The 288,358-nt window shown below is 39.2% G+C and overlaps 5 protein-coding genes across 6 annotated transcripts; 3 read left to right on the top strand and 2 right to left on the bottom strand.

Annotated features, from left to right (window-relative positions):
• Positions 1-114,337: 114,337 nt before the first annotated feature.
• Positions 114,338-218,829, bottom strand: CDC73 (cell division cycle 73; the record flags this gene model as incomplete). Its single annotated transcript, XM_084266309.1, has 18 exons — positions 114,338-114,596; positions 115,799-115,940; positions 119,248-119,348; positions 121,081-121,242; positions 128,306-128,393; positions 128,763-128,798; positions 131,754-131,811; positions 183,250-183,314; positions 192,756-192,834; positions 194,113-194,211; positions 206,154-206,370; positions 209,138-209,226; positions 210,973-211,025; positions 211,113-211,175; positions 212,721-212,790; positions 213,724-213,829; positions 214,847-214,922; positions 218,604-218,829. 18 exons carry the CDS (start codon positions 218,827-218,829, stop codon positions 114,560-114,562), a joined length of 1,767 nt encoding a protein of 588 aa, XP_084122435.1. The 3' UTR covers positions 114,338-114,559.
• B3GALT2 (beta-1,3-galactosyltransferase 2) lies at positions 158,266-159,534 on the top strand (the record flags this gene model as incomplete). Its single annotated transcript, XM_084266216.1, has 1 exon — positions 158,266-159,534. One exon carries the CDS (start codon positions 158,266-158,268, stop codon positions 159,532-159,534), a length of 1,269 nt encoding a protein of 422 aa, XP_084122342.1.
• Positions 218,830-220,116: 1,287 nt separating the features above from the next.
• Positions 220,117-224,078, top strand: GLRX2 (glutaredoxin 2; the record flags this gene model as incomplete). Its single annotated transcript, XM_084266308.1, has 4 exons — positions 220,117-220,436; positions 221,370-221,439; positions 222,911-223,087; positions 223,597-224,078. 4 exons carry the CDS (start codon positions 220,117-220,119, stop codon positions 223,714-223,716), a joined length of 687 nt encoding a protein of 228 aa, XP_084122434.1. The 3' UTR covers positions 223,717-224,078.
• A 7,116-nt stretch (positions 224,079-231,194) lies between these two features.
• Positions 231,195-240,126, bottom strand: RO60 (Ro60, Y RNA binding protein; the record flags this gene model as incomplete). The annotated part of the gene is made up of 8 exons (XM_084266007.1): positions 231,195-231,347; positions 232,587-232,733; positions 235,614-235,727; positions 236,439-236,555; positions 236,881-237,018; positions 238,426-238,572; positions 238,818-239,038; positions 239,547-240,126. 8 exons carry the CDS (start codon positions 240,124-240,126, stop codon positions 231,195-231,197), a joined length of 1,617 nt encoding a protein of 538 aa, XP_084122133.1.
• Positions 240,127-245,263: 5,137 nt separating this feature from the next.
• On the top strand, positions 245,264-264,237 carry UCHL5 (ubiquitin C-terminal hydrolase L5). 2 transcript variants are annotated; one of them, XM_084266239.1, is made up of 11 exons: positions 245,264-245,414; positions 246,817-246,880; positions 248,779-248,884; positions 256,385-256,510; positions 256,598-256,659; positions 256,740-256,870; positions 258,264-258,327; positions 259,368-259,470; positions 259,893-260,006; positions 261,682-261,780; positions 263,650-264,237. In XM_084266239.1, exons 1-11 carry the CDS (start codon positions 245,333-245,335, stop codon positions 263,692-263,694), a joined length of 996 nt encoding a protein of 331 aa, XP_084122365.1. In that variant the 5' UTR covers positions 245,264-245,332; the 3' UTR covers positions 263,695-264,237. The 2 variants fall into 2 exon arrangements, with proteins under 2 accessions (XP_084122365.1, XP_084122366.1); XM_084266240.1 differs by lacking the exons at positions 245,264-245,414; positions 246,817-246,880 and adding an exon at positions 252,690-252,773 and having other exon boundaries at positions 248,861-248,884.
• The last annotated feature ends 24,121 nt before the right edge of the window (positions 264,238-288,358 follow it).

The raw sequence follows: 288,358 nt of genomic DNA, 5'->3' as shown, positions 1-288,358 counted from the left end.
TACAAAAACACTCCTAAGTATTAGAAACTATATAATCCATCCAACCAGCCAGGGCGCATAATCACCTGAGAATACATAAGGAGTGTATTTACCACACCTGTTTGTGTCAATTTATGTTTTCTTTAACCATGCACAATCGCATACAGAGAAACTATAACAATCCACAACACCTGATTTCAAAATGTACACTCACAATGACCATTTCCTCACTCTTGCTCAGGCTCATCTCCCTAGACTCAGAACCTAAGAAGCACTCCCAAGTGCATCCAGGTAATCATTCCGATGTGAATCTATACTGAATCTGCAGGCTTCCAAGTGCAAAACAGTCCTATCCTACATGAAAATATATAAAAACAGTGTGTCAATTCATCATATTTAATCAGGGCAAGTGTTTAAAGGAAATTATATAATCAATATTCGTGGTGCACATTGTTGGTTCTGTAGTCAATGAAGAAGGATGTAGGAAGCTGAAAAATCTGCCCCCTGCTGTCCTTCCTGTAAAAGTCCATGATTTCAGAAAATACAAGCCCTTCTCTGCTTGACCATAACTCTGAGTGTCTCAGGTTATATTTTTAGGATCAGGTTTGCCAGCTGTATTGCTGCTGAAAGGAGTTCTTATGTTAAACTTAACTAATGGAAATGAGAAGATAGAAGAGCTGTTTATGGTTGTATTTTGTTGCCAAAGCCTTGAAAGGCATCTGTTGCTATATGGAAAAAAAAGTATATTTGTCCAAATTAGCCTATATTGGTTTTTTTAAATCCTCAATAACACATACTAAATGCACTGATATTTTCTTGGCTTTCACCTTGACTTCAGCTGTCAGAGTCCTTTTAAGGGCAGCAACTCTAAATTAATCTTATTGTAATTTAACTATTGTCAATGTGCATTTAAAAGAAAACAAAATGTAGTGATAAGTACTAAAGAAATGTTCTAAGTTTCACTGAAGTTGATAGAAAAACTTCCACTGGGCTAAAATGAAAGCAGAGTGGATGATGAGATCCCAGGGGGCTGGAGATTAGAAACATATTTTGCTGTAAACAGTTCTCATTTTTAAAATGCTCTAAGCTGTCTTTAATGGGATTTATCTCTATCGAGTTCTGTAATTTCATGTGTTCCACAACTGCAGCGCTTTTACAGGTAAATGTGGATCTGAAATAATTCATTCATTTAACTATGCAGTCCATTACTGCCTTTTGATGTTTCCAGTAACTGGTACAGCCACACTGTTCCTGAGTGCTGGGGCAGGTGATGGGGTAGGTGTAAACATTTGAAAGACACAAGACATGAGTGCATTGCTTCTAACAGAGACATAATCAGCAGGGGCAATAAAATGCCAGTTTTCATTAGGAGTTTGAAAGCCAAATAGAAGCCTGCTGAGGCAAGCTGTATATTTCTACCACTCACACTGCAGCACAGCACTTGTGCGTGGTGAGAGGTGACTGGGGAGGATTAGCATGACCTTTTCGTAATGAACAGGACTATAAGCTTTTAGGGACCGGGTGGTAAACATAGCAAAGAGCTGGAAAAGGACAGAAATCACATCACTTCTAGTAAAGCTTGTTTTGTTTGGCTTTGATTTTTAAATCTGTAAGGTATTTTCCTATCAATGATGTTTGATATCAATCGTGTGTCCCAAAGGTGGGGGACAAATTTGTCACGTGACCTCATTCAAATTGTTTGGACTGAGCTTGTCTCATTTTTAGCTCCTAAAAAAGTGAAAGCACAAAAATCAATGCACATGGGCAACCCAGCGTTTGAAAATACAGTAGAAACTTACACCATTGGATATGGTATCTGAGAGAAAGTTTTAGTGCTCCAGATACCTAAAGATCTAGGGAACTTGAACACTTTCTTCTGTGTTCTCTGTAAGACTTTCATGCTTTCATGCTTACTCCTCCTCTTTTCTCAGCATAGTATCTGAGCCATTGCACTGGAGCCCGTATCAAATAGAAATCTTTTCTGCTTCCAAGGGAAATTGGTTTCAGGGGTATTTAATAACAATATCCTCCATGAATCCAATTTTGTGCAGTCTTCCTTCTTCCTGAGCCAAAACTGAATTTATGTTCCCTATCTCTATACTCCATATGTAACCCAGACTCTGAGGACACCCAAGGGAAGTATTTGCACTTTCTCAGAATTGCACTGTTTGGGAGGAGAAGGCCAGTATTGGCAAAGTTACTGCAGAATGTTGCTGGAAAATTTTCTGGTGAAGAGACTCTTTATTGCAGCATCTTTCAACAAAGTAGCAGTTCATGACTAACTACAGGAACAGTTTGAAGAGGTGCTTCACTTTGACTTAATCATTCCATCTTTTATGTATTTTGTATCGCAAAAGGTAGTGTGACAAGCAGTTTCATGAGCACTGGAACTAACAGGCAAAGATTTCTCAGAGCATTTGTGCTTCATGGGAGAGTATTACTAGGGAAAGCATCATAAAGAAATCTCTTTTTGACTAACATGAAACAAAAAATAATAGATTATACTGGAATCTGTTTCTTAAAGAAAATATTGGAAAATTAATACAGGGAATAAAATTAAAATTATAACAAAAGTGTTTCCAGTTATGCTGCAACAGTAGAGTCAATGAAGTCAAAATTAAATGTCTTCTTTTAAAAGGAAGAAGGTCCTTGACAGGCTCGAGAGGTGAGCCTGTGTGAACCTCATGAACTTCAGCAAGGCCCAGTGCAATGTTCTGCATGCGGGTCAGAACAATCCCAAGCACAAATACAGGCTGGATTAAAATGGATTGAGAGCATCCCTGAAGTGAAGGGTTTAGGGGTGTGGGTGGATGAGAAGCTCAACATGACTTGGCAATCACTTGGCAATGAAATGGCATCCCAGAAAGCCAGACTATATCCTGGGCTGCATTAAAAGAATTATGGAGGGTGGGGTGAAGAATGTGATTCTGCTCCTCTACTCTGATCTCATGAGACCCACCTGCAGCACTGCATCCAGCTCTGGGGTCCCCAATATAACAGGAACGTGGAGCTACTGGAGCGAGTCCGTAGCAGGCCACAAAGATGGTCAGAAAGCCAGAGCACATCTCTCCTATGAATACAGACTGAGAGAGTTGGGCTTATTCAGCCTGGACAAGGCTCTGGGGACACCTCATTACAGCCTGCTGGTACCTAAAGGGCTGCAGGAAAACTGGAGAGAGCCTGGTTACAAGGACATGGAGTGACAGGACAAGGGGTAATGGCCTTAAGATGAAGAAAGGGAGGTTGAGTTTTGGTATGAGGAAGAAATTCTTCCCTGTGAGGATGGTGAGGCCCTGGGACAGGGTTACCAGAGAAGCTGTGGCTGCCTCTGGATCCCTGGCAGTGTTCAAAGGTCAGGATGGATGGGGCTTTGGGCAACCTGGGCTAGTGGAGGGTGTCCCTGCCCTGAAGGGGGTTGGAACCAGATGATCTGTGAGGTCACTTCCAACCTAGGCCATTCTGTGATTCTATGGAAAAAAAAAATCCAATATTTACTTTTAAATTTGCTTTCAAATAAATGCAGATTTTTAACTGCAATTTGTAATTTACCTTGAGAGAAAAAATCCAAATTTAGGGCAGGGAGACTATTTGGTATCTCAGTATTATTTCTATGGGATCTAACTACTGAACCTGATTATGCATTTTGCTTATTCCATCATTTCATGGCTTAACCATGTTGAGAATACAAATTCTAAACCAAAATTTGTATCTTAAAGAACGATTCCATCTGCATTTCTCCTCCAGCAGTATCCCTCTATAATTTATGGAATAAGAAAAATATTTAGATAGCAAAATAAATAACAAAACTAAACACATGCTTGCTTTTCTAAAGAACTTAGACTAATTGATAGATAAATGACTGTATGTCCACAAATGGGAAGAAAGCAGAGGATGAGAGAACTATTTATCCAAACTTTGGACAACAAAGAACAACAGAATTCAAATTCAGATTTTTAATTTGTCATCTCTTACTTTAGCTACTAAACTAGAGAATCACTGGGGAAGAGGTCATGGTCATGTACATTTCCTTTACCATCTTTGGAAATGGTGTCATATTTCTGCATCAGTAGTGTCCAAGTAAGAATTCATTTCAATTTAAATTCATGCTTTTCATTCAAATACAAAGAATCCCCACAGAATAAGCAGTCAGCAGGTACCACTTGTTTCTATAAAAGGAGCAGCCATTAAGCCATTTTTATCCCAAAAGGATGGTGCTATTACACTATTACAGTGATTTTGTTATACTGCATTAGAGAGGGATGTCAAGCCAGTGCTACTGAAGAACTGCAGAGGACCCTGGGCAGTAAGCTGTTTAGACAAAGTCACAGACAAAATTCAATGCAGGTGAGAGTGACGCATCCAAGAGAAAAAAGCATCCCAACATTACTACACAATGATGGTCTTTCAACTGCCAGTCACATAGGAATGAGATTTTATAATAAATATCTGTGTGAAAACATCAGCTCGGTGCTCTGTAGTGGTTAGAAAGCAAACTTAGTGTTAGAAATGATTGAGAAGTAATAAGGGCTAGAACAGACAATGTTATTATGCCACTGCATAGACCTGAGTTCGCTTCCCCTCAAGAAGCATCCTATGGAGATGGAGAAGTTACTGGGAAAGGCGACAGCAATGATCAAATGTATGCAACAGCTTTTGTAAAGGGAGCAAATGAGCAGATTAGTATTTTTCTGTTTGAAAAAGAGACAACTGAAGGCTGAATAGAGAGAGGTCTATAATATTGTGAGTGGAGAGCAGACAGTGAATAGAGATTGATTGTTCACTGCTTCTTCCAATACAAAGGGGGAAGGGAGTGAGACAGGGGAAGAAATCAAATAAAATTGCAGGGCTAGGATCAGAGCAAACTTCCTTGTTCAGTGTAGGCTGGTGAGATATTTCTTCATATAACATGTATTTAAGTTATGCAGCAGTTAAGCTATGAATTACTTTCCAAAGAATTCAACAGATGCTAAAAGATTACATATGTTGAAACAAACACTGGACAAAATCACTAAAGAAATTCCATTAGTTCCATTACAAACAAATTTCTCTGCTTCAGGACATGTCTGACTCAGAAAGCCCTCAAGGCTAGAACAATGTTCAGAGGACACTCCGCTCTCTATATGTTTGCCCAAGGCCCTAGTCTACCCTGTGCTCCTGCACAGGTTGATTGCCATTGCACCCCCAGGATGCTGGACTAGACTATCTTGATCTGCCCCGTCCTTGCTTCTAGATAGAAATTCTGCCAAGAGCTGCAGGCATTACTCAGCTAGAGGCTGTCTAGTTCTTTTTTCTCCCACTTCAGATTTCTGACCACTGTCTCTATTTTAAAAATAAATTAGATGACAAAGTATTATCAGCCTTCTCTATCATTGTTTAGGTATATGTGAGGGAGAAAGAAAGAAAAAGAGGGGGATGAAGTGCTGGTGCTTTCATTAGAATAAAAAGGTCTGTGATCTCCCTTTGCCAGGAAAAACTGCGAATCGGATCATCAGCTAACTAAATTGGAATAGTCCTAATGCAATCAATGGAACTGCACTCTTTAGGCTTGCAGAGGATTTCATTTGAGTTCTTTAAGCTTCAGAATAGCTCTTAGATTCTCCAAAGGATGTTGCTGACACATGGGACACTGCAAAATTTTCCAGCTGGTTTTACTTTTCCCTGTAAGTCAGATCTCTAGATCCATCTCCACTTTTGCCCATTAATTCTGCTCTAAACTGACCTTGTTTGTCCCTTGACCCTGTTTTGTCACAGTTCATAGTAATACTTTTACTTGTGCAGGTCCACCTGTCTAAGAATCTCTGCCTTCTTTCTTACTCCAGTCCTAGGTACTATGAAAATATTCACTGAATTTTCATGTGCTCCACAGTACGCCAAGTTACTTCATGGAGACTCCATGAAATCCTCTTCTGGCTACAGTATCAAATACACATAGCTTCTATGAAATTGGTTTTGTGCTTCAACATGTGAACATCAATCCCTACAAACAGGATTTTAATTAAAATTCTAGCTCAAGGAGAAGAAAAAAGCCCAAGGTGTTGTAAGTGTTGGTGCTGTACTGAAGAAGTCCTGACAAACACTAACAAGTGAACATCGCATGAACAGCTTTGCAAGCAAGGAGTTCACAAGGCAGCAGAGCAGTCCGCAGACTCTGGCAGTTTACATCTTAAGCTCTCTTGAACTTGCAATTTTCTTTATGTAAATCAATGTGTTTTCTACATCTATTTACCACATTTTATATGGGGGGAGGGGTGGCAATAGGAAAGTTTGGTTGATTTGAGATATTTCCTCTGAATCTTTCCTAAAGTACCAAATACGACTATAGGAAGCCTAGGGTTTTTCACCTGTTGCATTAAATTTTGTAAGGTGAGTAAAGCAGTAAACCAAATTACTGAAAACCCCCTTTAATGATTCTTGTTCTAATTGCACCTTTCATAAGCACAGTCAGAACTTTTAAGAACTTGCTTTAATCTAGGCATGTATAACCTGTGGCTAAATTTGTATTTGACTTACAGTCCTAATGGGATTAACAAATTTCAAGTCCAACTGATGTTTACATCTTCAATGGATGTTTACATCTTTTAGATAAGAAGCAGGATTAACAGTTCTAATAGGCAACAACTGTGCAACATGGCTAGAGAGGAGTGAGGAACTGGGAGTGTGGGAGACACAGAGGTGGGACAGCAAACTGCAGGGGATGTGTGTACAGCTGAAGGAAAAGCAGTGCTGGGGTAAGAGAGCTCTGCGGTACAGGGACTGTTCCTAGGCCAGTTGCCTTGCTGTCTTTGCACAAGGTCCTGCAGTGCATCATCAAGCCAGGGCCCAAGACCTCCTCCTTCCCATGGGAAAATTTAGTAATTCACTGCCTTGTGAATTCATTCAAAAAAGGGCAACCCCTGTAACATGCCTAAACTATATACCACAGGGAAGCATAAACAGACCCAGGAGGACGGCAACCAAAGTAGTTCAGATAACAGAAATAGTGTGACTGCTTCAGCAGCGAGAAATGCAGGAGCTAATTAACCCTGTTGCTTCCCGGTAGGATAAATTAGCCTTTTCAGAGCTCCTGCAGCTAGACTGCACCTCATACCAGGACAGCTAGTCTATGTGAAGCCTGGTTCATGGGTCCAAGCAAGGGTAGGCCCTGTAATGGAGTCATTCACAGCTCCTCTGAAACACTGAGAGACTCGTTTCTTGCAAATACAAAGTCTATTTTAAAAGCATTGAAACAGGTACAGTTTATTATTCTTCCGAGTGCTCATCAGCCCACCTCAACACAGTGCTGAAGCATCCCATTCTGCTGATAGTCTCTGCCCACTGGGGGGCTGGATGAAGCAGCCTACCTAATCCTTGTTATTTTAGAAGATCCACATTTTCTTTCCTATGTTTTTTGCTGTTTCTCCCTTTTCTTTTAAGTTCTATAACTACGTTTTATGAGCCAACTTTCATTCAAAATGCACACTACACCACACTGGATGTGTTGCATGGGCACCAGAGTCAGCTGTTTGTTAAATTTCCAGGTATCTTTCAGGCATGTGACATCCTGGACAAACAGGTAAATTCCCTTCTTCCAAAATGGCTGTTTGTAAAACATGAGCCTGTTCACAGAAATTCAATCGTATGGTACCCAGTATCTGACCATCTGACATTATTATCCTTTTCATACTTACTGGGAACACTTCCATTAGCAAAAATAACATTGGTCTCAAAGAAAATAGAATGAGCCAGATTGTTACTAGCTGGTAATAAAGAGCAATAAACCAGTGAAGAAAATCAAGCTGTTCTCATTGACAGCAGCTTACCATCTAGCCCTTGCATTTCAGAATCATTCTAAAGAATATTAAAAGTGCAAATATAAACTTAGACATCTTTCTTTTGCTGCCTGTCATTATGACCATTCTCAACATCACATTATAGAATACTTTGGGCTTAGCACATTGTAAAACGACTTCTACATATTGCCAGCTATGTGGCAGCTGAGGTAATATCCATGTAGCTGTGCTAATGACCTCTTCTGTGTTTACCATATGTTATCATTCCCCCTGAAATTAAGTAACTATTTTACAAGACTTTCTGCAAATTGATGGTCTTCAGCAGCTACTAAATGAAATGTGTGCTCGAAACAAGTGATGGTGGAATTTAAATTTACATCTCAGAAGTATTTGCTGATTTTTGTAATAGCTTAAAAAGGAATAATGGCAGAACCCAGTTACTGGTAAAACAACCATGTAGTTGCAATAGGATTTTCTTTACCTTTCACTATGTTATTCTAGTTTTATAGAGGAAAACAATTATACACAGTTTTTCCAGTGCTAATCTGGCAGACTTGATTCTGCACCAGGTCTCCCTGAGGAAGGAGGGGATGGAACAGCAAGAAAGCCTCCCAGAGATTACCCCTCTTGGTCTATACAGCAAATTCAGCTCAAGGAAGGTATTGGGACTATAGTAGATCCTGGGTGAGGCATCAGTCCTGTACCAGAATTGAATTACAAGATAAAATGGGATTTATATTTTTTAGTCAACTAATGAAAATACTTGAGGCCAGGCAATATTTTAAAGCCAGTTTTACCAGGAGTAAGAAGCTTCAAACTATTCACTCAAACACTCCATGCCCCAGAGATTTGACTCACACCTGCTTTGTTTCATGTAAGTTGTCAAGAAGAAAGGGAAAAATAAATAAAATAATATACTTCAGAGTTTAACCCCTGGGTCAGATTATAGAAGAAAAGGAGAAAAAAAAATCTACTTCAACAGGTTTAAGCAGTACAATAAATCTGTTTTGACAGATATTTGACAGCCATGTTTTTACTGACCTCTTTCTGGTTGAGGAGATGGGAAGGAAAGCAGTGCTTATTGAAGGTCATTTTGGAACAAATAAGCAATATAAACAATCAGAAATTTGATATGATTTTGTTGCACCAGCTAAGGGCCTGTCTGTGTGAGCTTAATAGGATATGAATTGAGCTTACTGTATTTACCTTGCAAGTCCGGCAGCCTACTCACCTATATTTACTACAAATGAAGACACTTTAATATATATATAATATCTTAAAGAAAGTCTTTCTCTACTGAAGAATATGAATATTAAAATACTCCTGGAAATATAGTGCCTGGAAGGAGTTCCATGACGCCTTTTCTATGTCAGGCAATTACCAACAGGAATAAATTTTACGACTAAGTAATTCTAATTGAGTATGACTCATGAACATTTCAACAAGGTAGAAACAAACATGGGTGGCATTCAGAGCAGACACTGCTCCTGTGAAGTTCTACATCTCTCTGAGCTAACATAAATAGAATCTCCTTGTCAGGACTGTTAGTTCATGTCAATTGAAGATCATGGAGCCGTGACAATTTACATCAGCTGATATAAATCCAGATCCTGATCCAGATCCTTAACAGTTTATTGTTATTTTAGTTTTTGCCAGCAGCATAACTTTAGGTAGAAAAAAAGTGGCTACTGAATCAGAAATATTAAATCATGACAGGGGAGAGAAAATTTGAAAGCCATGGGAAATTCCTTCTTTTAGTCCTTAGGTAGCTCTACAGTACTAGTGTCAGTTATAAGGATGGATTAAATAACCAGGAAGAAATGTTGGTTTTTAAAATTACCTGTATTTTTAGATTCAGGGAGAACATAAGGGAAGAAGACAAGAATAACCCTTCTGGACCAAAACAATTAACATCAAACACCATCTCCCACACCATCTCCTTACTATTTTTTTTTAAATGCATAGAAAATAAATTTTGAAAATGGGAGAAGCATATTTGGTACATCAGTACTCTCCAACTTCCAACAATTTTCAACTCAAGAACCGCCCGTTTCGACTATTGTAGAAGAGCTAGGCTGCCCAGCAATCCTGCAAACTACCATTTTCCCATTGTATCCATAATAAGAAGAAAAGACAGTAAATATTTGAGGAGTCTATAGCCATCCAAGCCTTAGAGAACAATACAGATTTAATTTAAAAAGAAAAAAAAAAAAAGGAATCCTAGCATCACTGGAACACTGGCTTTATCTCTGTAAGCACAGGAAGTAAGAAAAACTTCTCTAAGATACTATATACAAAATGACAATAAACTTGTACTAGAGTCCAAGTAAATCAGATGCCTAGATCATGCCAGATTTCATAGAAATTGAGGATACTTACCTCTTCTGAGTCTTTTTAAATGGTATTTCAGACACATCTGATATTTCTTCAGGATAGGAATATAGACATCAGACTCTGCTGCAGATTCCTGAATTATTTTGCAGGTGTAATGAAAGTTTTTGCAAACATGTCAAATGGTCAGCGGACATGGAGAAGTGGACAAACTGTTTTTCTTAGTAGCATTCCTTTCTACATTGGTTTGGACCTCATTAGTGGGACAGTGTAGGTAAGTTTCCACTACAGTGACTATTCTAGAATTTTTTAGCAAAAATCCAGTTCATGATGTTATCAACCTAGCACAGAACATATGCATTTTTGTCTTCCTTAACAAATAACTTTTAGGTTCCCAGGAGACCACAGAACCTACAGCACCAAACCCACAGCAATCCAGTGGGAACTATTCTTTCAAGGTAAAATTCTTTTCAAAGTATTGTTCTTTAACTATGATGTAAACTAAGGCTATTTTTAGCCTGATAACTGTAGATGAAAATCCCTCTGAAGTCTAGGTGGACTTTTTCTAGACTACGACCTTATCTCTCAAGGAATACTTTGTTAATCATTATTCAAAAAAGGCACAAATATATATGTATAATAAGAGTTAGTTTTATCTCCTAACTCAATATGAACTAACATTAGCATTTCTTTTCATCTTAACACTGCTCCTCTTAGATTTAGATCTGAAATTCCTTTAAAGTCTAACACTGTGTAGTAAGGAAAAGTGAAGAGAGGTTTAAGAGTGGCCAAATATACTGTGTTTTGTATTGCCTGTTTGGAGGACCAAAAAGAATTACATAGAGTGAGAAAGTTGATACCTAAAACAACTTCAACCTTGGGTAAACCTAAAGAAATTCTTATTTGAAAATTTCTGTATTCTGAATTATTTTGTCAGTATCACAATGACATGTAGCAAACCAATCAGCCATTTAACAGAGGTAGTTCATGATTTTCCAACATTATGTTTTCAAACTTACTACATACATTTCTTCAGAGACTCATTAGAGGCTCTGTGATGGATACAATTTCATTTTGCTATACTCCAAAGGCTGAAACTTCAGTACAATTCCCCCATATGCCATGTTTCAAAGAAAGATGGAACACCTCAGGGGTCTGTTGTGTGTCAGACTACAGTTTATTATATAGTTGTAGCTTGTTGACTTTTTGTCATCATATGCAGTACTTAATTTTAAGCTTGCACACTTCATTATAAATAGCTTACTGTAACCTTGATAACTCCATTCACTTTCTGTTGATGGCTTTATAGCAGCTTATAGCATAACTAACACCAGTGTATGATAAATATTTTATAAAGGCATCTATTGTCACCTATTTATCATTCATAACGTAGCGCAAATGCACCATTAAATATGTATTAACGTTTTACAGATGTTGTGCTACTAACATATATTTATGTACATTTTTAATCCTTTGTAAGCTATACAACATTGTACCAGTATAAAAAATGTGTATATTCATAAAGTTGGTGTGTGTTCAAATGATTGCATCACAAAGCCATTAGGCATTTGAAACTCCCATGCATACCACATTTGGTTGACAACTAAGTCACTGCATAAGGGAATGGTAAATTTATACAATGAACCTTACTGAAAAGAATGACTATATTTTATAATATTCCAGCTAATATGCTCTGTGGGGGATCTGGCAGACTGTGAAACTACAGTAAGCCCGTGAGAAAGAATACCTAAATCAAATGATCAGCTGTGTATAACTTTCACTCTTCTTTTCTTGTGTTAAAGAAACTTTTTGTAAGGTTTGGCTTAGTTCAGCTTCAAAACTTTGTTTTAAATCAATCACACCACTAAATTTGGAATGCCCATAACCAGGCTAAAAAAGCAATTGCTGAAAGTTCTACAGAAATTGGGGAAAAAAGAGCAGACAGCATAGAAAGATTCAATATTATTAAGGGTAAAAGAGAGTGAAAAGCACATGTATAGAAAAAGTGGAGAAAGTGACAATACTGAAGTATATTTTTACTATATGACCTTACCTTTTTCGTACAAATAATGAGATAATTTTCACATATGATATATGCAATTAGGACAAAGACATGAAAAAGGTAATCCTTCAGAAGATTTTTGTCAAAAACTTTTGACAACTATTCACCTCTCCACTCAAAAAGTCATGAGATCTAAAGTTGTATGAATAATTGATGCTTCAGTTCAGAGTTCTTACTTTCTCTATTTTTCTTGTCCAATGAATAATTCATTATTTTTGCCATGTGGAACACTTTAAATAGGAAAGATTAAGAGAAAGCCATCTTCAAATACTCCATATCACTTGAATTGGAAAAGCAATATACCTAAATTCCTGTCCCTCCTCTGAATGTGGCAGACAGCAGAGTTGAATCCATATATCTCTGATGCTGAGAAGGTGTGTGATGAGAAGGAACACCAGTACCTCTACTGTAGAGTTCTAGGAATTGTACCTAAGCCTCTTGGACAACCAGCTCTCAGAAAAAAATCAAAACATTTCATTTTGATTAATGCTGTTTTCATGTTTCCTAGATGTATTACTTTCCTTTGCCCAAATGGGTTCCTTGAAGATGGGTCAAGATGGCAAACTGTTTGTACTGCACTGAAACTCGTTTCTTTGATGAATAAATGATTCCCAGGAAGATTTTTGCCAGCTCCAATGTGATCATATATTCATTATGAACTAGTCTATAGATGCTGTAATCTTTAACAGTACGTCATCTAGTAGTGATTTTACGTACATGTTAGTATATCACGTCTTCTAATATTTCTTATGAGACACTAGCATATATTTGTCAGGATGACTAAATGTTCCAGTCCTTAGATTTCCAGTGTTCATTATTATTTGAAATCTTAATAAATCCATAAGATGAATTAATTTCTAGGGCATTCAGAAAGATAAAACAGAAGATATTACATCTTGGATTAGATACTATATTGCCTGAATCCTCCTCCATACCTTAAAAAATATCATTTGTTTTAATTCTGGGTTTTAATTCATATTTTATCGCAGTTTAAAAAGACTTACATGGATCTTCCATGCCTCAGACCTCTATCACCTTTATCTATCCTCCTTTTGATAGTAAACTGAGATTTCCAGAGAACTGGAAATGGAGGCACTCAGCGTAACTCGTAATTATTCTCTATGTGCTCTCTTTATACGAGTGAAACAGTTTGAACAGGAAGAATTAGAAATATCCATCCCAGAATACTTAGAGGCCACAGTCTGTACATTATTTTTAATGAGCAAGTAACAGTAGCTTCAAATGACTATGTTTAATGCTGGTTTAAAATACCCATTGTATTCATTAGCTGATAGGTGGCCAACCTGATTTCTATAAAATTGTCAGCACAGTCTTACTTCCTAGTGACAGATAGCATCCTTACTGCTTTAAGCTTTTCGTTCCAGTCATACTGAAGTTTAAGTTCTGACTAGGTTGTCAGAATACAACAGCTCCTAGTGGCTTTTTATTACTACTTTAAACCTCCCTCAGTCTTATCTAAATGTGTAACAAGGGAATTTTTCTTCATTATTTCTTTTCCCCCTTCTTTTTTGATATTAACTATATGGCAAAGATTTTTGAATCTTCACACTTCTTCTAGTAAATGCATAAGTAAAATGTTACATCTAATAGAGCAAATTTATAACTTAGCTCAAAGTGTCACAGTCCACAGCGAGCACTCAAACAGTAATGTCAGGTGGCATGATATATCCTGAGAAAGATCAGGAGCAGAAGTTGAGGAAGGAAGGCCAATGGGCTCTATAACACCACACTTCACTGCTCAAACATCCAAAATAATGTACATTACAGTTTAATTAGCTCATCCATTTAATGTGTGCCTTAAATTATTCACCTAAGGCAAGTCATTGCAACAGCTCTGCTCATGTCTGCCTCTGAGATATCACTGCAATACTGCTGGTTTTTTCAAGCTTGTAATTAATATTCATCTCCTGAATAGCTCTTTATGAAGATTCCCAGCAGACAATCTGAACAAGGGACTCCCTCTGAGCTTTCAAGTACAATTTTATTGTGAAAAGTTTACACGCTTGGTTCATACTGTGAAACTCATAGGAGGAAAAACGAGCAGGAAAAGATACAACTTTCTAAAAGTCTTTTGCTTGTTAATTTGGTAAAACTCTTAATAAAAAAAGGTTTCATTAACTGGATTAATGTTCATCTGATTGACTATGTGAAATATGAAACTGATAATGCCCTTTAAATCTACGCTTTTCATGAAGTGAGCCTCTTTCATCCTCCTTTACAGCAGATTCCTGCTAAACCTGAGAACTCAGTAGCTTGAAAGAATGGAGAACAGATGAAGAAAACAAAAAGTATTATTTTTCTTCTCTTTCCTCTCCCTTCCTTGACAGAACTCACAGAATAGGAAAGAAAATTTAATTTTCTGTCCCTCCTTCCATAACCTTAGACCATGCTGTACCATTATGGCATGTGCAGCTATGTTTCCATTAACAGAAAACACTTCCAAGACATGAAAAACTTGAGCTACATTTATTTTAGGGTATCTGTAAGCTCTAAACTACTCTAAGCATGTTATGTGAGCATGTTATTGAAGTGTTTCAAATTCTATAATACATTTATTTTCTTAGCACCCTGTGTTTTAGGGTTACTATTTTCTTCCTTTTACACAGAGGAACTGTTGCAAATTGAAGTTCATGCAGCATAAGGGAATCTGGGGCAGAACAGATTTCTGTTCTCAAATCTGCTTTAGAATGTTATCACAGACACCAGTTAGAGCAGACAGTAACTAGCAACCATTTATCACCAAGTTTTTATTATAAAATCATAGCTTCAGGCTTCTAACTTCATTATGTAGTTTACGTATTACTGACTGTTATTATCTAACACTTATTAAACACATCTTCCAAACAGAACACCTGACAACCCATTAAAATCCCACAAATTTTATTCTCCCTATGCCCCCAGGAGAAAATGGATAATATAACAAATGCTACTCTTTAAAAAACAAAATAAAACAAACCACTATTGACCTATCAGAGGCTACAAATGGTTCAGCAGAGAAGGACACATCCTTTGTTTTAAAACAGACCTAGCGGTGACAAGTGTGAATCCAAAATACATCTAAGTGCAAACTTCAGCAGAATAGGAGTGTTTTCCATACGTCATTAATTTTCCCTCAAGGTATTACTCGAGTATCTGAGCCCTCTCCTTTCTGTAAAGGATCTCTTCAGAAACCTATCTATGAGTCTGTTGATCCCACCAGTCAATCTAGGAGTCTTGTTTGAGGAAATCACACCAAGGTATTGACTGTTGTGCTATCCACTCCCTAAAACAATGTCCATCTTCTCATACATAATACCTAGTATGACCCTCTTTACCCCCTCTACATGCTGCCCTTGCAGATGGGGCTTTTTTCATCTTACTGCAAGACAAATTTATGGTAAGAGTGATGAATGTGACTAGTTTCAGGGAGCCGCTATGTCAGATTGTATATCCTCACATTCTCCACATTCATTTATAAAGGACTAAGAACCTGTTACTATAGTAACTGCAGTTTTACATGCCCTGACTGTTCTGTCTTTAAAAGCTTTGCCACAATACTGCTGCAAGATTTTTTTCCTCTTTCTTTAATGTTCTAAATCATGAGTTCCTCACCAAGCAGTCACATACAAACATTTTCAGACATTTCTCTCCTAAAAAGCCATACTCTCTAATTCTGTCTCTCCCGAAAGTTCCAAAACAGTAGGGGAGTGTTTTGTATCAGTGATTTTAAATTAAAATTGTGTTAGGTCTAAGCTTTATAAAAGTAATGTGAAAAACTTGCTACCACAACTTTAAATTTTAATCTATAAAGCACCAAATTATAATTTTAACACAGCACAACTGATATCTTTCTTACATTTTATATACCACCATAAGAAAGCATTAAAAAATAAGATCCAAATCCGTAAGAACCCTAAGCTAGAATAAAAGTACACACATGTCTAGAGATAAGAATATCCATAAATCTTGCAGAGTACTAGGAAGAAACTTCTTTTATTAGTAACTTTTTGAAGTCTAAAATGGGTGCCACTTCAATTCCCACTTCAATGACCTTTTCTGATGTTTAACATTTTTAATATTGTTAACCTTGTTATGTTTAAATATACATGTGCTGTAATATAGGTAAGTAGCAGGACTCTGCTGTGTGGCAGGAGCTCACCAGTCATCAACATCAGACTCACAAGGTATGAGAACAAACTTGCCTGGGAGTTCTCCAGGAATCCACTGACTTCCTGATCCCACTAGATAGTATTAATACTACTGTGTCATGGCCCTACCTTTGTCTTTGATGCTGCTGCTCAATGACTTCTTGTGTGGCATGTGATGTTAATAAAAATAAAGAAAGTCTGTCTTTAGACAGCTTGTATTTGCACATGACTAAACAGAGATGGTGCTTCACAAATGCAGAGATAAAACTACTAAAAATCAAAAGAACCACCTCAGAAAAGTACCCCAGGTTCTCAGTAATTTGATTTTCATCTTCTTGTTCTTCCTCAACAGTTTCTTTCCCCACTCATCTGTCATTTGGTTTACTGACTAGGCAATCTGTATATCTGACAGTGGATAAACATTTACTGTTTTTATTGCCTTTCCCATCAGCTGCTAGATTCTCTATGCTGATAAGACCACCTTGCCATTTAATTTATCAGCACCCCAGAGAAACTGTGCAATAGCACAGTGTCTCATCGTTTGAACATGGAAACTCAGGAGCATGGCAACCTATAATGTAAAATGAGCCCCTCATTTCCATATCTCATTTCTGATTTGTAAGATACAATTTAGCATGACTGGAAAAGTCCTGATGTTAAAGGAAGAGCTGCTGAGGAAAGAGTTTTTTCCTATTATCAACTGCTGTACACAAATTCCTTTGATTAATGCCTGTTCTCAGGTGCTTGTATCTGATGTGTAAATACAGTCCTGATTTCATTCCTGGATGCTCTGCTCCCAGCTGCAGGGCATGCATCTACCTCTATATCTGCTGAGGTTGCTTTAAAGAAATCCTCATTTCTCACATATCTCAGATTGTGCTACTTGCTAAAGTACGCATTAATTTAGTGCCCACTTCACACCATGCTGTTACCAGGGGGTTGTCTTTTTGCCTGGAACATAGAGCTGCATGCCTGGAATGGCTCCTCAGACATCCACAAGCAATTCATTTATAGATTCTGCTTTCTGTCTGGAAGGTGCAAGTTGAACATATCTTCCACTGATGTGTGATTTTCCTCTCATCACAATGCAGAGTCCCCAAAAAACACAGCATGGGCAGTTAGATTTACTCAGCAGAGGTTTACTAAAGATGCATACCATTAACTTTGGGTGAAGCTGCACAGCCACCATACCCTCAGAAAGGCTCCACTTGTCCCATTCCGAAGAGCATGGCCAGGCACAACTGCCTTCAGCACAGCAGCATGCAGTATCTCTCAGAGCTTCACTTGAAAAATGGTGATTTTCTATCAGTGCTGCTCCTAGGCTGCCTCCTAAGGCATTGCTCTACTACCAGGTAAAAACTCTGTGAGTTGGAAATATTTTGTGACTGATTTCCTGACAAGGGGGAGTGAAGGGGCAGGCACCAATCTTTGACGACCAGTGATAGGACTTCAAGCCTGAAGCTGTAACAGTGGAGGTTTAGCCTGGATATTAGGAAGTGGCTCTTTACTGAGAGGGTGGTCGGGCACTGGAACAGGCTCCCCTGGGAAATGGTCACAGCAGCCAGCTCGACTGAGTTTAAGAAACATCTTGATGATGCACTCAGTCCCATGCTCTGACTTTCTGGCCCTGTGTGGAGCCAGGAGTTGGGCTCGATGGTCCTTCAGAGTCCCTTCCAACTCAGCAGATTCAGTGATTTTATAACTTGCATATCATTTCTTCACTCCTTTAGTGTTGGTCCTTGGGTCTGTATCTTTGGTTACTATCTCCAGGGTTTCAATTGTGCATGTAGATTCCATAAGTATGTCTGACCTTCTTTCATTACTGTAGTTCATAATAATTGCTATTTTTCAGGCTCTTGGCATATACCTGAAGTCTCTCTAAAAGTGTCAAATAAAGGTTACCTGTTCAATATTCCAGAAGCTGTTCCTATCACCATGAACTAACCACTGACCAACTGTGCTATCTTTTTGATACTACTAAGTGCTTTTGGATCAGATCTGACTTGTGTGCTGCCTGAAATTTCTTTTCCTACCACAAAGCAATTGATCCAGTTCACAGATGTTACAGAAGGTAAAATGAGCCCATTTATTTCCAGAAATATTCTGTCTTAGTACATAGGTTAACCATGCTGAGGGAGCTGGGGCTTTTTAGTCTTAAGAAAAGGAGGCTGAGAGAAGACCTTCTTGCTCTCTACAACTATCTGCACGGAGGGTGTAGAGAGGTGGGGGTTGGTCTCTTCTCTCAGGTAACAAGGGATAGAACAAGAGGAAATGCTTTCAAATTGCGCCAGGGGAGATTAGGTTAGATAGGTTGGATATCAGGAGGAACTTCTTTACTGAAAGGGTTATCAAGCACTGGAACAGGCTGCCCGTGGAAGTGGTAGGGTCACCATCCCTGGAGGTATTAAAAGGCATGTAGGTGTTGTGCTTGGGGACATGGTCTAAAGATGGACTAGGAAGGGTTAGGCTGTGGTTGGACTTGATAATCTTAAAGGTCTCTTCCAAACTAAGTGATTCTACCATTCTGTGGATTTTTAGGATTCTTTAGGACCTATGTCTCATGGTATTATGACCTATAAAAATCCATCTCCTTTCAATATATCCTTACACCTTGTGAAAACTTTAGGAAAGGCCAATAGGGATTCCGCTTCTTCCCTCTTGCTGAGATTATTCTGTAGTCATAGTGTGGCCAAGTGCATTGTTTTGGACTATCCTATGCACAGAAATGGTTGACTCTTGTGTCTATGTCAACTACTGTAAATTCTCGATGCAAATGCCTTGGGGTTTTTTGAGTCTGTCTCTCCTCAGTTTCACAAAACAAACTGATTTGCTCTCAAACAGATCTAGGCCAGATGGCACTTTTTGCAAACACAGGGTCTAATTTTGAAGTTATACTTTAAAGCTTAACAGATGCTATGGCTGATGGGAGTTTTGCTAGCTTGCTTGCACTGCTTAGCAATGACAGTGGATAAATGCACAATAGCCCATAAATTCTATTCAAGGCATCATCATTGCTGTGGCAACTTTTCTTGGCTGGAGGGCTGTAAATTCTTATTTCTGAGCCAGCGTTCACTGTCTCCCAGTCAGGCAGCGTAGCCACCTCCAAATGTGCCCTCAGGCTATCTGTGGGAGAGAGAGCCATTTTGTGTTTCTGGTTTGTCAGAGAAATTTCTGGGGACACAGGAGAAAGAAATGTGAGTACATTAAAACCCTGGTACTGTCCCAAGTTTTTTGCCTAATAATTTAAATAAATGAAAGTTGTGAATAAAAATGTAAGCACTCCTGATGGCTGAAACTCTCTCTGTTTGCCATACAAGTTGTAAGGGATAGTGCACTCCAATTCTATGAATGCAACACCTTTACTTTTTCACAATATTTTGTATAGCACTAACACAGGAGAGTTACTTAGAGGTTAGGGGGAACACTTCAGTATTATATTTTCTCATGGTCTTAATTATTTCAAACGGAAAAGACGCCTTTGGTCCAAAAAATAAGATTATATCCAAAATTAAAGATGATGGCAAGTAGAGATATTAGCAGCAGCACAATTAGCCCAACAGACAGTCTGCAGTTACTGTACTTCTGTGCAGAATAGAGTAGCACATGGTGCACATAATTTCCAGATATCATAAACCTCACTTGAAGCTCATATACCAGTGTTTACTGCAAAAAGACCTTCGTAAAGTTGTAAGTGAAGAAAGACTTTTCTTTCACCGTATTTAGAAACATGAGCATGAAACTTGAGTGAAGGAGTCAAGGTGAGTCATAAACACCTCCTTCCCTTTCCCCTGTTTCCCCAGAAAAATCTCAAATGTTGGAGCTCATTTTAGGAATAAAATTCTCTATTTTTCTTCTCATAATCCTTCCCACATGTCACTTAAGTGCAGTTGAGTGCCCATCATCTTGGCAACCACAAAATCACAGACTGGTTTGAGTTGGAAGGGACCTTACAGATCATCCAGTCCCACCTCCCTACCATGGGCAGGGACACCATCCACTAAACCAGGTTGTCCAAAGCCCCATCCAACCTGGCCTTGAACACTGCCAGGGATCCAGGGGCATCATAGAATGCCACCAAATTTGCCAGGCATGATTTACCCTTAGTGAAGCCATGTTGAGTGTGACCAAACACCTCCTTATTTTCCATGTTAGCAGAGTTTCCAGGAGGACCTCCTCCATGGTTTTTCCAGGCACAGAGGTGACCTTGATTGGCTCCCCAGGTCTTCCTTTTTTCCCTTTATAAACATGGGGGTTATGTTTCCCCTTTTACAGTTAGTGGGAACTTCACTGGACTTCAATGACTTCTCAGATACAATTTTATTTCAATGTAGGACAAAACTAACCAACTTTGTTTGAATTAATGATTATGTCTAAGATCCTTTTCATCCACATTTCTGCTCAGTGTCCAATTAACTAGAGATGAGAAAACCAAAAAAGATAAAAGAAGCTGCAGCAGTAATTTTTTGAAATTAATCCAGACTAAATATCTTAAGAAGGTTAAAAAAATAGCTCCTTTTTTTTTTTAATATCCATGCTCTACTTCTACTTTTTCTTTTCAGAGATTATTTGCAAAAGATGATTCTTTTAGCAGTAATCACAGAAATCTGGTATGGGTAATGGCATATGTATGAGTTGCATTTGAATGGTGGTTTAGACCTGTATGTAATTCATCTGTACAAACACATTTTAAACTTTTCAAGATTTACCTAATCAGTGCATGTTTCTGACTGTCTGTAGAATTAGACTACTGTGTCTGCAGCATTAGACCACCTTTTCCTATAACAGTTCCGGGTTTGCAGTATACAGATTCTAGAACTCACAATGTAATTTTCACATCAGTTTGTCTGCTTCGTAGACTGTTCTTAAAATACTTCATAAAAGGGCAGAAAGATCACTCTCCAATGCACAGATTTTTTTTGTATCCACTTTAATCATTCTTTGAAAGCGTCTGAGACTTGCTCTTGAATCTAGCTAAATGGAAAACCTCCACTTCAACAGCTCATTTAGAGAGATGAAATTCTGCCTACTACATGATTGAACACATTCCTGATCAAAAAGTAGCAATCACTGAATACATCAATGAACAATGACATTGGGGAGGGCATTGTTCTTCCTTCTGTCCAATAGACCATGGCAAAACACCTCTTTCATATCAGAGACTGCTACTGAATGAGTCAGCATTAGAGAAGCATCTGGTCTTGTGCTTTTTTTTCTTACTTTTTAAAAATGATGGAAAAAACCAAACTTGAGCAATATTCTGCCTGAGAAATACTGAATTAATTTAATATCCCATTTCATCTTACATGGTGCTAATGTTCTTTAAATGTTGGGATTCAACATCCTGTAGCCATATCATTAGGCCTCTCTTCAAGTGTGCACATCAGGGGAGTTAGACATGACATCTTAAATATTTTTACCAGGGAGAGGGCTACTCTCACATATATTTAGACTTACAGAATGGATAAATAACTTTGGGTAGAGCATTTAAAGGCATTCTTAGGACTGTTCTCTACTAAAAGGTGCAATAGTCCCATGTTTCAGGTAATTGAGGATGAAGGGGAATTAGACAGAAGTAACACATGTGATATGTCCTAGGGAGCTGCTTTGGCAGGGGGGTTGGACTCGTTGATCTCTCGAGGTCCCTCCCAACCCCTACAATTCTATGATTCTATGATTCTATGATTGTTAACTTGATATGGTCCTAGTTTGAGATATGGCAACTGCCAAGATGGTCAAGAGCTAGAATATGGGACACAGGATGAAATGTTAAGAGAACTGGGTTTGTTCAGTCTTATAGAAAAAGAGGGGACACTATAGCTCTCTACCTGATGGCAGGGCACAGAAAAGCCAGAGCCAGACTCTTCTCAGATGTACACAGAGATATTTCCTATAGCCAAAAGACAAGAGAAAACAAACACAGGTTGGTACCCATGGGAATATGCATGAGGTACCTTCCTAGGTGGTGATTCCGTGTCTGGCTTTCAAATTTACTACATTTCATTCAAATGTGATGTCCCTTCAGTTTTACCATTGAGCGCTGTTCACGTCAAAAATAAATCCTGATGCTATTAGTGCTACACACAGAGATGAACTGATAAAAAAAGAATGAATACCTTGCATCTGTTAGCTCTGGATCTGTCACATTTCAGCTAATTGACAGGAACTGCATCTTGCTGTGGAGTCTTGCATGGGTGTGGGGACATGTTTGAAATTATAAACTCATCTGCCTAGCTCTATCCAGTAGCTTTCTGCTTTAGTATTTCCCACTATGTAGGAGGCTGGAATAATGTCTCTTCCATTTCTCAAATAGCATTCCCTGACACTAAGGGATCCTTAACAGAGTTACACCACTGTGTGTCCTGAAATTCTAGACAGAAAAGACAATAAACCTTAAATAAAACTTATCCTGAGTACTTAATCTTTCTGTAACCACAAGTTGGCATCTCAAAGACACCAGGAAACATGATGTATTATATTACAGTGTTAACAGCTCATATTTAGCTTTGACACAAACCATAATGAAAAGGTTAAATCTGACTACTGAAATTTACTATTTTTATTGTCATTTTCCAGTCTGCTAAATTGGAATTGGAGGCAGTTTAGCTCCAATGCAATAATATCAACTTATGAAAAACATTTTTAAAATGTTTTCACTTTTTCTCCTGCAGCATACTTTTCTTGGCTGAATAACTTGCTACACATGAATTATGCAGCTCTCATTGGCATACGGAAGGAAGCAATAGCTACCAAAGGATTTAATACTTCTGGTGCTATGGGTAAAGTACAATTTTAAGGTTTTTCCTCTTTCTTAAAGAGCAGAAGAAAATGAAAAAGGAAGAGAAAAAAATGCCTATCATCTCAGTTTAAAGCATGATCAATTTCCTTAGATATGGTTTAAAAAGCCCAGAACTTAAAAAACCCTAAAAGCACAACCCACAAAAACTTCCTTTCTTCCAAGTAGCAGAGGGGAAGTAAAACAAATAATAATGAAAAGATAAGGGGAAAAAAAAATAAAGCAGATCAGAAATGAAAGTTGCATGAAAAAAATGCTTTGCAGCAGATTCCAGACCACATCTTTACCTATATAAATTATTGCCACTGTAGTGAAGTCAATGGAATGACTCCAACTGACTGTAACAAAGGATCCAACTCTCTTTTCACTAGATTCTTTCCCCTCAGCTCAACTTAGGTCAACGATTCAACAAGTGACATGGTCTACAGAAATCTTAGCTATACCAAAAAGTTAGGGTGTGACCCACTAGTGAATTAGCTTGTGTTTATTGCTTTCCCTGACATAACATTTTTAAGAATGAATTTGAGAGTTACTTTTAATGAAAACGTTAACTGACTTACTAATTTAATATACACACTGCTGATGCAGATTTCCCAGGTTGTACATGACATCTATTAAATATATATGCGTAGATATTACCTCTGCGTTTTCTTAAGAGACGATGTAATTGGTCAAGTGGGAATATACTTAGTTATTTTCATGGCTTTTCTGGACATCTTAATCCTCATAGGTATAAATTAGAGTGGCAGATATACTGGAGGTTTTCCAAGTTTGTCTTCTAAATTATGAGCTGCTCAGCAAAAGATATGCTGCTGACTGCTTTTGCACAGAATATGTATGGAAGGAAAGACACAAAAAGAAGAGAAGCTTGAAATCAAGCATATGTGAGTCCAACCTCCCTGCTACTGTCCTCTCTCGCACTCACACACACATTTATACACATTACGGTCTCAATTTTAGTGACTTTATCTCATTTTACTGTCCACTAAACAAACCTCTAAAAATTACCTGAGATGCACAGTGAAAACAACTTGGCACACCACCCTTCCTCTGCTGCTTCTCCTCAGTCCTCCTTTTCCCACCTTCACATCTCCTTGTGAAGGCTTCCTATTTCTCATGGGCAGAGTTATATATAAGGATGCAATGCTGACCTGGAAAGTATGTGTGCAAGACTGAATAGTTTTCAAGAAAGCTGTCAGACTGAACTTTTTTGTCTAGCTGAATCGTATGCTCAGGTTCCATACCTCAACATGGAATTAAGAAACATAAAATTATTAATCTCTAAATATATATAGTTTCAAAGTTCCCCACTATTAAACTATTGCAACAACACAGCACTATAGCTGTGGGGATTCACTGCCTATATTTCACTGAGGTATTTCAACAGTTTCTTTCACTCCACTGGCCCTACTTTTATCACTAACTGCTCGCTAGTGTGAACAAAAGATTCACAACTGAGTCATTAACACTTCAGGCATCCCATGCAGCTTTTCCTAAGCAACAGCATGAAACCTCACTCAAATACAGAGTGATTTACTACGCTAGCAAAGGAGTAATTTCCTTTACACCTAAGAAAGATGCAAACCCAACACACTATCACCGAAATGAAACTTCCTTTAATTCTAGTTAATTTTCTTCCCTTCACCAACAGGTTTCCTGCTGTGAGAATTAAGATGATTCAGTGTAAAAGGGATGTAAATAATCACGGATCGCTACTTGAAACTTTGGTATGAGAAAAGGAGAGACAGAAAAAGGTAAAAAAACAAACCACATTTGTTCTGTTTTCAGCTGAGCTAGAGTTCCATTTCTTCCTGTGTTTGGGATTTAGGATGAGAGCAGTGCAGATAACACACTGATGTTTGTACTTGCTGTCAAGCACTCGAGGACTTTCTAACTTCTCATACTGTCCTGACAACCAGAAGGTGGAGGATGCCAAAGAAGGAGGGGACACGGCCAGAGCAGCTGACCCTAACTGGCCAAAAGGATATTCCATACTATATTCCATCATGCTCCATATATGACTGAGGGAGTTAGCTGGGAGGCAGACAGCTCAAGAGCTAGCTGAGCATCAAGTCCAGGCAGTGAGGAATTGTGCTATGCATCACTTGTTTTGTATATTCTTTTATCATTAAAATTATCATCTTCTTTTTCTGTCCTATTAAAGTGTCTTTATCTCAACCCGTGAGAGAATTTTTCTTTTCAATTCTCTGCCCCACCACATCTTTGGGGGGAGGCAGGGGAGAGGGCATGGGGAGTGAGTGAATGGCTGTGTAGACTTGACTTGGAGAAGGACTGCTCTAAGTGAAGGCTCTTTCTCCACTGAGCTTTCAAATTTCATGTTAAATCCATAAATGCAACATCAAATTTAAAGGGAGAAAAGAGGCTTGGAGAAAACAAAAGAGCAGATACACTGGGTAATGCCTCCATGACTATCTCATAGTCTGTTTGTGAAAATGGAAACCTCAAGCTGCAATAATGAATGCCCAAAGTAGAAAAGAACCACTGTTTTTTAAAGCTCTGAGTTGATGGGTTAAGCTGTACCCTGACTCACACACTTATTTATATGCTATTTAAATGTGTGTCCAGTAATTTTGCCTCGTGCAGTGTTATTGTTGCTTGCATTTGAGGCAATCAATCAAAAATACAATAAAATATTTGATGAAAGGGCAAGAAATAACCTTTCTTGACAACATCTTGGTCATATATGATTTGTTTCCTGAAATTGAAGTCCTAAGTGGCAATTCTGTTCTTGACCTTGTATTTATCCCAGGTCGTATGTCTGTTGTTGCAATGAGCTGCCTTGCTGTTTCTTATATTCTCTGGCATGTCATTATCTTTTTCTGGATTTTCTCTGCCCTCAGTTCATGCTGCAGTAGTTGTCATTCCCTTAAATCAGACTTCAGATGTCAGTTCCCAGCGAGTTTGCAACTTAGGAAAATGTATTCAAACTTAACAACTTCCTGCCAATAAATAGGAACGGAAATGGAGGGATTTTGAAAAGCAAAAGGGGGATTTCTTCTGGAAACACACAGAATAGACAGGTCAGCTGAAAATACCACAGAAAAGATTTTCACATATTTTGTACCTGAAAAGGGCTCTAATGAAAGTGTTCAAGAAAAATAAGCTTATGCTGGGCTAATGATACGGTATGAAGTCTTACATGGCTCATTTCTTGAATGACAGTGAAATGCAACTTTGCTACATAGATCCAGTTTTTGCACAGGGCACCGGAGGGCAGAAAGGTAGGACTCAGAAATAATTATAAGGCAATCAGTTTACAATTCTTTAGTCAGGTACAGAAAATTTAGAATTTTAACATTAGTCACTTACGTATGCTTGTGCCCAAACTGATTACAAAACTTGGACAAAGGTGTAGGATGGAAAATAACATTTTTTAAAGAATACCAAACAGAAATACCACTACTCAGATACAGCTGCAAAACATATCCCTGTGATGAACAGCAAGTACAGAGATGGGCTGTTTTAGTGCAAAAGAGCATCTTTATGTTATTATGTACCAACATTATGACAAAATTTAAAGATGATCATAAGTTAATGTGGCCATGCAAAGAGGTAGATCAGCATTAAGTAAACAAACGCACACCCTTCCACTCTCCCATTCACTCTACTTGAGCTTTAGGTTCAACTGCAATACAAGGTCTGAACACGTACTATTTCTGTACAGGAAAAAGATAAAGAAAGGACAGAATGTGAGCAAATGCTTGTGTCTGCCTTCCAGACATGCTAGCCAGTGGTAATGAGAAAATGTAGGATATTATTTGATTTTTGGAGAGCAGCATGACAACCTCTCCTTAGGAGCTGAAGTGGAATGCAGTTGCCACTCCTCTCCTAGACTGTCTCTTTACTTGTGCGTGACTCAGGCAGGAGAATACTTAGCTTACAAGTACCTGGACAAACACATAGTTCTTCCTTAGCAACAGAAGGAGGACATGATAAAGAGCTTTAAAAATGCCAGCACACCTCGCCAATCACACAGATGGGAAATTGCTGATAAAACAATTGGCAAAATATCTTTTTTATGGTTGCAACTGGCTTTAACTGTCAGTTTTTAAAACTGAAATTTAAGGAAGAGCTGCTTGGAAAAGCTGAACTGTAGAATTCAGTAGAAACCACAAAGCCAAAGAGAAGCCTACTCAGTATTCATCTATGTGCCTAAGTTTCAACATCTCATATTCAGAAAAAACTGCCAAATACATTGAGGGAATATTGGCATTGAAACCATTTGAAATATTGTATTTGTTTTTCTTTATGTCCATTCTTAAAATTACAGAAAAGCTTTTCCAATACACACAATCCATGCTCCATACAGCTACTGTGTACTCACAAAGCAGTATGAACACTGTTGGTGTTAAGTCTGGGTTAAGGTCCCAAGTATTAAACACACAATGGAAAGCCATAACAGCACTTTCATGTAGAGCAATTGAGGCATGTTTGTGTATTGAAATCTTGATCTCCTATTCGATTCTACACTCTGTTTCATAAAACTAAATTAGAGTACAGATGAAGTACAGAAGAACATTATTTTGCACAGGCATGTTCTGCCCAAAGGCCTCTGCACTACACATAAGCAATATTCAGATTTGCAGGTGAAATTCAAGTTTGCAGCAACCAGAGTCAAATTAAGACTAAAGTCAGGCTAGTTTCCTTTTATAAAAACATCTCATTATTTGTCCCAACATTTCTAATGTTCAAGTAAGTATCACAGATGTAATAAGTGTGCTTTATTAGTTAGGTTTGATTGCTAAAGAAACTTGCACAATTGAGGAAAAAAAAATCTTAACAATAAAGATTTGTGAGTTATATGCTAAACATGTAACTACATTCCCTCTGGGCCATAGTCCTTACCAAATAAAGCACATGTAATTGCCTATGGGGTCAAAAAACTGCTGGCGTAACAGCTGCACATGTTGCTACCATAACTGGAGCTGATCCCTAGGAAGATGCAGAGATAAAATTTACTGCCTATGGCCAACAGACACTGCATGCTATTAATTGCAGGAAGAATTCACTTACTAGATATTTGTTTATGTTTAATTGGTGTACGTACATGTTTTAATTAATTTGGTGTTAGAGAAACTTAGAACATTCATTTGCAAAAGGCAAATTCTGCAAAGGCCTCAAAAGCAGATCTACTTTTTAATCATATGTGCTAGAAATTTTTTTCTGGTCAAAAATAGCTAAAGTTTAATTAATTTATACCATCAGGACAAGTGGAGCACAGTTGCTGATTTTGCAGCTCCTGCATCTAACCCAATTTTGAAGAAATATCTAAAGCAGGGATTTCACCTGAATTACTGAGAGCAATTTGGCTTACTCACTGCTAAAATGTTACCATTACAGCTGGACTAGGTTGCTGGGTTTCTTTTTATATAGAAGCTTTTGAAATCATCATCTTAAATAGAGATTATAATGTCTCCAACTGTGATAATTTAATGGTAAATTTAATCCTAAATATGTAGAGCAATGCAGTTCTATAGAAAAAATAATCCTTAGAGACTTACCTCAGGTGTGTCTCTTAAAATATTATTATTTATCATGTTAAAATTGATAGAAAGTTAATCTAAATGGACACAGAGATAAACAAATAAAGTCATAAATGCATGCCTGTATCTATTCACTGCCTCAAACACATAGACATATGTTTTGATGAATGTAAATAGATTTGTGTATTGAACAGAGGTGTTTTTTACCATGGTATATATTTCAGGTTCTGTCTATTTTACATGCTGTTATTTTATATGCTGTTCCTATTGTTCTAAGAAAACCATTCTGAATACAAATAAAGATAAAAACAGGCAACATCATTAGCCATCTGACCCATGAAATTGTAATAAGCATTAGTCTCATTAGCTAAATGAGTAAAATTTTTATTAATTTTGCATCCATTTTTGTGAACTGATTTCTTGCTCGAGAAAACAAGCACACAAGCACGGGAGTAAGATGTAAAATACCAATATGTATTTCTTCATCATGTACTCCTAGGAGCCAATCATCAGCTACTATTCTACAGAAAACAGTCTTGTTACCAGAATTAATTTACAGCTGATAATCTTTAGAGAATATTTATGTGCTAGTTGTATTTCTGATAATAAAGCCTCTTCTATTTTAATGGCTTACTAAAGCAGTGAAGTACACTAAAATAAGCACCATCAGAGCAATATATTGCAAAGTTCAACCCTTTCTCTAATATAGTCTTCGTTCCTCTGTGAGAATAGGAATCTCTTCACACTCCAAGAGACCATATTGTATTTAAAACATGTTTTAATGGCTAAGTGTGCTCTAGTATTTATCTAAAAAATAAATTAATCATGTCTATATTGGATACACAAAATGACATTTGACAACAAAACAGGAAAGAAGAACCATGAAAGCAAATAAAGAAGAAAAATAATGGATACCTATTTCAGGAAGAAGTGCCAAATACTAACCCTCCAAAGGTATTAATTACAATCCCAGAGGCAAGGCACATACTTACTCAGCAGAAAGACGCACACTGAAGTAAGAGCAGCTATGGATCTCCTGATCAAGATTATGTGAAGAAAAAGGCTCTAGATGCAGTGAATCTATCTGAGAAGTAATAGGGACTGTGTCCAGGAAAAGTTTTGTGGAATCAGGAGAAAGCTGAAAGTATTGGGGTAGGAGTGGAAGAGCTTCCCACACATATATTTAGTACTACTAACTTTGAGAACATAAAAATCCTAAAACTGTACAGACTATAAAATATGAAGATATATGTTGAGTTCTTTTTATTTACCTTTCTTGCCAGGGAGTTATTTTAGGTAGTACAAGCACAGGAGTTCTCACGTCAGTGTAGATTGAGCTGTAGATAATCCAGCTGTACGTTTCTTTAGAACATGCTGCATTCAAATCCCACAGCAACAAATGCTTCTGAAAAACAGAACATTTTTGCCTGAAAATTCCATACATTGCATTTCTTCCTCAGAAAAATGCGTCATCATCATAACATTTTTTAAGAGTTTAAGTTTAAAACAAATACAAAATTCAAAATGCCAAAATTTCAATTCTTAAAAACCTAGTCAGTCCCAAAACTATGTATGCACTACTAGCATTAGAGATATATACTACATAGCATGGCTTTCCAAAAAAGCAAACAGTGCCATGAAAACTACATCACGCATTCCCCAAATAATTCGGTAAGTTACTCGATGAAAGGTATAGAGTAGTTTATAATGATATACAGTAGAGCAAACCTAAATAAATCAAAATATGTGTCAAATAATCTCCCTTAAAAGAAATCATTCAGATTGATTGTTCATGAGCACAGACAGAAAACTAAGGGATTATAAACAAAGAGAGAATGATAAATGACAGAGTATCAGTATTTAGGTACCCAAACATTATTGGGCTGGTTTTATTGCTGGGCTTCATTCACCTCCTTTAGTCAAGATAGAAAGTTGGATGAATTTTTTTTTATATGAAGGAGCCAGTTTTTGTGTTCTGCCTACCTGGAGAGCCCTGAAACACATAGCATAACAAACAGCAACTGTACGAAACGCCTGAAGAAATCAGAGGTATTTGTGAATAGAGTTAAAAAACAAAAGGTAGTTTTTCTACAATAATATAATCTTTTTAGGAGATCAGAAGATGTAAACAGAACCCATTGCGATGTTACCACAGGTTTTCCTCAGTGGATCTGTAGAGTGGAGAAGTGGCAAGTGAGAAGATGTAAGCAATAGATGCTTCACATAGACAATTTGAGTGCTTGAAACTTTGGAGACTATAAAAACTGTTTCACAGGGTACTAGAGAGTAATGCTGTTATTTAGACTGTCTTCAAACCATTGTGTGTCCTCAGACATTTATTTACACTGTGGCTCCATTTCACTATGGGAAAATTGAAAGAAATACAATGTTTCTAAATGAATGAGTATCCAGGACTAACTGTCTCTAGCTGGGAGTGGGTAATATGAATAAGAGAACCCTCAGCAGTGCATTTTAATTAGGGGTGCTTGGGTAAGCATAATTCAGATAAAATGAAACAGTTAGGGCCACTAAAATGAAACTTGAAAAGTGCTTTACCTAAATTCATGTTCATTGTTGGCAAGCTGGGAAAGAAGCGTTAATCATACAGCAAGTACCTTGCTTAGCTACAAGCTACACTAAGAGAAATACATGGACCTGTGGAACAGGTGATGCATTTTGATCTGGGGACAAACTCTGCTAAGTACCAATGAGATTTTCTTCATACAGGGGAGCTCCCCCTCCCAACAGTGTGGGAAAACCTCAAGGCTGTCATGGAAGGATGTATATCCAAGAGTGTGACAGCCTATTCTGCCTTCATACTGGTTTATCTGTACAGGGCAGTCTGACAGGAGCTCCAGATTGATTAGGAAGGACTAAAGGCTGAGATAAATCTGTCAATTAGGTGCGGCTAAAGGTTGAGCTAAATCTCTCAAACGCAATTCCCCATAGTCTTATGGTGGGTTGGACTTGAAAGTGAAAAGCAAACGTTAACACTACAACATAAGACTTATTTGTAAGAAGTGCAGTAATACCTGCAGTAATGTAGTCCAGAATGTTATTTATAATGAAAAGGCCAATTACATATTTTCTGAGAGCTAACTGGAAATATACAACTTGGAATTTTTCCAGTATCATAATTTTTAAAATTTCAGTGACACCATCACTATTTTGCCAGCATGAACGTGGCCTATATTTGCCCAGGCATCTGCTTGCAATGTGGAGACACTTCATTTTTAGGATCTTGGTAACAGTAAGGCACTAGGATCTTCACCAGTAACATTAACTTCAGTATACCAGTACTTTATGCCAACACAACATGTAATTCTCTATGTTATCATGGTGTGTAATAACAAAGCTTTTTAGAAATAATTTATGTGAGGGCTTTTTTTTTAATGAGCTGATTTCTTTGTTTCCATCCATATTTTTCAAATATTAATGGATTCAGTACCAAAATGTCGCATTTTAATGGTGAAGTCAAACACCATAGACAATTTTTGTTGTATTTTAGATAAATCTCTTCATTCCAATTTGCAATTAAGAAAGTGAACAGCAGTTTAGAAATGCAAAGTAAACATCATGATAGTTCATAGACCATGGGATACAAACAGAATTAATTATATTTTCCACTGAAACGAATGAAGCGCTGTTGAACTGTTCTTTTTCTTAAAAACTTCAGTTTTTAAAATGCATCAGAAATATCTTTTTCCCCAGTCCCTGCAATGTTGCATTAAACATCTTGAAATAAAAGCAACTTTTTAAAAGACACCATTTTGCCTCAGCTGAGTATAATCAGTAAAATGCAAATTGATGTGTAAAAATTGCCTACAGTGCTTCATGTAAATTAAAATTATCCCTATAAATTCAATGTTCAAATTATCTGACAACTGCCGTTGTATTAATTTTGCTGCTGAATACATTAAACTACTGCAAAAGCATTTTCTCATTCACATCACAATTACTTTAGATGCTGGTCAGGAAGACCTACTAAATACACCAATAATCATTTAATATTTAAAGCCTGTTTAAAAGTAGGAGATTCATCTAAAGTGAATGACCTTCCTACTGTTAGTATTTCTCCCACAAATTAAAAAAAAAAAACAACCTTAATGACAAACCCTTCTGTAAAGTGAACAAGTTGTGTATCTTTCCTAGAAAACAGTCACAGCAGCCAAAAGAACTCTTTGCTGTTCCTTGCAGGAGAGCAAGAATATTTCCAAACTGCAGGTAAGGGCAGCCTCCCAAACAACACCCCTACACTCATGTGTATTAAAACAAGTAGGCGCTCAAGGCCTAGTTGGGGCTGCTGCACATCGCAGAGAAGGACAGTAGCAGAATTAAAATTCAAGACCCTCCACTCCTATACCCTTGCACGGGCTTCAAGACTAACAATTTTTTCAAGATAGTTTCAAGGAGGCTTGTAAATGAAATTAAAATCACTTGACCTTTTTTCCCTGCTTTTACTCTGAAACTTTGAAGAGCGGAGCAGGCCCAGGCCCAGAGTCAGGTTCAGCCATGTCCCAGCCATGGCCACGTAAGTCCACAGTGACAAGGCAAGAGCTGAAGAGGTGCCTAGTGGAGGAAGATGTACTCTCACCAAGCAAAGGGCCCATCTTATTGCTACATGAAAACCCATCTTCTGTCCTGGCTGTTAAATTAGGCTTAATGTCAGGTTTCTACCAAATATAGCATGCTCTCAGACACTCAGATAAAAGCTGGAGGCAAGATACATTCTCTTTCATTTTCCTTTAGCCACGGGGCATTTGAGAAAGAACTGTCAATAGAAACATGTTAACTTTTCACCAAAACTGTGTAAATAAAACATTTCAGTCAATTATATTGAAAAAAAATCCACTAGATTATTTAATGTAAATTTAATTTTCCTAGTTTTCCTTATTTTAATTTCTTGCTGATTTTCTTGAAACATCAGTACAAAATATTTTCTGAAGATTTTTCACTAGAAAAGGTTCACATACATATCAAAGATCTTCATTACTTTGAAATTTTCAACCTTTAGACTGGATTAGGCTTTATTTAAACCATCTCTTGAACTGCCTTCCCTACTTCTTTTCACATCATACCTACTTTTCTCACATGCAAATAGGGTTAGAGACAGAGAAAGGCAGAAACACCTTTGCAACTAGGATTACATACAATGTTGAACAATTTCACAGAAACATTGTTTGCCAGTTTCATTTATTATGTTCAACAAATACCAAATTGCAAATGATTTTTAATGTTTAATCTGTCAGCGTAACTTTAGGGTACAGTTCAAGCATTCCTTGTAGTGATTTCTCCAAACATTAACACCTTCCCTTGCACCTCTATTTCCAGCTAAGTAAGAGACAAAGCAGTTGCTGGAGGTATTTCACATGTATAGTCTTGCATTTCCTTCACAGCCTGGCTGAGAAAGTCTTGTATTTAATTAAAGAATTCATCCAGCTTACAAAAGATTTTCACACAAATTCTTTAGTCTTGACTGATTTCAGAAGTTTTAATGAAGCTGCAGAAAATTACAAAGTCAAGTCACATACCTAATTCCCTACATTTTCCACCTTATTTCATTTTCATACCACAACTTGTTTACAACAAGACAATCCTGTTTAAAGGGGGAAAACATATTTCTACAGTCACTGTAGGAAGTCAGTGATAAGCAGAAGAAACGGCATTAAATTCTCCTTTTCCCCGGTTATATCATTGAATATCTCCAAAGTACTTACCTTTCCAAACCCCAGGTCCTTTCCTTTGGACTTTTGTAAATGTTTATAGGGAGATTTGATTACTTTTGCCTCTACTCTCTTACCAATCTCTTTTGACAGCTGAGTTCTTAAATGCCAGGGGAAACAAAAAAAAAAACTTTTTCTGTCCTTCCACCAGCAAATAACTTTCTTCCCTTGTTATCTCAAAGTAACCAACTTAAAGGTATATTTGTTGTAACTTCCAGTATTGACTTTCTCCCCCCTCACCAAATAATTTTCAAAAGTGGTAAGTAGGAAGGAAAATCTGTTTCTGAATTGCTGAGAGAGCAAAGTAACTTTGTCATTCAATCTTGTTCCCGTAAATCTTGGCAGATCAGTTCTCAGTCTTTTAACTACTGCTAAGGTTATTTAAGCCTCTGTAGCTTTCATCTGTAAACTTCAAAATTCCCACGGACCAAGGTCTCTGCTGACATGATTCCCTTGACTTCTCTGGATTCAGCTTACCAGCAAATTTGCCCTCTCTATCTTTCTGTACATTACTGAAATTATTTTAAAAGTCTAGACTATATGGATAAACATGCCAGCATTTCGTAACTGGCCATAACCTTGAGAAACATGATATTATCTAATAAAAGAGTCTACACCTGAAAAAAGAGAAGCAACTGCAGCCTGGTGAAAGTTGGTGGTGCCAAGTATTCAGAGGTTAATGGTTAAAGATTTTTTTCTTACTTGGAAATATCAGAGAGAAAGTTGGAACAAATGTTTAGTTATTTTCTGTTTACCACCTTTAAGCAAGTAGGAATGTCTTTAATTTCAATTGTATATCTGAATTTTCTTCAAAAACAGTGTGACACTTCTTTGTCTTGCTTTAAAAAGTTCTTCAGCCTAATTTAACAATGCAAGTGAAACAAAACAACCAATTAGCTAGTCAGTAGTAAATAAAAGCAGGCTTTCTGAAAACAGTGAAGTGATATCAATTACGTAACACTACCAACTAGCCTTCACTTTTTTTGTTTTAAACTTGAGGTTTTTAGGAAATTCTATGATGCTGCTGGAAAATAAATTCATAAATATTTAATTTTCCCTTCTTTGACACAAGGCTTCCATTCCAACTGTGAAAATTGGAAAATTATAATATACCTTCTCGGCTTTTGTTTGGTTTTTTCAGTCAAAAAAGCACACAAGCCATATTTATCTTCTAAATGTCAAGGTAGTATTTAAATGTGTTGTAATATATACTTAATTTTTTAAGATGGAATGAATTGGTAATTATCTTTCCTAATGAAATGTGCTGTAATTTCAGTTAGATTTTAAATGGGGCATGACATACTTAAAAGGACCATTGCATAAATGCCTATTAGTTGCAGTTTAATGAGTTAATGCCCAACTCATATTTTTTCTGTCTCTTCCTACATGATTCTTACAAACTTATTCAGTACAAAGGAGCAACTTCTTCAAATTCAGAGGGCCACCGTTAAATGAAATTGCTGAGCTTTGTAAACAATGGTGCAGTCCTTGCTAACCCCTGCCGGTAACTGAAGAGCAAACAAGAAGAATTAGAACACCAAAGTGGCAAAATCACATGAAACTTACCAGTTGCTACCCAAAAATAGTTACATTGCTCTCACGGTCTTCATTGCAAATAACTCTCACCCAATCTTTCCAGGGACCCTAAGTCACTAACATATCATAGATTTGCCGTTGTGAGTGAACAGGATGGATCCTGTTCTGCTTCTTCTCTTACCCTTTCCACTGGAGAGGCCAGTAATGGCTTGCCTCTTCTAGTGGCAGAGAAAGAGGTCTGCATCTCTCTTAATTCCAGTGTGCTTTGGTTTACACGATTTGCAAAGCATGATGTCTCACTGAAGAAAATGAGAATTTGAATACACGTCTGAAGTACTTTGCTAAGTAGAATAGGACATCAGTATCTGCTGTTTACTTGCACTATGCCTATAGTTTTACATCTCTAAGGCATCCACTACACAATGTATCTTCACAAAGACCAAGTCCCAGTTTTCATCCCTATGAATTGCAACCATGTCTTATCTCACGCAGACTCCACAGGAGGAATCTCACCCTTGTTCATGCATGTAGACTTAGCACTGAACTTGCAGTTGTCTCCAATAAAACAATTACCTGCTGGCTGAGAGAGAGCTGCTAAGAAGTGCGAGCTAAAGCGGATCCCTAGTGTGGATAATGCATTTCCATTATAGCAATGTATCTCAGACATAATAAACATTCTTTCTAAATTTCTAATTTATTGCTGTTATTATTTTTTATTCTTCATTGAATTTTAAAACTGTAACAAAAGGAAATTGAGAAGTTCATGACAGCAAAATCAAGCCTTAAGTGTATTCATCACACAAACAACTTTATCCCTTGGTATTTTATGCTCCAATTCAAACAACACATCTGTTCATAATTGCATGCATGACTCGGTAAGCTTACTACAGGCTATAAGTTTATGTCTATGAGTCCTGGAAATATTGTAGAAAGACAAGGATAAAGCATTTGAAAAGGGAAGACCTTTTAAACAGTATATGTAAAATATCATTTCAGACTTTAAAATATATATCAACATGGGGTTTTTTCTGATTCAGAGCCTAGGTGTTTCTGTACCTGTCTGGTTGTATTGATGGTCTATCACATAATTACTTTAGAGAAAATAATTTTTTTTTTAAAGCTTGGAATTTCCATCTCCAATTAATTAGTACTTAGATAATCACTATAGATTAAAATATAAGAAATATTTTTTTATTCCATACTACTGAAATATTGATGAATGTATAGGTCTTCTATCAGTGGTCTATAAAATCATTCTTCCCATAAAACTATATAATCTTCCCAACATTCAGTGGCATCAATATGCGAATGGCAGCTGTCTTACCTTGTACGTTTCCAGAAAAGATTGAGTAGAACAGAATAAAACCGTTGGAAAGTAGCATGTATTCTGAGCAGCATGAATAACCTGAAGAAAGATTGAGATGGAAATTCTCTCCAGGCAATTGAGCTTGAAAACTGTGCCTATCACTAGAAAGGAAAAATACCAGTGACTTTCAGCAAGGGTTCTGCCTTGACCCAAAGACTCAATACAGTGAAGTCTCATTGCATTTATCATTCTCTTATTTATTGCAAATCTACTAAGTCTGTGTTAATGCATAAGGAGGAATTTACAGAGATCACACAATCTTAAAAATTATGTCTTTAAATGAAACACAAGTACTTGGCATTAGGGCAGTGCTGCTAATTAAGGTAGCATTGAGCATGCTTACTAGTGTTTCACATACAAAGAAAGCTATACTGTAAAAAACAAGGCGTGAAATGTTTTTCACTTTTATAAATGCCTTGGAGTGTATATTCTTCCACATTATACCTCTAATACCTCTTCCATCACAAAGACCTTTCTGGCTGAACTTGCTCCCCATGATATGGCACAATATAAAGTTATTTGAGCAGAATGAAGAATGGAACCTTCTGCTCTGTATGTTGCTTTCCAGGCATTTACAGGAGTGTTTAGATTGAGATCCTTTCTCCTTATGCAACTCTCATGCGCACAGCTTCACTTACTGCAATGACATTCTTGTGTGTAATAGACTGTGAAGAACCAAAAACCTGTATCCATTACCATTTCCTGATGACAATTCCAGATCTAATCAATTTAAATTTGACATCACAATGAACCTGCGGGTATCCAAACACCCTTTTCCAATTTTACAGGACCAATTGGATTTGCTGAACCAACTAGAGATACCTGCTACCATGTAGCATTAAACTGACTTACACTACGTATCCACATGAAGTAACAAGAGCTTCCAACACTCCAGGGAGCAGAACTATTTCCCTGTTTACTTTTGCTAGTAGGTAGATGGGAAATCAAACTCATTGAAAAAGGTCCTGCTAAATGGAAATTTTTTGGGGAAAAAAGAGTGCTTTTAGAACTAAATTTCCAGAGCATGTGTTAATGAGTAAGAATAAAGAAGTTTGTAAAAGGATTTTTCATGGAAAACACTGTTTTCTGAACATCTCTGTCAGACCCTATAGGGCAGCTCAAGGTATAAGTCTCATTCTCCAAGAGGAATGAGAACAGCATTACTCTATGCCTTATTCTGTTTCCATTCCGTTCTGAACAGAATCACAGAAAATGAAAGCTAAAAATTAACTTAAGGATCCTACAGAGATTTTTTTAAAAGGAAGATAAGTTTAAAAGTGAAAAATCTGCAGAAAACTGGAGAAGTTTAGCAGCCTAATAAAATACTGAAATTTTATGTCCTTGAAAATGCTTTTGTAATGAGATAGATAGCTTTCCATTCAAATAGCAGTATCTGCCCCTTCATTCAGCTTTGTCAAGGATCTTTTTATTCCCAAACATTGCGCCAATCAATACTTGCTCAATAATATACATGATTACTCTAGTATGTACAACAGTGCTTTCTGCCTTTTAATGTAGTAGAGAGCAAATATAAGGAAAGACATGTTAACCTCTTTTGGACACTATTCCATGGAGAGTTCTGTTAACAGTTTTGAGATATTTCATACATTTTCATTTATAAAGCTCAAATAAAGTTCAAAAGTGCAAATTTCGCTTTTCCAATACTTTAAAATATCAGAGGTATTCACTGAATTGCTGAACATATCAAGGAGTTATTAATAAATTACCAAAAAAATTGCCTCTTCGCAACTTATTTATCTATAGAAATCATTGCTTTTAAACAGATAAAAGTCATTTCAGAATTAAATGAGAATAATTTTCACAGCTAATAATAATACTTCTCAGGAGTTCAACTACCTGATTCTATAACTTGAAGATCCCAGAACTCTTCATAAAAACCACCCTTGGCTTTATAACACTTTGAGATCAGTCATGGTAGTCCTTTTAAAGCAAAATAGTTAAACATTTGCATTTACATTCACTTGATCCAATTTGGATCCACTACCTTAATTTCACTAACTGCAAGCAGGAGCACAGGAAAGCTAAACAGTGTTTATAAAGCCCATCTGTGACAGAGAAAGAAGCAGAAGTCAAGATGTCTAATTCCAGGACTCCTTCTGGAAGTCCTTCACTTACAGTTTTTAAAATAAAATTATTTAAGCTTTTTCCTCTTCTTTGGCACCTTATGTGTTTCTTTACACAGGTACAGAGCCTATGAAAGAATGCAATACAACATATTCCAAATGGTTTATCTAAAATGAGTGCTAAATCAATGCTGAAGTTGTCATTTCATCTTGTACACCTTCAGACTAAAGGTTTAGGCTGCAATAATGTCTCTAAGATGCCTGGAAATACAAATGGATACTATCTAGAAGTCAATGAAGCTGCTGAACTGAAAGGGCAACCTTCAAGATTGGATCAATGTATCATGCAGTGTTATAAACATGATTGCTGTTGCCTTTCTGTCTGAGATAGGTTTGTATTAATCAAAAACAGGAAAACAAACAAGCAAGTATTTAGTAGCACAGAATCTTTCTGAGGGAAAAAAATCAATCCACTTTTGTTTAAACACCTCTTTTTAAGCAGCAGTAATAGAAGTGGAGACCATGCTTATAGAACGTGATCAATTCTACCCACACTCCCACAAATGTTTCAAAGGGCTTAACTGTCTTTTAAGAAATTAGTATTATGGAAATCCAAAGAGGGAGAGGCTGAGTTATGAAAATAAAGCAGTGTTTGGAGAATGCATTCTGTTCTTTATGTTAACATTTTACATCTCTAGGGTGTTGTGCATCCTAGGCCACATACCATGAAACTAAATTAATACCTGTCAGAGTCAATGAGACCATTTCTTCCAACATCGATGAACTTTGGTTTAGGCTACGTTTTCAGTGCAGGAAGTGACAATGGATAAAAATACAAGGGAGACTATTCAGACATGTAGTGTCTAGTCCCACTTTCATCAGTACTCTACTGTATGGCCTTAGGCAACTCCTACCCTCATTATGCTTTAGTTTCCCCAACAAGTAAACATTTCCTGGACTGAGGAATGCGAGGCACAACAAAGCCACAAATAAGCGTAGAAGCTCATGTCATAGTTTCCCTTTGAACTGGGTTGTTGCAGAAAACACTACCATATATAGTGATCAAAATATGAGCATCTCAAATTTTCAATGCTGAATAAGAACCAGCTTGCAAATAAAATTCTTTTTAAGCATCTCCTACAGGTATAGTCAAGTTGTGAGATTGTTCAGTCTAACTTCCACTCCAATACATCTCTGTCAGACCTTCAAAATATATTTGATTCTCATCCATGCCCTAAATAATCCACAAAACCACCCTCATGATACTGGTAACATTGTTAATTAAACACTACTTTCTAACAGAATGAAATACAACTTAACCAGTAGTTAAAGATGCAACTAATGAAGCAGAACTCTTCATGACAGTATTAAACTGCTGTCCTCAAAGCTATATACATATGTAAGCTTTCATCTTCAGCTTTCATCTTGTTACATAGGATGTGATCAATTAAGAAAGCAAGGTTTTACACATTCACATTTTAGGGGTGTTCTTAGTAAACCTCAAACAAAAAGCCTGTTTTCAGAATTTTATATACTGTGAAAAATACCCAACCTTTGCTGGTGGATGTAGCCAAATCTATCTTATGCAAGGAATCTGTAATAAAGACACAATAAAAAAATCACCTGTGCAAATATTACTGTCACAAACTGGGTAGACAGTTGTGCAAACACGTAATTTACATCACTTTAGTTAGGCAAAAATGGTCCTCAAGTATTTGGAGATCATGAAAATTAAAGGTAAATGACTGATAAAAAAATCAACACCCAAACCTACACATTAGTTTGCTGACTGACAAGCAACATAGTTTCTTGACCTTCTGCTTCTTAAGGTCTTGACTGTTTGAGGAAAAAAAGACAGTCCTTTGTTAAAGTGACTGTTGCTTTTCTCAACATCTTGATACTTGGATCATTTTCAGTAGGCATACTGCAGATAAGATGAAGGCTGATGATTCTTAGTTTGTGCTGAAATTGCCTGATACAAGATACAAAATTTGAGCACAGCCTTTGAATTTAAAAATATTTCCAATGACACCACAGAGAAAGGGGCAATTTAATAAGAATGCATGCTTATAATACTGGCTTTAAAATAATATACATTTCAGAAACATTTTACTAAACCCAGCAAACTTTATTCTTGCAGGAAATTGTGTTTTATATCTGGAAGCCATTAGCTGCATACCAGTCTTTAAGACATGGGAAAATTTGATGCCCACACATCCTGTTCTAAATATAGTAACTGTGACCCAAGTGAGACCAACTATTTTCCAGCTACAAGAAATACATTGCTAAACCTTTGTAAAGATAGCCATATTCTGCTTCCCATAATATTTCCCATAACTTCAACATAATCCTGTTAGATAGGCATAACTGAGAGCGGAATTTTAACCATTAGTTTAACCAATTTAGTTAGATTTACCATAGGTAACAAACTCTCTCCCTCTCATTGCTAGACCCCACACCAAATAAGATTGCCTGCTCTGGAGACCAAGTGCTAATCACGTTGAGACTGTAAGTAATCTCACTTTTGGTGACTGACATTTCCCTTCATATATGTTTATACTTGCACAGGAATATTTCAAAGCACTACTGAAGCACATGATGTATTTTACTCATTCTCCTCTCCAGTGACAATTTACTGTCCATAATTAATGGGTGAAGCCCATTTTACTATCTTTAGCTCTTTGTAAAAATCTGACAAAGGCTGATAATCACATGTATTTGTTTTTGTATGAGCCCTCCAGCATCCCTTTTCCCTTATGGTTTGCTTTTTGTTCCTGTAGTACAGTGTGTTAAAGATTCGCTGGACCACAGGCGGCCTCGAAGAGACACAGACCTTTATTCAGATGTGCAACGTAGGAAAAAGACTCCTAGGGAAGAATTAAAGAAGTCCCAATTTTCATAGGTGATGGACAATGGTCATCCCAGCCAGAGCCAGCTGAAGTATGTATACACTAAAGAACCATGCAAACACCTCCTGCTTCCTGCTGTTGCTCCCTCCCATTCTCATCATCTTTGCGAGGCACAGAAATGCAAAAAGATTTAGTCGATGACCAGAGTGGAAGTTGAAATGTCTGCATTGACATGTGCAAATGGACAACTTTTAAATTGTGATTGATCTCTCCTGTATGTCTATGTGCTCTCACAGGACCAGCACTAATGCACTGTTAGCAAATGATCCATCATCTGACTTGAAGCTCACCAAGAAACTGGATTCAGGAGCGCATCCTGACTCCGTATATTTTTCTATGCAAATGTAACAAAACTGTTCAGGACTCAAACATTGTGGGTGGCTAATTTCCTTAAGCTGTTTGGCACATTATTAACTTCAGTTTTAATTTTTGTTCCAAGCTCATTTTCTGACACTTTTCCTTAACTAGTCTTTAAAAATTGAAAGAACTCTCAATCTTTAGGACAGGGTCTGCTTGCATCCACAAAATTAATCAATGAGAACTTTTTATCATTATAATTCCACTATGGATAACAACTAAAACCTTTGTGAATGACATTAGCTGGAAATAGTGGGAAGGTTTGAAACAAAATAGCCTGAGCTCTGTAAGAGCTCTCCTCTACAGCTCTTTTTCACAGATGTACATAGGTAGCACTATTCACAGGCTTTGGCACTGAGCTGAGTGTATAGACACACACACACCCCAGATGCTATAAAAAGTTTACTGTCAAAGCAATAATTCACAAACAACACTAAGATCTATACTAAAGATGTACAGATATATAATTGTCAATACCAAAAAAACAACCAAACAAAAAACCTCACAACCATCCAGTTAATCAATGACAGGCATCAGCTTTGTCACTTCAAGTGTCAATTAAATCAAAAATATCTGTTAGCACTGAAAAAACATCTTCTGCTGCATATTTAACGTGATCAGATTTAAGTGCGCAGATACATACTGAGCAAGGCAGCTACAGAACACAAGATCTAAACCTAGGGGTCATATCTTGACAGAAAGAGCTGAATAACCCCAAAAGCTTTAGCTTTGCTTGCGCTAAAAGGAACCTGATCTCAGACCAGTTCTTGGGGTTAGGACACACAGTCCTTCTCCAGAAGCTTTTGGAGTTATTCAGCAGATTTGGTTTGGAAGAACATCTTTTCTGGCTTTTTAATCTCTCACTGTATACAGAAGCCCGATTACACAGCCCTTTGTGAGCAAGCCTCTTTTACTACAGGAAAAGCTTTGTTGCTGCTGCCAATTTACTCATACCTTACCTACCCACTCAGTACAGCACAAGATGGCAGCTTCAAGCAAGCAGATCTTTCTCCTTTTCTGTCACCAAGAGAAAGCTGAACCTCTCCTGCAGAAATGTACTGGCCTACAGCACTGCTCTGAGGCATCTGAGCAAATCATTTCAGCCAGAGAAACAAAGCTCTTAAACATCTCGACAAACAACATTTCACAGAGAGAGGAAACTGGCTGAGAACAACAATGTGAGCGTTTGAGATAGTGCCAGCTTATGCAGCAGAGAAAAGACGACAAAAATTCATCCAACTACCCTAGGAAAAGATGTGAGAATAAAGGATAGAGTGCAGGAAATGTGCCCTAAATGGGATGAAACTGAGAGGTTTAATTTGGGTGTGAGAAAGACACATGGTATAGTGGTTGGTTTTTCACACTAATGTTAAGAGCACGTGAAACAAAGCAAACTGAGGCAGGAGGGTTTTACTCAGAACACTACTTACTGTACTAGTGTTACATAGAATCCGACAACTAGCTTTGCATTAATATTTCATTCTGAGTATTATTCCTAAATAAAAGTGTTGGTCTCTTCAAGGCTCTGTTCATAGATGCTCTTTATTTTCAGCCTTCTTTTGTGCATATGTTTTCTGTTGAGCAATTCGATCCACATGCAAATCCTCATTTTTTTTTATATGGTTCTAGCATCAGATATACTATTTTAAAATGAATCCTTAAAAGGCAACAGCAGTGATAAGAATACGTCTGCTAATTTTGCACAGCCAATACCACAGGCAAAAAAATGTGCTCAGACAGCAGACTAAAGCACCTACTCTGTTTTCATTGTCTCATAATATATTCCTTCCACGCAGAAAGCAGCTCAGAAATTCTTCTTGATTCTGATCTGACATTTGAATCATATGTTTTTGTGCTAATTAAATCTGCCTTTGTGTAGTATTACACTTGCATTGATATCATCGTGTGTCAGATCTCACTCTGATTACATGGATGAACAGTTGTCGCCTCCTTTCATCCAGGTCATAGATTTATTCCTTCCAGGCAGTGGTAGCCAGGTAGTTATGTTTGAGAAGCTCTGTTTCAAGACTTTTGCTGTTTAGAAAAAGATATATTTCTTTCAATAGAGTAAAACCCACTCTTAACAGCACAGAGTCATTCATGTCTGTCTCAGTACCTCCCTCCCTCTCTCGCTTCCGAGTTTCTACCTACTGGGGTTTACAGATCCAAAACAGAAATATTGCTAAATCAAATGGAACTAATGAACATTTCTGCTATGCTAAAAAACTTATTTACTATACAAAGAGGAAATGCAATGTATGTTGCTTGTAGAAAAGCTGACCTACAGAAATGTAAGTTGTGCACAGTGTTCCTAGCAAATGTTCTTTGTTCTCTGGATGATTTTTTTTTATTGCACGAATAAATATTTCTCTGCCTTTCATTATGAGGCAGGTGTAACTTCAGTAAAATATGTGAAGCAATGTCTTTTTATCATTAGTAGAAACAAATAATAAGACTAGAAAAAAATATTTAAGTTCATATTGTCTCCCTTTCCTTCAAGTTTATTTCTTCTTCCTGGATGTAACACAGAGCATGGAGGACACCAGAAGCATTATGGAGAAAGTTGCAAGACTTTCTTACATCTCCCCAGCCCTGTCTCTATATAATCACCTGTATAACCATTCAGAGAGAAGAAAATGTATTGTCTAAAAGGTAGAAAGGACAAACATAACAAAACAAAGTAGAAGTTGAAGTTCTAATATTCCCAAGGACATCCACACCTACTGCTCTTTGACAAAAATTTAAATGGACACAGATATCAAAACTAAACGGATTGAAAATAAAAAAGATGCTATATGTGCACAGCCAATGTTAAAGCAAAGGAGTAGAGAGAAAAACTTGACTGCAATCTCAGTCTGTGCCAAGCAAAATTATTATTAATTATAAACTATGTCTCATGACATCCCTAACCAACATAGCCTTGTTGGAACAAATCTGTATCTGACATGAATTTCTAAGGTGAACAGAAGCACTTTGGGCCATATGTATCTTCTTCCCTTCCTTTAACAAAATACCCCAAACTCACCCTAGGTAATATCTTATTCAGTGCATAAAATTACCATCTCAAATGGCACTGCTTCACACTACATGAGACATACTAACAAGGTAGGAATATTCACACAAAAGCCCTTAGAACTCACAGGAGAGATTTCCAGCTGATGTGATATGTCACAGCTCCACTGCCTTCAAATAGAGCTGTGGCACTGTATGCTGGCTGAGGATGTGGCCTGCAAGCCTTTACCTATCCAGCAGGCTAACTTATCATTCAGACAAAGCATTAATGTCATCCGTTAGGTTGGCTCTGAAGAGTATATGGAAATTTCATCCTGCAAGCCAGCGGGAAATACATGTTTTTACAAGCATGAATTCATAGCAGAACTGCTGAAGTGAAGCACTGAGTTCAGAACAGATCCCTCCATCAGAAATGATACCGCTTGAACATGCCGCATAACCAGTTCCTCCACGACTCAGAAGAGGGACAGACCAAAGAGGCAAGAAATAGTGAGAGAAATACTTGGGGGGAAAAAAAGAGCATTCTCAGAGAGACCTTTTTTCTCCAGAAGTATCAGACACAGAAAGGAAAATGGATTAACTGTCAAAACTGAACTGTAAACATAAAAGAGTAAGAGATACAGCCCTATGGAAAGGTAAGATGTTAGGAAAGTAAGTGCTGGAACTACTTAAACAGCACTTCTAAATCAGAGTGGTAAAAAAAATCATAATCAAAGATAAACTCTGTCTAAAATTGTTCTTAATAGAGCCTGAAATTATCTAAGACCTATTTCAAGCAAAGATTCCTGGAAGAAAAAAAAATAATCAATTTCCTTAGTATATTTTATGCACTTTGTGGTACAATTCCTTAGCTTTTCTCCATGTGTCATCAGTTTGGCACCAGTCCCATGAAACTTAAGTTATTTAGCTAAAAGGAGGCTAAGACATGATGAAGTCTACAAATGTATCAAGGTGTAGGTACCTTTAGAGAGGCTGTATGATAGCTAAGAGGCAATGCTGGGCCAAGAAAAAATGACTGCACATTGGCTTAGAATCAGAATAAGAGATGGGTTTTCAACCATGAGAAACATTCTGGAACTGTCTTCCATTGGCAGTATCAAAAGGAAAACCTCCCCTGCTTTTAAGATGGGATTAGATTTGTTGTGCCCTGGAATGAAAGGGAAGGATCTTTAAATTACATGTCTGCACAAACCACACACCTGTGTCAATTCTCTTTCCTAAATGAAACAAAATATGCAGCCCGTGATGGCTGGGCATTGAGACTGCCCAGAGCTTGTAGCTGTAGTTTCAAGAGCTGATGTTATCTGAAAGCAAAAAATCCCATCAGAATTCTTCTAAACCCTTCCATAGTTTATGTAGAGGAGCTGGAAATAATGTCAGAGTTCCCAGGATTTTCAGACTTCCAGCATTTCTGCATGATGAGGCTGCACAAAATGCACCCTCAAATATCTGGTCCGTGTGACTCAAACTGTAGAGCTGCTTAAGTATGGCAGCTCCAGGAAACCTTGCAGCATACCGGGTAATTTTGTTAGAAAGTAGACTGGTTTTCAATAGGTGCTTGTCTGGCAAATACATTTCTGTTGGGACTATAGAAACTAGACAAGATGTTCCAATCTCAGCTATTTAGCATTTTTTGAAGAAGCACTACTTATTCTTGAATTCTTTGCTATCTGTAGCTTATTCAAATGAACGGTACATTTCTTTAAGAATATTTGGAAATTCCAAAGTAAATAAAAAATACTAAGCACAGAAAGACTGGAAGATTACATACAGGTGTCTGACTAATACACATAGGCTCATCTCTAACACCACTGATGCTTCACCCACATTTTCTGCAATCATAGAATCCCTGGTTAGACATTAGTCCCCTTGTAACTTACAGGTTTACATAGCAGTCTGCACTCTTAAGCATAACTATAACTAATTAAGATACTTGAGTGATTTGAATTTAATGTGGAATTTGGTACTTCTCTGTAAGTATATCTATTTTTTCTTGACAATAAATTATTCAAATATTTAGAATTGATAAATTCAGAATAATGTATATCTCCATAATTGCAAGTAAATTGCTTACAAATACAATTACTACTTCAATTAAAGAATAGGAATTGGCCTAGTAAAAGATTTATGAATGTTAATCTTTAACTTTCTCTGATGAGTTTGGTCCAAAACTATTGTAATTTGCTTTTATCTTCAACCATCAGTTTCTTTTTATCAGTGAGCAGTATAACATGCCTCTAATGTCATATGGCAAAATCAAAAACTTCTGCAAAGACACAGGGATTTAAATCATCTCCAGCATCTTACTACAGTTTAAGGCCCAAATTCTGCGTGAATGATAAAGGGAATTCTCCAGGTGATTTGGGACAGGACATCAGAGAAGATACTCATAACCTCACTTCTGGAATTAAAATCTTATGGCAAACGTGTGCTCACAGAGACAGTTCTGGCACCTGGTCTGTTCAAGACCAAATAGTTCTTTCTAACAGTGTTAGCTTCTGACTTTCAGTCATCTGGTTTTAACTGATGTTGCTTAAATCTGTACAGATCAGTATTTTCTGGAAGATATTACCACATACTTTATCTCAATCTTGTGTGTAATGGAATACATGATAATTTATTAATATGCAATTCAATGCTTAACTTAATTATGTACATAATTAATTACTAAGGTAGCATAGTTTCTTCATTTTCTTAATTAATTTTATTTCCTAAATTAACTAACTTCATTCAAGTAAAGCTGGACATAAATAAAGCATATTTGACTTAGATTTTTCCGTAGGAGCTGTCTTCACTTCTGTTTTTACAAATGACAGAGAAGAATAACTGAATCAAGTTAGGCACATCTCTGGCATAAATCTTTCTAAGGCTTAAGCTGGTGTGCAAATTAGCTACCTGTTTGAAGCTCCAGGAGAGAACGACCACAAAATAAGAGACACAGGAGGGTGTAAGGAGTCACAAAGAAAACCCAGAATGTGATGGAGATGCTGGGGAAGCCTGCTGCCTGCTGCTTAGGACTCTGCTTAGTGAAGTGCCACTTGACTAGCAACAAGTGTGTATTGGGATGCATTCCAGGAAAAAGCAGCACACTAACTTGTCCTGGGCCCATGAAAGAATCTCTCCAAGCAAGCATCCACACCTGTAAGCCTGAGCTTCAACATGTACCAAAGTTTGCCTCCAGACAATCACAGGAGCAGAAAAATCATCAAGGAAAAGGTATACAAGGCAGAACATCACAACCAAAATCTAAAAGAAAATGCCAGAAAGGGATAAAAGAACTCTGAGCAAAACATCCACAAGTCAGTGGTTATAGCACACAGAAAATTGGCAGCCTTGGTAGTTGGAGTCCTCCACAGCCTAATTTGCCCGCAGTCTCCATATTTTCTCCACCAGATACCTTTAAAATAATTAACTAAAACTGAAATTTGCCCTGGGAGAACATTCAATGTTCAACTTCTACAGCAGGGGCCTTTCCACAATCACACTTCTGAGATTTTAATTGTTACAGATCAGTAACATCAACCTTAAGTAGTTTTATTCACCACAAAGAAACAGGATAAAGACAATGGGAAGAAATAGCATTTGTGTTACAAACTGTGAAGTTCTCTGCAAACATTTAACCTTAAGGAAGAGCAAAACATTTCGATTTGGGCTTTTAATTTTTCCTTTTCTCCCAATTGAAAACAGTCAAAGAATCGCCTTTATCTGAAATGTGTTAGCAATACTTGTCAATAGCAATTCTGAACACATTGCTTCCTAATATTTTTACCATGTAGACTACTACTGATGAATTTCAATTCCAGTCAGACAGCTCAGCCTGCAAGAAGATACAGCTGCGTTCATTAAGCTCTACAGAAAGTCACCCATTAGGTAAACAACCACCACCTTGGCCACAATTTTTAAGGGGGGTCAGGATTACCATTTACAAGGTAAAGGTGCTGGGCAGAATGGGAGCCAAACTGTTGATTTGACTGCTTTTTCAGCCCAAATGATTAATGTCATCCCTTTTTTTCTCACAGAAGACATTCACTCTTTTTCAATGCTTAGTGCTCAGCTCTCAGGAAACCACATGATCTTTTGGCATTCTATACTGTACTTATTCTATCCACCTCAGAAATAAGTTCAGTATTTTCATTCAAGGTGTTTTAAAAGCGGTGCCTAGACAAATCATGGTATTTCTTGTGCCTGCATGTCAAACAATGAAGGTACATGAACAGTGAAATTCATCCTGGTCTTAAGAGATATTTATTGCAGTGCTACGAGGTTGACTCCTCATTATAAAGTAGGAGACCATTTGCAAGCACGCTTTGGGTCCAGAACAAGGCTTGCATTTGAAGTCACAGCACATTTTGTTGGTATTTTCATCTGAGAATGCCTTAAACTTTATATACAAACTTAAACATATGCCAAAAAGAACATATCACATACATTTCACTCCTACGGTATTTTAGTTTTGGAGATTTGTCAAATATTAATCACCCCCTTATTTTCCCCCCTCTGATTTTTTAGGCAAAGCAAAAGAATAAACAAATGACATATGAATACAAATGTATAGACTTCTTCCCAATCCAAAGCAAGAATGGGAGACTGAAGGGGTCATAAATAACTTTACCTGTTCCATATTCCATGAAGTTAAATCTGAGTAGCTCAGAATGAGCTGGCTGCAGCTGCCTCTTATGAAACTGCAATATATTTGGTAATTTAGGTCAAAATATCTTCAGGCACAGATTAAATCCAAACACAGGAACATATATCATTTAAGTTTGTCTTTAATCTTTCATATTGCTTCCACGCTTCCATATTATTGCAGTGAATGAATTTGGAGCCTGTCTGTATAATACCTGTGAAAGACCTTGAGAAAGCCACAATAATAGGAAATTTTATGCCTCAATATTAACTATAAATCAGTGCACAGAAGAGAGAGAAATTTTCCAGTGTTAGAAGTGGGTACAAAAGCATGACTTAAGCAGGAACCAAATGAAGAGGATGAAAGTTATAATAGTGCTCCATAATCAACACAGCTGTTCAATAATTTGATTTTCATTATAATGATGCTATTTAGATATGCCTTGCATGTTGAAGATTGAGCATAGTACAAGATTATTGATTAGTTATAAACCATTTGTGTTTTATGTTTATTTTATCTGACAATAATTATAATACATTTACACTAATTAATTCATCATCTTTTATTACTGGAACAGAAAGGTAGCTAGCACAAGACAGAAAAGGCACTGAGAAGAAAAGTAGGGGACCTTGTAAACCAATAACATTATTTGCAATATACTACTACAATGGTACTCTTTGCTGGTTTTAATTTTATAACATAAATAGGGGCAAATTATTTTCTACCTAAAATTTGCCAGAAACTACAAGTAAATTCCTCTCTAAAGCATGCTGAAGTAAAATTCAGCAAAAGTGATGATGAGATGGAAATTAATCTATCATTCAGTCTTAATGTTTGTGGGGTTTTTTAACAGAGGCCTGAAATTATTGATCATTTTGGAATGTATTTTAAGAATCGTGCTGGAGATTGCCTGGCTTTGGGAGTAGGAATCTTACACAACACATCTCCCATGACAGTGTATTGAAATCTTTATAAAATTAAGCTAGACAACGTTTTGTGAACTGAAGTCTGTTCCCTATATAGAAACAAGAAAGTTTGCATTTTTACTGATGGATGGCTTCATCAGCTAGTGATGTACCGTGAAGTATTGATATAAAAACACTGTGCAACACTGCATGGTGCAGACAGCCCCCAAGCCAGAACCAAATGAGATAGACGCTAGAGACACAGAAACACATCAGCACGGCATTGCTACAAAGCCTTATCAAGAGATGCCATGCACTAAATGGCCATTCTAATACGGTTCTATTTGCAAAATCTGAGCTTGTAACTAAGTGACACTGCTATAGTGTGTAAAAGTACAAACTGGCCCATAGCTACACTGAAGATACACAACACTCCATCGTACCTTGTGAATGTAGCTGAAAGGGAACAAATAAGGCATGGACAAAAAAAATAATTGAAAGTACAAGGAAGTTTACCTCTCTGAATACACATGTAATAGGATGGAAAGACATATGCAAAAACCAGCTTGCTCTTCCAGAGGTCCAGATGCCAATTCCTTAGGAGACATCCATAGATGCCAGTGAAATTAAACACTGCTCTCTCTGTTGAACTCTGCGTGGTTGTAGACAAGCCAAGGCAGGCAATGACCTGGAAGCTTATGAGCTGTGTCATGACGGAGGCATGGTAAGTGTGATAAACAGCATGGAGGCTGCAACCCAGAGCTCCTGCATGGGACCTGAATGGAGATGTGGCTAGCAGAACCACGTACTTGTTGTTGCCATGCATATTTAATCTACATCTTGCTCCTCTGATAGGGTTGGGATTATTTTCAAAATGTGCAAGACTACGTACACTGTACAGGTCAGTTCCTGTACGTTACATTCCTGCTGCTGGCTGCTGGCTGAAACAAGCTCCAAAATTATTTTTATTTTGCCAAAAATACCCTTTGTATATTTTATTAATAAATATAATGCCTTTTGAGAGACTATGGTAAATTGCACCTATCTCGAGATGAGGGAGAGATCCATGCTTTACTGAAGTGAGGGAAAGGCAATTTCAGACCCCTGAGCCTCGTGGCCTATGGGTGATCAGTAAGAACTGGTGGTGGTGAGAAAAAGTGGGCAAATAAGGTTCACTATCAAACCCACATGGTCCTAGCAAATAATTTCAACTTTATTCTCGGCACATCTGCCAGGCAGCTTGTGCTGTGCTTCAGCATAGGAAAGCAAACAAATGACAGGAATTTTGTATAAAACCTTAACACTCCAGGAACAGCAAGCAATTCTTTTCATGCTTAAATTTGATCTTTAGGGAGCAATAGGATAAACTCTCACAGAACAGCCTGATAACAACAAACAGAGCCCTTGAATAAATGCAATTTTGAAGATAAGACTCACAGAAAAGTAGGAAATCATACAGCAAAATGCTACTGTATAAATATCAAAACACTTGATATATTCTCAGAGCAATATGCATCACAAAAATTTGAACTTTTGTTTTGGTTTTTGGCAGCTTCAACTGATTTAAACATGTTCCAAATATTGTTTTAAGTCCCAGAGTTTGGTTAAAAAAAATTGTATTTAGGATAGTCAAAGGTGTACTTATGGCACCTCATCTTTTTTGCAGCTGATGATATACTAGTATTTTCTTAAGCACACACAAACAAGGCAGTGATGAATAGATTGCTTAGGTAAAACAAGAACTGAGGGCTGAAACAAATGATTAAGTCACAAGTTGTGAATGATGCTGTACACCTTTTACATACATTCACCCCATTTCTGCCATTTTTCTCCCTGACAAATTATTCCTGACAAAAAGCTCCATCTAATACCTGACACCCATTCACATTACGCTGATTTCTCATTCTCCTCCCAGGCAAGCTCCCTCTTCTCTTTCAATGATTCCCACCCTCTAAACATTCTTCCTACTTCCAGCTCCCCAACCAGTGATTCCTCCTGCACATATGCTGACATTCCTGGTTTATATCTAGGCAGCAGGACACCAATCACCTCTTGTGAAACAGACGCAGGAGCTGTCCTACACAAATTTCCCAGCTAAGCAGGATACTAAGCACAGGAAGCATCACACGCCGTTTATACAGGGTGATTTAGGAGTTCACTGGTATCAAAGACAGTAGGTAGCTTATCACCTGGACCTGATTTGGCACAGTCTTTATCTTCATGTGAAGTACAAGGTTTAGATAATGTATTAATGGCCCTGTAACAGAGAAGTCCCAGACTGGAAGAGAGCTTCTTCCTTTACAATCGGAAGCTCTAGTTTCGGGGAAGGGGTCGGGAATAAAAAAGTCCTATTCATTTTTGAATTCTGCTTAATGTATGGAAGAAGAAAGTTGCTGTTGTTTCCAGTGAGTGTTTATTTTCAATAGTACAAAAGGAGAATACAGCTACAATTCATTCTTTCCTTCATTCATTGTTGATTTTACACTGGAAACTCCCGTAGTGAGTGATGTTTCTCATGTTGCTAAAAGAGGTACCCTGAGGTTCTAATTCCTAAGCTCCTTGTCTAAGTATGTAGATTTTATTCTTGTTGATGTCTATGTCCTGTGGAACAGACTTGATTCACACCATGGTAAGAACATAAACAAAACATGTAAGGCAGAATAACTGTGTTATCATCATAACATTTCCTGTATTTGCAAATACTCTTAGTTTTGAAGCCAGGCTAGATACTTGGTATAATATTAAATACTTTCTTATAATGTATGTTTGTGCCAGAAAATACTAACACAACTCAGCAAATGTCTGAAAAAAAGGTTTTGCAAATTCTTCAGGATTTTCAGCAGTCCCCTTGGAGCTGATATTTTCTGCCTATCTTTTCACCATGCTAGAAAGAGCCAGCAGGTCACATCCCCTGCTACAACCAATACAATCACCCCTCTGTAGAGGGTTAATGACAATCAAAACACATTTTAGCATGACTGATAAATGCATTCATCCTCCATGTGATTATAATCAGGAAGTTGATTATCAATAGCAGAAAGACCACTGGAAAAGGCTTACCTGATATTAGCTGAGCAAAGTTAAAATACTGACAGCTATTATTATTTTTCATCAGACACCCTGACAGTGGCTGGAATTTAATTAGATTTAAAGGCAGTGCTTTTTTGCTTCAAAAACCTGCTCACATGAAGTTGAACCATGTTGTGCTACATACATGTGTAAATATGCACTACAAAAGTACCGGTGTACAACATGACAACGCAGCACGGTAACGGGACCTGCATCATACGGCTGCGTTCGTTTTTACATCTGAACACAGATGTAGAAGAGAGATTGATTTATGCATTATCACACCAGAAGTTTCTGGCAGTCCTTCCCTAAAAGGGGAGCTGTAATAATCTGCCATTTCAGACACAGCTGAAAGCTGGCATGCATCATCCTCTACATTAACTCTTAGTGCTGTCCTGCCCTGTAAAAAAACAAACTGGGCTCGGCTGCCCGGAGTGGCTGAATTACATCTCCTGTTGACCCTGCAGCAACCTTGTTTTCTCGGGTTAGATTCCCTGACACGGCAGTTTCCTGAAATTGCTGGATACACAAAATTCATTAGTGAAATTTTAAAAACTGGTGATTTGTTTGCTTTATTGTTTACTTAGGGAAAATCAAATGGAAAGCTGTTGACACATTGTAAATTGGGTCACAATTTCTAAGCCATTACTAAATAATCAATAATAGTTAATGACTTGTTTGATGGTTAAATGTCAAGAGGAAAAGGCCAATGAGTTTAATGCTGTAACAGATTGGTGTGTTAGCAAATATTTTTGCTGTTGAAAACTGTAATTACCAAGGAAACTAAACAATAACCTGCTTTTGAAAGACAAATACCATGTCTGACCTATCTGAGGTAGGATGAGAGCGAGGGAATATGTCCAGTCTTACAAATGAAATAAAAATAAATGTCATACAATGCAGGTAAATTTTGCAGCTCTGCAGTAGAGTGTTTCTCTTTATACCTACCAAATAAATGGAAAGCATGGTTACCCCAGCTTTTGTGAAAAAATAAAACAAAAAACCCAACAAGAAAAAAATCCCTCAAAGCAACTTTTCTTCTTCCATCTATTGTTCGATAATATACCGTATGTCACTGGTTTTAAATTGTGCTACTAACCTCTTCTGTGGAAAATTGTCCAGTAAAGTTTCAGTAACAAGGAACCTGCATTAGAAGTATGAAGATACATTTAAGAATGCCAGAACCCTACGAATCCTGGACTTTACCACTATCTTTTGTGTGTCTCCAGACCAAACACAATATGTGCATATTAATGTGCACTGCGAAGATAACTAAGGCACTCTTAGCTTAAGGGTGGTCCTTCTGCAATGTGTGAAGAGCAGCTAAATCAGTAACTGAAACCAAGTGGAAACACATCTTAGAGAAACAAATTAACAGATCATACAAAGTATTGACAATGATTTATCAGACCTATTTAGGTTTCTGAGTCAGGGAGTGAATCTGGTTCCAACCTCTTTTCACATACACAACTGATGGGAAATATGATAAAGCAGCACACATGGCATAAGGGTGAAGCCAGCTTGAGCACTGCCTTTCAACTGCTTTCCTCACAACAGCCAACTTCTTTTGTTCCCCATTTCCCCCAGGTAACTACATGCAGGATTCTTTATGTGTGTACCCTTAGAACTGAAGCAGTTCAATAGGATATGGGGAAAATGATGTCTTCAACACCTCCTCACTCAGGGTCATCCAGTAATTACTTTCCCAGGGGGTTAAAAGCCAAAGTGCTTTAGAGCAAACTAGTCAACCCCCTTGTCCGGAGACACAGGGAATTGCTGTCCAGCAACAACCCAATCTGCCCTCTTGCCTTCAATAAGGTGAGTATAGATTTATTTTAATGCAACTGCAACCAGTCAGGCCCTCAGGTCCATTAGCGATTAAGAAACAATCACGCAGTGTGCACCCAGCATAAAATTCTTTAAAAAGAGGGAATGAGAACATTGGTATTTTACTACAGTTGCAAAGTCAAACCTACTATAAATACTTCTGTCAAATAAATTGTTATTGGAAAAATACTATATTCAAAGAGGAATTGAATACCAGCTATCCTGCTTGTAAGCCTGAATTTTTAAAATGCAATTTCATGAAACCTCAAAACATTTTATGAAGTGAGGCTTTATGGAACTCAATTTGACTTATACCTGACTTTGATCAGTCAGCATACTTACAGTGATTGCCTCCATTGTCATGTTACCTTCCCATCTGGCAGTCTTCTGGACTAAATGTAGTCTAAAACATCCAATCTCCAAATCTAGCTTGCTGTTACAGAATTCAGTAGAACATTCCTGTTTAATTGCACATGAATTTCATCATTCTACACTCCATGAGGGTTTATGAAATAATCACTTCTCTTTTCCTGGCCTCAGGACAGAAAAAAAGACAACCCACAAAGTTGGCAAATTCCATTTGCCACATGCAAAGAATATTCTAACAAATGCAAGGTCTCAGGTTTGCAGTAACTGCAGTAACGGTTGCAGTATCTGGCTTCATAGAGAAAAATTAATTACTTGCGGCTTTGCAACTGCCCTTTCCAGTCTAGTTCTGTGGTGAAGGGTCCACAGACATATTGTGGAGGAAAATATAGCTACACACTAAGGTGAGTTTGTATTGTATGTAATGAACAAGGAACGCTAGAACATCAGTTTACTTAGTTAAAATTACCAGAAGTTGCTCTCCAACTTTCTAACTGCAGGAAAATGTGCTGGAAAATATTAAAGAAACGTCCAGTTTAGCATACTCTGGGGATTAGAAGCAGGATGGTTCAGCTTCCTTTAAAACATCTGGTTTCAGCCTTTTCAAATATACAGTTCAAAAAAAGAATTTCTTAGTCTAATAAATTGGTTCTTTTGTTCTTTGACAAGGTGGTTTTATGAAAATACAAATGGTATTGTAATATCACCAGATCACATATTTAGACTTAAAGGTTTAAAGAATTTGCCTTACTTAGACATAAATAAAAAGTGAGTCTTAAATATTTCTATTATGGCAGGATGAAAGGAGCTTGTTATCTTTTTAGAAAAGTATTATTTCAAGAACAATTAAGTATTGCTTTAAGTAAAGGTTTAACCAACCTGAAGTTAAAACCAAACTTTTTAATACTTCTTTTCTACGATCTAGTAGGTTTCATTCTGAGATTTAGCTAGTCATTTAAGATTAATGGATAAAAGCTTGCTTTACCCAACCTTTATTAACTGAAACCCACTCTTAATTCACATAATACATTACATTCTATGTGAAAGTGCAGTTATTGACTGTGCCATTGCCAGTTTATTATCCTTTTAAAAGTTAATGCTGTAATTGTTCCTGGGCCATTTTTTTTTTTTAAACTAACACAGGTCAATGCTGTAATTAACTGTGTGCAATTCAAAGAAGCCCAAGCGAATTCTGAGAGCTCTGTGATTATGCTCTGCATATGTTTGTCAACAAACTGGAGTTGGAAGCATGGAGTTAAGTAATCTGGTATATCTGGAAATAAAAACATTTATATCTGATAAGATCGTAAAGAAAAAGGATGGATTTTACTCACAGGTAGCTTGTAGGTAAGGTAAAATCAAAAGTATATACAGCATACCTTGAGGGTAAAACTATTTTGAAGGTGCCACTACAGAATAAAGGAAAATTTTAAAAAATTAATAAAACTCCATATTATCAATAGTCTCCAGCTGCCTTTGCATGGCTTCATATGGAACCAATACTTTCAGAAATGACACTAGAGGATGAAATGTTCTCTTTCTGCCTGGCAGAAGCAGAATCTCACCCACCTTGTCAGAATAGAAAAAAGGCAAGATTACTCCCAAGAACGGTTGAGAAAGGATGGTGTTCATGTGCCGGTCTTTACATTGATATGTCACTTAGCAGTCTCATCTTGGTTGCAAGACTACTCAAATAGTGGAACAAATTTCCAGCAAAAATTTATCTAGTCAGATATAACACACAAATACCTCACGAAAAGTATCACCAGCAAGGACTTTGCCAATTATTCAAGCAAATGTGTAATGTGTTCAGCCTAACTTCTGGTTACACAAGAAGGTTGTAATACTAAAATTGTCTAAAGAAGGAAAAAAAGCTTTGCAAATGTAACTGAAGTTTGTTTGCTACTAGAAAACCATAAAGACAGGCAGACAAAGGTTTTTTCCGGCAAAAATTCCGCTGCAGTCAGTTGTCCTTAGCAGTTCAGATAGCCAACATGTCTTTCAAGCATCTAGGAAGGAGACTATTTTCTATCAGCTACAATTTAGATAATTTCCACAATCTCATTTCATGATGGTATTTAAGCCAATGGGATTACTGAAATGAATAAATACTCGACAGTCTGAATAAGGTACCCAGAATCTGGACTAAATTTATAACAGGCTCACCAAAAAAAAAAAGTTACCTTCAAAATACACAACTTTGTGATGTCTATTTTTGCCTTTACTGAAATATTTTCGAAGTATACACTTCTGGAAGTGTTTTCACAACAACACAGGGTTTCCTTGTCTGTCTTTACCTCTCTAGGGCCAGGCAAGATTTTGCCAGGGGTATAGAGAAGCTATGTGAGAATGCATTAAGGTCTCATACAATTCTAAAACAATAGTACAGCTCTCTATTCCACCACTCTGGCACCAAGAATCACATTAATTTTAACATCACTGACAATGGTTAAGTCTCTATTGCAAGAAGAACTGTTTAAATAACACTGCAGAAGAGAGACTTTCATTCAGAATCTTTCATCAACTCTACTTATAGAGAGGGGTTGGCACCAATGAATTAAATGACTACGTACAGAGTGGTAATAAGTGCAAGTGCAGCATAACGTACCAGCACACTGCAGGACATCCCTGTGACTTTGTCCTTGAGTTGTAAGAGCGTATTCCTGAGTGGATTTCTTCTTGGAGACACTGACAAGGAGGTCAACCAAGCCCGCTTACTGTTCTAAAGCATGTCCTTACAAATACACTTACACTGGCAGGTTCAGCCCCGCTGAATCCCACACTTGAATCAAATTAAATCGTTTCCAACATAAGAAGCAGCCATTATCAGGAGTGTGTCTGCTTTCTGCTCAGTCTAGCCCCACATTACAGCAGACAGGCATTCAGTGAGTGCTTAATCAAGGAGTGCTTATTACACTGCAGGTTTGTGCTGTTTCCAGGGAAAATATAAAAATAGAAACATACTCTAGCTGTCAGTCAAGACAATTATTTTAATGCTGCCAGTCTTAGTTCAAAAAAGTTAGAAGTACTGAGTTTAAATATGTACACTGTGCATATCCACTATGCTTCTGTAGTTTATTAGCCTTTTTGCATTACACCAAGTTCAGTCTAACCTTCTATATTCTGCAACTTAGGTATATATTTCATTGTCATACACCTACATTGTCTTCAGTTCATGTAACACTTGACCCTACTGATTAGATCTGCTAAGAGAGAAACATTGGGGTAGTTTGCTTGTTTTTTCTTTTTTTCTAAGCATTGCTTTACAGTAGGGGAAGTCATAGTTGGAACATTATTTGTCTTAAATAGGAGCATTTTGTCTTTGGAGGAAGGAGACACAAGATTTGTCACTAGAATTAACAAGCACGAGGCAAAAGATTGATCTGAGGAAAAAAATTGGAGAAACTTTGGCATAGACAGCTGGGACATGATAGGAGACGAGCTGATTGATGTGAATTAGCTTGCTCCTTTTTTTTCCTGCTTCCACCATAAAAAGGATCAAGAAAAGAGTCATGACTGAGCCATAACTTGTTCTATGGTTTGCACCTGGGTAGCTGTAATTATCTGCTGTCACACCTTCTCACCAGGCAGACTGCAAGACTGCAGATTAAGCCCCAGGGTGAGATGATCTGCACTTCAGTGGATACAGAGTCACTGTACCTGAATATTTCATATGGCCAGCGGTGTGGAAGAACAACCACCAAATCACAGAAGTTTGAAAAGCAAAGAAAAAAATTCCATTTTTTTACATAATTAGGCAGGGGGAGAGTCTACACTATATGCTTGACACTAAATGGCGTTTACCATATGCCAAAATTAATCTCCAAGGACAACATGGATGGTCAGCTATTTTCAAATGAAGTAAATTTTAATAGAGGAATTAATTTAATAGAAGAAGTTTTGATGACTGTGAAAATTGTTTCCAGGATTCAGAATTGAAGGTTTGGTCAAATAAGGAGAAAAACTAAACTGAAAACAGAAAGATCAGTTTAACAGATGTAGAATGCCTAGTGCCCTCCTTAACCTCAGGACCTGAGCTCCAGTTTCTTATAGGAGAAAAGTGAAGCTGACTAGAGAGAGAAATCCTCTGTGGCACAATGTTCAGCCAGGTATGAAATAGTTTTGGCAGGATCAATCCTACGCACCTCACAGGATGAGTAGCATCCTGGTACCAAGCATTCCCATCTCAGACAGAGGATTTATGGAAAACTTGGAACAGAGCCAGGTTCACCCACATACAGATAAGGAAAGGTTTTTAGATCTCAGAAATGTTCACGTAACTGGAAAATATTCAGGTCTATCCCTATTAAGAAACATTCTTTATTTTACCACAACTGCTTATATAAATCAAATGCAAAACAAATCCAGTTTTAATACAGGTAAGAACTGTAGTTGGGGCCTAAAACCTGACTTACAGGTCTTTTTATATTGTATTAAAATATTTTAATCTAAAATACTGACTAATGGTCAATCAAATATTCTGATTTAAAAAAAAAACAACTTGAATTGATCAAAACTAGCCTAAGTTGTAAAATATTCTAAGAGAAGGTGAAGTTAAAGTGGAATGAAGAAAAAAGCATAGTGTAATTCGCATCAGGTAAATCACTGAAGACACTGTAGTGGAAACATCCATATATTCATCATGTAGCAGCGCCAAAGTATTGTAGGAGCACTGTAATAAACATTTCTTTGAATACTTCATTTGGTTATTTTATCTGAGTCTCACTACATCAAACGCAAATGGGAAAATGTCCTAATAAAGGACAATCAAGAGAAGCCCCAATGCCAGCTGACATGAAGAGGGTGCAAACTTCAGGTTCATTTCAGACAGCTGAGAAGAAATAACAGAGGGATACAACATCTTAATATTTATCCAGGCTCACAAATCCATATACTTTTATTCAAATCCCCAAGTGCTGAATACATAAATAACATAAATAATAGATTGAAATGATTCATTGTTCTACTGAAAAGAACAATCGTCTTTCATTCAGAATTTCACCTCTTAGTGAAAAATAAAGTACTATTGAGCCTTTTGGCCTGTGCATCCTTGCAAGAGCCAAAGCTATGAACTTCATAAAACCCACACTGTTTTTAAAATGAGATATGCTGCTGTACGAAAAACTGAGATTAGAGGCAAGTCCTGAAATAAATATTCATCCTTCTTCACCAGCTAAAGTGTATTTGGGTACAGATTAAAACAATGTGCAGTTCTGCACAAATTAGATGTTCACAAGTTACTTTCACTTCTGTTTTTGGAAAACCTGTTCCTCTGGACTTTGCATGTAGAGACATCACTACATCTCCATAGTCTCATATCCACTAATTTCTTAGCAAATGTTCAGTATGTCCAGGTAGGCACTGAATACTCAATTGTCAGTTTACTATATTCCAGCCAACTGACTAAAGTTAAGGATCAAACACAATAAAAGAATCAAAGTTTCTTCAGCACCAGAATTTCTTATTCCTGATTTCCCACGGTTCTCCTCTTTGCAGATTTCCCTACTATCTAACTCCATGCTTCAGCTCTTGCTTCTTCCTGAGAAAACCAGGGTAAACTCCTAAGCTCACTGATTATAGATAGACAGATCTGCAAAGGACCTCAAGATCATCTGGTGAGATGTGCAACTGGTACACATCTCACTTTTGAACATAAGAGCCATAGAGTTTTCCCTGGAGCTTGCACCAAAGGAAATTTTCCAGAGACAGAATCTCCATCTAAAGCACAACCATTTTACTTTAGATATCATACTGTAATCCTTCCTTCAGAGAAAAGGTTTACATTCTATTCCAGTCCTCTACTTTCTCTCAGCATTCGTGTGGAGTGCCCCCACCATGACTGTAGACATACAGCTTGGAAGAAAATGAGTAAAGCTTGTGTGAAGCCAAGGCCTTAAGGAGCTAAGAAGGAAATAGGAATAAATGAAAAAGGAAGAAAAGAAAAAAACCCAAACAAAACCTCAATATCAAGGGGTCTGAACCAGAATAACTCCAAAATATGCAAAGGAAAGAAACAATTTGCCCTCTCCTTTAGGAAGGATTTCTTTCCCATGTTCTTATTTCTAAATGATAGTAATTCCAGGTCTGTATTTAAAAGCCAATTACTCCGTAGAAGATAGAATGATTCTTTTTCCTTCAAATAGTAAACTAATGCTTAATTGGACACCCAAAAAGCTTTTTTGTTTTCCTTTTCATTAAAAAACAGTTGTGTTTACCAGAAACCTTAAAACAAAGCATGTCTAGCAGAGTACTAGGATCAATATATTTCTTAAACATTGTTTTCTCATAAAAGCATTTCCATTTGCTCTTCTTTCTTCTCAGTACAGATAAGCTGCTTCTAAACCATAGCAACTGAATTAGGATTTACACATTCCACTCTATAATTTTAACTATCCAGGCTTGACTCCTTGCTGCTCAGAGTCAACATACACTAAATAGGTTTGGTTATTTTATTTTTTTTTAAATAAAGTATACAGGATAATTGCAAGAGTTTTCACAAGGTATTTCTTTTCTTTATTGAAACTGTAAGCAGGGTAAATAGTCCTGTACTTTCCAATGCTAGGATTTCAATCCATTTCCAGTTAACCACTTCAAGAAGAATATACTCTAAAGACTTCTGACTAGTCTAGAAATGTATCACTGTTACATTAAATCCATCAGTGTGTCCATCACAATGGTTCAATAACTAAGCCACTAGCTGAGGAATTTGATTCTAGGCCAAGCCAGCTTTTAGATAAAAGTAATGCAAAATTTCTTACTGTTATGGTTGTGGGAGGAAAACCTGAATCTGCAGCTCAGATGACAACCCAATATAAAAGCAGATTAAAGGATAATAGTTTGCGTTCCTTTTATTTCATGATGCTTGAGTGCTTGGGTTGGCCACGATGCACCCAGGAGGTTGAAGGTTCAAGAATGATGAAAGATCAATGTTAAAATAACAGATGGTAGATTTAAAATACATCTGGATCAACAAGATAAAATTCATTGGTAAGGACAAACGTGCAAAATAGTAAAGATAGAAAAAAAGGTCCAAAAACATAAAAGGCCATTTTAGACTGTAAAGGTAGAGCACAGAATAAGGACCATTGAAGTACTGGTTTTCTTCACATTTTTCTAGTGTGAATGAATGAACTTAATTATATTCTGTGTATCTCATTAGTGCAAAGAATTTGGCAAATCAGAGAACAGTGACTTTTATAGATACGCTTAATTACAAATGATAATTAAAAGAAGCAACAAGCACATACGTATGGCATGGCAACATACTTATGAGGAGAAAGGGGATGTGAGAGGGGAAGAACATTGTTTACATACTTTTAAAGCACCAGGACCACTACTTTGGAGTTATAAAGAACAAAGGAGGGTACAGTAGAGAGGGATAACTTGAAACACATTTGAACAGGAATTTTCTTTGGCTTTTGAAAAGTTTCCCAATCCACTTGATTGATCTCTTTTAATCAAAAATACTTTGGATAAATACTATGATAACATGCATTGCTAACCAACCTATGCTAGCAGGAGTGATTGTACAGGACTTATTTCATCTTTAACTCCTATTAGTACTGGAACTCTTGTTGGGTAGAAGTCACCTGAAAAGAGTAGTAGTGAATAAACCCACACATATGATTAGGACAGTAGCAACAGAACCATATGCACACTATGTAGTAGAAGAAAGGAAAAGCAATCACCCTACATATGACAGGAATGTGTATTGTGAGAAAGAGATGACCTATTCCAAACAAATTCCACAAAATGAAAAATGGTCCTAAAGAAGCAAAGAGGATATTCCAGCTTCTGTTCAGTCCATACCAAAGGAGACTTTCTATTGTAATTTCAAATTTCAGATGTTTTTCCTCTTATGAGTAAGAATAGCCACAATTAGGTATGTTATATCAAAATACTACAGGGATATTAATGATCAGTTCATTAAAAAAACAAACAAACAAAACCAAACAAAACCAAAAACAACCCCAACCAAACAAAGCAAGCCTCTGTTAATATCAGGGAAGCCACTATAATCCATACCTACTGAGAATCACCATCCAGGTTGGGGGGTTTTTTTGATTGTTCTGTTTTTCAGTGTTTATTTTGTTCAGGTTCTTTTACTTTTTTCTTACTGTGAGGTTAATTCTGTCATATTTTCTAGGGAAGAAGGAAAAATTATAGACTCTGGAAAAAACCCACCTTAGTAACACTGCAAGTGAGCTAATTAGTGGACATACTTTATTTCAGAATAAATCTGCCAGCAATATTAGTTTATAACACAAACATACTTCAAGCAGGCATAAGAGTTAGAAGTAAGCAGCTATGAAAATAGCTACCTCTCTCATCTCTAAAGAATCACTCAAGTTCAAAAGATGCTAACATTTTTACTTTTAATTAGTTGCCATTTTGATGTCAGCTTCTAGACAGCATGAAAGAGAACAGAGCATTGATGGGTGGATATGACAAAATCCAAGACATCACCTTTCCTTCCAGATTTCCTAATCATCTTTGTTACTTTCAAAACAGTGGGTGAGATTCAAGAAAGTTACAAGCTCAAAAAATCCCCAGCCTCCCTCAGTACAAGACATTTTTCCCCTTTACAGCTGCAGTGAGGTTGTTCACTAAATAGCGATTCAGGCTCTAGGGAATAAGCACCACACAAAGCTTCACTTGGAAAGGAACACAAACTCCCTAAGGTATGCCCCGTAGGCTCAGAAAAGAAACACAAGACTGTAAGCTGCCAGTGTTAATATTTGAGATTCTGTTGGTTTTTTCCCAGGAAATGAGGTAAGTCAAGGAGAAATAACATCTGTCTGAGGCAAGAACACACACACATTTAAGTCCTTTTTGACGGTGGAGAATGAAAGAAAGGGGTTCTTTCCTTTTGACTTATTTAAGTTCTCCATGGGTTTGTATACTGTTTGAGCTTTTAAAAGAGAGACTGAGAAAAATAGGAATCAATAGTGTCAGCTAAAGGTGACAAACAGAGCACATGGTGGCTACTGGAGGGACACGCTGTGAAGACAGTGGCTGGGCAGTGATCAATTGCATTTGGAGATGAAGACAGACAGAGGGAACAAAAGGAGGAATCGATCCAGTCTACTACATCTGCAGATATTGGCACCTCGAGCAGGTAGCATGTGACAGACAAGGGGTTATTCTGTCAATAATTCATACTGCTTCACTGCATAACTTTTAGTAAGAGTCTGGCTTGAAAGCAACAGTATTGACATATGTTGTATGGTAGAGTTTTACTAAAACCTGGCATCTCCAGTCAAGAGCAATTCAAAGCACACTACACAACAACCAGTCACCTTAGTCCTTTCTGCCAACTGAGTTTTAGGCCAAACTAAAAAGGTATTTGAAATACCGGTTTTGCCAGAAAAAAAAAATAACAGAGAAACACTTCTAAAACTAGACAGAATGGGGAAAAAAACAACAATCCTTCATTTTAAAATAGATCATTCAATCCAGCTCTGCACCATTGAAAATGCTGTCCTTGTATTTGGGCAGCATGTCTGATGCGATATACTAATGAATTCAGCCCGATGTGATACACTAATGAATTCAGATGATTATAAAGGCCTGGAATCCGAGTGGGAAGAATGATCTAAGACATCTGAAAGCAGACACTGCAATTGTGAGATGCTTCCTGGGCCAAGGGAAAAGAAGGATGCTATTCACAGCCTCGATTGTACGCAGCAGCTAAGAAAAACATCCTGTATTACTGAAATGTCACTAGTGGGCTGGCACTTCAAAGCAAGCAGGGCTCAGCCCAATCCAATTTTCCCAAACCCTAGACATTCAACTATACCGACTGTAAAAGTAAATATGAAAAATGGAATTTTAATTCTTATCCTCAGAAGAACACAGGAATAAGTCACCCCTCAGAAAGTCTCCCACAGCTGAGTAATCAGCCTCACAAGAAAAAGTTGATTTTATTTGTAAAGAGGCAACTCAGTTAATTCTTTTAATAAAAGCTTTGTTGTACTTACTCGAGCTCCCGGACTTATTTACTAAGTTCCGTAGAGGCATTCTCAGGAGAAAGAGACTGGTCTCTCACGCAAAATGATATCACAATTGTCAATTAATATACAATGACTATTTAAATTTTTCTAACATTTAATTGGCAATTTATTTATTATGATAGTCAGTGTTATGCAAGGTCAAGCCTTTGATTAATTGCATCTTCACTGCTAGCAATGGAGAAAGAAATGGTAGTGGCTATTATATAAGAAAATCCACATAGGTAACTGCAGTGCCTCTAATGAATTCTAGAAAAAGCAAAAGTCTTATTTACCAAAACTCGGGCACTTATTAAATCACTCACAGAGGTTCAAAATTATCCTCCCACGCAAATACTCACATGTCTGAAGACAACAGGTTGGTTCACGGAAGTCCAACACATTTTAGCCCTGGTGACATCCGTTCCTGACTGAATTTTACATAATGTCAGTCATGTCTGCAAGAAGCTGTCATTGCAGTGTGAATTGTCTTTCAAACCATGTGACTGTTTTCTTCCTCGCTGCTGACAATCTGGCAAATTTTGTGACCCTCCACTGAGAACATTACATGAGGTGCATCTAAATTTGGCTTCTCTAAGAAACAATTGAAAACTGTTGTGTAGAAGAGTTTCTAAATCATCTATCCACTGCTACTGCTGCTGCTTCTCCTTCCTTTTTTATTCCAAGACTGAAACTGATGCATGGTTATTAATTGAGGACATGGTTATTAATTTAGAACATGCTTTGGTTCCCTGCATTTGCTTAGTCCATATTACACAGTTTCTCCCAGATGAGCATGCTGTACGCAAGTCATTAATTTGGTAGAGAAAAGTTCATACGGGTCCCTCTTATTATAAAACAGGCCACTTGGCTGCTCCAGTGGTCTCTAGAAATCATTCACAGAGGAAGCAGCAATGATTCAGCATTCAGCAGAGCCTTAAATGTTTCAGAAATCTGTTTTCCAGAGCAATTGCTGGTACCCTGACAGCTATACTTAGGCTTTATACAATGCCTACAGATAAGTACATTTCCAACCTCATTACAGTGCTATCAACAGAAGCCAAGCATTTAAAATGTTTTATGCATTGGCTGAACCATATTTTAGTTTAGAAAGAGCAGGTAGGATTTGTTTCATCACAAATAAGCTAGACATTAAAATAAACAAATCAACAACACTATTCTACGCTGTAAAATCAAAGCAAATATCGATTGCTACGTTCCACTGCTGCATACCAATAATTAGTGAAATGAATGTAAACAGCTTGATTTTCTCACTTTCATTTTTAGTGATTATCCACCATTTCATTAGTTCCAAATGTAAAAAACTTGTTTAAACCATGATGCCTGTCAGAACAAGAGATAGTAATGACAAGACCTTGCCCTTAGATGAGCACAGCAGGTTTTCAGCTCCTCAAAAATAAAGGCAGCTGGAATAAACTCTACTTGTGCTTGTTCAAGCAGCATGGTACATAAATCTTAAAACGTTCCATGTCATAGTCAATCTGTAATGAATCATACCTGCTTCATCAAGCTTCAGATGCACAGTTACTCGGATAATTTTTGGGTGTTCATCTGCAGTTTTCCTAGGGCTAACATAATTTGCTAATTATTTCCCTTCTCCAAATCAGACCCATCTAAATCATCACATTCTTACAATTCAGAAATTGAGAGTCTTGTCCAAAATAACCGGTTAGGTTTTTTAAAAAAGGCGGGGGGTGGGGTGGAGAAACAATCAGCAGTGAGTTATTTCACAGAATAAAAATAAGCAGGAACTCTGAGACTGAAAGTCCATATAGGCACCAAACTGCATAAATTTCTAATGTGCTCATAAATGAAGACTAGGTACTTATTAATCCTTATCAGCTGTAGTATTGTCTCCACAAATACATTTCCTCATGCTTTTTTTTTTTTTTAAGACCTTCATTTTGCAGATAATTTTTTTAAATCTCTCTTGTAAATATCTTCTCTGAACAGAATAAAGTTGTTGCTAAAGTAACTCAGTGTCTGTGTGTGCAAAAATGGAAAAAACATGGGCAGGGATCTTAGAAGTTTAAATAATTACCCCTAACATTAAAATTAGCCTGTCATGGACAAAATTAAATTGTTTAAAACACATTTTTGCAAGTTGCACTCTGATAAGGGAGACAGGCTTTTAAAGGACAGAATTTGTTCTAATGATCCACCTGAAAAGTATTTTTAATTCAAAATTAGAACTTTTATAGAGAAGTAATGGAGTATTTCTTTTTGATAAGCCACTTCACAGAACAGGGATCAGAATGCAAATTACAGTTATTTGCTCTAAGTGGTTTTCCATTAGAATGGCATTAATATGAAACATTTTCTTTTTCCATTTCATCAAGACATTTCACAGTATTTCTGCTACCTTTAAGACATGGTGTATTAATTTAACAAAATTATATATAATCTTGCGTGTATTATGTATGCTTCATTTACTTCTTGCAATGTTCATTATCTTATTTTTCATGTTTGAACCTGTCAATTGATAACATAGCTATGTCTCCTTTCAGAAGATCAGGTTTCAGATCAGAGAAGCAAAGTCTAATTACAATAGTAATTTCTGAAAAATGGAGGGGTTTGTTAAATAAAGGGATGACACAAGCCCTTGTGTTTAATAGTCCAAAATCTTTTAGGTAGAAGCTTTTTTCTTCTCCCTTCTTTTTTGTTGTTTCATCAGTAACACAAGTAACTGATAAATGTTTCAGGTTTTTTTACTCTAGTGCAAATGAAGGTACTGGCACAGAGGTGCTGTGGTATGAATAATCTGTAGCACCAAAAACACAGGAAAAAATTATTGAACTTGTGTAAGAAAAAAATGACAAAAACTTGTTCCAAAAGACTCATCACACATACCAAAGCTGAGCACACATACCGGTTGTAGGCAGTGGGACTCCACCAAAGGTGGTCCAAAGGGCACATATGATCATCAGGGCAAATACTGCATTACCCTTTCTTAATGCCTGAAAATTGCCATTTTACCAGCTTTCAGGTCAGGTGCAGCACCTGTGAAAATGACTTCATTCCCCATCCCACAGAGCATATTCTTTCTTGCTTCTTACTTGAGCAACAATTTCTATGGTTGTGCAATGAAAATAGATATGTAATAGATCTGGGATAACCTTTTTCTCTGGCTTGTTTTCTATTGACCCCAAATCTTTCCCATATCTGTTTTCAAATACAGCTGCACAAACAATTGTACTAGCACAGCTCAGAAGGTCGAAACACACATGCAGATATAAATTCTGCTTACGCTGACCCTCCTGTGGAAAGATATGCTCATTAAATGACACAACACACATTAGGGACCCCTTTATAGACTCGTTATTCCAGGCCACTAGAGAGGTCGTTGGGTAACCTGTGTCAGAGAAGTTTTGAGCCTCACTTTCTTCACACCAGGGCATCAAGAAAACATAACGTGTTTTCCTTACTCTAACAGTTTCCAAGGATGTGAAGCATCAGCAACCTGTAACAAAGAAACCCTCAAGAAACAAACAAAAATAAACCAAACACCCTCCAAGACCCACTTCATGCCACCACAAAGGTTATACAAGGCTTTTGTCTTCCACAATCAGTACACACATGGCTTACTATGCAGGCACAAAAAGCCAGGCGAAAGCCAGAAACAGAAAACACAGAAAAATATCATTGGTTTTGTTATTCATAAAAATAGAAAAAAAGGGGGAATCTTTTTGTCCTTCCTCACCCTGTCACATGCAATGACTACCACAGTACCATGCACTGGTCTGCACTTGTAAACACAGCACTTAACACTTCTAGAATAAATTAGTAAAAAGAACCTCTTCATTTTGTTATAATTTTTATTCCCTTGTCTCAACCTTCTGACTTCATAGAGAAGGCTAAAAACAGCCTGGTGGAAATTTCCAGCACAATGGCTGTGAATCACTGTCCTGGATGTCTATTATAACACTCAGTGAAATCTACAAATAAAGATTTTATAATACAGAACTCTGAAAAATAACACAACACTGGAAAAGAAGAGATATCCAATGACATATCTCTGGTAATTACCTGCCAGAAAAAGTTGTGACAACTATCAGTGAATGTAAAGAAAAAGCAGCAATAGCAAGTTTTCCACTGGAAGAGGTGGACAAGCAATAGCACCCTAGTATGGAGATAATGTCAAATGTAAGAGACTAGTTAAAAACTTGTGTTCTCCATCAAAAATGCAGAAAAATGAAGGTGGCAAGTGAAATGAAGGAAAAGCAGGGAAAAAATATTTGAGATGCCAAGCAAAGAGAATGTTATTAATAATTAAAGTGAAAATCTACATTAGCAGTCACTAAGGACAAATAACTACTGGTTTATTAGTTTAATTACCTGACCCAAAGGCAGCCACAATCAAAAAAAAATATCATTATATGTACTAACATCAGGTTTCAAGGGGATTAGCTCTTTCATAACCTGCATTAACTAGTTTACAACAGCCATAATGTGCTTTTAAGTATGTTGGTTCTGTGGCTGCTGAGAAATTGGTCTCTCCATCAGTTGACTATTGATTTCCTATCAATCCAAACACTATACTGTTTCACCATTTCTCTTACATGTTTTCTTTTATGTTTTAAGATAACCTCACACATACAGTATGCAAAAATATTTTGGGGTTTTTTTTGTTGGCTTTTTGGGTTGGTTTTGTGAGGGGTTTGTTTGTTTTGGGTTTGTTTGGGGGGTTTTTTTGTCAAACATAATGTTTCCATTTAGGCAGTAAGTAGCCCAAACCATTCAGTCCTTGTTACAACAAGTGACCTGGAGCCAAATCTTCCAACTGCTTTATGATTCTCAGGTCACTCATAGCACGTGACCTGCACATGAAAACATCACCAAATAAAAACGTGGAACAGCACAAAGTAAAAGAATCCTGCCTGAGACTGCAAGTTCTCATCTGACACACTTTAGATCACTTGTCACAAAAAAAACTTCTGTATCTGCATTCTTTTCAGATAGAGAAGTTGTCAGAGTAGAATGTGGCTTCTAATATTAAACCAACAGCAAATTAGTAAAATACAACCTTTGCAGTATCTAATTCACCTCAGATAGTGGAGCAGCAATCAGTACAAATCCCTGTGGGTGAGGATGAGTGAAAAAGCCCATCCTTCCACAATGAAGAGTTAGATTTGATCTCACTCAGGAACCAGTGCTGTCAGCTGGCCTCAGCATATCATCCAGGCTTAAATGTCTTGATAGACTGTCTACAGAATTTAGCTGGGGGTATTATTCATTCACACTGTCACCATGTAAATAGGTAGACTTTGAAAAAGTCTCTACCAGATGCAGTTAAGACTCAGGAGACTCATTATTTCAACATCTTATTCCTCCTCAAATAAGTTAAAGCCCTCTGTTCTAGTCCTTCAGCGGTGTGGTTCTGCTTGTGTGGCCACCCTACCAAACCTCCCCTGTGACAGCATTGACAAAGGTGATCTAAATGAAAGGAAAAATGCTGTTTCTTATGCTACATTTCAGAAAAATGGGAAAAAGCAACGTCAGTCAGCTCTCTCATGTAAACAAGTGCCATTCTAGGTGTTACCGTCAATAAATCTCAAACTGTTTTCGAACAAAGAAGGCAAAAGTGCAGATGCAAAAACATCATCCAGAAAGGAGATTTTGAAAAGCAGAAAGATGACAGAAAAAACACACAGTTTTGCATTAAGACAGAAAAACGTGAAACTTCCGACAGGTACAGAGCTGCAGATTTTGAGAGGAGGAATAAGAGAAATTGATGCCATTTTATGTATCAGCATTTCAGAGAGATTCAGAACTTATGTATAATGCCAAACTCATCCAATGAGCTCAGAAAGTGGTATTTTCCTGCACTACACCTGCCACCATCACTAGGATGATTAAGGAATACATCTGAAATACACAGACGTGTTTCTTTTATTGGAACAGAACTGAGATCATCAGACATTATAAACAAAGTCTATTAATATGGTTCCCTTATATGTCTGGTTAATGTCATAACCAAAATCTTTTAGTGTTAGACAAGCTCTCTAGACAAAAAAAAACGTTTATTTATATAATATAGGGCCATGCTAATAGGAGACACTGCACAAAAGAGCAGGTCATCAGATTTTCTTACAATAGCTCACTTCTAATCCAAAGATTTGCTGCTGGCAACTGGGAAATACACCTTCTCAATCCTCCCAGGGCTGAATTGCCTCCTTTTCCTTTCCAACATCTCTGGTACTTGCCTGGCTTCTCAGTGAACCCATTCAGCCATTTTTTTTTTTTAATGCCTTTTTTATTCTAGTTTAGGAAGACTAACAGGCTCTCAAAGGATTCAGAAAAGCATCAATGCTCACACAACAGATTAAATACACAGAAACAGGACAGAATAGAAGTCCAGCCCTATCCTCAGTCATGAACTACCAGCCATCTCTTGAAACTTCACCTTAACTATACTGCCCTGAGGAAAATGCAGAGTGCAGAGATTCAGACTGAAGCCCCTGTTCTGAATCAGACCCAGGATCTATACCCTAGGAAGCATTTTTCTCTACTACAGATCCCTTCTGCAGTGAGTTACTCTGCCTTTGCGTTATCATTCCGATCTTTTAAACATTATATATATTGGAAAAGTCACAGTCAATTGTCTATGGGATTTTTATTTTATATTGTAATTTATGTGGAACACATGACAGCAATTAGTTGGAAAACATGTAGTTGTGCAGTACAACTGAAATAGTATTTCTATAGAAAGACATTAAATTTGACGTTACTGTTAAAGACTGAAGTCCTACTAGCACCCAGGAATTGCTCTTTACAGGGAGGGTGAATGGCTGATTACACAGGGTGGAATTTCACCATCTTCTAAAGAAACTTCTTTACTTGAAATTTATTCAGTAAGATTTTTCTCTTTAAACACTCCAAGATTTTCCTCCCAGATTTAGTTTCAAAATTCTCATTCTCTCCCATACAGTATTTGGATCCATGACAATAAAACCCACATTTTAATCCAATATTTCTTTGCTTCTGTGACAAGCTTTCCACCAGAAAACAGGCTTAGTAAGTTGTCTGAACCATATGATATTCATCCAAGACATCTAAAGAAACTCAAGGATGTAACGTTTGAACACTTGACAGTAACATTTTCATTAAGACTGCCTACAAGTCACAGCAGTGTAATGCCAAATTTTGAGAAGAATCTTAGACTGGCAGAGAATGGATCAGCCAGAAAGACTGGCAGCCTTACTAGGAAAAGGGGTAGGATATAAAGTAGATAATATTTTGCCTAAGGATATATGGGCAAAGGTGATAACACTGAAAGGACCAAGTTATTTGCAAACCCTTGTCTCATAAATACCTTGGAGTTACTTGAATGACGGTATTGGTATAAATGACAGACCAAGAGGATACAGTCAGCCTGGATTTCTGAAAGACTTTGAAAGAAAATAACATTTATTCTTAGGAAAACTGATTTTTTCAATAATTCAGGAAAGGCAGCCACCCTTTTTTCCTGAAGAATGCTTATTATTTAGAACTCACACCACAAGAGCGCTACTTCCCATGAAACATACTGATATAAATTAGTAGACACTACAAATACCATTCATACTAATTGCTGAGAAGCACAAGTCCCCAGTTTAAAAGAAATGTTTCAAGGATTAAAGGAAATCTTGCCTAAGGAATTGCTGCTACAAATGCATTGCATTTTAATTTTCTTCTGAGCACAGTCTTGCATTTCAGGTTGGGTATCAACAGTCTCCATATAACACCAGTGTTTATTCAGTTGCCAAAATACGAGCTTCCTTACAGTGAGGAGCTATTAATTTCATCACCTGCCTCATCTCACTGTAAGCACTTTAAGCTACAATTATTTGTATAGATTGTGAAAATTAAGACCTCTTGGGAGTTTGAGACATCTTATTAAAAGAGCTATACAAACCTTAGAGAGATCAGGATTCATGTTAATTATAATGAAAGACGTGTGCATGTGTACAAGCAGAAGTAACCTGTAATTCATTTGTAAAGTGCAAATTAGCATCTCAAAGCAGAATAGATTTTTTTTTAAATTTAGCATCATTACAACTTTATTTTTCATCTTATTTTCATCCTGTAATTCTTCCAGCTGAAAGCTCTTTAATAGAAATTCACCTAGAATTATACATTAATATCAATAAAATTCTATGTAATGTGCAATGGCATGTTATAAACACATAGGGGAATACAAACACCTTGTGGGGATAAAAAAATCACATTTGGGGTTATTTTTTTGTGAAAAATGTTTGATACACGTTCTTTTTGAAAAAGAAGGTCTTTCTAAACAGTCATTTAGTTTAGCAAGAATTTTTCTCCCCAGATTCAGCTCATTTGGATCCTTTTCGAAGTGATCAGCAAACTTGTGAGGGAATAGAACTGACTACACAGGGAAGAGTGTCATCTCTGCCAAGCTTGGTTGTGTTTTTTCTTTTCTTTTTCCTTTCAGTTGTCACAGAAATAGATTTTATATAAATTACTAACATAACAGTACTGATAATTTTGAAAAGGTTATATGGAAATTGTACTAACATCAAAAGTCACATTTGGCAAACTTTGTGACAGCTTTTGCTATGTTGTTGGCTGATTCAAATTTCCTTGCAGAATACCAATCATATTCCTACATTTGTAGAATAAAACATGAATAAAATATGAAAGTTTGACATTAATAAATATTAATTTACAAGTCTTTCTTGAGTTCTATTCCATCTCTGGCAAGTTCTAAGTAAAATGTTAGTAGGCTTACTTCACAATGCTCCATTGACCTCTAATGATCATGACAAAATTTGCCTTTCATAATGTTCTTCCATGAGCAGTCCATAACACTTTTATGTTGAATAAGGTTATGTTTAGCATGTGAACCCCTTTTGTGATAGCTAAATGTAATTTTTATATAAATGAACTTGGTAGGGAAAAAATCCATAAAAGATACAAGTAGGGCTTGATAATACAATTTTAAAATTACAACTGTAAATTCAGATGGTGATAATTAAATTATTCCAATACAACTTCAATATATTTTAATATTAAAACTAAGTGTGAACAAATCATGATAATGAGAAGCTTTCCTATTTTAAATGGTGATTATATTCTGAAAACTAATAGGCTGAAAATTATTCATCACTTAATAGAAATGCAAAAAGTATATGAACAGTAAGAATCAATCACAATGGACAAAAACTTATGTATGAAAAGATTGAATTTTGCCAGAATGTCTGTCAAGGTGCTAAAAATACAAAGAAACTTAGGAAAAGAGAGTAATCATTTTGCTGTATCTAGTGATTCCGAAAATAGATCAAGGCATCTGTACACATTCCTTTCACCATTATTGTTTCCATGCAATAACCAGACAGGATGTTGGTAAAGAAAACTCTCAGGCTATAGAAAGGGAACCTCATGGAATTACTCAGTCTACTAATATTTTCTAAATATGACCATGTTGAAGGAAACATAAGCATCATTCACTTTAAATTAAAAAAAATAGCTTTAAATAAATCAGGCTTTATCATAGCATTTGATGCCATTAAAAATGCAACAATTTTACACTTCTAAATTATTCCTTTTGGTATTTGTATTCCCAAACAAATTAGAGAATTTTCAGGTTTTGTTGTCAATTAGACAATTAAGTACTTTTAGAATGCTGCAGTATTGCATTACATGTACATTTCATTTTTTTCTGAAACTATTCTAGAAACAGAGAGAATCTTGGGCTGTACTTAATTTTGTCACTCAGCCCCATAAACCAGGATCTCAGCCCGGTGCTAGGAATCTCAAGGGACCTGCTATGAGCACTCCTGAAGCAGAAACATTGAGCAACCTGGTTCAAAATGACACAAGGTAGCAGATCTACCCTTCTAATTTGTACTGAAACGAAAGAAGTTACAGTGGGGGTGGGGTGTGTGTGATTTGGAAGAGTCTACTAATCGTGTGAAGAAGAAGAGATAAATAACTAATAAATTATATTTTAAATTACTTGTGCTGTTATGTACCTTGTAAAGTAACAAGTAGAATACCAGTTTAGCTAGATATGGTTCAAGGCCACAAATACCCAAACTGGGGGACTGGCAATTAAGTGGGGTAAATCATCATCTTGTCACAGTTTCTGCTGAGCAGTAATTGTAGTGAATCAAGTCCGCTAGGGCATCTTTTTAGGTTACCAACATACATTCCATATGATTTTGGACTTCTACAAATCATGGTGAAGTTTGATTGTCAAAGAAAAAAGGGGATGCTGATACAATGAAAACCTGAACTTTACTAGTTCAAAACAGAAATTAAGATGTAAGTGAAAGAAAATATTTTTGTAAAAAGACAAATGTAGAAGTGAAGCACTAGATCAGCGTGACCCAATACAGAAATCTGTTCCTAATGCAATATTTCATAAGAACAAAGACAGCTCTGGAAAAAGATTAACCTTAGAAATTAATTTCACTATAATAAGCTAGCATTGGCTAGAGGCTAGGTTTTTTCTAAGCTTTGCATGAAGGTCAATCTCAGGCTGACAAATTAAACCCCAGGTAGCATAATAAAATTTCAAGATACCGGTCTTAAGAGGTCAGCTAGGGATAACATTAGTATGCTAACAAAATACAGTTTACAATAAGAAGGGAACAAAGATATCAAGATGTCAGAAAAGGATATTTAAGATTGTTAACTCTCTTTTTGACGAGAAACAGACATTTCCACTGGAAAGTAAATAAATATTCATGAAAGGGTTTGAGCCATGAGATGAGTTTCTCTGATTATGACAAATTTCCCATCCACATTATGATGAGGCTGTCATCCTGAATATGAGAAGGGAGGGGAAGAAATATGGATGGAGGTTTACTATCTCTCCAAGACAAGAGAATATTCATAGGACCTTTTCGCACCTCTTTGTGTTTCTAAAGCAGCAGTAACTCACTTTCTGCTTGGTTGTCAATAATAAAAAAGAAGCCTCTGCCTTTCCTTCTCTATCAAAAAACTTGTCTTAAAAAGGGACAAAGAACATTTGTATTCATGTTATGTACCCCTAGAAGGAATGAAGTTGTTGAATTACATAGACCCAGGAGATTTATAAAATTAACAAAATGTTTTTATTTTCTTTTGCTCCAATATTTAAAAAATTTAAATACTTGTAGTTTCCGAAAGAAATTCCAATAGCGACATCCAAACTCAATTTTTTTTCACAGTTCACATTTCCTCACAGGGGAAAGCAGGACAGGACATGGGGGTTAGAATAATTTTAGTAGCCATTGCCTTTGTTATCCTGTCACTAAACTCTAAAATTAATCCGCATTTCTGTGTCACAAAAGCTGCAAAAAGCAATAGCCAGTGGAGTGGCCAGGGAAGACTGTGCCACATTGTTATTGAAATCATTCAAGTTTGAAGGCATCCATAAGGATCTTTGAGTCCGACTCCCTGGCTCCTTGCAGAGCTAAAAAAAAATCTAAACCATACGATTTAGAGCATCCTTCAGACATTCCTTGAACTCTGAGAGGCTTCATGTCATGACTACTTCCCTGGAAGTCATCATTACTAGTGAGACAGAAGTTTTTTTGCATTCATGTTTGGGTACAGCAGAGCCTACCCTCCAGGTAGCACATACAGTAAGCCCAGGAGTATCAACATTTAACAGCAGAATTAATACCTGACAAAGACAAAACTAATTATTCTAGTCACTGTATAGGACTTCTTTCATGATTCTTTCCATGTTATGGGCACAAAATCTTCCCGACCACTGCAACTACAAATCAAGTGAAACTTGCAGCAGTTGCTTTGTAAAGCAACTGCTCACATGCAGTTTGCAACCAAGCTTAGGCACAGAGTAAAAATTATCAGGAAGGCAAGCTATGAGTGAAGAGAAAGTTCCATTTCACCTCTTTTGCTGAAGTTTCTACACAGAATGTGTTACACCTCTTACAACATCCTGATATATATTTGTCTTATTTACTTGCCATTCAGACATGCCATCAATTGGAAATACATTTAATAACACACACAAATATCTGTGCTTTGCTCCTATACTTCACGACACTTGAATAGTGAAGCGAACTCCAAATTTATCTTTCAGACACTGAAAGCTCAGAAGTTCCTGAAGGAAAAAGAAAATCTTTTTTCTTCAAATCACTCAGCTTATATAGAAAATTACTTTATCCTAAAATTTCCAGCTTCTCTTACAACTGTTTGTGTCAATTCATATCTTATTGAATGAGGTTACGCAGTAAAACCAATGTAACACAGCATGAATCATCACAAAACATACCAGTCAGAAAGCCATGCAAGAAACAGTCACTGTCATGGATAATAAACATATACAAATGTAATATGTTACAGTGCTCACAGCGATGCAGCCAGCGGCTAGATGATACAAAGCATTTCAGCAAAGTACCACCTTCATCATTTCCTTTCTGACAAGTTTCACTGATCATTTCATAATGAAAGTCGTTTTACTTCAACATCCAGTAACTTCTGATGACTTGAAGCCCATACAATATTTTCTAACTCTTCGAGTCAGTAATATTCCTAGATCTAGGCACAGCAAAGTAAATTCAGCCACATCCTACTTCAGCACTATGCATACATCCACTAACACTTGCCTTGGCTGGTCTCAGGCTGATTTACACTGCAGGATGTTACTCTAATCAGACTGTTGGGAAGTCTTTAATGAGTCACCTGTGCAAAAGATTGCATCACTACCTGAGATGTTTTACAAGACCCGATTGCAATGTCTGCAAAGGCCCTTCTTAAGTGAGCTAAGATGCTCTGTAATGGAACTCCCCAAAAACTAAAACAGGATAGTGTGGAGGGCAGACTAACCGAAATGCTTCTACCAAACAAGTATTGACCATGAGCCAGGTTCATACACCCATTTGTTCCTTCAGTTTGTTTCTCATGCAGGAAAGCCTCTCTCATCTATCTTAAAAACAGGAAAATATAACCCCTGAAAAGCAACCCACACAAGCAAAACCAGAAGTAGTTCTTTTAGGGCAGTCCTGAAATGTGAAATCTCACTGTGTAGACCTGTAAAGACTAAAACCCTTAGACAATCAGTTGTAAAGGTAACACCAACAGGAGTCAGCCACCTCTGTGCCTTTTAAAAATGCTAGCCTGTAACAAGACAGTCTTGCAAAATACAGCATCTACAAAGAAGCTACAGTTCAGCCGAGTAAACCAAGGCAGCAGCAGCAGTCTTCAGTAGCAAGTAACAATCTGTTTTAATGGACCATAAAGCAATCTTAAATGAAAGAGCAGTTTAACATTTTTTTTTGCGAAGCCTTATGACAATGACAATATTTACAGCCCACACACAGCAACACAGATGGGCAGAAATTAATCTGCCAAGATAACTTTCCCCAAACTTGTAGTGGACCTGCCTAAATGAAGGTTTTATTACGATAGCATTAATATTGCTATTCAGAAATACAGGGTTAAACAGTGGCACAGCAGCAAAGACGTAGGTAAAATTACCTATTCAATGTAAAGAAGCAGATCACTCACTTTTTTACACAACTACAAAACCTATACACCTCTGCATGTTATTTTTAAGCATCTAGCTACTTTTTTCACTGAAGCAATGGACATATAAACTATATAAAAATTTTGTCTTGAATAGAAGAGTCTATATGCTACAAATACCATTGAGTTTACCGATACTGCAGTGGATTCTGTATTAACTTCCCCAATAGGATGAAGGCAAATCGGTATATTTTTTGCTGTTTTATAACAAACAGGTTTTATGCTTCAAAGGTCAGTTATTTCCAGCAACTAAAATTAATTCTGAAATATAGCTGTTTCCCTCCACACTGACAGATTTACTTTTGGCATGCTATATCATACATTTCAAATTTTCAGAAGTACCATTTCTTTCTGCCATTTTATTCCTGTTACACGACAGACTCAATCTTACATCTCTGTACGATCCTGTTTACAAAAAAGGTTATCCTAGCAAATTCCACTTAAAGTCTAAGATTAAAAAAGCTTGATGGAAGCCATTTATATGGGCTGTGTAAGAACAGTTTCCTGTTTACAAATATTATATTGCCCTTTCTTAACTTCCTCTAAAACTGTCCAGCAATCTGTTTTATAAACTCTTCCTCAAATGCAGCTATACATTAAAATGCAAGGCAAAGTCCATACCACATGGACTTCATTGAAGGAAAAAAAATAATCTGTGATTACCAGAGACAAATTTTTCAGCTCTATGGGTTTTTTTTCCTGGGGAAAAACCAAAATGCAACAAAATCTTTATAGCCTATCTGAAAGTATGCAGTAATTAATTTTTTCTCAGCATAGTAATGTTCTTCATGGATGCTGTTATTGTTATGGTGATTGTCATAAGACTGCTTTTTTTGGAAAATGAAGGCAGAATGATTAGAAGCTTCAGAGAAAAATTTCTCTATCATGGTCAGAGATAGCAAGTGAAATAGAGGATTAAGTAGAGAGTGCTGTTGTAGCCCAGAGATTTTCTACATTCCCTTTCCCTCCTCCTTTCTTCCTGAATCTAATTCAGATTTTTGATTTACACTTGGTACTGCATGTTTATATTAAGATAAGAAGTGGTTTCTTTTATCATCTTAAACATCTGAAAGACTACTCCTCCACATATCTAGTTTAAAAACAAAACAAAAAAAACCAAAATAAAACAAATGTGGAAAAAAGATCTTTCAGATTTTTCTGATTATATAATGCTACTAACAACATTCATTCTCTCTCGCATTCTAGTACAAAGAAGTGAGATCCCTATGGACAAACAAACATCAAATGGTAATGTGTTATGTTGATCATGTTTAAAATATTACTTGCCTTAGGCTCTGTCAGCAAAATTGGCCTTTCTCAATGATTTCCTGTCTTCTGAAGCTGTAAGGGTTTACACGCGGTTTCATTAGAGGATGCCAGAGTCTTCTTTACCCTTAGAGATTCTTACCCTAGAATGCCTGGGCAGAGATTCTGCACAAACACAAAGGTCCTTCAGGATGAATTCAGGTGAGACTGGGTTTATACCGGCAAACAAGAATCTTTAGTTTTTCTCATACCTTCTTTAAGTTAATAGGTATTTAGTCCAGAAGAGGAGCACAGAGATGCTCTGAGGGCTGGAGCACCTTTACTATGAAGACAGACTGCGAGAGTTGGTCTTATCTCCAGGGAGACCTTCTTGCAGCCTTCTGGTACCTAACAAGGCCTACAAAAAAGCTGGCAAAGAACTGTTTGCAAGGGCATGGACAAGGCGTAATGGCTTTAACTGAAGGAGGGGAGATTGAGATTAGGTATGAGGAAGAAATTCTTCCTTCTGAGGATGGTGAGGCCCTGGCACAGGTTGCCCAGAGAAGCTGTGGCTGCCCCTGGATCCCTGGCAGTGTTTAAGGCCAGGTTGGATGGGGCTTTGGGCAACCTGGGCTAGTGGAGGGTGTCCCTGCCTTTGGAACTAGATCATATTTAAGGTCCCTTCCAACCCAAAGCATTCTATGATTCTACAATCCTACAAAAATAAACAAATAGAACACTGCCACAAATGACCAGACAGGCTTGTGACACTCTGAGTCCGTATACATACAAAAAAGTACTCCTAGAAAAGGTGCCTGGTAACCTTGAGTGCACACACCCCACCCCCCCCAAAAAAGCAGTTACAAACTGAAATCATTACCCATAAGACACACATATGGCATAGAAAACCAAGTATAAATATATTTCTTAGTATAAATAGCTGATGAGAAAGTTTTCATCAATTCTAAAATTTCACTGACCTATGTTCCCCCTTATATATTTAAAATCCGTTTTTAGAGCTCTAGCCTGATTTCAGGCAGTCCTGCATGCCATGCTATCACCTAGAACATGAAGTATTACAGATTTCAGCAGTAGATTCTATACCACTCATGTACTTCCATAATTCAAGACAGTAAAGCATTAAGCCCCTAATTTTCATGATACTCAGACAGTAATAGCCGAAGCAACCCAAAACCATAAGAAAATAAGTTTGCAGACATGAAACCAGAACAATGCAAGAAGCACATTCACAAATGCTTGTGGCAAGCCAAGAACAGTGGGAATAGGGGTTAGCTTCTAGCTCCTGCAAAAAGCACAGTGTCTGAACACCCTTGAAGAGATGACTAAAAACCACATGGCTAAAGGTTCAGCTATGTGGTCAGATCCACTAAATTGCCCTTTTGTCTGTTTTTAAATGAAAACATTTTTTCAAACAAAGGACTGAGGCGGGTTTGGAGAGGTTATTTCTTCAAAACATGAAGAAAAAATAATTCAACAACTAAGTCCTTAAATTAGGATTCAGAAAGACCTTGATTTCAAGTACTGCACCGTCTCAAGTTCCCAACATGATCTTGGGCATTCAGCTCCTAAGGGCACATATAAAGTGAGTGTTGTATCACTTCTCTGCCTCACCGTCAGAGCAGAATATTTGAAGAGCCTTACCAAGGCTTGGGACCCTGACAGTGACCACAGCAGAAGGAGATGCTAAAGGAACATGTGTCACCGCTGTATTTTGCCAGTTTTCATCAGTCTGCTATATCAATCTATTTCAACTTCCTTAGATGTTTTATGGTGAGAAATAATAAATAATTGCTCTCGATTCACTCTCTCCAGGCAGCTCATAATATTGCCCCCCAAGCTAGAAATTCTGTAAATATTTTCTCTCTTCCAGTGAAGAAGCTATTCCACTCTTTCCACCGCTTTCTTGTCCTTCTGCCTACACTTTGCGGTTCTCTACTACATCTTGTCAATATTGTCAATGTTTTGAGCTGGTGGATCAAGCAGACTTTCACAGATTTATACCATAACATGATAGCAATTTTCTGTTCTCTTCTCCATTACTTCCAAATCATTTCTAACATGGTATTCACCTTGTTGACTACTAGCAAAATACTCAAGTGACATGAGATTTTTGTTTTAAATACTTCCCCTGCTGACAGAATGCATTACTATCCTGAAGATCCCAATATATTGATAAACCTGAACAATCTCATTGAAAAATGAAACATTTGTCTCTGTAAATTAGTCAAATATCCTCAGAATAGTCAGTATTGTAAGTCAGAAATTAAGTTAGCAATGTGAAGTGAAACTGGTTTGAGAGTCAGCAGACTCAACAATGCCAAGTGCCAGTTCAGGGCAGGAAATTAAAAACACTGCAGTCAGTTGAAACAGAGAAAGGGGCATTGACAAATTAAATGGCCCCATAACTGATTTCTCCAAGGCCTGTCTGGTACTGACTGATTTCATCTAGTAAAAGCCTTATAATTTAAAAAGATAAAGGAAATGGCATATTTGCAAATATTTTTGTCATCAGAGAGGTGTTATGATTCCAATTTTGTTTTTATGGACCCAAAAAGAAAACCATTGTCTAACTGATACCATTTTATCACACCCTGGACTTTTCTGATTATATACTTTTCATGCCTGATAGACCTGCCATTTCTGAGATTTGAAGATATCACAACCTAATGCAAGAAGGCAAGAGGTAACTTTGGCATTATCACCAAATTTTGCATAACTCCAGGTATTCATACCGTGCAATTAAGGCCGGTGAATGCAGTGATACTGCCGAAAGTATTACTAACAATACATAAAATTTAGGACAAACACTCAAGAATTTTTACTCTTCAGTTTATCCTTGATTAAAAACAAGAGACAATGAAAGCACCTCTACTCATTCAGAAAGCATTCCCCAGAAGACAGAGTAGACAGCATATTCCAGCATAAAGGAACACATTCTGACCTACTCCTCCTTCCAGCACCATGTGCACACAACTGTCATGAGGAATGAGGACTAGCTAATGCCTTGAACTTCACCTGCAAAATCAGTAAGAAACTGGCACAATTCCTGGAAATACAGGACTAAGTGCTATTTTCTGGAGAGAACACACTAAGCAGACAGCTGCTTCAGTCTGCAATCACTGCAATTTCTAAATGGCTATCTGGTGTAACCCACTGACAGCGTACGCAGTAATCGACTCTGGAGGAGACAAAGGGGAAGGTCTAACCCACAGGCAGCTGACATCCTGCTAGAGACACTCGTCTGCAGCACCTCACAGAGCTTGCCAGAGAGCAAATCCAACCCTTACATTTCTACTTTTACTTGGAAGGGTTTTCCCTCGGGATTACCTACGAATGAAAATTAATGGCTGGAATATATACATATGTATGGCATTACTTTCCAGCTTAGGGGGAAAAAAATCTTAATGCCTTATGCTGAATAACACTTTTCTGTACAGGGATGTAGGATTATTGTTCTCTTAAAAGGCTGGAAGAAGATGCTAAATTATGACACTGATATAAAACCTCTGATTTTTTTTTTCTTACAGGAAAATTAACTGCTTAAGTCGCAAAACTACTGACCATTACAATGAAGATGTGAAAGATGAGAGGTCCTTAAATGAAAAGTCAAATGGCAGCTGTCAAGGAAAGACTGCACAAATAAAGCAAGAACGCATGCAGAAGATGTAGATGCTGCTGAGTTCATACATAGCTCATCACTTGGGGCTCATCTGCTGGGTTATTTTCCTTACAATACCCCACCCTTCTTTCCATGACTCCACATACAAAACTGCAGCAGTGAGATCTCTGACAAGGCATCAGCTAATATTTAGAATTAAATATCCAAACATGACCAGTTGCCAAATACTCTGCTAGTAACTCCAGTGTGTACTGGTTAGGGCTACAAAGCACTTCTGGAATCAGAAATCGTAAGCAATTAGTCTGAAGTCTGCATGGCAAACATGCCATGAATAATGTTTCAAATTGATGCCAGACTCCAGCCCTAGAAATAGTTTAGCAGCATCAATCCAACATACTACCTAAACTGAAAATACTTGGCTCCCAGTGGATCAAAAGCTCCTATTTTTATCCAACTGCATGCAGCAGTAGTCTCCACACTGCAACGCTCGTCTGAACTAAACCAAAGGCTCAAAAATGCGAGGGAGTAGCTTGAATATATTAAGATCATACACTGACTATAACCAGTGGGATACTCAGCCAAGACTATCCGCTAAAAGACTCTCCTTATAACAAGAGAAGATAACAACAGTATAAGAATGCACCCAGCAGTCCAGATTTTACTACTAGGGACATGATTACTGGAAAATACCTCTGTGTAACTGGTGAACACGAATGGTGATGAATACTTGAAACTCCTGCAATACCTTAAATGTCTGTATGTGGTTATACATTCAACTTACACATCAGTTCTTCTGATACTTTTTTTAGTCTTCAGTTTAGTCAGAGATAACACATTTTTAGAAGAAAATTAGAATGAAAATTTAAAATATGAACATAGTTTTATTATCAAAATAGTATCTATAAAAAATATTTGTTGCTCAGAATGATTTACTTCTTGAAATTTAGCTACCTTTCAGCCATTCCATCCTGAGCTTTTTCCCTCAGATGATGACAGAGGAAAACACACACATCACTTATAAGTTATTAAAACTCAGATAATTAACCAAGCTACATAGATGTATTGGAATTTTGCCATCTTGCATTAACGCAGAAATATGGCACCCAGATGAAAGGTAGAATGATGCCCTCATGCACTTGGTATTATCATTTCCCTCTAACATGAGGATTAACTTGCTATAGGACAGAAATGCTGAAAACAAGAGGGTACATCCATGTAGAAGTGTGTTTCATTTCCATGTTCAGATGAATTCTGAAAAAAGGCAACTACAGCAGCCCTTGGAGCAGTCCCTCTTTCAAAAACAGTAAATATGGTGTAAGATTTTTGTGCCACTCACCAATCATATGCAGACATGAGGAGACAGTCTCAAACAAATATTAGAACTTCATTTGAATTTGAAATATGTAACTGTACAATGTTTTTAAGTATTGGGGTGCCACAGTTTTTTCTGTGGCAAGAAAAGCAACTTAGACTCACCGAGCTATGGTTTTGAACTGTAATTTCCAAATATCAAGTATAATATCAGTTCTAAAACTTAATTTAGTACTCATAAAAGATCTTATTTTTTAAGTCACAAGAACACAGGTGCATTTAAAAGCTACAATCAACTGTGCGATGCTGAGGCTTTAAAAATCATATTTCACTAGAATTATTATTCACATTGTATTGATTTTGTTTTAACTGAAGGGCATTTCTCTGTTGTCTACGTTTGCTCTGGCACATTTAAAAGACCTGATCATCCATTTCTTGGAATCAAATTGAGACAGAATGTTATGAAAGATCAATTTCCATTGCAAGGTACCATTGTCATATTGCTTCCTTCTCTACAGCTATGGTACTTTTGAAATAATTTTTTTTAAAAACCAGCAAGTGTTAGTGCCTGTGCCAAAGGCAGCAGAACCCCAATGAGGCCGAGGACAGGCTTGCAGCTGGAGTGAGAGGGTTAGAGAGGCCAGTTCAAAATTGTGTCTAAATACAGAAAAATGTCATTGTTACATACTTGGTTTTGGGGTGTTTTAAACGTTCAGAATTGAAAGCAAATCTTTCTAAATAGCAATAATTTAATTAGATTTTAGAGCACTGAGTTATCAGTTTCCCCTTAAGTCATATGGCAACCAGCCACTGCACATCACAGAGGCACAATTTTTGCAGTCATGAACACTTCATTTATGTCATAAAAATAATTCTAATTGAATCAAGTTTTGAACTTTACGTTTCAGTATTGCAATAAGAGTGAACCGCAGGAAGCTCTGTCTTTAGAAGTTAAAGCAAAGTACTTACTCAGAAGGAAAAAAAGCTATACAAGAGTTCATTAATATAAAAAAATCTCAGAGACTGAACTCAACCCATTACCAAGGAGATCCTAACCCCTCGTCTGACTCTGAGTTCCCTTATACTTCTTAATTCACTCATCTGAAAAACTTTTGATATACATCAATGACCAAGCACAATCAGAACTAGTCCATTTGTTGACACTCTAATAAATTAATAGTTGATCTAATTAAGCATTTGCCAAAATAGCTAGCTGCTACAGTGTTATTATTTGGATACTAACATTTCATTCTATCCAGGCAGTTAATTTCTATGACACTTGTATGTGTGGAGTTGCCAGTTTGGCATGCTGGCTTCATTAACTCATCTGCCTACCTGCCATCAAATTCTGTTGGGGTGGGGTAAGTCCTATGCCTTGACGTTGGTTTACTCCTATTTAGTTCTGTTGCATGGCCTGAAATTTTCAAAAGCCAAACTAGAAGTGAGGAAAGATGAGGGTTCAGAATAAGTTCTTGTGGACTCGAGTGTCATCTGATAACCTTTTCAGCTGGGTAAGCAGAGCTGGAACATCATCAGCCAATACAGATAGCACCGGATCCCATTCAATTACAATGCAGATGTTCAAAACTCTTATTCCCATTTTCCTTTCTGGAACAGGCAAAGTGTCATCTGGAGGTTTACAACTGAGACTGAGTTGGGTTTTGCACTAATGCTTTTGTCTTCTTTTTTTTAGTGTAAAAATTTCACTGGTCTTCCATTCTCAAGGAGAAAGAAACAATTAACTTGTAAAATAATTAATGGATTTATTTTTAAACTACCAGAAGTGACTCAAACTCACTACCTTTTTTCAAGTCTCAATATTAGAATAAAGTATTTTCCAGGAAAACCCAGCCTTTGTCTTCTCCAAAGACAGCTTGACTTCACTCTTACGCTTGGTGAGGAAGGTAAACCCAATATATAACTGAAATTAATGTCACACAAGCTGTCTTAGAAACAGTAATAAATCAAACCCTCTCATTATTAAATTGTGAGTTTGGAGAAAAATAAAATTGCCTGGGTGTCATAATAATGACTACTTTAGTGAGTTTGTGTTTAATTTCTAGATGTATTTACCTTCAGCTTTTCTGAACCTACTACTTTTTGTGGACAGTTGCAAGAGACTTGTGGTATATACTATTTGTAACTTTACTCTTATGAAACAAACTATATTAAAGCATAGCAAAAAATACCTGTAATCAGGAAGGAGATAATTATAGACATTAAAAAAACCTCTTAAAACACCTTTTCTGATCAGTGTAAGGACCTCCTTTACTGAAAGCCTACATATCTGATAGTCTGAAGATGACTTTGGAAAGGTTTCTCCAAGATACATGAAAACACTAACTCAATTGAAATACGTCAAATGCAGTTTCATTTCTTAACTTAAGAGTGAATAAAAAAAGAATAGAAAACTTTTGTTAACTGTTACGCTTTTACACATTTAAGGAGAAGGTTTTTAGGCTTCTTTAATCTAGGAGATACTACTCAGCAACACTGCAATAATCACCATGTTCAAATCACAATAGCCAATAGCAAAATTCAAGGTAAGAAATTCACACTTTCTTTAACCCTGAGAAGAAAACAACTGCTCTAATACCCCACCAAGGCACCTACTGGCTTCTCCATTATTCTGACTTAAGTCAGGTTTGGGGTTTTTTTCCTGAAAAATACTTTCCAGTTTATCCACCAGTCCAGCTGAAGTGAAAGTCTATAGCTTATATTGTCTTGTGGATAACAATGACAGTCTTTATATGTTTTTAACACGATAAACAAAGCATCCTATTGTTACTAAGGGTAATAATTGGGTCAAAATTCAAAGACACAGAGGACAATGTCCTACTTCTCAACTATGCTGCAGCTACACTAATACTTATTAAGATAGAACGACTTGACAGAAAATGCTCTGCTGATAGGTTTTGGAATGGTTTGATATCAACATTTTACGTGTACAAATCAATGAGAAAAAATACAGGTGCACGGATAATCAGGATTTTTTCTGCATAGCTGATGCTTAAAGCATAAGAGGCAGTAAGACTGAAGTGCAGATCTCTATTCAATTCTGATTTTAAATCATACTTTTTAAGTTATTCAAAGCATGTTGTGATCCCGACATGTTTGAGAATACTTAGAAACACAGATGAGAATTGGAACTGACAAACCATGCAAAGAATCTAAGTGGACTGTCATTTTTATTTACAGTGTCAAAAAGGACCTCTTCTTATGTTCCTGACATCATGATTAAGAAGACTGCATATCACCACATCTTTTGCACATTTTACAACTTACATTGTATCATAAAATGAGCTAAAGTTCTTGTTCCATACATTTTATGGTGGATGAAGATATCCTAATAGAGGTAATAAGCCACTCCAAGAGAACTACTAGTAACAGAAATTAAAGATATACCATCAAATATTGCTACTCCTGACTTATAGAAATACATTACAAGAGTAGTGAACTACTACAAAAAATTAGTGCACACCCAAGCAGATATAAAGGTAATAATGACTTTATGGATCATAGTCACCCAATAGCCCAAATAAAATCAGCAAGCATTATCATTCTTTCCCATCATCAAGTTCACAAACAAAAGTGTTTAGCAAGTAACGCATCCAAGTGTTTTGCTTTAGTTCTTAAAATAAGTCTTTGTCAAATTCAAGAAGAGATCATATATCTGTTAAATCCCCTACTCTAAAAGAAGCCTAAGATATTCTTTCATTCCTCCCAGTAGGATAGTGGGCACTTTTAGCAAGTCCCCAGTTATTCATGTGATTTGGGTAGCAAGATCATCTAACATCTTCAGGTGACCGAAACGAAATGAGAGGAAACACAATGAATGCAATAATCTTGAATCTGTGGTTTAGCATGTTTTGTGTATTTTGATCTTCAGACCTTGCACGTACACTTTGAACCAGGCTTCAGATGTTCATAAAGAAAAATGGTTGGAAGAAGATCGGAAACGCACAGAAGATGAATGGAGATTTTTGACATTTTAGGGCACATGGAATTACGAGATAAAGATATTTGGCAGTGCCAAGCTCCCACTGCTCCAATTCACCTGCCTTTATATATCCTGTTTCTCCTCTTCTTGCCTGACATCATCTCACAAATTCCTGCATTCTTGCAGCCCTGGGTTTCTCTTTGACCTCTTCAGACTTGTGCTTTCTGCCTACACCATACTCACCATAACACACCTACCTGCCTCCCCAGCTCGCTTCTGGTAACCACGAATTCTTTCACATGCTCCAATCACCTCCAGCACACCCAGATGTTGCTGTCAGAACATATCTAAGGTTAGCGCAGACTCATGCCTCTGCCACACTGTCTGTCGAGAGAAGAGGTCCTGAGGCAATCTGGCTCTAACAGGAGCTCTTTCAAGCCCCTTCTGACTTAGTGGTACCGACAGTGATAGGGAGGAACAAGTCGGTCTGTGGCTGCCTGCCCTGAGGAGCTGAAGCTAGTCCTCACACCTGTGCACCCAGCTGCAGGAATTTAAGTTCCTGGAGGGGAGGGATGGAGCTGTTTCTGTAACATGCCATGGCGATTGCTACTGATGTAATGCAGCACACCGTCCAAGGAGACAGGAAATTTACTTTGGGATGGTTATTCACATCTAATCCTACTCTCTCTCTACAAGTTACATTTTCCCTGCTGTGAAGGTGAATCTGGAGGGCCTGGGGATGTTAAGGATGTCCCCTCCCTGGCTCAGGGGCTCCTCCCACCCCAGTCAGATGTGGCTGATGCAGTTGCTATTTGTGTGTCTGGCCAGTGGCAGGACTGAACAGGTACTTCACAGACACACACAGGTTTGGTGGCATGCCCACATACACGCACAGAAGAGAGGATAATCATACAGAAAACAGTTCAAGAACAGAGCTGATTAAGAGACAGGGTAGCCTGTGGTGACAACATGCACTGCTCAGCCAGGCAAGAGTAGGGACCAGCAGCCTGCTTGCCCTTAACAAGCCCTTTTTCACACACAACATTCTTATCCCATTCATCCTGATCTGTCTTTATCTCTCCTCAGACGAAGAAGCCATTCCTATATGCTTTCCCTCATTGGTCCCAGTTTTGCTACATGCTCCCCACATTTGGTGTTTCTGATCCTATTATCTAGGTTGTGTAAGCTTCCTACCATATACTGACAGAATTACTTAAGTTCGGTTGGTATTTCAAGATTTCACTCCCCCAAAGGTCCCAATACTGCCCTCCAATTATCTGTGAAGTTCACAGTCTCACCTAACTCCCCATTAATCACCTGTGAAATCGAGCTAAGCTCACAGCACTGTCTGTACCCAAAGTTGGTATTTCTGATCCCATTATGGAGGTCATCTAAATCTTAGATAGCATTACTGCTGTGGGAACCGAGGTACTGTTGGCTTTGCAAGATTCCCCTTCCCATAAGATCCCCCCTGCAATTGTCTGTGATGTTTGTATATTTTTAGTGTAATTCCCCCTTAGCTACCTGTGAAATCTCAGCATTCCCCACTCTAGAACACCTTCCCTTCAGTCATTTCTGCTGTCACCTCTTCTCACACTTCTCCTTACCTTCGGTTTTCCCTTCCTGTAAACCTGCCTATCCTTTCAATTGCTTTGCTTATCCCAGTTATCATCCCTCTGATCTCTCTCTCCATCCCTGAAGATACTCAGGGAAAAAACTAGATGATTCATGAAATATAAGGAGGTTTTTACTTTCCCGTGGATAGGGATGGAGTTATCAGAATTTTTACATATAAATTATCCTCCAAAAGATAAAGAAGTCTTTTAATTCATATTGTTGGTGTGTGTTGTTCCCCCCCCCCGCCCCACTTCAAGTCCAAGAAAAACAGCATCTTAATATAGTCTCCCTCCCTTTTCCTCTCTCAGATTTTTGCCTCTTAACAGGAAGTCATCTGTAAGAACTCTCTCCAGCAGATGTCAGCTCCTACTTCTTGTAATGAGAATTTTGCAATGAAAACAAGTAGAGAAAAGGGGATGATGAAGCAGGGTTCTTCAGCATCAGGAAGATGAAAAGTTTCCCTTCCCATTTACTGGTGGTGTAACAGCTGAGCTCCCATTAGTTTAACTCATGCACTTGGGATTCATTCTTTTGCCACCATTAATCACTTTATCTCTCACTGAAAAGGCAGAAAGGCATGCAGACTTCTGCTTTTTGAGATCGTGGCAATATAACCCTGATGGAATAAATTACACAGGGTAGAGGGGAAAAAAAGAATGTTTTTTTTTATCAAAATTGTTAATGTTGATATAAATAACTATACTATGATGTTTTAGGATATTTGCATGCAGCTAATGCAGTTGTACAGGGTTGAGCCAATTCCAAGAGGAGTTGTCAAATTAAAACCCTGTTGCTTATATCACCTATTGCTCTAATCTCCTCAAATCACACACAAGTTCAGTCAAGTCCTGTTCCTCTGCTTTCCAATTTCCTGCAAGACAAAACCACAACTGTAATCCACTTACACTGCAGAAACACCTGCCAAAGAGAAAGATTCATTAGCAATTGCTCCTATGGTACACAGAGATATACACAGAGCTCTAGCAGGGGCACTGAAATTTAGCCTTAAAAAGTGAGCATTTTTCTAAGTGTCCTTCAGCACTCTCTGTGCTTGACCTTGTTCTGAGCAGAAAGCATCGCTGTCTCCTCTCTTTCAAATGGTATGCTGTGGTCTAATGGTGTCTCAAATCAGGAAGGGATCACCCTGGTCACCAATCATTCCTGCCATGCCACATAGTAAGTATCTAAATAAATAAGGGCCACGCAGCAAACTCCTTCAACTTCTTTGCAAGAGAAACAGCTTTGTAAATAGATAAACAATAACTCAACGCCAAAAGAAAAGGTAGAGATTGAATCACTGGAGCAAGGAAGCAACTTTGAATTCCTAAAGAGGGAACTGGGGAAAATAGGCACATAAATCACACCTTATTATCATTGTTATGTTTAAGTTAATAGGAATTGAAGAAGGTTCTATGTTGTAGGCTAATACTTTGCAGAGAAATGTAACTTTGACAGCATTCAATTTTGGGCATGTTAAGACCCCTAAAAGCTGCTTTTTAAAGGTTACAGGCTGTCTGACTTCTGATAATCAGTGGTCCTATATTCAAGTTAAGCACCTAAAAATCACTTTTTCGGAATCACAGCATTCATTATTAAGACACAGAATATTAGTTATTAGTTCAATATGTCCATTCAAATTTTAAAGAATATTCATTTATTCAAATTATTTCTTCAAGGTCAAAACTACACTTAAACAGTTCACATTTACATATATTCTTAAGCAATTGCTCTCTAATTAAAATGTAGCCATAAAACTAACATTTAAGGACCAGAGTGAGGACTTGCTACTGTAAACACTGTAAAAAGCTTCCTATGTTACAGCAAATAGCACACAGCCTGAACAGACAAAACAGATAAGGTGTGGAGAAAGGGAATATAAACACAAAGCAGAATGATCAAGGATTTATCTTATTTCTTTGGAGAAAGAATAGGTTTGTAAGCTAAGGATAATCTAAACAGAGAGAAGTGAAGAAAAAGAGGACACTGATACTGAAGGCAATGAGAAAGAAAGAAAGAAGGGCAAAACTGATATGAAAAGTAATCACTGACTGAGAAAGTGAGAGAAAAGGAAAGGGCTGAATAATGTGCTCAATCATCACAGAACAAAAAACCATCCAGATAGAGCCTAGGGAAAATATCCAAAGTCCAAAGAATCCTGCCCTGTCTGCTTCCACATAATCCAATCCACTCACTTGAGGCAAGAATATACATAAATGAGCAATTCTTTAATCTCACAGTGAACACTTCTACCTGATCTGAAAGGTGTCTGATTTTTCAAGGCAATATTTAGCAGGGTAGACTCCAAAAACTAAGTTTATCTCAGCTCCACTCCTCCATACTGCTCAAATCAACCCTTAGTTTTACAGTGGTCTCCAACTTTAATATTCTTTCAATATCTTAAAAGCCAGCTCGTTAACATGGTATTTCTTTGAAGAAGAAAAAATGCATAAATTTGTTTACTGTTGTGTAAAGAATGCCCAGGTCAAATTTTAAAATTATTTATTTTAAAAGTCACCTCAATATTGACTTTTCTTTTCCTCTTCAAACTTCCCTACTGCTACCAATTTGTCACAATTTTTTGTATGCTGGCTAACCAGTTTTCATTGGTCTGCTCATCCACATTACTACTGAATTTACTATATATATGCTGTTTTACATGTGCTGAATAATTTTTGCTATTACCCCTAAAGCTGGTTTTGCACAGCTCCCTAGGCTGCGTTCCTTTGTTAATCAGTTGGCCATGGGCTATTCGGTTTCCAGCCATGAGGCCTCTGGTATCATCATGTTCCTGTACTTTCAAGGCTTGTGCCCATGCCTTCTGGTTGAGGGCCATAATAGCAAGTGTAGAGTCTTGCACCTGGGAAGGAATAACCACCTGAATCAGTACAGGCTGGGGCATGACATGTAGGAGAGCAGCTCTGCAGAGAAGACCTGGGGGTCCTGGTAGATGACAGGTTGGCCATGAGCCAGCAGTGTGCACTGGTGACCGAGAGCCAATGGGATCCTGGGGAGCATCAAAAGGAGCGTGGCCAGCAGGTCAAAAGAGGTGATCCTCCCCCTCTACTCTGCCCTGGTCAGGCTCCACCTGGAGTATTGTGTCCAGTTCTGGGCTTCCTGGTACAAAAAGGACAGGGATCTCCTTGAGAGAGTCTAGAGAAGAGCTATGAAGATGATTAAGGGCTTGGAGCATCTCCCCTATGAGGAAAGGCTGAGTGAGCTGGGACTGTTCAGCCTGGAGAAAAGAAGACGAAGGGGGGACCTAATTAATGTTTATAAATATCTTAAGCATGGGATGCAGGGGGAATTAGCCAGCCCCTTTTCAGTGGTCTGTGGAGACAAGACAAGGGGCAATGGCTGCAAGTTGGAGCATAGGAAGTTCTGCACCAACATGCGGAAGAACTTTTACCCAGTGAGGGTGACAGAGCCCTGGGACAGGCTGCCCAGGGAGGTGGTGGAGTTTCTCCTCTGGAGAGATTCCAGACCCATCTGGACGCCTCCCTGTGCCATATGAGCTGGGGAGCTGCTTTGGCAGGGGGGTTGGACCCGATGAGCTCTCAAGGTCCCTTCCAACCCCTGTGATTCTATGATTCTGTGATAAGCAGCTCACTCTCCACAGAATAACTAGCTGTAATTCCTTTGCACAAGTTTAAAGATATTCATAATGTTAAGTGTTATGCCACACAACTGTACAAAGGTAAGACGAGGTCCATAATAGTCCCTGGTCAGTAGATAATAACCTAGCAACAATTAGATTGTTGTTGTTACAGCTAAATGACCTGAAAACAAATCTCCAAGCTGGCCAAGAAAAGTCCACCCTGTTAGTTTAACACAACACTGTGACTAGCTGTAAGCAACAGCAACTCCACACTTACTGCACTATACCATAAATCATACAAACACATTCACCACTGTAAAAAGATTTACACAGCTCTGCTTTCCTAGGTGGCTGTGCAGAACTACAAGACGACACTGGTACATGATACAGGTTCTGTCAATCACAGCAGAACTTTGCTGTGTTCAATAAACCTGCTATCTACAATTTCCTATTTTTTCACACTTTAAAATTAGGAGTTTAGGTAAGACTTCTGCTGTTATTTCTGCTCCACACACCCAGCCTACTCTAAAGAACACCTGTGTATCTCATTTGGTTGCCTCTTTTTTTCCCATTAATATCCACTGCTCCTTTCTTATAAATGAATGATGATACAATTACATTTCCAGATTCACAGAATTGTAGGGGTCAGAAGGGAACCCCTGGCCAGAGCAGGTTCCCTAGGACAGGCCACACAAGGGGGCGGCCAGACAGGTCTTGAATATCTCCAGAGGAGGAGACTCCACAACCCCTCTGGAGATACCCAGATATGTAATATCTGAAGCAATCTCTCATCATTCAAGGACAAAAATGTTTTACACATTCACAAACTGAAGATGAAACTCCAACTCTACAATTGATGTACAAATCCTGAGTAAATGTGTAAATTTTGAAGCATATGCTCTTTAAGCAATCAAGATGTTTGTCACCTCCAAATAGTTCAAATAGGATTTCTACCAACAAAGAATAAGATTATTTGAAAACTGGAACTTGGTAGGCTTATTTTGATTTTTCTCTTTATGTAGTCTGGTAGCCTGTAAATTATGCTTAGGTCATATTTGCAAAACCATCTTCACAGTTAAAATGGTTACTAATATTCATGAATGTGCTCTGGGAATTTAGGAGCTACTAAAATACAGAGACACCCACATAAAAATCATTAGGACTCACTTTTTAGGAACAAGCCTGTAGCATGATGAACAGGCATGGGACAAAACTAGGCAGGGATCCCACGTATTTGTTTTTCTCAGGGACTCAGGCTGCAACTCTGACCACTGAGTAGCATATGTCATGCCACTGCATTCCCTGCTGAAATCCCTTTGAAGATTTTAAGTTTCTCATGCTCCTTCCAGTGTCTTTAAAGCAGCTTTGTCATTTCCAATGTTTTAACTCATAGATTTCTCTGCATTCTTTAATAGAGCAGTAAAAACATTGTAGTTCTTTCTGTAAAAAATGTTATGGGAAATATTTTATAGTGTTTCCTGTCTGAAAAAATACTTCTGGGAAAACTTCTGTAGTGGCTTTCTAGGTCTTGGAGTGAAGAGTCTGTTTGGCAAGTTCATAAGAAATACCATGTGACTCGTTTCCATTATCACAATTAGGAAGCTGAGCTGAAGTTTATGCTTTGGGATCTGATAAAGAGCAATTTTGTTTTGAGAGATGAAGGTACAGATAGAAATCATGAGGTTCGTTTTGTGGTTTTATCAGTTGGTGTGGGAATACCAGGCCTTAACCAACGGCACAAGTTGAAGATGGGAAGAAGGGGTGAGAACTAAGGAAAAATAAAAGCTGTGCCTTTTTTTTTTTTTCCCTACACCACATTTCTTTCAACTTCCAGGTCTTCTATCTAAGCCTCCAAAATACTAATTTCTCAGTGTTACCCAAATTCCCTGCCTGATTTCTGTTGTAAGTTCAGGCACCACCAAATTATTCCAAGGGAATGTTAAAATTTCAGGAATGTGGTGTTTTACAAGAGAAGGGCATCCTTTCCAAACACTGTGAGCCCTTTAAATATCAATACCAGCGCTGGCTCCAGATACCATTTCAGATTAACATTTCAGTCAACACTTCTGAATTTTGTTATATTAATTCATTTTCCTGCTATTCCCATGGCTTCAAGGATTTCAACCTAAGAATTAATTTCTGCTTATATTGAAAAGTGCTTCAGAATTCCATTTTAAAACCTCAAAGGAGAAGGCAAATAAAGAAACTTCTCTGCTAAGCTTACTGCTTTTTTTAAACCTTGTGGGTTGTTGGTTTTAGTCCTTAGTGCTGGAAAACGGAGATGCCAACTCAGTAGAAGGTCCAGCAGAAGAGAGCCTGGCATATACACTGTAGCAGCAAAGGTTTTGTACCCAAACCCTACAAATAAATAGAAAAATCTCTCCAACTTCAGTAAGCTTTGTGCCTTTGCCTGATTTTATTAAGATGACAGTTTTACCTTTTTTCCTCTTAGGTTTTTTTAAGTACTGTTTCTTTCTTTAGGTTTCCTTAGGGTTTAGAGAACATTTGTCTGTTCACTCTTGTCTGAATACTGGGGGTTTTATTATGCCTTAAAGGAGTTTAAATAAAGCTATTAAAAAAACATGTATTTTTCTTTTCCTAAATCTCAAGGTGAAATTTATTTTCAAACTATGTATGTCGTTCCTTTCTTCTATTGTTTGCATATGCTAATTTCTCTGCAGATCAAAAGTTTGACACATTTTAGTGCTTCAAGTTCATAAATATAAGACAAAAATTTATATGTGACTGAAAAGTGGTGTGCTCAGGTTTTACACCATAAGAAATGGGTACAGCAAAAGCCACAGTTCAAATAGATGTGGCAAGAGGGAAGTAAAGGAAAGGCAAAATTTTGGCTTAGCATTGCTGAATAGAAAATAAATAACCTTCTTCCCCACTACACCACCCCCTGCCCGGCCCAGCCCCCAGAGACCACCTGAGAACTTCAGCTTATGAAAATAAACCACTCTCACCACTTGCCCCTGTTCTGAAACCGTCATGCTTCTTTGACAAGAAAGAATTGCCTAACTTGCACAGAAATTAGTGGTGCTTCTGGTGTAACGAAGAACACTGCATGTTGCTGAATATAAAGTGACCTCAGTTTATAAAGACAAAGCAATGAAACTCATCCACCTTTGCCTGACAGGGCTGTTTAGAACCCTGCAACCCTTAATGATGCCATCGGAACCTGCCCTGCCTGCACAGTCTGCAAAGCCAGGCTGAGGAGAGAGATAAATGTGGACAGTGCTGAACCCTATGCTCTCTTTCCTGACTTTTGCCAGTTACGGCTGTGTCCCTCTCTGCAAAGAGCTTAAGAGCATGCTGCCTAAACAGAGGATGGATTGGATTTTTCAGATCTTAATTTCAGTTTAGATGTGGATCAGTAGAATGTGCTAGACCTGGCTCTGTCCCATCACTGCATTGCATCAGACCCCCCCTTTTTGGGCAGACAGTACTCAACCCTATCTGTTGGGTTGTGACAATCCCTATGACACTGGCAACCTAGCCTGCACATTTGTACTGCTTTTTCATGAGGCTGTTTCTGAACACCTCACATCTGCAAACCAACATACACAAAACGTCTCCTGTCCATTTTCAGAAACACCAAGCTATGATCTGTTTAGTCCTAATGAATACATTATATGAAGTTAATGAGTTTGTGTTATTACAGATCTTTAAATTTTAACAATTATCTCAGATTAGTCAACAAGTATGAGAAGTGGCACTGCTTATACTAAACTACTGATAATGACCAAGTTCCAAGACCCTCGTGAAATGATTTCAGTATTTTCCTCTGTTCTCCCTTTCTCCTCCCCCAATTTCCTCCTCTGTCCCTTTCATAAATTCCCGATGTTTTGCTTGTGCTCTATCATTTTACACCAAAAATTAAATGCCTTTACAGGCCACCTGTTAGGAACACTCCTACATACTTTTTCAGACATCGAAAAACATAGGTACAAGAACTACTCCAACAGTGACTTTTTTATTTGCCATCGTACCTATGTGATGTAGAAACTAATGAGTTCAAAAATTGTTCTAATTCTTTTGGGAGTGCAAGGAGAAATAACCAAATCAAACATGCCTTCTAAAACTATTCATACTTTTCTCCTAAACAGAGTTTTTCTATAATCCTGCCTGTGAGCTGAATGTTTCAGAAGCCAACGAGCATCTCAACACGAATTCTTTCATGTAAAAGACTAGGTATTAATGCAAAGCACACAGTGTCTACACTGAGGAAAACTGGTTGGATGAAGGTGAAGACTCAATGTTTAAAGGCTGTTGAGGCTAGAAATGAAGGAAAATATCCTTACAGTACAGAAATAGCTCAGTACAGAAACAGTAAATATAGAAGACCTGCTGGGTATTGGCAAATTCTGCAAAGTCTTCTGAAGCTGAGGTGTAACTGGACACAGACTGGGGTTTTGTGTTTTGATCATGGGTTTCTGGTGGGGTTTTTTTGTTTGTTTTGTTTTGTTGGTGTTTTTTAATGTACTCAGACTGCAGGGAAAGCAAAGCTTTGTCAGCTTTTAATTCCACAGAGGAATAAACGCCAAACAGCCATCATTTAAATAGGTGTTTTTTCTGCGGTCTATGCCCCTCACCTGAGAATACAGTGCCAGAGGAAAAGCAGCACAGTCCTGCCCTGACAGCCCTAGGAATCAGGTGACTGAAGTTATCCCAAACAGGGGAGACCCTGTAAGATACAGCCACCCCCCCACTCATTCAATCTGAAATCATTCTGAGATTTCAGTCGAGCTGTTTCCAGCTATCAGGATAGCAAAATATTTATAAAGTTGATTTGGGGCTCTCATGGGAAGATGCCATACAGAGTCTGACACTTCTTGGGAAAACTGAGTCACATCAAATCAATAGTCTCTGGCAGAAATTACATTTAAAACATATGTTGCTCCCATAAAGCACTGGTTTTATTTTAGGAAGACATGAATCTGAAGCAGTCCTCGTTGCATAAAGAGCTACCAATATTGCCATATGCATATGCAAAAGATTTGGTCCTGAAAGCTGTCTTTTACTTCTGAAGGAAAAACTGCTTTCGGTCTCCTAAATGAAGTACAATAGCACCAACTGCTGCTATCTCAACCGGTGACTGCTAGATCCTATTACTATAAAAGCATGAACTACTTTCCAGCACAAAAGCTCTTTTACCTCATGAATCAGCTGCAACCCATCTCTGGCCTTTGCTGCCAGTCAAGCTCTTTCATCTCTATTCAGATGCAAACCTCCCTGATCTGTGTAATAAGATAGGAGAAGGGAGACCCAGCTAGAAAACATCTTCCTGGTTACAAAACAACAAAAACATCTCCCCCAGAAAAGTCAGCAAGTATCTTATTCTTGCAATTAGATGTCATTAAAGAACCCTTGTCATTCTTGAGCTTTGAAATGGCCTTTCCAGATGTTGCGTATCACTGTCACTTATTTCTATATGTCTGCCTTGCCTCCTTTGACTTGCTCAGCGATCATGAGGTGCACTGAATAACCAGGAGCAGGCTTCAGGGTCTAACAAAAGAAGAACTGTTGGAGCTGAGAGCTTTTAGCAGCTGCATTTATCAAATGTTTTGAAGAATTTGACTTGCACTCCTTTTCAAGGTCTCTATTCTAACAGACTATTTGGGAAAGGACATTTTTAGAGAGGAGAAAACCAACATTGCACTCTTCTGTTCTATTCTTATTCATAAAAATCTTTCCACACATGATGCTAATGCACGAAATACAGCACATCCTGTGGGCATGTCCTTTAATTTGGAGGTAATAAACCCAAGCAATTACAAGGTAAAATATACACCTGTAAAGAACACCGATGCTCATAATTAATGGCTAATAATACTCAACATCAGCAAGAGGTTAAATGTTATTAATAATTTCTGGCTGCCTCTGAAGTATAGCGTGCACCAGGACCATATCACTTTACAAAGTCTTCACTATGGTCAGAGATAATTGCCAGTTTTCTAAGTATGATTATGTCCTCTAATCTGTGCTACAATTTGATTATTACAGCATGGCTGTTTATCTGCAGTATAACAACTACAGAATTGCAGAACACTAAAGCTTTCTTGCCTGCTGCTTTTCAATGATCAGAAATATGTAACAAAATAATCTGCAGAGTTCAGAGAGGAAATTATTACATATTATACACAAAGACATCAGACTTAATGCAAATATATTGATGACATCTATAAACACTATTTGGAAAGACAGCACACCTGCTTTTCACCTTTACGTTGCTTTTCACTTTTACTTTAGGATCTAAGCAGATCACATGAAGGTACCAGCTCTGTTCAGAATCAAGCCACTCCTTCACTGACAGTGGGCCCTGCAAACCCAGAGGATGGCCCTGTCACTGCAGTGGGTACAGACCTGATGCCGCCTTCCCATGCAGGAATTCACTTCTTGGTTTTGGATCCACTGCATCTCCCTGTAAAGCGAGCAGATTGTCTTAAACGAGCGAACTCTGGAAGGGGTTCAACATCTTTCAGGGGCAAGACATTTTCAGCAATTGTTATTTTTAACATGTATGAACCTGTTCTACTGAATTTCCTCCCAGTATTGTCCAAATAAAAATGTCTGATTATGTAAATGTTTCATATGTTCTGCTTTTACTTTATTCAAGCTACTTGGATAGCAAATGACATTCCTGTGACAGTTACAGCAGATTGTTTTTTCTGGTACAGCAAAGCAACTGTCTCCAAATTTTTTCCTTCACAGTAAAGCAAAGCACTCTCAAAATGACTTAATTTTAAGACTAGAAGAGACTAATGAAGATCACCCAGCTTCCTACAGAACAAGTCCAATTTTTATCCCCTAATTCCTACATCCAACTCATGATTCCATCTGCATCTTGAATTTCAGTCTCTAATAAGCAACCACATAGGCTTTTCCTTCTGACTTTGAGTAATATTTTACATATCTATTTGTACTACACAGCATTGCAAACAAAAATCCTCCACCCTCATATTTATCAGACCAGACATGTTGGTGTATTTCATACAAACAAGACTGGAAGGACTGCTCTATCAGGCACTGAATCAGTCCTCGGTGCCTCAACAACAGCAGAAAGTCTGATGAAAGTCTTGAGTTTATCCTGAAAAATTCCATTTCCACTAAGGATGCAAATGAATTTCTTGAGTATTCAGGAAAAGCAGAGAAACATCAAAATACAAAACCAGTCATATTTTATACACAGATTTTTCATCAGAAGGGATTACATCTCCCTGTTACCTTGTTAGAAATGATAGCTATAGGGAAAGGGCAATAGCAAGGTAAACAAGTAAGCTACTATTGGTTAAAATGAAGGCCTAACAAATATAATCATGTTGAGTTCCTTCATAAGACAGCCTTTGAACCTTTCACTTAAGTTTCTCAGGAACAATGAAATAATCATGTGAAGTTGGTAGGCCGATAGGTAAAGCAACTGTATTATATTTCACTTGGCATGCAAGGGACAAATTTGAGATCTCTAGAATTAGGTAATCCAAAATATTTGGTACTCAGTTCCAGTAATGAGAAAACCTGAAAACCTGGTCGACTTGGTGAGGTAACTGCACCTCAAAGACCTTTTCATCCTTAGAGAAAAGTGCCTTTATTGATGAGGATCAGTAACACTGAGGAAAAGATTGATTCTGTGAGAGGAATCCCAGTGAGACCACAGCAGTGAAGCTTCAAGACCTCTGTGAGATTTGGGAGCAGAAAATAAAGACCTCTGTTCACAGATGCATTGAACTACCTGGGTATTTTGCCCTGTGTATCACCTTGACCAAAGCCACCTTCTGCCTTGCACCAGTTGATATCTTCAGTCGAAGAGGGAGAAGGCACATACCCTGAATTGAAGTACAAAGATACAGGCAGAAACTACTGACTACCAGGATTCAGATTATATAAAAAAAACGCCAAACAATAAAAGACAACCAACCAAGTGGTTACCCTGTTACCCTGTCAAAGGGAAGTCTCTGAGAATAACCTGAAAAAAACTGTCCTCAGGATAGTACAATCTTGTACTCACAAAGAAAAGCATAGGACGACTCAAGTCACCAGTGGTTTGAGGATCAAGGAGGCAAACTGATAGATTGATCTGCTTCTTGTGCAAGTGTTCAGCTACCTTCTGAGAGGGGGAAAACTTTCAGGCCAATTTGTTTGGATTTCTCAGAATCACAGAATGACAGAATCATAGGGGTTGGAAGGGACCTCAAGAGATCATCGGGTCCAACCCCCAAAGACTGAAAACCCCCAAAGACTGAAATGCCCTGCACACTGTTGATCACTAATGTGGTTTCTCTGAATACACTTCCCATCCCAGGAGAGATGCATCCACAGAAACAGATTTGGATAAGGAATAAAAAGATGCCAGCTCTGGATGTGTCCCACCACTGTAATAAGAAGCACCTCACACTATGAGTAGCTCATAAGAAACTAGGCACTACAGACAGACCATTATTTCAATGACTATTGAAGCTCTATAGTAACATGTCAAGGCTTTCAACTGTTTGGAAGGTAGGAGGACTTTGCAAAGCTGGGGAGCAGTGCAACACACCCAAAAAACTAAGAGTCTGAAATGGGGGCGAAAAGGTACCGGGGAGCATTTGAAACCAAGGATTTCAGAGGGCCTGCTGCTTCTCTGCCACCCCTTCTCAGTCAAATCAGCCAGGCAGCTACAGAAACAGGATCACCCCACTCCCACCACAGTAAGCTGTTATAGCAGCCAGGAGCTTGTGGCAGCCTGGCCCCCTCACCAGCACATTCAATATCATAATGAGCACCCAGGTTCACAACACGAGTATACAAAGTTTTCCACACTTTACCAGGTCTCTACAGTTTGCATGTCTATTTTTAAGCCAAAAGAGTTATTTCAGATTGAGTTGATATATACAGATTGAGGTGGGAAGGTAATGGAAGACAAAAATCTTTTACCTTCGGTTTCATTTAACTGTTCACCTTTCCAATCTTTCTTATCACCTCAGTTCTCTGGTCTCAACCCTGATTCACAACTAGTTTCATCCTCCCACCCTGTGCCCTTTTTTTCCACTTTATTATTCATTAACAAGCATTCAGCATTAATCTGGACTTCAGGTTAAAAAGTGGAATTTCTGTGTCCAAACCACTTATTGGTCATGCGGAAAGAGTTGTTTTCCCCATGAATATAAATACATTAAGGTTTGTGAAGGACACTTGCATCTCCCACAACTACTGCCAACAGCATACCAATTTGCAGTAATACCTGGTTCAGTTCTAGTTTATGTGGGAAATGATCATTTTAGTATATTAGCAAGTTGCTTACGAAGTTTCTCAATGTAAGAGTTATGAAAATGAGTTATATTTATATTGGAAATCACCTATCTAAACCATCTTTGCAACTCTGAAAATACATTCAATTTCTATAAAAAGCTTGTTAAAAATGGGGATTTGTGGAATGGTTTTGATTTCCACGTGTCAACACTGTTTTGAGGGAATGTTTACAGAACTGTTAATTTAGGCCAGACTAAACCCACTGTGATTATTCTTCAAAATGTTTGGATATCAATTAAAAAAACCTGTGTTTGTCTTGATAATGGAGGGAAAAAGCATAGCAACCACTTGAAGGCACCAATGTGTTTTTCCACTAAAAAAAATACAAGCCTGCACCAACGATAGTAAAAGTGCATTACAAAGTATAATTTTCTCAATCTGGACATGAAAAAAATATGAAGCAACTCTTCTAAGTGCTTTCCTGCTTAAGCCAAGATAGGTGTGAATTAAGCAACACTACTAATTGGCAGGGAAAACAATCAGCAAAGGAGCTTGATTGTTAATATTTACATAGGAAAATCATCCCGGCCATTATTAGATTACTCAGAACAACATTTAAATAACACCATCTTCTGCGGTTGCTAAGCTGCCTGATTAACCCGAGGAGGCAACAGAAACAGGCGAGCAGGCCCCAACTTACTGCCTTCCTCTGTGTCCCAGCAGCTCCTGCCCCCCTGCCCAGTATGGCACTTATATGGCAGCAAGAGAGAAGGGAAATTAACTCTGTTTTTATTGAACCTGTTGGGGGGTTGCAGCGTCCACGGCCTGTGAGGGGGAACGAGTGGTGGCTGGGCTGCAGCTCCTTGGCAGGGGTCCTGAGGCGGGAAGGGACAGGGTGTCCTGAGGCAGGAAGGGACGGGGTTTCCTGAGGCAGGAAACAGGGGCAGCAGTGCAGTGCCAACCCCGACATGAGGCAGCCGCTCTGCTGCTGTCAGCATGAGGGAATCCGTCTGGCTCCAGCTTAGCGGTTATCGCTCATTTCCCCTGGAAACCAGGAAGTCTGTGTCATGGAAGCCCTGAACTCAAAGGAACACCAGTGTGGGACTGACCAGAGGCACATCTGTTTAAAGACAGGTTTATGATTAACTGGGTTCTAACACCAAACAAGATGCTGCACATCTCTACCAGACACGAGAACGATCAGTGGCCTTGAAACACCATGAGATAATAAGGAGACTATTCAGGCTTTGAGGGCTCCTGGAGAAGTCTCTGTTTGGAGATCCAACCTCCTGTTAAAAGCAGAGACATCAACTATGTTATCTGAGTCCAATGAAGCAAGTCTTGAGTACTTCCAGTGAGAAATTTCCACCACTTTGTGGGCAACCAATTCCTGTACTGAATTGCTCTAATGAATTTTTTCTTTTCTTTTGTCCAGCTTCCCCTGAAAGAGCTTGTGCCTGTTGCTCCTTGTCCTGTCACCATTCGTCCTTGTAAAGCAAGGACTGCTGCCATTTCTACAGCTACCTTTCAAGTACTGGAAAAACCAGTGTACCTTCCCTGAGCCTTCAACAAATCACATGAATTTCTCTTCCAGTGATGAAATAAACACCACTGAAGTCAGATGGAGTCTTTAATCCAAAGGAGAAACATAAATGAAAGAAAATCTGACAAGAAATCACAAGTTACATCCTCCTCCTTCAAAAAAACAAAAAAACCCACCCTCCAAACAACTGATGCTAACAAAATACATCTCCAACCCCTAAACTGGTTTACATTGAACCATCTCAAAACAAACTCTATGTAAAACATATATTATATTGAAGTACCCAAAAGGACTAGCTAGCAGGGCTTACATTAACCACAAAGCAAGCCCCACCACTGCAAGATTAAGCTCAAGATGAAAGCTACTAGATGAGTAAAAGTTCTAGGCTGAGATCACAAGCATTTCACTTACCCTACAGGCATAGAAGATCCTACCAGAACAACTGAATTAACGGGAGCAAGAATATTAAGTGTTCAATTACATGGATTTCTTTCATGAAATATATGTCAGTCATTCTTGACTATTTTACACAGAATTTAGAGAGCTTCAAAGGGTGCACCTACATTGGTGCTGCAGTTGGGATGAGGAACATGTTTTCACATAAGACCTGAACATCCTCCACTTAGCTTGCTGGCGCTCTCTGTTGTTGCAAACTATGTAGACTTTTCACATGTAATTTTAAATAAACTTACATTAAAACTGGAAATACTTGATCTAGAATCATTAATTTTCTTTCGTCGCGCTCTTTGACGAGCGTCATAGTTAAAGAGACATCTGTGGAGAATTATAGGAAAATCGCATTAGCTCTGCATGACACAAATAATGATGTTAGGGTTTGCATTTTAGCCTGTAACTTTGGTCAATCAGGTTTTTCTTTCTATTTGAAAGACGTACATATTACTTGAACTGATTAGAGTTAAAAGGGGTGCAGCAGGAAGGTAAAAGTTAATAGCACAGAATTTCTTTGTACAGTGCCCAAGGCATGCCATTTGGAAGCATAGGTCAACAGCAATCATTCATACTCTCCAGCAGACAGCAGGCAGAATTTTTGCCTTCCAGGCAAACGATATGATGTTTGGATTTGCTACCCTCACAGGAAGGCAAAGTAGTTATCAAACACTGGTGTCACTGGGTAAAAGGAGTGAATTTTGAGAAAATTTGAAGATTCAGTTATCCATCTCAAAATTAATACTTTGCAATATCATTTATATCAATCATGTTGCAGCATTGCTGATGCAAAATGAACCTGGTCTGATGCACACAGCTGTTCTCTCAGACACAGGTAAGAACTTAACAGCTTTTTCCTAACTTTAATATACTTAATAAATTTTTTTACATTGCGATCAGTCTCCAGTAGTAGGAAAGCTGCTGTCTTTAGCAGTTATTAGATACATACTCAGCTAATGTAAAAGCTATGTCAGTTTACCTCATGACCTAAATTAGGGTTTTGCAGGGTCAGCTAGCTTACCCAAGGAGAAAGATGCCATAGTTAGCTGAGTCAGACAACTACTTCATTAAGATTGTTTCAGTTGTACATTCTAATCAAGGAAACGGCAGGATCAAAACCTTGTGTAATTTTCTAAGATATAAATCTTACCCTCAAAGTCCCCATATAGAATTCCTGACATTTCAGATAATACGAGAAACTATTTATCCCTTCCGCAAACCTCCAGAACCTAGAACTGTAACAAAATACACAAAAAGTTAAGATCAATCACCACTGCCTCTAAGACAGTGTAGAAATATGGCTCCTGTGATGGTCCTGAACCCCCTCACCTTATCATCATTTTATGACACAGCAGAACCCCCGTTTCTCTGCCTTGTTGCTAAAAGCTGCAAGGTTATTGCTGGTTTTTAAGGAGCCTTTTAGTCTGCAGACAATGCCACTACTAAGCGTGGTATGGAACATAAATAGCCACATTAAAGAAAGCCAGACATTTATCTCTATTTCAGATATAAACTGTATCTAATGTTTTTGTACTATTAAAAAGTACTTTGATATGATATGGTCAAAGACTGTTTTACAAGGCTAGTGTCATAGTCCTTTCTAGCTGAAGTATTTTTACAGCAACAAAATGTGAGCAGGTACTGCAATATGGTAGAAAGACTCAGGAGACTGAAAAAGAACTGAAGGTAAATGCTGTGAAAGAACCAATGGACAGGATGTAGAAAAACTTTGCATGGGAATGATGACTTGCTATGCATTTGTATTACTGTGCCCTAAAAACATAACCATTAAGCACTGACCACAATGCAGGTACTTTTTCTAATTTTGCATTGTGCTCCTCTCCCCAGACACACTGCCACCTGCAGTGAACATCATTTCCTGCTGCAGGAGATACTGTGTACTTAAAATGATAAATTAGAACATATTTACACCTGCCCCCTCCCCAATGAGACAGGCAGCCCATATGAAGGCATTAATCCCAGAAACAGCAGTGTAGATCAGGATTCTAGAGTGTAAGGTAAGAAATACATTTCAAAAATGTTACACAATGATGCACAAAGAATTGTCAGGCTAGTGACTGCAAATTTATTGCCATTTTGACTTGCACACCATGAAAGATGAGAATGTTCTGGAGACCTGTGTGACATTTCAGGACCAGCTCCTGTGACGTGGATAAATCCCTGACATAACATGTTTAGCAGATTTTTGACAGATTTTCTTCTGCTCAAGTTCACAAAGGGAATTTCTTGATTTTGGGAGCAGCTACAGAGCACAGCCTTCTTACGTCTGCAACAGTGTAAAAATAAGACTCCCTAGAGGGAAATTATTAAGTGCAGAGTTCTCCTTACCCATAATTTATGTAGCTTAATTACCATATTGATTATTGTCTCCTGTTTTATGTCCAAACGTCAAATGTGTTCTGAAAAGGATTTCAACGTATGGAGAGCGCTGCACTTTAACTTTGATACATCACAAAAATAATGATGTAAAATAAAAATATTACTAGGTAAATCACAAGGGATGTACATTCTCCTCAGTGGAGTAATAACGTGCATGTAACTACCGGCATATAAACAAAGTTAACTAATTTTGTACTTATGAAATGACCCAGATGCTGTGGTATTTGGGCTAAACAAAAGGTTAGATGAACAGACCAGGTACTGACCAAACCAAGAATGAAAATTCATCAAATTTAAGGGAGATTTTATATTTTATATTGAGTTAATGTACAGATCATTCGACTTGATAAAGCTAAAACAAGATTCCTGGGAAGGCATTTTCAGGCATTAATCCACCGAACACAAATTTCTCTTATGCAGATATCACAATGCGTTGTTTGCAGATGCATTTTGGTTTAGTAAATCTCACTTTGGAAGCTTTTCTTGTTTGATTCCTCCCACCCATCTTTAATCCTATTATTCCCTTTTTTGCAACTAGACTAATTCCTTCCATCCTGCATAGAACAGAGGCCCTTTCATACAATTTTTTATTATGGGATACGAAGAGCTCCTCTCTGCAGTGGAACCTGCAAGCCAAGTTTCAGAGAAGATGCAACAAGTGAATTTAAACAAGTAGATGAATGGCTGAAAATACCCACCACACAAAGCAGCTACACATGACATTCCAAAGGGATTAAACTACTGTTCCACTCTAACACCTGTGCTACTCACAGGGCCTTCAGCAGTGAAGATCCTTTCTGCTAAGAATTTGCACACTGACATTCACGTGGACTTGAGCTGATACTAACTAAGCTCTTCACTCTGTAAGAGTGTCAATAATATAGTCCAGATGTTAAATAATAGGTCAAATGGCAAGACATCCAAGAAAATTTAAGATTTATGGAAACAGTGATTAACCACACGTTTATGAAAGTTATACAAGAGTTTAAAAGGCTTAACTTCACGAGAGGTTTGTCTTCTTTCATTCAACAGTGGCTGTGCCCATCAGATTCGTAGATTTCATTTTAACTTGAACCTTCAAAACAGCTGCTGAAATCTGGGCCCACTGACACGGGCTAGAATTTATCATCTACAACCTCATTTAACTTCAAGTAACCACAGCCAAAGATTTACTTCTGATAGTTTCCAGTGATACATGCAGGAGCTTTACGAAGCAAGTAACCCCTTTATCTGAGTTTGAAATAAAACAAGCTAGAGTAAAAAACCATACAGATGCAGGAAGTAAAAACCATAAACCAAGATATTTTTCTTACATATTTTATGTACCACCTCATATGGGTCAGATTTACATGTGAACTAGTCTGCAATAAAGTTTCAAACATTTCAGATTGTTCTTTGCATTTGCATTCTTATTTTTAAAAAGACAACATTTTTGTTTAAAGAAAAATTAACACAGTAAATCAGTCTGGATACACAGCCTGTCACTGTGGACCAATGGATTTTGCTTAATTAAATCCCGTAATTCTCAAAGTTGCCCTCTATGATATCATTACCACTGAGAAGAACGTTCTATAGATATGTCAATGACAGCTGAACAATGGAATCCATGTTAGCCACTGGATCACAGTTCCATTAAGAAACCATCTTTAGCTTTGTCAAGTGCATGCACTACACTGAAACAACTTCATACTTGATGTGTTTCCACCAGAACTGCCTCAGAACCGTCCTACTGCAGTAACAGTCTTGGGGTAAAACCAAACCAACGGAGGTAAACTACAGGATTGCTACTGAAGCATCCAACTGTTCAGAAAAGGAAACCAAAATTGCCATCTCTTTTTAAAAAAATATCCGATAACAAATGAGCAACTGGGAATCTGACATTCAAAGATTCCAGTTTGTGGCACATTTTTCCACAGATAAGCTGAACTGTAACCTACTTGGCCAACAGTTTCTTCAGGCAGCGATTTTAATTTTTCATGAACACATTGCTCTAATAAAGTACTTGGCATTAGTTATGGCTTTTGAATTAAAATGCATTCATGACATTAAACTTTAAAATCACTAAGCCATTAATTTTGACTTTTTTTCCCCCCATACAGCGTTCGCAAGAATTAGCAACTAAGTGCATATTTCACCAGCAAAAGAATGAAAGCTGTACTAATAAAACTTACTTTTGCAGGTCCCTGCAGAGAAAAGAAATATTTTATACTCTGACTGCATATCAAATGAAAGCCAAATCCAAATCTGCTGTTCTGATAAAGGATTAGCTCTCAAATATCAGATAATAGTTCAACTTATGATCAAGGGCAACTTAACACACAATCTGCTATCTACATTTTCTCATGTAAAAAGGTTTACAGCATTGCAGGACAGTTCTAGAACCTGTCTAGCTCAAGCACTGACTTCAGTACCTATTTGTGAAACTGTCTCACTACAAATTTTTCCAGGTAATAGCTAAATAGCTGAGCCTACTCAACTGAGGATGCTGATCTGCAGTTCTTCGGGTATGCAAAATCCCTGTGGTTGCCCTACTTTACCTTACAAAAACTTCCCCCTTTGTCTGCTTTGTTCTGGGTAGCATTCAAAAGACTAAAATAGTATAAATCATAGGTGTTTTAGTTTTTAATATAAAATCATTACTTCAGATATACCTACTGGCCCTTATAACCTTGCTACTAAAGGAAATAATCACCTGCTGACAGCATGGGAGCCCAATAGCAGACTTCAAACCAGTTTTCATCTTGTTTTATCTTGTTTCATCTCCTTCATCTTGTACTTATGAAACAGTGTAGAGTTACGACACTTAAGATGTTTAATAGAAACAGCCAATTTGATAGCTGATTCCCATGCTAGTATCATTCTCCTGTTCAATAAACTACAGTCAGCAGCTGAACCAGCTCAGTTTTAGTTATACATTTCAATTGAGCACAATTTACACACTTTATACACCTCTAAGTATTGCATCAAATTTGCTCAACAATAAGAACGCAGCTCACTAAAACAGATGTCTGATCCTCCAGCTTCCCCAGTTCTTAGTATCGGTTTTCTTTATTACTCTACATTAACTTGTAGATAAATTAAGCATAACATAAGTGTCTAAAATTCCAGCTGTGCTGCAAAACGCTGCTCTAAGGCTACATTTTTAAGTCCAAGTAGTTTCATAATCTATGTGCAGTTATTTATGAAGGCAGCAGGAATGCTATTCCGACAACCTAATTAAACTTCCAATAATGCCAGCAGGAATCTGATTGCAAAATGGCTCATTTTATAAACATCACTACTTTTATGACTGACAAAAATATGCACCATCAGGTGCCAACTCCTTCACAAATACATATTTTACAGCTCCTGTTGTAAATTTCTTGCAAGTACAAAACTAAGACATTAAAGGTCTATGCTCAATCCATGAAAAATGGCACAGTTCATACAAAGATATCGTGGATTTTGCTTTTCTGCCAGGTTGACATCCGTGTAACTTGACTAGTTTCAGAGAAGTTACTCACAATATATACATAAATTTACATGTAAATCATGCCATCTCCTGTACACATTACTGGACCTGGGATTACACATGCACAACCGAAACATGGGACAGAGAAAAGATAATTGGACCATGCCTATTAAAGACCACTATGCAGTCTGTATTCCATCGTGCATGTGAAGCACACTTCAGAATTTGCTTCTTAAGTTTGCTTCCCATTGTAGAAATCTCTTTGAAACCACAAGGCTAGGACACACTCATTAAGTCTGAAAAAAACCCCACATTTCTAATTGGAAACACTTGCTAGTTCTAAAAGCCATACATGATATCCCACTGTTTAAAGAAGTAGCAAACCCTAAACTGAACCATGTCTTGGCAGTAGCGATTGCTGTGCTGATATCCCTTAACCTGTACTATAATTAGGAAAGCTGTAAAACAAAGTAACGAATCTTTTAGCTCACTCATGTATGACATGGGTTCATTTACAATAACCTTCGCTATTAGGGAAAAAAACCCAGTCATTTGGTGCTGACATCTACCCATACAAATAGGAGAACTTGTTCTGTACTGTCCGATCCTCTCAGCCACTTGGCAGAATCCACTCAAAAATCCAGCCTCTACTACTTCTAAGGCAGTTTTTTGCTTGGTGGTTTTGGTTGGGTTTATTAAACGTTTCCATTAAGACCACTTAAAAGCAGTAATCTCAATACAGCACAGGTGGAAACCTATCATTGAAAGTCTCATCTCACAGTCCTCAAGATTAAAACACAGTTTTAAAAACATGCTAAGGAGATGTGCCTTCTGGTTTTATTAGAAATGAAGGTAACATCAAATAAAAAGCAAATCTAAAGAATACGTAGAACATTTTACTTTTGTCAAACCTTAAATGTGCAGTACATTAAAAAACATGGTTGTAATTTCAAGAACAGGAATATAAACATGTATTTTTCTATCCCAGAAAAAAATTCATGTGGGTGTTACAGATTTGACCATTCCCTATATCCACTGGTATGTAATATCAACTTCATGTTACTAAACAGATACAGAGATACCAGAATTTCATACAAATACCAGGGGTCTTCTGGCCCTGGTTATACTGTGGATCAAGCAAATCTGTTCTTTGGTAACTGGAGTAGGCTTATTTTCCATTTCAATGCAGGACTGATGGAAGGCCCCATTAGCCACTCATCTCAGAAAATCGCAACTCCTGTAGACAGTCTGGGCTACCTCTGTCACAAGAAAATAAGTGCAGAGGAGGTATAAATGCAAAGAAGTTCAAGTGATTAATTTCTTGTCGTGGCTGTTGTCAGGGAAAATAAACCAATCCAAACTCCTTCTCTATTCATCGTTTAATCTAGGTAACATTTAGACTCATACGTAAAGGTATTGTGATAGATGGGAATGTACACATGCACACTTTCAGTTTAAATAAAGAGACCTGTGTGGAGAATGGCAACTTAAAGTTAACATGACTTCAATGTATTCCTATAATAAAGTTTAAAGATTTAGTAAACTGGGACATTACAAATCCAAAAAAAAGTGTTTCTGGATTTTTCCTCTTCCCTTTTTCAACAAAGACTGACAGAATATACATATACAGGTTGACATTTTGATTTTACCAAAACAATTTTCACTTTGCTCAGTTTGCAAGTCCTATTGACTAAAAGGTAATATCATTCACAACAAAATATTTTCAGTAAGTGAAACAATAAGCCAAGAAAACCAAAACTAAGCTCAGAAGCTAAGTGGTTTAGAAAGCCTGGTAACATCTATGTGTGCGTTAAGTGTGTCTAATTTTTTTTTTATACATTATATATAGAGACACACACACATATATATACACACACGTGTGCACAGGCGCACACGCACACACACACTTGTATCCTGCAGTGAAGATCGATCTATTTTCTAATAAGGAACAAAACACATTATTTAAAAATGTAGCTAATTTAACAAAACAGAGAAGAAACTGCTGCTATCAAAATATACAATTTGGATTGCAGACTAGAAGGCTAACAACATTAAAAAAATAGTTTTAAGCAAAACCCCTTTGCTTCTGAATAACAACAGGTATCAACCTGCCATAGCATGAAGCATCCAAACAAGATTTTATAAAAAGTTTAAACTGTGACCCTTCTTCATTTGTAAAGTTCTTGACGTATCATATAGTGCGAACTCTGGTCTCCCAATTGGAGCCTCTTTCTTTTCTCCTCAATCCATGCTTCAGGAAATAAATGGCAGCTGAAGGATTCAGAATCTCAAGTGAGATTTGTGCTTTACCATATACCTGAAAAAAATTCAACAGAAGACAATGTTACTAATCTTCTGGCATTTATAGAAGTTTTGCTCAGGAATAGTATGCATGTACTTTGTTTAAAAAAAAAATCCTTAGACAATTAGCAAGTTGCCAAAACAATGCAATGTTTTATATACCATACAGCTCTGTATTAGGCATGGCATTTGTCCCACTAAATGACAGCTATAAGTTTTGCTTTGAAGAAAATTCATATTTTCCAAGGAATCACATGACTTCTAACACTGTAAGAGTGTTAAAGTAACTCTAGTTCAGTCTGGGAATCCAGTTTAGCTGAGACTTTCAAACACGAAGCAATAGAATGTTTGATGCTTGGAATTATTTTGTCAGTTTCCATAGGATTTTTCTTTTTGAAGTTCACTCAATCATTCAAGCAGTCTGCTGTGCAATCAACATGAAAAGATTAAACATTCATGAAATGCATGGGCTTCTCCCTTCCCTCAATATTTCAACTACTTCATGATAAGGAAGTTTCTCCTTTGCAAAATGAAAAAGGTATGGCGATGAGCTTCCCGTTCAGGGAGGGTTCTGAACCACAGGGATGCAGAGTCAGAAGTAACGTTGTTCTTCACAGAGCTGCCAGCACTCCTCCATCCCTCACTTCACAAACAGCTATGTACTTGGAAGGCCCCTATGATAGAGGAGAACTACCAGTCTAAGACTCATCTGCAGTATATTTAACTTCACTTTCTATGGGTGCTGTGGACTCAAGGACATCAGGACAAGATAATGCTTTGCTGTTCTTTATCTTAAGGTGCTTTCTCACCTCTCCTAGACTGTTGTCTAGTGAGGCAGAGAAAGGAGAGGTCGTAAGCTCAGAACTACAGTCCACAGGGCAGGCTGGGGCAACAAGGGAAAACTATACCACCTAGATTTCCTTTCATTCTGCCTAAGGGCGCTAGGAAGTCACAGTACTAATTAATGATTAATAGTAACTACCCTTCCTTTAAGTCCATGCATATAACACTTTGGAGATTGTTGTTTATAGCTTGTAATAAAATATAGTGGCATATATTTAACTGTATCATCAGGGGAACTCTAAACAAGCACTATTTTCAAGCTAAATCATTGTTCAGATGTCTACCTTGTATACGATTCCCTTGTTGCTATAACTTTTCATTCCCACCAAACATCACAACAGCATGAGCATAAAGAATCTTCAACAGGAAACATACCTGTCCAAAGTTTCCCAGAAGCGTAGAAATACTGGCCTGTCCAAGTGTCTTTTGTGGTAGCTTAGTTCTAACACTGTTACATCCCACTTCTGTACGTTGGGATCCAGACGTACTTCGTCATATTTGAGATGAAAAGCTTTAACTACAGGAAACAGGAAAACATTTAGCGTACAAACACGACCACCTTGCAGTGTTTAATCACCAGGCAAAGACAATTCCTACCCTACCTGTTTGTTAGGTTTATTCCAGAATAGAGCCTGAGAATAAAATGAATGAGCCCATCTCTCAAAGAAGTCAACTAGTTAATAAAGGGCACTGACCTAAATATAGTGGCTGGTGTGCACTATAGCTCTCAAGCTATTACAAGTTTAAGTGAAAAGGCAGCCCCTATTTTTAGTTGCATAGATTCCAGAAGAAATTCATTGCCATTTCATGTATATCATCTTTGGGAAACAAAGATGTTCTTTCTGAAAATCAAACTTTAAACTGTCCAAGAATTTAAAAAAAAAAAAAAAAAGAAAAAGAAAAAAAGCAGCATTTCTGAGAGCACTGACAAGGCAGCCTGGCTGCTTCCTGAAAGCTTGTATAGAAGACTGATGGTAGAAAAGCCAGTGTAACACCTGACACTACATGAAGCATTCTGAGAACTTCAGTGACTGCCAATTTCTCCTATCTAGTAATCAATTAAAAATGGTAAAATATTAACCATTATTTTGCTTTTGGGAAGTACTGTGACATGTGAGTTGTGTAAAGCCCCAGCATTAACACAGTATTAAAACCTTCATGCAATTCCTTATTTCTTTGGTTAAACCATAGTTTTGACACAGTCCAGTTGCAAAGTCTTGTGCAACTCCTGTCTGGTAGCAAATTGGACGCATTTTCTATTTTAGATATTATTGGAGAAGGCAAGCAGAAGCTTTTGACCAGGCTTGTGGAAACCAGTTCTTTTTAATGCCAGAAACCAGTTCTTTTTAATGCCATGCCTGTACCTTTTCTGGTACCATGTTCTTAATTTTTAATATCACAAAATCCACCAAGAATTTTAGTCTAATGGCTAAAATAAAATCAAATCACCCCCCTGTTACAGACAGAGGCCAATCTGTAAAATGATAGATGTAGGAGTTTTCTGGAAGATCGGTATCTGAAATGAAACTAAAGACATGATCATCTGGCTTGTACCACTGCCAGAGAAATTTCCCAGCTTTGTCAATGCAGAGGAACACACAGACATTATCTTTGCCATACAATGTTGCATGTTTTAAAATAAGCCCAGGAAAAGCACAGGGAGATACACTGGGGGTGTGCCTTTACAGAAAGCCTAACACCCCACAGAGCCTCTACATTAAGGTTAAAAGATACTGGGAAGACAATTAACCTTTGAATCTGAAACAAAGCAGTATTAAAGCCCACTAGTGTGTTCTATCAGCAAGACCTTGAGAATGGTATTCAAAATTAAATATTTGTTCATTGAAGAGACACCATTTGGAATTTCACCTGAAACACTTACTAATGCAAAAAACCAAGTTTGTTTGCCACATGAATTATTTAATGCTCAAACCACGTGCAACGAAAACCAACGAGAACAATTTTAGAGACTCAACTAACAAAACATTATGAGACACAACAACTGAGCAAATAAAAACAGTTTGACAGGCTCTGGTCCAATATGGGTTTCACTGTGGCTCTTGAAAGAAAGCTACCTGCTTGTTTCCCATAACAATAGTAATAAGCTTTGAGTATTTGTTAATCAGCCCAGACACAGCGACTGACGTGAAGAAAGGCCAACTGCAGAGGAAACAATGAACTGCTGCAGATCCCAGAAACCACGTTTAGTGAAGACAACTGAAGACTATAAATGTGGGCAAACACCTAGCTTCAGGAAAAGGTAAACACAACCAGACTGATGTTGCCTGTGCTCTCTCTCCACTGCTTGAATTTTGAGTAAAGTCATTAGGAAAAGCCCTAGAGACACACTTGTCAGGAAAATATTTGTAAAATCCCCTGCTTTGAAACAACAGAATGCATTTCTAAAAGTAAAAAGGTTCTTTTCAATGTAACTTTTGAGTTAAATAAGAACATAAATCTTTCACTTGAAAAATGGAAGAATTTGTACACCTTCAGACTGAACTTTGCAGGCCATAATTGTGACTTTTTTGGCTTAAAGGTGTTCCTTCAAAACTTCAAAAATGCCATTACATTTCCTATAGCCCCTCTATACATTTGTATATACACGACATTAAAATCAATAGGAAGCTGTATGAAACTACTAGCTAGACTGTAAATATTTAACAGCATTTTCCTTAGTTTTGCTTTTCACCATTTCCAGTTTCTTTTTAACTTCCCTTTGAAGTGTTATTTTCTTCTCTCCTTAGTATTTTTTGTTAAAACTCCCTGCTGCAGTGTATTTTTTTTCACACTTACTTTCAGGCTCATTCACTCTCTCCCTGATCATTCTCAATCTTCCTTAAGCCACACTTTCTGTTCTCTTGTTTGCAGACACATCCTTAGCCTTCTATTCAACTGCCTGCCTTTTTTTACTCCTTACCCAACTGGCATTCTCATTCCGGCCTCTTACTTCACATCCCATGTATGTGCACACATCAAACTTGAACAAACTTGTTTCCTCATCACACTGACTGGAAGATGACAGACTGCACTAAGATTTGGGGTTTTTTTTTTTGCTTTGTTTTGGTGGGTTTTGATGGGGTGGTTTTTCTCTTTCTTTTGTGTGTATGCCCTGGCTTGGTTTATTTTAAGCCTGGAGCTCAGAAACCACTGGACACTATTAAAGGTCTATTTTCTAAGGCAGCTTCACAATGAAATGAGAGATGGGAAGCTGACTTTAGATACCACCACACATCTTATAGTGAGAAGAGTGAGCTGTGGGAGAAAAGTCCAGTGTGTCTCAAAGAATACTGGGCATAACCGTGGTCACTCAAAAAACCTATTCAGATCTGTACAGAGCTAATATCTAGCTCACAACTGAAATACATTTCTATCTTAACTTCCATCTTTTTGTCAGACACCAGCTCATACTTGTGAAGCTTTCTGAGTGAAATACTAACCTTCTGCTCGAAGTAGCAATGAACTCTGAAGACAACCTGTAAATCTGTATCTGGGAAGTGTTACATTTTCTTTTTAATTTTTTAACACAAGCTTTGAAAGTAAATTTATGCTCTGGCTACTTCTAAACCTCTTGTAGAGGTGACAGCTCTCAAGATTTCCATGGGTTTCCACAGATCCAACCAGAAGAACTGCAGAGGGCACATGAATTCCTGCTGTGTGTGTGTGAGGACCTCAGCACCAGTCTTCCCAGCCACCTGAGTCAACCCCCACTTTGGCACTACTCGGCCATACTATGCCATAACATCCCACACCGCCCCCCCCCCCCCCCCCCCCCAAACAGAATAACAAGCCTCAGAACACTTAAACAAGGCAACCCCCCTTACTTTTTGCAAAGATATCGACAGGTGATCCATCAGGCAAGAGCCAAGGCCAGCCTTTGAACTGCCAAGCAGGACCCTGTACAAACACAGCCACCACACGATCCCTACCAACAGAGAAAGAGACATGTTGATGGCCTTGAACATTTAAATTACCTGTTTTCCTACACAGACAATATAGACTCCTTAACATAGTTTCTTATTCTGGTAACAGCAGTACAGCACATTTAACAGTCACATCTCCAGTGCAACTGCTTTTGCTCTGTTAAGTTAAAAAAACCCCACATGATTTTTCTGGACTCTGAGCTCGTTCCCTCTGCAGCTCAGTTTCTCATGTTACATTTATAAGGTGGCAAGCAGTATTTATTCCTGGTTATTATTACTTTGCTTTTAAAAAGTACCCCAACATTTTAGAGATAATTTTATGAGTAACACTGTAAACTGCGTTGTATCAATTTAAAAGCCATTACTCTATGTGCCGTTAACTTCTACCCTAAAAATTCATTAGAAATGACAGCTGCTAAGATTCTGCCTCTAGTTGAGGGCATGTAATTATTACCAGTGGTCTAAGAAAATAGAATTTTAATTAAGATGAAGCTTTTCCATTAACAAAACAACAACAACAAAAAACAACTTTGAGAACATATCCTCCTACTTATGGCCTTTTTCTTGAACAGTTACGTTATCCAACCATGGTTCTTACCGTCACCAACAAACAATTATCTCCCCTTCCCTAATCCAATCCCCAAATTTAATTAATCAGAAAGTCTACCAATCCCCAAAAGGAAAAGAACAATCAAGATGGAGGGTTTTTTTGTTGTTGTTGGTTGGTGTTTTGTGGGGTTTTTTTGTTTGTTTTATTTGCAAGACAGACTAAAGCTTTGCCATTTCAAATGATGTTGCAGGTTCTGAAGTAGCTAACAGAAAAAAAAATTAATCAAAATCATTGGTAACATGTTATTTCTAGATACTAATATCCAATTCTCTCTTGGAGCTAAAGACACCAAACCAAAGCCCATGAGCCCCTCAGGAACCATTTTAGATGGTTCTTCGAGGTTTATTAATTAAAAAATTAAACATTTGAGATTTAGAATTTCAAAACCACAGAGTTCTGATGAATTCAAGTTCCAAAATAAATTGCTCTCTGTGATGAGAACAGGACCCTTCCGAAGTCTCCATTAACATCTACTTGGGAAGTTAAAACCACCAAAAGTGTCATCTGGCATGTCTGAAGTCCTCACACTTGTGAGGAAGTACCACCTTTTTTTTAAAGCCATCTATGATGCCCTTTCCCCAAGAGGGCCTCTCCCTTTGGAAGTTATCCTCATCACTGAGTCCAGTTCAGTGAACCTGATTCACTACTGATACCACAGTTGAGTCTTTACTGTGTTCTCTTTTTTCTTAGACTCTTGAAGTTAGATTATCAGAAGCCTAAGACACCCCACACTCACATATCCCCTTAACACATCTCACACAGAAAGCAGCAAGAAAGGAGGATTTTTCTCTCAGATCATGTTCCAGTGATTTGGACACAATGGTATCACCAGCTGGAAAATGCATCAGAATGTTAATATTCAAATTTCTAGAAGATTCCAGGCAAACCTAATAAAAATAGTTGTGCTGCTCATACTGTTAACAATTTAGATTCCTTAAGAAATTTCTTTTAGTAAGTTCGCATTATCTTCTTTTCACCTGAAAAGACTCCTACACAGTTAACAATCCAATCCTTCCTTTTATCCCTATCTTAACTTCTGATGCAATTCAGTACAATTCCTTGATCCCCTCCAATTTCTGCATTCTCCTGATTAAGAAGTTTTGTAAAGGGTAAATCTGCTTTACCAGTCTTGTGGCATAAGCTTCAGAGGCTGATCTACTACTCGATAAGGTACAGTAACGCTGACTGTAGTTCCCCCAGGCTGCATCTGGTCCTTCCTTCTCTGTATTAGAGTTTCATTTTCTCGTTGACAGCCTTGTTTCTTCTTTTCATCTGATGGAACAAACCTTGGGGAATAAAGAAACATTCAGTGGACAAGAGCAATTTGATTGATGTAATCAGCAGGAAAACTAACAACTTTATCAGAACTTTGCATTATTGGCAGCAGTCACTGAGGCCACCTCACCTTCACTGTGCCAAGCCTCCACCACTACTTGTTCAGAACAGTGAAACATGGAAGAACAATTATTTCTTAAGTCCTTACAATAAAAGCTACTAGAAGGTTGTCTGCCCCTCAAAACTACGGACAGAACTGTTCTTCCACCCCCCTGCGTCTCCTTGCCCACCTTACCCAATACACTGGCAAATGAGATGTCAGATCCCAGCCAGCTAAATGGCTTCCACCTCATTCTTTGAGGGACCAAGGGTAACACAGGGAAGCTTGGGCACTAAAAAAATTGCCTCGTGGAGCCATGAGAATTATGTTGTAGGTTTTGGTCAAAAAAGGTTTTGAGTGTGGTTTTATCTTCTTGAACAATGGTGATTTTGCACTATCAGTGATTCATCTGGTTACTGTGATATATGACACTATGATGCTCAAGATGTGACATACATGCCCCCCCAATGATTTACAGATAGCTTTCAGCTCCCCCGCAACCTGAAGGGGAAAAAAAAGCACTTCCATTTCAAGAGCTTCTTCTTGATGACGATACTACAGTAAGCTGAACAGTTCTCAAATTATGAGACCTGTGCAAGCCTTTTTACAGAAGCATCTCACTGGATTTTGTCAAAAGGAAAAGTAACAAAATCATGCATTTCATAGAACTAAAGCTATATCACAAAGTTCAACTGGCATGATCAGTATCACCTATGAGGCCAGCAAGAGAGCTGAGCTCATCCCACGCTCTCGTCCCATTCCACTGAGAGCCACCCAGCTGCACTGGTAACTCCAGCATATTTCCAAAAATTCCCAGAAAAAGAAACACTATGTTTCACTTAAAACACAGCGCCACTACTCCTGACAACTTCTGCAGTTAAGAACACAGTACACAGTTGGTAAGATTTCTCTTCATTATAGTACAGATGGTGCTTTTGGAATGTTTAGGACATTTTGGGGCAAGATGCTTGCACCATTTCTATTTGATCTCTTCAGCCCATTTCTACAGGAACACTAAAAGCCAATTTCCATGTGCTTAACCAGGCAGACCACACTTCCATATATTGCTGGAAAACCAGAAAAAGGAATGGAAAATGAGGAAAAATTTATTACTGAGTCAACTTGAAAACAGGTTTTGCTAATATATCCAATGAGAAACTGTCATTTTGGGGGAAAAAAAACCCCAAAACATACATTTTAAGGCAGCACGTGGAAACTGTTAATAAACCTTTAAGCAAAGCTATTTATTTTCCCAACACAAGCGAACAGATGAAGCTCCCTTATATGCTTCATGACTTAACAATACTTCAAAAGTCCAAGTACCTGAAGTTTGCCTCTACGTTGCATACATCTGCAGTGGAGAATTTAACACCACCTGCAAATGCCTGTGAATTGTGCATTAGTCAACTACTACTGCAAACACAGAAAAAGCCTTACAGGCGTTAAATGCTAAGGTGAAAATTAATTTATGCTTCTCTGTCTAGTACAAGCAAAACACCACTGTCCTAAGGATAACGCCAGGGTACACTGTGAGAACTATGCTTAGGCCACCTAGAATATTATAAAAAGCTATTAAGACAATCATTTCACCCATAACTGAAGTAAACAGTTAATATTTACATGTATCTTCTCTACTGCACCTGACATGTACAATTGCATGTTACACACAGAAGTCCTCAACACAGTTCTACTTCAGGAAAAGCTGCCAAACCTGCTGTGAGGATTCAGCATTTCTACTCAAGCTGGCCATTAAAACACTCAGAAGTGAGGTGCAACTTTAATCACGAGCATACCACATCACAGGCTTAACTGCCAGGAAACTGCATTTTCTAACGTAAAATGAAGATTTGCTCTCACCCATCAGAACTAAGGAAACTGGGCTGGAAAGATGGAAATAAAGCTTAAAGAGAGATCTACAACAAACCTCCCTGAACACCTTTGACCCCAGCGGGAAGGCCTGTATGAGAAGCCAGGATAAGCTAAAACAGAGGAGAGCCAGAGAGGAATTTTGCTATTCCATGTCCCGGAGCAAACTGCTATAAAATATGTAAATAAAAACAAGCAGCCACACACATACCACAGTGATAATCTTATATTCATTTGAACCGCAGTCTAAAAGGTCACATTTCAATTTAATTTGTAAACACGAGGAAGGAAACCCCTGTTGAATGGAAAGAGGAAAGGCGTCCGCCCTGCCAAATGAGACACCAAGCAGCACTACTGCCACTGTACAGTGTTTCACCGCTGTATCTGAAACCCCTCAAATTTGGCTGCAAGAGGCACTTTCAATTCTGCCTCTGGCTTTAAATGTTTCCATGTTTAGGAATCTGTTTCAACCCTAGTTTTTTTGACAGCTTCTCTCCATTTCTGCTAGAAACTGTTACAGCCATTAAGGCACCATTCCGCTGTGCCTCAGTTATGTATCATGCAGACAACAGCTTCACTTTTATTTACTGTAAAAATCTGAATGGTTTTGAACACTATTCTCCAGGACAGAACAGAAAATACCTTGTTATCTGAAGCAAAAAATATCAGTGAGCAGATTCCTATGGAACAGTAGAGAAGCTGTCAAAGGAAGCACTGAAGGAAACACTTACATGTATGTACACAGAGTACAGGAATAAAAGACAGCTTACAGAAAGGTTATGAAATATACACTTCCATTTCCAGGAACCATCGATTCAGTAAGTATAATAGAAGCCATGTGCTTAAGAATCAATAGAAATTACTGTACCATTATAAATATAATCGTGGCTTACTCCATCACTGCTTGGATACACGAGGCAAGCTGAAGAAATCTGAGTATTAAAAGAAAGCAGCAAAACCCCCATCTTCTCTTGGGAATTATGTGCCACAATACTATAGCTGGTGGCTTAACTACACATTTGTACCTGACACCTTTTTAATCATCCAATACACTAGAAATGTGTCGCGAAACCTGACTGTGCAGGAGCTTAGTTTTTTTATTGCTTCTCCAGATTATTCTCTAGAAAAAAAAAAAGAGAAAAAGCCATATCTACTTCAAATCCATTTTTATGCCCCTACCAGGTAATTAGTAGCACTCAATTATCTCGCTGTTAATTGCCAAAATCATTCTTCACACAAAAACTGGTGCACTCTCTCACTTGACAAAGACAGCGGGTCTCTTTCCTAAGGTAAGAGGGAAGCGATTGAACAAGATCAAATTACAGGAGGTAATTGGTAAAACACTACCCGCTGGACTGCCAGAGCTGCTCATGCCTAGGCTCTAAACCCAGATCAACTGCTAGCATTGACTTTAAAACACTTGCACTGAGGCCGGGTCAGCACTTTCCAGCCCCCACCTCCGGCACACTGAAAAACACGTGAGCAGAGAACAAGGCAACCCAACGTTGGTCAGTAACCAAGGCCATCACAACATACATCTCATTGTGTTTAGAACTGGGGAGTTATTTTTACAAGCCCCTCAGTGCTTTTGTTAGATGGCAGCATCAAAAGCTCTGCACACCTATTTTTGCAAGAGAACAAAGCTTTCTTTTGTCATACGTCATCCCTGAAGCTTTCAGAGAGTTTGCTCGGTATCAAAGCTGGATAAATCTCAGTGAGTTGCCTGGCCACATATGGTGAAACATATTATGAGTAAAAGCATCATCATACTAAAAATACATAATCACCATCTAATCATTTACATCTGCCTGATATAATTCCTGCCTCGCTTTTGTTCCATGTAAAGCACAAGCACTGCCTCTGAAAAGCCTAACTCCGGATACTCTCAAATGCTTAGTCTGAAAAAGCCAGATTTTGCACAACAATTCTGATATCCAGCGTTGCATTCAGATAGAGAATAAGAACGCTGTGTATTAGATTAAATATTTTTAAGAAGCTGAACAATATACCAGACAGTATTGCAAATTCTGATTTTAAAATGAAGTATCTTTTTAGTATTTTAGGAACTCTTTGTTTTTATCTTGCACTTGTCTCCTTTGAAAAATATCTGTTAAAAAAGTTATCGATAATATTTGCATATTATAAAGCACGTGACATGCATATATTACAATTATATATAGAAATACAACCTAAGTTGCAACAAATATAGCCCCCAGACCAGTCAGATGTTTTACAAAAATCTTAAACCAGTAACATGCTTCAGGTTTTTCATCGTATTTTGTTCTACTCATGACAGGAGTAACCTCTATTCACTCTGCTTTCCATATTCTCTACCTCAAAAGAGAGATGATGAATTAAACATGCTAAACCTCATACAAATGTCAGCCAAATTTGGCAATGGAAAAAAATCCACATACTACAGAGCTACAAAACGATTACTAAAAATATTGGTGTAATTCCCAAGTCTATTTCAGTCCTTGACAACCAAAGCCAACACCTAACCACAGCACTGGATGAAGACCGCCCTCTTTATTTTACATCTGCCAATCTAAAATATCTTACAATGGTACTACAATTACTTTTTCTGATATCCAAACTGACAGTGTGTTGCAGCCCAGTTACTTATAGAAAAAAAAATTATAATCCAGCATCTTAAACAAAAACTATGCCAAAAGTCAGGGACATGAAGCTATGACTAAGCTTTGATTTTCAGTGGCTTGATCTCTAACTATAATTTCATCTTTGTTCCTTATTTTAAGAAACATTTACATGGAAGGAATCAGCAAAGCAGGCTTGTTTATGAAACCCAAATACTCATTCTTCATTATCACACGCTTCACAGCTGGGGCTGCCTCATGTAATCAGGCATGGAAGAAAAGTTTGCCTGGCAGACAGCCCGTGTCACACACGTACCACAGCTGCCATACCCAACAATCTTGGGGGCCTCATTCTTCCAGGGCTCTCCCACATCTTTTAGCAGTCACCCCTGCAATGGCTCTTCCTGTTCCTGCTCCAAAATTCCCTTCTCCTTGTGCTGTGTCACTGATGTCTGATGGCTAATACAAGCAGGTTGGTGGCCTCTAGAAATACAAGAAACTCGAATCTACCTTGATCTTCCTCAGAAGGGGTAAAGGAGGGAGGATTGAAAAAGCACAGCCAAATCTATATGGACAGTATTTCCTTATTCCAAAACTCATGGCAATGACACTCATTTTCCAAATCTCAACTCTTCTATCAAATGTAGCTGAAAGTGGGGAATGAGTTAAAGCAAGCAGCGACTTCCATGCAGGAACTGTATAGACCAACTTTCCTTGGAAAACTATCACATGACCTACGTGATCGTATTTTATGATTCTACCTATCAATCCACTCCATAGCAAGGCTAGTTCTCCATTCTGTCTACCTGAACCAAAACAAACCCTGCAGCCATTCCTAAACAATGCACTTCGATGAATCTGAATGCAAAGCAAAGTACAGGCCAGGTGGCACATTTTCTAGAAGACTGCTAGAATGTCATGGCTAAAACGGTATTTTGCTCTTCCAAATTCTGCTATTGCTCTTCTGATTCATTAACATACTTTGCTTCTCCACTTTGCCTTTCACACTTGCTAATATACATCAATGTGCTCCTTTGACCCCTTCAAACTTTGTGGAACTTTTTCCTGGCTCATGTTCTCTGACCATCAGGCTCCTCTTGGGACAGTTCTGGAAAAGTTAACTGCAGGCCTACCCCAGTAGAGCTAAAAGCACAGCAAGCATCTCTGGGCAGACAGACATGGCAATCCAGGTGTTCACTCATTACAGGTATTCCTGTACCAGAAAGCTACAAACCACAGATGAAAAATTCAGGCCCTGTAGCTGTGCAATTTTCTCTTAAACGCAAAGCCCCACGTGGACAAGCAACATCCTCTGTCAACACAATTATACCAGTCCTTTAACTGTTTGCACATTATACTGTAATGCTAAAAGGCAGCCTTCTCTCTGATTAAATATTTCAGAAGAGGCACCACGAGCCCAGTATGCTTGCTGGGTCTTTGATGATACGTGGCAGTGGCCTAGGAATAGAAATAGCTGGAGATCAGAAAGCACCTGTTATCTCACAGCACGGTTTGAGAAAATTCTAGGGCACCTCCAGTGAAAGCTGCCACACTGCAGTAAGGACAGCCTATTTTTGAAGCAAAGCAGCGTACAGTCTCATAAAGGACAAGCCAAGTGCTGAAGGTGGAAGTAAGAAGAGCTCTCCAGTTTTCTGAATATACCATTGGGAACAACCTGTAACAGTGTATTTCTGTGAAAATGACTGCCTGTTTCAGAAAAGTTAACTGGTACCAGCTGATAGGCAACACTGAATTGCATGGTCTGATGGAGAAGCAGAAAGATGTTTTGTTTTTTAAGTTTTTGTTTATTTGTTTCTACTCTAAGAGTGAATTTTACCTTACCACAAAGAAAGTGATCTGCAGCGTTGATTGCATTCAGCCATAATGAATTAAATCTTAGACTCAGATAGATGTGTGATATAATAAACAAAATTTTAACAAGTCATTAATATTTCCCTGAATTAACTTGTATCAACACTTAGCAATGCTTTATTCTTATTTTTGTTGCACGTGAACATTTCTTTGCATACACAACCAGCTGACCTACTCAGCTGATGCAGGCATTTATACAAAACAGGACTCTTCCCCAGTCCCCTTCTGCTTCCTGGTAACTGCAGTCATTTCTCAATATCCTTCCTGAGCTCCATGTGCACATTGTTGTTGCTTGCCACCTCTAAGCTGCCTTCCATTGTAAAGGTCCACTGATGGGTTGCACAGGTGTGCATATATGTTACATAAAAGAAAACCACTACAGACGTGAGAAACAGCACTCAAGATTTTCTTCTTAACCCACACATTTGGCCCACAGGTCACAACTGAAAAAATTCCAAGAATAAGTTTTGGCTTTTTTCTACTATACAAGAGGCATTAATTTCTTTTTCACTCTGGTCTGTAAAGCTAGCTTGTCACAAGACAGTAGATACTGCCTCTTGCTTAATCACTAATTTGGCACTAGCATACCTTTGTATCTGAAGAGAGCTTTTATACAGTACCTTCTAATCAGATACTTACTTCAGATCTTGCAGAAGGTCCTTTGCATTAAGCATCGTTATTAAAGAGGTTGTGGCTGCTGGAATAATGATAATGGGAGTTCGAGATCCTGCAGGGATAATAAAGTTACATTTGACTGTTGGGGCTTTTTTTGGGTGGTTTTAGTAGTTGTTTTGCATTTTTCCCCCACTTTTTTCATTAAAAGAACTATAGATAAAATCAAAACTCTTGCCTAATAGATAAATAAGTAAAAGTATTCAAGGACAACAGCAGTACATTTGTTCTAAACTGAAGGTAACATTCACCAAAAAAGCATCTGTTGCCCTGCATTGGGAGTCTCTAAATACAGGTCCTACCCATATTTAGCCAAACAGAAAGCTGTCAGCATTCCACCACTCATTTAATGTTCTTGACTGTGCTTCCAGCAAAAGGTACTCACACAAAACCAAAGAGGATTGTGTAACTAAAATTGACTCACCTTTTTTCTGGTTTGGAGGAGGTCTTGCTTGAGAAACTGAGAAAAGAGAGAATATGATAGAATGAATAACACAAGAATACAAGTGCTGTAAGGCAACACTTCAACATTTTTAGTTGGAGGTGTGAACAGAGAAGAGTCACACTATAGTCACAGATGCAACACACAAAATCGAAGGGATTGATAATCTGTGTCTCAGTAGTCAGAAGACAAACAGCTTCTGATGGTCTGAAAGAGATGCTAGGACACAAGTAAATCTCCCCTAATTTTGCTGAAATAGTCATCCCTTCCCCTCCTCCTCAAAAGGCCAGGGCACTGTATCACTGTCAAAAATTGCCAGGAATCTTGCAGAAAGATCTTAAGTTCTGCAGCGCTGAACCAACAAGACAGTTTCACAAACAACTAATCCTCACAGATGGTCACCTTCTCATTAGTAGTTACTATTGTACTACTGATATGCTATCTGTAGGATTTAGCTATCCTTAAACACAGATTTCAACTATCAAAATCTGAATTCCAGGCTTACTCAAGTTAATTTTGGATTGCAGTTTGAGTTACAGGAGCTTTCTGTGTGCCAGTAACGATGAAACTTGACAGATATAGTAGCACTCCAGCAAAAAACCCCTCCACAAACCACAAAACACCATCACAACAAAAAAAGCCCAAAACAGAAAATCATCACCAACAAAACCACCCTCAAACCACCAAACAAAACCACACAACAATGGTCAGACAGAAACCAATGAATCCCCTCCCCACTCCTCCAATAAAATGTTTCCCATTTAAAGTCTTCCAAGTTGTGACCTCCTCAACATCGGAGACACTTTAGTCCAAAGCTGGAAAAGCATCTGTCTCTTCACTTTGGTGCTGTTACTGAGTAACCTGGCTTCCAAAAAATAAACATTTTATAGTCCAGTTTTCAGGAGTGCTAGCTTAAGGAAAGAACTGTTGTGCTGGATAATTACCATCACAGGTGTTTATCCTAATTCACAAAATCAGAAAATGGCAAGTAGTAGAAACACTGATGCAGGCTACCTCAAGTCTCAACTGCTACTATGCATGACAAACGCTGTATTAATTGACTTCCAATTTCATAGCACCAACTTGCTCATGTTTATTTATGACCAACTGTTTCAGAACCTGCCTAGAACAGTATAAATATTCACAACACACAGTTGCCATTGTTGACATATTGAGACCATATCCTTAATTATCTTTTCCTGACACTGTCAAATGCACAGATATAATTGGTGACACTATCTTGAACTACATGAACTTTACCTACCCAAAGATTTTTAATTTTTTTTTTTTAAATCCAGGTATTGCCTTAATATAAAAAAAATTGATAGCTGTACCAAGACAGGTTAGTAAAAAAAGTCAGTACTGCAGAGAGGTGCAGGAAAAATATATTTTCTATTAAAAGCACATCTGAGATTTTCACATCAGCACAACTCTTTGCTTAATTCAGCTAGCACTTCCCATGTGCAAAGTGACAGCGTCCCAGAAATTGCACATTTTAAATAATTTCACTACTAAGAACAGAACAACTGAATATTATTGTTCTTTAAATTCCAAGCCCGAATGTACCCTAACACAGGCAGAAATATTTTTGTTGTCTTTAAAGGAAGCAGCATATATGTTCTTCAGACTGTAATTCTTTATTCTCCCTTCAACCTAATCCATACAGGGAAGATAATGGATTAGGCCGCCCTTCAAGAAGGGCAATATCACTATAACCTTATAATGTACAAAAACACACTTCTGCCAGTTAATGCCCATGAAGTCACAGCTAGCAGCAGGGACCTGTGACAATTCAGTCACATTTCTGTTCTTGCCACTTCTACCCTTTTCATACTGCTGTCTGTCAACTCCATTTGCATTATCATGCTTAACAGGGCTAGGGAGATAAGTATGACAGGCAGCATGACCTTTCTAGTACCAAAATAACCAAACAGAAGAATCTGTGCACAACAGTGTTTAGGTATGCTGAGAATATTTATTACCAGCATAGAATTTTAGGAAAGAATCATCTTTACAATATTAAGTCTTAGCATTAATTCCTACTAATAAATCTCAAAGCATTATCACGGCAGGCATTGAAAGCATTTAGTAGTCTCAACAAGAATAGGAAATACTCAGGTAGTACCTCTAGACAAAAGACATTCATGTTAAAAGGTAGGTTTGTTTCCAAACCCCCACATTATCTCCCTTCCAAATACCTTCATAACAACAGCCACCATCATCTTATTCTTAAATGGCACCTTTCATGTGAGACTTTCTTCTACCAAACCAGAAATTCTCGGCGTAGGTAGACTAGGTGCAGATACACACGTAGCTATTTGGAAACACTGGTCCTCTCATATCCTCCATACACCCTCACACTCCTTTAAAAACTCCTTCTAAGGGTTTCTCATTATAACAAAATACATATATCATTCTCTCTGAATCTCAATTTGAGATTCAATCTGACATACAAAATTGACTTGGTAGCTAAGTCTACCAACTGGGAATTAAACAGGCAGTTGAAGATTCTGGCCCCATTACAAATACCTTATGTGCTAACAAGCGTGAAGAAGCAACGCTAACACATTCAGAGAAAGACTTATTTCTGATATATCAATAATAGAAGTAATAATACATCTCTTTCAGATCAGCTTTTCTATTTAGGTTATTCTCCTTGGAGTATGAACCAACTCTTATTATATATTTGAGCTGGCATTTGTGAACTACCAAGCTGACAACCAAGAAGTTTGTCACTTTTTAATTTCACAAGTGCACCCTTTCAATGGGCTAATCGGGCAACACACTGTGATCAGACCCAAGCCCCATGGTACAACATTAACCAAAGAGTTAGGTGTTAGTTCCAACACATATACCATTAAAGTTCACGAGTAAACTATCCCTGCTTCATTCTGCACCTGAAGCCGTAAACAGTGCTTCTCTGCAACTCACACTGAATTGAAAAGCAGCCCAAATGAGCTGAGGGTACCTTACCTGGACGTGGCACAGGCTGTGCTGCTGGAGTCTGTGTTTTCCTAGCAGAGGCACCTTCCTGGTAAAAGAAACACAAGAGGTAACGTTAAGAGCTGGCCTTCTGGTCAAGTACAGGGGATTTTTACGTGAACACAGAGCTACAGAAGGCATAATGAAAATGAGGGCAATACATTTCCATAAAAGATGAGAAAGAAAACAGTGAAGATACTCAATCCTCTTTACAGATTCTGTTTTAGCCTCGGGGAGCAGAGAAAACCTCACAAGTTTACATTTTAGCCATCAAATCCCAATCCAACTTTTTTCCTATATCCAAAGAAACCTGTGCTATTTATAGTATTGGTTATCTATCATCACTTCCACCAAGAGTTAGCAACAGAAATGTGAGCACCTGGGTACAGAAGTTTCAAAACAAGATCTGCATACATGGATGGAGAACTAGGACCAAGAAATTGCAATGCATTCCTGCCTTGAAGAGTTTCAGTGCCCAGAATAGCACTCACATGATAATTAGTTCTGCTCATGCCTTATCCAATTACCTTAATGCAACAAACAAAAGACCTGCACTACTATCTATTCTTGTTAACTCTGCAGAGTCAACACGCCACGTAAGAGCAGTGAGGTCACACACATCTGGTTCCAAAGCAACACTGAACTGCTGCAAGAACAAATCTTCTTCCAAGTCACTTCCGAGAAACCTCACTGAACAAAACATATTACTAATGCTGTAAAAAGACCTGCCACATATTCCAGTCCCTTCAAGGTTGACAAGAAACCTGTTAGCATAAACCCATGAGTTTTACCTGAGGATTGTGTAAAGGCTGTGTGAAGCATATCCTTCACCTGTGAGACTCTCAGAAAGGTCAGAAATCCCACCCTAGGATGAATCCATTTGAAAAGGCCCTGATACAGCATTATCACATTTGTACCTCCACACAAAAATAGGTTCTTCAACTAAAAGTAAAAAAGCTAATGAGCATGGGACTACAGCAAGCAGCCTTGTGTTCCATGATTTAAATAACACTGAAAGAAACGGCTTTTAAGTTCCCACCGTGAAAGTTAAAACTGTTTTTATCTTAAGAACTGTGAAGTGCAAATAGAAGAGAAGGTCACTTCACAAGCCCTTGGAAAACACAAATTTATTCAAAATATCTCTTCCTTGAGCTTTAGCCATAGCCACCCATGATTAGTTACAATAGGCCGGAGCTGACATTTGGTACAGCACGAAGCTTTCGTAACGCCTACAGTCAGCAGCCACCTATTCATCTTCAGGGGAAGGGTTTAACCCCCTATTGCACAGAACAGAGTCCACTCCACTCAACTTCTGCCATACTCTTTTCTGTTTACTAAAAGAGCAACTTTTGTGTTGGGCGCTTGAGCCAGTATCTGTTATTTTAAGTCTTACTTTTTGGCATCTGAGAAGAGGTATTTATGCCAATGTCCTTCCACAGTAAAACAAAGAAAAATGGCACACTCAAAAGGAAGAGCAGCAGGAAAGGCTGACTACCTTTGAGACAAGCCCCACAACTGAGAAACAGCAGCTATTTCAAAAAGCACCACCTTTCTTCTACTCAAGAATTTTGAAATAAAACATTTTGCATCTGTTTCTGTAGAAAAATGCCATTTGCTCTGTGAAAGCACTGTTCCTGTAGCACACTAATTACACACGTTGAAGAAACACCAAGAACTCTCCTATGACACTTCCTTACATTCACAGCACTTGAAACGGAAACAAACCTCATCAAACTAAAGAAATGTCACTTCCTCCAAAGCCAAGTTTCAAGTCTCTGAATCCAATTTATTTTCCTTGGATACTTAATTACTATTGTCTGCAGTACTGCACATCCATTCTTCCTCCTTCCTCTTCAGAACCTGCAACGCAGTTTTTCTGCCTGCAACGTGCCACCAATGTCTCATGCAGAGCACACAGATCCTATGGTAGGGAACCAGGAGATGCCTCAGAGATTCTGGAGTTTTTCCTGGGAATGCTTGGAAAGAATTACAACCAAATTACATCCTGTGCCCGGACTAGTGCTTGTGATTTCTCTCGTCAACACAATTTCCCTAAAGCACCAGAACAGAGGTACAATCGAGCTTAACGAAGTAACTGGCAAATTATCTATTTGGGAGTTTTCCCACATTTTCAACTGTCTATTCTAAAGTGATTAAAGGGAAACCTAGTACAGAAGCCTAAAAGGAAAGGGCAAGGCTCCAGAGAGACTGCAACCGAAACAAACCAAACCCACAAAGTAACAACAAATCACTAAAAAAGAAGTAATATGAAAATATCTGATTAATGGGAGGAAATAGGTTCATTTACATCGGGAGACACAGAAGACAGCTACCGCTTCCACGCCTATGACCTTTCTCCTTGCAAAAACAATGTCTGCAGATCAATAAAGGATGGAGGTCACGCCTTTTAGTTCTGTAAATCACTAAGACATGGTATGTTCATGGATGAATGGCAGCACACAGCCCCTGATATTCCAGCATCTTTGCGCAGGAGCTCAATTGGCACCTTCTGAACCATTCTTTGCAACTCATTTACATCTCTCCTCTCTCTATGATTATCAGTGACCTAATCACCACCTCCTATTACATAAAACCTGCAGACAATGCAGTGAAAGAAGCTCTGATCAATATTTCAATCCCACGTTTCTCAAAGGGTTTATAAGGAGAAAAGCATACTATTAAGATGAAGAAAAACCAGTACAGGGCAGCGATGGTTGACAAGATACACTAAGTGGAGAAGCAAACTGCTTTCAAGTAAGAAGTCATTACCAGGATAATTTTGCTAACATTTCACACTGTCCTGAAGACAAAGGATGCTGCATTTAGGTACAAAATTAATGCTTTTCAAAAGCATTTAGGTAGAGGAATAGAGTTTTTCCTATGACAACACACCAATTTATGCTACAAGGTCTGTTTACAAGGCAAGTATAACCAGAGAGAAGTACATGGAAGGATTTCTCCCAGAGGAAAAGAAAATTAAGTTAACAGAGTGTACTCCACAGTTGGTTCCAGCAGCCACACCAGGTAAGTGCTGCTGGTCATTTATGGCCTGTTAGCGACTCACAGGCAACTTGTCCTTCGCATGCTCTAACTCCTCCGCCAGACAGCAGCTTCTTTCTTGGTGAGAGTACAGTAAGCTATTTCGCATCTTCTAATGTGAAGCTTTTAAGGTAAAATTTACTCTTAAGTAACTAGCACACTGCAAATTCAAATTCCAGTTAAGGGAGCTTTTGTTTGTGCAGCTGTACCCTACGCATCAGAAGCAGCAGAAATCACTGTTTAGTTATTTAAAGAAGATTCATTTCCTCAAAGTTTCCGAACACTTAGCGGTTTTGCTCGAAGATGACATACCTAATTCTTATGCATAAGCTGTTTGAGACTGTTAAGGAGTGTATTATGAATATTCATAAGTGAAACTAATTTAGTAACAAAACCATGTAATTTGAAAAATACAAATATTCTTTAAGACGACCACTTCACACCATATTTTAATCAAAAACACATTGCTTGGTTTAGTTGTGCTAATTTACCATAGAAGGTTATATATTGTTTACTTATGATTTACATTAAACACATGAGTATTTAACCATTCAGAAGCAACAACCTGACACAGAACCAAATCAGGAAGAGAGATACCAGAAGCTTCAAACTTCCCTGGATTTCACTGCATTCTTTGCAGATACACTGCTGGATACACTTGTTTGTGGAATTCATTCCCTTTGAAGAGTAATGCTTCCTATCGTATCAGACATTAACAACATGTCTGCTCACTAACAGGTTTTATTTTAGTACATGGCTTCTGCAATTTAGCATCGTGCTGCCTAAAAATAGTTGGTTCACAAACCACTGCATGAATAGAAAACAAATTAGTACATGAGAAAAGAGAAATCCAGTTTCCCACTTCTAGTCAAACAAGGAAAAACAAACCCACACCCTCAAGGATGACAGACATCTACCATTATTGTACGTCCTGGTGATTAAGCTTTTCACATGTTCTCTTCTTCCCTCATTCTTTAATACAATTTCCATGCTTATCTTAAATTCAGACACTGCCAAGTGCTCTGGTAAGTATTGTGAAAGTATAATAGAAGCTTGAAGTCCATCGCTTAAAGTCCTTGAAGTTTGTACACTTTGTCCCCAGCTTCCTTCACGTGTACGTTCACTTTCCCTTCGCTGCTTCTATGTCACGCAGGCAGCAAGCTGCAATCTATTATCAAGATGCACATTATTTTGGGCAGTTTCTTACGCTTGCCTGTCCTCCATTATATTGTATCCCAACCCATTTTCATGTAAAACGTTCAACAAGTTTTTTAAAATATCTGATATGCCATAGAAAATCCGATTTATTCCATCAACACAGACATCAAAAATTGTCTAACGTAACAAGTAAACTGTTGGTTTGGGGTTGTGGTAGGGGAGTTTGCAGGGGTTTATTGTTTGGTTGGGTTTTTTACAACTTTTAAAACAGGCCTCATTGTTTGTTGACCTTTTTTTTTTTTTAAAAAAAACCCAACCAATACAAATCTGTCATTCTTTGTGTTTATTTGCAACCCCCACCAATTACTAGTGTTTTACTATATTTTAGAAAAAAAGCTGTATTTTAGAACCTAGTACTCTGAAGTCTAAAGGAGCATTCACTCAATTCACACAAGAAGAATCAGAGATTCCCTGTGCACAACTCATGCTAGTTTTAGGAAATGAACCCCCATGTTTTACCCAATAAAACAAGCTATACTGGTAGCATTTTGTCTCAGAGGTTTTACATATACCTCAGTAAGCATATTGAATCACAAAAAAAAAAAAGCTATTAAAACTTTCTTTTTGTGGCTTTAAAAGGTACAAATAACAGAAGGAAAAAACTAGTTCATTGTTGTAGGTTTACTGGTTTCTACGTAGACATCCATATAGCCTGTAATATTTTGACCTTTAAAAAGTGTTAGGAGCAATGGATAGACTTAACAATTTGATGCCATCTTGTGGCTTTTTTCATTTAGAAAATTTAATTTCTATCTTGTTCCTTTGTAACATTTAAATGAGTAAAGAATCTTTACCCGAACGCCTCCGGATTGTTTGGCAGCTTGCAGGCTCCCGCACAGACACAGTACAAGTGAGAGGTAGCAGTCCATTCTGGAACAAGCATTAGCAATGGCTTTCACAGACAAGGTGAAGCTGCTTTCAGCTTCACCACCCGTGACAGAAGACAATTCAACCCAAGTCTGTCTGTTCTGTTCAGAGATGAAGGCAGTAGTACTGCGACACCTGGATCTCAAATGCGAAAGGAAATACACACACGGACGGTAACCTTATAAAGTTATCTTTAGGTACCAACTTCAATTAATCTATGCAATTTAGGGCAAGAGAGACACAAAGAACTCATTAGAACTGCCAACAACTATATTATCATTGCCTCTGTGATTTCAAGTATCTGACAGTTGAAAATTCTTGTCAAGCCAGACTACATAACTATAGGAATAAAAGCTTGTATACATTAACATATGACAAACAGCCAAAAAAGGGGTATGATTTCAAAAACAGTTATCTAACCCCTGGTCCAGATGCCCTACTTTAACCCTGATAAAAGCATCTAACTATTTCACATAAATAGCTTGAATTCTGAAAATGTAGGGCTTCGTTTGAAAAAAAATCAAGCTGGTTTAAGTTTTCAGGGGAGAAAAACAGTCTTCCAAAGTACCAAGCAGAACAATCCGAATTGCTCTACCTCTGCAGTCTTCCTAATAATTATCCTGCCTTCTCTTCATATCAAGAAAACTTTAATAACATTTTAAGTTTGACTAGTGCTTCACACCATTTTATTTACACGTGAAGCTGGTTTGTATAGCTTATTTGCATACTTCTACACACACATATGCAGTCCCCAAAGTCAGGTATTTAATTAATAAATTGCAAGCTTTTAGCTGCTTTTCTAATATTGAACTGTGCTGTAAAATGAAATAGAATTTGGTAACAGAATCTTAACTATTGTGTAAATACTGCTAATATCACAGTCATTTTAACTTCCACTGCTTGCAATATTAATAAAAAGGTCATTTCTTCTGTTTACATTGTTGCAACTTCCTCTTAGTCTAGAAAAGAGAGTGGGAGTTTAAGGAGCATTAATGATATTTTTATAGAATGAATTTTTAAATGGGAAAAAATTACCATTATTTATTAAAGGCTTCTGATACAAACTGCCTCAGGAACACAGCACCATTGCTTCACTATTTTCTACTTCAACCAAAAGCCTGATGGGCCAAGACAAAAGGGCATAGTAAGTTATTTTAAAAATCACATTTGTTTTAAAACACAATACTGCTATACTGAAGATAATGTCTTATCAAACACAGATTAAAGAAAAATGCTAATAGAAGATCACCAATCATCAAAATCAGTTGCAAGAAAGGAAACAATGCCCATCTTCTTACCAAGATCAAGCAAAGTTCATTACAGTTTTCAAAATACTGTTGAAGTTGCTCAAATTCTGAAACACTGACACCGTAAAGCATATTAAGACCAGGATGGATGTTTCTTTCGGTGGCAAGTTAGGCCTGGAGCTCAGTGTCATTGAAAGACATGAAAAATCCTCACTGTGATGTCTTGTTTATTACAACCAGGTTTAAGAAAATTCAGTTTAAACATGAAAAAAGACCAACCCCAGATTGCTTATACATAGGTTAGGCAATGTTCTGGCTCTGCAAAGAGAGTGGTTCTGAGGAACACAAATCACAACGGAATCTAAACGTTTACTGCAGCAACTAGTGATCAGCTCAGGACAAAACCTTACAAGTGCACTAACACAGTCACAACAGTTATTGGGGATGCTTTTAAAAAGAGTAAAAAAAACAGATACTGAAATGCCTTATAACATAGGCATTGCCCCCAAACATAAGCTTTCAAATCACTCCCAGTCTCCAGTGAAACCTGCTAGAGCTCCTCCCTCCTTTATCCTTGCACAAATAAGATCTTCCCCTTCAATTTACATCAGTCACAGAATTTCAAACTGTTGCTATTGAAACAGTAATTCTGAGCTGAATGTTGGTGACAAAGCCAGATTAAACATGTAAGCACTTCCATTTTCCTGGGGATAAGCTTTTTTCATCCTAAAACAACTCTTAATCCTGAGAAACTCCAGAGGTTATGTTTGGTTGGGATTTTTTGAAAAATAAAGTCCTGCCTATAATATACCTATCTTTGTTTATTTAAATAACTCATTCCCTTGAAATGCAAGACAGACAAACATAGGTATCATCACTAAAACATTATTTTTGCTTAGAATTCTTTCCCAGTGGGTTAATTAGCTGAGCTGGCCTCATATATCATACTTGGCAATCAGCAAGGTTTTTGAGACACTGTTTGAGAACAAAAGGATGGTTTCATCTTTGTCAGAAGTCAGGTGCAAAGGTTCGGGCGCTGCTGGGTTTCTGCATATTAAAATGAAGAAATGCCACATTGGTAACAATAGAACTGGAGTTTGTGTAATTGTGGATTTTCCACAATTCGCTAATGATTTAGTCCCCGACTTTCAGCTTCACAAATTCGTGAATCTCACATACCATTGGTAACTGCAAGTGTTAGTCACTCATATGAAGTGGTTTTTTACCAGAAGCATCACAGAATTGGGGGTTCAAACAATTAATTTGCATAAAAGCACTGCTGACATGCAAACTCTAACTAGACTTAGAAAAGCACTGTTATTTTTCTATTCAGATCCTGCTCTGAAAATGGGATTCAAGGGAACAGTCCGATATGTACATTAAAAAAAATGGGAAGACCTAATTCAGACTTGCATTCAGCGAGCAATAAATTTGCCAAGGAAAAGGCTTAAAAGACCTCAAAAAGGCTGCTCTGCAACTTCTGGAAAGGCTTGTGAAGTGCTTTGTGAGAAAGGAATATTTTTAAAAGCTCAGCAGGTGCCTAAATGAGTACAGATGGATCCTTCGCTTCTGTGTGATCCTTTTTCCCCCCAAAAAAAACCCCAAACTGCACCGAGACCCAAGCAATTATTAACTTTACTTGATGCTATTCTACATCTCAATGCAACAGAAACTGATGATGCTCTTTCCAGACTCCCCTTGGTTATACTGAATCCAGTTGCTACAACAGGAGATGCTCTAACAGTGGAATTCTAACACGTAGGAAGCTATTAAAGACCTTAAGCTTTTTTGTGATTGCTTGCTGAACAAATTATCCAGCAGTACTTTTTCCCGGCTGTACTTCATCCTGATGTGATCGTCTCCTTTCTATTCACTGAAAAAACCTTTTTAGTATTATTCTTCTGTACCTTACCAACTATAAGTAAGGCCAGTACTATGGTTATATATATATATATATCTAGATATATATATAATTATCATGGGTGATCATGGGTGGAGAGATGAAAGCAATTTTCCGAGCCATCACCTTGGAAGACTCAAAATATCAGGAGAAAAATCCTGAAACTGAGGAGGAGCCAAGGCACAGAGCTGAACAGTGGAGCAATAAAATCTTAGTTTTGTGCGTTGCCTAGAAAAGTAACTGCTGAGTTCAAAAACAGCACGAGCTTTTTCAGGATCAAAAGCTTCATCTGCAGCTATCATAAAATGTAATAAACAAGGCAAGAGATAGAAGAGGCCTTGAACGATGACAGTGATGATAAGAATACAGCAGGCTGTAACTACTTTGACATGGAAAGGGCTATTTTGAACTGTCACAGTCCACGGAAAAGTCCAGAAAAGTGTTCTAACTGCAGACTGTCTTGGCATTCAAGGCCTTTATGAACAACAGCTAATCTACTATTCAAGTTTATCTATAAAAAAAAGCTGTGGGCTTTTTTAAACCATAAAAGGTGATGATCTCGAGGCCTGCTGTACCTGGAAGAGGCTGCTAGTTACACTGAACGACAGATCAATGCAGTCAATCAAGTAATATTGGTAATGAAACCTATGCTATCTCAAATTTTCTACTTAACTCTTTATATTTCTTTACTTTGTAAGTTGTACGCTCAGTCACCACAAGGGAGTCCTGCTGGACTGCCCACTGCAAGGTTAAGCAATAGTAACTGTGCATAGCAGAAATAAACAAGTACTATGAAAAGGACAAATAAGTGTAGTTATGTGAGTTACTTGTGCCATCTCCAAGCAGAGTAGCAAGCCTCCAGCATTAACATCTATTAAAGCTCTTGTATCAACAAGCTGCCCAATGAGATAGACATATGGATCTGCTCTAAGGTGCTGATGATAAAAATATTGATGAGACAAGAGATATCTGAACAACACCAGACAAACAAGTTCGAACAGAACAGTAATTTCCTGCAAAACTTAGAGTTAAGTTTAGCATGAAAGCCTTATGATTTCTCAACTTGCTGCAGAGATTCACACAGAGTAATTCTCCCAAACTGGGCAGACTGGACATTTTAATCTGCTCACACAATAACTAGAGTACTACCTCTGAACATCTGCACTGCCCCAGATGCGCAAGTTGTCTTTTTAATAGTATTGGAGAATAAAAACTAAACAAGGAAACATTGTATTCACAAAATAACCCCCCAGATTTTATCATGTGACTCTACAGCTCCTACTGCTTTAATTAATTTAAAAAGCAGTCTAAAAGGAAGAAGATCTGTTGTGTACTGTGAAGATGGGAAGTGAAGCAGATCAGGGTGTAAAGAGTCTTGTAGTGGATGGAAGGACAATGGGTGAACAGGCTTGTTCACATGCTTTGGTAACACTATGGCTAAAAGCATCCCCATCAAAATGGCAGCCAAAGGTATCACATCCCCGCCGCAACAATGTGAATTCAGTCCTTTCCACTTCTGTCACACGTCTAACTGAAGCCGCCTGTTCCCAGTCAGTACAGCGAGTTACTACTCGCCTGGATTCTGCTCCCCATCTCCTTTCCTCAAGGTGTGATGACCTAACCCAGTCTCTGTACACAGCTCCATAACCTGTTTGGAGGAGCTGGTCCACGCTCGGTTTTTATCACAAGAAGCTGGGAAACCTGACACACAGCAATCTGCCCCAAACACAAAGTTCTCAATCACCCTGTGGATCAACTTTCCCTTCACTAAAGAGACTAAATCAGAGAGGAACTAACTATTTTGAACAGACCCAGAACACCTGATGTTTCCAATGCACAGGCTTGCTATGCAGCATCATATGAAAAAACACTATTTTGGAAACTATGATGACTGGAGCTGACATCTGATAGCAACGCTTCTTGCTGCCTGGTGATTGCATACACTTGTATCAAACAAAGCAAAACATTTCAGTAAGTTTAACTTCAAAGAAAACACATCTACCACTGGATCAAAATGTTCACACTCCCATTTCAACAAGATGAACTGGTCCTTGGGAAATTTTTCCCACATTTTAACTCAGGGCACAGATTTGGGATTCAAAAGAATATACATACAAATTTCAAGAAGCAAAACCTACAACGTCTATAAGCAGTGTAGTATTAGTCTTCAAATAGTCAACTTTAGGAGCCACAGAGCGTTTAGCTTCCCATGATTTAAATATTTAACACAGTCAAACATCATGTAAAAAGAACCTGCTCATTTGGCTGCTCCCACTACTAGTAAAAATTATTAACATATCCTTCTCTGTGACATTCTGAAGCCCAGGCACTTCCAAAACTTACAATAGCAGCATCCCACTTACTGCAGTCACAGGAGCTCTGACAAACTCTTCCAGACTACCTAGATCTTCTCCTTGGACTGGATTATGTAAACTTTTCACACATCCCATCACAGTTAAACACCCAGAATAAAGGTGGTTTTGGTACCATTATATGCCATTTATGGGCCTGTTTACCAATTCTGTCTCTCTCACCAACGAGATCCACTGCAATACATGCTTTTCTCTACAGAACTCTCATTCCAGATTTGTTTTAATTAAAATAGGACTTTATTTACAATTATGAAGAAGCACTCACGTTAGATCAAACATTTCCCCCTGTGCACTAGCAGGCATGCAGTGAACTTCTGTGGTATTACTGCTGCAACAGTATCAAGAGATTGTACAAACTGCTATTGGCATGTGTAACCTGAATTAACATATCATTCATACCACCCTATGTAGAATGCAAAAGCAGATGATATTGCAAACCTACATCAAAAGCTAACTGTAATGCCAATACATCATCCATTAAGTTAAAACACAGGAAGGATTCTGGCTGTATCACACCAGAGGAATTTTTCCATTTGGCCTTCTGCCTCTACTTTCAACTTCTTTTGGCATTACATGTAAATCCCCTGTGATATCTATCATCAAATTTAAAAGTTAACCATGGCACTGTATTACAATGGCTCCATAATTAAGAATGATTGTAGATAGTTGCTAGGTGGTTGCTAACAAAAGGATCAAAGGGAATTGTTTAAAGGAACACCTGTACATTAACTGTCCTGGAACACCAAGAACATCTAATCAAGCTATCTCCACACGCAGCCCATTTGGCAGTGAAAGCCAAAGTCCAGCTGTCCTTAACTGAACTGCCTCTCTTGTTGTACTAAAAAACACACTTATAGGTCAAGACGACCCTTGCCTGGGTGACGACCCTTCCTCACACAGGCACAGTGATTGAAGGTGATGATACAGCAAATGTTATAATATTAAATTTAAATTACTAGCCAATCACTGTAATCAGGAGCATACTACCTTGTAACATCTGTATATAAAGAGACAGCTTTGGGTGTGCTTGATTCATGGAAATCCACTGAGCACCCAGGCCTGAACAAAAAGCACCCTCCCTCCTGCATGTGGGGGAACTGGCTTCCTGCACACCAGGTAATGGTGCTGCTTTGCAGACAACACCCATTATTCGTCTCTCTTTAGTAGAGAAGATTAAATTAAGCCCTTCTCAAAGCACTAAGACAACAGCAATCAACTTTTACTTTTTCATTTCATACACAATCCATACACTAGATGGACTATCTCCCAGCATCCACCTATGCATTACAAGGCCTGGTTTATAATATGGCTGTGTCTTGAAATGGCTATGGCACCGCTGGATGTTCAGCAGTGCAGAAATCTAGTCCTCCTAACTGGGGGTCAAGTGACAAGGTCTCACTTGAACCGTCTGGGGCCCTTCTGTTCCAAGAAGGCGGCAGGATAAAGGCCATACAAAAACTACAAATTTTAGGATCTTCCCATTAAGCTATTGTCTTTTATACAGGCTTCATCCACCACTGCAGGAAAAATACCCCCTTGACTAAATGAGCAGACTCAGAAGTGTATTTAAAAACAGGTTTTAAAAGGTTTCAAATGGCTGCCTCCCTGTTATCTTTCCCCTACCCCCCACATATGGATACATGAATTCATCTTTAAAAACCTCCCACTGTGAATGAAGCCAGCAGAGATACAGGTGAAGTTCACTGCAGCTATTATTTCTGCTATTCACATGTTAGCAAATACCAGTCACCTAATATCCACCATGCAGATGTCACTGAAGGAAGCCTGCCTTAAGCAGCAACACCTCTTCAGCCCTCACATCTGTCCTGTTACCTCAAATAGTTGTTTCACCTTTATAACATCTACTATCAGTGATAAAAGAGAATATGAAGTTTTAGGCTGTGAAAAACTGAAACTGATTAATTTTTATTTCCCATAGCAATTGGTTATGGTCCCCTCCCTGAAAAACTGAGCACTTAGTGGCTTACTCAATTTTGTTCCCTGACACCAAAGAACAGACAATGTTTTGGGACAAGAGTTAGGCTGCCAATGCCAGGAATGATCTCTATGAGAAAAAACAAAAACTCCCAAGAGTAACAAGATTCCTCTCTCATGACACCCTGGAACTTTCTGTATGTGTTTAGGAGGCTTTGTCCCTCACAAACAGATTCAATTTCACAGACACTCATGCAGTAACTCCCCTGCCTTAATCTGGTCCTGCTCTACTTTCATGAGAAAAACACGCAAACAGCAGCATCCTCCTTGCAGTACATGCAACATAGTGATTTCACACAAAGCTCAACAGGCTGGTTAAGTACAGAAACCTCACACTCTGTCTGCTCCTGTTTATTTAAAGAGACATTTTGAAAATGTAAGAAAACCCAAGTATTCAAAAACTACTGGCAGACTACATATTTCTTCTTCACAGCTTCTACTCTGTCCTACTCCCGGGTAAATGAACATGTGCTTATTTTGAATGAAAAGTTAAACCTCTGGTCTTCTCAAGCAGACATTTTGGTCACTGACTAGTGCCTGTAGTCTGAACATCCGAAGGCACTCCTGAAAGCTGCTCTAAACCCCCACAACTTATTGCCATCAGACCTCAATCAATCGGGATCAGCTCTGCCAAGTAGTGTTTGCCAGCTGAGATGCCAGAGGTGCCGTACGTTTCGTGAGCTCGGGGCAGTTCAGTAGGCACACAGTGAGGTTACTTCCCAGGCCAGCAGCCCTTCACAAACAGCCCTGCTGCCCAGCACGGCGCTGCTATTTATACATCTCACAAGCATCTCATGTATGCCGCCGCATTGTTTCAAGAACAAGCAAGCCATTCTACTCAGAGTCATCAGCGCTTATTAGCTCCAGCCACACGGGACCCCGACCAGCTCCACCAGACCATTCGGAGCAGCTGATGCATCTATTCCCTCATGGTCTGCGTTCCACAGGGCTTACTGCCTTGTGTGCATTATCATGTGAATGCACAGAGCCAATTTTCATCTGGCACCGGTCCCTACCAACCTGCCAGACGTTCAAGAGACCTGATCTAACTTTCCTGCTACACCCGATGTTTCCCCCATCACTGACGTATGCCCTTGCCTGTCCCCTTCCCCTAGCACAACTCAGTAACTGACATTTTATTACATGTAACAAAACCCCCTTTTTGTCGTTAGGTAAGGCCAGCAAAAAAGTACAGATGCTGCTGTGCACCTCCAGAACTGCAAAACTGACCAAAAAACAGGAAAAGGAGAAAGCGGAAGGGGAAGGGAGAAAAGAATTCCGTGGCAAAGAAATCTTCTCCATATGAGGTCACCCAGGTTCTCAAAAAGGGAATTCCCTTTTGTATTGTGTCTGGGTCTCAATGAACTAAGACAGACTTTTAAAAATTCTATTTTATTGCTTTGCTTGCAATAAAGGTAGAAAACAACTTGGGCTTTTTACACTATAATGCTTACTGATATTAATACACTTAAAGGGCTTTTTATATCTGGCAAAATAAATAACCCCAAGGAGACCAGTAAAAGGGAGATCAGGTGTGAGGAGAGGGGAAGAAAAAAGAAAAATTTCAGGGTTGGTCTCCCAAAAGTTTTTCCTTTTCTTTTGCAGTGTAAATCATAACCCTTGCACACAAGTAAATCACAGCCCTGCATTAACCAAAAAATACAGAGAAGCTGTTTGTAGAATTCTGAACGCTTAGTTACTAAGTCCTTGAAAGAAGACTTAAAAGCATCTGCAATATGCAACCCATCATCCAAGGTCATGAGATTTGTGCAGTTTTTAAGAGGATGACAGGGTTTTGTGCGTTTTTAAGAGGTTGGGTTTTGGGTTTTTGAGATGACAGATGCTCCTTATAAATTTACTCTACTCTAGTAAAGCGGATGAGCGATAGAAAGCTTTGCAGATGCTGGTTAAGAGTTACAAGAATATCTTTCTCTGCACAACAGAAATATATAATCTGTAATTTTAGGCAAAATTCTACAAATTCAGCATTACATTAAATATACTCATTTTCTTCTGCAAAGCACATGCCTCCCTAAAGTAAGCATGAACAATTCTTAATATTATGTCTTAAGGTGGACAAGATGCTAGACAGCTGTCCAGTTTCCTCTGTTAAAAGCTGCCGTATTACAGAGCAAAAACAATTACAGTTTGAAATACAGGTAGCAGAAAAGCACAAAAATTCTCTAGGTCTGAACCAATATTGTTTGTCAATTAAGATAATACAAACAAACTAAGAATTTCCTCTAAACCACGCATTTAAGTACTAGAAGTCCTGGTGAGTGACTCTACATTCATAATTGATGTGAAAAAATCCTCAGGCTCACAAAACTCATCTAGAATCTTAAGCAGATTACGGAAGGAATTATCAACGCAGCTATTCAGACAAAAAGCATGATTTCCACAGCATAGTTTCCTTTTCCTAAGAAGTTACAGCAGGGATGCTATCATTTACCTTTAATGTTAATTTTAAAAGTGTAAAGCGAAAGCCTGCAGGACAAACTAGCAACTAGGACTGTGCAAAGTCATTTTGGATAGTAACTCAATTACTTCATCAGAAGCATATACAAATGACCATGTATTTCCAAAGGATTTTTGCCACAAAACTGAATTAGCTTTGAAGTAATCAGAAATCAGTTCAATGATATTAAGCAGCCAACATGCTAAAACTCAGCACATATTAAAATCGGCTTTTCATTAATATACACAGACTGGAAACGATACCAAGTTGAGGAAATCGTTAGCATGGAACACCCTCAGGACAAAACAGGTATATGGAACTAACCAGCCAAGCTGAAGTAGATCAAGTAGATGGTGTGCAGGGCATTTAGTGTCATTTTAGTTCCCCCAACATGTCACAGAAAGGGTGGCATGGAACTGCTCTTAAAAGGGGACTTTCTATGTAACAGTCCCAAGGTTCTCTCTTGTATGTGAGCAAACACTGCTTAAATTTCTCAGATGGACAGAACCTCTTGGATCACTGCAGGGAGGACTGTTCCATAGACTTTGGGTTTTTCCTAGTTTAAGCATCTGTGCTTGAGGAAAAGCCTTCAGGCTCTGTAGACACTTGCTAAACCTTTGTAATTTCTGCTGTAAACCCTGCATTTCCCACAGAATTAGCAGTAAATGAGGATACCTAGAAGATGAAGCTGTAGGAATTAAGGTACTAAAGCTACTGAGGAAATGTGACAGGGGAGAGAGTCAATAGCCATCTCAGCCCCAAGACCTGTGCAATTCTGACAGCTCTGAAAGTCCAGCTCTTCAATCTTACATTAGTTAAATGTTAACTAAGCATCTGCACTACCAGCTCCTAAACTAGGAAATTCTGAGGCTGATAAAATGGCTCCATAGTCATGTACAAATCAAACACATAGGGGAAAAAAACACAGTGAGCAGATGAACAGTTGGAGCTGCTAATCTCTTAATCAGTCTCTCACAAAAAATACAGAAAATAACATCTGTGTAGCTCATCCAGCAGCCCAAGGAAGACTGCTGGGCAGGAGGTCTGCATCCTGGCAATGAACCCCATGGGCCAAGACACTTCACAGCACTGGGTGAGAAGTGCTGGATACCTCAAGAGCCTGAAGACAGCCCAAGAGAAGATTAAGGTTCTTTCAGTGCTTGATACAGGAAGGAGTCAGGCAGAGAGAAGGGGCCAGCCATTCTTCCCTTCCGAGGTAAGAACTGGTGGCCTACAAACTCACACAGGATGCCATCTTCCTGCTTTAAGAGGTTTGATGTGCAGTATCAGTTCTTCCCCAAAGTCTCATTTTCTGTAAGCACTCAAGTTTTCATTTCAAGTTCTCACCCTGGGGGTGTGAGGGTGGGTATTAGGGTTACCTTGGTCATATACGCAGGCAATCTCATGAAACAGGTCAGAAAGTAAGGGGGGGAAAACAACTCTATTTTCCAGAGCTGTTCTTTAAACTGCCTGTGAACGTGTGGTACTTCTGCTGGTTGGCCTTCTCTCCCCTGCTGTGCTGAATCCAAGCTTCACAAAGTCCCCCCTCTTGTCAGAATGCAAAAGGAACACTCATGGCGGGCAGCAAATATTACTGCTGGTACAGGATTGTCAGTTCATCAGAGACAACCATGCAACCAAAATTACAGCATAAGACAAATGAAATTACCTTGTCTATCCCATGGGAAAAAAAAAAATCTGCAGTTAGCACTTGAGAGCAGCAATAATTGGATGCAAAGCCCGGGGGAAAACGTGAAAAAAAAATCGCAATACAGAAAAGAAAGATGATATGATAAAGCAAGCAAAATACAATTGAGGAAAGAAACATGTCTGGACAGTAGTCAATATGCCAAGTCTACAAAACACACACTAAACCAGAACAGAAATGAAGTAGACAACCTATTTTCTATTTTGCCTATTGAAGTGAATTTTGAGGCGCTTCAAACCTGTGCTTCTTATTGGAGGCTGTGAGAGGAGAACAGACTAGATTCCAGCTGGATACCTAGAAGGCCAGCTTACTTCATACAAAACTACAAGCTTTAGAATTAGGAAACAACCATTTGAAGTATTTCCTAAGGCAGATGGAGTAATGAGCAACCCCCGACTCGAAAAGATTACTTGGTCTTTTCTCTTTCCCAACTTAGCAAAGTTAAGAGTTGTGTTCATATTCCTTAATGATAGAATGATTAGCAACTGCTCATTAGCAAACACAGATAAACAGGTTTCAGAAAAGCTGGAAACCTTTGCTATTTTTCTCACCATTTCAGATTGATCTATGTTGCTGCATTTCTGATTTAAAATTATGACATTCAAAGACTAAGGAAATCTCTAAGTTTGTGGCTCGGGTGTGTGACTAGAATGGAGCGTAAAATTATCCCCATTTCCCAAAAAGTGCAGGATGCATAAGCAGGGTCTCACAGCTAACAGCAACCGTGAAATCCTACTAAGGAAAATAAGGCAGGCAATACTGACACTTGTGGTCACTTCTAGACTGCTGTTTTTTCATTCAGCCACCAACAGGCTTGTGATAGTTAAGAAATGTGTTGGGATCACAATGTAGCCAAGCAAATTACAAGTATTCTACTCTGACATGTTGGAGAAGTACTCTTTTGGAAGCAAGGAGAAGAATGGCCACTAGCCACATACATAGTAACTGTTAAGACACATAACTAAGCACCTAAAGCCATCTGCTAAGGCATTTCCAGAAGGAAAAAGTTTAAAAGCAAAAAATAACCAACATTTTTGCCATTAATCATTGTGAACTGTCACTAGAAAGGTTTTACTTGCATTATAGCTGAAGTAATGCTACATTTTACTATGATAAAATGGAATAAACTTCGCAAAAGTAATCATGGAGCATCCAGAAAGCACGGTCCTTATGGGAACATCCAGCTGACGTGTCAGACATGCTGAACTTCCACTTCCACGGGACACATGGCCACCAGGCAGAGAATTACCAAGGAGTACACACTGGACTATGGCAACCATTCTAAACTGATGTGAGAAATTTCTATTAACGCTGTTAAGACAGAACTTCATTTATTTTATAACCAGACAAGATTCTGTTCATCCCCTCTGAAAATGTGGTGTGGAAAGTTTAAAAAAATTTTTCAAGAGAATATTCCAAACTTACACACCTTTGTTCTGCCTAAGCACATCCTGCAGAGCTCCAAGCTCTCAAGCAGACAGGGTATTCCAAGCAGCATCTTTTCAGACTCCCTGCATCTGCTCCTGGCTTTGCAGAACTCACCCAACAGTCAAACTGTCACTGGCCACAGGAACTCCACACTGTTCCTTGCGCAAACGCTGCCTATCTCAGAGTAACTCCTGCTGATGGACTTACTCTGATGAGAAGAAGAATCTATCTTCTTAATAGATGGCAGCATTTCAGACACTAACATTGCAGCTTCTAATTGAAGATGTAACCATAGTAACTTTACACGCTACTCCCTGGATGAAGAGCAAGCAGTCCACTGACCCTTCATGTTGAGATTTAGCCAAAATAAAGCTCATTCCAACCTCCAGCCAAAGAATATTACTCAAATCTTCAGGTTGTACCTGCAGTACAAAACAAGCTCTGCCTTCCTGAAATACCCAGGAACACTAAGGAGTGTATAAAAGTAGTAAAGGAGAAAGTGCTGTATAAGAAAAGGAATTTTGTCCTGAAATGTTGACACTCTACAGCTACATCAGTCACACCTGGATAAAAACTACTTTTCTGCAAGATGAGCATAGATCTGCTCAACCTTTAACAGCAAAGAGTAAGTGAACCACATAAACCATTCAGTAATATTTATAAATTCACTATTCAGTTTGTTCACATGGCAAGACGACAAATTCCACACATACCAACAGGTAGCAGCTCTGCCTAAACTTCACAAGCTATGCAAAAGTGATGTGGTAATACAATTAAGTTTACTTTAAAACAGACAGATTCTATTTAAAAAAAAAAGTAGCCCTGGAGATTTCGGTACCTTTAATATTTAATAAGCATTTACAGAAAAATAAAAACAGGTCTGCCCAGCAGGTGAACATACTACACAACTCACAAGCCTTCAGAAATACTCTAGTGAACCACTAGTAATAAGTGAAAACATAGATTTAATAAACCTTTCTGATTAGTTTTGGAATTGGGTCCTAAATACAGTGTTATGTGTCTCACCTGAAAATTCAAAAGTCAGCGCCAGATTTACATGGTGGTATTTGAAAAAACATTAATTGTTTCAATGTACATGAACACAGGAAAATTCACTACGTTAATCTCTTACTTTCATTTCCTACTCATAGCCCAGAATGCAGCAAACTGACAATACTCCCAGCCAAACTCTGTCACTTCAGTCCATACATCAACAGATTAAAGTTCTGTGTAGTGTGCAGGGAAAAGACAAGTAAGTTCTGTGTGTTTAAGTGGAAAACTCAGACTGAACACACATGAAACCTTTCAAAGCACTGATTTCTCAATTACTCCCACTCACTGCTGTAAGTGGTGCTGGACACAGGTCTCTCCTCACTTTCTCCACCACGCCACTGACACCCCTCCATTTCTTACATAGAAAATTTTTTTAGCCTAGAGGTGATCCACGTCTGTAGTGATACACACATGACATTTCATATTTGGAGAATATTCTCCTTCTCCTGAAGTGTCCTCAATCAAGATCACAGGGCTTGAGGAAAGTTGTCATTAGGACAGGAAATGCATACATTAAAACCAAGGCAAAATGAATGAAGTTCGTGTACATGGATTTAGTTAGAAGGATATAAACCTGAATATGTTTCCAGTAAATTACCAGAGCATGCACCTCGAATAGTAGATCCCACTGACAGCCTGGGGAAGCTTTAATTGCCAGTAAAGGACATACCCCTACTCCCAATCCTACTAATCTGAGATACAGTATGATAGAGTAATTACATTTTCTTTACACCTTGGCTAAAAAAACAACCCCAAAACACCAAATCCAAACCAGTCTAGAGCACTAGTCATTAACTTTGCAAAATATACTGGTCAAACACAGTAACTAATAAATACTTGGGTAAGCCTGCTGGTAGCTTCCCATTTTCTAAGCTGTTTATTGTGATATTTTATTTATAACATATCATCAATATAAACAGATGCTTCAGCATAGAAGGGGCAGACATTAAAAGGACAGAAATGAAAGGAACGCAAGTTTCATTAGGACCAGCAAAACACATTCTGTAATACAGGCATGTCTGTAACGGACAAAAGACATTTTAGATCCATCAATAATTGAAATCAAATGCCCCCGACTCTGCCATGCCAGACTCCGACCTTTACCATGGAACAAAGCCATTAACAGCAGACAGGCAGCTTAACAGCGTGTGCCTCCACATTAGTGCCGTGCAGCTTCATCGACTAACCCGAGATTACAAAAAGCAGCTTTAACAGAGCAAGCATGTGTAAAGGAAGTATGAGCAAAGAACTGCATTTTTCCATTGGCACGGAGGCAGGAAAGATTTTTACTCCAAGAGAGCCAAACGGGTTAAATGGAGCTTCGGTATTTAAATACTTATAATTCCTTTACTGCAGACAGCTTTCAGGATACAGAAATAGAACGTCTAGCATTAAAATTCCCCTAGAGAATCATAAGTTACAGTGTCAAGGAAAAGTGAAAACAATTTGAAAAACCCCTCAATCATTCATTTAATAATCATACAATTTTTATACTATTCACCTATCATTGTGCTTGAACTGAGTACGTATCATTTATCACACAGGAGCAAGAGGCTGTAAAGCTTTCTGGCTGCCTTTGGATTTTGTCAAAATGAATGCAAACAATCACGTGGGATTCAGCCAAGCAATGACGTTAAATTCTGCTCTGTCAGAAGACAGCATCTGTCAAAGCCCACATTTAAACTGCTGCCTGCCTGTGCAGCAGCTGAGGAACTACGGAATGGATTTTATAGACCTGAATCCTCGGTTGAAACAGCTCAAAACCATTTCTATTACTGCCTAGCAACAATGAAGGAAGGAATAGAGGGAAATCCTATTACTGAAGGCAAGTGAACCACTACGCGCTAGCACTCCCTGCTAACATTACCCTTAGAAATATGGATACTGAGGAGAAGCGAACACAGCACTGCATTGTCCGACAAGGGAAACACCAGATGTGAAACCTCTAACGTATCGGCGGAGAATGCCAGGCAGCCCCGACCAGAACAGCAACGAAAACTACCGTCCTTTTGTTTGAAGGATGAACAAAAAGCCCCGAGACAAGGACACCACTTATGAGCAAGGAAGGTAACACAGCAACGAGCAGACAGATGGACAGACTGGATACCGTGAACAGCAGTCGCAGGAAGCAGACTGCTGGGGGATGTGCGCATGTTCGATAGCATCTTTCTTGCTGAAGCGATGGCGTGCCAAAACTATTTTCTGTGGGTATAATCCTCGCACCATAAATGGCCTGACCAAGGAAGGTATGTCAAATCCTTCTGTGATATTCATTCAATTGTCTGTTACCTTTTCAACCATTACAGATAACGATCGTTCCTAATTTGCAGAGCCCTGAGAGATAACGTGTCTCGGAACAGAGGGAAAGAATCGTGGCAGGTTTTCCTCTCCCACAGCACCATGTCACTACCTTACGCTCACTAAACGCATTGCTTTCAGTCGGCAGAAGGTTGGTGTGGCTGGAGAGGAGGGATTAAAGGGATAATGTTGCTACTGTAATGATTGCTTTTAACTAAGAAATTAAAAACTCCAACCCCTCCAATAGGGAAAAGACAGAAATCCTCTCAAACTAGGTCAGAATTAATCCCTATCTGAAGTAATCTTAAAGCACTGGTAAAATTGCCATGCTGTGACACACTGAGAGCACCTAACCATCAAAACAGACCAGGCAGTCAAATTATATTGTCTTAAAAGTACCTTCAGACCTTTTCACACTCGCTTTCCTCCCCCCCCAAACACAAGCAAAATGTCATCAGGCTAATATCAGCCCAGCATAAACTGGGAGCATGCAAGAGATTGTACATGATTTATACCATCAGCAGTGCAATCAGGCTCCACATTTCACAACTAACATAAGGCTCCCCTGACATCCCAAAAGGAAACCTTCAAACATTATACACTCAAAATGGTGAGCACATAACTTAGCTCATGTCATCAGTACCTTTTCTGTTTAATATGAAAATGCTGTCTAACTTGGATTGTGAAATGGCATTCCATGTAATTGCCATTCATTTCAATTTATTGTTGAAATTTAAATACTTCATCACAAGCAGAAAGCCAACAAGATAAATATTTGCAATACAAACTTAAGACCTAAATCTATAGCATTTTAATACACCACAGACAGAAAGTGCTTACCTGCAAAAATCTATCAATAAGCTATAATAAATCGTTTAATGGCAATATAGATGTGCTTTCTTTGCCCAAGGCAATACTAATGTGCAGTACAACAGCTGCAACTGGAAAGACTTCACATACCTCAGGATACAGCATACACAACCACCACTGGTTTCAGATCACTTTTAAGACATTTAGAAGGTAAAGTCACTTTCTGAAACTTTGAAAACAAGAAATCCTGCCCTCAGACAATACCCCTGGAGAAGTGAGGCTCCCTGGCCAGGCCACTTTTGTATCTGACATTTAAAAGACCCATCTCGTCCCCAGTACTGTTCTGTGCAAAGGATTCATGCAGTTTGCAAGCGAACTCAGGCACATTACGTGAGGCCTAATATGCAACTGCTGCTGCTGCTGCTGTTTATCAGAATAACAACTCACGCTGCCTTTTGAACTCTTCCCTCTAATTAAAGAGTTTGCCCACACAGCTAATCAAAATATGAAAATCCAGGACGTGCAAATAGGAAGTTGAATGCTTCAATCTGCAAAGCTGTAATTATACAGCAGAGCTGAAAGTACAAGGAACAGAAACACCAGCAGAGTACAGACCACAAATACAAATTCAAGAGGCATTCACAGTTTATATATATTTGGCATTTGATAATGCATTAGTGGCTGCACAGTCAAGTGCCAAAAATGAAGTAGAACTCTTATAAATCATATCTCCAAAATGCAGAGCTACATGCCACAACACCCTTTCAAAGGACAAGGTAACTGTAGAGAGACCTTTTGCTACCCTTAGTGGTTTTACCTGCAGCCAATGGTCGGTGCTGGCTCAAGAGCCTTCTGTGGAATGAAATTTTTAAAATTTTGGGGGAAAAGCAGTAATGCTCTAATCCAAATTTAGACATGAGAGAAAGAATTTTTTATGGTACTATTTGAACATGTTTTTAACATATACTGATAGCTGCTTGCATTATTTCTAAACAATGCATCCTATGATGAAATATTTAAATTTTTAAAGGAAGCAAGTGCTATTGCTGCATTTCAAGTGCTCAACACCCACTGTGTATTTTGAAATGCCTTACACCTGAATTACAGAGAAAACCACAAGAAGTTGTTTGGATTTTTTTCAGTCAGTAGTTTTATGAAGCTCAGAAATAGATGCGAGTCCTTCCCCTACCCATACAATGCCTTTTCAAAGGGCAAAAACTCAAGCCTTTCTAGGCAAGTCCCACCTTGAGAAAAGTCAAGGAAACTAAGAAATGGCTTCCTGTAAATTCCTTACTATCCTAGTTTTATCCCTCACTGCAAAACTTAATTCAATATGCACAATGTGAGCGTGCAGCCTAAAAAAAACCCCAAACATTTCTGTAGTTTCAGCCATTACAGCTGCTTTTTCTGGGACACTTTCCCAGGGCACCGTGGACAGACAGCACCTGAAAACAGTTTTCAGTTTACACAAATACTTACACATAATTTAAGATTTTCACTTATGCCCATTGCCATATGACACCCCCTTCAATTAAATGCAGATTAATAGTGCAGTGTAGATTTGCTAAAGCTTTTGCACCTAATGACTGCAGATTCACAAGTGGAACAATTCAATCTGACAGAATTAATCCGGATTCTAGCTTCTACCCCACATTTCTGAAATTCTGGTTTTCACATTCTTCCTGAACAGTGTATGTATGCAATGGAACGATAATTAAATATTCCCACTGCTGCCCTTCAAGCTGGCATGAAACAATTAATTTCTCTGTGATCTAGGGTACCCTTTGAAGTCACATTTATGTTTGCTTATGCAGAGATATTCCTCCCAAATAGCTGAGCGTTCATTTAAAACTCACTGCACACTGCAGAGAAACTAAAAAATACTGGGTTTTAGGGCAGGCTTTTATTTTCCAAGCCTGCAAAAGCAGATGCAAGTGGTCAGATAAGCATAATTTTGATATTTGAGGCTTATTTTCTTTTACATAAGGGTAATATCTGAGCAGCATAAGAAGAGTAGCATGGCATTTCAGGTTAATTCTCAAGCTACACACTTCATACACACATTTGGCAGCTGTAGACCAGCAAATAATTTTCATAAAGTCAGCTCAGTCTCTGTAAGTGGCATCAGTGCCAAGCAGTTAAAAAAATAAAAATGAGAAATACTTTCAGCCAGCCTGAGAACACAATTCATGAATGCTGCATAACATCACAAGGATAGGGAAGAGCTTAATAGATCGCTGGGCAAATATTTTGCTATTTCACAAAGAGAATTGGGGAGCGGTGCTGCTTTTTCAGCTAGCTTACCTTGCCACACGCTCGGTAAGATCCCCACTTACTTGCTCCTCCTAGTGGGGCTTAGCAAGAGGCACAATCCGGCTGGGCGCAGTACTGATTCCCTCTTCCTTGCAAATATTGCCAGCCAGGCATCTTCTGCTTACCCGTTAGTTTGTTTATATATAAACTGACACACAGTAATTAAAGTAAAGCTCAGCTGTTAGTCTCTCCCTACCCTCTTGAAATACCAATTTCCCCTTACATGAAGCAGGCAGATTGAATGTTGTCACACACATGCAACTTAATGACATATTATTCAACTGCCACCTCATCTTAAATGACTTCCTTAGAACGTAAAATCCTGTAATTCCCCATATAACATGTCACTTAGTCTTTAAATGGAGAAATTAATCCAAATATTGGTTTTAGAAGATAGCAAAGCAATTAATGAAGTACACATTTATATTAGAAATAGCATTTTCTATGGACTTCTTGTTCAACTGCCGTCCTTTTCCCTACACAAAACCCTAGGGCCCAGAAATAAATTAGAGCAAATTGAAAATCACAAACCAATTGCTACTGTGCAGTGAAAGGCTCATTTACGAGATGATGTGATCAGCTTTTAATATGCAGCATCATGAAGCTGCCATATTGACTCTGCTCTCAAATATGAAAAAAAATGTAAGAGAAGATGAAGCACAGGCAACTTTGGCACTTCTCCCTGCAGTTACCACGGCTGGTCAAAATACCTGAGGTTTCTGTAGGATACCAGAAGCACAGCAGTTACAGACAAACCCAGAGAAAAAACCCAAAAGATCACATCCATCGGATACTTCGCCAGAAACTTGGCTCTGTGCAACTTTGCTTCCAGGTATCATGAATGTTTACCCAAGATCTCTGCCTACCAAAAATCAACAGCTTAATTTTACGTCGGGCACACAGGAGCCTGGCACAGCAGCCAAGTGTTCCACTCTGTATTGGCGCAGAAGGTTAAAGGTTCCTGAAAGGTGACCGAAAATGTTATCCCACTAACGTTACCATCCGAGGGCTGCACAGTGAGCTTACTGGACCCTGAAAATTAATTTTGACAGGTGCATCTTCTCATTGACTTTCGGAACACAGTCGGGGCCAGTGGAAACACGCCAGGCAGCGTACTGTGACTAACACAACTCTGCCATAATCAACCTTGCACCGTCTGTCCCACCACCAATACATGACCATTTTACAAAAAAGGCTTTTAAACCTGGAGCCTTACTGGCCTCTGCATGTCAAATCAATTTTAATTAATGCCAATAAGCCTTCCATCTGGTATCAAGGCCTTTTCATTCAATCCCTCTCTCAAACACGGCACAAGGATTTCAGAGTTAATATACACAAAGCTATTCACATCTACTTCTCACTTTTTCTGCTAACATGAACAATTTATCTTTTATTTTCTTTTTATCTTTCGTGCCCAGGATGTCTGTTGAAACTTTCATCCTGGAAAAAAAGCATTTTTAAAAGCTAACAAATCAAGTGTCTTTTAACCACAAAACAAGGTGGCTTTTAGCATTAATCAAACCTTGTTTATACTAACACGGGCTGTTTATGGTTGGGAGCAGTTTTTTTGTTTCTTGATATCTAGATCCTTATTGTAACCTTTATAATATGAGTGTGTGAAGTTAAAGATGTCTCATTTTCTTTTTTTTACATCTTTGCAGAGTGAGCCATTTGCAGACAATATCTCAACATGAACAAAAGAAAATGAATACCAAAGAATAGCAGTGGATTCAAAAAGGATCAGGAAAGCATTTTGCTTGGCCACTGTCTCATATCCCATCCTTGGATTCTTACAACATGCTTCAGTGGAGAAGACGACACTGCTGCTTTGCAAAAATGACCTGGAATACCAAGAGGTCTCTGTTTCGCACCCATCTCATTGGCCTGATCTCTCTTGTGTTTCTTTTTGCTATGTTTCTGTTCTTCAATCACCACGACTGGCTGCCAGGCAGGGCTGGATTCAAAGAAAATCCCATGGCTTACACTATACGAGGATTTAGATCTACAAAAAGCGAGACAAACCACAGCTCCATAAGGAACATATGGAAAGACACCGTACCTCAGACACTCAGGCCTCAAACAGTCACCAACTCCAACAACACGGATCTGTCGCCGCAAGGAGTAACTGGTTTGGAAAATACCCTCAGTGCCAATGGAACCATTTACAATGAGAAAGGTACTGGGCATCCAACTTTGTACCATTTCAAATACGTCATCAACGAGCCCGAGAAGTGCCAGGAGAAGACCCCTTTTCTAATACTGCTCATAGCTGCAGAGCCAGGCCAGGTGGAAGCTAGGCAAGCTATTCGACAGACTTGGGGGAATGAAAGCCTGACACCTGGCATCCAGATCGTTCGCATTTTTTTGCTGGGGTTAAGCATCAAGATAAATGGATACCTCCAGCGCACCATACTCGAGGAGAGCAGACAGTACCACGACATCATTCAACAAGAGTACTTGGACACCTACTATAATTTGACCATTAAAACTCTGATGGGAATGAACTGGGTTGCATCTTACTGTCCACATGTTCCATATGTTATGAAAACTGACAGTGATATGTTTGTCAATACTGAATATTTAATACACAAGCTTCTGAAACCAGAACTTCCTCCAAGGCACAAGTATTTTACAGGCTATTTAATGAGAGGTTACGCACCGAATAGGAACAAGGATAGCAAATGGTATATGCCACCTGACTTGTATCCAAGTGAACGTTACCCTGTATTCTGCTCTGGAACTGGTTATGTTTTTTCTGGAGATTTAGCAGAAAAAATCTTTAAAGTCTCCTTAAGCATCAGACGTTTACATTTAGAGGATGTATATGTGGGGATCTGTCTTGCCAAGCTGCGAATCGACCCTATGCCTCCACCCAACGAGTTTGTCTTCAATCACTGGCGAGTTTCTTACTCCAGCTGTAAATATAGCCACCTAATTACCTCCCATCAGTTCCAACCTAGCGAACTGATCAAATACTGGAACCACTTACAACAAAATAAGCACAATGCCTGTGCCAATGCAGCGAAAGAAAAAGCAGGCAGGTATCGCCACCGTAAACTGCACTAGAAGGACAACGCTCCCTCTGTCACATGTACTCCGTGTGCAATTTGTAAATACCGCTGAAAGCATGTACAGTGAAACTGGATGAGCTTAACGGGACAGCCTTTAGTTGACCCCCATCACATAGTGGAGTCTGAAAATTATTTTTTTAAGTTAAAAAAGTATAGTTCTTGATAACATTAATATGAGGAAACTATAACCAAAAGGTTTTCCCAGCAAATTTGAGGAAAAAACGATGACAGTATATAAGGATTTTTGTGTTAATGTGCAATAATAAGCATGCACACGTTGGTGGTACAATTGCTGATTGATGTGCCAATAAAATATAATTGAGCATATTTTCCAAACTAAAACTTTATTTTAAAAATGCATTCATAGCTCTAGTTCTCTTCAGTGTAATGATTAGTTGTTATCTAGAATTGCTATAAATTGAAAAAGGAAATGCACAAAGGGCAGATCAGTTTTACCTTGGAACACCACATTAAAATCATTATACGCTTCTTGAACATACATCTAGCAATGCCACATTTACAATTTAGTGAGACACTACCAAGGAACTCCAAACTACCAAGGAAGTCCTCCCTTCAAGCTGGTCCAGTTTTGGGAAGGTTGCTTAATTGGTTAAGAAAGAAGGATAAATGAAATCAAAGTCCATAAAACTGCCACTTTGTACATCACCCCTGGAAATGCAAGTGATATTCCAGACTCAGACACATTCTCCTCAAAGAGCTGAATAAAAGTTACTTGATTCTTTAAAAGTCATAGCAGAAGCTCCTAAAATCTGGTGCCAAGTAACATTCAGCTTGGCATCTTCATGCAAATTCACTGAATTGGCTATTAATTTCCTTACATAACTTCATGACAGCTCAAAGGCTGATGGGAAACGTGAAACGTCAAATCTTGCACTGTAATCTCAAAAATGTCTCATTTGGTGGAAAGAGGGAGAAGCCCAACCAAGTCTTTCCTGCCTACCAAAAACAAAGGATCAGCCCAGTGAAAAATAGGTCTGCTTGAGAACATTAAACCACACACCTTACTGAAGGTGGGGAAGACCAGGTCATAATAAGATTGAGAGTTCCAGACACCAATATGGGTGAAAACAAAACACAAGCAATTTCAATAATTAAAGCCACAACACGTACCACTGAAAATAAACTGAGAAAAGTAGGTTACGTCTATTTACAGGTTTCCAGTTTTTTAAGAAACAGAACTTTTAAAGCTTATTTTCCAACAGAGTTACAGCAGAATTGTATCAGATTCAGGTTATTACTGTTTGTCACAGTGCCAGGGTAAGCAATACCCACCTCTGATTTCGCAGCAAATGATGGAACTGAGATTAGTTTTCTGTTTGACTGGGGCTTTTTAATTGGATAAGATAAAAAAAATTATGTACTTTTATTATTTAATAAAATTTATTATATTTATGGTCCTCAGACTTCACTTTTTATGGCAAAGCTGCTCAGGAAGAAATAAATTTCTAGCTTTAGCGTTACCTTTTCTAGTGTTGCCTAGTTCTTAAAGCCTAATTTTCATACTATGCACAATACAGAAGTCACAGCAGGTTTTTTTATTTTCTAATGAAAACAGAAATCATGTAACTGAGCACTCTCAGCAGCCCTAAGGCCATCTGTATGCACCCAGGAACAGACTGTACTGCACTGGACTAGCTTCTCAAGAAACGCTAGGAACTCTTATTAAAGACGGGCATGAGAATTTACTTGTCAATTTTTTCACTGACCTTCCACTAAATTTTGTTACCTGCAGTATTTGAGGTATGATAATTACACATTTGTGCTTTTTGAAGATACCTCAAATCATAGAAATTAGCATTTCTGGGGTAAGTAAATGTTTGTAAAAATCCAGCTAGACTAAAAGCGCATCCACTTAGCTTTGGCATTCATATACCAGAGATCCAGGCTGCATTAGAAAACGTCTCTGGGAGCGTTATTTCAACAGCCATTTCTGCAGCTTTCTTCACACTCAATCTGCCTGCTTCTTCCCAGCTAATGCAGGCCAGTTAATAAATATTCCAGCTGAAAGCCACCTGGCTTAAGTTAACTACATGCAAGCTTTACACAACAGTTCAAGCTTTAGACAACCAGTTTAAGTGTTGAAAGCCAACTACTACTCACGGGTATTCAGTTCTGGAATATGTACAATCCTGTAAGTGGCCTCTCCTGCTGCCATGAAGCTGGCCAGAACACAGTCCATCCTCTTGGAGAGGACTTCAACACCGTTCCCTGCCTTCAGTGCTTTCAAGCTAGACTGCAGTGTACTCTACTTGGATTTTACCAGCTCTGGCTAGTTAAAAATGCTGTTACTGGCTTCTGGGTATAATCCAAGAGGTTAATAACTAAACCTTAAATAGTTTGGCACTTGAATCATAAAGTTTGGCAGCCAAACAGCCTCTCGGGTACTCCACTTTGGAGCTCATGCATGATGCTGATCTGCCCAAGCTTGGCAGAATTACGGTACAATGCCTATGAGGTCAGTACATCAAATGTTCTGCTAGTTAAAATGCTAGTGATGAGTAGAAAATGCTCAACAAAAAGCCATTTTTAATGCCCTTTTTAGGTCCAACATAATTTCTAAAAATTTGTATTAATGTTTGGGTGTAAGTCAAAACTACTCTACAAATATATTTGAACCATTATCGAGGGCCAAAGGCTACTGACACTGTTTGTATCCAAGTACCCTTTTCTCGCACGGTTCCTCACAACGCTTTCAGAAGCAGGAGGGACAGCTTGGGAAATATGCAACCACAGAATGTAAGATCTACATTCCACTCCCTGAATATTTTTACTGTTTCCTAGCTTGTGTTTAAGCTATTTGCTCACTCTACTAGAATATGAAAACAGTCGATGTTAAAAATAGTGCAGTAGTTATTTACATCATTAAAATCTTTGACAAGTTCTCTCACTTCCTTTCCCCATAAAGCAAGACAAAAAAATGTATTTTCATTAGCAATAAGATACAGCCTTGTACCTAAAAGTCTAACATGTCTGCAATGCAGTAGAAAAAAAAAAGAACAACTAGTTTACTTGTTCAGGTATAGAAGTTTGTATAACGTTTGTTTTAAATATTTTTACTTCTCTGTGTGTCTGCTCCAAGTTGAAAACAAATACAAAAAAGTCACATCGAGTCAAAACTTATTACAGGAGAAAATGCAATGTCATCAGTACCATCATTTTGGCAAAGAAAAAGAACTTCCAAAAGCAAAGCATTGTAACAAAAATCAGAAACTGGAATTTACTGCTTTTTCCTATTTCACTTTCAACTAAATAAAGATTTGCACACTGATACTAGATGACCAAAATGAAGTCTGACAAAAAATTGTTATGCACCACCAACAGAAGCATCTCTAATGCATCTCTAATCCTTCGTCTCTAATGAAACTGGTGATGTGGGTATTCTGCATATCACACATCGATAGATTTGAGCACGCAAGAGGCACAGCTACGCGTTTTGGTGTAATGCAACTGATCCTATCCCCAGCCACTGACAGATTTTTCATCGGTAAAATTTATGATCTACTCTAGTCTGAAAAAATTCCAGGTGGTTCTTGGAATAAAGGTACTTCCAAGCCTCAATGGTTGGACTGAGGACGAATTCAGCATCCATTAAGATCATCACTTAAATGTTATAAATTATTTTTATGTACCATAAATCTGAAATTATAGGATGGCAGTGATCTAGAAGAGAAGAGACACTGGCTTTCAGGTTAACCTTAATAGAATAGTAATTTAAAATTTGCTTTTCTTTGCCAGACAGTAATATAAAATGTGTCAGTCCATATTTACAAAATATTTTCAGCATATATTATCATGTTAAGACATGCATTAACTGTCTCAAAATCCACGCTAAATCGGGCGCTGGAGTGCATATAGAAGCTATCAATTTGCAGTGCCCCCCCCCCCATCCGTACTAACTTTCCTGATACATTAACACAACCCACAATCATACTTCAATCTAAAATACCTACATAATCCCACAGTACAAGAAAATCTTCTCTTGAATGCTCATTGCAATGTGTGAAACGAGGAGGAGATGAAAGGGAGAGGGAAGATGCTAATATAGAAGCTACTACCTCTCTATATTTCTGCTATTAGGAAAAATGGCCTTGTAACTGATTTGCAAAAGCATCAGTAGCTGTTTACATAGGATTTTTTTCAGTTTTAGACATCATTTCTCAATCCCTATTTTTTGCTGTCAAATAACACACATAAATAAATACTGGACAATTACTTAATTACTCTGTGATAACTGCACCTCGCAAGTTTCATGAGCATTATCTTCCTTTTCACTTCAGCTTGTTCTCCCCAGGCAGCACACAGTCTCAGCCTGGCTGGCCACAAGATTTCAGTTTGCAGATCACACCTAACAGACATGGCATTTGCCAGGGAGCACGGGGGGGAAGGAGGGAGGCAGGGAAGCTGCACTGCCAGCTACTCAATGCTCCACTGTGAAAATGTAGGTCAGAAAGGAGAGAACACTGTCTTTGCTCCATGGTGAGAGTGAAGTCAAAGGCTCTCCAGGGCAGGAGGCTGAGGGAGAGCAACTTCTTACAGCAGGTCAGTTAAAAACCTCCTCAATGTCAGGAAACAGAAGGGTGAAAGTAGTAACACAGCAGCCGATCAACACCACGCAGGTTAAAAAATACAGGGCAGTGGCAAGGGAAAGCAGTAAAAATGAGGCCAAATGAGAGGATCTGAAATTCTAGTGCTGTTTGTTTACACTTCTCCCCTATGTGGTAAATCCATCCTTCCACCAAAGGGTTTAGTTTGTGGTTGCAGCACATGCTTTTTATTGTGGCCTGACCCAAAGTAATTATAGACACGATACAACGCGTGAATAGCAGTTTGTACACAGGACTGCTGGAGCACAGTCGAACCAAAGCCCAAGGAAACGAGACCATTTGTATCTCAGATTTACAATTAATTTTCAAAGAAAGAGTTAATTCCAGTCTTCATTTGTCTCTGGATAACTCAAAAGGAAGCTAACTGGGTACAATATGGCACCTTCCTTTCACAGTTAAATGACTGCAAAGGAATTTAGCTGAACATGGGATACGGATGAAAGCTACCACGTTGCCATTCTGATATTACCATGGCAACAGTTACAAGAGCTCTCTTAAGCATTTAAATCTGACAGTTTTCATGATAACATTAACTGGATGGTAGTAATGATGCATTTTGGTTCATGAGCTAACTGCTGTATAACTCAAACCGCAGGGTATGAACCATTCCCTTCCCTTTTCTCAGGACTGTGCTTGTGGTCAAAGTGTTCTGGCCGAGCCGGTAACCTTGAATTACTATTCTCAAAAACAGAAGTCCCTCCAGCACAGGGAGTACTCATGGCTTAAAGCTTCATGTACTCTCCAAGGTTTCCATTTGACTACTTAAGTTGTGCACTACTGGTGTACAGGGTGAAGAAGTCAAGTTTGCAGAAATCCTTGATGGGATTTTTCTCAAAGGGCTTTCAGTCGCCCGGGAAGGCTGGGGAGAAGAATATACTGAAGAGAGAATTGAACTGCTGTTGCTATCTTCCACATATCATTCGCCTGAGGGGGGAGGAGGGGGAGGACAGAACTAGTGTCCTCCTACAAGCTTTATCCGTTTGTAACCAGTGCAACCTTTTAAAAACAAGATGACACTGCAAGCTGCTTTACCTCACTGGAGTCCAGAGCGTACTGAAGAATATACAAGTATGCCTCTGAGAGCAAAAGCATCCATTTCCTTTCAGCCCATTTAGCTTTATCTAATATTAATTGGCATTTCAACTGTTTAGTAGGAATATTTGGTGAACCTCTCGCTGATCTCCCAGATGCTCAGTGTGGGCATAATGGAAAAGTCTCTTTTTCTTTACTTCATTAGGAAGAGAAGCATGTGAAACATGTTTTGCTTCCTAACGTTTATAAGGATACCAGCTTTGATAATCTCTTGCAATTAATTCAACTGAAAAAGATGAAGAAACTGAGAACAATATGAAATCCTCGAAGATGTGAAGTCTCCCCAGACCACAACAATCAGACTAGAGGAGACAGCCATGCTTCCAAGGATGCAAGAGTGTAAGCTCACACAAAAAAACCCTCAGTAAGTTAAGCATCCCCAGTTCTTTCCTTCTTAATACTCTTCAAAGTTCTGTTCTTATATTAAAGTTTTAAAACGTCCATGCCCTCACAGAAACAATAAATCCCCCCGCTCTTGAAAAACCACAACCCCACCTTTTGTTGTGGAAAGGCCAAGCAGTCCCATGTCTCAGGAAACTCAAACTTTAAAACAAGAAAAACCAACTACCACAAGAAAACCTTTGTTAATAAAACACCAAACAAATCACCAAGGAAAACAAAAACCTTGCTCACTGCCGTTATAAATATTTAACTTATCCTGCATTTAAACAAGCTGAGATCTAAGAAATATTTTGAGATTAAGAGAGATTCTAACTTTCATTCAGGGCTCTATGTCACTGTCATCATTTCCAAAAGAAGCACGAATTTTGTATTTTAAAAAATCCCACAACTATGTCATAATTTAAGCCTGTTGTACCGTAACATATAGGTTGATGCAAGATGATAAAACAAAAATGAAACACTGCAAAACACCATCTGTGACTCAGTCAAAAATTTAGTACTGCCACTTAATGCAAATGCCAGCCTTTTTATAGGCTTTCCTCCAAAGTCCACCTAGGCATTGATTTTTGGAGACATAAAAATTCAACTCAATTATCCAGCATTCTGAATCAAGAGAAGAACCTATTTCCCACTGTATCATCTTTGAATAATTTAAGGTATTGTATCTTACAGATCGTTTTAGATGTAGAAATGGGTAACACTTTTATGTCCCAATAAGTTAAAGCAGCACAATTATTCAGAGGTACTCTTAATGTTACTTAAGACTGTAAAATAACAGCAAATATCATATACATACCTGAGGGGACAACTAACACATCTGTTCCTCTAAAAGCAAATTACAAAGCTTATGCTGTAAGCACACTGAAGCATACCAAAGGCGAAAAAAAGAACCCAACCCAAAAAACAATAAACCCACAGAAACCATATTGTTCCTACATAAATCTACCTTCAATGCAAAAGTATTTTCAATAAAGCCCCTATTAATACCACAATAAAATTCTGTATTTCAAATCTGAGATGATTTTTAAAAGCTGATGCAGCAGATTATTTCTGTCATTTCACCAAATCTGAAAGGGTTTCTCTGTTCTGGGATAACCATATTACTTTAAAAAGCCAATCTTTTTTCCTGAATTCTCAAAATAAAAAAAAAAAAAGAGAGAAGAGAAAAGAAAAAGAGGAAGACTGACAGATAAACACAATTCTTTTACTTCATAAGAATATATTCAGATTTAAAAAGTTACTATTTCATACTATCTAGCTGTGTCGTCTCCCTTTTAAAAGTAGACAGAGGCTTGCTTGCTACATCCAGCAAAAGTTCAATTTTCTTTTTAATCAAAACTCAGCTGAGAAATGGATGCTGCAAATAACTTCAGATATGCAACTTCCATTCAAGTTAATAATGGAACAGCAGCCTTCTGTCAGTAATTTGGGGGCTTTAAACCCAAGTAAAACATAGTGCTGCCACATTCACTACAACACATTGTCTGGGTCCCTCAACTATTCTTAATTTTTTTATTGCTTCCACCACCTCCTCATTTTCTACTAGTGGAAGTTGAACAGTTCAAATGATTTATTGTCCAAATTTCACACTATCGGAGTGGAATGGGAAAGCTAAAGGTACACAATTACATTTCTTCCCAACCCCCCTTTATGCAGAATGAAGTGGGTTTTTTTTCCCCCATTTCTTAGCACAGTATTCTCTTGGACTTGTGAGTAATAGCACCTGAATTGCTAATATAACACTTGGATTCAGATCACCTTCATTTACTCACGGAACAGATGACTTATTCTAGAATGTTCATGACAAAACTGATTACACTCAGAGTTAAGTGCTTTCCCCCCCACCACCACCACCCCTCTACAAGTGCACTGCAGAAAGCAGTACATGCTATCATATTCTGGCTAGGATATAGCAAAGTGCTTCTGCATCAGTTTTAAGTGCTAAAAAAATATTCCTTGGTACAGTCATTTCAGCATATACAGCCATGATCTGATGCAAAGATAAATTGCAGAGTTGGACACTGCCCATGCTCTGAAAGGATGGGCTGATTCCACCATCCCAGAAGGCCAAGAAGCTGGTCTTCACACTGTCTATCATATCCAGGTATATAGTGCAAGGTGCTGGATCATTTCAAGTTTTTTTCTGTGACACTTAAGGACTCTTGGGCAAAAATAGCTTTACATATTTGCTGAACATATTTCACATTGGCTTTGTCAGTTACTTCAAGTGAGAAATTAACACAATGAGATGCGTTGCCATAGAAAAAACCAACTGCCTCCCACCACAGCCAAGTAAAACAAATAATTAAAAAAAAAAATCAATGCTTCATTTGAATAGTCAATACAGATACAGGAACTCACGTTCATAGTTTGTCCCTACCTTCTGATAAGTCAAAAGTGGAATTCATTAAAGCCTGTTCATTACAAGTCAATAAAGCTTTCTTTTCTTGCTGTCTTATGTCCCACTGACAACTGCCCCTTCACAGCTAAACTTCTCAAGCTATCAAAAAGATACCTGACAGCCCACTTTCCAGACAAACTCTGTAATAGTTTCCATCCCCACCCAAACAACTCAAGACCATGATGGACCTCAAGAGAACAATGGAACATTCTCTCAAATTTTTAACTCCTGTAGTTTGGCACTGAACAGAACCAGACAGTTTCAGAAATTTCTAGACAATATTTTCAAAGCTTACTACTAAGCTTGAGTCCTTCAGATGTTATCAGCAAATTCATCATATATTGCAGACCAACTGTTTACTTAACAGCAGCATCAATTATTATACCAAATCAAACTGGCTTGTTTCAGTAGTTTGCCAACACACCAATGCAGATGTAAAAAATCCAGTACGTGTAAGTAAATGATTAGGACCTGTTGTTGCCAATACTCCCTCCCTAGAGCAATTAATGAAATTTATGCAACAAGTCACAGAAATGTTACCTCAATTTCCCCATTTACTGAAAAATGTAAGGATAGAAAACAGAAATTCCCCTATACAGATTCAGCTATGGCAATGTTTTAATCTGAAGCTTTATCATCCTCCATATGCAGTATGGAAATAAAAGTTATCAATACATTTACTGTGCTGCCGCTAATTACACTAAAAGAAAATATATTAAAAGTAGAAATACTTTGTAATTATAGCCCATTATTCTAAACTGTTAAAACTGACACACTTCAATCAGTGCTACTTGTACATCTCTTCCTATTAAAAAGAAGGAAAATGGAAAGCCTAGGAAAGACACCCACTTCTGGGGAAACACGTATGCAGGACAAGCACTAAAGGAACGGGAAGAGAGAAAGTGTTCTGCCCTAAGCAGCTTACGTAAGCAAACAAGAGGACAAAATTTAAGTGGGAGGCTTGAACCAATCAGTTGAAGTACTGGAAATGAGTGTTTCTCCTTGAGTGATGGCAACTGGATTGAAGTGTGATAGGAATGACTAGGGTCTGAAATAAAGTCACTCTATTAAACATTTACATTCCTTTTCCCTTCTCACCTAAAGACCCCAAAGACACTACATGCAGCCAAAAGCAAAACCAACTCCCCTTGGGTTGCCAACCAAAATAAAGCCTGGTTTTAGAAACACCTCTGCAACCTATTTTTTTTTTTTAACATACACAGAAGAATTGCACTATGAAAGCTTTCCAAGGTGCTGAATTTACATGAAACCTAGATGATCCTGTAATGCTTGGTCTTTGCAAGCCACTTAATAAATACCATCATAGTTCCATATAACCTAGCCATTACTACTGGGACTGAAGAGCAGCAGTTTAATTTTATTTGTGGCTGTGATCCAGATAAGATCTGTAATCCTATATGAGCTGGTAGCAAAGATGCAGTGAAGGCACAGCACAAAGAAATGGAACATCAGCAACAAGAGAGGCAGGAAACACATATGACAGCCCAGGCAAGCTGCTCTCAAACTTCCTGATCCTAACCAATGAAATAAAGATTTATAAAGATTCAAGTAAAGGTGAGAAGTCGAAGCATATTAATTAAAATGTATTAAATCCCCACATGAATTTTCTAATGCAGGAGTAAATTGGCCTTCACTCACTGTAAACCAAGGAAATTAAGCTCCAAGCTAACTGAAGTAATTTTATTCCTAAAGACATCACCAGCCAATGGCAATTTAATGCATTATAACTTATGAATGTTGATGTTGTACACTTTGGTAATTTGCTTTAATTTGCTTGAGTGCCTTGATCTAGATATAGCCTTAAGGAATACTTGTATATTGCCATATTAGATTGCATCACCCTTTGTATTAAGGAGAAAAGGTTACTCGAATGGCAGAACAACGAAGCGGTTGCTTTACAGGAAAGCAGAGATGACTGTCTCTCACCTTCCTGTGGACTCCTAGCCACGCTCAGGTGGCAATGGCTTTGCCCTGGGAAGATCCAAGGTGTTTACTTAGAAATGAAAAATAATTTAAGATTTTTAACCCTTTAAAAAAAAGTCCGTATCGGGGAGCTTGGCAGTTACAAGAGAAAGCTGGGAGGAAGTTCCAGAAGATCACTGAATCACAAGGTTGGGAAAGACCTTTGAAGATCAAGTCCAACCAATCCCACCCTAAGCTAAACCATATCCCTAAATACCTCATCTACCCTTTTTTTGAACACATCCAGGGAAAAATCATTTAACCCCCTTCCTGGGCAGCCTGTTCCAGGCCCTGACTGATTGGACCTCCACAGCTTCCAAGAAGAATCAATGTCAAGTTTCAGACACAGGGGAGAGTTTTCCTCCCCAAAGCCACAGAGAGCTACTGTTCTTTGATTAACATTTGTGTGAGTGCAAAGGCACTTCCAGAAGTTTCTTTATTTGTCACAAAATCCCCAAACAATATGGGAATACGGGAAGATCTGATTCTGAAAAGGGCGGGTCAGCAGCAGGCTGGAGTACAACCACTGGCTGACAGACTACAGATGTTAAGAACCAGTTTTTATCAGAGAAAAAAATGCCTGTGGACACTGCTAGAAAGCACACAGGGTTCCACCATCAGTCTCTCCGGCAGCAGCTTGGTAATCTGAAGTAAGTATGCCTTCAGCCAGGGCTTTATCAACAGCGAAGAAAAACATCAAAATACAATAAAAAAACCTAACTGAACGCAGATTTGGATAAGCATATATCTTTCTATGTAGGAAAGTTCTAAATCTTAAATATTTTATATTGAAAAGCAATTAAAAAACAAAATACAACTCTCAGTAATACCTCAATTTACACTTAAGTATAACAAATTCCCTACAGGTCAGTGTTAGAATGAATGAACAATTAATAAAGAAAACCACAGTCTACTTCCTCTACCAAGATAAAGCCACAAAGCTCTCAATCATTTTTCAACTTCTTGTGCACTCCCTATCAGAAAAACCCCAAACCAAACCAAAAAACCCCAAGAAACCCACAAACCAACAGTTATAACTGAAAGGCATGAATGCCTTTCTGCAATTTTGCTGGGTGCATAACGTTTCCCCCACCACCACCTCCTCCAGTCTTGCCAGAGAACCATATTCTACTTCCTTCACCTCTGAGAAAAGAAAACATCTGTCCACCCCATCAGCTTTTAATCTTCTTACAGACAGAATTAATTTACCTTCCTTCTGGGGAATGTGGTAGGAAAGGAAACCAGCCAAGCCTACTTAAACCAAAGTGAGTCTCTTGTTTATTTAAACAAAGAAAAAAAAAGGGGGGGGGAGGTATTATAACATTTCTCAAAGCTGTGAACATTCTTCAGCTACATCTCTGAAGTATCAATATATCTCTCTGCATTTTAATATAGTTTAAATACAGCTTCACTAGAGAAACCTGGCGTTACTGAGCATAAGGCAGAAACTCCTTGAAGTTTGCCAAATATTAAATGTCAGGTTTATCAATCATTTTCATTCCACTTTGAGAAGCATCAGAAAAAACTCACATTATTTCCTTAAAGGTATGATTCTTATTCATAACTGAGAACTTTCACAAATATTAGTATATTAGTAACTACTGTTTAAATTTAATAAATTCTTGGTCTTAACCAGGAGGATATTGAGTACTTATTACCTTTTATGTTCTTTTCCTCTCAGCTCTATATAAAAGAATGATAAAATAATACTTGTGATATTTTCTGTGTATTGTAAATTTCCATCTATAATATGTTCCCTGCATATGGATTATTGTTACCATACTCATTGTTTAAAAGGATCTAATACCTAACAATTCCTATTTGAAAGGATTACAATTCACAGTGTTTGATAATACAAGCCAACTACAGGCAGCTTTCCAGAGAAGAAAATAAAAGGACATTAAGAGTCTTGCTGAGAACTGCCAGGGGAAGGAATGTAAGAAACATATTGAATATGTGGTTTTGTTGTACAGCACAATAACAGGCATATCAAAGTTACCCTTATTAAACATTCAGTGCCTCCAAATGAAGGTGAGCGAACTGCCTGATTACACTCATCTTTCATTACTCTGAATGGCAACTCTAACAAACAAGTAAATGCAATTTTCTAAAGACTTCAGGTATGCACAAGGTGATTTACATGTTCAAGTTTCACATACAAGATCTGAGCCAACTCCAAAACTACCTTCAAAACTAGATGTAACATTACATCAGGCAGTCCACAGTCTCTTTAGATTTTAATTTCTAAAATAGCATTATGATCCATTAGGTATTCTACTATATATTTTACTACTTTAATCTGCATTTCACCTGCTGTTCATGTCCAGATATTCTTGGAAGCTTTTTCATGACATTATTTTCCAGACCTAATTATACATGTGCAAACTGCTATAAAATTGGTGGTTTGTTACAGTATAGGATGTCACCCTAAGCCAGAATGGATTTTATAGAGCTACTATATGAGGTAGCCATATATACTGCCTATATAATAGTACACTGTACATATTTTTAGCTGCATTTGGATTGAGGCCTTAAAGTCCTCTCCATCCAGAGGTCTTCTGTTTTAACCCAAATCAAACAAGTAATCAGGCAGGTTATTTTTTTTAATGACAACTGAATTCCGCTTCAATTTCAGCACTATTGCAATCTGTTCACCTGATTTACATCAACTGCTCCAAAGGTAGCTAGTAAATAGAACTGGTAAGTACTGCTGCATGACGCACCTTTTGAGGCTCCTTGTTCCAAAGGAAAAGGAGAGGATTTCCACCCCCACACCCCTCAGGAAACAGATTTGTTAGCAGCCTACTTCAGTAGTGTTCCCTTGCTTCTTCAACGGTACGTCTGGAACCTACTTTCCAATTTCAATAAAACCTGTATAAAAGTTATTGCCTTTGTCAAGTTTTAATGAAAATTGCTGGCCAGGGAAATGAAACCCTCAAATTACTTCTCCCAAGGAGGGAAAGGCAGGCAGTGGGTTTTCTCTGTCTCCTCAAAAGGGCAGCATTGAGCTGCCTGAAAGCAAACATCTGTAACTCATCACCTGCACTTCTTCCCAGGCCAAGGGAGGGGGTGAGGAGACACCCATATTACCTAGGTGAAAGGGAGACTTCGGTGATTATAAAGAAAAAGACACATTCTCTTTATTCCCTATGAAGAGACCTAGAATTTTTTAAAAAATTCTAGATTAAAAGTAGTATGAATTTACAGCAGCCAGACTGACAGTTGTCTGTAAGCAACGTTACCACATCACTGTACCACTTTGCTTAGTCACACAGAGTTTGCTTCATGCGTTAAGTGAATTTTAAAAGTGTATCTGTTGCTTAGGCACAGAACCCACTCATACACCTTTATGGAGGGAAAGTGTCGCCTGCTTTTAATGTCAAAGAGCCAAAATCCAAGATATTTTCATTCCAATAAGACTTCCCAAGCCTCCTAAAAGACAGCAAAGCAACTGATTAGCTCAGCTTCCTAAACTTAGTCTACCAAGTACAACAATCATGTAAGGTAAAATAAAACCAGGCTTTGTTAATGTTCACGTTGCACGAAGCCTAACAAAAAGTTTTATTGCCCAACTAATCATATAGATATATATAAGGTTCCCATGACTTGGAAAACACCCAAACCAAAAACCTCCAGAAAATCCCACAATTTTCTGGGGCAAAAGAGAAAGTGATGACTGAAAACTCAAACAGACGATACATCTTTCAACGCTTCCCTGTGTGTACTTAATGTATGAACAGGTCTCCTCTCCGCTCCCTCAGCTTAGCCGAGCGGCATCTTTAAGAGAGTTTGAGATGAATAGAGACTGAAGAGCCGCCCCTCCAGCAGCAGTGATGCACGTCGTTTCCACAACAGCATATTGCTCAGTGAAAACATAAATACAGCTCCAGATGGCAGCTCAGCAGATCGCAATCACAGGTACGTTCCGGAAGGTATGATCAGTATTGCCTAAATGCTAGTTGAGTGAGCCATAACTAATGCAGAGTTCATTATACAGTCTTTACAGTCATTTACCTAATGAGGAAGCCTACGTTGAAACAGACTGTATCCAGGACCACCAGAGACAAACCTGAGGAAACCAGGATTCTGCCTATAGATTCTGGTCCTAGCAAAGATAAAACGCTTAAACAGCCTGAAAGTGAGGATGCAGATTCATCAGTAATAGTGTGTGGCTGCATAAAAGACACAAGCAGATTAACACCTCGATTCATATGAGCAATAAAATCACATAGTTACAGACCAATATATGGCCAACCTTAATCAGTTCTTAAATGGTGCAAGAAGGAACTGTCTTAAAGGCTTAAAAATATCACCTATTTCACTATTTTAACTGGACCTTCTCATTAGCAATGCTGCACTATGTTGAAAGCAAACTGAATGACAATATAAATCATCCAGCCCCTAGAAGACTGCAAACCAGGGTTCTTACACTACCATTTTGTTACCCTTTGCCTCTAAAGACCTGTCTCAATTCTGAGCTTTGCAGGGTTGATGTGCTCAGTGGAAAAAAACACAAACTATCTTTGTCTTACATATTCTGATGCGTGAACTGAAGAACCCCTGCCTACAACACACTCATAATAACTGCAGGCTGGTGAGGAAAGCCTCCCACACTGAGATACCCTCTGGCTGGATTCAAACACCAAAAGCCACATCCTGAGGAGTTCAACATAAGGAAGAAAACCCCAAACTCAGCACTACAAGAAAGAGGTGGATCCTTGAAAGATTATGTCCAGCACAAAGCCCACAAATTGAAACAACAGTCATTAGGATTCTTTGAAAAGGGCCTTGACAGTAAGGATAAAATACAGAACTTAGAAAAATAAAAACCCTCCTAAAGAAGAATTTGCTCTGGCTTAAGCCAGACATAACAGCATAAGTGAGGTGAAGTTTAACATGGCCAAGTGTAGAGTGCTGCACATGAGAAATAACCCCACGCAGTGCTACAGGCTTGGGGGAGACTGGCTGGAGAGCTGTCAGGAAGAGAAGGACCTGGGGGTGTTGGTTGACTGCAGGCTGAATATGAGCCAGCAGTGTGCCCGGGGGGCCAAGAAGCGCCAATGGCATCCTGGCTTGTATCAAAAACAGTGTGGCCAGTAGGTCTGGGAGGTAATTGTGCCCCTTTACTCGGCATTGGTGAGGCCACACCTCGAGTGCTGTGTCCAGTGCTGGGGTCCTCACCATAAGAAGGACATCGAGTTCCTCGAGCGTGTGCAGAGAAGGGCAACCAGGCTGGTGAAAGGGCTGCAGGGCAAATCATCTGAGGAGCAGCTGAGGATGTTGGGGCTGCTTAGCTTGGAAAAGAGGAGGCTGAGGGGAGACCTTATCACCACCTGAAGGGAAGTTGTAGAGAGGTGGGCGATGGTCTCTTCAGACAGGTGACAGGAGATAGGACAAGGGGAAATGGCACAAAGCTGCACCAGGGCAGGTTTATACTGGACATTAGAAAAAAGATTTTTACTGAAAAAGTTGTCAGGGCCTGGAACAGGCTGCCCAGGGAGGGGGTTGAGTCACCTTCCCTGGATGTGTTCAAAAAAAAAGGGTAGATGATGTACTTAGGGATATGGTTTAGCTTAGGATGGGATTAGTTGGACTTGATGATCTTCAAAGGTCTCTTCCAACCCTGTGATCCTGTATGTGAGACTGGGCTTCAAGGCACGTTCCTACGGAGGCTGCCGTCTGACTTGCCAAGCTCAGAAAGAGGCATGACTCAGATGCTAAGTTACATATAAACCAGCACTCCAAGCAGAAAATTTGTGTGCAGAAATAATGAATTGTGTCCTACTCCATTATGAGCAAATAGCCAAGTAACAGAGTGTCATACAGCCTAATGACAACAGTATAATCTCAACAACTGAGCAGAGAAGGAAATCTGGACTTAAGCATATCTCGTTACATAAATGACCCAGCTGATCATTAAATACTTGGAATCGTAACTTTCATTGGGTTACTGTATCATGAATTGCAAAGTATGTTAGAAACCTTCAAAATTTTGTTAAAACTCTTCTTCTAAGACAACACAATGGCTATCCATGTGGTTATTTTGGCAAACATATATAAACTTGCAGGGGGAAGAAGGGTTGTTAAACTGAAATACCTTCTGGTCCCACATCTGTCACATGCTCATTTCTCCTTGGTCTGCAAGCCCTTCATAGTACCTTCAACAGTTGTGAATAAATTATGACACTATGGAAGTTGTTCTCTCCCAGTTAATAGAAGTTTAACAACAAACTGTCAGTTGAAGATGCAGTTATTACATATTCAGTAGATGCTGGGAGACAATCTGCAGTGATCAAGATGTTGACAAAAATTGTTTAAATTGTGTGATGCACATGTTTGTTCAGAAAAATTAGGACAAAGTTTAAAAGTCTGTAGCTCAAGTTCACCCGGTACCATCAAGTAGTGCCCTGTAAAGCTTTCATTAATAGACAGTACACGTAAATCTGAAGACCTGAGAAACATTTTTATCTGGGGTCACGTTTCCAAATGAGCATGACTCCTGAAACATTCTAAGTCCTTGCACACAGAGTGGAAGGCAGATGAATTTCTTGAGGGACACCCGTAAGGCTAGCAAATGCATTCATACTGTTCAGCTTCAGGTCAAGACAAGTCCAGCAAGTCATCTTAAAATTCATACCAAGAATTTTTAAGGCTCTCCAGCTTTTGTACGTAAAGCTCCCTGCACTTCTAAAGCTCCACTTCAATGTATACTCAGAAATACTGTGGATTCTCATATTGGCACTCCTCCATTTAAACCACTCAAGGCCCTGACAGGCACGCCACAAGCACACTTAGCACACTGACACAATCAAGTTTTGCAGAGAACAGTTAACTTCAGGCACGTTCATTCACTAACAAAGCAGGATGGCTCCAGGTCTTGCTCCCTCTTTTGTTCAGCAGCACACTGGGCAACCCAGCAGTGCATAACTTCCAGATGCGTGACTGGTTACACAACATCCACTTTGCCTGAATTTGCAGCTCTTAGCCTCAAAAAAAAATAAAACCTATTATGAGGAACAAACCAGGCAGTCCTATTGTATAATGCAGCACAATGGTGAGATATCTTGGCACAGATGTAGGCGCTTCACAATCGCCGAGAGAACGAGTACAGCATTGTTCAACCTACCGCGTTCTCTTGAAAGCAGCATTTCTATCCTGGTTTTCCTTGGTCTCTATCAGCTTGACTATTTACACTAAAAGTCTTTAAGACAGAGTAATTCATTTAATGTATGAAACATGACTGAGGCAATGAAGTGCCAACCACTGAAACTGCTGCATGGACCTGCTGAATGTAAAACACGGTCAGAATTCCCTGGAAACGGGGTTGCCTTTCATCCACTCTCATTGAGTAACACAGACACACAAGGCCTTCCAGTCTGTTGCCCCAGAGAAGCGGAAGGTTGCTGGCAGGCTGTTCTGGGGAAACAGCCATTTCTCCAGCCCAAGGACTTTTTGCCTTAGAGGTCACATATTAGCCCTTAGCCCTCGTGGACAGAGAGCTTCATGGTTGTGTCTGAGTTACAGACAAACGCACTTAACATGAAAAAAAATAATTACAAGCATAATGAAACCAGAAGTCTCTACTTCCAGCACCACCTATGGAGCACTCCTCTAATAGGTGATTACTTCAAACATCATCTTGTTGGTAAAAAGCAAATAGCAGGCACACAGAGTCCACAGAATGCTGCTGGGCCCACAGAGGCGGGCGGGAGTGTGGGCGTTGAGAATAATGACCGGCTTATGCACGGGCTGCTCGAAAATTACCCTCCGCTCCACAGCCCGTTCCAAATGCTTTCAAAGAGTCTCTTGTTTTGATGACTCCTTCCTTAATACCACTGCTCTCAAATATTTTAATGAGAGTAGGACATGGCCCAGAAAGCTGGTGACATGCTGACAAGTAGTTATATCTCTATCTAATGTCTAAGATTTATTAAATTTTTTTAAAGGTAAGTGTTATTTAACTACATAGAGACAGCGTCCAATTCTACCACACACTTCTGAAAAGTCATTTCAAGTTTTAGCACTGAATCACAACATAATCCCTCATGATAAATTAGAAAAGATCTTGTGGATTTACCTATTTACACAGAAGCGTATCTGTCTGCTGTATGTTTATTGCTTCTGCCTTGACATGCTTCTTCCTCTCCGCCCGCTCTTCAAGGTGCCAGAAACTTAGCATTTCTCTTGTTCTATCATATACTAATCCTTTGAAAAATACACCAGAGGTCAAACCACCTCTCAATTAAAACAAGTCCTCTGAGATTACACCACACTCACAAGATTTTTGGGGCAGTAACAGCAACATTACTGAACAGTCACAATCTGAGACTAACCACAAGCTGATGAGAAGTGCTGCTTCACCTTGGAGGTGCTGAACCAGCCTTCCAGTTTTTCTGAAATTAAGCCTGCTCATAGTGTGGCTTATACAGCAACCCTCTTATATTAGATGTGTTCTGTCAGGACTAAGTAATGTATTTGTTTTGACTGCCATGTAATGTATTTTCTTTAATTACTAATAGTCTCATACATTTAGTCCAGGTAGTTTTACAACCAAGAGATTGTTGTGTAAAGCCTGGCAGTTTACACTGGAAGGATGGATGTTACTTTTGCTAATTTGTAGGAAAAACATTACTATTGAACTCAGAGAATTTATATGGAATTTCTTACTAGAGAAAAATCTTACGCATTGGAATACACTGCTGAAATTTGCACTGGAGTTTGCTATAAGACAACTGCCTCAACTGAAAAAACCCTCACTAATTACACAGTGATTCTTCCAAGCTAGCCCCCAAACTGTCTGGTAAGTAGCTAGAAGAGCTGTTGCAGCCACCTCTTTACCACACCGTAAGAGAAAGAAAAGCCAGTAGTGATAGCTGCTTACCAGTGTGGATGATCAAAGGCAGATTCCACTACTAGCAGCAAAAACAAAAGGAAGCTTCTGGGCTTCAGCAGCTATGAATACTAAAGGAATCCCAGAACTTTAAAACCAGAAAATCTTTCTAGCAATCAGGAAGAGAAATGAAATAATTTCTACAAGGGCCTACTGCAGTACTATGCAGAGCTTATTTGCTTGCCCCCAAGTCTGTAACTATAACCACAATGTCTCACAGCTCAGGAGTTTCAGTCCGTTCCTTTCTTTCATATAGAACTCATGAAAATTTAAGGACAAAAACTCCACAAATAAGAGTAAATCCAGCACCACGACTATTACTGTCATGAGGAAGCAAGTGTAACTTGCATGTGCATGCAGGCAATACAAAGCATGCCCTCAGCTTGGAAGAGGACACACCTTAGTGCCAGCTGTATCAGACGCTCGCAGAATAAGCAACTTCTAACTGAAGACAGCTAGTTTGTTCTGATCTTGACATCAAGCTAGAACAACAGTTAAAGAATTCACATACTCCAGTTACAGAAACCATTAGTGCAAAATTCAATTTCATTTATAAAAAAAACAAAAGGTCAGACCCACTTTCTAGGCTTCCACTAGATGACACTTGCTTAGTCTAAGTTCACATTTCTCTTTCAAACAGCAGAAGTCTAATGCCCTGAAGACGTCAAATTTACAGAAATAAGAACAAACATGTGAACTGCAGCTTAAAATTCTCTCTCAGCATCCCCTCGCATACAAAAATACTAACAAACTCTTCTTCCGTAGCTCTTATTTGATCCAACAGTGAACTAAACCTTCCTACTTCAAAACCAGAATCCACCCTGCTCCACAGAGCTACCACACAGGTAGGCCTGGAGGTCTCCAACAGTCACGCCCTACAACTCATTACATGAACTGCTTGGTGACTACATAGAAAGAGCTACCACCACTCGCTTACTTGTTCCCAAAACATCGTCAATCCAGGCAAGCAGAAAGTGCCACAGGCATTAAAAGAGGCTTTCCAAGGAAGATACCTTGTTATAAATGATTCCAGGTCCAGAATAATGATATCATGCCTTCACAATAAAAAGCCATTAAGTAAGTCAGCTCCTCCTAAGAGAAAGTAAGTGTGCCAATTAAGCAAAAACCCTGTTACAGGGAAGAACTGCCAGCAGCACAAGTTATTTTAGCTGACATTACTTCAGAAAAAGCCCACCATTCACCATCTGTTCTGGCACAAATTTTGAATGCTAAGAAAGTTTTCCACATCACTGATGAAAAGAAAGCAGTCAAGATGCAGAAGTTTTTGTTTTGCAGTTAAAAAGAACAAGCATCTAGGACAACTTGCATTTCAGTAAGAACAAAGACAAACCAGGAGTTTTGCACTTGTCATAAAAATCATTAGAGAGAATTAGAGTAACACAGAGTGCAAGTGGGAAACTTACAGGGAATAACAGGAAACAAATGAAAGTTTCGTACAATTTTACATGTGAAGTGGGTGGGCAGCTCCACAGAGCAGGTCACAGTTTACACTCCAGTTAACAAGCATATGTGTAAAAAGTATTTTCCAATTGCTTACAAGATCAAAACTTTCAGAGGCTAATGTCTCTGTCAACCTTTTAAAGAGAAGACTAACCATGAAAACAAACCATTACATTCAGAAAGAAGAAAACGAAAAACAATGTGTAACAGGGAAGCCAAAGGAATCAATAACAGAGAACAGAAGTCAGGGTAGATGGTATTGCCAATAACATTAAACACTCAAATGAACCACCTGGGATCAACAATTTCTTCCAAAAGGCAACTCCAAAGCAAAGTGGAAACTAGAGCAGCAGTAAGACGTGATAGAGAATGATGATGAAGTAAAATACATAATTCACCCATCTCAAGGCTATAATTTCAGAGGCAGTGAGAAATTCTTAATGCCATTGCACAAACCATTGGTGAGATCTCACTTAGAAGACTACATGAAATTTTATTTCTCCATGCTTAAAAAAAAGATTGATTCTAACTGAAGTAGCTAGAGGAGAACTCAACATTTCAGTTGAAAGCTTATTTCACAAGAAGACTTGTTTAGTCAAGCAAACAGGAACTTTTAAGAGCATATAACTGCTTTTGAAAATACATTAGAGGAAACCAACATCATGTAAGAAGTGGAGGAGCTACCTAAGGACAAAAATGGCCTATAAACAAACCTTCAAATTTCAGCATTGATCTGGAAAGTGGAGGCCTGAAGTTTGAAGACAGCCTCTAACAAAGAGCTCCTAACACTTCAAAATTCCCTTGAAACGCTTGACAAGTTTACAAAGGGGTGACGACAGCAGATGACACCTTGTCAGTAGAATGCAATTCCATTAGTACCGTCCCTATTCCTGGGATTCAGTCAGTGAGTATAATGCACTTTTCCATTAAACTCCTAGGAAAAGAAATTACTTTCCAATTTCCTCCCTAGTTTTGTCAAGCATAAAAAAAATAGGATCCAAACACAAAAAAACCTGAGTAAAAGCACAATGTGAAATTTGCTAACCAGTGAGAGATTAAGCATTCTATACAAAACAACGATCTGAAGATTACGGGTTAGAACTATGTGGTCCATCACTGTGACAAAGTTTAGACAAAAACAGATGAACACTCCTGTGCCACATAATTAACAGATTTATTTCTTTCCCCCATCTGAAACACAAAGTCAGTAGGCCACTGCAATTTATGAATGAGCTGAACATTTAGGGCACCTTTTTAGTACTCTGGAAAATAAGGCTCCAAAAACCCCTCACAAGTTCTTTCTTAGAAACATGCTACATGACAGATGGAGTTTTAATATTTCTCATGACACCAGATGATGCTTTATGTGCAGTCATGCAATACTTCTTAAATAGTTATTTCCAAAAATTCTAGTTTATGTTTCAAACAGATTTACCAGTAATTTAATAGTTATCATTTCTTTCTTCATGGAAGAAACCACCAAGGACAGTTTAATAACTACCTCAAAACTCTAGCTAGTGCACTGAATATGTAAACTAGGATTACCAGAATACAACCATCTTAATTGTTTTTTAATGAACTTAAAATACAAGTTTTTAAGCTACTGCACATCCCTTTATTTTCACAGTTTTTATACCAACAAGCTTAAAACATTTCTATTTTACTATAGCCGTGTTTCCCACACACTCTCCTTTTTTCTTTTTCCTTCCCCCAAGGGCAATTTAAACAGAACTTAATTACTAAATCGTTTCAAGTCACTACCACTTGAAACAGATACATTATACCACAGAAACCAGGTTTAGAATAACAACACTGCTTGATTCCTCAGAAAACAGCCCTAAATGAGTGGAAGGTTCAAGAACAGATCTTCAGACATAATGGAGTATTATTTCCTTCTTTCACCCAAATTTCTTGATTTCATCGAGAAACAACACTGCTTAAAAAAAGTAGATTCCTTCCATAGAATATTCCCTTTCAATTTTTTGTAGTATTTTAAGTCCAGAGGAGTTTGGGAATGAAAGACTTGGGAAAAAATTTTTATCAAGCATGGAAAAGCTGTAGACGTTTTTAAAAGTTTTTCATTCAAGATACTACTTTATGTTCAAATTCAGAACGCATGGATTTAGGAGAGCATTTAGTGCTGTCTATTCATCAGATTGATGTAGGTATGCAGATGGCAAAAACCTTAATGAGGGCTCTACATGAGTTTTGTAGCAGCTGTCCTACTTACCAGCAGATCAAAACAGAATTTGTTTGAGAGCAGTCAACTTGCTTCCACAAAAACAGACAAATATTGGCAAAAAAGGGAAATCTGTTGGAGGGTCTCTCTCTCATAGCTGTACGTGTACCAATTCCCACTGACAGCATTGTAAAGTAATACAAAAACAAGCTTCAGCGGTAGCAGAGAGGTCAAACTGCTCCACCACTAGACAAATTTATCGTTATTATGAGAGTAGGAAACAGAGCTCCAAAACCTACATTTATTACCTCAGTTTTGCGAGCATAGTTTTATCGCTCATGACTATGAAAGTTGTCCTGCACAGACATACGTACTGCTAACAAAAACCTAAGCATCTTAGTATAGTCGAGCACAAAAAGGCTGCACCCCCACAAGAAAAGCCTGCCAGAAAACCCTTCCCAGCACACCTTTTTACTGCAAACTCCCTTGAGGAAAGATCTCTAAAATGTGCAGACAGACCAAAAAAATAAATCAAAACATGTTTTATCTTTTCACAGAGAAGAACTTTCATCAATTCTGTTAGTCAGCCAAAGTGACCTTCCACAGTCCAGGCCAGGTTATATATAGGTGCACTACCATTTCTATAAAACATATTTAAGAAGAGGCTTCAAACTCACCGTTACAGACTTCAGAGTCATTCCGTGATAGGTGCCCATCGTATCGATTTTGAAGCCTTCCGTTTCTGCAAAGGGAAAAAGCCTCCTGTAAATCACTCCGAACGATGCACTGGGCGTCACAGCTAAACAGACAACACTTGAAATGTCTTTGTACCAGCAAAGAATGCAACAGGCTACAGGCAGCATTTTAGGCCCTGCTCACAATACGAAGCCCAGTCAATAACAAGGACATCTGTGTGTTCTTTAGAGCTCCACGTGGTGTTTCTGCTGTCCCTAACGCGCGTGAGGTTTTCCCGCTGCACAGAACAACTCAAACCCCTCCAGAGAACAGGTAGAAATTTAAACCTTTGAGAACATTACAATATGCATGCGGCCTCAGACATTCTCTTCACTACAAAATAGACAAGTGTCTCATTTCCAGAACGCATTATAATGCAACGTATTCAACTAGTGGGTATATTCATGGAAAAACATACTTGGTAAGAAACCAGTTTACATGCTGACTGTAAAGCCATGGCCACTTAACATGATAAATTCACTTCTGGAGCGTAGAAGAGCAACTATGTCATTGTCATACCATACAGAGGATAGAACCTGCAAAAATCACACTACCAGACTAAAGGTGATAAAAAGGGATTTTTCAGGATTTTTTTTTCAGTAGTTTTAAATCAGGCTGAATTTATGCTAAGTAAATGCCAGAAGTCTGTAAGTGTTCAGAGACTAAACCTGCTGCTGCTAGACTGCTTGCTTTTGAGTACTGCTTCACCGTCTTTCTATTCTGAGCACTGCAAGATCAAAACCAGCTCCTGAATTCCGGAAAAGGAGGACTTGCAAGAAAACCTTTCACCTTTTGTAAATTCCTGAGCCTCGAGCACCCATTGTCAACTGACCACATCAACCAACCAACCACCCAGTTAACTCATACTTTAAGTGGCACAATAATCAAACCTAGAGTAGCTTCTGGGCTATTTCAACTGGACTTGGGTAAAGGTAACTCATGCTGAGCTGAAACAGTAATTGCAAGCTGGAAGATTTTTGTCATTTATTACATCACCTTCATATAATGTATCAGGACAAAAACATAACAGACCAAAAATAATGTAGAACCAAAGTAATGCCCATACCTGAAGCTATAAAAAGTCCAAGAAAAATATTAGATTTTCAAAACTCTTAGAGCTTCTTGCTCTTATCATGAGTAAATTAACTAAAATTGAAACCCAGACAACCTTGAAAACAATGCAGATGCTCTCAGAAGCATCTACGGTTGCTGATCCTATCTTCCTTAGATGAGGAAGATTATCACACACTTGCAGGAAATGAGGCAGAAAAGTTCCCCAGATTTAATAACTCTCCAGTGCCTAGAAAAAACATACCCAAGAGTTGAAAACTATCATATTCCTCTCACCACAGAGACAGGTAACTACTTTCTGAACTGTTTTTTGTTTTATCTTCACTTCCTCACCCCCTTGATGATGCTACCAGACCCACCACCAACTACCAAGTGGAGAAGCCTTGTGACACCAACCATCTTTTGTTTTACAAAGTCACCTCAGCTCCAGCCCTTCTTCATTCTGGTTTCTCAAGGCTAACCCACCTATTCTGCTAGATTTAACATTTCTGAACAACAGAACAGTTGATTCTGAGAATGCACAATACAGGCACAGACAGACATGAACGCATTCTTCGCTACTAGAAAAAGAAAGAGCAGCCTAGCTTCCCTTTATAAATTGATATATTGCCCTACTGCCCTTCCCCCAACCCCACAATGTAATTAGGCATTGAGTCTTAGCTCAGGGCTCATACAGCTGAACTTGAGCAAAAGATAGTGAAGTTGCATCTGACCAATGCTTTCATAGATAAGTTTTTTCTTGTCACTATGTAGGTCACTGTTTCTGGACAAGGAGCATATTAGTATTTCAGGTGGTGCCTAGAGCCTTGTAGAATACTTGCCAGAGCTCCCCTAAGTCGAAGAGACACTTTCGCTGACCTTGAGTAGCATAAATCAGAGATGTATAATCTAGGCTGACACTGTTTGTTGATTTCAGAAGGCCACCAGGGGAACGTTTCCCAGCAGACCTATTATGGGTTCCTCTTGCCTATGACATTGACAATTTCCAACTATTTCAACCAGATGTTCTTCCCAAACTCTAAGGGACACAGACATCCCTTAGACAATAAAGCAGCATCCCCCATGCTGCCTGGCCTGCCACTATTTCCTCTCAGTGCAAGTCTGGGTTCTATAATTAGTTCCACACATTTGTTCTTCACTTCAGTTATTTCTTCAAACTAGAATATTTTTCTATGTTTTCCCTAACAAATCTTTTCATTCCCTCTCAACTAGTTATAAAAAACCCCTAATCCACCTCCACCAGCACTGCAAAGGGAATAAAGGCCTACAGAGCCAGCAGCACAGTTAGAAAAGAAATCAAAGGGGAGAGAAGCGCCTGGCAGGGAACAAGCCTCTCTGCTCAACCACCAGTGGTTTCATCTTTCACAAAAGCCTCCCCAAATCTCTCATGAAATATTTCCTGGTTCATTTAGTGAGTCACAAGAGCCACTACCCAGAGCTCTGGCTCTCATCAGCTTTCTGCTCCAAGCCTTGTGCTGACCCTTCCTCCTGGCAGGAAGAAAAGAAAACTTGGATCCTAAAGAGTCACCTGTTGCCTCAGGCATTAAGAGTGAACACTTTTGCCTGCTCAAGGTTTCCAGCAGCTACACAGGCCTTCCAATGCTATCTAGCAGCTACTCCAATAATCTGTAAATAATGGCATAATACTTCTTGTTATTGATGTCAATCTCAGAGATGGTCAAAGTAGACCATAACTACGCTCTTACATTCCTGCAAACAGTTACTGCAGCCACTATGGGGTCTACTGTGGACCCGAGTCTGCTACCTCAAAGTAGGGTGGGATAAGTAGAAGAAACTACCTCCCAAACTGCCTCCCAGCTCTCTAATTTCCTGTCTCAAATTCTCAAGTAATTGGTGAATGGGAGTTAAGCACTGCTTGCTTCCAGCAAGCCACAGCAACCCTCCTTTCCCTGGTAACAGCACCAACACTCTGCTTTCAGCACCTAGGTTTTTTGACCTGATCCTCTCACACACACCATGTGATATTCTAGTAGTCAGCCACTCACGCTTCTTACAGACACAAACACTGCTACAGCCAGGAGTCATGCCACTCACACTTCTATGCCTTTTTTATAAGGTCTCAACAGTTTGTACACTTGGTCACACACAGAAGGACCTTAAGCTCCACTCACTGTGCACAGCCTGTGCAAAGCAGAAAACAAATGCTCTAAGGCAGGGACTCCACAGTCACAGCTGCACTCCTCCTTCAAATAAGGCTGAGGGTGGCAGCCAGGTTAATGCAGCTGGTTATAAAAGACATTCAAGGACCAGGTTAGAAAGCAGAGAGGCACTTCTTCCAGAGCCTTCTCCAAGGGCAGGGGCTGACCCTGATGCAGCTGCTCAAAAGCAGACCTGGGATACAAGAGGAACCACAGGCCACAGTGAAGAGGAGCAGCATACAGAGTAGTGCGGAGCACAAAGGGATATGCTGCTCGCATACATCAGCATAAGTGCTGTACCATGCCCTCTGACTAAGAGCACAAAAGCATTATGTGTCTCCCTCCCTCTCTCCCAAACCAGCTCCAACCTGTGCTGCCGAGTCATGCATCAGCACAGAGATGAAACATTAGTGCCTGGCCAAGAATGAGCTTGTAACTCCAGCTTCAAAAAATCATAGCTTCATTGACGGCAATAGAGGAAGCAGTTGAAATTATGAGCCATCTACTAAGAAAAGGGTGCTCAAGAAGAACAGAGACCTGTAAATAGGAGTATCATGGTAGCAAGACTTTGGACCCTTATTTTTAAACTTGTAATTATATGCAGAAGACATTTGAGGTTTTCAACAAAATAACAATGAGTTCATCACACATGTTAGTGTTAGACCTGTGTTTAAAGTAAGGAGTAAAGAACAGAAGCAAAACCCAACGTTAATGTATTGTGACCAACTGTCTTAGCTTCTGTTTGCCAAATATAATCGGTGGTATAAACATATAAGCACTGTTCAAAACACCAACATAAAAAAATGCCTTACAAGCTACATCTTGAGAGTCTAAACACAGTAACTGATACTAAATAATCAATCATCAGTTAAAGTTAAAACTACCTTTTCTTTTCCAGTCACTGCATGTATTATGATCACAATTTCACAGTTCAATGACCAAAAACTGTCAAAAGAATCATACACTTCTCCAGTGTGGTTCATCATGAGGTACCTTTCCAGCATCACCCTGCACCATGAGTGCCTTCTCTCATTTAGAAGAATTAATCTCAAAAAGAAAATATGCATCATAATGCACCAGCTTAGTGGGCTGATTATGTTCTCCATCATCATTTGGACATACGGTCTGTTTCCTTGCATCTGAGTACTACTGCTCAAAGTGCCTTCCGTTTGCTTAAAGCCCACTGCTCCATGTCAGTCTAGGTCACTCTGTGTTCTAATTCTGCACCTGCTGCAGCTCTGGCCATCCAATCCGGGTGCAAACTTGAGCACAGACACATTAGCAGAAGCATAACAGCTTTAAAAACACTCAAATTAACCTGCATTTCTGGAAGAAAGTCTAAGCAAACAGAATAAGGGAGCATGTCTGAAACACTGAAGAGCTCAAGTTGAAGACTTTGAATTGTGGATGAATAAGATGGAATAACCACTTTTTTCAGCTGTATACTCTTCAAACCCCAGATACCAACAGCTCTGCAGACTGCCTGGAAATGATTCACTACTCCACTTCACACCCATGGTAATTAAATCACTAACACCGAATTTCAATTTAAGTAAGAGTTTACTGAACAGTCCTTTGCAGTACCCTAACAAGTTAAAAGTTTCACACATAAATTTCCAAGCTACACTAATTAGTTTACAAAATTCCCTGCACAGTTCATATATAGCAGTTCAGTAATAAACTTACAAGTAATTAACACCAAGTTCTTAAGTTTCTCCCAGCACCAATAAAAAGTTACAGTATGAAGCAGTGTATGTTTTCCAGCGCTGAAGTGAATCCATAATACTCAAAGTTATCAAACTCCTTGGACACACGCAAGCCAGAAAAGTGAGAGGCTGCAAACTTTTTCCAATGTGATCTCTTGCACATACTCTCTGCTAAGAAATAAAGTGGAATCCTATAAGCTTCAAAATAAATGCAATAAAAAGTTTAACAAGGCAGTTGAGCTTCAGAACTCTGGATCTCCTGCTACCCATTCTTCCACTTCTCCTTGTGTAAACAGAAATCACACAATTTAAAAGAAAATACTTCTACTGAGAAACTTCATATAAAGAAGTTTTCTTAACAATGCATAAGGGAGAAAAAAAATGGTCCAAGGCAGCTCAGGTTGAAAAATTCCATAGCCCACCATTGCCTAGGTTTAATACTTAAGACTGAAAGCTAAGCATCCTTCTGAAAAACTGCTGCTATGCTTCAGAATCCAACACAATTACGAGAGTAAGTCAAACATAAAATGACAATAGCAGAAGTCAACAGCAAGCTTCCCTGAAGGATACACCTGGATGTGGCAAACACTCTTTTCACCATCAGGAGTGAAGTCACATGGCTGTACCGCAAGACCCTCTCTGCTTTACATGAGACAGGACTAAAAGTTTCTGGTGGTTTTATTTGGGTTTTTAAAGTAACCATTGCCTCCTACTACAGTGAAACCTTGATAATAATAGCAAGCTCACAAGACCACCACACTTCTGGAACACACCTAACCCTTGGAGCAGCACAGAGAAACTTGACTTTGCCATCTACACTGAAAGATGAACTCAGCGGGTCAAGAAAATGTTCCATCTTTGGTGTTATCACCCCAGCACTAATTTCACACACCGGAATTGCCAAAGCAGCAAGCATATGGAAAGGAGGATTTCAGGTAAAGCCACCATAAAAAAATGGGAGAAAAAAGCCCAAGGTGCACATTCCAAAAGAGTCTAGTATCTAGAATTTCTTATCACATCAGCTCAAAGTCTCAGTGTACCACTGGCTGAGCTGCAAGCCATACACATCATGGAATCTCTATTTCAATATCAGACACTGAGGCACAAGACCACTTCCCAAGTGTCCAATGACGTTTGGGCACAGGACTTTTAAATACTTCAAGGGATTTAGAATTTACGTTGCTCAAGAAGATACAACAGACTGAAGATCTGTATAACAAGATGGTCTGCAGCGTGAATAGAACACCAGGATATGCATATTAATAAATGGCATGAATAAAGTGCAAAAACAAGCTTAAGGTAGTAATATGAAGGAAAGGGGGGGGGGGGAAATAGAGAAAGTTGAGTACAGAATGCAGCTCTATGCTGTTGCAGAGAGCACACCACCACCAACCACCAGCATTAAAGAAACAAAACCAACAGGAAGGAAAGAGCAGTCAAGAAAAGTAACTGCAGGGTGCTCACCACCTCACCTCAAGACCATTTGAGCAGTTCAGCACAACGGGTGTACTGCCACATCACATGTTCTTCCACTGCTGAAACATCGAGGACGTACAAGTCCCAATGCAAGGGACATTCCCACAGAACCTGAAGCGTGCCAAAGGAAAGACTTCTCTCTCCCCTCACCAAAGCTGCAGTAAGAAGATGCCCATTTGAGAGAACACTCCCAACCACTGACTCACAGCTGCATAAGCAGTTCTGCTGACTGCTCACTCTCCAGTAGTACCTTACAATTACCACCCCATCTCCCTCACATTTACTACTGAAGCAATCTAAACCATTCCAGCAGTAAAACCTGTCTTATCTGGCATGAGGATTTTAAACCAAGCAGAGAGGCATCCTGACACACCACATCAGAAATAATGATCCATCACACAAAACAGAGAAATTTGGCTGCAATTCAGCAGTTTACTTAATGCATGTTGTGTTAAAATTCTTCAGTTTACTATCTTAGCTCTATGAGCTTTGAATTGTTTACGCTAAGAACAAGACTGCTAATGGAAAAATTATGTGTTAAACCACACAACTATTCCAAGAGAAAACAGTTCACCTCTTTCCTGCCTACACTTTAAAACCTCATGAATACTGTAGCATTATATGAACCTGCAGATAGACAGTAAGCCATAACCATAATGCAACTGTGTGAGGACCACTGTGAATCCTTCCCACTGTTTCAAAGCCTTTGTAGAAAGAGCAAACAGGTGAGACAAAAACTAAAACCACCCCACACCTCAGAGACATTGCCTCTCTTGGCTTTCAGTCTTTAGCCAAAATCACGCTCACACACATCACACATTCCTCCCTTCCACAATCCCTAGCCAACCACATGCAGAGTCATATAGGGTAAAATGTGGAAACCTTCCAGAGTGACCCACATCTATAGGATTCAGCATTATCCAGGTGTCGTCCATCATTACTGATAAATCTGGATGCAATGCTATGAAGACTGCAAGTTACTGTACCTAGAACTTAATCATTCTCCTTTTCCTACACCCTTCTTTCCCAAAATCCCCAATACTGCAAGCTTTCCAAAAACACATATAATTCCAAGTTGTTACTGCATTAACTGCAACAAAATAGCTTTCAGAAACAAAATGCCTTTTTTATTGGTTAGTATTTCTGTTTGCAGTCACTGCACTATTTGGGGACCACAACATAATTTGGGGGGCAATTAAAAGTCCTTTAAGAACTGAGTTCCCTTGTGATACGGTTGCAAACGATGTGTTTAGTTCTGTTCTAAGCATATGACATTGACAGTGCTGAATGGAAGTGGAAAATGTTAGTGCCTAATTCTGGCTTGTGAAAAACTACGTGCACCATGAGTTTCACACTACAATTTTCAAGCTATAGTTTTATAGCAGAGTATCCCAGAATTAAGATACATAATCTGCTATTTTCTGAAGTTAATTTGGAGCCAAAGAAATGCTAGTAAAAAAATTTAGGGAAGGTTGTTTGGATTTGGGCTTGTGTTTTTTTCCCTTTCACCCTTTCTTTCCCAAATTCTCTTGGCTTGTGTTTCAAAAATTAATTCTATCTGTTGGTTATATTTCAGTGCTAAAAAATCCTAAGTTATCCTGCTTTGGCTTTTTCTCCTAACCCCCATGCAAGTAAATGAGTAGCAGTAAATAAAAACACTGGACTGAACAAGTCTATTGAGGCCAACAGGGAATGGTCTTCAAGAGGATACAACAGAATATCTCTAATTTCGACAGTAAGTTTTCACATGCACAAAAGAACCCCATGAAGTTAAAGGATGCATTCACATCTAAGTGCATATTTACCACACTTGAAAACAAAAAACAAAAAAAACCCCACACTTCAGAGATGGCTACAGTCAGCTTCTCAAGTTTTTTTACATTATCAAGTACGAGGTGCATGGAAAACGTAACCTTCACAAATTTATTATGGCATGAAATTCTCATTAGTGTCATATTTTATGCTTTTCTTTCTCCAGTTACAATGAAAACTGAATATTCAAGTAGCACTGTAATCTGCTCTTGCTTTTTATTTACAGAGCAAAAGTGATCATGTCATTTCAATACAAAATTGAACAGTCAGCTACAGTACAAAACCTGAGAATTCACACACACGGTATGAATGCTACTCGCTTTCCCTGAACAAAAACCTACCAACTTGGATGAAGCCAAATAGTCTACAAGATGCAAGTTGAATTGCTCATCTACAGTTTAAAATGGCATTTAGCAGCATGTAAATTCTTGCAGCCAGAAAAGAAAGCCCTTAGTAAGCATGCATAGGGAGTTTCATTGAAGAGGATGATTTTGTTTGACAGCTAGAAGGAAGAGGCAACTCAGCAGCGTAACAAAGTTTCTTGCAGAACCCAAAGCAAACACAGAAACATCCAAACACACACATGCAAACTAAAACCACAGCAAGACATGCTAAATAACTGCAACCAGATTAACAGGAATTTCGAGATAGAAGGATAAATAATCGCTGAAGTTCAACCTTCCACCCTGTTTTCAAATAAGTGGGACTTGTTAAATTGTACATTTTGTTCTCTCCAGAAAGGGGCTAATACTTTGCACTGCTGTGACCAGTTTGTTTTGTAGTTTTAAAAAGATATAACCACCTCATAATATTTATTTGTAATTACTGGAAGCAATTTGTCAAGTAACTGCAATTGTTTGAGGACAGGCAACCTATTTCATTTTATGTACCTGACAGCCTTCTTTGCAGTTCTGCTTTTTCATTACTTGCGTATGATCAATATGACCTTTCCCAAACAATTGAACCCCAACCCCCCTGGAAGCTCTGAGTGGAAGTTTTCAGCTTGCTTTCTGAGGAAGCTGAAATAATTTCTAATAAATAATATTTTTACAGTGTATTACTTGGAAAAGCTACCTTTAGACATAGTTACAGTTTTTTTTTGGCCTTTGCTTATATTTGAAAAATAACTGCATAAAAAATCCCCTAGCTTCAACTGTGTGACTCCATGTTTGGGGTTTTTTTTGTTTGTTTTTCGTTTTAAAACCAGTATTACAATCAACTTACCCTCTTTGCCTTTGAATCTTTCCTGATCATATCTGTTGTAGGCAGCAGGAATAGGTTGCTTATTTCTTAAAGTGGGATCCTAAAACAGGTTAAATAAGGTTGTTAATACACGCTAAAAACCGTTATTTCATGGTTTTCAAACATTCATAAAGTACTGCATGAAACTGCTCAGAAGGATAGAATAAGCTCACTTGCGTGAGGAGTTTCAATGCATTTGAAAACTTCTGGTATGTTTCTCTTCAACATCCAAGTACAATCTTACAGAAACAGAGTTTAGAAGCACATACTAAAAGCAATGACAACCACCTGGGGCAAAACTAGAGGAACAGTAACAAACTACGTTAGCTAAAATCTGTAAGTTTTATGAAATCACTGAGTTTTTGAAATATCTCAAGAATTAGCGGGGGAAAACCTGTCAACTGACAACGCATGATTAAGCCTTCAACCACACACACACACACACACACACACAATGTTCCTTGCCAGCCTGATTAAGTTAAAACTCTGCTAAACCTACAGAATAAATACAAATCTGAAAGAAAGAGGCATTCTGGGGAAAAAGTTTTTAAAAGTGTCAATCTAGCGGCACGCTAAATACCAATTTAATCTTTTTCTGGATGCCTCAGTTATGTATTCACAAATATTCTGAATGGGACTTTTGAATAGTCCATGCACAATTTACAAAATTCAACACAAAGCAAATATTTAAATGTTGGAATTCATCTTGCTATTTAAATTTAGCTCTTTGTTAAATGCAGTCGCAGCAAAAACAAATCCAAGTATGATTAAATAGCTTTTACAGCAGACTGCCATCGAGTTCAAGATTGTATTGGGTTTAATAGAACTCAATAGTAAACACGACAATACAAAACAAATCCTGCCTAATACCTAGACAGACTTAAACAATAAAACTGTAAGTCTGTCCTCCTGATTTCATTACAGGCAAAAGAAAGCTGGTTCAAGCTGTTCCCACTCATGAGTCATGTTCCAGATTCTTAAACATTTGCTACCCTATCTGTCAGGAAAACAGCAAAACATTTTACTTGAAACGGCAGTAGCCTCATCTAATACCATTTTTGCAAATAGATGCAGGATGTCACCAGAGTTTGATAGATGCAGAAGCTGGCACTAACAGCTTAATCTCTAAGTAACAAGAACATATTGAACAAATTACAGTGATATATTCAGCTCTTTAAATACCAATAAATGTAATTTCAGTTAAAGAGTGTCTGTGAAGTTATGCTTGAAAATTGTGCACTCGGATCTAAACCAAAACAAATTTCATGTTTAATAATGACACGACACTCCACTCTCCCTTTGGGTGTCACAACCTTCATATTCGAAGTGCTGCTCTTACCGTCGGTGCTGTATTTGGTGCGGGTCTTTGCTCAGGCGCTCGACCTTCTTCTCTGGCTTTTACTGATTGAAGAATTGCAAAAATATTCTTGGCAAAGTTCTGAAAGACATACCAGATACCCATGAACTTTGTTGACTGTCTGTGTTTCACATAATAACACCACAGGTAGAAGACACCATTCAGTTACCTTGTGCTTCCCAAAAAACCTGAACTAGTGAACTAACATTTTAGAGAGATGTGTGTTTTCTGATAACTTTTCTGTGACAGGATACAAAATAAACAGTTTTAAGGCATCGCTGTTACACCCCATTCTTCCAAGCCCAAATCTGGTAAATCTAACTGGCTTCACTTCATCACCAAGTAACACAAACTCTTCACAAAGTGTTTCTGATCTCCTTACCAGTTCTCCCCCCATTCTCCCCTCCCCCCCACCCCCCTCCCCCATGCCCTTACAAGTCCCTCTGGAACTCTTCATGCTGTATCATGAAGGAAAAACTCTTACTTAAGACTTTCAGGGCAAGTCTCAGCTCTTCGGCCCAGGTACATACCCACTAACAAGAGCCTATCTGCTCACGTTTGGCCTCCAGATGGGATTTCTCATCCTTTCTGTCTGCCTAAGCCTGTGCCACAAGCAGTGTTCCCCCACCCAAGTATGCTCAGCTGCTCTTCAGGAAGAGTCCTCAAGAACCCTCTGAAGGCTTTCCCTAATCCTGCATGGAGGCAAGGCAGACTGGCAGCCACCTCCTGTGCTTTCCAGTCAGGCCCTTGAGCAGAGCAGACATGCTTCAACTGGTTGCTGACAGCCCCATCACACTGCGGAACACTTCTAATATTTATCTTGAATTACAACTTCACTCCATTTGGCACCAAATAATTTAAGCAGTAGAGCCTTTCATTTTAAATTGGAGGAATCAAGTACAGAAATCACATCCCCAAATCTTTGATTCAAGAGTTATCTTGAATAACCTTGGTATTTCTAATAGCTTTATGCAGTGTTTTGTCTGATAACCAAGTCACTGAAGCATAACTGAACAAATGATACCAATCAAGTTTTTTAAAACACATTCCTCCTGGTGATAGGACTGCTCTATTCTAAACAAAAATGTAAACACTAATTAAATATTTGAAAGGCATATGCTTATTATATTACCTCTCAATAGGCATTTGAAGTTAGAGATGTGTACACAATGTCTGTCATTACTGCCAGTTTTCAGTAGTGGTTCATCAGTAAAGAAACCTTCTATCAATTAAGGAAAACGGCTTTTTTACTGGTTCAGAATAGCATGAAGTATTCACTCAATGTTTAGTTTCTTCCAGAGAGCTGTATGCTAGCACTGATGTGGTGTTAATTAACACCACCAGCACTACAACCCAAACGCATGAATTACAAAGCTAAAACTTCTGGGGTGAATTCGGTGGCAAGTATTTCGTGCTCTGTAATGCAAAGCTGCTCTGAGCTTGTTCATTCGACCTCTGTCAGCATGTTGTCAGCCTGCTCCAAGCCAGAGGGGCAGGAACTGGAAGACCACCAGAAACCACTTATAAAGGCAAAACTGTTCCTTGAGCAAACCCAGTTCTTTTTTACAAAGACTGAAAGAACTCACACAAAACTGTATTTGAAGTTCTTTTCAGTCAGAAAAATCCTGGGGGGGAAAAGAAGCCCTTTAAAGAACTGTAAGGCATGCACATATCAATTATATGGGGATACTCAAAATCAGTTCTGTTCTGCAGAAACTAAGCCTAAACTATGCCCTTTTACTGGAAATTCAGAGATTTCTCCCAAACTGTGGGCTGGGCAGCATATCAATTGCAACTCTTGTTATTTAATTGGTTCCTCCTCCTGAATTTCAAAAAGGCAGAGCAGTTCGGAGTTTCCAAGAGCCAGTATGTGATTTAAGCACAGCAATGACAAGGGGTGGAATTTTAAAAGTGTAATTGTCCACGCAGAAGCCAAATCACAATGAACCTATGACCAGCTTTCACATCCATAGTTCATTCATAAAACCTACAGTTAACTTCCTCTCAAAAAGTGAGTTAAATGTCAAATTATTATTTTTTCAAAGGCAGCATGTCAGATTTTAGTAGCCTGAAATAACACGTCCTCAACCAAATTTTAAGACATTCCAGGTTGAAAGAAAAAAAAATTAATCCCATATCTTTTTTTTTCCTCCCATCTGCTGAAAAGTCGTTGCTAATAAGCATGGAATTACAGAATGTTCTTGCTGGTGTTTTTTCCACAGCATGAAAACACAGGTCCCCCAAGGCCACAACTAATATCTGTTTGGAAGGGGAAAAACCAGCAGTGTTTTAACAAGCACTCAAACTACCATCATCATCACCATCATCGTGCTGTTCGTTGGCCTGGCCAGGGATGTGGGATTACTTTACCGTGACAGAAAAATGATTGAGCAGGAAGTCTGCTGCAGGTACCAAATGATTTGCAAAGCCCAACAGACTTGCAAGACCACTAAGTTTTCATTGTTCCTCCCCTCAGAGATCAGACTATGAACATCCCCTATCTCCTGCCCTAGATTCAGTTCAACTTAACACCAAATGCTACATTTTTATTACCAAATATTTCTCATCTGGGGTACAGTGCAGAAAAGGAAAAAAAAGTTTCTCTGCACTAAGTTTTAATAAGATTTGAACAGGCTTAAATTGCTTCCTTAAACAATCCTTCAGAAAATTGCTACTAAGTAAAAGGACAATTCCATTGATTCTTGTTGCTATCTGTCTAGAGCACTGCTACTCCCAGGAAAGCTCTCTGTTAATTCCAACCATGTCTACACCTAATAATAATTCATTGCATGGCAGGGGCAAGAAGCAAAGTGTTCCAAGCAATCACCAAACTGGGGTTTTGCTATTGCCTTGAATAGAGCCCTAACGTAATACATTTTGCTGCCTAACCTCACTCATGCCTCTAAAAAAAATAAGTTTACTAAATGTAAACTGGAATGGAAAACAATGGCAGCCCAGCAGTGATCAATACCAGCTGCTATGGTCAGATAACCAGTCAATCATCTTACAGATAAAGTCACATGTATTTTTTAGGGAAGTCTGCAACAGTAAGCAGATTCTCAAAACGTACTGGCACTGATGCCCCATCCCTTGCCAGCACAGTAACTAACATGCACCAAGTCAAATTACTATCACCCGTGTTAGCTTAACAGCAGGCTGTGTGAGGAGCAAACAAGATCAGTCTGCTCTGCTGGGAAAGACTTATTGCATCATCAATAAGAGTCTTTTTGTAAGAAAAACACCTCAATTTTTAATATAGACATTTTTATAGAGATCTATATCAATAACAACTTATTCTAAAGAACTGCAATCTTCCTTCTAAAAATCTGTCTTTAATTTCTGTAACTAGCCATAACACTAACGCCCATTAACAAAGTCTTCTAGTCACAGCTTCATTCATGCTAGGAAAAAAAAAGGGGTTTTTTCCTAGTAACAATCATTGATGAGAAATATTGATTTCAACTTCATGGGAAATGATTCTTAAGGCAAAAAATAAGTATGCTTCATCTCAATCACCTGAACAAAAATAAAATAGTAAGTCCAACATATAAAATAGAAGCACATACACCAGTAAACAGCATGTCTCACAGGCTTCAAAACTTTCCTATAGCTAAGTTAAAACCTGATTAAATACTGGTTACATGTTCTGGTATTTCACTGGAGAGAGAAGAGCTTAAGAACCATCCTATAAACTGAAATAAACTCTTATGCAAGCTGACAATATGGATATCCTGTTGGACATGTATCCCAGCATGATCAAGAAACACAGAATGCTATAATCATTGTCCAAACTTACAGTAGGACTGGAGAAGGAAGAATCAAGCCCCTTTCACACTTCACACATTTGCCTGGTATGCTCAGACATCCTGTGAAGTCCTGTGCAGCCACTGACAGCCTGCAAGGCACGATGCAGGACCAGAAATGCAATATTCCCATCGCACACTCAGCAATGCCTACGTACTGCATGGCATCAAATATGTAAACAGTATTCAGGTGGTCTCATAAAAGTACAGCAGATATTAAAAAACTGTTCATGAGGAACATGAGTGATGAACTGTATATTTTGAAGAAAATACTTCGCAATTTAAATTTCAAGCACATATTTAAATTTGGAGCCCTTCATTTAAGACATCGCTCTCTTACACCTAAGAATCTGCACGTTCAACTTGTAAGCTCTTCACCAACACTCAAGTTTATCTTCTCTCCTCTTTGTTCTTTGAATTTAATGACAGTCATAAAGCATAATGCTTTATACTGAGTGCCAGGTTGCCCTCAAAATCAAATGGTGGGCACATGCAACTGCAGGCATGCAGATCTATTGGCAGAACAGCTCTGTGAAGCACTGACACTTTCTGTACCATGCTTATTCAGACCATAAAAACGTCCATCGCTTCTGACCCAGCATCTTTCCTCTCCTTCACAGAATCACAAGGTTGGAGAAGACCTTTTAAGATCATCAAGTCCAACCAATCACATCCTAAGCTAAACCATATCCCTAAGTACCTCATCTACCCTTTTTTTGAACACATCCAGGGAAGGTGACTCAACCCCCTCCCTGGGCAGCCTGTTCCAGGCCTTGACAATTCTTTCCGGAAAAAATTTTTCCCTAACATCTGAACCTGCCCTGGCGCAGCTTTGTGCCATTTCCCCTTGTCCTCTCTCCTGTAACCTGGCTGAAGAGACCATCACCCACCTCTCTACAACCTCCCTTCAAGTAGCTGTAGGCCGTGATAAGGTCTCCCCTCAGTCTCCTCCTGGCTGAACATTCCCAGCTCCTTAAAGGACCCTTCAGATAAAGGGCACAGCTAGTAATATCATCTTGAATCATATGGTTTTAATGAAGTAAAGCCTCCTTCTTGATTTACACACACATGCACCTCCCCAATTTTGCTTATTTGCTTTCACTTGACTAACACATAAAATGCACAAGACACTCCACTGCACCGACAGGCACGTTTGCTGAGAGCTTTTGCTGCCTCCCAAACTATTCTCCACACACTTCTGACCTGCGTAGTAAATCACGCAACAAGCATACTGCCATACACACAATCTGAAAAAGAACCACCAAATAAATAGGTCACCTCAGCTGTGCTTTCAGGACAAGAGTAGTTTGAGAAAATCGCGATGAAGTACTTGAATTTACACAGCTAACCAACTGAAGCACAGTACATGACTTAATTTTTTTTAAGCTGTCAGATTAGGTAAACTATAAAACACTATTAATAAAGCTGAACTTGTTATTAACTGATGGCAAAAAAAAAATAGGAAGCAGCCACTCCGTTTCACACGAAGTTCCTCTGGGGCTCAAATAATATTTCTTTATGCTCCAGCCAAAAAGTTCATTTAGTTATTACTGAAGTCTGCAGCACAGGATTGGAAACATAGCTGCTGGCCCTGCGTACCCATGGATCATGTCTGCAGTAAGAAGTTCCACCCCTCCCTCTTCTATATTATCCGCACTAAGGTTTTATAGGAAGCATATCTACAAAGGCAACCAAAACATGTAATTTGAAACAGCATAAAGGCTAAACCAGAAGCATGAAAGAGCAGCAACACTACAGTACCCTGAAGAGGCAGCACAGCACAAAATCTGCTCAAAAATTGCCCCATACATAACCTGAGTTTATTTCCCCCACGAATGCAGCACATAGAGATGTCTTTTATTTAGTAGTCCTAGAAGTAACATTAGGAATGGGAAGTTACTTCATAGCTGACCTACATTTTCTTTCAGGAAACAATTCTACAGTTTTCTGAGAAATTCAAGGTATCTAGTTACAAAATAAGATTCAGTATTGCTCAATATAAATACAATTTCCATGATCTGGCCCATCTTCCCTTTAAGCACGTTATTCAAAATGCCTAGTAGCTATATACTGATCTTCCTAGTTTTATTATGTAAGCTATTGAAAGATAAAGCTGAGTTTGGGAACATAAGCTATACCTTGCCATTACACTTGTGCACAGCCATTCAAAAACCATACGTTCCATTTGAAAGCACTAATGAGGACACTAGTTGCTATTAACCTGGCACACCTTCATCTTTTCCGTTTTGCTATTAAATTCACCACTATTATGAATTTCAGGACCACAGAACAAGTCTGCCACCTAGAGCCCACATAGAAAATTGCTTGTGTAACCAATTTTTTTTAAAGCTTCCAAAATTTTTCTCTCGGATCTTTCAGCTCTCAAAAGTTATTAAAATTCCGTTTTAGTCTTGCTATAAAATTTTCTATTGATGTATTTTCCAGTTACAAGATCACATTAAAAATTTTACTGAAGTAACAACTGTAGTTGTAACTTGCTCACAGATGATTTCACTAGTAAAAATACTCAAAAGGTATCAGAACAAAATCATGCACTGAAGGTTAATGGAAAAGAAGACTGCTCGCAGCATTTACTTATGTCATCGTTGAAGTATCAACCCTACAAATAAGAGACTAATTTTAAAAAATAAAGCATGTAAATACTAACAGAACTGGTAATATTTTCCATGCTGCAACACAAAATTCAAGATACTACAAGATCACAGAATGTTAGCAGTTGGAGGGGACCTCAAAAGATCATCTAGTCAAACACATGCACACACACCCCCCACCTAAGCAGGATCACCTGGACTAAATTACACAGGAACCCATCCAGACAGAGATTGAATGTCTCCAGAGAAGGAGATTCCAACACCTCTCTGGGCAGCCTGTCCCAGCGCTGTGACCCTCACAGGTGTCCAGAAAAAAGTACAGATTACTAGAGCATTATGACAGGAATGGAAGAACTAAAGATATCAACTGAAAATTGAAAAAAGTTTAAAATAATTTTTAAAAACTGTTTGTTTAAATAAATCATTTTTTATACAAAAGATTTCTGTGCTTTCAAAAGAAAATTTAAGAGAAATACCTGCTGGATAGCCTAGTCGGTTTTCACATAACAACCAAGAATATAAAACTATTAAGATGAAGACAGAAAACTAACATTTTACTTAGTTTTACTTCCTACTTTACTGGAAAGGAAACAGGAATATCAATATTAAAAAGTCATTATTAAGCACATTTTCTGTTAATTTTCTGGTACAGTATATATTAAGCAGAAAACAGACTGATGAGAGAATCACATTGGCCACTCTGCTAACAGGAAGCAACAGCAAGTAAGCAATGAAACCTTTGCTCCAGTACTTCAACCTAGACCTAGCAAGTAACATGTACATAAAGGGACAAACTTCTTCTGACAAAGATACAGTTTCATGATTTAAAGGTTATGAACTCAGCTGGAGAGAGGGAGTTTCACGTAACTCATCCCATAACCAAGTTGTAACACCCCAAGTATTTTCTGCTATAAACCAATACCTGCACCAGGAGCCCAATTCTGTTCATTCCTCCATTTTATACACCACTAACTGCATTAGAAAAACATTCACCTCCAATTCCAAGTTGTCCTGCCCAACTTGTACAGTTTTGCTTCAGTGCTTTTCCCTGGAAGGTATCCAGCCGCACAGTAACGTTACGATGCCGTACAGGTCACCCTACACTCCGAGCGCATTGTAATGTCTTCAAGAGATTTACACAGTACAGAAGGGATTTACAGATCTGTTAGAAGAGGCCAAGAAATCCACAAAACCAGCAGTTGGACAAGCCCCACGCAGCTGCTGTGCACGGATATATAAGTGTGTGTGGCTCAGGGACATGAGGTATGTGCAGCAATTCCTCCAGCTTCTTAGTTGCAGTGGTTTAGAAAGGTTACGCGTCACAACCTTTGAGCCTTCCCGGGTATTTGATAGGACGGATTATGTCATTTCGCCTGGATATCAGGTGGAAGTTCACTCAAGAAAAAGTAATTCTAACATACTTGCTGCTGTAAGAAAATATGACTGAGGAGTGCTACCCAAAATGTGACGTTTTACCAATAATCTCTAGCATAATCCTAGAATGAAAGTAATGAAAGGTTTAAACAGTCAGAAATGCGAAGCGCTCGCTGTTCCTGTAAGAACACTGGACCATTTCACAGTTATAAATTCACAAGGCAATCACTAGTGCATTCCCAAGATGCCAGTGTCAAGACTTCTCTACACACAAATAGCACTTGTTCAACGTGGCCCACAGGTACCATGTTGGTTATCTCAGAAATACATCTGAGCCACCTGGGAAATTAAACCCAAAAAAAAGTTCAACATAATCAAATACATCAGAGGTCACCAATAAAAATACATCCTCCAAATAGACTTGTGAACAGTGAAACTCCTGTTCAGGCTACTTCAGCTTGTTGCTATAGAAGAATTGAAGAGGTATAAGCACATTTACAGTCAAGATGGAAGGAGGAAGTTTTTCCTTCAGAAATGATGCTGAAGCCTGCTATATGAGATTATAAACATCAAAGGGTTATTCAGGAAGGCAAGAAAGATGAAGGATGTGAAAGGAAGGGATCAATTCCAGTTTAAACACAGTTTCTCAGGTTTTAGTGGTTTTACAAAACCACCAGACATTTAGCTGAAAACACACGTACAGCAGAACTGAAGCCTCTGCAAAGCACTAACTCAAAACTTAACACCCCAAATACTTATGATGCCAAATGTTTTATGTACACAACTTCAGGTACCAGAGAAGGTATCTCTGGTCCTATATACAAAGGTTCTCCCAAAGAAGTTACAAAATAATACCTTGCTAGTATTATCCCCGAAGATTTGCAGATTCAAAAGTGTCAACATTAATCCTGACCTATCTTCAGGCAACATTTCAGTTCAAACTCAGGTAACATACATACAAATCCAGCAAACTTATCCCACTCTTCAGAAACAAGTTCCACCGTTAACATCATGACTACACAAACTATCAAGAACTAATGTAAGCAAGAATCCAAAAAGGTCTGCTTCATACAAAAAAGGTCACAAAAAACACCTCTGAGACACTGAAGGCAGCAAGACACCTTGCCCAAACATCAACCTACAGATTAAGCTATTTATGCTTTTTCTTCTTTAAACTTCTCCCCCCCAACAGATCCAGCTCTGTCAGGTCTGAACACAGCAATTCCCCTACCCTGATTTCTGGGTGTGTTTGTGAAGATTCAGAACAAGAACTGGACTCCCTGAAGAGCAAGGACAAACAGAAGAGATTAATTTCTTAGAGCCTCCAACAATCACGGCTGTTAAAAGAACGGCCAAGGAATTCAGAAGCAGCTCTACCATAAAGTACTTCTATTGCTTTTGAAATCTGACTACATTTTCAGTCAGTCAGACTGTCAGTTGACTCACCAAAACAGCAGTGTTACGTTGCATGCCTTAAATCAAACCTGAAATTGAATTGCTTTAAACAATTTTTGAACTGTTTGGGAGGATATATTAAGCTACTGTGAATGGAAAAAAACCCCTCAGACTAAGCAGATGCAATTTGGCTCTGTAAAGTGATTACATAAAAAGTCACATTATTCATAAAATCTATAAGACTACACTACAGACTTGGGGAAGGCCAACAGATGTTTAAAACAGACAGTCCAGGATGACTCATCCACTAATGATTAAATCAAGCACTATTTCCAAAAGAAGGTAGAACTGCCTAATAATCAGGTGGAAACGATGGCAAAACATCTCAAGCAATAGCTCCTTCATAGTATCTATTTTAGAGAGGCAACTGTTGAAGAAGGTTTTACAACAGGAGTGTCAAAGCACACAAACTCAACATTCTTGTAAACAAAATAATCCTGCAGTCAAGGAAAAATCCTCCACTATTTAATATCTGCAAGGGCAGGTGTTAAATAAGGATGTAATGAAAAGATCGTTACAAGCAGCATCTAAAAAGGCAAAATACAAGTAGTGTGAAGACTTTTAAAGATGTTGAAAAAGAACATGGTATCACTGGAGACTTTAAAAAAAAAAAAACCTGGCACAGTTCTGTAAAGCAAAAAAGGCTGTTTGAAGTAGAAAAATGAAACTTCACAATCAGAAAATCTGTCCATAAAGATAAACACTAAATACCCCACGAACAGTTAAGATTATCGCCATCTACATAAATTTGAAGGAACATCTTGCCAGAAGACTGAATAGTTTGGGTTTTTTTAATCACATCAAGGACAGAGAAAACCTACCAGAAAGCTGATAAAGACAATAAATTATTTTCTTTTTGCTGTGGCCTGATCTTCCTAGTGTTTTTCTTTTGCATCTACAGAGAACACGGGGAAAGTTCACGCAAAGGAGTTTTTCTTGGTGGAGAAGAGTTTGAGGAGCTGCCTTAGACTGATGCAATTTTTGTAATGAAACAATAAAATTGACATTTTGGAATGCTCACACTTTGCTACCATTCATCCAGGAGTTTTAAGCATTCTAGGAGGATTCAAGAGGCTGCAGATAAATCTATACCAGGCAGATTTATTGTAAATCTTCACTCTCAGGTACATTAGCAATACATGTACCACACAGAAAAGTCAAACCAGCATTTGCAGAGGAGTACCATGCTTCTCTGATCTAAATTCTTAAAATGAACAGCCAAGAAGATAAGGAATGATCTGCCTGAGAGAATATATCTGAGTTTCCTAACAACTCTGAGAAAGTCTTCACAAAGGCTCTTAGAAAAATAAAAAAGGGGAGGGGAGGAGGGAGGGGAGGGAAGGTACAACTAAAATCCCTCCCAACCAACCCACAAAAAACTAACCAACCAAAAAAAACCCACAAAAATCCAAAACCCCTGAGCTGTTCTGGGATAAAAAAAATCACAGGATTGGGTAACAAGTGATGTTTTCCCATCTACTTACTCTCACTGTCACTCTTACCAAAATATAAACATTATCAGTTGATGATTTCTGTCCATGCTATCAAGAATGCTCCTGCAACTTTGTGCAAACAGAAATAGGTTCTACTCGCCAAGTGCATGCTGGAGTCCAAGAACAAACTTGATTTCTCATCTCTCCTGCACACCAGCTTTTGCTTAAAATCACTACCTCAGATCACTCTTCTGATACGGTTTATAATAAAACATTCACCTCTTTCCCTAGTACCTTTGCAAGCTTTCCTTGCATGTAAAGATACCAGTAGCATGAATGATTCATTGAAGGAGGAAAAATTGCCCAGATTCCTCCAGAACAAACAGTTCCAGTGACTACAACTTTACAGGCTTTCACCAATTTATCTACTGTTCAGCAGTGAGACTGGTACAAGTCTCTCAGGCATAAAGAAACAGCACTCACTCTGCAGGTACGTACCACATACCTAGTAATTACCTCATAATTCATGAATTAAATTATTCTACCACTAATGCCATGAAACCAGGTTGTGAAAGTGAGGGCTATGTAAAACACTGCTAAATGAAAGCCAGGACCTCACTAACTTCTAAACATTACTACTTCTTTAAGTACTGTCACAGGAAAAGAAAGGCAAAGGATGTGATTTGACAGTAACTTCAGGAAAAACACAGACATTTGCAACCTTTTAGAAACTGACATACTGCTTCCTGGAGAATGTTGTGCCAAGTATCACCGCAATAAAGATAGAGCCTAACTGTCCAAGGAGCACACGTTGTCAGCTGTGCTTGCAACCATGTTCTGGAAGGCACATAACCAAGGGCAGCCAAAGACATGGGTTAAAGGAGCATGAAAGGACAAAAAACATACAGAAAAAGCCTCCTCATGGTAATGTTTTCTGGGTTTGTTCATTTCAGCATCTTCTCTGCTTACTACTAAGGTGCTTTCCAGTTCAGCAGCCTTTCAATGTACACACACTGCTACTTCTATCAGTTACTTCCCACTTTTGTCCATCTCACACCTGCAGGTACTCACATACAGGCCTCCCAATTGCAGGGCTCTCGCCAGCTCTGGCTGGGAACTAAGCAATTACTTGGTATCTTTTAAATAGCTGAAGCAAAGTATTCTTAGATACATTTTAGCCTTACTGCAATGAGGGAAGAACGCACTCTTCTGATACTGTGCCTACAAGCCTATCTTCCCCTAGAAGGCTAGGCAAGATTCCAGTCATGTCTAGTTAACAAGCTAGAGAAAATAAAAACCAGTTCGTCACTTGGATCATAAAAATACCTTGGTGTCCAGAACATTACCTTGCCTGTGCTTTGTAAGATTGTAGTTCTTGTCCTCCATACTCTCTCCCTGCTGACAATATCTCTGGTTACATCCACTTCAGCATCAACAAAACTTCTCTGTTTAAGAGCAGTTATGTCATCATCCAGATCAGTTTTGATAGTGGATCTTTTCTTTGCCATGATTTTTGCTTTGATAGCAGCAATTTTTTCCACTGACATGGCTTCAGACAAGGACCTAAATGAGCAAAAATAACAGAAGAGACTGAATAATTGAACAAACAATTCTTCTGAAAGAATATGTGAATGAGTAACTTACTTCATCCTCAAAGTTTATGGCTCTACTATACATCATAAAATAGTCACCTTACATCACTTGAAGCTCACATGAACTTGGCATTGCTATTTTGGGCATGAGAATTGAGCTTTGAACAGAAGACTCCACCCCAGTATTAGCAGAAAAAACATCCAAAAATCCCAACTGTCACAAGAAGATTGCAAGTCTGATGCATCAGGACAAACACTTCTATTTATGCATCATCTGAGTTTCAGCTCCCCGTCGTTTTTAGTGGATTACAATTGTGTCCCCAGTCAATCTCTCCTTGAATGCTCTGAGGTTTTCAAAGCACTGATCATCTCTGCTGAGGTGCTGCTACATGGACTTGGCCACTGGGAAGATGTGTTACCTTTTCAGAGCACATAAACCGAACAAACAGATAGCAGTAACTTTGTCCATGTTAGTCAGTGTTTGAAGGAGCTCAGCTCAGTCCTAGAATGCAACACTTTTATGTTTACTTTTAACTGGCTGCTAAAGTCAGCCCTATTGTTTTGCAGGTGAGCTGAAGAGGGAGGGAGGGAGGAAGAAAAAAAAAAAGAAAGGACTCAATTGCACAATCCTACCTGCACATACCCAATTCAATTTTAAGTGGGTAGTAAAGATTTTGGAAATTACATTGAAAAATTAATCAAGGAACACTGGTTGTAAAGTATTTCCCTTTTACAACTAAGCTGTTGCCAAGGGAACTTTTGCGTGCTGCTATTGCCGAGTTTGCATTCCAACTCACAAACTCAGACCATAAAGTTTATTTGCACTTTTTTTGACAAGGCAGACTTTTACATTCAACTCTGAAAACATCTGTAAATATGGAATACAAACTAATTATGAATAACTCGGCAATCCTCACTGCAGCATTGTCTCAAAACTCCAAACCAAAGCTGTGATGAGCATGAGCCAGAGTCCAAATTATTAGCTTATACAAAACACTGTGTACTTTGAAGTCTTGATCCTTAGATTTTCTGATCTTATGACAGGTATGATAATCAGACTTTTTTCTTCTATAGTTCCCTCTAAAGTACACCTATATGAGACAGTGCAGGACAACCTTAAAAAAATATGTATTTTTTCATGTGGTTATTTGTACTATAGATTCTATAAATGCCTCACCTGTGTTAACTTTCGCAAGGCTAATTGTTAAATTTAATCCCAGCAAAAGACAGACAAGCATTCACATTATTATTTAGGCTCAAGAGAAAAACTTCTCAGTAATGCAGTCAGTCAATCAAGTGAAACTATCCCCCTCAATTCGTACCCTTGCACCTTAACTGCAGGAAGCGAAACTCCCATCTGACATTGTGGGAGCTGACACACTGAAGAAACGGAGCAGCTCCCTTTAAGACTTCTGAAATCAGGTGTTTGAAAATGAACTACTAGAGCCACTGGTATTCTACTAAACCCAAGATCCTTAGCATCAACAAGATCTTTCAAGAATTTCATTTCATCTCTGCTTGGCTTTAGGAAGACATGGTGAAAGACTCGACAGCAGCTATCGTTCTTTGCCAAGTTCTGAATGGATACAATGGAAGAGGAAAGGTGTGGGGCACGTTTTTAAGCACTTGAATACTGTTTAATAGTTATGGGAATGACAGTGCATTATCCTCTGGTAGACTACTGCCTCTTCAGAGGAAGAAAGGGACAACTTCTCTGTGGGGAGTCACACTGAGGTTGTGTTACAGAATCACATGGTTGGAAAAGACCTTTGAGATCATCAAGTCCAACCAATCCCATCCTAAGCTAAACCATATCCCTAAGTACCTCATCTACCCTTTTTTTGAACACATCCAGGGAAGGTGACTCAACCCCCTCCCTGGGCAGCCTGTTCCAGGCCCTGACAACTCTTTCAGTAAAAAAATTTTTTTCTAATGTCTAATCTGCCCCTGCCCTGGCACAGCTTCATGCCATTGTCCCTTGTCCTCTCTCCTGTCACCTGGCTGAAGAGACCATCGCCCACCTCTCTACAACCTCCCTTCAGGAAGTTGTAGGCAGTGATAAGGTCTCCCCTGAGCCTCCTCTTCTACAAGCTAAAACAGCCCCAGCTCCCTCAGCCATTCCTCACATAATTTGCCCTCCAGCCCCTTCACCAGCCTGGTTACCTACTGATCTGTTCTCACAATGTTTTCCCTCTTCTGCATGCAAGACACTCATGAATACAGGGTATTTTTCATTGAAATATATACATTCCCTGCAGCTTCCTCTTGCAGCTCTGCTCATTGTGTTCAACTGCTTAAATACCATGGCAAAAGAAAGCATAGATGGTAGGCTTGGTGGGAGAAAAAGACAACTGACTGTTCCCTCTCTTCAGAAAAGTCAAACCAAACTTCATGTCAAACCAAACTTCATGTCAAACCAAACTTCATGTCAAACCAAACTTCATGTCAAACCAAACTTCATGTCAAACCAAACTTCATGTCAAACCAAACTTCATGTCAAACCAAACTTCATGTCAAACCAAACTTCATGTCACGATATCTGAACTTCCACTCAAGAACAGGTGTCTAACCAGGCATGAAATTCTGCCTCCAAAGGCATTTCAGATGATAACCCTCCTAAGGGAGGGTGACTTCCACTGAGAGGTGTTGGACAGAAATAAAACTGACTGCCTTAAATAGCATAAGAATTGTTCCCAATCCTTTAGTTAAGAGTTATCCATCAGAAAACATATTCCTACCTGATCTGCTCTGTTTGCACGATACCTTCTTTATGTCCTTCCAACCGAGCTGCCAGCCGCTCCTTGTCAAGGCGCACACACTCTTCATCCTAGCAGTAACAGCAAAGTTTAAATGGTTTATTTCTTGAGTTTTAATGTCTCTTCAAAAATAAACACAAGTAAAATTAGATATTCACATTATTTTGTTTAGGTTATTTTGTTGTTTAGGGTTGGTTTTTTACATTTGCAAGGACAATCATTATTTCCAGTTATTTTTCATCTGTGCACTACCATTAACTGTAGCAAGAACCACGAAGTGTAATTAGAATAACAAAAAGGACAACCACTCCCTCAAAGAGCTTTGCTCAGACAATAATTCAGAACAACAGAGAAAACAGAGACCTTAAAGCTGGGGAACAATGCACGCATTCAGGTAGGACAATAGATACATACATTTAAGGCAAATTTATCAGACATTCAAATATGTCCAGACATTTAATCAAAAGAACTGATCAGAACTATTATTTATTGACACAGCACTTGCAATAATCACATTACTGGTAGATTCAAAAAACCAAGTCAAGAGCAAGGAAGCCTCTAGTTACTCAAGCCAGGTTTGAGACAGATGTGTAATTTGAGAAAGCAGTAGAGAGATGTATCATTATGACATCTATTCATCTTCCTAATGCTGGTACCATTTGTGCTCAATCCATCTTATTTCCCCTACAAAACTTAATTCGGCATCAAGCCTGCACATTGCTAAATGGCTGTTTGGAAAGGCTGAAGCACAGTAAAGCTGGTCATGCCCACGTATCAGGGAAGAACTGGAATCTCTACACCAAGATGCTCTCAACTTAAAACAGACTTTATAGGCTCCAAGCTGCTGGAGCAGCCACGAAACAAACAGAGAGATGGCCATAAACTCCTCTGACTCATATGCAGAATTCTTGGTTCTCCAAATCATGGTGGTGTGATGTAGAGTTTCAAAACATACTGACATCACAATCACACAGGATAACATAGAACAAAAAACCCTATAGATCACCAGTGGGCCATCTCACAGCAGTCATCTGCAGGTGCCACTAGGAATGCATGAAGTTTTCATCATTCTTAAGCAGTTCCAGCTAAGCACATTGTTCAGATCCAATTCTTAAATAATGGAATTTCTGCAGTGTGATAACTATTCCTTTAAGAGCACATCTAAACCCTCACTATTCTTAAAATACATACATCCAGATACATATATATGCACAACTTGGAGCAGACAACTGGATGAACACAGTTTACGAAAAAAACCAACATCAAGACAGACAGTAATTTTTAAAAACCAGACAGTTAAGTAATGCAATGTGTGCAATGACTAGACACATTGCTTCCATTCAAGAGGCACTTAGGTAATTATTTTAATAGTGTATTTTCACAAGACACAGCTTCAGAAAACAGTTATCATGGGGACAGTTTCATATACTACTATAACCTAATAGCAAGTAAAGCAAATAAGTACCCACTGATAGAGAAGCCTGGCATTTAAGTTATAATGCCAACTCGTGGATGGCAAATAACCATAATCAGTCATTAAATGGCAATTCTATTCCAGTGCCACAGCTCTTAGCACACTGGTCATAACACAACAGCTCCTTGCAGATATGTGGTCAAGCTTTCCCCTTTCATATAACATGCCTAGCAACTACAATTCAATGTTTAAATCAGAGGCCTAAATTCTAACCCCTTCCAGTTCCTGTTCGCACTACCAGAAGCACTGTATACAGCCAGAGAGCAGGCAGCCCAACCCAACAGATCAATTCTGTAATGTACCACCAACCCCAATTTGTGTTGATGACAGTTACTGTCATTACCTCTATTCTTGGTTTCTTTGCTTCTGCTAATATTTCATCTGCTGCTCTTTTAACTGCAAGAGAAAGAGGACATCAAAAATGCAAGACTGTGGTAGACTTTAACAAATTAACCTTGAAGTTATTTTTGAGTTTAACTGTACCTTGAGTGGACCGTTGGAGACCAATTTCAAGTGGAGCACTTCTGTCTATGCTTGATGAAGTTGCTGTAAGCAAACATAACATTTAAGTACAAAAGTTTCGCAAAAGCATTTAAGCATAAAAAGGACAACAGATAAATTGCAAAAATGAGAACTTAACTAGACATTACATGCCAAAGGTGGTCAAATACTGACACTAGAGATATTCAGAACCTGACTGGATATGAAGTTAGATCAGGTTGCTCGGGGTCATTTGGCCCTTCTTGGAAAAGGGATTTAACCAGATGACCTCCTGTGGTCCCTTCTAACATAAATTAGTGTTTCTATGATCTGTATATACCACATAAAACTGAGTGACAAAGACAATTACTTTATAACCTGGAATCAACATCCTCTAGACCAAGATCTACCTCTTTCCTGACTACTGTTAACAAAGAAAACTTGTTTTAGACACAGACTGGGAGAAGAGCTCCTTGACAGTAGCCCTGCTGAGAAGGACCTGAGGGTTCTGGGTGATGAGAAACTTAACATGAGCCAGAAGTGGCTCTTGCAGCTCGCAGGACCAAGGGTATCCTGGGCTCCATCAGAAGAGGGGTGGCCAGCAGGGACAGGGAGGTGATTGTCCCTCTCTACTCTGCCCTCCCAAGGCCCCAGCTGGAGTCCTGTGTCCAGATCTGGTGCCCCCAATACAAGAAGGATGTAGAACTGTTGGAGAGGGTTCAGAGGAGGCCACAAAGATGATTAGAGGGCTGGAGCACCTCCCCTACGAAGAGAGGCTGAGGGACCTGAGCTTGTTCAGCCTGAAGAAGAGAAGGCTGCAGGGGGACCTCATTGCAGCCTTCCAGTACCTGAAGGGAGCTTATAGGCAGGAGGGGATTCGACTTTTTAAAAGAGCGGATAATGGCAGGACAAGGGGGAATGGACTAAAGCTAAGGGAGGGAAGGTTTAGATTAGATCTTAGGGGGAAGTTTTTTCCAGAGAGAGTGGTGAGGGGCTGGAACAGGCTGCCCAGAGAGGTGGTAGATGCCCCATCCCTGGGGGTGTTCAAGGCCAGGTTGGATGAGGCCCTGGGCAACCTTGTCTAGATCATGCCTAGAGGTTGGTGGCCCTGCCAATGGCAGGAGGATTGGAACACTATGATCCTTGGGGTCCCTTCCAAGCCAGAACATTCTATGATTCTACGATGGAATCCTAAACAACCTTGAGACTGAGAAAGCTGTGATTTGATATCTTCTACTATACTGAAGATTTTATCCCACATACTTATCACCTCAAGATCATTGCACTACCAGAAGTTTCCCACAGTCTAGGAAAAAAATCTGAACAGTAAGCATTCCAACACAGAACTATTAACCAAGAGATGTTAGCAATAATGAAAAAGTAGCTCACTTCTAAACATGTAGGAATGCAGCTCTCATCTAAGCACCATAAAAATAATTAAATTCAGAACAAAATGAAAAAGTAAAAAATCCTAACTTTGTTTGACAAGACTGAACATACTCTGTTAAGCTGCAAATTAATGATCATTAACCAACCTTCCCCTCGCTTGTCCCATAAACATGAGGCAGTAAAGCACACTATGTGTCTAAATTAAAAGCAAGCATCACTCACATGTTTCCCCATTTAGGTATGCAAGCAAGTCCTTCCTATCGGGTCTTCTTACCACAGGAATGTTTTCAGTCTGAAAAGACAGCAGACTTGACATTAAACCCTTACTCCCTCAGAAAGCCTCTTGCTGAAGATTTTTCACTTTAATGAAAACTGCTCATTCACACAGACAGGCACACGTGCCCTGCCTCGCAAGAACGCATCATTATCAAGCCTAAAAATACAGTTTCTTCCTAGATGATGTTCAGCTACACGAAATGAAACATGCTACTACTATAAAACTGAGAGGACAGCCTTTTTTTCATTTCTTCAAATTTGCAAATCAGGTTAAGAACTTGTTTTTAACACACACTTCTATGTCAGGAGTCACTGTGGGTACACAGAAATCAAAGTATTTACATTTTGTTGTTCCAAGTATGTACAACACGCAGCCCTGCTGTATCAGGTAACCATGCTGCACAGGGAAAGATACAGCATGAGCTCACAGAAAGCAGTCAAATAGAAATCAAAAGGACTTCCTCCTTCAGAGTTCCCATATCTTTACTTGTAGAGCCTATACAATAATTTCTTTAATTAGATGGCATACACCTGAGTCCACCTCAAAGCAAGCCTCCTGTACTTTTATCTTGTAGATCCTCACAATCTCAGGCACTAAAGGATCACACAACAGAGAACAGAAAGACAAATAGTGCTAGAGATAGCTGTGACCAGAGAATTCAAGCAAAACACTGCCACTGCTGTTAATATCTAGGTGACAAAGTCTTGTTGCAAATGCAAACTGGTGGCTTGAAGGATAATCTGTTAGGAAGTGACTTGTCAAAATACTCCCCTTTGACAGGGACTGTCATTTGTTACCTATGCAGGGGTGTACTTCTTTAAAACACACACACACACTGTTGCATTTTTTCTCTCTCCAGCCAAATTCATACATTAAAGTGCTACTGCTGTTCCCCAAAAAGAACTAATCACAAACAAGACAAAATAAAACTTTACATGGTCTACTTACTGCAGCACGTCGGACATAAACAGGATGCGAAAGGTGCACATTATTGAGCAGGAACAAGATAGAATCCAAAGTGTAGTATTCCCTGGGTTGGCCCTCTTTCCCTGTCCTGTAAAGTCACAAAACAAAGATTTTAACATTTAACCTCCTTGTCTCACAAACACTCTTTTTTCACAAAGTTCCCTTTTCTTTCCCCACAGCAGTTCAAAAGGCAAGCAGCAATACTATCAGGCTATTACCAAACTAGCCAATACAAGGGAGGGATGTTACGTTCTGGCAGCCTCTTAAACTATAAAATCTGTCCAAAATGATCCGATGTAAGAGTTGGAAAATATACAAGAAGCAAGGCTTAGAAAACTCAGAATGCATTCTCCCATATCCCAAACATATTTACTCTGACTATCAAAGGAACTGTCTCCCTTATTTGAGATAGCCAGATGAAAATCTCTGAAGCAGAAATGAAGAACGAACCCATTACTACCTGCTCCTCAGGTGTTAATGAAACTGAATTTTTACCACTAGAGAAAGCACAGTGAAGGACTCAGAATACACAAATTCAGTGAAATCTACAGAGCAAAGGTTCAAAATTGTTCCAAAGGAGCAACTAGAAACTAACTGCACACCAAACTAGCCCAACTAAAACAGACTACAAAAATCACAATGAACTTCCAGGCTGAAGTCTGGCCACTTCACAGCAACATGACAGCATCAAGCGCAGCCTTAGTTTCAAAACACCTTGTTTGAAAGAGGTGCCTTTCAAGTCTGAGAGGCTATCTGTTCTGTGTAACAATTTGGGAAAAAAACATAAACAACCAGCAGCACTAATCGCTCAAAAAAAGCCCAAACAAAAAAAAAAAAACCCAAAACAACCCCCACACAAAAAAACCCAAAGCCTCACACCCACAGAGTTTCAGCTGGCTCCATGCAGATAAAAGGTGACTCCCGCCTCACACACACATTCGACCCTGTAAAGCTGTTACTATAAGATTTTGTAGAGGGAGCACCGACTGTCCCAGTTTAGAAACCAGACCTGCACCCTCAACACTTCGATCACTGCAAGCTTCACAGCCCTCGGGGGGACCCAGAAATCAGTGAGACCAGGGATCCCCCTGCCCAGACCCAGGACCTGCCCACTCCAAGCCAGACAGGGCTCCCCGACACCGTCCAGTCCCAGATCCCTATCAGTCTCTTTACCTCAAAGCCTGAGGAAATCAACACACCAGAAAGTCAGGCTCAAAGCCCAAAATTTAAGACCAGAGCATAATTTTGATCAAAACAGACTCTAGGAAGAAGCTTTTTCATTAACACTGTAAGAGAGTTTTCCCTCCAGTACAGTGACTTCGCTGACAGCTCACCATCAGTATCAAAATACCATCGCAGAAGTGCCAGCCTCACTGGGGCAAGGGGGAGGAAATAAAAACACTCAACCATAACTTTCTTTGAAGAGCTATACAATTGGCTATTAAATGCAATAGAAGCCTAAGCCTGTTTTCTCCACACTGTGGATATAATGCCACTACTGCTTTTCTTCCAATTATTTTTCTGAAATTATCTAGATCGAAAGTGTCCAATAACCCGCTCAGAACTCATTATCAGCAGAGAGGTTGGAAACATCACTCTCACAATGATGCCTGAGAAAAGCAATATAACTTTATTCATGCAGAGAGAAGTGATTCAAAATACCAGGAGAAGAGCAGAATAAAGGATCTTTCTATCACTGTTTCTTCCTTCCAAAAAAACCTGATGTCTGCATGGGATGGGCTGTGTGGATGTTTTGTTGCTGAAGAGGGAAGGGGAGACATGGTAACTGTTAAGTGCTAAGCCACTAAAAGTTGGCTTCACAACAGAACTGGATTCCTCAGCAAGGACTTGAGTACTGTACCATTTCACTATCTTTGATAAGATAGTGTCTGAACATATTCATAGCACTGGTACAAACAAAAGCTTCTTCCAGATAAACCTGGCTCTGAAGTCTACAGCCCACAACGCAGTTGGCACTTAATTTTAAAACAAACATTTCAAATTCTCTCACTTCAGACTAGCTCATTGTGTCAGATCCACTGAGCATTATATATAAAGCTCAGCTGGTCATCTATTCAGGTTTCTATTGATACTATTTAGCATTAAATGGCATAACTTAGAAAACAAGTATTGGAGGGTTACCTGTTAATTTAAAAATCCAGCATTACAAAGCCACAGGCACTGCCGAAGGTCAGCAGGGCACAGCTGGTACTTCATCACTTAAACTCCACACACAAGAAATCCCCGTGCTCATTAGAGTTGGAAGAGGGTGTTTTATTAGGAGGATGAAATATTGCACATTAAAGGGAAAGCATCAGATAGACAAGCAGTTGTCTGCAAGGAGAAAGACTAAGTCCACACTGACACTTCAGCGTTAGTTTGTGCTCCTTTCAGATTTTCCAGACAGAACCAAAAAGCAAAACAGAACCAAAAGCAAGCTGATCTGAAGGTAGTTTACTTAACTCAATTTACTAACATGCAAAGTAACAAAAAAAAAAATTAATCATCTTATTTCCCATATGCAGCAATGGTATCAAATGCTTTCTAAAATCCTAAAGATTTAGATCTCAAAGTCCAGTACTATTATTTTTGCTTTAGCAGTTACATCAACAAAACAAACAAAACTCCAGCTTAAAAAAAACAGAGAACATGTTTACATATTACAAGAAAGTAAGTTTCACCTGCTTGCTTTTAACACCAGAAATTTATTTCCTGATCATCCCTTCATCCTCAACCTGTGGACACCAAGATTTTATTAATTTTTTTACGACTTTATTTCCATTTTCATGTTTCAAAGCAACAATTTTTACAGAGGTCCTGAAGGCCTGCATCTCGCCCACAAAAGCAGGCAGTAATCTTTAAAAACACAAGACTAGGCACGCAGAGTATCACACAAATTACAATACCCATGACCAGCTGCTCTCTGTTTAAGAGCTCCTCAGCTGTGCATACAAGCCCCTCTGCTGGGTAAACAAAGCAAGAAAGTTTCTCTGGTAGATCGAGTCTCTCCCTCAGTTTTGAAACAGATTCTGTAATCACTCTTCAGGGGCCAGAGAGCAGCTGTTAGATCCAAACACACAAAACACCCAACATCAGACCACCGAGCTTCCCTCACATGCCAGCAGGGACATTCATGTAACTACTATCTGGAAACAAAGGTGGATTAAAATGAATTTCTGCCTTCCCTTCCTCCTCAACCCCCCAGATTACTTTTCACCTGGCTCAGATCTTCAGTCCAATCGCTGTTTGGCCAACACTTGCGCCAGCACTGGGAGACAGCAATGCAGGGCAGCACTGCGGGCTTCTGCCAGCTTAGCTGCTCGAGGAGCTGCTCAGTGTTAAATGTCTGGTGGGACTACTTCTAATTCTAGCAAGGACAGAATGCCACCACTTGTATTACTCTTTCCAGACTGGCAGCAGAGATGCAATTACAGCAACTGTGCTGTGGGCACCTAAACAGAAATTAAGGTTTGCTGCACAAAAGACTAAGCCACTAACAACTGCTCAGTGCATGCACAGTTTGGATCCTGTTGAGTGGCCTCAATGTAAAAGGTCTCCAATCTTCGAAGATTTTGAAGTTGTTCCTCCTAAATCCCTGCATTAATCTAGCAATTACATAAATTAACAGCTCCTTAAAACCCTGGTGTCAAACCTATGGAGCATGGCTTGCTGAACTGGTCTTATTGTCAGTGTCTTCAATTTAAAGATTACTCATATACAGTTCTGTGGTGGTTCACAAGCAGCGTTGGGAGTTTACAGCAGTCTGATTCTACCAAAAGTTCAGAAAGCACTGGTCTAAACCAGGATGGACTAACTTTCTTCAAACAAAAGAAACCCAAAATTTTTGAAGGCATCCATCTATCACAAGGAGCAAGGACACAGAGTACTATTATGATTTCACCGCTCTGTTCTGAGTGGAGCATCCTTATCTCACCCACAGTTCCCCCTTGACCATGAAGATAAAGCTGCCTTAACATCAAAGTTTTTCTCTCCCGTTGCTGTCTTTTGGTCTTCTGTTAACAAGTTCTGGGCCTAATTCAAGTTCACGTAGGCAGCAGTAGAGTTAGGAGGGCTATCAGTTTCTCTGCTCCCTACAACAAAGCAAGAAAACTTGTCCGTCCAGTTAACCATTACTTGGGAAAAGCAACTTGTAGCAAGGAAACCATCACAACTGTCTATACAGCTGCTTCACAAAAACACAACTAAGGCTTTTCAAGAATTTTAATACCTAACTGCTTATGCAAATATTCTTCTTCTTCAACCCAGCTAACTGTAGCTCCCACTCGGCTAGGAAGCGCAAATAAATCCTGAAACTAAGTCTGAAAGCTCAACACGGGTATCAAAACAGCACACTTCTAGTTTTAATTAGAGTGCAAAGTAAAATCAAGTTTAAAAAGAAACAACCCTCTGCCTGCAAGTTAACATAAACAGACAGGTTTTCTTTCCTCTCTTGGGCCAAAAAGCAAGGATATGGATCAATACCAATATTTGCATCACAGCTAGGGAAACTAAACACAAAATAATCCCTGGTCACAGACAGAACTACAAGCTGTTTAGGGAGAAATCTGCAGGTTCCTCTGCTTCTCCATCACACTCCAAAGAACAAGGTCCTCTCTTTGGTCGGTACCCAAAGTGTTCTCTACCTGGTATTTAGCCACAAGCGTTTGTTTTTTCTCTTGGGTTTCAAAGAGCCTCACTGAAATTCTCCCAGTTAGGACGCTAAAAGCAAGTGGCTGCTGAATTCAGAGGAAAGGACAACCAAGAACTCCATTCCATCCTGAGCAACGCTTTAAACCACGTGAGAAAATTCAACAGGTACGAAACCTCATTTTCCATAAGTTCTCTAAAAATAAGCCTTTTACCCAACACGATCACGTAAGCAAGAGAAACGCTGTCTCTGCGTGCCCGCTGTGATAAGGTGGAGGAAACAGCCCACACGAGGTGGGGCGCAGGCCGAGGCCGCAGCAGCCAGGAGCGGGCTGAGGAGCACAGCGCGAGCGGGCACCGCCGAGCGCCGCACCGGGCGCAGCCCCGGGAGAGGAAGAGCCGCCCGGGTAACCTTAAGGCGGCGGACGCGCCACTCCTCATTTCCACGCAGACCTCCGAAAACTTCAGAGGCTACCTCCTACCACCTCATCGCGTGAGGCTGCGGGACGCGGCCCCGCCGCGGCTCTCCTCCGGCTCCGCCGGCTCGCACGGAGAGACCGACGGCCAAGGAAAGGCCTCACCACAGCCCCGCTGCTATTCCGGGCCGGGGCACCCGCCGGGCGGGTCCCGGGAACCTTCCCGAAGAGACCGGCAAGACCTCCCCGCCCGAGCGGGCTGCCAGCCGCCCAAAGGGAGAGCGGCATCGCCCACCCCTCCGCGGAGGGCGCCGGCCGCACGCCGCCCAGCCTGCCGCCGCCTCCCCCGGGACACCGCGCCGGCGGGTGGGCAGCGCGTCGCCGCGCCCAGGCGGAGAGGAGGCGCACGGCCTCGGTGCGCTCCCGAGGGGCCCGGCCGGGAGGCGGCAGCCAGGCCGCCCGCCCGCCCGCCCCTGCCCGCATCGCTCCGTATTCGGTGGCGGGAGGCGAAGGGCGGCGGAACCCCCCTTCCCGCTGCCCCGCAACTTCAGGGCAACTTCTCCGCCCGCCCCTCGCCCGTCCCTTCCCCGGGCGAGCGGCCGCCCGCCGCCCGCCCCGGCCGCGCCACTCACCCCCAGATGACATAGTTGGTCTTGACGTTCTTGGGCCAGGAGAACTCGCCGAAGATCACCTCGTCGCCCTTGACCACAATCTCCTTCTTCTGCGTGTTGTACTGCCGCAGCACGCTCAGCACGTCCGCCATCTTCGCTCCGGAGCCACCGGCCGCCGCTCCGCTCCGGCCCGGCCCCTCCGCCAGCCGCGCAAGGACCCCGCCGACCAGCTCTGAGCCGCCCGCCGCGAACGCCTGAATAAAACTGCCGCAGCCTCCAGGGGGCGACGCCGAAGCCGTTGCCATGGAGCGGCGCGGCCCCGCCCCTCAGGGCGGCACCCGTGGGGGCGGGGCGGGGCACCGCCGCCGAGGCGCGGAACGGGGCTGGCAGCCCTGGCCATGGCTTCAGGTGGAGGGGAGCGGCGAACGCCACAGGCACTCGCGGAGCTGCTGCCAACCAGCCGTTTGCCGGGCCGGCGCCCGGTCCTCCGCCGCAGCGCACAGCCGGTGGTAGCCGGGGCGGCGCAGCGAGGAGAGCGCCTGGAGGGGCCGGCGTGACAGGTCCCAGCCAGCTGCGCGCTCACCTGGCGCTGCCGGGCGGGCGGCAAGCCCCGGCTCTCTCAAGGGCGCGCCGGTACTCTGTAGGCAAAACGAAGCTGCAGGCCGAGGCCTAGCAACTTAGCGCCAGGGGGAAGCTGGTTAATGACACGGAGAAAGACCGAGCCGCACAGCGCGGGAGGGGCGGGCTGCACCGCGTCGGAACGCGGGAGCAGAGCCGGGGCAGAGCACGGTACCCCGCAGGACCGGCGGCCCAACCCCCGCAGCGTTTCTCCTCTGGGCGGAGGGCGGCGCGGAGACGCTTCTGCCGCTCGCAACCGGCGTCAGGTCCCGGTGGGGCGGCTCCGCGGCTGCTCTGCAGGCACGCTCGGCCGAGCGGTCCAGGCTCCTCGGCAAGCAGCGGCGACGGCGAAGGAAGAGAGAGCGTTGCGCCGAACAGCTCTTCCGGGGAAGCCTGAGGGAAGGTAAGAACCCAGCGCCTCACGTAAAGCCTCCAAACCGGTTCCCTCTCGCACTTACACCCCACACACCCCAGGAGTCGCTGCGGGAAAGCCGAACCGTCTCTCCCGGCCGACATCCCGTTGGCAGGAGCGGGGAGGAGCCCCTTAGGAGTCCCCTAACCGCTCCGGCGCGGAGGAGCCCCTTAACCGCTCCCGCGCGGCAACCCAGAGCGCAGCTTTCCCTCAGCGGACCGACCTGAGGCAGCCGTTAGCGGGTCCCCCGCCTCAGGAACCCACCGCAGCCCGTCACCGCCCCCAGGCAGGGTAACCCCTTCCGGCCCGCGGTGGTTCGGAACACCGGCAGCGCCGAAGGCAGCCCAGCGCTCCGCCGGGAGGCGGCGCGGGGTCCTGCGAGCGGGGTCAGGCTGTTGCGAGGTCTGTCCATCAGCTCCGCCCCTTCCTCTCGCCGCCATGGCCCTGCGGAGGGCGCTGTGGGGAGGGTGGGTTGGTCGTCGCGGGGTCACGGTGGGACCTGGGGCCCGGGTCGAGCCCGAGGGGAGGGGGCCCGCGGTCCTTCTTCGTGCCCTTTGGGCGCACGGAGGGGTGGGGCGGAGCGGCTGGGGAGGGGGCGGGAGCCTGGCCGGCATCGGGACGCGCAGGCCGCCTGCGGCGCCCGATGGCCACGGGCGTGGCGCCGGGGTCAGGGTCGGGCTGGAGGGCTGAGCGCGGCGGGGTTGGGCCTTGTGTCTGTTGTATGGGGTGGCGGGAGGGGGTTACCCCGTTCCTCGCCGCCTGGCTTTCTCTGTTCAGCCTTCCCTCTGTGGGTACCGAACGAAACTGAGGCGTGGCAGGGAGATCACTGAGGAATCGACACCGAGCAGACCTTTAACTCGCGACCTATCGAGCGTGGGTCGTTTCTTTGGACGCTGGAACGCCTGACTTTTCGTGTCGTTGTAGTTTCAGAATGGGAAACAGCCAGTCGGCTCCCGCGGCGCTGTCCAGCAGCGATATTGAGAAACAAATACAGGTAACGTTGTTCACCCTGCTCTTACTTTCTAAAAGTCGTAGTTACTTCAAAGCTCTTCTGATGTACACAGAGAAGCCCCTGCGTGTTCACCCTGGTTCTTGGGTTTACTGTGTAATGCTGGCAGCATCTTTCAGCTGCAGCCCCGGAGCCCCAGCTTCCCAGGCTGCATCTGTTTCAGGGTTTTTTAGACCTCTACTCCCTATTTAGTGCTGCTATCAATACTGGGGATTAAACATTGTGAAATGAACGATGTCATATAAAGTAAATGTTTAAAAAGTAAGGTTTTTAAACTAAATCCACCGATCCTAAATGGCACTCTGAAATCACCTTGAATTTACAGTTCAGCAGTACAGGTGTTTCTTTCTCTCACTCAGAATCCGTCTTGTCATTCTGCTTGGCACCAGCACATCTCATTTGCCTCGCAGGCAGGGAAAGCTGTGCAGAATAATTCAAGGAGATGCATGCGGCCTGTTCAGCAGGCTGGGAGGTCTGCAACTGCAGCACAAGAGACAGTTCAGAGCTGGCACTATTGGACAGCAGTCCTGCCACATGCTCCACAACTGTCCTGCTCGGTTTTGGAGTCAAGTCCAGGTCATGACAGCTTCATATGACAATGATCACTAGATGATCTTTAAAGTCCCTTCCCACCCAAACTGTTCTGTGATTCACAGGTGCCAGCACTGCTTCTGGTAGAGATCATTAGCACCAACTGCCCTCAATGTCTCTGTTCCCACAAGATTGTAGTGTTCCTGAAAGTTAGGCACTGCTAAGTTTTAACTGATTTCATGTATTCTACCCAAAGAAGGAAGCATACCATGTACTGGAAAGCTCAATCAGAGCAGGAGTCACCACTTCATCTTCCATGTAGTTCTGCAAACTGCTGAAGTTGTGCCTCACTCCCTGCTGCTCTTGTGCAGATGCTTTTTGGGATCTGGTCAAGCGCAACTGCAGTTTTTAAGGTCTAGAGACTGACATTCCTCAAGTGGGAAGCAATTTTTATTCTGAGGTGGAAGAATGGGAGGTGCTAAGCCACCACAGAGGTATTCAGAACAAGTGTGGAGCAGGTATGTTTTGCACTCACTGCACAGCTGGTGCATTTTCTTGACAGATGCCACGATGGAAGTCACTGTTCTGCTCCTTGTTTTTGAAGAACAGTAGTTCCTTCCTCATGTTACGATTCCTGTGGCTCTGGATTATAAGTAGGGAAGACTTAGAAGCTAAACATGAGACTCAAGTTCAGCATTTTTGGAAGATTTTTCCAAAGTAGCCAGCCGTCGCTGTAGCATGGCTGGGAACCTCTCGGCTGTCCCTGTTAAAAATACCTCAGAAAGCCTTTCATAGACTATTTTTCTGCATTTGGTACCATAACAGCAGATTTTTAACTTGTGTATTAGTTTTCATGACTGTTTATACTGTTAAAATACACTGACTTAAAACCAAGGCACACTGACTCATTCTTTTGAACATCCAGGAGATTACTTCAAAGAACTGCGTGGTGATCTTTTCTAAAACAACATGCCCCTACTGCAGAATGGCAAAAGACATTTTTGAGGCTAAGAATATAGATTACACAGCTGTAGAACTGGACATGAATGAAAATGGAAGTCAGTTCCAAGACGTCCTTGAAGAGATGACGGGTGCCAGAACGGTAAGTGGATCTTCTCACGTGTGCCAAGCAAAGAACTTGGACTGTACCCCTCCCTCAGGGGTTATGACTGTGTCAAGCTCTTTGTACTTTGAGACAGGTCAACTTGAGATACAAGCTCATAAATTAAAGACACAGTACTGTAGAAGGGGGTCTCTGCAATTGCACCCTCTTGAGAGCTTCTGGCTCTCTCGCTGAGATCATCTGTGCTGTACTGCCCCTGAGCCAACTATCAATGTCTATATTACTTTGTATATTTAGTCCATTATGTTTGTCACGTCATCTCACTTGACTCAATTACTTTATTGCAGTGTCCCACACAGTGAATTAGGGGCACGTGAACAGTTTCCCATCTCTGTAAAAATTAAGGAACCTTGAGCTGTACACTGATATTAAGTATATGTACATAAGACCATAAACACTGTGTGTATACTACAGCCCAGATGGGCTGGCTTAGATTTTCATCTTTTTTTCCAAGAAGTAACTTAATGCAATTTTCATTTTCTTGATAGGTCCCAAGAGTGTTTGTCAACGGGACTTTTATTGGAGGTGCTACAGACACTCAAAGGCTTAATGAGGAAGGCAAACTCCTTCCTTTAGTTTTTCAGTGTGAAATGAGAAATAAAACCTGACCAGCCACCTAGCTTCCTCTTCCTGCATATAAGCAGGATTTCAGACAAGTCAGAAGCTCACAAGTATACACTGCAGCAACTGGACTCAGCAACATCAAACCATGGACCACAGAATTATTACAGATCATTTTCTGACCCAGACCTTATGGACTGGGCAAATGCCTCAGTGTCCTTGCCTTAGCTTTACCGGAACCAAAATGGTGCTAAAACGCATTGTGTTGGGGCTCTAAACGCAAAGTACTGATGTCATTGTATTGCTATTGCAACCTAATAACCCTGTGGGAAAGTATAGGCTGTTTCTTCTTTCTGCAAATTAGTTTGCTTTCTGACTTGGCTCCAACAGTTAAAATAAACAGTTTACAATTTAATGGTTCCTTTATGTTTCATTCTTTGAGTGTCATACTGTAATCGTGAAGAAAGGAGGAAGCAAAAACAAGCCTGCAGTGATCCCACTGTGCATGTGTTTGCCTCTCCTATCGTTCCATGTCCCCTCACCCAGCTACCAAATTGCATGTCCTCGTGCTACAGAAAATGGAGTAAAGATTCCAACAGCTTTCATCTTTACTCTGCATAGTAAAGTATCCATCTGAAGGGCCTCATGCAGGAATATCCTTCTTGGGGAGTCAGACAGCTCGCTGTCACTTAACTCTGCAGCTCAAACTATGGTGTGATCCAGCCATCGCTATCAGGAAACTTCAGACCAAGTAAAACGGGTCTAATATGCATAGAGTTTATTTAGTACTTAAATTCTACAGTCAGAATGCAGATTTCTAGCAGTTTTAGCTTGCAGTTAAAAGCCTAGGAGAAAGGTCTAATAGTCAATAGTTTCAGTACAATGTACATCCAAAGCCAGACCAGGCAATGCCAAGACTCTTGTTCTTTCAAGAAAGTCCATATGCAAGTAGAAAAACATACCCCATTCTTCAGTAAAAGGGACCATTACACTACTAAAGGTGCACAGTTTAGAATAAAAAACATTAATGAGTTTTTACTCGTTTCTTGTGAATAGGAGTCCTTTCCAGTGCTTTCAGCACTGCACACACCTAACCTCTTTTCCCCTCAAGGGTAAAAAGCATCACATTTATCTTCAACTCTAGATACATAGGACCATTAAGAGCAGAATTTAAATCTGACAGCTTCATTTATGTGACGTGAAGTAAGTTTGAACCACATCATTTGTAAAATGCCTTTAGTATATAGTTGCCTGAACTGTGCATCTTTAACGTGTAATGAGTTACTTACACATACTGACCTCATTATACTGTAATTATTGCTGGTTTCTGTATTTTGCTAGTTTCATCGTCACTGCCTTATTAAAATTTCATTTACAAGGACACACTGATCAAGGTAAAAACACAGATGTGCATCATTCCCTAAATTTATGCCTAATAAAGCCATTTATTTTGCACATACAGCAGTAACCAAGTATTCTTTCTTTCTGTGCAGAACTCTTAGGCCAGTTATGTTATACCAGAAGATAAACAATAGTGTTTTTTTTTTTTAATTTGGTAAATCCATCATGTAAAATAGTAAGCATGTAAAGGCATTTTTCCAAGACCTTTTCATTTTGTTCCCTGGGTTTGTTTGTTTTTTTTTTTTTAAAAAGTCCCAAAACAGTAGTCTAAAATAACCCTTTGAGTTCTAAGCTTCAGAAATCCCGGGGCATTGTCACTTAAGGCAAAATCTCTTCCAACTGTTGAGAAAACATGCTGTGCACCTGCAGATCCAAGTGAGTGCCCATTCATTAAAGATATGTCTTAAGGCACCCAAAGGGTTAATTATGTTTCTTTTTAACCACATTAAGGCTCCCCATCCAAATAGTTTATTAATTTTGTATCATTTCACAGAAAGTAGCAGCAAGACAGTGCCTTCATTACTGGATGGCACAAAGCCATGTAATGTTTAAGTTGTTTAAACATGATATGGCAGTTCAAGTGTAGTTCTACTCTAGGAAAAGAAAAAAGGAGGACTCAAAAATAGTAATTAAAATTTTCCTTATGTTTTGCTTAGCACTGTCACCAGTACAAAGCTCTTCAGCTTTGAAGTATCGCTTGTCCTGGGATCTCAACATTAGAAATCATCCACTATACATTACGTGCTTACGCTTAAGACATACCTGCTCATGCAGCTTAAATACCAGGCTCCTAAGAAGCAGGAGCCAAACACCAGGTTGTTCAGCTAAGCAGGCAGAGCTCTGAACGCACCCATCTGCTGCTGCTTTATACAGCATTGTTTTTGAAGAGTAGAACTGCACTTTTATAGGAGAATGTAATAGAAAAGACATTTTGTCACTAGTTGTGCTTAACTCTAAGAAGCTGGTAACATTAGGAAAACAGCTATTTATATTCATTATTTGTTAATGAAGCATTTGTAAAAGTTCTCAACATACCACATATATATATGCAAATATATATATTTAAATTCAGAATGCAGAAATACCTAAAGAAACCACACTTTACAGTACCAAAATTATAAACCCAAATGTAAGCACACATATTTAAAGACACCATGCCTCCTGCTGAAATTAGCTCATCTTCAACCTCAGAGCAGCACATACATAGTAGATGGTCCTAGTGTTCTACCTAACTCAGCAGTGCTGTTCACTGCGCTGCAGCGTGGTGAGATGAAACCTCTACCTTTCCAGCAATCAAGTCATCAAAACAGCTTACTTACAGCATGTTTGTCCACTGTGAACCACTGCAAACACCAAAATAAAACTATAAATGCTTTGAAACAAAAAATATTAAAAGCTCAAGCAAGACAAGTCTTTCTTAAGCTTACTTTTACATCCTGTTCTTCAACGATGTTCTCTCACCAGCACTGCAAAGCAGCTGCCTGTTTATCCAGAATATCAAGTGTTTCCCTAATTCTGCATTTAACAGCAGCTCAATAATATTTAACAGAACAGGAAGCTCTAAACCACCAAAAAATTGAAATTTAGAAAGCAAATTTTAAGCAGCTACTTTATAAAAATAAAGCCAGTCACAGGTAGATGTTGGATTTCTGTAGGTTGAGTATACTTTCATCACTGATCTTTACACAAAGTTTTACCAGAAATCTGACAGAAACAGCAGATTAAATGTTTTATAAGATTTATAATAATCAAAGAAAAAATACCCAGGTTTAAGATATATACTATGACATCAGTTCTGGTATAAGGTCTTTAGCTAAGCTCTCATGCTTAATGAAAGGAAGGCAGCAGAAGAGAGACCAAAATAAAGGAACAGACGAGGGGTTGTCTGTGAAAGAGATTCAAGTATAGGCCCGAGGTGACAAGGAGATGGGAAAGGAGAAGAAAAGCCAACGGTAACAGAGAAAAGGAAGGGCAAAGCAAAGTAGTAATACAAGAAACGAAACAAATGGAACAAGTACTAATGCTTCTGGGATGGTGGCTGTGCATTAGGTACATGATGAAGCAGCACAGAATTCTGCCATGGAGAGAAACTTTTTCCTAGTGTTTTTGCAGACAGAGCTATTATTAAACTACATTTCAAAACTGCTGGTGTATTTTTTTAACCCAAGAATCCATACTTTGCTGCGCTGCCTTTTAAAGACAATCCCATTTATGGGCCCCAAATAAACAGCGGCAATGAAAAAGAACACCGCAAGCCCCCCACAGATTACAAACAGTGCTTTTAAGCTGCAAGGTATTTTGGGGGAAGTTATTAGTGGCCCCCATGCAGTGGGCTCTTAAGACTGACCCTGCCGGCTTCAGATCTACATCTACTTTTAGACTTCCCTTTTCTAAACACAAGATTGTAGGCAAAGACCCCGGCAATCTAATTTCACAAGCATCCCAAACTCTCCTCCTCCTCCTTGCTACTACGGATCTAAAATTCCTGACATGAAATTGTATTTCTTGTCAAACTTTTTTCTGCCTGTATTACACAATGCTGATGTATGCATTGCAAGATTTTTAAGAAACCTTGAGAGCCTTCTGCCCTCTTCACATTCTTCATTGCATCCCTTCCAAGAAGCAACCTGACCTTTGATGCTCATTTGTTAGTGCCCATCCTTACAGAATGGTGTTTTACCTCTGCTGTGCTTCCAAGCATTACACCCTTTTTTCTTTCTTAAAGTGCCTGAACATTACAGCCTTAGGCACAATAGCCTAATACTTGGGAATTGTTATGGAAGTCACAGTGAAACGGCAGTCACACTGAAAGCCTATTAACTCAGTCAGATAATAGGAAACCTGCAGTCACCCAGTCTACAGCTGCATTTAGGCTTTTTTTTTCCCCCTAATGTTTTAAATAAACTTAAATTATCATTAAACTCATCCCTGTACAATTTTTACTGGTAAACTACAGTGCACAATTATAGCCCCATTTCTGTTCAGTTGGTCAGCATGTTCCTCCAATACAAACACCAAAACTTCAAAGAGTCAGCCTGTGCTCTTTGGTGAAAGGGGAGGTTATTTGTTGTACACTGAACTAACGCTTGAGCTTTCCAACATTGTCTTACCTCACTTTTTTCCTTTTTAAAACATTACTGTAATTATTGCCTCTTTACATGTCCAGAGATCATTTGAGAAGTAAGTGTTTAATAACCAGAAATAGCAGCTTAATAACTAGGCTACAACCAGGACAAATTTGTTATGTCAAATGAGTCATGCTGTCCCTTAAAATTCAGTATATGGGCAGATAAAAAAATCCAGTCTATGGAAAAGGAGTTTCCAGCACCATTCTTCTATGCTCCTTACTGTAATAACAAAACCAGACAGAAAACAGTGGAAACAAAAGTCTAAGCACTACGAAGTTCCAGCTGTCAGCATTTACTTCAGTTTCCCCTCGGTGAAAATCTTAAAGGAGGAGTAAATGACAATGTGATGTGGTTGGTGTTAGCTTTACATGGGCTAACCAGGCCACTCAATATTCTATTTCTAACAAGGTTTTTTAGTACAGAGATACAGTAACAATTTAGGAGCATATTACCTACTCCAGCATGGATGACTACCCTGAATATTGCCCATAGATACCCAGTGTCAAAAGATACAGGGAGCTACATTTCCTACACGCTCTACTGAAAAGTTCACCTTCACTTACACTCTAATTCAAGGACCTGTATTTTAAACTGGACTGCTTTCAAAGATGCACCACTGCTATAACCGTTCATTCAGTCAGTTAGTAACTAGTCTAATCTTTTACTTGCAGTAAATTTATGCAATTAGCTGCACATACCTGTTTAAGTTTTCACTTTATATTTAGTAAAAAATATTTCCTATTACTTCACAAATACTACTTCAAATAAGTACTTGCAAAAGATACTTATCTATTAGTTATTTTCAAAATCTCTAGCTCTGAAGGAAACACCTAACCAGATGTTTGACTATTGTGTAATTTAAAACACATTACAACCAAAAGCAACCCCAAAATGTCAGTGCATTTACTTGAAATAATTAACATGTACTGAGCAAATGAGTTTACTCCCCATACTCATAGTGTTTATTTAGAAAGGAGACTAACAGCAGTTAAGATTTTCATAAGAAATGGCTAATTTTCTTTTTCAAACTCAAAGTGCTATGTCTCAGCTTTTGTAGGAACACATTTTTTCTAGGTGTCACCTGACAAGCTAGTGGCAGTCCTGTATCCTTCAAGCATTCTATCAGAGCTGTATCCTAAGAGCCATGATAATTGAGAAGTAACTACATTCATGTCCACTGAAAGGTAACATTCCTACCATGAGTTCTTTAAGCCATGGTTTTCACATCAGGAAAACTTCCTCCCTGTTTGGATTTATCCATAAGGTAGAGTATATATGTATGCAGCAGGATACTCTCGGTACCATGCAGCCTCACATTTTAGCACCAGAAGAGATATCCCTCCTACAGAACGCAAGCTCTGAGTATATATGAACATACTCAAGATGCACGAGGCGTAACAAAGAGCGTTGCAAGTATCAAAAGTATGATATGAACTTGGATTTTACATTTAAAAGCTTGGGCTTCAGGCAGAAAAATATGGTCTCACATGTCATTTACCACAGTTGGGTTGTTTTTATAAATCATAATTATTTTCAAATTCACTGTTTAAAACAGCCAGAATTAGCATAAAAGAGGCTGACCTACGTATGTCTTAGGGAAAGTTGTAAAAGTATCACTAAAAACCCTTTCTCATCTTCCAAGTTTGGGATCTACTAAAGAGATCTTTTTAATTTCCCCCCTATACACACATATATAAAAACACACACACACAGCATTAAATACATATACACACGAATTTCTATCAAATCCTGTTCCAAAGTGATAAGATACTCACTAGCTTTCGCCTTATTTACTCACACTCTTACTATCAGACAAAAAAGAAAGAAAGAAAAAACCAAACACAGTTTCAATCACTTCCTGAACAAGATTTTGAGAACATGAAGGAGGCAACTGTACATTTCATAAAAGTTTTTAAGAATTGGTCACTATAAACTGGAGGTAGCTTTGAAGAATGTTAGCTTGAATTAATTTAAGAAATCAGAAGTAACGTTAATCTACAAAAAGATTTTGAAAAACTAAATCCTCTCCTATTAGGAAGATTGTTCCTGTATCGTTGAATGCATTCTTTTGAAGAAAATGTAGTTATTTGTTTCTGGTTGTTACCACTCAGCTTTCAAGAGCAGGCCAAGACACATGCACTTGCTGATCTTCCTCACTGAAAGGGTACTGATGCTTCCTGAAGTTTTAACATAGCCTCTGAAAGTAACTTCCCAGCCATTTCCAAGATCTACTAAAAACAGGTTTTAGAACTTCCCATAAAGAGTATTAATTCTAAAATAGTGCTTCTGAAACTACTTTGTACAGAAACTGCCCCTCAGTTTATCTGAGGAGAATTACACTTTACTCCTGAAAACCCAGGTGGTAATCTAGATAGAAAACGATTAGCATGAGCTCTTCCACTTTCAGATTTATCAGTATAAAATCCCACTGGGTAACTTTTATACTGCATCACAGTCACATGGTCTTAAACATGCCAGAAAATACTTCTGTAGATTTTGTAGTGTAACAATGGAAATTGTTGAAGCTTAATAATTTGTTTAAAATACAAAGACTGAAAAAAACCCAAAGGAAAATCCCTCTTAACAAAACTGTTATTAAACTGACATCATTAGAAATACTAAACCTACTTTTTTTTTCCTGCCCCATCCTACAAGTATGTCACCAATTTGTTCTTGCAAACAAACATTCCACAGCACCAGGGGGTAGGGGGGAATCTCTCAGTATTTATAACCTATTATAAATGAAATTAAATTAGGTATTGTCTAACCCTGTAGCTACTTTTAGCAAACTTCCCACCATTATTTCAAATTGTGTGCAACAGGAAAAGAGAAAAGAGATTTCCCATCTGCTTCTCTTGTTTTCCCCTCACAAAAAGGTAACATTCTGATATGTATATAATGTGCCATATTCTAATAAAGTATATTTGGCTGGGAGTTCCCAGGGTGAAGTCTCTTGCCAGCAATGGACCCACTGGGAAGAGCAGACGCCTAGAAAATTAAATCAAATCCAAAGCGAAGTTTCGAATAACATCCAACGCTCCTGCGTCAAAGCCACATATATCCAACATGCCTCTGTCATCTGGATCCGCGATCGTAAAATCATTTGAGGTCATTCCACAGACAATCAATTTAGCAGGAATACCCGTTTTCTGGAGGAAAGACAGGAAAAAATAGTAAAAGTCAGAACATATATGTACAATAACTTAAACATACCAGAGGGCCAAATCTTGCTACCTTGCTTGCATAAACCACTGTCTGAATAGGCACACTGATAGAAACCAGATATGCCATAACCGGCCCATTTAACATTATACTTAACCTGAAGTAGATACATTTAAATCTGTGTAAGTAACTCCAGTGAGGTGTGCCAGCACACCTTTCCTGCACACCTGTTCAAATGCCAACGTTGCATTTGCTATTTTGCCGCTCATTCTGGGAGAAAACTTTCAATAGGAATTGTCAAATCATATAATAGGAATTAGAGAGCGTGGTTTTGTCTAAGGGAAGGATGTCCAAATGTCAGTTGATCAAATAGACCAGCAGAGGCCTGGACAATTCTGAGATGAATTTGCAGGTTAGCAACCTACAAGGTAAGGCAAAGCAAGTGGCATGGAGGCTAGAGTGTAGGATCTCTTTGTTTAAAGCACAAATTCAGGCACAGGAGCTAATCACAACTAAGAAAACTGCAACACAGTGGGCAAGTGAAAGATTTTTGACATTAATTTCAACTGGGTGGCATGATATGAAGATTAATGACAATATACACATTTGCCAAAAACCATTCCTTATAGTTTAAAACATAGTTCCCTTAAAGCATAAAAATTGTTTTCTGGTAAATAAGAGTTGCTAAAATCAATGTGCTTGTAGAGGGTACTTTTTCTTAGTTCCATTTCAAAATTACTAAATTGCTAATTACTAAATTTAGAGTTTCCCTTTTAAAACACAATGAGCTTTCTTCACAAGCTACTATCACTACTACTGACAGCTATCCTACAGGCTTATGTTCATTACTTCATTTAAACTTTGCAGCACCTAGTGCAGACATCAGTTAACTTTAATTCTGTGAGCCAAATTCAATTTGTAAGAACTTCCTACAAAAACCTTATTCGATCAATTGTATATAGACTGCAGAAATTCATGCATTCCCTGAATACTTTTTTGTATGAATTTTTTATTCATTGATATTGCAGGACACTGAGCAGTTTAGGATAATTACAAATTCTTTTAACAATTTAGTGGTTTTAAATATAGAATTCCAACTGTAGAATGTATCAATTTTTAGCAATACCAAATTGTATACAGAAAAAACGTACAACTAGTTCAGTCTCTTAAACACTTTTAGAACTTTTTTACACTCATCAATTATCAACAGTCAGAAGCACATTTACCTCTCTGTACTCTCTAAGAGCAGTTGCAGGACGAGTATTTCCAGCAAAGGTCTCATTATCGGTAAATACAATGAAGACATCAGCTGCTGTCTCAGTTTTTTGAGCCCATATCATTGGAAGGGAACAATCAGTAGTACCCATTGGAATCTTGAAAGGAAAAAAAATATATACAGAACACATTAATACAGAAACTAGTAAAACCTAAGAAAAAAAAAATTAAGCTTGCATAAGTATTATCACACATAAAGGCTTCTTTGCTGGGCAAGCAACACGGCCAGTCGTATGCAGTCCAGACAATTCCTGCAGTATGTTGAAGACAATTTCCTGCTACAGATGGTGCAGGAGCCTACAAGGGGAGGGCGGGTGCTGGACTTTGTTTTCACTAACAAGGACGGGCTCGTTAGGGAAGTGAAGGTCGGGGGCAGCTTAGGACAAAACGACCACAAAATGGTAAGAGTTCAAGATCCTGAGTGGAAGAAGCAAGGATAGCTACCCTGAATTTTGGAAGAGCTAACTTTGATCTCCTCCGCAACCTATTAGGAGCTACCCCGTGGGCTACGCTGTTAGAAGGGAGCCTCTGAGAGCTGGCTAACATTTAAACAGTGATTCTTCCAAGCACAGGATAGGTGCATCCCTTTGAGTAAGAAATTGGGAAAGAGAGACAGAAGACCTGTGTGGATGAGCAGGGAGCTAATGAATAAACTCAAAGGGAAGCAGAAGGTTTATGAACTGTGGAAACAGGGTCTGAGCACCTGGGGAGAATACAGGAATGTTGTCAGGGCCTGTAGGGATGTGACTAGGAAGGCTAAAGCCCACTTGGAAATGAAGCTAGCAAGGGACATAAAGGATAATAAAAAGAGTTTTTTCAGATATGTGAATACTAAGAGGATGACGAGGGATAATGTAGGTCCCTTGCTGAACGAGGCGGGTGTCCTGGTAACGGGTGATGCTGAAAAGGTGGAGATACCGAATGCCTAAACTCGGTCTTCACTCCAAAGGCCCCTCGGGACCCACAGATCCTGGATGAAAGTAGGAGTGTTTGGGGAATAAAGAGCTTCCCTCTAGTTGAGGTAGGGGTGGTCCAGGAGCGGCTCAAAGGGATTAATGTACACAAATCAATGGGCCTGGATGAGCTGCATCCACCTGTGCTGAGGGAGCTGGCGGAGGTGATTGCGGAGCTGCTCTCTATCATCTTTGACAGGACTTGGAGAACAGGAGACGTGCCTGAGAATTGGAGGATAGCCAATATCACTCCAGTCTTTAAAAAGGGCAAGAAGGAGGATCCTAGCAACTACAGGCCATTCAGCCTCACTTCTGTCCCTGGAAAGGTAATGGAACAGCTTGTTCTGGATGCCATCACCAAGCAACTGGAAGAGAAGAAGGTCATGAGGAGTAGTCAGCATGGATTCACCAAGGGAAGATCGTGCTCGACTGATCTCATAGCCTTCTATGATCTCATCACTGGCTGGGTGGATGGAGGGAGAGCAGTGGATGTCATCTACCTTGACTTCAGCAAGGCCTTTGATATTGTCTCCCATGACATCCTGATAGAAAAGCTGAGAGAACATGGGATAGATGAGTGGACAGTGAGGTGGGTTAAGAACTGGCTGTTGGACCGGGCTCAGAGGGTCGTGATCAGTGGAGCAGAATCTGAATGGAGGCCTGTGACTAGTGTTGGGTCCAGTCCTGTTTAGTATCTTCATTGACAACCTTGATGAGGAATAACATCCACCCTCAGCAAGTACGCCAATGATACAAAGCTGGGAGGGGTGGCTGACACGCAGGAACACTGTGCTGCCATCCAGAGAGACCTGGACAGGCTGGAGAGCTGGGCAGGGAGAAATCTAATGAAGTTCAACAAGAGCAAGTGTAAAGTCTTGCACCTGGGGAGGGATAACTGTGTGTTATCAGTACAGGCTGGGGGATGACCTGCTGGAGAGGAGCTCTCTGGAGAAGGACCTGGGGGTCCTGGTTGATGACAGGTTGGCCATGAGGCAGCAGTGTGCACTGGTGGCTAAGAGGGCCAATGGGATCCTGGGATGCATCAGGAAGAGTGTGGCCAACAGGTCGAAGGAGGTGATCCTCCCCCTCTACTCTGCCCTGGTCAGGCCCCACCTGGAGTATTGTGTCCAGTTCTGGGCTCCCTGGTATAAAAAAGACAGGGATCTCCTTGAGAGAGTCTAGAGAAGGGCTACGAAGATGATGGAGCATCTGCCCTAGGAGGAAAGGCTGAGTGAGCTGGGACTGTTCAGCCTAGAGAAAAGAAGACTAAGGGGGGAACCTAATTAATGTTTATAAATATCTTAAGCACAGGATGCAGAGGGAATTGGCCAGCCCCTTTTCAGTGGTCTGTGGAGACAGCACAAGGGGCAATGGCTGCAAGTTGGAGCACAGGGAGTTCCGCACCAACATGCGGAAGAACTTTTACCCAGTGAGGGTGACAGAGCCCTGGGACAGGCTGCTCAGGGAGGTGGTGGAGTTTCCTCCTCTGGAGAGATTCAAGACCCATCTGGACACCTACCTGCGCAATATGAGCTGGGGAGCTGCTTTGGCAGGGGGGTTGGACCCAATGATCTCTCAAGGTCCCTTCCAACCCCTACAATTCTGTGATTCTTTGTTAAACAACAGTTCGCTTATTGTGGTTTTGACCAGGGTTGTGGGGTTTTTTGACTTTTTTTAATATTCTTTTCAAACTAACTCATTGCAACCTAAAACTGCCATTCCAAAATGCAATGTTTAACATCCACTGATGATGGATGAAATCCTGACATTTGCTGGACTTTCTCTAAATCAAAGGGACAAAAAACATTCTGGGGTTTTACTAAACAGGCACAGACTAAACACAGAATTAATTACAAAGAGAAAGCACTCTAAGTACTGACACTTCTAAATACTGATGTTAGCAACAGTTATATCTTAAGGGTTTTGGTTTTGTAGGGGGGGTTTGTTTGTTTGGGGGTTTTTGGGGTTTGGTTGGTTTTGGTTTGGTTTTGGGGTATTTTTGTTTGTTTTTTCTTTTTTACATACTTCATACATTTTCACTAATACTTGAGGTAATGTCATATCAGCCGTCACTGGGCAAGGGACGATCTCATGTGAAAAGGCAACAATATGGGAATCCTTCTCAGTACGTGCGACAACCTGAGAAAGAAGATGACAACAATGATTTGGTTATATTATTCAGAATTTTTAGTGTCTGATTCAAGGCATTCCCTACCAAACACATAGCATGACATATCCTTTTGTATTTCAGTCAGCATGGCCCCCATATATACTAACACGTCGCTCTACACTTGAAATATTCCGTAACGTTGACGCAAATAAACAGTGCAAAAATCAGAGCTAAAGAAACACTCCAATCACTGTAGTTAAAGATACTCACTATTTCTCCTGTCCCCCCTGCCACAAACATTTTTAAACATAAGAAAACAACCACCCTTGCCTCATCTGTGATATAAATACACAAGAAGCTTTAGAATATCAAATTGAGGAGAAAGCAACTCTGGCCATATTGATAACTGGCCATATTGATTTACCCCAAAATTTCTTAATCTAATCTGTATTAGTCTATGAAAGCTCCTGAAAAAAAGAAAGTGAAAATGTATTTTCAGCTAAATGAAAAAAGCAGCCTCATCACTTTGATTTATAATGGAAACCAACTCCCTCAAATTGATCTTTCTGAATTTGGTTGCCATGAGCTTTAAGCACCTGGTGTACCAGCGAGGCACAAGGAATCATCATCTTCTAACCAGCTTTAGAATCATAGAAGAGCACCTCTGTCTCAAAAGAGCTGCTCAAGCTACAAATAGTTCTAAATAAATAGTTATAAATAAAAGAAGTTCAGTGCCTCACCATACACATTGTAGCTGCAACTGTGCTGGCATTGAGCACGCTGCCCAAAACTTTTTGTGTCATTGATGCACTGACATCAACTGCAAGCAAGAAGCGTTTTCCTGTTGGTTCCACTGTCTAGAAGGCAAAAAAGACAAGAAAAAAAAAGATACACATAAATAAAAATAATTTCTTCTTCCTTATTCTTTCAACCCTAGAAGTTGAATGATTTTTATTTAATTCATTCTGGGGTAACATTAGGACACTGAAGTTGCCTAAAGCTGAACACATCATGAAGTTTTGATTCTTGGTTTAATAAAATCCCAATTCCCATGATTTTTGTTACAGAGTTTCAAAATTGTTACTCATTCAACAAACTTTTCCATGTCATTTTATAAGCCTTCAGAAAACAGACGATTCTAACAAAGCTTAAAAAAACCATAGTATTTAAGAACTACATTACCTTGAACGTTTTGTAAAATGAGGCATCTAAAGCTTCTAAAATGTCTTCATCCGGACGCCACCAAAGCTTTCCTCTGCTTCCATGTCCACTTTTATAGGTTTCTAATGCAACCAAAATATGGAATGGATGTATTCTACCCTACAGGCAAAAGAAACCAACAGTAGTTTTTTGAAAATCTGAATTCCTTAAAAAAGGTAACAAACTAAAAATGAGATCGTACCACAAACATCTCAAGTTTAATACACTGTTTCTTTAAATGTGAAGACTTCATGCAGTCTTTACACAGCAGTTGCATGAATTGCTACTTCTTAGTTACTGGTAATGGACCTCACTCCCTTTCTAGAATCTTCCAACAAATTCTAAATGTTATATTATGCCATCAACAGCCACGTCTATGACTGTCCGGTGCCATTATCTATCACAGCTTTGCAATAAGAGAAATTCCCTGTACTGATGAAGGGAAAGGACTTGAGCTATGGAAAGAACAAACTTGCAGTTAGTTTTGTACCAGATACAATAAAACTGGACAATGAAACTACTTTCAGAATAAAGCATTCATTTTCCACTTACTATCAGAGAAGAGTCCAAAAGCTTTCATCTTTTTTTTTTTCCTTTCCTTACATATCCCAAATCAGTGGCTGCTGCACAGTAAGTATTCTAAACCACAAAGCTTTGCTTTACTGATTATTGAACATTTTTGTTACCTTTTTCCTCAAGGGATGCTTGTGTCATTATTCATTACCAGCAGCAAACCTCAGCAAATCTGAATTCCTGCCCACTGTCCACCTTCCACCAAGTTACTGTGCCATCTTTGCTCTCCCTTCCCCAGTACTTCAGTAACTATGCATGATTAAAGAAGAAACCAGCAAAAGGGATGAGCAGTGGGATGGGAACAAAAGGACCTACTGTCATTCTCAATTCAACTATGGTCTTGAAATTAAACACCATGATTTCCATCTCCCAAAAAAAGCTATTAGAAAAAGCCCTTTGTCTTCTCTATCTCCCATTAAATTCCTAAAACTTTTGTTCTCCCTTTGGAGAATCCTCTTTTCCTTCTTACTTTCTTACCTCTTTGATGGATAGTAAGGCAAACCAAAAGAGAAAGTCCCCTTCTGTCATCCTTTTCCTCTCAGCTGCTATGCTAGTTTCTTCATTCACTTCCTAGGACCCCACTCAAGTGACCTGCACTAACTTTTAAGTTTGAATTGCTGATGCTAAATTACAAAGACTCAGAAGCAATGGATGACCCCAAGAGGCAAAGCTTGCCATGGCTCTAATTTAAGAAAAGATCCTAGCTGGCAATATAGTTAATTTTTATAAAAGCTTCAGAAACTGGGAGGTGTGGGGGAAATCAAAAAGAAATTATAAAGATAAGTTTTAAAACAAAGGTGCAGGTATTCTGGACTGCAGTTTTTTAAAAATAATATATTACACAGTTCCTCCAAGGAACATCCTTCTATTTTGTAACAAGGATGCCTGAAGAAATACAATTTAGGAAAAGACTAAAAACCACAAAGGCTGGCACTGATTATGGAAAAGTCTTACCTTTTTTAACAGTTTCTCATTTCTCAGTCTTTCACACACTATTGCCACTTCTGAACCTCGTGGTTCAAGAACTGAATTTGCTGTCAGCTTTCCTAAATTCCTCAACAAGACAGAAATGGGCATGTCCTTCAGCAACGCCTTCCAAACCTATGATTCAAGAAAGAGAATGGAAAAAAAATATGAGATTCTAATACAAGAACTGATATCCGTACGTTAAATATGTGCATTTTACAATAAACATACGTGTTATATAGATTTTTGTTATTCTAAATTAGCTGCTTGGGTAGGTAATTCTAAAAACAGTGTAAGGGCTATTTTTATGGAAATCTAGACATGAGACTCTTGAGAAGCATTACTCTAAAAGGAATATAAAGCTAATGAAGTTTACCTACCTCTTTAGATTTCAGATGGTTTGTCAGGAGATGCTCTCTAACTAGCCCATACTCCTCTATTAAATGAGTAACTTCCAATTCATCTTTTGTGCGTTTTACTTTCTCCACAGCCTCCAGATACTTTAAGAGTTTTTCAGTCTCAGCAGAAACTGCTTTGTCTTTATAAGCCTCTTGGACATCTTTCCACCCTTTGGTAATATATTTAGTGACTATAGCAATTCCTATTGAAAAGGGAAATATTTTCCAAGCAGGATTACTGTCTTTATACTGGCATTTATTATTCTAGCAAGCAAATAACTTAGCAGGTTTCATTTTCAGACATGCCAACCAGCTATAAAAAAAGGTCAGCCACACATCTATGGCAGTAGTTTTAATTACTGTTTATTCTCCTTTGAAGCGAGGAGCCTAATGTTTTTGCAACCACAGATCTTCCCAAACAACCAAAAAGTGTTATTTCATAATTTGTAAGCAAATAGGGGGAAATTGAGAGAAACTATATTATTTTATAATCTCTTGACCTAAGCAAAGACAAAGAAGGGAACAAATTCTGTTTACCCTGAGATAAACTGGTCAATTTCTGGTATGATCATGCACTTTTTTAAGGTGCAATTTATGGGATACCATCACTAAGACATCATCAGTCCACAATGGTACTTGGGTTTCCAAAACAATTCCACAGTAAATAGAAGTTTAAAACACAGATTTTTGAGGTAAATAAAAATGCCTTACCTTCACTGGCAGGTTTTAGGTGGGACAACCTCAGAAGATCTTTATGAGACCAACCACTTCTTTGTTTGTATTTTGTAACTGCTAAAGCGACAGCCATGCCATTCTTTCCATTGTACCAATCTGCAACAGCTTTCCTCAGTGCACGGCCCCACATGCCGCATTTCATGCCCTCCTTCAGATCTTTTTTAAACTGGATGAAAGTAAAGAGATGGGTTGGTATGCAACACACCTCAGGAACAGCTTTGAACGCAGCCTGTTTTGTTTTTGCATCAGAACACTGTGAGCAAATGGCAAGAGCAAAAAGCAGGGGCTCCTGTTTTGCTGCTCTGCCTTCCTGACTAAATGTCTTTATTTCTTGAACAACGTCACAGCCTTTACCCTCTTCAATCAGTCTTGTTAGAGCCTCAGCATTTCCAAAACCCAGCTTCTGCTCCTTGATGTAGTAAGTGCCACCTTCCGAGCCGAAACACAGGAACCGCTGCAGCCGATTCATATCGGTGACGTGCCACACGTACCCACTGCCAGAGTTGGGCACCTGCTTCTCCTTCAGGAGTTGTGCTTGGTTTTCCTCGTCCTCCATTGCTTACACTTCCAAGAGGCCTGTTGAAAGAATAATGAAGTTTATTAAGAATTACTGTGAAAATCTCATGACTACTTTTTTACCACCTCTTGGCAAAGTAAATATATCTTACATCGACACATTTGCAGGTTTTTCTTCATAAATCTAATAAGAGTATACTCTAAGGGTGCAACCATAGGCATCAGTTAGGAGAACAGTAACAAAGAAAAAGGAAATCTCTGGGTTACAATCGCTACAACTTCGAAACTGCTTAACCCCTATGGGTGGCATGCAGAAAACGGCTGGGGTTACACCCTTTTGCCATTAACATAGTATGACACTTTCTTAGGGACGTTTTTGGATTGCATACTAAATTCCTCAAAACTCAGATCTTGCCCTGCTCTATTTTATTCAGGAATTGGTAATATTGACCAAGCAAATAAACATGATGCTAAAATAAAGCATCATGATATGATGCTAAATACTGAAAAACTGTTTAGCTAGAAGACTGTAAGTGTTTAAATATGGTGAGTTTCAGTGAGGCTTAGACAAAAGCTCTCTAAAGACTGACAGTAGCTGAAGAAAAAAATTACTTTATTACAAGCTCAAATAGGCTGCTGTTTCAAGTGAGACCCAAGGAAACATACAGCACAACAACAAATTCTGTACTGCTTTACATCTGAGGTCAAGAACAAAAAACAGCACAACAAATTCACAATCTTTTAGGTCTTCATACACTCATGAGTTGCAAGAGAGTTCAGCTGTAATAATTGCATGCACAACATTGCTCTCACTTGGAGAACACCAAGCAGGGCAAAATGCAAGCCATGACATTTAAACAGATGCAGGTGAAATGACATCAGTGGGGTAGGGGAAAGAAAAATTCATCATCACTATGTCCAAAACACTCATGTGACAACAATAAATTCAGTTTTTTCAGGTCTCATCAAACAATAAAAGGACACTAAATAGCACCTAGAAGTCCCTTTTTTAAAAGCACTAATAAACCAATCCATCAACCTGCATATGGATTTAAAATATGCACACACCAAGGTCTGAGCTCACACAAATGACATTTCAAAGGAATCCACTTAATTTTTGAGTATTACTTTTGACAGGCTTGTTTGGTTACTGAAGATAAAAGCCATTCTGCTTCATTTACTAGGATGAGCTCGCTCAAATAAATGTCACTAATGTAAACTGAGATTCCCCCTCTCCCCAGTTTAGGTAAGTAACACACTGATCTACAAACAACTTCCATACTTCCCCTTCAACACAGACTTTTCCTTTCTCTGCAAGAGACTACACATGTAACCTTCCTCTGGTTTTGTGTATCTGCAGTGCTGTGCTGTCTCCATCCACAATTAAATAAAAATAATAATCATTGCTCCCATTACATCCAATATGCTGTTAAAATCATAGAAACAGAAGCCATATGCTGATACTTATTTTTTAATGGAAGCCTGCAGTTTTAAACAAAGAAATGTATTTCATTGTATTATTCAGAGTGCCAGTGCTCAGCTATTTTTCCTAGTGCTTAAATATTCTAACCATGTTTCCTGCCAAACCAATTTAAATACACATCATGGTTGAGCCGACTTTTTCACTGACATCTGAAGCATGCAAATACTCTGAAAATAACAAGGGTGGTATTTGCGATGCACAAAGACCATATCAGTACATTTTAATGTCTAAATACATTTTATTTCAATACATTTTAATTAGCTGGTTTCATTAAACAGTAGGTAATGTTTCATAATAAACACACAAAACCCGAAGAAAAATTCCTGAAATAAGTCACCAAACATTACTTGCCAGAAAAATAAAAAATTACATGGAAAGATACTGAAAAACAGCATTATCTTGATCAAAAAGAATAGGACACAAAGGATCATGCACGAATGACAAGTTCTTCATATATATGTGTATATATATGAAATTTTGTTAATAATTTATTGCTGCATCTTTCATACCTTTGCTGTGATAAACATTATTACATTAAAACAAGGCTAATGGGAACACTATTTTTTTACCTCTAGATTACCAAGGCTTAACTGAACTGGAAGGACCGTGCATCTGGGTAAACAAAACAATTATGATCCCACTCTGCTGATTATCTTTGGAAATGCCAGAACTACTTAAGGGTATTTTAAAGGGATTTTTTTCTTTCCATCTTTTAATTTTTACAGGTTCTGATATGTCAATTTTATTTTAATTCTTGCTTAGAGAGTCTCACTTGTCCTCACATGCTTACAGTTTACAGTCACTAATAACAAATTAGTTACCATTATCACCATCACCCTGAGAACAGGAACAAAGCCTACACAAAATAATTATAACATTTCTAAATTAACAAATAATATTTATATGGCTTGAAATCTAGACTCATTTATAAAATACAGTAATGCAAGATCAGTGCTCCCATGAAATGCATCATCCCGAAAAGGAAACGGTTCACTACTTCATTTTTAGGTATGGATATGCAGTGTCATTTTAATTGCATTGTTTTTAAGAAGTTTAGAGCTAACCATCAGAGAAAAAAGTTATCCTGCTGCTCTTCTCTGCTACACCCTATAAGAAACCTAAGTTACAAACATTAATAATGGATAATTGTAATGATTACTTTTTTGGACTCATAGCACTGAAAACAGGTCTGTGCTAGTGTCCACAGGCTTCTGGCACAAACATCCACATTTTAAAAGACAGCTGCAAATGTACTTCTGATCCTGTTAAGATTTCTACCTTTTGCAAAGCTTCATTTTTATTGAGCCCTCAAAGTTGTCTTCTCAGATGGAACACAGTATTTCACATGGGAATGAAATGCCTGCAGTCCTTATCCTGTTAAAAATGCCTATGACCAGTCTTCTGAAACCTTTAATGAAGTTATTAATGCCTTCTGATAAACAGTCGAGGATACACACCGAACTTACCTGAAATGGCTTATGGCTGCCTCAAGGATTTAAGAAGAGCTTCAAACCAACATAATCGTGTGGATTGTGACATGAATGGTAGATTCTATAAAGCAACTTTCTACTGCAAAAATTACCCTTCAAATGTGCAATAGCTGATGTATCCCAGTAATTTCACTACTGAACAGCCACACTGGAAGTACCAAATTTAAACTCCACCTGGACCTACCAGAAACAACATGACTATTTAAGTCACGTGGGCCATTAACCTCACAAGTTCCCAAAGCCATTCCCTCCCTCTGCCCAGACACCTCTGCAACAGACAACTTCCACCCTTGTAGGCAGATCAAGGCAAATACGCACCTAACATATTGTCCACCATAACCCTACTCTTCATTTACTTAGCTGTAGCAGTATACTTGAGTTTCAAACAATCCAGATGATTTAACAGTGATATTCTGGCTCCCTGAACACTTCAAATTTGTGAGCTGCTCGAATGCCAACGGCAATGTGAAAAGCTTTGAATGTCACAGACTAGATTAACTTTATAGTGAAAATTGATGGAACTAAAAAATCATGGTGGTTCACCATTATTAATGGCAGAGAAAAAAGTACAGGAATTTTTTATAAATTCCAAGCACTACATAAATTAGTCTGTAAGTAAAACATGGCTTTGACTGGCCTGAAACAGCCTACTTACGTCTTGACTGTTAAATCAAGCTCATTATGTTGCCACACCATAACATGATTGAGTTTTTTACGTTAACCTGTCATATTTGCAGTGACTTTGAGAATTCACCCCTAGTTTTCTTAAATAATAAAACGATGCAGGTTCTTACAACAAAAGAATACACGCCCCACAAACTCGTAACACAACTACAGGTTCTAACTTCCTAATGTCATTTTAGTAACGATGAAACAAACCTTGTACTGTAAACATACAGAATTAAAACTTTCACCAAGTCTGATCTTTTAGGAAAAAACACCAGAAAACAAACCCACAAAGAAGACCTACACTGACATTTTGAAGACATTTCAAAGTGCCTTCAAAAATCAGATACACCTTTCTCTATAAGAAGCTGCATTCTCCCTCTCCATTCTCCAAACATTGTGTAAGCATTAAAGCAACGCCCCCAAAGAATACCTTCCAGCTTACTGAGCAGAGAGACTGAAACAGTCACAGTGAGCTACGGCTGTAACAAAACACACCTCCACACCAGCACAGCTCTGACAACAACGCAAGCCCTCCTACTTCAGAAAACAGGCATCTCTACGTGAACAGGAACGCCGGGAAGATGTTTCCCAAATCCCAAATAGCACAGCCACTCTGATGGGAATACGGGAGATCCCAGACTATGTGAACCAGCTATCTGCCTAAAAAAAATCAAATCTACAATAGAATTTGCTCGAAAGTTTATTTAAAAAAACCCCTCACAATTACTGAGCGGAGGAAAAGGCAGCTTAGCTAACAGAGAACAAAATGACAAGGGAAAAGCATCCAAAGCTGATACCCGAGACGAGAAGCCCCAGACGACGGGCCCTCTAATCCCCTCCCGGGCTTTCCAACGCCTCGCTGCCAAGCGGGAGGGGGCCATTTGCAGAGACGGCCTCCCCGGATTCCTTCCGCGCCCGCTCCGACCCCGCCGGGGACGGCACAGGGAGAGAGCCCACACCCAGCCCGCTCCCCCCGCCCCCGGCACTCTTGGTCGTGAGGCGGCGCGACTTGCCTGTGAGGCCGCGGCCTGGGAGGGGCCGCGGGGCAGGGCCTGCCCGAGCCAGCGCGGCCTCTGACGCCGAGCAGTGGAGCAGCCCAGGGGAGCTGCGGCGGCTACCGGGCCGCTGAGCGATGGGAAGGAAAAGCCACCCGCGACGGCGGGCGGCGGCGGAAAGGGCTCCAGTCGCGGGGCGCTGGCAGGGCGGGTCCGGCTCCAGCCGCCGGAGGCTCCGCGTCTCCCGCAGCCCCGCCCCGCCGGCGCCCTGACAGCATCCCCGGGACCCGGATGGGGCCGCGCCTACCGCCCTCCGCGGCCACACCCCAGTGCCCGGATGGAGCCGCGCCGCCCAGCGGAAACCGTGTCCCGCCGCCGCGGGGCGGGGTGCGTCGGCCCTACCGCGGCGGGGGCGGTACCACCGCCGGCGGGGAGTAGCTGCCCCGGATGCAGTCCCCGCCGCCTCTTCCTGCTCCCGCCCCGCCTCACCATAGAGATGACAGGCGCGGCGTGGGCCGCGGGGCCTGCCGGGAAGGGAGCCGCGTGCCTCGGCCTCGGTCTCGCAGCCTGACCGGCCGGCGGCAGCGCCGAGCCTGCGGGAGCGTCGCCATGTCGGGAGGGAGCAGCGCTGGCGAGTGGTGCCTCATGGAGAGCGACCCGGGCGTCTTCACGGAGCTCATCAAGGGCTTCGGTGAGGGGGAGCGGGGCTGGGCGCAGGGGTCGTACCGCTGGGTAGGTGGGGCTGAGGCTGCGGCCCCGCAGGCGACTGCGGCTGCCCCTGAGCGGGCGCCAGGCGAGCCCGCCCGCCGCGTCCCGCGGGGCGCAGCGCGGCCGCTTCCCCGGGGCAGGGCGCGGGGCCGTGGCGTGGCCGCGGCCCGTCCGGGCGAGGGGAGAGTCGCGCGGGGCGCGGCGGGCGGGAGTCTCGGGCCGGGGTCCGGCCCGCCAGCCTGCGCCGAGGGGTGAGCGCTGCCGCAGAGGTGAGGGCAGCGCCGCGAGCCGCGCTCCGGCGTGAGCTGGCGGCGTGGCGGTGAGCGGCCGCGGGCGGGAACGAGCGTGTCTCCTGTGACCTCTGTGCAGCTGTGCCCGGCCCGGGACGCGCTCGCAGCGCCCGCTGCTTCCCGCTTTGCGGCTTCCTTGGCCTCGGGGCGCTGCGAGGGCCCTGAGCCGCGGCCTTGGGCTGATACCCGCCGCCCGGCTGTGCCCGGTTTCAGGGCCGTGGGCGCCCAGCGGCGGGGCGAGTTGCGCGGCGGAGCCTGTTCCCTCAGTCCCGGCACAGGTAGGCTGCCGCCGCGGAGCCGGCGGAGCACATGGGCTCGAGTGCCCGCGGGTTCCGTGGCGGCCGGCCGAGCTGTGGCCTTGGAGTAAGGCTGGGTAGCCTGCAAGGCGCTGCCTTGGCTTTTAGAATACGGAATGATATGTTGAACGGCATTTAATGTCTGTGGTAACGCATTGATTATGAGGCTGTGACAACAGATAAGTCTGCGCAGGGTTTTGGTCAAAGCAGCAAGGTGATTTTATGCTGGGTTACACTGATTCATAATTCCAGTCACAGCTTTTTCTCACCAGCAAAGTCCAGGCAGGCATCTCCTTTTGGGCTTCTGCTTAGCTTACTCTTTCACATACGAAGTGCTTGAACTTTTGGGGCCCTGTTTTATGCAGACGTCTGGCTGGAGTGTATTGTTTACCGTATTCCCACTTTACTACAGCTGGTCTCTCACTGAAGATACAGGTTTTAAGTTCTGCTTTGCACTAGCTGCCAATGTCTTTAAAAACAGCATTGTTTTCAGTTAAGCAGAGGACACAAGGTGACCCAAGATACGTTTATCTACTCTGCTGCTTTTTTAAGTGCAGCTGTGTTATGAAGTTATCACCACCGTACAGGGGAGAAATTCCTGAAATAAACTCTCTTGACCTGCCTTGTTTGGTTGGTTTGGCTGTTTTAACAAAGATGTATTAAAGCCTGTAAATAGACTTTTCTGTAACATGGACATAGAAATTGTATATGTTGCCATAGTTCTTCCATGTGTCAGTTCACCAGATACGTCCCTTTTAAATGGGATAGTTGAAGAAACCCGTATCTTTCTTTGTTTCAGGTTGTAGAGGAGCACAAGTTGAAGAAATATGGAGTTTGGAACCAGAGAACTTTGAAAAGTTGAAGTAAGGCACTCTTTTAATCTGTATTGGGTTTATTCACATCTGTCTGAAGTTGCTGAAAGAAGGTGTTTTGAATTCAGGTGGTTTTTTGGTGGCGTTTGTTTTTTTTCTTTAGCAGAAGTTAATTATAAAACTGATTTAATTGAAACCTGGCAATTAAATTACTTTTTATTAATGTCTTGGTACTTTTTGGTTTGGGAAGGAGAAGCTAATAGCAGCTACAATGTGAAAATAGATTTCTAATGATTTAATAATTGGCTTGCGTCATATCCTTTGACATATTCTTTGACAAATTTCTGTTCCTTGCTTTCTTTCCCTTCCTCATATAACATGATACTGCATCTGTTGCCTTAAACTAATTTACGGTACTTACATACTTTTGTAACTTGTTTTTCCTGCAAAACCACTTCCATATGTGTGCGAAGGCGAATAGCCCTGTTATGACTGACAGTGACTGATGGCATATGTTCTGCCCTTGTTAGGCAATATTAGTTTTTACCATTTTGTCTGTTGTGCATCGTTATCCGTGTTTGCATACAAGACTTTTAAGAAGATGATGTCATCTAACCCAGACCATACTCTATTCCTGTGCATCTATCCAACGCTTCTATAATCTCGTAGCAATTAGTGCAGAAGATGCAGTTGTCAAGTATCTTCAGTCAGACAAAAATTCTGCAACTGAAATCTGAATGGCAGAAATGATGGCAAGTGGTTTGTTTACTGCTTGTGCTATAATTTATGATACTTCATCAGATCACAGAATTGTAGGGGTTGGAAGGGACCCCCAGAGCTCATCGGGTCCAACCCCCCTGCCAAAGCAGGTTCCCTAGGACAGGTCACACAGGGAGGCGTCCAGACAAGTCCTGAATCTCTCCAGAAAAGTAGACTCCACAACCCCCCTGGGCAGCCTGTCCCAGTGCTTTGTCACACTCTTTAATGATCAATGTCAGATCATTGCCTGTTTTGTTCCCAAAGTAACAGCTTTGTTTGCTTGTGCTGTCAGATATACAGTCCTTCCTTCCCATGCGCACATACTGTATTTTAACTTAAACACTAACAGTTAAACAATATAATAACACAGAGTATTTTCCAAATTCCCTCAGCAGACCCACCATTTAAAAAGGTGCACCAGACGTCTGGTCAGTGCTTAGGAAAAGTTTCCCATGCTATACAGTAGTGTGTGTACCTTCTGTAGGTACACCTTTTGTGTCATCTTTGTGGTGATGACTTTACATTCAGGTTAAGCAAACACTGTGCATTGCATCAATTGGAGCTGTAGATTTTGTAAACGTTATTTGCTTTACTAATAAACTTTTGCTTTATAGGGATACTAAATACACTGCACCGTGCAGTAAAAGCTGTTAACAATGCAAGATACACAGTCTGAAGGGCAAGATAAAATTTTAGTAGAAAACTGGATTTCTCTTACTCCTCAGAGAGATAACTCCAAGCATGAAGTTTCACAAGAGCTTCTCTTATTGTTTGAGTATTTAACTTATTCTTAAAAGATTACTGAAACTTTTTAATTCTAGCTCTTGTGTATGATGGACAAATGTTTTGATAGCTCTTTATCACTGACAAATTCAAAAGTGTTGGAGAGCTGTAATAGTGATGCTAACCAGGAAAACTGGTCCTGACTTAGGAAAATTGCTGACTAAATACTAATTCAGATTGGGATGTTTAGCATATACAAAAAGAAGCCTGAAGTGTGTTCTGCCTAATTAAAAGACCACATCTGAAAATTTCAGTGCAAGTTCCCTATGTTTAGGAAGAATTAGTTAACAGAGTTACCATACCGACATGCAGTTAAATTCTAGTAGAGGCTCCTGGCTTTGATGTTTTTCATCAATACAGGTGATTATTTCCCCACCACCCTATCTTGTTTTTTATTATTCCCTTAGGCCAGTACATGGGCTCATTTTCCTCTTCAAGTGGCAGCCTGGAGAGGAACCAGCAGGTTCTGTTGTTCAGGATTCCAGACTGGATACCATATTTTTTGCTAAACAGGTAAAACAAGTTCAGTATTTTTCTTACAAATGTCATGAAACATAGTCTGTGTTCCACTGTTAAAACCTAGATTTTGCTAATGTGTGCACAAGACATACCATTTTACAAGGTGAAATAACTTGAATTCCGTGAGACTAGGAATCAGGTATTAAAAGATAATTAACAAAGGAAGTCAGATTGATCTGTCAATTCAGACAAAAATATTACCAGTTATGAAAGAATGTCCTGGTTCTGGCCAGGCCAGGGTCAACATCCCCAGGCAGCCAGCCCAGGTGAGCTGAGTCAGCCTGGGCTGTTTCCACACCACCTGACATCACTCCCCCATCGAGGGAGCTTGTCAGAGAGAGGTGGTTTGGTGCAGGTCTGGGACAAGGACTGTCTTCTTTTCAGTGCCCAACATGGGGTTCAAACTCACAACCATAGTATTAAGAATCCCACGCTCTATGGCTACCCCAGCCCTTTGAGCCCCAAGTTGGGCTTATATTTACATCGTCCCTCTCCTGTAAGAGTAAGTAACTGTGAAATAATAAATTCTGTGTAATACTTAATCACTTGGTAAGTGTTCTCAACGGAATGAGCAAATACTTTTTTTTGAAACCACTTTCAACAAATTCTAGGAAGAAAAGCTTGTTTTGGTCCAGTTTTTATTTCTTGTGTGTCTCAAATGCTTTGCAGCCAGTGCACTATAACTAGGAATGTAATTTACTTTATGAGTTTATGAGTTTGCAGGCTATTTTGGCATAGAAATTTTAAGTATTTAAATCAGAAAGGTGAGTTTAAATTAGAATTTATGGGAAATTTTTTTTTGCTAATCTAATCTATTGTGTTTTGTTAAATACCAAGTATTGCTGAGATTTGTTAGCTTTGACAGGCTGCTGTGCCTGTTCTTTGCAGGCAATAAAAGCAAAAGACAGTAGTATTTAATAAAAGTTTTTAGCTCTTTCTAAAGACCTGCTTCACAAACAGTGAGAAATTTAACAGTTCAAGCAAGAAGTGTAATGTGTTAATTACAAAGCAGTAGTATAAAAGGGCAAATTATTAGACTTTCTATGAAGACTGATGTACAGACTAGTTGTTGCATTTGTGGGTTTTTATGTTTGGGGGTTTTTGGCTTTGTTCACAAAGAGAAAAGTACTTGGTATGTTAATTTCAGGATACAAAGAACTCTCCACAGGCTTCTAGCTAAAAGTAGAAATAGTGAAAACAAAGGAAACATGGGATGTATCTATAGGTCTCCTGGCTGCTCTGTACATGTGCATCTGTTGTGCAGATAATCATCTTTAATTTGTTCCTCTTGTAATCACCCAACTCTTTCATGCTGTTATTCCTTGGTCATCTTTAATACCGTTTTCTTTATTCTTCCCCTGCTGCAGCTCTTGAGTCCTGCCAAGCAGTGTCCACCAATCTTATGGTAGAGTGATCTTCAGTAGTCTGCCAAATGTCTTCATGGGTTGATAGTTCTGGTGGGCTCTGATTTAGGTTGTGACTTCTACCCAACCAAACGTACTGTTAGTCATCAGTAGGATGTGGCTAAAGAATAGCCTTGAGGCGAAGAACCTCAGGGCAAATCCTTGATACAACTCTCAAAGGGTAGTAGTTGCTTGGGAGGACAAAATAACTCTGATAGGAATCTGGAGAGATTAATTCATTTTTTTTTAAGGTGAAGGCAGATTCAAGGGATGTCATCTTTCTTTTTTCCTGTAAGTAGATGAGAATCTCTCAGAACTGCTGTTCTTATGGATGTTGAGAAGTTTCACACCATTTGCCTGTTTGTTCCACTTCTTTTGCTCCCCCCCCCCCCCCCCCCCCCGCCCCGCTTTCCTTTTTGATACATGACACTGTTTAAAAGTAAGGAGCTAAGAGGAACTTTGTTGAGCTTTAAGTTGGGAATTGGAGAATGTACATCCAAAAAATTAGGATTAAGGACAAAAATTAGAAAATTAAAAGCTAATAATCAAAGTTCCCTTTTATTTTGTAACTTTCTTTGAAGCATTCATATTTTACTGTTCTCTCAAACCTGAAACCTCTTTTGTGGGGTTGTAGGAATTTTCTGATTTTCCCCCTCCTTCACCTGCTCTCTTTAAGGAAGGTGTCTTGGAATTAATTCATTCATTAAGAATTTATTCATTTCAGCATGGAAAGCAATTTCTAGAAGTGTTCACATTTACAAAAGAGTAGTACCTTGTAAGGCCACTTGATGGCATTAAATATATGTTTCAAAAATAACTTGCAAAGAGTATCATTTTCATGTTTTGGTGTTGCCTGTTAGGTGCAGTGGCTTAGAAAAATCAAAACATTTCTTGTAGATAATAGATATGTTTCTTCCATGTCATGTCAGTTTTGCCTGGGTTGAGGTATTGTGACTGAAAAACTAGTGAAATAGTCGCAAAGATTAGAATTAAAAGCCAACAGATAAATGAAAAAATCTGGTTCTGGTATTTTGGGGGGATTTGCAATACTATTTTGGCCCTGGTGACTTTCACGTTGGAGGAAGTTAGTCTTTGTTAGGGATCCAAATTGACAGGCTGTGTTCTGAGCACTGGAAGTGTTTTCTCAAGCAAATGGCTGATCTGATGATGAGACGTCTGTCATGGTCCTTCAGCCCTGTCTCCTTTCACCTTCAAGCTTCTATTCTTCTCTTGCAGTGGCTCAGCTCCTCTTTGAACTTGCACGAGCCAGTGCAGCTCAGCACCCAGCAGCTTTCTGTAGGTGCCCTGTGCATATTGTCCGGGCTGGTCTCATGCTACATTGTGATATATTCACTGAGTTTGTACAGCCAAAGCTGTTAGAAGGTGAGAGACAACAGGAGGTTTGTTTCTTCATAGTAGTGCTGAGTTACTGCATTTCTTGAAACTGCAGTTTGAATCCTTCTGAGTCACCGAGGAGTACAAGGGAAGGCAGGCATTAACATTAAATATTTCTGTTGGAAAATAACAATTCCTGCCAGCTATAATGCAGCTGAACTTGTGTTCCTTTTTTATTTTCTCTCTGTGTTTTAAGTCTGATTTTATGGTGGGTTTGAGGATGGGGTTTTGCTATCTTTGAGGATTTTTTCAGATGTTAAGATTATTTTTTTTTAATTGCAAAAGTGATGGGTAAAACAGCCATGTCTTCATTCATAGGCTGGAACCCTGGAACAAATAGATTTGTTTTCTGGTTAGCAAAGTTTTTATTGTATTTAAGATTATTGATTAAGATTACTGTTAGGTCTGGATCTTCAAAACTGACTTGACACTGGAGCCTTAAAAATCCCAACAAGTATTTGATTCTTTCCCTTCCCGTGCATTTTCTTTTAAAAGTTACTATTTAAAGAGATCTGGCAGAGTCCACTTTACTGCAGAGAAGTTTAAATGTCATTATGAATCTGAAACAAGATAAGTAACAGTTAATATGTAATAACGGGTTAGTATGGCAAATAAATAATGCTTTTAGAGTGTGGCTCAGTTTCTGCCCAAATTTAATTAAATGTTCCATCTTAAAAATGGCTTCATTAGAGGGAAAACTTCAGTTAGATATAAAAGGCTACAGCTCTCTAACTGTGTTTAGCAAAACATCTTAAAACTGCAGCAGAAACACACATAACTGATAAGAAACGTGGGAGTGTTCACATTTTACTCATATCCACTTTCATAGTGATGTTGAATTCCAAATGGCAACTAGATTTTGTTCAGAGTTAAATCATGAATATGTTGGGGGGTGGACTTTGAAATCTGTCTAATATGCATGCATATTAAAAGATTTTACTTTTTTTAATGGTCACTTTTATGTGCGCTCATGTTACATTTGGCCTCCCTGTTATGCCTAGGTATGATTTGGTCCTCTATTTGAGGCCACAGAACTCTGGATGATCTTACATACCATTTGAGCTAGGATACCTAGGCACAATGAGGTGAGTTAAGGATACAATTTCAGCCTTAACTCTGACTTTCCTGATTTCTGTGTTGCTTAAGTAGGCCCTTGCTCTTATTTTTAGACACAGTGGCTACCCAGCTGTACCATTCAATGCATTCAGCTCTCTTCAGCGCTGGTTTGAGTAGCAGTGCTTTGTGCTGATCACTGCTGAAGTGGAATTGTCTCTTGACAGAAAAAAGAATGTCATTGTTACAGACTTGCACAGGACTATTTTTATTTTAGTTTTATCAGATTCTGCAACTGAAGTATTGGTATCATGCTTTTGGTTTGTGCCATGTGTTTATTTTATGCTGCATTGAGATGATAAAACATTACAATTGTGATGATAAAACATGAATTCATTTGGAATAAAATCTACATACCTTCGGAAGGAGGATCTTCTGAGTAATACCGTTAATAACAAAGCTCTGGCAGTTCATTATCTTTGTGCCACTAATGAAAGTCTAATACTTCAGTTAATTTCAAACCCAAAATATTTGACATTTTCGGGTTTAGTAACATTAAGTTAAAACAGACACCTGTGTTAAGGCTAAACTTGGGGTGATGAATAACTTCCATAAGAAGTAAAATGAACTTGTACCACATCAAAGTCAGAAAGATATTTTCTGTGGCTATAGGAATGTTGTGTCTTTATTCTAAAGGAATAAAAATAAATAAATGGAGTAAGGGTTTTAAACAATAATAACTTTGGAAATTTGTCCTAATGCTGAATTTTTCACATTAAGCTTCACAAAGCCAACCGGTTCATAACATTGGGATGTTTAGTAAGTGAATCTGAGATTTGCTGCTTGTACAGCCATTTACAGTACAAGGTTGTCCACAGCTTTATGAAAAACAGAATAGTCACAAGGTGTGGATCAAGGACTTCGAGTGCTTCAGCCCTAAGTTGATGCAGGAACTTTGATTGAATCTTAAGGGAAAGGTAGATGTTTATGAAGTTAAGCATCTTAATTGAAGAGCATGACCATAGTCATAAGCTAAACTAATAGGCATATCTATATGTATATTCTTTCAAATACTATTAGATGCACTTAATAGACTGACTAGCAAATTCTTACAAGTATGGGTATCTGCTTTAAGTTGGAGTCCTGAATACCAGGACTTCCTGGACAGAAATATACAGGCAGATGTTGGGATTTCTGGACAAATATAGGGAATCTGCTTACATTTCCTCAAGTCAAAATATAAGGCAAAAAACCCCAACCTTTCTGGCACATCATACAGATGTTGTGCTGTCTAATGCAGAAAATGTGTTTTGCCAACGCTGAAACACCTCGAGTCACAGAGAAATAGTGGAAATGAGGATAGATGGTTACCCTGAGCCATTTCCTTCTGGAATGACTCATCAGCTTGTGTGTATAGCAGTGCTGGACTGGCTGTGTGCATTGATAGGATGCTGTGCCTGTGTGACAAATAAACCTTGCCCTTGTCTACGTTTGGTACTGTAGTCACCACCTCTTCACTCTGTGCACCTCACCCTGCCCATGAACTGCTGCTAGCTAAGTACCTCCTTCCATCTTAGTACTTCTCTTTTGTTGTCTAGACCCATGAACACACAGCTTTTATGCCCATCACCTGCACTTCCTCCTGTTCCTCTGCTTCAGGACTATTTGGGTTGCCTTTTCCTTACTACCCATCTTACTTGCTGAAGAGCTTTTGTAGTTCTCTAATGCATTTCCGTTTCCACAGCTGGGAGCCACCAGTCTTAAAATCTGCTTCTGCTGCAGAAGATAAGTTTTAAATATTTGATGAGACTGCAATTTTGCTGCTGAGTTTTATTTTTTCTCATATTTTTGCTGTTGTTATCCAGCTTATCCAACAGAGTTTGTGTTGATCTTGCCTCTAGGCTTCAACCCTCTCAGTTTTAATTTCCTTTCCCATTTTTTGAAGCTATTATCATGTTAGCCATCTGCCAGAGCAACTAATTTTTAAGTCTTGTTTTTTCCGTAAGAATAGTTACCCCATAGTGCTGCCTCTCCCTACAATGTGCTGTATTAGTTATCACTTAACAAGTGCAGTTTTCTTGTAGCATCCCTCCCTTCGTTTTAATATCACCATTCCAATAGATCTTCACTGCAGGGGTGTCTGCCTTATCTCTTTTTTTCTCTTTCAGCTTAATTATAATGTTTGCAAGCACTGCTGCAGGTTAGCCCACTGTAATGCACTTAGGATCTTCCTGCTTTCATCCCAGTACTACTTTTACAACTGCCTCTAAGACCATTCCCTAGCTGTACCTCAGAGAAGTCTTAGTTCTCGGTTCCTTTTCCTATGTTAAAATATTAATTCTCTTGAATTATGTCTTTCTAGTAGTCTGCAGGTTTTGATTTTTCTGCTATTAACCATTTCACTGTCACTGAGGGAGTTTTCCTTCCATGTCCTTTTTTTGTAATGATGTGAACTCTAGCCTTTAGCTTGCATTCCTGCAGATTGCTCCAGTTGCTGTTACCTGTTCTGTGTATATGTGACCCCCATGATTACCATTTAAGTCAAGTAGATTGTATTTTTTCTTCAATTAAGTGTTTTATTATTATTTGCACTATATATACATAATTTGTATTGAGATCACACAGAGTATAGAGAATGTGTATCTAATGTGGCATATAGGATTAAGACAGTAGGCTTTCCTTTACTAGGGATGAGCTTTGATTATAAAACAGATGGGTCGTTTTTCTCTTTTTTTTTTTTTTTCCCTTGCTTTCTTGTTGGAAGTGGTTTCATTTTCACAGGCTTGAACCCCCTGTTCATTTTTTAACACAAAATCAACGTTGTCTCTTCCAGTCCTAAGGTTTAAATAGCATTTTCAACTGCAAAATAGTCTCCTGGACTGAAGATACATTGTTTTTCCTAACCTATAGCTCACTGTGGAAAAAACTCCTGATATCAAGTCTTTCCTATATTATGGCCTTAGACCATTTGATTCCTATGCTTTTAATTCAGTCTCAGGTTATGTTTAATAATCCTTGTAGTGTCTGTCTCTTTCTTGAAATACTGTATTTTAGTTGTGCTGTTACTAAGCAACATTGGAGACGTGGTTGGAAGATGAAGAGTTGTGTTTATATTTTCTATAAATGGAATATTTAAAACCTACATCTAAGGAACGGTGTCACATGAAGTATTAACTTAAATATTGGGTTGAAAAGGATAGGTATGTTGTAAATTAAGAAACAAGTAAATTTTAGTATTTTTTTTATGGGTTATTATTTAGAAAACTTTTTTTAAATGGGTGTGTTTTTAAAAGACAAGTCTACATCTTGAAACATTGTAGGATATTTGAAATGGTTTTTTTCTAATTCAACCTTTAAATAAAAGATCTGGGGTTCAAGATGTGCTTTATTGCCCTAAATGATTACATTTTTTGAGCCCCTACACTGGGTAAGAGTTCTGATTATTTGAAGAACACACTGTTTGGGAGAGTTGACTCTTGTTTTCAATAGATGCAATAGCATAATTGGGGTAGCTTGCTTTGCATAGAACTTTGTCTTTACACCAAGATCAGGGTTCCAGTGTTTATGTCCCTTATTAATTGCCTTACATGGTTTTACTGGCCGTGCTGAACATTCTCAACACCTCCATTATTTTATTTTCTAGGTAATAAATAATGCTTGTGCTACTCAAGCCATAGTAAGCGTGCTATTAAATTGTGCTCATCAAGATATCCATCTAGGAGAGACTTTGTCAGAATTTAAAGAATTTTCACAGAGTTTTGATGCTGCGGTAAGTGCCTACAATTTTCTGTATTGGAAGTGTTGCAGTGTAGCTGTCTACATGGGCTTGTAGCTTACTTTCCTTATTTCTTTTCAGATGAAAGGTTTGGCACTAAGCAACTCAGAAGTGATTCGGCAAGTTCACAACAGTTTTGCCAGGTAACGCATGTTTTAAATCTGGGCAAAATTTAGGCACATTCTCTTTCATCTCAGATTTCTTCTTTTAATTTTCTTTGCAGACAACAGATGTTTGAATTTGATGCAAAGTCTTCAGCAAAAGAAGAAGATGCGTTTCACTTTGTAAGCTATGTCCCTGTTAACGGGCGGCTGTATGAACTAGATGGCTTAAGGGAAGGACCAATTGATTTAGGTAATTTTTTTTTCCTAAACATAACTAATATTAATAGTAGTGTATTGCAATAAATTGGCTCTAAGTTATAGGATCAAAACAAGCTGTTTATTAAAGTATAACGCTGATGTCTTCTGGATAAACTATTCAGCCTCATACTTCTTTGCAGTCATTTAGGGTGTTTTATTGGTCTTGAAAATGCAGTTCTCTTCCTCCAGGTTTCTGATAATTTCTCATTCAGTAATTAAATGAACAGGCTGTGTAATCCAGTGGGCTTCTGATGCTTTAATAGCTTTGTTGCAAAGGAGTAACTTCTTGTGGATGTTTTCTTTCCTTACCTGAGAGACTCTGTTGGTACTGTCACCCAAAACAACTCCTTTTCCGTGTTTTATAAATTATCCCTTTGTTTTAGCAGAAGCATGTACACAGCTGACCCCATATACTTTTTATACATTATGTGGTTGACATTTACACAGTGCCCTTTTTCTTAGCTAGCAGATACTTTCCCAGTGGTTTCAAAGAGAATAGCTACTTTTAATTTCTGTAAGACTTGTTCCTGTTTAGTGTCCTGCAGTCATTCTTAACCTGGAATATGTGTACCAGCTTGTGTATTGAAAACTGGTAAAGCACCTACCACATGTCTCTGCTTTCATTTGAGTCTGACGTGTCAAAACATTCCATACTCCATTTCCAGACTGTTCCCAATTTTCTTGAGAGTTGTATTTGTTCATAGGCTGAGCAATGGCTTGCTGCTAAATCTCGTCTTTAGTCTACCTGGAAAGACAGTCTGCAGGCCTACCTGTACCGTACCTTTTACCATCACAAAATCACAAGTCTCTTGATTTCCTTTAAGGTCTTGAAATTGTTAAAGAATCATTACCAACTTAGGAAACAACCTTTAGTTATTCTCTTGTTCATCTTAAAAATAAGTTATCTGTCATACATCACATCCTTTTGTGTTTTTTCCTGTCTCTCCCTTTTTAAGATCTATATAGTATTATCTTTTCATTTTGTGTAAAAGGAACAGCTGTAGCTATCCATGCTTTTTTCTTTTGCTCTCCACTTTTATGTTGTCATACCAACTAGTGTATTGCGTCATAAAATCTTACATAACATACTTCCCCTTACCCCCCTTGTTTCTTGTGATCAACAAAATCTTAGATGCTTATGCTTTTAAAATTTAGCTTTGCTCCATTGCTTTGGACACTACTTTAAATATTATTATTAAAGTATGTATCTTCATACTCCTAAAAAAACCCCCAATAAATCACATGAGTAATGTAAGACTGCAGTTGCCAAGGAAAAACTTGTTCCTCTGAAGTTGGTTCCTAAGCCTGAATTAGGCACAAGTCTTGAATTCGCAGTACATTTTACAAAGACTAATTTTATTTCTTTTTTGTTTTGTTTTTACTAGGTGCATGCAATCAAGATGACTGGATAAGTGCTGTACGGCCTGTCATAGAGAAACGCATACAAAAGTAAATAGTTAAGATGCTTTTAAAATATGACACCTTATATATGTGTGTAAATTCCTCATTATTAATTCCTTTCAATCAAAAGCTTTCAGCTGAATTTCTAAGGAACAATGCTGCAGTGCTTTTATGTGCATGTCAATGTGTGAATGCAGAACTTACTGCCAAACATGAGCCAAATATGGTGATAAATAGGTCTCATACACTATGTTCCTCTACGGTTAATCAAAGCAGGTATCTGTGAAGTGAAGAGAGAACCTCCTAATACTCTAAAATAGGAGGAGCAAGCTGTGGGTCTAATTAAAACTAAGCATGCCATTACCATGGATAAAGTTTGGGTGTGTGCTTATAACTAAAGGTACCAATTAATAGCTATAAATATACAGCTGGTATGTAAGGAAAACTTGTTTTCTGCAAATATGTTGCTTGTTTTAGAAATTGAAGCTAGAACATACTATGGACGTTTTTCTACTTCTCAGCTCTGACCCCAAACTGCAGTCCCAACTGTGTTAGAAGCAGAGTGGATTTCATGCCATTTTTAGAAAATAGTATTCAAAGTCTTACTTGAAGGCTCCTTTGATAAGTGAAGTATTACTGCCAAATCAGAACTGAAGTTCTGAAAGGCCTGCGGGTCTGATTGTTGAATGTACGCTTCACGTTGTGTGAAGAAGTCTCCCAACATTTTCTAGCAAGCAACAGTGAGGAGAAAGTAGCAGTTGTTGTCAACTGCATCATGTTTTAGGGTTTTGTTTTAAATACTTACTTCTTAGGACCACAGGCTGGAATGTCTTGAAAGAGCCTGTTACTAGGAGGCTCTCTGTATCTTGGATAGTGCTCAGCTGAGGTCTGATTTTTATTTGGCAGGATTGGATCTGTAGCACAATTCAATTCAATAGATCTGTTTGGTGTGTGTTTGGGATTTTTAGGGGGCTACTTAGTGTGTGCATGTATTCCTTTATAATGAAGGAAATCATGGAGGAAGGTTGGGATTTGTCATGTGAAAGACTGAGTTTGAAAACTGTTTGTTTTTTCTGTTGTTCCTCTAGATACAGTGAAGGTGAGATAAGGTTTAACTTGATGGCTATTGTATCTGACAGAAAGATGATCTATGAGCAGAGGATTGCAGAATTACAGCAGCAACTTGCAGAGGTAGGCCATGGTATTTAAATTACTGGAGTAGTTCTCTGATAATAGTTCTCTGTCTCTGCATTATTACTTGCCTCCTCTACCACATGCTCTGAATGGAATATCACTAACACGGGCAGGGAAGGATGACCACATACCTGTCCAGCGCAGTGCTGTGCGGATGTGCTGATGCAGCTCTGGTTAGTTCCAAGTGAGCTAATTTGAGCACTTGGTGTGGTATGAGCCCACCTTTGGGACTGTCCTGACTAATTTACTGGGGTAGCAGAGCTAATATGCTTATAGCTAGCTGTAGAAATGTATATTGTTCCTACAACTGTAAGCGAAACTGAATCTTTGAGATAGAAATACTCTAAAGAGAGTACTTAGGCTTTTAAAAAAAAGGTGCAATAATGTGATCCATTTAACATTTTCTTTTTTTGTGGAAGGAGGAGCCTATGGATACAGATCAAAGTAGTAATATGTTAAGTTCTATACACTCAGAAGTTGCAAAATACCAGATGTTAATTGAAGAAGAGAACCAAAAATTAAAAAGATATAAGGTATGTAGCCTTTGGTTTTCTGAAATTGTAGTAATGTGCACAATGAATTGTAGAATTCCTGCAAGGAAATTGTTCTCTGTGCGCAGAAGGCTCATTGGCCTTTTCTTTCTGGAGTTGCTGATTATGCTACTGCAGCCTCTGACTAAGGAGGGGTTTTTTGTTTGTTTTTACTAGAAGGACATAGTCATAACGGGGGGGGTTTACACAGAACGTTTATATAAGCTCTTCCAGCTCACATTATCAGTTTTGAAGAATGTTTATGCATCAGTTGGTAACAAAGGCTAATCAGGAGTTTGAGTGAACTTCATGGATAGATTCATTCTGTGCTTGCACATATATCTTGTAACCTGACACATAGATACTCACAAAGCTTTTAGTGAGGAAGCTCCCTCAGGGTACTGGAATTGTACTTTTGTTATAGTTTACCTGCTGTCTTTTCCTGTGTGGGAATCAGTAAAGGCACAATTGGCATGTTCTGTGATTTTTGTCACTAAGTGCTTTATGTCTCTGCACTGAACACAGACCATTCTTTCTAGTGACATGTGGTGTTAATGGAAATGAGGTATGGGAAAGTTTCTCTGAGACCACCACTTGTAACTTTCTAAATTACCCATTGCTTTTTAAAAGAATGTTTTGAAGGGAAAAAAAAACTGGGTAATTGAATGGTTTGCTGTTTTAATCTCTTAACCAACTTTTGGGGGATGTGTAGAAAGTTGGCTAGATTTAAAAATAAGTTTTAAAATAGAAGTTTAATATGTCAAAGGATAAAGAAATTAAGAAAACATTTCAATTCAATTTCGTGGGTTTTCACTAAAAAGGAAAGAAATGTTTTCGCTAGTTTTTAGAAGGTACAGACCAGGACATCAGTAATTCTAATGATAAATTCAAGTACATTTCTACAGTGCTTGTGTTAAGTTGTAAAGTGTTAGTTACCATCTCTAGGTCAGTGTTGCTACATTCTGTTCCACAGCATCAGGATGTGGTTAAAGCAACTATATCAACAAACAAACAAATCCAGGACAAAACAAAAGCTCACCAAACAAAACCCACCCCACAAAACTAAAGCATATCCTTTACCAAGCATGAGAGTAAGCAAACACATGAAATTGGGGGTAAAAACACCATAAAATTTCAAACTGTATGTGGAAATATTGTGGAAACTGTTTAAAAGCACACTGTGTATATTAGGATATCTACTTGGGGAGGTCTATGGATCCATCTCCTGCCTTTCTGCAGGCTTGAACTGTTGCAGAAGCTGCAGAGCATTCAGTGTAACCAAAGCAGTTAGGCTTTTGTGTTTCAGAAATGTTGAAGTCTTAAGTCCAGACTGAGGCCATGACTACACAGTGTCAAACTGCAGTTAAGGTTGAGGGGAAGAAAACAGTGAGTAGGTTAGGCAACAGTACTTGTCAGTGCTACAGCAGTATCTACACCATATAACCTACTTGTCACTGAGGGGTTTTCAGCTAGTATGACAAAACACTGTATGGAGAACTTGTGCTTCAAGCTTTACATTTATCTGATGTATTCTTTCTGACTGTGCTCAGGATTTTACTGTTTTGACTTGAATTTTAATTGCTGCCTTCTTGGGGGGAAGAAGACAACAATGGGGATGGGGAAAAAATCCCATTTAGCCATATAATAATCACATATAATGCTTTGGATTTATTTTTAGATCGAAAATATTAGAAGAAAACATAACTACCTGCCTTTCATCATGGAATTATTAAAGACGCTAGCAGAGCACCAGCAGTTAATACCATTAGTAGAAAAAGTGAGTATTTCCTAGCTGACTTTTAAGAAACGTAACTATAATTCTCATACCTTCTACATGAAATTAAAAAAGCAATTAAGTACCATAGAAGCATAAACTGTATGGGTTGGTTTATTTAAACAACCACTTTCAGATATATTGCTAGTTTACCTGACACAGTCCCTTGCCGGCCTCAAGAGGCAGGGTTCCAGGGGAGGCTGGAGGTTGTGGGACCAGGCATCTTTGTGCTGTTCTGCAAAGGCAAACTGTATCTCCTTTCAGAAAAACTCATTTAGGTTATGAAATGGTGATACAGGAAATGCAGCTCAAAATCAGCTAAACAATCATATTAAGGGGCATACAGTATGGCACAGGTAAGACTTGGGCTTTACCACACAGCAAATTAAAAACTGTGGTGTTAGCTAAACACCAGTAGCTAACTGGTGGTAGTGTGTGCTAAATTTCCCCGTATTTTCTTGATATCCCTTCTTGATCTGAAGATTATTGAAATGTGTATATATACACAGATGTATTCTACACCAGACTGATCCCTTTTGCCGACCTGGAGTCGTTTTGAAGGACTTCAGCCCAGCTTTGTTGATTTTTCTAGCTCTCGACACCAGGTGGCAACCTATGCACAAAGGTTCTGGTCATTCTGGTAGCTTGAAATTTGTGCTCTTCATTTTTTCTTTTCTGTTACTGATTTACTGGCTCCCTGTTTTCCCTTTTAAAGGTGTCTAGCTATTAACATAGATTTCCTATTAAGGTCTATTAAAGTGTGTCTGTCGCTTTGTCAGAGGTTATAAACTGTATGGCTAGTTGAGTCCTTGAATCGTAGTAATACCTGTTCTGGCTTGCAGATCTACTGTGCACCATAAACAGTATCCCTAATTTTGAACTCACACTGTAGAGGATTTCTGTGTTGCTATAAGGAGGAAAGAGATAAACTTCATTTAATCAGTACGTTCTTTAGCAGAATTTACTTAGGAAAGTGAGAGTGCAGGCCAGTAGTATATAAGACAGTAATTTCTGGTTTCAGTTGTTAATCTTTTCCTTTGGGTAACTTGTCGAGTTTTAATCTGGTTTCAAGTTTATAAGAGTTAGGTGTAACAGCATCAAACTGCTTTTACAAGTAAAATTCTGATAGACCTGAGCAGCTGCTGATAACGGATCTTAATGCTAAATCACTGACTTAGATCCAGTTCCCTTCAGTAAGAAGCAGTAACATGCAGCAGTCTGGTTCAGAATGAACCAGTGTTTTGACAGAAAGAGAACTACTACTGCATCTGAATTGTCCTGTTTTCTAGCCTAATGTTTCTTCATTAAATTCGTTAGGAAGGAAAATGCTAGTTCCCCATCAATTTGAACTATCAATTAATAGAAGTCATGTGAGAATCTGTGTACAAATATCTTGGTAGGAACTGTTGTGGGCTCTTTTTTCCACTCTGCTCTTTTGGATGATCTAAAACCCAAAGATCTTGGTTGTTTCTGATTTTAATTCATGATAAACAGGATATCCGAATGCAGTGTTTTCTTGTGATATGTTTTCATAAAGAAGAGTTATTTTTATGTTAAATTAATTCAGAGGTATGAAAAATGAAGGCTAAGTTATGTTTGGAAAATAGTGTGCTTTTTCACCTCTTTTTCCCTTATGGAAGTTACCTAATTTTATAGTTTCTTTTATATTTTGTATTTAAGTTAATGTATTCTAAAAAGGATATGTTTACTATAGTAAAATAACAGTAGGCTATGTCTGAAGGGTCTAAATTTTTCTCTGTCTCTTTTGCAGCATATTTTGTTGGATATTTGAAAATGTGATGAGTAGCCTTTCAGAGCTCCCAAAAGATGATCTTCGTCCTAGAGCTTAATATCCTCTCTTTTGTTTTCTAGGCGAAAGAAAAGCAGAATGCCAAGAAAGTTCAGGAGGCCAAGTGAAGATGACTGTGCACAATACATAAAATAATCTGCTTCTGAAACTATTTTCATGACAAAAAAAATAAAACTTTTCATAAACTTTAAATTTTGTCCAGCGCACGTTTGACAATTGTGACAGTTTGTCTTGTACTGTATGCACGGATCTAAACTACTTCCTTCCCCTGCATCTTGTGCATGTAGTACTGCTAAGCAATGTTTAGGTTCTCTTGGTCCAATTCAGTATTTAACAGTCTATCTGGTTCCTAAAAGCTTGGGAAGTGGACCTAAAATGTGCAAGGAAAATGTACCCGTTTTGTCCCACTTGAATATACAATGATACAAATGCAAGAGTTCAAGTATCAGCATGAGCTTTCTTTGCTCATCCCTACTAACAATTATACTATCCAATTGTTCAGTGACATACCCTGTGTCTTTGTTTTTATGAAGTATGTGTCTAATTTTTTTACAAAATTGGAAAGTATGACTTTAGCTGTAGAAACATTTGCAAAGACCGATGTATAATCTCAAAAGATCTGCATTGCTTCAGTAGAAAAGATAATAAATATTCCCATTTTTATTTTGGCAAACTTTCTTCTGTGGTATTTTATTATTGGATAAGATGATTAGAACTTGCATTGGAGGCCATCAGCCCTGTGACTTTGAGTTATATGCATTCTAAATTTGGGTTAGAAAAAAGGCCCACTGTTGTTTTAGGGAACTTATGTTCTCAGATATAAGGTAGAGAGAGAGATATTCTAGAGTGTGTTAAGTCATTAAAACAGTGCTTTTTAATCAACCTTGGTGGCTAATTTAGTATAAGAAAAAACATGTATGGAAGGTTCTTACTGATAACAACCATGTAGTGGAAAATGCTTGAGCTGTCTTTCATGGACCAAAGGGAGTATCTGGGCGATGGAGCGTGTGGTGTTCCTACCTTTTTAGTGCTGCTTGTATGTGAACTGTGAATATGCAAAATTCTTTTGTAAGGGTAGTAGTTGTAACACTACATAGTATTTGAATTACAGGAGCACTCTTAATGTATATAAATTAATTTTAAAAACTTCTAGTCTCTTGATAAGAGACTCAGACAAGAAATAGCAAAAACAACGCAAGAACTTTGCTAGCTTGGAAGATTTATAACACAAGTGAAAGATGTTTGTTTCGCTTCCTTTGCCTATAGCCTCATTGAACTATGAGGCCCTTTAGTCTTATAGGCTTGTATGATAAGAATATAGAATATTTAGAGAATTTTTTGAACCCCCATAGGAAACAAAGCCTGATATCTGTTGGTGCTTGATATGTCTTTGACAGGGTAAAATTTTGGCCAAAGTAGTAAAATTTACATTCTGTTCTACCTGCTGAAAGGATTCACTGGATCATTGCTGTGGCTAGAAGGGTAAGGTCATCTTTCAGAAAAGAATGTGAATTCCTTGTCTGTGTTTTGTGCAAAACTGATCAGGTTGGTTGAGGACATAAGCTGTGTGAGTGTTCCCTAATTTGCTGCTACTGTGCAGCAGTGCTGTTGGGAAGGAAAAGACTCTTTCTCTGTAAAAGGCATTTCTGATCTTAAATTTTTTCTCCTAAACTTTCCTTCAACCTTTGGATAAGCTTTGTCTTTATAAGTGGTACCCTGACAGCCCTGCAGAATTTTGGTACTTGTATGGTAAAACCTTGTTCTTTGATAATAGATGTCAACTTAAATTCCACTGAAGTCATTCTGCTGTCTTTCTATTTGCATGCTTGGGCATGTACAAGAGGTAAAGGAGTTGTGCTGAAGCAGCAAATTATTTTTGCAATTGTCAACAGAGATTCATTGCAATATTTTTAGAAATTACAGTTCCTATTGCAAAGAAACCTGGATTTGTGGAATGAAGAAACAGGATGTAAAGATCCAATTTTAACAAAATTCATTAGCTCAGTGTGTGAGTGAAAACTGGTTGGTTTGCTTTTTTAAAGAGTGTTTAATGCAGAAGTAGAACAACTCCAAGCCAGTGTACTTTGTCTTATAGAATCACTTTATCTGTCCTACAGATTTAAGGTACTTTATTTTACTGTCTATAGGATGGTGAAAGGTTTCTGTTCTGACTTCAAGGGCTGCTGCTTTCTGCTGGTATAAACATGGTGCAGCATAGCCATCAGAATTGAAATTTGGTCATAAGGAGTTCAGTTTGTGTGTTGAATTCTGCCATACAGCTGCTGTTTCCTCTTGCCCAAAAGAGGTGAGTGTCTCTCCCACTTGCTAAAAGCTTGTTAACCTAAAATGTCACTGTTAGCTCACTGTGTGGTGTTCTCTGGCTGCCAGTCTTAACATAGCACATAAGAAATTTAAGCATGCAGCTGTAGCCTGATTTCTTCCTTCACAGGGTAACATTTTACGTTTTGTACAAATTTGGTATACTGATACAAATTTAAAACACAATTTGCATATTCAGCAGCATTTTGATTTATGAGTGAATAGCTGCTCAAAGGCACATGAAAATGTAGTAGTCAGATTTTTGGCAAAGAGGGTGAGAAGAAAGAAGCAAGAGCACTGGGCTTGTTATGTTTGCTTCAGAGAAAAAAATTGGGGTTTTTCTCCAATTATTACTTCAAATTTTTTATTTTGGGCACAGAAAAGTCAGGATGAATGTGCACTGGAAGAGTTTGGTACTGTTGAGCAAAGTATTAGAGGAACGATGGGCTCCAGATGATTGTGGTACTGGTTACACAAGTCTCTTGCTGTCTGTGGAAGGAGACAGGGAGATATTGAAAAATAGAAATTTGCAGGCAAGTACAGAGCCAGGGGTTTTGTATCTTTAGAGTAGGTTTTTGTACTTGTTCACATGAAAACGACCTCTTGTTGGCAGTTCCTCAATTTGAACTGCAACATCTAAAACTTGTAAGAGAGAATTCTTTACTGGGCGTTTCATGTAGTGTGTAAATGACCTTTTCTGGGTTCCTTTTCAAGTTCATGACATCCCTGCCATACCACTTACTATAAGGAGACATGGTCACGCTATCTCTACTTATGCCTATCAGCTTCTTAAAGGTCAGATCAAATAGCAGATTGATTTATTCTCATGCTGTAGAGGCAGAAAATGGAGGACATGAAGTCTGTGGGTACTTTTGTACAATTTATCCATGAAAACAGGGTCACTCCAGAAGGTGTGAATGCTTAACGTCGTTCACCTCTAAGAGATGAAAGAGAAATATGACTTAAGTTGGCTTTTATGATAGAAAAACTTTTGTCCATGCAAAGATAGAGAGAGGAGGGCATTATTCTCCCCTCTCTCTCTCTCACGCACACATCCAGGTTTAAAATAAAAAAATACTTTAAAAAAACCCCGAACAGAAAACCCAAAACCCCACACCACAACACAACACATGAAACCAAGGACACACCCCTCCAAATGTTTTGGAGTTGGAAAATATATGAAACTGTACAGACTTTTTTTGTACCAATTTCCCTTTTGAATGTCTTTTCTGGAGCGTTTTCTGAAACTGAATTTAATTTAACTTGGAAAATTTCAACAAATCTTTAATGATATTTGAATACACAGTTTTACTGACGTTTATTTTTAAGCTACATTTTAAGGTAGTGATTGTAAGTCCTCTCTCTGTTTCTTCATAACTGTTCTTCTGGGAAGTTACTGTTCTTTCCTTCCCATACATGTGTGTTACCTTGCAGGGTAATACTGAGTGGCATTTATTAGTTTAATAATGGATTTACCCTTGAGTTTCTAGGATGGAAGTGCTAGAAGTGCTTATGTTTGCAAGGTTTTTGGTCCTAGTGGCTTAATTAAACCTGTGATGTATCTGGATAGTGTGTATTTATTTTCAACTGTATGAGACTACAGTATGCAATTATTTTTTTTTATCCTGAAGATTTGTAAAAGTATTTTTATATCATCTGTTGCCTTTGGTAGTCTTATCATAGCACTAGATAAAATGGGTGAGTATCAGCAAGTGAAGGAGCTGTTTAAAATGATATTTTTATTTTGTAGGAAGTTCTTTACAGCTGACAGTGTGATGGTAAATTCAAGCCAGTGTGTTACCTGCAGCCAGTAATGAAATCTGCATAGTTGCATTTGTCATTAAGGAAAGTTGTCAGTGTGTTGCCTTGCATTCATTCCTACAGGCTAAGGAAAATATACATGAACAATTACATTAGCTCACATTATTCCTAATAGCTAGAGTATGAACCTGAGCTTTCAGGGCATTCACCATGGTTTTAGTACATCCAGAGAAACTGCAGCCTTCATACATACTTCTAGGTGACTTGGCTAAGAAGCAGCACTTCTCAGGAGTACTGCTTGTGAGCTTTGAGACGTCCTCTCTTGTTCCCTGACCAAGTAATGGAATTAGCACAAAAACTTCAAAACGCCAAATCACCTGTTGCTTTCAGTTTGTGCTCTCCTGCAAAACCCCAAATTCCTCTTGTTTTAGCCAGTTCCATAGGACTTGCTGGTGTGATCAATAATGATATTTACGTGTGTTAGTGACTGTGTCAGGTTTGTCAGGCTTCAGGGGTGATCTTCCGGCACAGGCTGAGCTTTGTGTCCTTTACCCCAACATTGTATCAGTAAATCTAAGTTCCTCATTAACTCTTGCACAGTTCCTGTGAATAGACCAGATGAATGTAAAGAAATGTAATACCTCTTACACATCCCTCAAACTACTCCTGTGATGGCTGAAGGGTTTTATTGTTATTGTTTTTTTTTTCCTGCAGCTTCCTCAAAATCTGGCTTACTACTGGGTTTGAAGGGAAACAAGTCTACCTTTAAGAGTTTCCAAAGCCTTGAGTGGCAACTAACCAGGTAGGTACTAAACCTTGTGGCAGCCTCTCCTTTTACACTCAGTAATGTTAAATATTTCTATGGTAAAAGAGTGGCTGATCAACCTCCTCTTAAGTGAAAGCATGTTTTAGCATGGCAGTGATAGCAACCATTGGTAGTTGTTACATTACTCAAAAACAATAGTACTTGCTTAATCAGCCTGAACATCTTGAAGGCAAGGAGATCTCTGGAAGAATTACTTGATGCTGAAGCACATCCTGCCAGACTTTTTGAATTTTGTATATGAAGAAGTCCCATGAAAATTAGTCTAGGTAGGATGACTAAGCCACATCAAACTGACAGTGCTGTTACTTAAAGACTAAAATAAATGTGCCCACAAAAGAATAGGCTTTGGAACCTTGATCAACTTCTTTACTTGTTCTTAACCTCAAAGTGTTCAGTGAAGAACCTCAAAGGAGTTCAGTGAAGAATTGTCAGGCTTATAGCCTGTGCTCACTTCTTGTCTTTAAGAAGGAATGCTGGTTTTTTCCACAAAAGTATTTTACAGCCTCTGAGTAGGAAAGCATGTTACTCAAGGTAAATCTTTGCAGAGTGCTTGGAAAACTTTGAATAGTTGTAACAACAAAAGTTTTATAAATAGTGGCAGTATGTTACACATACGTGTTCTTGTAGAGGAGAAAAAAAGTTGTTAAACAAAATTAGATTGTTAAGGATGTAGGGGCTTGATTACTTTCTCTCTTGCTCATAAAACTTCTTAAAGCATGTGCATTCTGAGATGGGACCTATGTGAGATTGTAAAACATGAATTTACTGAGGTCTCTGAGCATTTGTGTGAAGTAACATACAGAAATGCATCTCTAAGGCGACAGCTGTGGAGGAAATAGTTGTGTTTGTATGTTGAAGGGATTTTTCTTGGGGTTATTTTTGTGAACAGCTGATAGGGAAATTTAAATCAGTCATCTGGATGCAATGTTATCTGGCTTTTTTTTCATTTAATGTATTTTTATCCTGTGAGATGAGAGAGCAGCATATCTCATGAGTTCTGCCAGCATTCCCAATCTCTTCAAGAAGTCTCTTCTTTAGCAAAAGTGATGATAATGCAAAGTTGTTTCCCACAGAGTTATATTAGGAGGTTTAAGTGAAATTGAAGTAGGTTTCTCTGTTAAGTCTGATAGTCACAAGTGTTGCAAAAACTGGTTTAGCCATGGAGCCTTTTTGTCTGATCTAGATAATCTCACTTCCCTCTACTAATAAGATCTAATAGAGTTTTATTATACTGAAGGCGCTTTGCAAGTCTAGTTAAATGTTTTGCCATGATAAGCAAGTATTTTCCATATTTTGTACAGTTTGTTTATGCTTTAATTATATCAGTTGGAGATTATGTTAGTATTTGACTGACTTTTTACCTATACACATAGCTAATTGTTAGGATTACATCTGTGACAGTAACTAAGCCATCATCTGTAACTTTATCAGCAGCTCATATTTACAGTTCAGTGAATGAAAAATAAAGTGTGCTTTTATGCAAATATTTTTATTAATTTACTGCTACTGTTATTGATGGCAGTCTGCTGCCTAGATAATTGCTGTGTCCCAATTTAAGCAAGAAAACATGAAGTAACTGTAAGATAATTATCATAAAAAATAATTTCTGACTTGAACATCCCATAGTGCCTCATATTTGAAACACTTTCTGCAGGTGTTCACACAAGTGTGTATGGGAATTGCCATTTTTTTACAGCAAAAGGTGGAAAAAATGTTTTTTATAGCAGTGGATCGGATTTCCTTGTCCCTGATGGATGGTATTACACCATGTAAGACCAGTTCGTGGTTCAATGTTCCCTGTCAAGTCCATTAAGATATTATTAAGTTATTGTGCTGTTGCAGGTGATGGAAAAGCACAGACTAAGTCTCGGGGAAATAAAACACATACATAATTCTGCTGCCAGTATTAGAAGTAACCTTCTGAGCAGTCTGGATGCATTTGGCTCGTTGTGGTTACTATGTGGTATGCTTCAAAAAAAAAAAAAGGCATCATGGCTTATGAATTCTGTTTCTCAATAGAAAAACTTCTTTCCAAGAGTGAAAGACAATATCATGAAATGTTTCTCCTACCACGTCTTTCTCGTTCCACTTTTTATTTTTCCAGTAATGCTTTGGTCATTTCTAAATCACTTGGAAATCTACAAAGCATTTCAGGAAGCTTTGTGTTCAATATTTACTTTGAAGTCTAAATATGGTAGCACTTGGAGGTGATCTAAACATGACTAGAGATTCCTAGATTGCTGTTTAAGACACAGTTTTGTTTTAAGGGGAAAAAGAAGATTTTAAAAGCAAAGCTGCTTCAGCAGCTTTTATTAATTTTTCTGCTGTTCCATCTTTTAATTAGCAACCTGACCTCCAGCTCTGTATCTGCGCTCGTATGGGAGCAGGGATTTGCTGTCTACAGTGATGAAGCACGGGGCATGTGGTTTTAGGAACTGTGTATGTCTATGAGCAATATTTATTTTATCAGATTTTATCAGAAAGGCATAACTAGCCAAACAGACTATGACTTTAATCCTGGAAATGCTCTAGCTATGAAGAGAAAAGAGAAATGTAGGTGGTTACAGTCGCCCCAGGTATGACAAAAGTATTTATGTTCATATATTTAATATTTTAACTTGTAGCTATCACGTGGGAAGAAGCTGTATCTTTACAGTGACTCGTGGCTTCCTCCAAACCATTGTTTTATCAGATCAAAGAATATTTAGACTGTCAGAAGTTACCAGTGTGAGATGCTGTATCAGGTTGTGTTGTTCTAGGGTGGGTTTTTGTTGGTTAGTTTTTTTCCTCACACAAACTCATTTCCAACTCTGGTAAAAAGTAAAAGGACAGTGAAGGATGCTCTGAATCTCCTGCGTCTGTCCCACTGCATTACCTGCTTGATTACATCAAGAAAAAGTCAATAGAATTAAGTGTTGATACATGGAAGTGCGACAGACATTACTGTCCCGCTCCACAGGAACTGGTGGAGACTATTGCCTAACATTGTCTACATGCTCGCGAGACAGCATCTTGCCTGCCTGACAGATGACAGATCAAGTTTGTCTTACGGGTAGTTTCACACTATGCTGAGAAATGGAGAGGTGAGGGCCATAGGTTTGTGCTATCCCAGACCTGAGACTCATGCAGAATTCATCTGTAGGTCTCTGTACAGTATTACCAGTCCCGTGGAAGAAACACTGGGGGAAAGGAGGTCTGTGTGGCTTCTCTGACATGTCCTCCAGTTCAGTAGGCCTACAGAAGCAAACAAACCAAACAACTGAATGCACTGACTGAACTTGTCCACGTTTTCTGTTTGCCCACAAGTCAGAGGAAAGGTTTTGCTGATGTGGTCTTACCAGCCAGGGGTTACTTCTCCATAGCACTGGTCTTCAGATGACAGTGGTTAGCTAAGGATGCTGGGAGACTCTTGCACCTTTTCACTGCACTCTAAAGAAAAGCACTCTCCTGTTACTGCACAATTTTAAAGGTCAAGTACTTACCATTAAGATCCTAAAACCATCCTTGCACTTACAAACCATACCTTTGTAAGAACTCATTTTACAAGAGCTGCAGGACTGACTTTGGGTCCCTTTATGACAGTTTGGATTCTGCTCAGTGACTAAGACACTTTGAAGGACAGCAGTCATATCTTGGAGCATGAAGTTGATTAAGAGAAAATACATGGGAATATGTGTTCATGAAGTGATGAACTTGGATGCCTCCATATGAAAAGAAAAATATTCCTGTTTCTGGAAAGTCGGATTATTCTTGCTGAAGCTCTCTCCCCTTTGTGGAAACAGCTGGTACACAAATGCAGTACAGCAGCTTCCGTATGTTTGTAGGCTGTGGAGTAGTCTTGCTAGATCTCATCATAACTTGGTATCATGGCCAAAGGATCTTGAGAAATCTCTCTCAGCCTCTCTGTCTCAGCTGGACTTGAAAAAAAAGGAAAAGTTGCCTAGTGTTTCTTGGCCCTGCAAAGAGAGTGAAGGAAATTTGGTGTAAGGTGGTAAATTGAGAATAATAATGGAGAAGCCTAAGAAAGAATAGATACAGAAATGATTCCTTGTTTTGTACTTGTTTTGTGGGTTTTTTTCCAGGAGAAGTGAACAAAGCTGGATGACAGGTAGTTCTTTCTGTGATCAGGAGATGAATAATTTTGTGGCAATCTAAGTGTGAAGTTGGAAGTGGAACGTTTTGGTGTGAAGAACATTTGCTGCTCATTAGAGAAGCCAGCGTGACCCTTCAATACATTGAATAAGCACGTAGGCTTTTCACGTGTGTGTACAGTTATGAGAACCTGCATCTGAATTTACTGAAATACTTTTGAGGCACCTACTTGGCTCAGACAATCTTTTAGTTCCCAGTAATCATTTAAGCAATAAATATGACTGATTTGTAATAATGTTTACAAATACTAATACCTGTGATGCTCGCTCACTTTTCTTACAGAGTAGAGAAGTCCTGAGTGTGTCATTTGGATGTAGTTAGACCTATGCACATCCCACTATGCTGCTGCTTTAAGCAGCTTTTCAATACAAGCAGGCTCCTCTTAGTGCTTTATTTTGCAGTTTGGCACAACTCTGAGCATTGTATAGCATGGGTTTGAGCCTAGGGAGCGTCAAACCTGGTATTTAGCTTTGACTTTTAAAAATCCCTTCTGTAGTTCTGCGTCAGACAGTTCCCCGTCTGAAGTGCGCTGTTACGAGAATGACTTGCAGTTTGTTTGAGGAAGTTCATTCTGTTGGCATTTGCTGCAATTGTTTCTGAAGTTTGTGGTGTCAGGTGATGAAGAATCTCAACCTCTTAGTGTGTTGGAAACGTGTGAGAGGCAGATGCGACAAAAACATCAGCGAATTCCATAAGCAGCAAGAAGTCTACCCTGAGGAAGCAGCAATAGATAACGCGGTGGTATGTGATTCACGTTCGACTAAACCTGATTCACTTCTTGTGACTCATAATAAATCATTGATTAAACATAAACTGATCTTCCTCCCATTGCAAAAACCATAGAGATGGCCAGGAGATTTGGTTCTGCCCAGGGGATCTGGTCGGTAGTTGCTTAACTGAAGGTATTCCAGTCGTGCGTGAAAGTTCCCACAAGGATTTCATTATGAATTCCTGGTCAGGATGAATGTTTAAATGCTTAAGATACCAGAAATGTCATCCTCAAGTGTGATCAGCAAGGGACAGTACTGAACCAAGGAATCAAGGGTGGGTTAAAAGAAGGATATGAGTGCACCTGAAGTTTGCTTGTGTGACGAACCCTTCCTTTTCCCTCGGAACTGTTGTGACTGCAGGGAGCATTCTGGACCAGAAAGGTTACGTGCACACAAGCTTTACAGCTTTTTGAAAATCAAATCTTACAATTAAGAAGAAAGTTTGTAGAATTTTAGTCTTGGCTTTACCCTTCCAATTGAGAGCTTTTTTCCTCACTTTTCAGATCATTTCACTGCATGCACATAAATGAATGCATTTGACTTGCTGTGGCATATCAAACATGGAAAATAGCGTAAAAAGCACCTTGCCAGAGCCTTGAGTGCATCCTCCCCCCTTCCCCACTCTTACTGAGGCCCCTGCATTGCAGCCATGCATAGTAACACATCCTCAGTGTGAAAGCCATCCTCAATTATGTTCATAAAGGAATGGTCCTGATAACAAAGCCTTCAAGTCAAATTGCTAATAATGGCATGTTAGTAGTATGTTACATAAAGACAGCACATCTATGTTCCTCTTTCATGTGCTCAAATCCCCTCAGTGGGTGGGAAAGGCTAATTTTGTGCTTTTCTTTCTTTGTCAGTTAACGAAAGGCAGATGAACTGCCAAGGGTGGTTTGTGTTGCATTCTTGAAATATTTTATAAGTATAATTTTACAGAAAAATAGAAATACCAAAATCAAAGGCAGAAGAAAATGTTTGATTGTTTCAGAAGGCTTTTTTTATTGTATTTAAAATAGTGTATTCAATATAGGGCACTAGGTCTGTGGCTGGCTTTGGAAGCCTGGCCACTAACAGCATTTGTGTGAGGAGAAGGGGGGAGGAGGGGGAGAAACACAGTGTTTTTTCCCTGGAAATAGATGCATCAGTACCCAAATTCAGTGCAGCTGGAATTTTGGGTCAGTGTTTTGAAGTGGGATGAGAAACTTCCAGTAGATTGTTGTCCCTTCTGTGTTTCATGAATCACTGAAAGCTGCTTGCTGTGCCATCTGCAAACAGTTTGAAGCCACCAAAACCCCTTTGACGGCTTTGTCTGGGCTACTTAACAGAAATCTGACTACATGTCCCTAGCACTTGACACAGACTCCGGATACCAAACATGGTAAAAGCTGTGACCGCCAGGGAGGAAGCCAGGTGTAACTGGGAGGGCTTAGTGCACTGCGGACGTTGGGAGCCCTGCTTTCTTGAGAAGTTAGCAGGGGTTGTATATATGACGCTGGAATTGAAGCTGTTGGAGAGTTTATGGAAAACCGAAAGCAGAGCCCTGAGAAACAGAGCTCAGTGCCATCAAAGAGTACTCAGACAGGACAAACAAGAAAAGTGGGCTTTTTTATTCTCATAGACAACTGTTAGGCAGCTTCCGCGGGAGTGGGAAGAGACTTTAAAAAAAGAAATAAGGAGAAGGGCAAGAATTTATATAATGCTACTTGTTTTTCATGTTTGATGGAGCTGTATTGTAGTAATATTCATACAGTATTTGCATCAGTAGTGTTGCATCATATGTTCTGCCATAGCTCTTTCCAAAACAGATGGGTGCTAGATATACGGGATATGCAAGAGATAAGCAAGTTAGATGGTACCATCAAAGAAAACGTCCTGAGACTTTTGTTCTCAGAAGTCTGGGACAGGGATTGGAAAGTTCGTAATGAAGGTGGAAGGAACACTGAAAACGTGCTCTGCCTGTGTGAGGGGAGAGCTAGAGAAGTGAAGACCCCTGTTTCTTTGTGTTGCAAGCAGAGAAGGGTGGTTGGTTGTTCTTGTAACTCTTACGCCAATTTTTAACGCTACTAATGTCTCAGAAATGATTATTTTTAACTGAGCAGACGTGGACAGCTGCTTTTTCTGCTGTGTAGTATGGAGACACCAAACTTTTCTGTCTGTATTCATCTGTTACTGTAGGTGGCAGCTGGAGTTACACCTGGGTATGCAAAGCCCTTCATGCATCCCTTCTCTTGGGGATAGAAATCACCTAATTTAGCTCTGCAGGGAAAGGGAAGCTATCTACCACATGGTTTATTGTATACACAAGCACAATGTACAGGAAATAAAGTTTCTGGTTCTCAGCTGCTGTAAAACCTTAATGACCACACTCACAGCAGGCGCAGTGGGTACATTGTATGCTTTGGCTTCTATTTTAGATAGTCTGAATTTATGGTCCTCATATCTTGGCAAATACAATCCTTTGCTATATGACAAAAGGCTAGCTCTAAAGATAGTAATCTTCTCTGGAATGATGCTGAAGTCCAGATCCTTGTTCTGCTATAAGGGATTGTCCATATTTTGTAGATAAATCATGTTAATTGCGTATGGTTTGTATGATTCAGTTAGTTCTGGACTTAGGTCCCATGAATGTGTGAGGAGCTTTTTTATTATCATCCTCTTTTTTGTGATGATGTCATGATCTACAGTGGAGGTTAAGAGCTTCATGATTTTTTTTTTTTAGGTGTTGTCACAACCTATTGGAAACTTCTTTAGAGGAAGAAGAATTCTTTTTTTCCCAAGAATTTGTCTGATTCCCAGTTCTGCAAATATTTATGTGCGTATGAAGAGTTCTACTAAAGTCAGATTTCTCACATAAATAATTCATGTAGACATGTAGGAAGGCTCATGGCTGCATATGTAATTTATGTACTTGATTAGCTCACTGTCTTTGAGTAACTACTTGCTGTGTTTCTAAACAGTTTTCAAATATGAGATCCTGGTGTCTTAACTGAAGCAGACAAATATCTCCAATGTTTTCTTTCATACTGCAAGTAAAACTAGGTTCAGAGCAACTCAGAGAGCGATGAATTAAAAATGAGATGTTTAATTTAGACTGGGACTTCGTCCATATTGGTCTCAGTCCATTATTTATAAGAGGTTTTATGCTTTACAGTTCTTTTGTGTATTTACTAACTTAGTAAATGCTTAGAGTTTGAGATCATCATTTGTCTGTGCTAAATCGTGCATTGAAAAATAAAAGCAAAAAACTGTACTGTTCCTGGGTTTTTTTAAACCTAAATGTGTCTTTGTTACTCTTATAATTCCTTTTCTGACTTTTCTTTTGTAACATGGTCAAGCAAAATATCTCAGTTTCATGAGTTCGTCATAGAAAGAGATTGAAGAAAAACATTAAGATGAGTAATATTTATAAAAATTTATAAAAGCTGCTTTTGAAATAGCAAAATATTAAGCTAGTCTATTTTTCATGAAGTGCTAATTAATCCAGTCCTAGTGTATGCTTTTGTATTTTTATCTCTGAGGAAAAAGCATACAGTAATGGGGTTTTGAACTTGAAAACACAATTTCTTTTACTGCTATGTGGGAGACAATGGTAACTTTTTTTTTTCCCTCAGTGATAGTTAGACTTCTTTTGTCCAGCTTCCTGAATGGACTTTGGGAATGTTAGAAGCATTAAGGCCTATTTTTACGTTAAAGGATGAGATGTACCACATATATGGTTATTACATACAGAGTTGTTAAAGCATAAACATGAACTAGGTTTGCACTTGCTTTGCTGTTAAAACTACCTGAGGATTTACCAAATACACCAACTCTTCTTGTACCTCAAGAATACAACTTGTAAGACCGAGTCAGGGTTGGAGGTGTCTTTGGAAGCTACAGTTAGTGTTGACACAGGTCAGTTGTTTTTGCTGACTGATTCTATCTTTTAGACCATATCACAGGCGTAGTGATGTCTGACATGTCCCCCAAGGGTTGTGGCACTAATGGGGAGGAACTAGTCAACTGAGCTGGGATATTTTCTTTTCCAAAGGACAGTGCATGTCAGGAACTTGGGAGGACCAGCTTTCTGCAGTGATAAGACTGCTGAAGCCAGGCAGGGGGAGCAGCAAGTCTGGATATCTTCCTGCAGTGCTGTCACTTCTGCTTTACCTTCAGGGTACCCTGTTCTTGAATATTTCAACCTGAACTCTAGGAAAACAGAGCTGATAGCATGGGATCTTTTTTAGCTGTTTGCTCAGGATCTTTTCTAGCTGTTTTGCTGCTGGTGTTTTCAGGCTGTGGTTATGTACTCTCGGCTGGCTACAGTGTAACTGTAACTTATGATGCTTAGTTGGAGTGAAACAGTGGAAAATGCACCCAGCAGAGACTGATGTAGAGAACGGTTTGCTTACCAGAGTGGAGTGTTTCTGGACATTTACTATGTTGTTTTCTGACTTTATCTAGATGAAGGTATCTCTGCCCCTACTGCTGTGCTACACCCAGTGGCCTGGCTGTGGGAAAAGGAGAGGATTTCTCCATTCTTCCTTGGGGAGTGCCTCAGCAACGAAGGGATTCTGGAGCAGGTAAGAACTGTCACTGCTCTTTCCCTTTGTACACCTTTAAAGCGTCACTCCTGTTCTTCCTTGGAAAGGGAAGTTGTGGAAATGTGTTCCTCAGGTGCACGCTGGACTTTGCACAGTGTCACCCTTCCAGAGCTTCGAGTCCTGTGCTGGAAGAGGAGGGAGAATTTACAAGGGCATTCCTTTGGGTGTGTGTTCTAGGCCACGTGTAGGAGTCTCCATCTTCCTGGCAGATTTGGATGGTGTCAGAGTTCTCCCTCCGTGGAGCAGTAGTGTACAGCCCTTCACTGGAGTTCAGAGCCCATCTGCCTGGAAGATGGACTCTTAAAACTTCAGATTATTCAGTCGGGTTGGGTGCTGATAGTTTCTGTGAAAATCATTGTCCTCAGCCATCTAGAGTATTTTCTTTGTCACCAGAGAGAGACTTTACGTGATACCCTTTTGGAACTCTGCGCTAACAGGAGGGTGGCAAATCAGCGCGCACAGGGTACCCACGAGTGACTGGCTGTGCTCCCCGTTACTGCTCAGTCTCTGCCGCTGCCTGGGCTTGGTACTCTCATAGCCAGCTGCTGCAAAGCACTGCTGTAGCACGTTGTATTTGCCTGTTCTGCATGGAGTCCTTTAGCAGGAGCTCTGAGTAGGATAGATGAGACTGAACCGTTTATCGTTGCATCATAATTTATATAGAGTCTAACATGATTTGGCTTTAAGCATACAAAGGCTAATCAGCATTTTAATACAACTCAAGTGAATGAGTCGTTAGTAATAGTCTTGGTGTTGAGAAGGCTTAAGTCTTATCTTAACTAAGTGTATGTTAAATTAATCACAAGCTCCTAGAAGTTAATATTAACTTAATTAGACTGAAATCGCCATTATACTGTATTTTGGAAATTCATTAAATAAGGAAGTTTGCACTTATGTTCGGTTGCGTCAGTTCTCTTATGATCCATTTTGTTTGCATCTTTATCTTTGTTCAAGTCCTTGGCACTTAATTATTCCAGAGAGCAGTCATGCCTATAGTTAAAACACTGTCTAAATCATTAATAGGATTGAATAAAAACCCCGTAGCAGCATCCCATTTTCCTTCAAGACTTGCAACTAATGACTTCCTGTTTTTGTGTGGGTTGTTTAATGCAATTTTCCCTATAAATGTTTTCTTTTTATTTGGAGGATTATGTATGACCTTTATAAAATGCAGCATGCCTGCTCATGTTCTTAAATAATCTTGTTAGTGTCTACATACATGGGAGAAGTTGGCCTAAAATGATCAATATCAGTTGCTCGGTATTTTGATGGCTTTTCTTTTTTTCCTCAACAACCTTTTATTTGAGTTCAGAATTCCACACAAATAATTATATGATTTTGATACATTAGTACTTAGGAAAAGTTCTTCTCACCAAACTAAAAATAAAAACTCTGTTTAGTTTCCTAGCAAGGTAAGAAATCCAAAGTCACAGAAAAACAACATTAGTCACTGGATTAAGCTTCTCAACATCCATCTGGTTATGGGCACTTGTATGTCTAATAAACATGAAGACATTTCATTATTTCATAGCTCTCTGGAAGAGAATAACATCTTCTAGTAAAATTTCAAGTGCAATACCCTGTTTGTATTGGTAAATGTTGCACATAGGGTGTTTTGTTAGTGTGTCCTGTTCAAAATAACATTCCTTTTGTAAAGTTTGACTCTGGAGATGAACAGCTAGGAAGGTTTCAGATGCCATTCACGGACTTAACAGTAACATCTACCCTAGAGCCACTGACTAATAGAAAACAAAAGTTTAACCCTGAAATCCTGTGGCATGAGTGTTGCTCACTTAATCCTTAGTGCATCTGTCAAAAAAAAAAAGAAAAGCTATGATAACTTCTGATCTTTGTTTAATTGGAGAAGGAAAATTTGGTTGGGAGTAATCTATAAAACACTGATTTGGAAATATCAGGTAGCCCCTTCCTGAAAAGCAGATTCTGGAAAGCCCATCTTTTTTAAGAGCTTCATTTGAACAGGCACATTTAAAAGGAATCCTTAGGCTTTACCTGATAGTGCAGTGGAGCCTCTGAAAGGCATAGTAGATACAGTAAAAAAGACACGATATAAAGTAAAAGGCTTTGACAATAGAGCCCAAGAATGTCAGATGGCACTGAGCTAGCTTATCGTCTCCACGATCAGTGATGCAAAATGAGCTTGCAGCAGTGCTAGTTTACATGTCTTTATATAATCATGGGAACAAAATCTAATGAAGCTCCTGAAAGCAAAAAGCTTTGGTGTTTGTTGTTGGTTTTGGTTTCCTCCACTGTCATTTTGGGTCAACAGATTCAGACAGAAGACAAGTAGTATCAGTTCTAGTGTGAATACAAGCATTGGATATTCCTACATGTATACGTGGGTGTGAGGGGGTTTGTTTTGGTTTGTTGTTGTAACAGTCAAAACTGGTTTAAAAAAAAACAATGCATGTGCTTGCATGTCAACGTTGGTTTGCATAAATTAAACCTCAGGTGCATAAGATTATGACAGCTTCCACAAAGAGATGCTCCCTTCTCTCTTTCTGTTCCTAGCTTTGATCTTAAAAAAAAAAAAAAAAAAAAATCCTAGAAATGAAAACTCAGGTCTCTTAATTATGGTATAAAGATGTCAGCAAGAGGAAATAAACAAAAGAATGAGGTATCTCCTTGTACCTCTGTATTTCATTCCAAGCCTTGTCTAAAAACCTGAAGGTGCTACTCGCAGTATTGCTGAGTTCATACCCTTCTTCAAAGGGATGCTCAGGATTTAGAGTATTAGCTCCCTAGAAACCTGGGCTGCATCTGAACTTGTTTGTTTTGTTGCTGGTTTCATTTTCTGGGGATCTTTTCTATTTATGCAGTACATGTTAGATAAATGCTTATATTAGGCCTACCTCCCATTCTGTTGCAACTTGATTACTTTGGTTTTTAAGTATCACTCAGAACTTTGAACACAGTCAGCATCTTGCTCTTTTTCTGCTAATGAGTTGTTAGAAACTGCATCTAAGTAAAAAAAAAATCTGTTCTCAGCTTTCCCTTTCACAGCTGTCCATAACAGGACATGGTTTTGTCAGCTCCTCATTTTAAAAGGAAGTATCTCCAGTTAAATCTTTTGCATGAGACTCACCGTGCTGTGACCCGAAGCAAATGTTTGTCTCCCATTTCATAATATGGGCTGGCTGGTGGGAGAAAGTAAACCTGAGCAAAGGGAGAAGATGTCACCTGAAAATAACTGTACCTTTTATATTTATCAGGGTCTGATCATTTTTCCTGCTGTCGGAAGGATGTAAACCTGTGTAAATAGGGCCTGACATAGGTACAATAGTTACAATGTGCATACCAGAGTTCTTGTCCCTTGCTCTAAAACTGGGATGCTTAAACCCAATTGCAGCACTTTAACTTTCCAAGGCTCTGCACGTGGCTTGGAAATTCATCCACTGAATTTCCCAGAATGAAGTAAACTAGCTGAATTCGTCAGCTTCTGAAGAACTGGGTGGAGCCATCATCTTATGCATGAGGGCAGGAAACACTTCCACGGGTGGCTGCGGCCTTGCACCGGGGGCATCCCCAGGAAAGGTAGCACTCAGGGTGATGGCTGCGGCCTTGCGCCAGGGGCATCCCCAGGAAAGGCAGCACTCAGGGTGGTGGCTGCGGCCTTGCGCCAGGGGCATCCCCAGGAAAGGCAGCACTCAGGGTGATGGCTGCGGCCTTGCGCCAGGGGCATCCCCGGGAAAGGTAGCACTCAGCGCTCGTTGTGAGCAGAGGGGGTGTCGGCAACAAGCCATCTGAGAGCCAGTCCTGGTGTAGGTCATAATGGCAGCTCTGATCATATAGAGGATGACATTAACAATCACGTAGAGGATGACATTAACGATAACATGTGTTGCCCTTGACATCAGTTTCTGGCTTTCCCTTCCCTATGGTCCTTCAAACACTGACCCACAGGTTGGGTCTTGCAGGGTGGTGCTTCCATGGCCCCTGCAGACTGCAGGGACGGGAGCAGCTTCCTGGTTTTCTGGGACAGTCTGGTCAGCTTTTTGCAGCGCTTTCTGACACAGCTCAAATGCACTGCGTTGTGGGTGTCTCTGCTTCTGTCCTGAGACTTCTCTCAGGAAATAGCTCAGCTAATTTTAGAAGCAAAAACAGTTGAAAGAGGCCCACTGCGAATGCAGCCAGAGTATCTCCCGTCTGATCGGTTATAAGAGCTGATTGATGCTAAAGCTTTTTCTTAGCAGAATGTTTATTAATCTTGGGGGTAGAGGGGTGGGGAGAAAAACAACACGAGATCTTTTATGGAGCAGGCATAAATGAACAGAAGCTCTTTAAAAATGAACTTGTGGGAACTGGGAGATTGATGCAATACATCACAGGGACAGAAAGGACAGACAACAGCCCTCTGAGTACATGTTGGCATATAATCAGACAGAGAAAAGAAACTATGGTACTTTTTGCCTGACATGACCTGAGGAAAAATACTGGCTGTTGTGCAGCTCTTGCATGCTTATCTCGGGCATATCATGTTCTGCAGTAATTAAAATACAGCTTCTGGTGACAGCAGGAACCCAAATGCCCTTCTGAATTGTGTGCAAAGTGCGACAGTTGTTCTTCCAGCCCAGGTCATGTTTCAGTGTGTGTTTTAGCAACAGCTTTTTATTGCATTTGATTCCTATATCATTGCTCTGAATGAAAACACAGGAAATAGAGACTCTTAGAGCAATATTCTATTTGTAAAGGGGAAGGTAACCTGTTGTCAGGGCCTGTGAGTGTTGCGTGGATTCACACTGTGCTGGGAAGGCAGGGAAGAAAAAATGAAATTACTCATTTTTAAATCTTTCATTGTTTCCATAGTGGGACTAATGTTGTGGGCTCCTCTATTCTAATCTGACTACAAGAGCCTGGGGGATAAATACAGCGCTAAAGAGGATGTACAAGCTTCTCTGCTTGTGTTCTGTCATGTTTCTCATCTATTTGCTGGTGTCTGCTCCTGAATGGTGTCTGCTCCATGTTCCAATTCACACAGGGTGGGTTGGGGGTTTTTTTTGCACACACTGACAATTTTGTCTTGTTTGAGTCTTATGTAACTGTTACTAAACTTGAAATTGTTTTGGGGCTGTAGGAGAAACCTCAATAGAGCAGGTTTAAGTCTAAGAGGTTTCAGCCTGGCTTTAAACACAGAGTGAGTTTTGGCTGCATATTACAGCCCAAGTTACAAAGTACCAGGTTATTTGGAACTGTCCATACCTTTCTTCTGATTGCTGCATGTGGAACAACCGGTTCCCTCTCATTTTCAGTAAGATGATGCTTCTGGTGTTCCCTGTAATCAGCTTCAGAAAAAGGGTATTTTTTTCACAGAGAAAAAATACCCGTCATAAATCTAACGACTTCATAGAACATGTTGTTACAAGTGATTGTGCCTGAAATGACATCTTTGGGAAGACTTTATCATCTCTTTAGTCTGGGCCAAAATGAACACTGATGAGCTATTTCTTGTGTGATTGAAGCACAGCTGATAACGGCAGCTAACAGTCATGTAAAGCCCAACTTGATATAACCCTCTGCTGTAGAGGGTTTTACCAAGCTCAGTGGGAACAGAGGAGTCTGTGCTGAAAGCTTTAGACAAATCCTACCCAGAGCATTTTTGAGAACTTTAGGATCTTTTTGAGGATGTATGTAAAGACCCAGCATGAGGCATGGGATTGAGAGCCCTAAGGCAAGGAAACTTCCACTGTTCATGTTCTTAAAATTAGCTTGGTGCTCAAGTCACTTCTGAGCCAAAAAACAATCACGTATTAGACCTCGGCAACCTTATGAGTGTCAGAATTATTTTGGGGAATTGGGATCCTTCATCATAAGCATGATATTTGGCCAAGATATGATGTGTGGCCCCAATTCAAACAAACTGTAAATACTATGCTTTATCCAAATTATTATTATTCCCTTGTTATGCCTAAGCTTCAAAGAAAAGCAGTTTCTTAATAGTTTGTATGAAGCTATAAATAATTTTTTTTTTTATTGCATACTGAGAAAAGAATAGCACTTCATGAGTCATACGTATTGTGGGGTCTGTGGACAAAGCTTTTAAGGCCTGATGTTTTCCCACAATGTGCAAAAGCCTTTAGGATCAACAGTCGCGTCTTCCAACAATAAATTAAAGACAGATTCTTAAAATATATTGACATCAATAGCTGAACCTACATCAGGAAACATGTTGGTAACTAAGCTCCTATCAGATCTGAGCAGAGGCACTACGTGCAAAGCCTCAGGATGGGTCAGCTAAAGACAAATCTTGGTTCAGAAATTTCTTGGGTTTGCTTGGTGTCATCGGTCAGGGTGCTGGGTGTAATGTGTTTACTGAACACTTTAACTCGTAACTGCCAGGTCTGATTTGGGGTTTTTTAAGTAATTACTTGAAATGAAGCCTGCTTAAAAAAAACAATTGGGCCATAATTTATTGCATGAGGCATGAATCCTGGTCTGTTATAACTCTCTAATTCTGTTGAAGTCCATGACAACAAAGAGAATTTGACCCTCATTATTAAAATTAAAACACCAAATTGGCAGATAAACAGTCTCTATCGTTTTGATCATTTAATGTTTGTCTTGTATGAGATTTAGTGCAAGATAATGTCAGACTGTATCTTTTGTAAAAGGACAAAAACAAAGCCTGAAAAGACAATACTCTCCCAGGTGGGCAATTCCTTCCCTACGTACATATCTTCTTCAAATAAGTACTTTTCCAAGTAACCCGAAACAGCACTTGATCCTTCCAGTACTGCAGAGATTTTGCTGTTCTGTCGAAGTATCAGAAGACATGCAGTTCAGTGGGTACACCAAGACCAGATCTTGTGTAGCTTGAAGGTTGGTGACAGCATTGTTCATTTTGCCTGAACAGCAGCTGAAATAATAAACCACGTTCCATGATTTGACAGAGTTTTATCTTCATTACCTATTTGACAGGAGAGACATGAACAGAGCTGTAGCGAGGATGGGGGATCACCAGGAGCTGCTGGAAGTGGATGAGTAAGGTTCTTTGAAACAACTCACTGCATCTTCAGATATTTTATCCAGAAACATCAATGCATTTTGCAATGTCTCTGAGGAAAGCATACGATGCCCTGGTCTTCTGACTGACCGAATTTATTCCATAACATTGTCAAGGAGCCCAGTAAATACATATGGGAGTCATTTTGATTTGTGTGCAAAAGCAAATTGAACTGACCTTGTAATATGTTTCTGTAGACGGTCATGTCTGTGAACTTTGCATCTGCAGAGATTGCATTCAGATGGCCTCAGAAGCATCGCCCAGACACAGAAGGCAAAAGTGCAACTCTGTTTTAACTGTTTCTTATCCTTTTGAGGACAAGGTTCTCTCTCTTTGAAAAGCTTGGGGTTGTTGTTACTGCCTCTTCTGCTCCTCTGCTTAGGAGCAGAAGTCTCTTCTGCCAGTTATGCTTCCAGACTAAAAAGAAAGTTATCATATGTTTTGTGGTTCAGGGGGAGGGTGTAATTTCTTTTTGAGCCAGAGTTTTTCAGGATGGGGCAAAAGCACTTTAAAAACTAGTAATTGATTCCATGGAATATGTTTAATAAGGAAAGGTAAGACTTAAGATCTTAAGGAGGGATCTTGAGAGATTGCAGTATTGATCATAGATTTGCCTTGGTTGGAAGGGATCCTTTAGATCATCCAGTCGAGCCATCACCCTGACCTGCCAACTGCCACTAAACCCAAGCACCATGTCTAACCGTCTTTTAAATACCTATAGGGAGAAATACCACTGGGGTCAGCCCCCAGTCTCCACAACCTCCCTTCAGGTAGCTGGAGAGAGCAAGTAGATTTCCTCTCAACGTCCTTCTCTCTAGACTAAACAACCCCAGTTTCCTCAGCCGTGTTTCATAACATTTATTATCCAGTCTCATCAGCCTCATCACCCTTCTCTGGACACGCTCCAGCACCTCAGTGTTTTTTCTGCAGTGAGGGGCCCAAACCTGAGTGCAGTACTCCAGGCAGGGCCTCACCAGTGCTGAGTACAGGGGGGCAATCACTTACCTAGTCCTAATCGCCACACTGTTCTTAATAGAGGCCGCTGTTGGCCTTCTTGGCCAATCTTCTAGTGACTGTCAAAGCATGACAAGTGTTAGGTGGGAGCAGATTGCTGCAAAGAATAGTAACTGTGGCTTGTCAGGTTGCACGTTACATGCTACTCCGAGGCCGCTTTCATTTCTGTGACAGTGTGACTTTTAGAAACCCTGCACGTGGCTGGAGGTAAGAAGCCATTGCATTGATCCAGTTATTGTATGATTTTTCTAAGTTTCCCTGTTGCACTGGGCAGTGTGGGTGGTGTGTTAGGGGCAGCGGGAGATGTTGCCTGCTCTGCTGAGAGGGAGCTCCGTGTCCACAGAGGGAGCGGCTCTCCCTGCCTGTCCCTCTCCACTCGCCTGTTCACACAATTCCATCATTTTTTGTAGAACTTGTTGAAGTATCTTCCTGTTATGTTCTTTTTCCTGTCTCTTAAGTATGATTTTGCTCTATGTGCTACATAAATGTCAAAGAACCCGTAGGGCAACACTTGGCTGCATGGGAAATTTATTTTTAGGGTTGGTGGGTTTTTGTTTAGCTGTACTGTCCATTCCATGAAACAGCAAGATACTCGAGCATGGGCATCTCTGATGTTGGCTTCGTTTACAAATAGTGAGTGACTGCTTCCTTGGTATCTCACCTAACACACAAATGTCAATATTTATACATAGTGCTAAGAGCATTTCCATGCAAGAGATCGTGAGTTTCCACCATCGAGAAATCAAAAGCTTTTTATTGTTGTGGAGTAGAAGATACTGGCGGCGACTAAAACCGATGCTAGAATAAGTAAACAAAGGTTGACTCTGTGTATCTTTCTCAGGCATTCATCCAAACCAAACCATTTCAGGTTCAGCCTGAAAAAACAGGTTGGAATAGCTGGAAGCAGACACAGAGATGCTACTTAAGGACAAGATGAAGTAATAAGTAAGTCAGTTTTCTGTATCTGTCCTTCCTTAAGAGACCAACTCAGCTCTTTGGGAACCACCGTGCCAATTCGGATTAGCCTCAGTAGATGAATGTAAACATTAGCATGCCTTGAGTAACACCAACCTGATCCCTGTGGATTGGCTCCTGCTATATTTTCCCTAGCTAGTGTCCCAGGTTATCCAGTGCAAATTTAGCTTCAATAAGAATAATTTGGCTGAGGAAGGTGGGGCTCACGACCATGCCACTGGCCTGTGAGTCTGGGACTCTGTTCTCTTTGGCTTCTTAGGAGAGCAGATCTCCACAGCTTTGCAAACTTCTATGTTTTCAATCTCACTACCAAAATTCTTCCTGGTGGTCTCAGTTGGAGAGACATACCTCACAGCTCTCCATGTAACCAGCTTAAACCAATCAAATTCCCTCTTGGAATATGATGGCATTTTTTCAGCCAAATCCTCATCCTCTGAGATGTTTCTTCCAGGGTCTCCCTGTTGTACCAGTCAGGGGTTTTTCTCCTAACTCTGAATCATAGACTCAGGATAGTCTATGAAAAACGATGGAAGGGACCCATAAGGATCATCAAGTCCAACTCCTGGCTCCAATGCAGCCTCATCCCAAGCCACGAATGTTCTTTTGGTTTTAACTTGAAGAAATCCGTGCACAAAGTGCTGACTATTACTTCAGTGTTAGTACTCACTATTGAAAACATGCATCTCCTTTCTACTAACCTAACTTTTGTTTCTTGTTTGTCTCTTTATGTTAAGCAAGCAAGTCTTCCCCTCAATGCTGATTTTTGTCCCTTTGCCCTGATTTACTCATGTCCAACTGGTAACTTGTTTCTATTCTTTACACCAAATCCTTTGGCCTTATGTTATCCATCAAGGGAAAATAAAGGGTTTTTTTATTTACCTTTTTAAATTCATATGAATGCTATTTACATATTAAATACATACAGTAGTGAGCTTACTGCTATCTTGAATTATCAAGTTTAAAACTAGGAGATGTTCAATGACCAACAGCTTCTCAATACGGTCTAAGAAATAAGTCTGAAGGATGAGTTATGCTCTCTTTTTTGCTAAAGTTCTCTGATACATTGTAGGATATTTATTAAGTTGTTTGGAGATTATTGGTCAGTAGTTATTTTAGGATGGGGCTGCTGAGACTATCAGCTCTGCTGAACTACAGTAACTTTAGCGCTTTTGAAGTTATGGCTTTAGAAATTCAAGCTCTGGGTTGTCTTAAAGATTAATAACTGAAACTTATATATACTTTAGGGGGACAAAACAAGGACTGTTTGCTTTTCACTGAAACTAACATAAATGTCATGGGTTTGTACAAAATGCAATTTTTTGTTTGTTTCTCTTGGTAACATAACATACCAGC

The sequence above is a fragment of the Gallinula chloropus genome (assembly GCF_964237585.1).
Source record: "Gallinula chloropus genome assembly, chromosome: 6".
In the NCBI taxonomy this organism is placed as follows: Eukaryota; Metazoa; Chordata; class Aves; order Gruiformes; family Rallidae; genus Gallinula; species Gallinula chloropus.
Note: the sequence above shows the minus strand (reverse complement) of the source record. Positions and strands in the feature narration are given on the sequence as shown.

Coding starts and splice junctions, on each gene's coding strand:
- UCHL5 (XM_084266239.1), top strand. CDS start 245,333: ATGTCGGGAGGGAGCAGCGCTGGCGAGTGGTGCCTCATGGAGAGCGAC. Junction 260,007..261,681: donor AAAAATTAAAAAGATATAAG/GTATGTAGCCTT, acceptor ATTTATTTTTAG/ATCGAAAATATTAGAAGAAA. Junction 261,781..263,649: donor TAATACCATTAGTAGAAAAA/GTGAGTATTTCC, acceptor TTTGTTTTCTAG/GCGAAAGAAAAGCAGAATGC.